The sequence below is a fragment of the Eupeodes corollae genome, chromosome 3 (genome assembly GCF_945859685.1).
Source record: "Eupeodes corollae chromosome 3, idEupCoro1.1, whole genome shotgun sequence".
NCBI classification, from domain to species: domain Eukaryota; kingdom Metazoa; phylum Arthropoda; class Insecta; order Diptera; family Syrphidae; genus Eupeodes; species Eupeodes corollae.
In genome coordinates this window covers 13,569,064-13,837,091 of record NC_079149.1, presented here as the reverse complement: position 1 = coordinate 13,837,091, position 268,028 = coordinate 13,569,064, and the positions used below count along the sequence as shown (strand labels likewise).

The window sequence follows — 268,028 nt, the reverse complement described above, 5'->3', positions numbered from 1 at the left end:
AACGCCACCGCTTTCTTTTTTGCACTCAATCAGACAAAATTGATTTATTTTGAAGATTGATTTATTTTTGCCGAATTTTCATTCGTATTTATGTATCTTTTCTTTCCTTGATGTAACAACTTCATAATATCAAAAATTATTGTTTCCGAAATATTTGTATAGAAATTTTGACAATCGAATAAATTACAAACCGACTCTGTCAAACTGACAGATGAAAATCACTGATGATGATGAAGAAGAGCTCTTGTTTGAAACTGAGAAAACGAAAAATGAGCATACCACAAAGAAACGTAAACGTAGTCCCAAGACTCGTTTAAGAAATCAGAAAAGCTTAAAAAAGATTACAGGAACATAACGGCGATGACGAACCCAATTCCGCTGTAAGGGAGATAGAACCACTTAACCTCGGCGACGCAGATCAACAATTCCGCCTACAAGACCTTGACGAAGTGAAGATAGCTATATTTAAACTTAAGTCAAACAAAGCTGCTAGAGCTGACGGCATCGCTGCCGAACTATTCAAAGCAGCAGGCGATGACTTGGTACGGAGCATGCACCAACTTATCTGCAAAATATGGTCGGAAGAAAGCATGCCCGATGAGTCGAATCTCAGCATAGTGTGCCCGATACTTAAGAAAGGAGACCCTCTAAACTGCGCTAACTACAGAGGCATCAGTCTCCTTAACATTGCGTATAAGATCCTTTCTGCCGTATTATGTGAACGTCTGAAGTCGTTGGTCAACATCCTGATTGGTCCTTATCAGTGTGGCTTCAGACCAGGAAAGTCCACTATCGACCAAATGTTCACACAACGGCAGTTCTTGGAAAACACCCAGGAACTTCAAATCGATACCCACCATCTCCTTATCGATTTTATTGCCGCGTATGACAGCATCTATAGGGAAGAGCTCTACCGAGCAATGTCTAGTTTTGGCATCCCTGTCAAACTTATCCGTTTGTGCAGAATGACGATGACGAATGATGTACGCTGCTCTATAAAGGTCGGAAAAGATCTTACCGATGCATTTGATGTCAAAAAAGGTTTTAGACAAGGCGATGCACTGTCATGCGACTTCTTTAACATCGTTCTGGAAAGAATTGTGCAAAACTCAACCGTCAACACTAGAGGCACAATCTTCCAAAGGTCCATCCAATTATTCGGATACGCAGATGATATTGACAAAATTATAAGATCAAAGCGTGATGACAGTGGAGCGTTTTTGAGCATTGCAACGGAAGCGAAGAAGATGGGTTTAGTGGTCAATGAGGGGAAGACCAAGTATATGCTGTAATCAAAAAAGGACACTGAACAACGACGTCCTGGACAACACGTCACCATGGACAGCTATAACTTTGAGGAAGTTAAGGCAAATCGCTGCTTCTTTGGACTTAGAAGGCAATTGAGAAGAAAAGTCCTCTCTCCAGCATGTAAAATCACCATCTATAAGACACTCATCATCCCGGTTCTCATTTATGGCGCTGAGGCCTGGACCCTGTCAAAGAAAGATGAGAGCGTCTTAGGATGCTTCGAGAGAAAAATTCTTGGGGTCATTTTTGGTCCCGTACGCATAGATGGAGAATGGAGGAGAAGATATAACGACGAAATGTACGGGCTGTACAGCGACACTGACCTAGTTAGCAGAATTAAAGTCCAACGGCTTAGATGGCTAGGTCATGTAGAGCGGATGGACATCAACGCTCCAGCCCGGAAGGTCTTGGAATCCAATCCCGAGGGACGGCGCAGTACAGGAAGACCGCGACTCAGGTGGAGCACCCAGGTGGGAGAGGACCTCAACCAACTTGGTGTGTGAAACTGGAGACAGCTAGGGACCGAGCTGGCTGGAGACGCTTGTTGGTTGAGGCCCAGGTCCACCCCGGACTGTAGCGCCACCTTAAGTAAGTAAGATTACATGAACTGTTGCTAAATCAATATCTCACGCTAAAGGCAGTAAAAAAATTACACCACCACCAATTATGATCTCAGGATTTGCAATTTTTGGAGATCTTAAGAAAATAATAGATAAATGTTCTAAAAGCTTGCAAATACACATCGTACAACAAAGACAACTGGAAAGTCACAGTCGAAGAAGCTGATGAGTATAGGTTTGTCACTGAAGAATTGAGCAAACACCAAATACAATGGCACTCATATGAGAACAAAGCTACAAGGTCAATAAAAGTAGTAGCCAGAGGTCTTCATTCTTCGTAGGAGGAAGTAGTAGAAGATCTTGTACAAAAAGGCTTCCAAGCCCTTGATGCAGTCAATCTATTTAAGAATGAGATAGTTAAAAACTCCTCTGGTGAATCGATGATAAGTTAGAGGTTACTACCTTTATTCATGCTTACTTTTGACAGCAAACAAAATCTCAAGGAGATTTATAAAGTAGGATCAATCTTGGGCATAGCTGTTAAAATTGAACCACTCCGAAAATTTAAAGTTGTTCCGCAGTGCAAAGGTTGCCAAGCTTTTGGTCATACCCAAAAATACTGCAACGGAGAGTTTGCTTGTGTAAAGTGCGAAGGAAAACATGCAACTAAAAACTGTCCTATGAGCAAAGATCAGAAAGCAAAATGTCTGAATTGGCAGGGTAATCACCCAGCAGGCTATAGAGGCTGCCCAGTTGCCAAAAAATTCCAAGAGTTCAGAAGCAAAAATACATACCCAAAACATATCGATATTTGCCTGGCTTCCGAAACTCATTTCTCCAATGGGTCTAGATAATGTAATAGAAAACTATTCATGTTACCACGCTCCACATCCAGCTGACAAGTCAAGAGGTGGACCGGCGATTCTTATAAAAGAAAGCTTAAAACATTATGACGTAGCCAAGTTTACTAGTGAAAATATGCAAGTAGCAACTATTAGTATTGGTATGAAAAAGAAAGAGTTTAAGATAGCAGCTATATACTGCCCACCAAGGCCCTCCCCGACAGAAGATGGTTGGGATTCAAGACTTATATCAACAAAAGGCAAAAGACTTTTCCAAGCAGGCCGTAAATACAATTACAATACGAATTCTATTCCTCCAGGTCGCCAACTTACTGGCTTTTCGATACTAACAAAATACCAGACCTTATTGACTTTTTCGTTGCTAAAGGAATCAAATGAAATCACATTAGTGTCGAAGGTAATTATGACCTGTCATCAGACCATACTCCATTGATACTATCACTAAGTGAATCAGAAGTACTAAAAAAAAGTATTCCAAAGCTTGTAAATAAGAAACAAACTGGAATGTTTTTAGAGAAAGGCTTTTAAGTTTTATAAATTTAAGATCTCCCATGGATACAATCGAGCAAATTGACCATGGAGTGGAACAATTTATTGCTGATGTGCAACAGGCCGCTGAAGAAAGTACTCCAACATTTTCTAATAGAAGACAAAATTAAATAAAATAATATCCTTTAGAGATAAGACAGTTGATAATAGAGAAAAGAAGAGCTCGAAGAAAATGGCAAAATACTAGATTTCCAGATGATCTTAAAAAACAAATTTACAAATTCAAAAATGATTCACTCATTACATTCCTGAGGAATTTAACGACTGATGCTTCAATTGATTTTTTGCTATGGAAAGCAGCCAAGCGCCTGAAATCACCGCAGTTACAAAACTCGCCCTTGAAATCTCAAGGTCGGAAATGGATCGGTAACCCGAAAGAAAAAGCTAACCTTTTCGCTGAACATCTTGCCATTGTTTTTAACCCATACTCATCAAACGAGGCTGAAAATACTTAACAGTTTGTTGATAAGATAGATGAAAGCGACATACCAATTGTAAGACTTAAAGAAATAAAAAGTATGTGTTTACATCAACTGTCAAATAAAAAATCACCAGGTCACGATCGAATTACTGCTCAGGTTATGAAAGAAATGCCATTGAAAGCCTTCATAAGCACCGGTATGTCCCGCACCATTGGAAAATTGCTGAATTAATTGTCATACCAGGGCAAGGTAAACCACCTACAGAAGTGATGGTTTACAGACCAATATCGCTTATACCAATTATGGCAAAAGTTTTTGAAAAACTGCTTCTAAAGAGACTTAGCAAAATCATAGAAGAAAGATGGTTAATCCCAAACCATCGATAGACCAAGTTTATAGAATATCGGATGTAATAGAAAAAGCATTAGAAGAAGATGTTGCTCAAGCTTTTGACAAGGTTTGGCATGAGGGACTTTTAGTACAAACTGCAAAGGGATCTTCCCAGGCAGTACTTTGAAATATTAAAATCGTACATCTCAGACCGATTGTTTAGAGTAAGGTGGGATCAATAATACTCGGAATTGAAGAAAATAGAAGCCGGTGTACCACAAGGAAGTGTCCTAGGTCCTACCCTGTATTTACTATACACAAGGGATATTCCAGTTGGTAATCACACCATAATGGCTACTTTTGCAGATGATACCGCAATTAAGGTACCCGACAAATGTGTCTCTAAGGCAAACAAACAAAATCTTCACATATAAACTTTACAAATAAAAGGATAAAAAAATATTCCAATAATCATTAATAATCAAGCTGTACCTTACGCGATTGAGGACAAATACCTGGGAATGACTTTGGATGCAAAGCAAAAGTGGAATGAAATGGTTACAGAAGTTGTTAAAAAATACGCTGCATCGCACAACCAGAGACTGCAAAGTCATACTAATTCTGAAGTAGAGTCCGTCTTGAATAGAAGAAACCATATTCGGAGATTAAGAAGAACCAAGCCTCATGAGCTTATGGTCTAAAAAAAACATGTTGAAGTATTAAAAGTTTAAACTTCCCCCCAAAGTTATTGTACAAAGTTAAGAAAGAAAAATCTGAAGTCGTTCCTTCAAGATTGGTCCAGATGAAGATGTGGTTTTAGTGGTTAAGAGTCCCACACTACTTGGTGTCGAATACTGCCACGTGTTTTTTGAAGATTTCCTCCTGTCAAAAAAAAAATTAAATTTATATTTCCAAGATCTCAAAGATCTCTGTATTCTCAGAAACATTAACAAAATTTCTCATACAAATTTTAACATTTCAAAAAAGAAGAAAGGAAATGCAAAGCTCATTTCAATCCTACGAAATAATGGCTGCTTTTAATCTCAGACAGATAGGGTATGGTATCCGGATACCTTTTTGTTAGTGTTTGACGTTTAAATAAACAGCTGATCCAAAACAACTGGGATGTCAAAAAAGGAATACAATGGTATCTAAGTACTTCTGGTATATGTTGGTATCAGAACAGCTGATCGAAAATTTGGTTGAATTTGAAAGACCCTGAAATTTATTTGAAATTTTGTATGTACTTTGGCATAAATTCAGTAAATTAATGCAAATATTTAAATTTTTATTTTTCAATAATTTTAAACGTGGAAACTTAAAAGTTTGTCTTTTTTTGTAAACAGCTGAAAACCCCCATCTTCTTCGCTTCCGTCGCAATGCTCAAAAACGCTCCACTGACATCACGCTTTGATCTTCTAATTTTGACAATATCATCTGCGTATCCGAATAATTGGATGAACCTTTGGAAGATTGTGCCTCTATAGTGTTAAATGTTGAGTTTTGCACAATTCTTTCCAGAACGATGTTGAAGAAGTCGCATGACAGTGCATCGCCTTGTCAAAAACCTTTTTTGACATCGAAGGCATCGTTGAGATTTTTCTGACCTTGATAGAGCAGTGTGCCTTCTCCATCGTCATTCTGCACAAACGGATAAGTTTGACAGGGATGCCAAAACCAGACATTGCTCGGTAGAGCTCTTCCCTATAGATGCTGTCATACGCGGCTTTAAAATCGATAAAGAGATCGATTTGTAGTTCCTGGGTTTTTTCTAAGATCTGCCGTAGTGTGAATATTTGGTCGATAGTGGACTTTCCTGGTCTGAAGCCACACTGATAAGGACCAATCAGGTTGTTGACGAATGGCTTCAGACATTCACATAATACGGCAGAGATGATCTTATACGCAATGTTAAGGAGACTGATGCCTCTGTAGTTGACGCAGTTTAGAGGGTCTCCTTTCTTATGTATCGGGCACACTATGCTGAGATTCCACTCATCGGGCATGCTTTCTTCCGACCATATTTTGCAGATGAGTTGGTGTATGCTCCCTACCAAGTCATCGCCTGCTGCTTTGAATAGTTCGGCGGTGATGCCGTCAGCTCCAGCAGCTTTGTTTGACTTAAGTTTAGATATAGCTATCTTCACTTTGTCAAGGTCGGGTAGGCGGAATTATTGATCTGCGTCGCCGAGGTTGAGTGGTTCTATCTCCCTTACAGCGGAATTCGGTTCTTCATCGCCGTTATATAGTTTTGAGAAGTGATCTTTCCATATTCTCAGCATCGACTGTGGTTCTACTACGATGTTCCCTTGATCGTCTTTACAGGTTTCGGTTCGTGGCTGGTACCCTTGGGAGGTTTTTTTTACCTTTTGGTAAAATTTACGAACCTCATTCCTGTTGTGACATCCCTCTATCTCCTCGATCGCGCTCTTCTCATGCTCTCTTTTTTTCCGTCTAAGAAGCCGGTGTTCCTCTCTCCTCTTCTGCTCGTAGAGCTCGCGAGCAGCTCTAGTCCTTTTTTTTCACTGCGTGAGCTTGCCGGCATTCGCCGTCAAACCAGGGGTTTCGCTGTGGTGGCCGTGTGAAACCTAGCACTTCAGAGGAGGCATCTCTGATGGCTGCAAGGCAATGTTGCCACTGGTTTTCAACGCATAATGCATTAAGCATAGGACTCCTTAGGAGGTTATTAGAGACTCGATCGGAAAAGGACATGGCAGTCTCTTGCGATTGTAGCCGTCTAACGTCGACTCTTCTCACAGTACTTCCTTGTTTTGGCTTGGATCGGGATATCCGTAGCCGTACCTTAGCTACAACGAGGTAGTGGTCAGAGTCAATGTTGACCTCTCGGAATGTTCGGATATCCTGGATACTGGAGAAGTGTCGTGCGTCGATCGCAATGTCGTCAATCTGGTTGACGTTTGATTGATCAGGAGATTTCCATGTCCCCTTGTGGATATTGAGATGCGTGAACTGCGTACTAGCTACCAGAACGTCTCGCCCCGCAGAGAAATCGACCAGCCTGAATCCGTTGTCGGAGGTGGTGTCGTGCAGGCTGTATCTCCCGATTATGCCACCAAAGATGTCTTCTCTTCCTAGCTTGGCATTAAAATCTCCTAAGACAATTTTAATGTCATAGCCAGGGCACTGCTCATATGTCTTGTCCAAGAGCTCGAAGAATATGTCTTTGGTGTCTTCATCTTTCTCCTCTGTTGGGGCATGCGCGCATATTAGGTTTATGTTGGTGAATTAAGCCTTGATGCGGATCGTCGTGATGTGCTCGCTTACACTGTTGAAACTCAAGATTTTTTGCCTGAGCCTAGTTTGAACAACAAATCCACACCCAAATAGACGCTGTCTTTGTTCTCGGTAGCAGTCGCCGTAGTATATATCGCAGTCTTCTAGTTTACGTTTGCCCGGTCCATCCCATCGCACTTCTTGGATGGCTGTTATATCTGCCTTGCAGCAGTTTAGGGCTTCCGCTAATTGTTCGGCTGCACATGGTCTGTTAAGGGACCTAACATTCCACGCACATATCCGAAGTTCGTTGTCCTTATTTCGTTTGCGTAGGTTGTCAACAGTGCATCCGTCCGTATCCGAGGCTTGTTGGTGCTTCGAAACTTAAGGTATTTTTACGTGGCCAGGAAGTCACCCCGACGGCACAACCCCCAACCTGGAGGGCCAGATCCTTAGTATAACTCCAAGGAAGGGGAGCCGGATAAACCGCTCCTTACAGGCCTGGGCTCCGAATATGTCGAAGAAGCCCTATAAGGTGTTCACTAAGTAGTTCAACCTTACTGGGACTGTAGACGCCACCGTTGATTCCATCTCGAGAATTCGTCCGCTGCCGCCTGGATAAGGAGAGGTGCCTTAGTGGAAACACATCTCCCCCCTCTCTCGTTTTCACCTACCATTCTTTCCATATTGTTAATATTTATTGTCATATTTGTTAAAGATAGGTATCGATTGCAATCTTCAAATAATGTCAATCTAATATGCAACCCTAATGGCACATTCGCATTAGCTAATTGATGAATGACGGCACACTTATGACACTGCATCTATTTATATTAATTGTTTGCTGTGCCCTCTGTGTGTCATGTATACGTAAGTCTAATTATGAAGGATGGAAATTAATGAATTAAGAGGTGCCATCGTGTTAAAAGAAAAATGAATGAACAAAAAAAAACAAGAGAAAAATAATTGTACTGTTTGTTTTCTCATTTTATTAATTTGCTTTTTATATTTCACAAAGATATAATATCAAATATAATGTCAAATATAATTACATGACAAATCTTTTTCATTTAAAAAGAAATCACACTTTTGCATGATTATTAATCTCTTTCAATTCTCGATGAAGTTCATCATTTGTTAGTTTTAAGTCTTTAAGTTTTGACATTAAAGTATCGATTTCATCTTGATTTTCAATCCTACAATTCTCAATTTCCTATAAGAATAAACACTTTAAAATAAAAATAAACTAAAATTATAAAAAGTAATAGAATACTTAAATTACCTCTAATGTCATAGTTAGCTGTCTTTGAGTATAGGAACTGTCACGATTAGTTAATTTCAATGCATTTATCAAGTCTTCTTTCTCTCTTTCATTATCAGCATTTGCTTTTTGCCAGTCCTCAATTTCATTCAACAATTTATTATTCTTTTCCAAAACATCAATGGATTCTTGTGTTTTATGTTTGTCTCGCAGTTTTTGTCTAGAAGTTTTTATGGAATTCTCCAAGTACGCCCTCTGCCGGACAAACTCAGCCTTGGCATCTGTATCCCATTTGATACGCCATTGCAAATACTCATTGGTTGTATATTTTTCTGCTAACTCACGAATGTCATCTCTAACCTCATCTGGTTCATCAACTTTACCAGCAATATGGTAGAGTTTTGTGCATAAAGTGAAGAACAATTGGCGTGCACTTTTTGCAGCTTGACGTTTCTTTTTCATATTGTCAAGATTTTCTCGATAATTTTCTTCAAGTTTTTTGAGCTGTTCTACTAACTGAACATTGGTGTTGTTCAGGGAGTTCAACTCGAAATCTTTTTCACTTGCTTCCTTTCTTTTCAGATATATTTGACGCTCTCGTGGTTCAATTTGATTATTTAACTCGGTGATCTTGTAAAGTAGCACTTGCATGTGCTTTTCGATTTCTTGGTTCTTGCTAAGTACGACTGAGATTTGTCTTTCTTTAACTTTTATAACGAAATCGCAGTCCGATAAATCTAAGAGCAAGTTTTCAATTTCACGCTGTAATTTATCGATTATTTTCTTAGATTTTGTAAGCTCTTCATCAAGTAATTTAACTTCTCCCATCAGACGTTCAGCTTCTTTACTAACTGTTATTGCCTTTTGCTTTAAGACTCCTGCCTTACCACGCCAGATAATTTCTTCTTCCTGTTCGGTTTTGAGAATTTGTTCATATTTATTGACGTTGTCCGCCTTGTTCCTTTCATTTTCCGAAGCCACCGTTTCGCAGTATCCGTTAAACTGAAAGTTTTTATTCTTTAGTGCTTGCGTTACTTCTCGTGTTACTTTGTCGCACATTGCAAGCTGTCTTTTACAGTCAATTTCCAGAGCATCGATAGTCACTTGTAATTTATCAGCTGACTTCTTCAGTTTATTCTCGTAGTCATCTCGAAGCTGTTCACTATTTGTAGTGAAAGTCTTGTATTTTTCACGATCTATCAACATACGTTCAGTGAACTGATCCGTTAAGGTTTGGACCTGTGTTTGATGATCAGCCTTCATATCGTCAATTAGAAGAACTATTTTATTAATTGTATTAATGTGATTATCTTCCAACATATTGCCGTGATCCTTCAGGATTTCCAAAATATAATTATATTGTTTGTGGACGTCTGCCAGCTGCTGACTGCCACACATTTCATTAAGTCTCTGTTGACGTTTAAATTCTTCAACTTGTTGAATTATACGAAGTTCTAAATGCGCAATTTGTTCGTTCGTTCTCTTAAGCGAAGATATAGGAATAATAACTTCTTGGCCTTTTAAAAGGTCTTGATCAAGCGGGGCGACTTTTCCATCTATATTTTGAAGATACCAGATTACCAAAGTTCCTACCTTAGAAGCTGTTATCAAAAGAGTGCCATCATACGAGAATACAACCTTTGTAACAGGACTGTCGAAAAATCGATAGTTCGTGAATGTACCACCTCCAGCATCTAAAAATGGTAGTTGGACATTATACAAATGACCTGAGTCTGTCGATGCAAACATTATAAGATCCGATCTGGCAAGGGCAAGTGACAGAAATGGTGTCCTTTCAGGTGTACTAAGTTCTCGTGCGATTTCGGAATTAATAAACTCTCTCAGGAAGCCCGAACCAGTCAGGGCAAGTATTGAAAATGGATCCTCAGTGCAACAAAGTGCCCTGTATTCGGTTCCTTTTTGAACGATTTCTTGAATACGTTCTCCAGTTTCGATATCCCATTGATAAATGGCACCTTCATCTCCTCCAGAAATTAAGTATTTGTCATCTCGTGACCAAGCAAGACTTAAGACATTTCCACAATGACCCTTAAAAATTTAAAATTGTTTAAAACACTTCTTTAAAATTTCTTTATCTACGAGTACCTTTAACGTCCTAATTATATCAAGATTATAAACAGACGTAATGGAAATCAAGATACCAAAAGAAGCTGCCATTAAGTGTCCAAAGTGAGAATATTTCACTTGAGAACAGCGTGGAATATCGTATTCCTTCATTATCTAAAACAAAAATGAAGAAACATAAATCTAACAGTCCCTATAATTAGGAAACGTATTCTGTTACATTTAAATCATCCATGAAAATTTGCATGATTTTCAATTGATCTGTAAAACCTATTGCTGCAAATAGTCCAGTTGCATTGAGCTCGGCGACAGAAATGTCAACATAAAACTGTTTAACTAATTCCACTTTTTCTGTTTCATAATTCCATATTCTAATAGTTTGATCTTTTGCTATAGAAAAAAGAAGAAGACAAATGACAATTCTATAGTGTTTGAACTTCAAAAGTAATATCAACTTACAAGCTGTCATTATAATTGTCCTCCATGAACAAATCGAAATGTCAACGATTTCATCAATATGAATAAATTCACCAAGAGGTTTGAATACCTGCAACGATCCAGTTTCACCCGATTTAATATTTTTTAAACTGCATTCATAAATTTGACTATGTCCAGCTGTCACTATGACAGTATCTTGTTGAGCATTCACTGTCATATTTTTGATTCTAAACAAATCCTCAGAATATAATTTTTTGTCGAGTCTTATAATAGCTATCCTTTTGTATTCAACTTTTGACACTTTCTCGAAGAAAAAAACTTTATCTTCAATTACGTATGCTAGACTTTTTGACAGAGCAATCATACACATTACAGCTTCATGAGGTTCTACGTCTATGCTACTTTTGCGACGACGGCGATAAGTTGATGGCCTTTCTAGGTGTACATCTTCGGTTACCAATTCTGGATCGGCTGACAAATCTAATTTTTCTAATTCAGATGCATTCAAATGCAACTTCACTTCAGCGTTTTCGATAAGTATCAATTTGTTTCCATTAAGACCCAATAATAATGATTCAATTGATAACCATGCAAGGGACTTTACAGAAAAATGTGCTTTAACGGTGGAAGTTGTTGTAAAACACGTTTCGGATTTTGACATAAGTTTTACAATTCCATCACCACACACAGCTACCATACCAGTATCTTCAGGATTTCCTGCAATACATGTAGCTGTGGCTCGTTGATTCGGGGGACCTATAACGGATTCCGAAATTTTTCCAGTTTTATCAAAACACATCATGTAAAGCGTTTGATTTGGAAATTTTGTAAGAACAATAATTGATCTCGAATCATAACCGAACACAACTTTTGATATTTTCTTATTTTTGGCATCACCGGGTAGTTGAAAGTTGCGACGTTTTTTGAGTGTTGCTGTGTCATATATTGCTATGTTACTACACCGCATTAATATTAAAGGAATATTTTGAATAAAAATGGTATTAAGCACTGCAAAAATAAGAGTAAATATGTATGTATGTGGGAGCAAAAGTTGTCATCTGACGTTAACACTGTCATCACTAAAAAATCGCTCCTCGAAGAGTAGAGCGATTCAGACGTAGTGTATTTTTTAAGCTTCACAACTGTCAAAGTAGAACTTATTTATATTCCTCTTTCGATAAAAGGTAATATATCTTTCGTTAAGTGACAACTTTTGCGTCACCTTGTACTTACGTTTCGATAGTGACAGATGAGGTGATTTCTACAACAGCCAGCAATCGTCTGCTTAAGTTGATTGATATTATTGATGGTATTGTATTTTCAGGAAATCTATTGATAAAAATAGTAGTTTATTGACGAAACTATACTCGTTATAGGAAAAAAGGAAACTTATATTATACCTTAAAAATCTTTGTTTATTTGTAGAGAAATCATGAAATACCAACACTCTTTCCACTGGATAAATTACTTCATCGTTAAAACTAAAATGTATATTTCCATTAACTTCCTTACGTAGTCCGTATACATTTTTAGGTATAATACTGACAGGAGGAATTGTCGAAACAGTTTCATCCATTTTTTTAACTCACAATCTTAACTTGACAGCAAAATAAAACATTCATGTGACTTAAGAAAAAAACTGAAGTATGTTTCAAAAACTTATCGAAAATTGATCAAACTTAAAAAAGAGGTTTGGAATATTATTGTATTGCCATGAGACCTGGTGATTTCAAAACAACCTCTCGCTCTCATATGAAACTATACAAAGCTTTAAATCAACAAGACGGTTAAAGAGAATTGATATGTTTCTCTTTGAAGAACATTCCTGACTCTCTTTTCAAAGCTCTTTGTATTTATGTACCTTCGTCAAATAGGATTGCCAGATTGAGCTATTTATAGCAAATTGGAGTATTTTTTTTTAAATATTTGTCAAAAAAACAGAATGAAAGCTAAAAAATAATTGGGCTTTAAGAAGCCCAAATCTAATCATAATTGTATGCGTCAACAAAGCTGTAATGAAAATACAGTTTTCAAGAGCTAAAAACGTTGAATGCATTCTTGTCTATTTCTGTATAGCACAAAATGTATATATATTCAATTTTTCATAATGAAAATAAATTCTATTTTAAGCTACCAAATGTTTTTGTATTAGAATTAGGCCAAAATTTGAGCTACTTCTTTGTCTCCGAATTTGGGTTAAAAATATTTTTAAATTGGTCCTTCGAGCTAGCTCAGGATACGGCAACCCTGCTACATACAGAAGCAGGAGCCATGAATAATGAACAAATAACAGAGAGGACTTTTTTAAAAGCTTAGGTTTAGAAAATTAGTATCTATTTAGGACAAAAGGAGTTTAATTGTTTATGCATATGGCCCCTTATCAAATATGTATGTTAAACGAATAAACATGCATAGATAATGTAGTTAGATTAATCTGACACTGACATATAGAACCGAGAGAAACAAAACTTACCTACGAGTATATAATTCATATAGCTAGGGTAAGATAACCCTTGAGTCATCAAGTTGTGTGTACAATTATTCTAGAGAGTGGAAATTATTATGTGCGCGTGTTTTTGAACAACAGACAATATTTAAATGTTTAGTGTCTGTGGCTCTTGACGTTTAAAGCACAAAGCCATCACATTCCCATCGCCAGCCATCATGGAATTGTTTGATGTTTTGGCGGGCTTTTGTCTGCGGTTATCAAATTGCAATTGAGTTTGACTAATTCAATTAGGGAGAAATCGATTGAGGCTATACTAAGTTTATTTACATAGTAGGTTAGATACATATAGGGTATGGAAATAGATAAACTAATATTCATTTTACTTAAACATATGCATAGGATAAATACAAATACATAACATATTCGATAAGTTAAAGAATGTACAGTTGTGGCCATATTATTAAAACACTTACATAAAATAAAGTTATCTTTTTTAGTTGAAGTTTAAGTATGAAGTGTAAAGTTCATATTTTAACTACATTATCGAATATTTTGAGCATAATTTACATATTTACTCATAGTTTAATTTAATTTACATTAAAAGTTTTCTTGGTAAGGAAATTTGTTTAAATCGATAAAAACAAACTCAAGATGACACTTAACTAAAGCATCATTTATAATAAAGAACTATGAGATTTACGACCTTTAAATCACGTCTTCAGTTCTATCTGAATCTTGTTCTATCTGAATCTAGCCCAGTTAAAAAAGGTTTTCACCTAAAAAGAAACAACAGTTTTGAAACTTGGCACACTTAGGTTAGGTTAGGTTAAGGGCTGACAGTTGATGTCTCTACCGTCACACTTAGATCAATAAAGATCCATTGTGATACCCGTGAGTATTGCTATACTCAAGCTAATAAGAAAAACCTATGTGTTCAGTTAGTCAAGCCATTTAGAAGCTTAGACGAAGTTCAGAATGTTAGTACCTGGCGTATTAGAGAGTTCTTCTAAATCCCCGAAGAAATTGTTGCCAAGCAGTTTCTTCCTTTGATGGGAGAGTGCGGGACAGTGACACAGAAAGTGCGGAGTGTCTTCATGCACTTCCTCGTCACCGCATCCTCTGCATAGATCATCTTAACTGATTCTCATCTTTTTCATATGATAACCTAAGAGATTATGTCCGGTGATTATGCTTACAAGCGATCGAAGTGATCCCTTGTGTAGCTGCATAATTCTTTACGTTCTTTGTTTGTTAAAACAGGGCCAGATCTTTCTTGTAGTGCCGCAGGTGTCAAGAAGGTTCTACCTTTCATCGGCCTTAATAGTTATTCTTTTTTAAATTTCCTGTTTTAAATAACAGGTTGGGGAGCTGACTAGCTGAGCTTGGCTTATGTCAAGCATTGACCCTAATCTTGCTAATTCATCGGCTTTCTCGTTGCCTAGTATATTGTTGTGGCCTGGGACCCAGCAGAGTCTAATGTTGGGCTGTGCGCCAAGAACCTTAAGCTCTCCGCGGCAGCATGAAACAAGCTTTGATTTTACCTCAGTTGCAGGAATCGTTTTTATTGCCACTTGGCTATCAATGTAAAAGGTGATATCAGTTCGTGGTATCGCCATCATTGATACCTTTTGAGCAGCTGTTGTCACTGCTAGGACTTCCGCTTGGAAGACGCTACTGTAGTTTGGAAGCCTAAGCGATGCGGTTAACTTGAGATATTCAGAATAGAAGCCTGCCCATACACCAGTGTCCATTTTAGAGCCATCAGTATAGATAGCTATTGACGACTTCATAATTTTATGAAGGATCTGGGCATGTCATATGGAACTGTTTATCCAGACTTTAGTTTGATTAAGTCTTAGGGCACTTTTGGCCGCAGATTCTTGAGAAGTCTAGGGGAGTGGATGGATCTCATTGCTCCCGTAATGCCAGTGCACGCAAGTCTTTGAATTTTTGTCAAAGTTCTAAGATTCGTGCTTTTTCTAAAGCTTTCCACAATACCATATTACCATAGGTTAGTATTGGTCTAATTATTGCCGAATGCATCCACTTGATAATTTAAGGGTTTGGTCCCCAGGTTTCCCCGAAAATTCTATTGCAGGAGTAAAAGAAAATCGATGCCTTTTTGAATCTATCTATCTAGCATGATCAGTGATTGTTAGAGGGCAGCCTTCAATTGAAGGTATTTTAAAATCAGGTATTTTGCGCTTGTTAGGCATAGCACTAGTTCTGTTTTAGCTAGATTGACTGTCAGTCCACAGTTCCTAGTTGATTTGCTTACCAACGAGAGGACGTATTCGGTTTGTTCACTGTTAGTGGTTAGGAACTTGCCAGTCGCTAATAATGCAAGATCATCAGCGTAGGCTATTATCCTTTCTCCACTTGATTTCAATTTAGAAGGTGCCGTTCATGACAAGATCCCAAAGTAGCGGTGAGAGAAATACACCCTGAGGGGTGCCCCTGGATGTGGATACTCTCACCCTTTCTTAAGCTAGCTCAGAGATAATTTTTTCTATTTCTGAGCATACACATTATCCACTGTGTTATTGCCTTTTCGACTTTGTGGTCGTCCAAGGCTTGCTTCACTGTATCATTCTTCAAGTTATTGAAGGCTCCCTCAAAATCCAAGAACGTTGCAAGGGTGTATTTTTTGTCATTCAGGGATTTTTCTATGACGCTGACAACAATGTGCAACGCTTTTTCCTTTAATGTAGGCATGATGAAGTTCCGATATACATACAGTCAAAAGTTTTCAAAACAAACGGTGTTAGACTAATGGGTCTATAGTCTTTGACATCTGTATGGCTAGGTTTACCAGCCTTAGAGATAAAAACTACCTTTACCTCACGCCATGCTAAGGGAACATACCCCCATCTAAGGCTATTATTGAAAATAATAGCTAGGTGTGGGATGATAAGGTTTATGCTCTTCTGAAGCATCCTAGGGAACATTCCGTCTAGACCAGGGGATTTATACTTTATCCTTTCTTCTTTATACTTCATCCTTTCTTCCGATGGTACAAGGGTTTCTGTATGAGACTCTGTTTCTGGACTGCGGATATCAGCTTCGAAGCCAGAAAAATGAGTAATCACAAGGAGCTCAAGCGTTTCGCCACCGGATTCAGTCCAGCTGCCTGTAGGTTTTTTGAGAGATCCAAGAGTGACTGAACCCTTGGTCAGAATTTTTTTGAGTCTTGCTGATACATTTTTACTTTCTATTTCTCCGCAGAAGGCCATCTATGAGCTACGTTTTACTAGCTGTGTTTTAAAAAATACGTTGACTGGTCTTATAGTTCTCCCAATCAGCTTCTTTCTTAGTTCTTTTGGCGACGTTGAAAAGTCTCCCAGTTTCTTTTCTTAAGTTGCCTATGTCAATGGTCCACCAGGGTGTTTTTTTCCTACCTTTTCCCATATGATTGATGGGACAGCTTTTTTCTAAAGCGTGATTCAGAATAACTCTGAGTTTTTCTGACGCAATATCTATGTATGAGGGTTCTTCAATTAGAAGTGTGTCCAGGTTTTGAATCCCCTGTCCTACTTCCCTACAGAATACATTCCAGTTTGTTTTCCTGAAATTCCTAAAGGGTTTTGGAGTTGCAGTTTCATTTTGTATCAGGAAGACTATCAGTTTAAAGTCTGATAATGATTAATCTATAAAAACATTCCATTGAGTTATTGGTTAGGGTATCGTCAAGCACTTCTTTTCTATTTTTAGTTTCAAAAGTGGGTTCGTTATCCCTGTTTGCTACTTAAAGATTATGGTCTAGTATAAATTCAAAAAGAGACTGACTTCTGTTGTTGATTTCGGTACTATTTGAGTTTGTATCACAGCCTAGTACCACGCCCTATCTCTCTCTATTGGTTATAAGCGCATTTTGCACCGGTTTATGTCGCAAAAGGGGTATAGATTTGTGGCTAAGTTGAACCACCACTTCTGTACCTTCCTCCGCTCTTTTTCCCATTTCTATTACTTTCTAGCTTTGACTTAGCTGTTCCGTATTTAGAGATTGAAGATATCTTTCTAGGTGATCTCGGGGTATCGCGGGACCTTTGATCATCATTTTGACCTTAGGTTTGACGAAGTCGTTGATTTCATTCGGACCGATTAAGCGGAGATCAGCGTTCGGCCAGGGAGCACCGTTCTTTTGACGAAGTCCTGCAGGAAAGCGGGAATATTGTCGTCCTCGCACGTCAGAACTTTGAACCCAGGGATGGTTCTGAGGTTCCCAAAGAGTGGTGGTGGCTTGCTATTAACGATAACATCGTTAACCTAATCCAGGATTCTCATTTCCAATAATTGTCATTGGTCTTCTAAGAGTTTTCTTGAGGGATTTCCGAAATCCGCAATGGCGAATTTGCGAGCCTCCAACGTCTCTTCTGTAGCCAAAGTCTTTTTTCTTTTCTGCATCGGTAATATTTTCGTGGCCGAAAGTGTGTCATCCTGCCTTGTTCTCTTGGACGTTTTTGCCACTGAATCAGGGTCCAGGGGAGGCACATAGCCCACCATCTCCTTCTCCTTCATCAGGTTCTTAGTCCCTATATTTTTGTTTTTATTCGTTGCTGTCAGTGTCTTAAGGTTGCGTGTAGCATTTCCGAGCACTATCTTATCCCTTGCCATTAAGGAGCTCGGATCTTTGTTGGGTAGGCGTCAAATTGTGCGTTCAGTGTTTCGTATTCTCCTCTGAAGTATTCTGTCTTCGGTGAGAGTTTTGGTAGTCTTTTCCTCGATCACCGTTTTTGTCGTCCTAGTACTTACTGTAGTAACGTCCATGACACTGCTTCTTGACGAAAGTGAAGGGGATATGCTAGAGCTGCATTCGGGGACATGGCCCCTTGTACTGCATTCACAAGCACCCTCCAGATTCGTCTCCTTCGAGACCGTCTTACCAACCACCAAATCCGTTGTTGCACATGGCCCCGTACTGTATTGGGGGATATAGATGGCATCAAAGTTTGCCGCTGCGGTGCCATCAGCGCACCCACGCCAGTGTTTCCTTTGGAATCCGCCTCCCCGGATTTTTGGGCACATGGCCCCCCATCATAAGAGGCTCGTTCCATGGTTTTTGGTTTTTTGGGTTCCTCTTAGTTTGCCTACAAATCTCAGCTGATCTGAGCTGAGGACTTAAGAAATAAAAATCTAAGGCTGATCTGCTGAAAATTTAAGCGTAAGCCTCCCCACCACTACAAGGTGGAAACCCCAGGGGAGGAACTTGACACACTTACTAACGGATGTTATAAACTATAAGAGATACGAAAAAATTCATTGACGTTTTTTTTTTATAAAATTGATTGAGCTTTAAATATGTGAAACAACATTTTTTGATACGACAAATTGTTTTCGAGATAAACGTGAAAAACTGAAACAAACTCCATGTTTCTCTTAACTGCCGCTAGGGCTCACGTCGGATTCTTGGGGAATTTTGTTTGGGTCATCAGCAGACATCCCTTAGTAAGTGTGCCAAGTTTGAAAACTGTTGAATTTATTTTAAGGTGAAGGGAATTTGTTTCGTTCATTGACTGGACTAGTCTAGTACTTTAATTGAAATAAATATTGTAGTGTCATTTCTGCACTTCCATACCGACCAACGCTGCACCATGAGGACCAGTCATTTTAGTACAAGTATTGCAATTGGATCGTTTTCCAAAATGAAGCATTTTTCATTGGTTTTTGTTTTTTTTTTGGCACAACTCACCTTTTACTTATACCTTACAAGCGCTATTCCAGATCTTTAATGGTATTGTATTCAAGCCAGGATTTGACTATAATATTCAAATGAAGAAATACGAAGTTGAGAATTTTATGTACATAAGTGTACTCCTGTATGTACAAAGCTTTTGTTTAATGCTTGAATTACACAAAACGCCAAAAGTCATCCTATTGACTATTTTAGTAGTAAAATTGACAATTAAATAGTCAATTTTTAGCCAACGACCGCGATAGTTAATAGGACAATTTTCGGCTGTCAATTTTGGGATCCAAAATTTTTTAACAACTTGGTAGTCAATAATACAAATTCGGTAGTCAATATGACAACTGCGGTGCTCAATAGAACAACTTCAATAGTCAATATAAAAAATGTAGGCAATACAGAAAATGTGGTAGTCAATATGACAACTGCCGTATTCAATATGACAGCTGCGGTAGTCAATATGACATTTTTTCTGCAAACCGAATCATGATTTGACTACCGGATATTCAATATAACAATTTTCGATACTACATTTTGTTGCTCAATAGGTTTGTTCGCGTACCCTCCTAAAGAAGCCCAATTTTACAAAAAATATGAAATTTAACCAAATCCTGTTCGCGTACTCAAAAATTTAAGAACACATAGAAAATATATTACGATGACAAATTAACGGTTAATTAATTACAATAATAATTATGAATTACAGTAATAAGAAACAATTCTTGCACATTTTCTGAAAAAAAACATGGAAAACATAGAAAATATCGAATTTCAAATTGAATTCAATATAATTCTTGACACCAGATTATTAAGCAACAAATTACTCAAAATACAATTTTAAACCATTTTTTTGTGACAGGTGCTTCGTTACTACGCTAAAATAGCCAGATAGAAAAAAACATAGAAAACATTGCACGAAAAATTTAAAGTTGTAGGTAACAATTTGGGACTACTTAAATGTAAATTTATTAAATAGCAAGTATGCAAAGTTCTTTAAAGTTTTGATTTTAAAGTGAATGGTAAATTATTCAATAAACCTTTTTCCCGGTCTGTGAATGTTTTTTTTTTTTTTGTTTTGAGGTCAGTAGGTACTTTGCAACTAAATAACGTATCGTGATTCGTGACTCATCGAACAGAAGTGACTACGTCGGCAACAGCTTCAAACTGATATATGGTAGGTCCTAGGTCTTTAAAAAATTAATAGCTGTCTGGATGTCTGCTAGTGTGTGATACCCTGGTTAAATCCTTTTGGAAAATTCTCTCTTTTCATCCTCTTAATTGCTATACCCCATCAATATTCCTAAAGGATTGAAACCCATTTTTCATTTAGGTATATAAGGTACACAACAGTAGATATCCAATGTAGACTGAAGAACGTTTAAACAAAATTGGATGATGGGAACCTCTTGAAGCCACGTGTATACCTTTTAAATATCATACAAATTATAAAATTTAATAAATTGAACAAAAACTTGGTGTGTATGCTCGTGTCTTGTATTTATTTATTTAAGCTTTGAACCCTTTTTTATTTCGTTTTTGTTTTATCAACTTCTAACCCACCTACCATCATCATCATCATCATCAAAAACACTGGTGATGGTGTATAAAATCAACTTCAAAATATTGACTTCAAAATACGAGTATAACCAAATATAAACAACAGGAAATTGCTATCTGCGGAAGATCCTAATTTTAAACTGTCACTTTCATAAGCTGTTATTGGTTGTCTGTTGTCTACTGCCTTGCCATCCTTATCAATTGATTTCCTCATTTATAAATCTTCACTTAAACATGCCTGGTCTTTGAGTGTCTGTCTTTGATGTCGATTATTTATGGTTTTCCCCAAATTTATTGAATTAAATCAATTTTTAATTTTATTGACTTTTATTTTGAGGGGAATTCTTTTTATTTACCGTGGAATATGCTTTAATTTCTCACTCGAAACAATGAATTCAGTTGCGGAATGCAGCCTATGTACATGAATGTAGGTAAGGTAGTATAGTGTGGGGTAGACCTTATGTCAATTTGCATTTTTCTGTTTAATTTGTTTGTTGATGTTTAATGATGTTTGATTTAAAAAAAAAATATTGACAATAAATTTACGCAAATGGAAAAATTAAATAAAGTAAATAAGCCGACTATTATTAATGTGAAAACATGATACGGTGTGGGCGAGATTATTTAAAGTGATAAATTGCCAGATTCAGGTAAATATTGACAAATATACGGATTGATTTGTGTTGTTTTAATTCCAAAGAAAAGAACATTTTCCAAAAGAAAAGATTTCCTCAAGGGTTACGTTTTATTGTCCGGTGGTAAATTTATTTAACTGCTTAGTATAAAGCAGTTGACGATTTTCTCTGTTGTTGTTTGCTTCTGATTTTATTGTTTGCCCCATTTTTATTGTTGTACTTTGACAGCATATGTCACGGTGTCTAATTTTGACATTTATCAGTAACGGAGATAGTTAATCCAACTCTGATCTGAACGCATCAATTTAGGCCTGTTTCGCGATATCTTATGTTATTCTGCAATTCTGTTATGAATTGCTTTACAAAAATAGAAAAGGGGAGAATCTTTGATTAATAATTTTCATAACAGTAAATTCATAGCAGACAAACAGATTTCAGCTTAGTTTACACCTTAGAGCTTGTGGATATTTATATTTCCACGATTCTACAAAGAAAAAAAAACGTCTGTTTGGTTTCTTTAACTTTTCTAGAATGTCCGTTTATTTAAAATTAAAAGCTATTTACAAGGGTTCTTAACATTCAAACATAAAAATACAGAATTATTATATCAGGGATGGACAGATGGTTTGTTAGATTAGATTGTTTTTTTGATTGATAGACTTCCAGACTTCAAGTTGCAAAATGTAAAGGAAGTCGAATTGTGCGGCCTTTGCGATTCGTTCTAAGAATAACTGGAGCTGATGATGATTCTTCACTTGGTTTCCTGTGAGCTTCTATTTGGTAGCGGATCATCTGGTGTATCAATGGTGTCATAATTTACTGTATGTGCTGGTTTAATTCGATCAATGGACACATTTATGGTTTTATTGTTTTTCAAAACCTTGAAAATTGTTAACGATTTTTCTTCAACCTTATGTAACGTCCATCATATGGTGGTGTTAAGGAAGGCCTTAGAGCGTCATTGTGAATGTAAACGTGAGTTGCATTTTCGAGATTTGAGAAAATGAAAGTTTTGTTCCTGTCGTGGTGAGCTGTATCTGTCGATTGAATATTGTGCATATTGTTAATTATTCCTCTTACAAATTTTGTTTGTTGTGAGAACTTCGATGGAGCAAACATATCGCCTGGTAGTTTAAGTGTAGTTCCGTACACGAGTTCTGCTGGTGTTGAATTTATAACAGGTTTAAATGTAGAACAAAGTCTACAAATTTGTTTATGTCATGGTCCATCTTGCTCCAGACGAAACGTTGTTTTATAATGTGTGATGTAGCTTTTTTCCAGGATGTGCAATGTTATGAAACTAAGAGATGACTTCTAGGCGGCAAGCATGTGGGACGAATGGGCATGCTGCTGAGACGGAAACATCGCAGATGACTGTTCAGTGGCTTTGAGGAAGTTGAATTGATTTGAGCTGGAGTGATGTTGTACTTAATCTTGATACTTGATTTTTGTTGATTAGCGATTTCCTCGTAGTCAATTGGTTCATCCGAGCTTATATAAAGAGCCTTGGAGAAAGAGTATCTGCTGTAATATTGTCAGTGCCAGCTGAAATCGAAATGGCGAATCTGTCTGGGCGATGCATTGTTGGCTTTGCTGGTAAATGCGAAGATAAGTGGCTAGTGGTCCGTTGCTACGGTAAAGTCACGTCCTTCGAGTAAATATCTGAAGTGTTTAATGGCTGAGTATACTGCAAACAGTTCACAATCGTATGTACTGTACTTGGTTTGAGCCTTGCTGAACTTTTTTGAAAAAAATGCTAGTGGTTGATGTGAGTTCTCGACAGCTTGATATATCACTGCTCCCATTGCGATGTCACTTGCGTCTGTACATAGAATTATATTTGCTTCGGGAACTGGATGTGCAAGAATCGTAGCATTAATGAGGTCGTTTTTACATTTTTGGAAAAAACCGGTTGTTTCTTCATTCCAGGAGATAGGTGTTCGATCAGTTTTTTTGTTCCATTTAAAAGCGCAATTAACAATAAAAATTTAGCATAGCTAGAAACCGTTTGAGTTCGCAAGCGAACTTGGGGAGCGGAAATGATTTGATGACTTCGATTTTTTCAGGCCTTGACTTAAGACCATCTGAATTGATGAGATGTCCCAAAAACTCTATCACCGACTGATCGAAAACGCATTTTTATGGATTTATTGTTAGCTTAAATTGTCGAAGCCAATCGAATACCAAGCGGATGTGCTGCTCGTGCTGTTGTAGAGTCTTCGAGGCGATGCAAATGTCGTCGATGTAACAAAAGACAAAATCAAGACCACGGAGAGTTTTACGATGTCCATCTCAGGAGATAGGTGCAAATGGCGTGGATCTTCAGTTTGGCGGTGGTGTCGATGATTAAAGAATTTTTAATATCTACCAGAAGATTAAAATGGTGCAAGAAATCTGCGCTCCAATCCAAACGACGTCGAAGTCCGATGTCCAGAGTAAGTCTGACGTGTCCGTATGTATCGATTATAGATATATCATCACCAGTATCGATCAAAAATTGGCGTTTTGAGTTACGGTCTTGGATAAAAAGACGGCTACTCGACCTCAATTTTGTTGATGTGTCGTCAAGTTCTTTTAAAGCTGATGTTGCTGTTGATGTGGATGTGGGCTTGAATGTTGGACGAGGTATAGGTATGTCGACAGCATTTTGTTTCGATGCTGCCGACAAAACTAGTTTTTTTGGTACATCTCGTTGTAACTGCACGGGGTGTCACGTTTCCTCACCTGTGAGCCATATCGTCTGTGAAACCAAAAGATGTTTTTGACATGAGTTTGGTGTAGCTGTGATGTTTTTGGTTGGTTATTTTGACTGTGCGTTTGAGCGTGGGATCGGGAACGATGGTCGTGCATTTCGTCGACTTTTGCTTCGATGCGAACTAGTGTTTTTTATAATTGTTTGACCCGATCTTCTATTGATTTGTTGTTGTTGAAATTCACAGCTTGTACTTGTTGGTTTTCACTTGTTTGTACAGCATCAACTGAGTTAATCCGAACCGCGTCGATAATTTCATCAGCTATGGAGGCGAGTTGTTCCATTGAAGTGTCTGGGTTGCTTTTGGAAACGCCCGCAATCACTGCTCTTGCCGAAATTAGAAGTCGTTGCATCCAGAAATCCTTGATGAGGTGTTGGTCGTATGTGACGTCAGTGCGTTTGAGTTGTGAGAGCATATGGCTTGGTTCGTTGTCACCTAACTGTATTCCAGATGTAAGTTGTTCGAGTCTGACCATTGGAGATGCTGAAAACTTATTAATTATGGAACGTCGTAGTGCTTCATACTTGCCTCCATCAGGAGGATTTTTCACGACTTCGTAAACTTGTTCGTGAAGGCGTTCATCCATGTACATCACGGCAATGTTGAATTTAACCTGGTCACGTTGCTTTTGGTTCATTTTACCGAAGCCATGAATCCTGAAAAATGCTTCCAAACGAGTAAACGATGATTCAATGTTGTGTGTTGAGTATCCTTGCAGCTGTGTAACTTTAACTCGTGGTGCAAATTCGCTGATGCTCATCCTCGTTTTTGGGTAGATCACCGGTTTTCGTATTCGGCATGTTTTTTAGAAGTGTTGATGCTGTTCAATTAAAAATTATTTCAAATCGATTTTGCAAACGATGCAAAAGAATTGAAATATGAAATTTAGCTTGATGCTTGCGTGTTAATTTGATTTCGGGGTCACTAAATGTAGATGTTTATATTTTCACGATTCTACAAAGTAAAAATACGTGTCTGGTTAGTTTCTTTAATTTTTCTAGAATGTTCGTTTATTTAAAATTAAAAGCTATTTACAAGGGTTCTCAACATTCAAACATAAAAATAAAGAATTATTAAATCAGGGATGGTTTGTTAGATTAGATTGTTTTCTTGATTGATAGATGTCGTGGAGTCGCCACAAGCTAAATAAAAATTTAAATGCTACATAAACTGAACGACCCAAAAATTTAAAAAAAAATTAAGTTTGTCATTAATAGAACATGCTGCAGATAAAATTATAAGGATTTATTGTTAAATGAAAGAAATCTCATTATAACCTCAAATTTATAAATTTGACGTTTCCTGGGCGCACTGTAACTAATTTATATTTCAAAAAAATAAATATATACAAAATTATCAAAAAATTATTGCATCCAAGGCAAATAAAAGAAAAACTTTCCTAACTTAATAATCCGATATCAATAAAAGCTGTCAGAATGACATTTTTGGAGCTGTCAAATATAATTACCAAATTTTTATTCAGAGTTAGGGTTTTACACTTTTACCCTTTTGCAACCATAAAAGATCTAAGGCGCAAAGCTAAGGACACCAATGTTGTTGTTTTCTATTCAAAAACGTTTTGTTTATTAATAATTGGATGATGTTGTTTGATAGACCATCATCCAATATTCAAAACGTTGGCAATCGTCTAATTATTTAAAAATATAGAAAATTGGGTGTTTATAGTCGGACAATTTTTTTAATGAAAATTTGCCGACGATTGACTGCTTATACATATATTTTCTGTCACTTTTGACAGATAAAATTGGGTGTTTGCTTCGTTTGTAGGATATTGGAAAATATTGACATATCTTCCAATCGTGTAAACTTATTGTTGAATGTATATCAACATTTGAATTAAGTGGTACCAGTTGCAAATAAAAACATTTATTTGGTTTTAACAAAGGCCCCGGTGTCAGAGGGAATTAGTACCGCAAATTGCAACAAAAATTGAATCATTTTTATCCACACAGATAAACGGTCAATATTAAGTTAGGATTAACGCAATGACAGTTTTATTTTTCTGAAATAAATGTCAAAATAATAGAACTCAACTGTTGAAAGCTCATTTCATTTTGCAATTGGGATGACAAGTCCTAACTTTTAATGAATTATCAGGCTAATACAGCAAAAAACGTTTATTTCAAAATTACAAACTATGCCTCACAAACAATTTTTCCTGAAAATCTTATCCCTTAAATTTTAAAACACGAACAGGTAAGAAAACCGTAGAGTGAGGTTATTTAAAAAAAAAAAGTCTAAAGAGCCCTAACAACTTCAAATAGATTTGATTGATCCCCCGACGACGTGTTTTCGTTTACAATACCACACAATTTGGATCATCTTACTCCTTTTAAAAAAAAAAATCAACATAAACACAGTTAACTTTCAAAAACAATCTTAATCAGAGTAACTGGCCATGTTATCTTCAAAAACGTTTCCGCATTCTTCTTCCATTCTTAAAATCTTAAGTCCCCTTAGTTGAATAAATAATGCTTTTAACAAGCATTCATTTTTTATTAATCAAAAGAACTACAGTTTTGCTGTGTAAATTTTTAAAGTTGTTAAAGATTTGCAATAAACCCTTTTAGTGTAGGATAACACAACAGACGGAAGACCGAAGATGTCTAGAAATTTTCTTAGAATAAAGAAAACAAGGACGACATGAAGAAAGAGAAATGTATTTTTAATGACTCTCTGGATGGACAAAATGACGGAATTTGTTTTTTCCTTTATTTTCAAGTGATTCAATCTCAGTGGTTGTTATTTTGTTTGTTTTTAAAACAACTTTCACTCAACCTTTACCTCAACCTCTCAATCTCAACCCAAAAGTGAAGTGGTTGAAAAGAAGAGATTGTAATTTTTATTGTTTTTGTTTTTGTTTCATGAAGATGTAGAATCTCGGATTTTCAATTAATTTTTCATTTCAATTAGAATGTGAAATTAAGATAAAAGTTTCATTGTTTCTGGGAAATATAGGGTGTTATTTTTGAAAGGATAGACATTTAAGTTGGCAACACTATTTTAACTGGCTGCCATTTTGATAGCTGTCAAGTAATTTATTTTAAGTTTGGTTTCAGGTTTGCCATTTATCATGAATAGACTGACGTCTGAATTATGCTTCCAACTTGTGCAATTATTCTTTTTCATAAGACATTTTTCTTTAATGATGAAGTTTTTGGTTGAATTGATACGTCACTAAATATAGCTTCCGTATTTTGAGGGCTGTTAATCCTAAATTGAGAAAAGTTACATCCACAAAAACTAGCTGCTTAATGTGTTTTATTTGGATGAGGAGGGCAAAATCCCCATTTATTTGACATTGATTTTTTATTTTAGATTTAAAAGCTGTCACTTATTGTTTTTCTTCCATAGTTTACTGCTATTTTAATAAATTGTGCTAGTTGTTGCCAGTTTTTTCCATTTAAAATTGCTAGAAGATCAACTTCTTCTAAAATATTTTGTTGCCATATTTGTTGTCGGATTTCTGCCAGAATTGGACATTTTGCGATGAAATGAACTGTATTGCACATGAAGCAAATCAGAGCTGTCATTGCGGTGCGGTATGAAGTTTAAAGATAACAACTCTCCTCTGGCTCGGAACCGGAAAGACATTTGTTCACAGCTAAAATTGTCATTGAAATAGTTGCCTTGTCCTAAATCATATTGGAGTTTTGAATATATTTCTCAGTGAAGTGAGCTTCTCTCCTTCTCTATGTTGTCTTCCCTTGCTTTGTAATGGAGGTAAGTTACAGAGAAAAGGTTTCCACTCTGTAACATTTTTCAAAGTCGAGCTGAAAGGTATTTCGCACGAGTCTGCTAAATTTGTACATTCTTCAAACCATGAACTTTGGGATCTTATGACTGATACTGCAATCTTCCTAGCAATTTTTTCGGTGGGGCTGTTCATCAGTTTAACAATGTATTTGAAAGGTAATCTAAGTGATTTCAGGTACAGTGGTGATAACCCAGTTTCTATAAGAAGTATATAGTTTGGAGGAGTTTTTCAGTGGTCTCCGAAGGGCGCCAGCCCATGATTCTGAAGCAAACAACATGATGGACTGAGACGTTGTGGTAAACACTTGGTATTCGGTGCTGAATGAGAGATCCGAATTTCCGTAAATATTTTGCCATATTGTACCAACAGCGTTTTTAGAAGCCGATAGCTTTTTCTCATGGTGCTTTTCGGAATTCAGGTTGCTCGTTACAGTTAAACCAAGGTATTGGTATTCTTTTACATTTTCCATTAAATCTTCAACATAGTATCATTTTTCATTTGCAGCTAAAGGTCCAGTTCCTCTCCGAAAGACAGCAAGGTTCCACTTAAAGCAGTAATCCCTTAATTATTGATCATTAGCTGCAGGGACTCCTGTGATTGCGATAGCAGAACTAGGTCGTCTACATGCATAAGTATTTTAATAGGAAACCCATCGATTGTTATGCTACATGGAAATTCATTATTCAAATCTTGAATGTAAAGGCAAAATAGTGAAGGGCTGAGATTACAACCTTGTTTTAATTCAGCGAACGCAAGAAACCACTCTGACAAATTTTGCATCGAAAGCTGCTCGGAAATCGACAAAAAAGGTGTATAATTGTTTGCGTCTACGAAGATATAATTCAGCAATGTTCGTTGAGCTAAAGATGTGGTCCACTGTAGAATATCATTTCCTGAACCCAATTTGTACTGCACTGAAAAGTGCAGTGATTTTTAAGTGCTGATGCAGATAAAAGTGTTTTTGATCCAAACGTTTTTGCTCTCCAAAAATCCGAAGAATTTCTGCAGACAGCTATACTTCCTGCTTTTTTAATTCAAATAGTTTACTTTGTTGGCATTGCAAATAGCTTTGAAGGCTCTATTAGCAGTAATGTAGTCGGCTTTTAAGGAAATGGAATTGAAGTTTTGGTACAAGTTTAAAAACGCAAAGCTTTGCAGGGAACTGGATTAGCTTGATGTGTAATGCCTGTGGATGTTATGATGATCTTTAAAACCTCTATCGTCAAAATGTTATCCTTTATTCCTTGTACTGTCATATTTCGGTTTAAACTCATTTGATACGCTTCAACTCGATTTTTGTAAAATTTCAGTTTTGGAAGAAGGCAATATTGTGTTTCTAGTTCGTTTTCTGATTCTGAAGAGGTCAAAGTGGTGGGGGTAGGAGTATAACGGACTGTCCACCTCGAAATCATAAAGATAAACAGAAATGTCGTTCGGCATGAAAAGATAATTTATAACAGATTGGCCTGGATTGCAGATGATAGTCAGTTTACCTTCCTCATCGCTTTTTACTTGCGACATATAGGAACTATATGGCAAGTTTTGCATTCGTGCAAAATTTCGAACTCGAGATTTTAATCAAACTTGATATTACGATGGTAGAGAAGTCGAAAAAAGTGGGTCCCGCGATTCCGTCCGGTCGGTTTTGTCTGTCTGTCCACGCTCCTACAGCCTAAACCATTGGGTCGATTGAGTTCAAACTTGGAAGTTAAGGTTTTGAGCAGATTCACGTTAGGCGTTTTTTTCATTTTTTTTTTAAGATCAAAACTAACAGTGGCCACCATACAATTTTTTTGGTCAAAAAACGAAAATTCGAATTTTCTCAAAAACAAACCGATAGATTTTCTTTAAATTTTCTCTAAAATTTTATTTTTTAACTTGGCTTCTTTTAATAAGAAAAACAAATTTTTGTATTGCTCAGGAAAGGTACCGCTCATAGAACCGTTATTTTGTTTTTTAATTTTCTCAGCAATGTATAAACCGATTTCAATAATTTTTTTTCTGAATAAGCTCTTATATTGCTTTAACAATATTTTATTATCAAAAGTGCAATTTTTTATTTTTTGGATTTTTAAAAAAATATTGAATTTTATTTTTTCAAAATTCGATATCTCAAAAATGGGTCAAATTTTTTTTACGAAATTCAAACGCATAGCGTATATTAACAATCTCTAAACAATTGCGTACCAAAAATATTTTTAGAACAAAATTGAAAAATTTTATATATAAAAAATTAATTTAAAAAAAAACCGCTCTAACGATTTTCAAAAAAATAATTTAAAAAATCAACGGTTTTTTTATTTATAAAATGGCATTTAAATTTTTGAAGACAAACTTATTTTTCGGTCGAAATTTTGAATCTTAAAATAGTTTTTTTTTTTAATATTTTAACTGTGTATGAGCCCGAAAGAGCGCATTACTTTAACAAAATTGTAATTACATTCCTAGCTTTAATCTAAATTAGTGCATTTGGTACATATTTATGTATTTTTATAACTAAAATTATTGTAAACACCAACGATATGGACGCCCATGTAGCTCAACTCTATCGGATATGATATATTTAATCAACAATCTATTTTAAAGCATCTATCAAGAAGTATTATCTTGGTACCTTTGTACATGTGATTTTAAAATATTATTCTTTACGAATAAGGTTGTTTCACACATGATTTACTTGCCTTCGCCTTATAGTACAAGTTAAAGAAACGGGCCAGAAAGAGTATATGTAATTTCTATTAGAATCACTTTTTCAACGTATACATATTATACCTACTTATAAAGGTATTACGTACAACTTCTACAACTACTGCTTACGTGTCACTTCATAACTAAAATCCAAAGCGCACAAAAGCCTGACTGTAAACGAAACATAAATAGTAATTTCTTGTACCTGTTCGTATGCTTGTTATTTTTTTTAAAGTTTAACAAAATAAATAAACTGAACGTAAAAACTCCATGTTTGCGCTGAAAACTTGTAGTAAAGAAGGAATGTAGTATGTACCTTTAAGCTACCAATAACATTCCTTCATTATCACCATAAACATGTCCTTATCTATCTATCTGCATAAAGCTATGCACACCAATAAACTATTCTTTATTCGCTTTAGACATCTACCTGCTACCTAACTAATCAACCAATAGGCGATCGCTTTACAATTTAAACATTCATGATCTGCCTCTTTTTTATCTTACTTATTTTCCATCCTGGTTCTCCTAATATGAAGTTACAATAAAGCTCTATCTAAAGGAAAAAAGCTTTGAAGGAACGAGTTGAATCGCATCATAGCTTTATACATAATAGACACCATTTTTCATATACAAAGTTCGTACCCAAATAAAAGCAGATTTATGAATGTAAATAAAAACAAATATCGGTAAAAGATCCTAAACAGCTGACGTAAGCATCTATCATCCCCTTATTAGATACAATATTAAGCCATTTTGTTTTACTTGTTTCCCAGAAACAAAAACAAATTTCATCAACTTTCATATAGAAGCTCTTTATGTGAAAACATATGCAATTATAGACTCAAATAGAATGAAGGAAATTGTGTAGACTTTTAGGTCGAAAATTAACTATCTCCCTTATTCTGCTGGCTGCTTAAGGGAATGGAAATAATATTTTTCTCTCGCTTCCGCTGAATTTCTCCACTTTCGATACTACCGCCACACCAACGACTCGGCATCTGGTCGCCCTAAAAGGTTCTGCTCATGAGAGTACTATGGTTTTCATATACAAAGATCGTAAGGTTTATTTTGACAAATCCAATGGCATTTATATCTTTGAAGACAAACTTATTTTACACGTATATTTTTAAATCTTATATAAGTACTTTTTTAAACAGACTCTTAGCATACAGGAGCAAGTTCGTGCGACCCAGTCGTGCATTTTATTTGTGTACCGTTCATAATGGACAGATCGAAAGCATTTCCCATGTCCAAAATCATTTTACCCCAAGCGTTCAAATTTTTATCTCTGGATTTTCTTGCAAACTAAGGTTTTGCAAATGATACACACTGTTCTTGTCCGGTACGCGCATTTTATATAAAACTTAAAACTTAATTAAAAAAACCAAAACGGATTAAAATACTTAAGCTACTTAAAACTAACCGAAACCAATAATACTATTTAAATATACTTAACCTACTTAAAATCTAGAACAGTCACAGTAAGCTTTTTTTTGTGTACCAAAACTGGTTCTCCTGCCTCACCTTATCTCTTCGGTCCTTACCGGAAACAGTTCTACTGAAACGAAGGCACTCTGCTCCATCCAGTGCGAGGACGTCTCGACTGTAAAGGAGTCGCCTATCTTCAGTTTTACGGCTGACGTGGTAGATTAGCGGAACCCCCTCCCTATCCTGTATCAGCCCTCGATTGTCTGAATAGAGAAAAACTTCGTGCGGAATGTTGCCAATTAAACAAGCACTTTCGTAGTACTCATTGTTGGGGTAGTAAGCCCCAAAAATTAAGCTGTTAGTCGACGACATGGCTCTTGCAATGTGACATCTATCAAGCTTCAGCTTGATTCAGTTTATGTTGGCTCTGTTGTATAAAATCTGGTTGGAATATTAATGATTGTACTCCGACTCTGGTGTTCTGTGTAGTCCAAGGCAACGTCGCAGACATTGTCTCTCAAACACCCGAATCTTTTCCATTTGATATGGGGCAACGTTGAACCATACCGGGCACCCTTAGCCAATCATCGGCCGGATAAGGGCCATGTAGCAAATCACCTCTACCCTGCTGTCAAGACGGCTGCTAAAAAACAACCGTTTTGTCATTCACTCATATGTCTGTCGAAGTACAAGTACTGATCCAACCAGATGCCAAGGTACTTTACTAAACTTTTATTCGCCAGTTGCTGTCGATTTGGTCCAACTACCACTAGATTTTTCCAGTCTTTTCTCGTATCTCTTGAGGCTCCATACAGTGCAGTCCTGAACAGAATAGTTGATTTTCAACTTCCAGTCCTCTCAATATTGCTGAGTCTTGTCGAAGTCACCCTGCAAAAGTGTCTTGATATATTCAATTTTTGGGGCCGTTCTGCACGCAATTAGTTCGTTGGTGTACGTTATTTCCTGAGTCAGACTTGCTATCAGATCACTGGTGTAAATGCTGAATAAGCTCGCGAGTTAACCGCTCCCTGTCGAAGACCATTTTTAATATTCAAAGATTTTGGTAGATGTTACATTGCCAATTTTGACAATAAACCGTCTACCTTAAGCATGTCATAAAGCTCATACCACAGTGGTTTACTTATGCCAGTGTTATAATAAAAATGTCATTGAAAATTGGTCTTTCAGATTAGACTACTTCCGAGCCAGGCTTATAGTTCTATACCAGAAGCCACATTTAAATTATAATGCTAGAAGATTATTTTTCGAATAAAACATACATTTAATGCGAATTAAAAAAAAACTTCTTTTTCCAAGTTCAATGTTCTGTTTCTCTTAATAACACCCTTTATTTTCTAATCGGTGGTGTACAGATATTGGTGTTATTTCCCATTCTAAGAAAATCAATAGTTTAATTTTGGTTGCTCTCTGTTTGCTACCGATCTAAATTAATTAATTAAAATAACAAAATAAAATAGAGAACAGGAAAATGAATATTAAAATGCATAGTTAACACATTCATAATCATTTCTTTGTTTGAGGAAACATTATTTCGATCTCTTTGTCTAAAATCATTTTATAAATATTAAGAACAGGTGTTTCGTTTAATTTTTAAAGAATTTCACAAATTTAAACAAAAATAGCAAATATGATAATCCCTCTATTTAAATATTTAGGAATTAATCAAAACAAAATTAAATTAACATAGACATGAAAAACAAACAAAGAAAAAGAAAATAAAAAAGGGTGAATTTTCATATAACACATTAAAATTATGGGCATTAAAGTGAGAGAAAAGTAAACATTTGCGTTATGAAGTAACTTATACTTGACTCGAACTTGAATTTCTATATTCTACAGAATAAGGAACGATTTTAAGAAGCTTTTGAAGTCAAAAACATGGCTGGGGTGTATAACAGTGCAGGTCCTTCTCAACACACTTATTTCGAGGGTGAAAATTATTTTTCCAGCCACACAGACTTCCAAGAGATTAAAACACTTATTTATATTTTCACCGCAAATATTAAAGTCTGCACAATTAGGGTTTTGGTTTTGTTTTTCACTTTGAATCCTAGAGGGAGTTATAAATTATGAATATTTAGGGTCCTTGTTTAAACTACTCGTATAGTTGAGAGTCCAACATATTTTTGAAAACTTTATAGAATTTAATGTACAGATCTGAGTACCGCTATAGACAGACAAACATACCTTACCTACAATGATGTTGTACATCATGCGTTTATTACAACAGACAAAGTTTATATTCGACTCGGTTGGAATTATTATTTACAGGATGGAGTTTTGTATGCTGAGTCCTTTGATTCCGAGGACAAATTTCTGGGAAAGTTTTTTACGTGTTATAAAATTGCAGGGAAAATTCAATTGTTAATTTTTAAACTTTAAGTATATGTTTGCTGGAGTTCCATACTGCATTTTCAAAGTTAGATAAGAACAAATTTTCTACTCCCCCTTGGTTCAAATTAAATACTCATAATTTATTCTAAAAATATAACAATATTTAGTTTTCAATTTCCCTTACTCGTTACCTAGTTTATTTTGGTTAGTTCCCTAATTTTTATTTGCGACAAATAGGAACTATGTACATATGTATGTGTCAAGTTTTACATTACGATGGTTGAGAAAAAGTGGTCTCCCGATTCCATCCGTCTGCCTGTCCTCACTCCTACATCCCTAACCATTGCATTGGGTCGATTGAGTTCAAACTTGGAAATTAAGGTTTTTAAGATCAAAAATAACAGTAGACCCCATACAAAAGTACAAGCTCTCATATTTTCTAATTAATACTTGATGATCAAAAATGTCATCATTTTTGATTTTGATTTTTTAATAAAGAGTAAAATATTTTTTTCAAATTTCGATATAATGAAATCGGGTGAACATTTGTGTATGAAAATCAAATATAAATGTATATTAATATATTCTAAAAAACGCTCCTGTTTTAAATTTTTTAATTCAATAATACTTATTATTTTTTTATATATTAGCTAAGTTTGTCATGCATAATTTTAATTTTAAGATTCATTCGAAAACTAAGAGATAAAAAAAAGGAATAGTTTAGTTTGAAAATCTAGTTTTGTTAAATGTGTTTTTAGTCGAAAACAAATGTTTACTAATTTTAGTAGCATTTCTTAAATTTTCACAAGTTTGATGAATGAAATTAATTTAAGAGATATCAAGAACCGAACATCAATTTTTACCAAATTTGCGTAATATTTATTCAAGATTTCATTTTTTTATGAAAAAACGGACTGCTAGATTTTTATAAAAAAAATACTGCATATCGAAAACAATGTTTTCTGTGAAATAAAAAAGTTTGGAGACAATATTTTTAATTTTTGAAAAGCTATTTGAGTCGAAAATAAATTTTTACCAAGTTTTAGTATTTGTTATTTTAGGTTTTTATTTTTTGTGAAAAAAACTGTTAATAAAATTTTTCTTAAAATTTTACTGAATGCTGACAACAATATTTTTTAAAGGATAAGAGTAGTTTGAAGCCAATATCTCAAAGTTTTGCAACGATATTTGAGTCGAAAATCAATTTTTACCAACTTTTGTACAACTTTTTTTAGATTTTCAATTTTTTCTAATAAAACCGTTAATAAGATTTTTTTCAAAATTTTAGTGAATGTTGAGAACAATATTTTTTCAAAGAGTAAAGTTGTTTGAAGCCAATATCTCAAAGTTTTGCAAAGATATTTGAGTCGAAAATCAATTTTTACCAACTTTTGTACAACTTTTTTTAGATTTTCAATTTTTTCTAATAAAACCGTTAATAAGATTTTTTTCAAAATTTTAGTGAATGTTGAGAACAATATTTTTTCAAAGAGTAAAGTTGTTTGAAGCCAATATCTCAAAGTTTTGCAAAGATATTTGAGTCGAAAATCAATTTTTACCAACTTTTGTACAACTTTTTTTAGATTTTTAATTTTTTCTAATAAAACCGTTAATAAGATTTTTTTCAAAATTTTAGTGAATGTTGAGAACAATATTTTTTCAAAGAGTAAAGTTGTTTGAAGCCAATATCTCAAAGTTTTGCAAAGATATTTGAGTCGAAAATCAATTTTTACCACCATTTATAAACTTTTTTTCGGTTTTTAATTTTTTTGTTATAAAAACTGTCAAAATTTTATCAGATGTAATTTCCAAAAATATATTTGATTTGTATTACGTAACAATAAACTATATACAATTTAATTCAAGTCTCTAGCGTCATTGGTTCATGAGATATTTTGGTTTAACCAAAATTTTCACCTTTTTTTTAAACTGCTATGGTAAGAAAACCACCCACGCAATTTTCTTGAGAGCCCTTTCTGCATCTTTCTGCCTTATTATCTGTATAGTAAAATTTATTTGAAGTCGATATCTCTTCTTTTTTTTATATTATACGCACACTCAAGGGGATATGAATACCCTTATCATGATTAATCACAGTGCGAGCAATTAAGAAGGGAGGATAGGATTAAAAGGAGATGCCGATGCACATTGGTTCTGAATGTCTGCACACTGTAATGAGTGGGAAACATTGAGTCTGGTAAAGCATTCCACATTCGTGTGGTGCAACTGAAGAAAGAATCTCTGTACTTTACAGTACGTCCGAAATTGGGCTCAAGGGTAAACGGATGAGCATTCCTGAGGGGAGAAATGCAACTGACTATTTCATTAAAGCATTGTTTATGAAAGTAGCGATAAAATAATGACAGGCAATGATACAAAAGTTTCAGTTAGACAACGGTCACCTATCATCTTTAGAACTCTCTTTTGAATTCTGTCTAGGAGACTCAAGTAGGTTATAGGAGCACCTGCCCAGATATGTGAATTGTACTCGAGTTTCGGACGAATACAGGCCTTATAGATTATAGCCAGATCAGTAGTAGTAAAAAACATCTTGCACCTTCAAAGAAAACCTAAACACTTAGCAGCATTTCTGGCGATGTCAAATATGTGATCAACCCACAACAAGTGGTTACGCTTTTGTGACAGTAGATAGCATTGAGTTTTCGAAGCATTAAATACTAAACGGTTTTTGATTCCCCTTTGAAAAATGCTGTCAAGATCAGAATTTAATGAGCTCATCATACGCTGCCGTTGGTAGTCCACATCCGAAGAACAAGGATGAGAATCTAGAAACGAATATGAAAAGCTAAGGGTACAGACAAAAGATTATTTATAAAAATAAGGAAAAGTGTCGGAGACAAAATGGAGCCCTGGGGCACACCAGCGTTTATATTGTGTATATCAGATTTGAACCCGACCAAGACTACTTGAATTGAACGGTCCGAAAGGTAATTTCTAACCCAACGAAGAAGGGATTCATCAATCCCAAATGCACACATTTTCGATAAGAGAGCTTGATGCCAAACTCTATCAAATGCCTTTGAAATATCAAGTGCAATAATCTTACTTTCTCCAAAACTATGTAAAGATTTGTTCCACTGTTCGGTAAGATGAACCATTAGATCACCAGTGGATCTATTGCAACGAAATCCATATTGCCGGTAGTTAAGAAGCTTCCGTTCTTCAAGATATTTCTTAAGCTGAAAATGTATCAGCGTTTCCATGACCTTGGAAAGAAGGGACGTAAGTGCAGTTGGACGATAGTTAGATGGTGAGGAGGATTTACCTTTTTTGAGGACAGGCTGGACAAATCCAGTTTTCCATCCACTCGAAAAGAGACCTGTAGCATAGGACAGATGGAAAAGCTTACTCAGTGGTTTTGCCAGCGTTAAAGAACACCTCTTCAGAACAATAGCGGGGATACTATCCGGGCCAGCGGATTTGTGAATGTCAAGATTTTTAAGTAATCTAGTAACTGAACGAGTGCGAAAGAAGATCCGTCCCATAGAATCGTAATCATATCTGCACTGGAGTCCACGTAACTATGGAGGAAGCATAGTGACCAGTTAAAGTTCCTGAATAATTCATTGAGACCGCCTCAATACACCGACAGTATATTTATTAGGATCAGAAGTAAGAAACAAGTCTAAAGTGTTGGCGGATTGACCTGCAACGTCAGGAATCCAAGTTGGTTCGTCAACTAACTAAGTCAGGTGGTTTAACAAAACAAAAATCTTGACATATCTTCCTTCGGATGTTGTCTGACCAGAATAGCGCAGCAACGAAGAATTATGTACATTGAATTCGCCCGTAACAATGATCTCACTGTTCGGAAAATGGGATACAATTCTCTGGGTAGAGTCGGACAGCGTATCGAATTCGTTAGAAGTCGAATTGCTATCCAGACTTGGGCTACGATAAATAAAACACGTGTGAATGATGCGCCTTTGGACGGTGAATTTAAACAACATATAATTAATATTTGTGTTGGCGCACTGCCATTTTGTGGTAGGAGTTGATTAGCAACACCATTCCGTACATATACGGCTAGACCATGGTGAGAAAAGAATAAAGGCACTAAGCTATAACCGAAGAGGTTAAACTCAGAGTGATCGGTGGTTTCACCAACCGGAGTTTCGCTTAGTGCCAAAACAGCTGGCCTGTTCAAAACAATATGAACGTATGCAGCATTGAAATTTTTTCTAAGCCCACGAATGTTGCTATATTCAACACAAAACTTACCAGTCATCACAATACACAAAAACACAAAAAAAAACCAAAACAAGACAGTTATCTATGAAGTAAATTTATTTTGGGCACTAAAACTTCTCAGTTACAATTTACTATTAGTGTTATGCCATATTGGCAAATTAAAACTGATCGGCTCCTGAACCCCAAAAAAAAATTAACCGCAATTTATCAGGTAATTATTTCGCATAATCCACTACTGCACTGAATATTATGTACATATGTATAAGAAGCAGTACTTGCAGCGGCTATGCAAAACAATTGTGAGCGAAGGTCGAACAGAGAGGGAGGGGAGCACAAGGGAGACTCGCTGTGTTTATTTTTTCACACGCTTCAGCTTCGGCTTCACCTGACGTTTATGAGTTCAGCCACAGGAATTCAACGCATGCTATCACAATGGAGCTTCGACCTCACGTTTCGTTTGACAATCGAAAGGAAAAAAACGTAATGTTACGTAATGTGACTCCAAACGGAAGCTCTAGTTCAATTATCTGAACATTTGTTTTGTCTGACAGCTCAACAGATGTCAACAAACAAAATATTTGCTCTTTGAAGGGATGAAATGATAGAAATATGATTCAAAGCAACGTGGAAGCAGGCCCACCATAACGCAGACGAAGTTGGAACTATAGCGTGTTTGTGATTCAGCCATAAAGTTTTTTTCATTTTGAAATTCACAAAGAAAGAACGAAAGAAAAACAAATAAATTGTTTTATCAACATTTAGTACCTCTGAAAGCAACTTAAAGCCCAGTTTCCAAGTATTTTTAAAAGTACACCTTAAGCTACAAAAAAAATCCGAACGTTCTCGGTTTTATGTTAGTAGAGTACTTGGAATTATTTATTCTTCACGTTACAATCAATAGAGATAGATTTTTAATACTTTATTTTCAATATTTTTGTCAATATTCATCATTTCTTCGAGGATATACATTAATTGTTAACTATTCTGATGAAGTGGGTGGCTACCACGCCTACAAATGATAATTGTTTTGTCAGTTTAAAAGAAACATTTATAAAGCTAATAATGGAAAGCGAAATATCAAACTAAAACACCATCTTTCAGAAGGCACATTTCCATAGATACCCAAAAACAATCATTCCCGAATCCTATAAACTTAACCTTAAATTCGGTAGAATTTTCAAAAAAAAAAGTCAATAATATGACCATAAGCAAGTACAAATCCTCATTTACATTCAAATTCACACGATTAATCATAACGTAAACATTTAATTCGTTGTTCTACAAATTCGCTTGGTAAATAAGAAAGTTCTTATTTAAAATTCAAAAATTAAAGCTCAAATAACTCAAATCTCTAGACGGTCACAAAACCATCTGTCTACACTTTTTTCAAATAGTAGTGAAATCCAAAAAAAAGACGTCTGCCAGGTAAAATTGTTAAAAGCCACAAAACACAAAAGTCAAATCGTCATCCAGAGGCTAGATGCGTTGGTCTTAAAGGACTTATAACCCTATTCCCCAATGCAAAAGCAAATACAATTCAAGCTCATAAATCTAGCATTTTATTACAAAATAAACTTTATACCTCAAACCCTCCATAATACCTCACACCTTTACCTAAAATTTTTTCTACAAAACCCCAAGAATTTACCAAAAAACAAAAATATTTCCAAAAAATCCTAAAGAGAAAAAAGAACTAAGCACGTACCTAACCTCTATCTTTCCTAAGGCAAATTCAGTAAGAGAGAATCGTGAGAAATATGAAGAGAAAAAGAGAGAAAGTTTGTTGCACTTCTTCAGAATAATAATGCGTAGAAATATTAACTGAGAGAAAGAGAGAGAGAGTACCTATATATTTTTTTGTTATATTCATTTACATGACAGAAAGAGGGAAGAAGTTAGCTTTGTTTTGTGAGAATGAAATGGAGCTTTTTTTTTTTAAACCGTGAGTTCCCTTATTATAGCTCCTCTCTGGGAGGAACTATAATAATTTTGTGTACTGTTGAAATCCCCTTTACTTAATGTAAGTTAGGTTAGTATATGGTATAGAAATAGTGTATAAGGCAGCCATCAGGACAGGATAATGCACTGAGCGCAAGTAAGTTCCGGAAAGTACACACATTTTCTCCTCAGTCATCTTTGTGGCAGCCATAACGTCGGTAACGTGTGTTTTTCTGTCTTCGTCAATCTGGCACCCAACGCGAGTCCATTTAACGGTATTTTCCATTCAAGTTCTTTTTTTGTTTTGTTGTTTTTTTAATCGAATCGAAGAAGGAAAGATTTGTATCTTTGTTGTTGATTCTTTTTTAAACTGTTTTTGAATGGAAAACTATTATTATCATAGTTTTGTGACTTCAGGAAAATACCTCTTCCCCCTCTCAAATATCAATTGAAACTTACAGAGGGGCGGGCAATGGCATATGTGAAAAGTCGTGGTAGTAATCAAATTTATCTTCGGGTGTTTGTTTATGGTTAAAATATACACAAACCAGGCAATATTCGGTCGCTCCCATTCTCCAAGGTATTTCTTTTTATTTTCTTATCCGTCGTTTTGTTTTTTTTTTGTTTTTTAAGAAACCAGGAAAATATCGGGCATAAAACTCCCTGTGTGTTGAATTATTTTTAGAATTCCGTTTCTTCTATAGATTGCTGCCATCATCGTTTTCTTCAGTCGGTACGGTCGATCCAAAATACCAAAAAACCGTCAGTGTCGTGCCGCTGTCGTTTGGATTCGGCTTCAGCATTCAGAATTCGTATAAACGGTGCGTTTTTAGTTGGATACCTATTTTTGGAAAGTTTTCGAACAAATTTCTCACCTGCAAGACGACGAAAACGACGACGACAACAACAGTAACGTCAACACGATATATTTTTATTCAATCAACCTGCGTCACCCCTATCCCCCTGCCTCCTTCATATTTCTGGGGTGAATGAGTGTAGTTTCTTGATATAAGAAAGTGTAACGTTGGTGTAAATTGTTTTCTTATTGTGTTCTGTGCCTCGCGCGACTCGGCGGCGCTTCCTGTTCCTCATTCAACTGTCGTACCAGGCGTGTTAAAATGTCAAATTGTCGACACAAAACAAAATCAATATAAAAATAAAACGGAAATTCCTTCCTCCCATGAATTATAATCCACTTAACTTTAATTCTCATCCGAAAGAATGAATAAAATTGAATATGAACGATAATAAAAAAGCGTTTTATCCAATCTTCATATTTGTAGAACGTAGTGAATAAGAAAAAATTATAAAAACAAAACAACAAGTCCTTAAAGATACAAAGGATCAGCTGCAGTCCTCGGATCACCACAATTTGAAGATGGTACTGAAACCTGACCTAGACTAAAAACCGCTCCACTTCATGTAAGTGCTGCTCTTCACCATAAATATCTATAGAGTTTATTTTTGTTTTCCTTGTGGATAGATATTTTAATTTTATAGAAGAAACACAAAAATTATATACATTTTTATTTGCATCAAAAGATACAAAGATAGTGTTAATGTTGAAATTGCATTTCTCTTCACATAGAACGAAGGAACGAAAGAGGAGGAATGAGGAAGAGAAGTTGCGTGCTATATTCGTATATTTGCTTTGAAACATTTTTATCTAAGTTGAAAATCTATCTGAATTTTGAAAAAGGCGATGGCGTTGGGAGGAACTTGTGTGCATTAAGCCCTCGGTGTCCCATTTATAGATGCTTCACTTTTTTTTTTTTTATTTGTTTACTTTTTTTTTTTTTTTTTTTGTTTTACGAACACGACCGGCTTATAGCAGCTTTGGGGGTATTTTAGGAATTGGTTGAAACAATGTGAATATATTCGTTTTTGTACTCTAGGTGTACCTATAAAACTTCTGTAGAGTTCTGTACTGTTTAAAGTTGTACTGAAAAAGTTTTGCCTTAACAAAAAAAAAAAAAAAAACGTGGAATTGTGTGGAACCTTTTTGTGAAAAGGTATTCGCAGTTATATTGTTAAGTTGGTTCGTACATTTTAAAATATATTTTGTTTTGTGTTTTCTTTTGTGTTTATTCGACCAACTAAACAAAAGGAAGGTGATTTTTTTTTTTTGTGCATGCCTTTTATTTTGTTCTGTGTTTTTTTTTTTTTTGATAATTAATGAAATTATGGAATTTATGAAATGTTTTTGTTGGTTTTTTAAATTTAGGTCTATGATGATAAATTTATTTAATTTTGGAAGATAGGTAAATTCGTGAAAAAGCTTAGACCAAAGGTATACAATTAATACTTGAAATTGTATCTAGGTACCATAAAGATAAAACAATTGAGAATATAAATGAGGGATTTTCCTTTAAGAATAAGTGCGTTTTTTTGGTATTCCACATATACTACAGTGAGAAATTGCCAACAAGACGATCCACAGTAGCCAGATTTTTGTATTTAAAAATTGGTAAAACTGAAAGAAGATCTGTCACAATAATAATACAAAAAAAAAACACACACAAATAGAAGAAAGTTTTGTGAAAATCAAATGTCAAAAATTAACGTAGCAAAAAAACTAACTAAAACTAATAAAATGGACAATTTTCAAGGAGAAATAGTAAGAAAACATCTGGAAATTGAGATTTTATAAGATAAAATTCATTTCACAATTGCTTTAAGGAGGGGGTTTGTTCGTAGACTACTACATTAACATGTGATGTTGAAGCGAGCTTGAAGATCACCTCAATTCTGTATATACTTGAATCAAGTTGAAATGGGCTTGATTTGAATCGATTCCTGTCGGAAATCGGAGTCGAGTCAAAATTTGAGAAGAAAAATCTGTGGGAGGATTTAGTTTAACAGATAATGCATTATGGTCTGTTTTTTGCATTTCTGTGTACAAAAATATAGTTTTATTTTAATCAAATAAAAAAAAATTCCACATGGAGTTGGTCGTATATTCTTATATGGTGCTGAACTATTTAGTTCTTCATCGTTTAACAAGAAACAAACTATCTCACTTCATAAGAAACATCAAAACACCATTTGCATTTTAGAAAGTGCTGTCAAACTTAATCATTTTTAAATCTTCTTGTAATCTAAATTGAGATAAACCTTTGGTGGAAACAAAGCAAAACTTAATTATCTTTTTTATTGTTTTCTCTTGCAAAATAAGCGCAGTTAGTCCATTTTCATTTACAAAACTAAATAATATCAACAGTAACAGAGTGATATTTTCCCCAATGGAAAACACATAAATAATTCTAAATGCACAACTACTCAACGAACACAGCCGTCGAGATACAAATGCAATATCAATCGTACCAACATTTCAGAACGAAATCACAAAAGGTGCATTCGAGACTCGTATAAATGTCAAAAACCTATTCGTAGTAATATTCTACTTTAACTGTTATTGGTAGTAGACATACTACGGATAATGTTTTTGTTATTCGTGTAAGATTCTACTATACCATGGATAGATTTTCCAACAAAACACGGGTTATTTCACAAACATATAACGCTAGAGACTTGAATTATTTTGTATGTTATAAACTGTAATTGGATACCACAAAAATATATTTTTGGAAAAAATCCCAATAAACGCTTTTTTTATAAATACAAAAAAAAATTATTTGTCATTTCTAAAATTTTACGAGCAAAAAATGATTTTATCTCCAAAACAATTTTGTGCAACGAAGAATAAAGTTTTTTACATTTGGTAAAATTTTGAGAAAAATCCAACTGAGAGTAATTAAAAAAATAACAATACACAAAGTTGGCAAAAATTGGTTTTCGACTGAAATATATTTTCAAAAATTTCAGATATTGGCTTTAAATTAATGTTATTCATTTATTATACATTCAGTAAAATTTTGATAAAAATCCATTTGACAGTTTTCTTACAAAAAACAAAAACCTAAACAAAAAAATTAATAAAAGTTGGAAAAAATTGACTTTCGACTCAACCTTTTTTTTACAAAAACCTGTATTCATACAAATTTTATTTAAAAAAAATAGTGTTTTCAACATTCAGTCAAATTATGAGAACAATAGAATTGACAATTTTTTTTACAAAACAATACTAAAAGTTCATAAAAATTGGTTAATTTTGATAAAATATTGTTTTCAACATTTAGTAACATTTTAAAAAAAATCGAATTGATACTTTTTTTTACAAAAATTAAAAACCTGAGCAAAAATTAACAAAAATTGGTTAATTTTCGAGTTAAATTTCCTTTCAAAACTTTGAGATAGATATTGGCTTTAAGCTTATTTTATTTTTTAAGAAATATTGTTTCAACATTCAGCAAAATTTTGAGAAAAATCGAATTGACAGCTTCTATACAAAAAATAAAAACCTAATAAAAGCATTACTGAAATTCATAAAAATTGATTTTCGAATTAAATATCTTTTCAAAAATTAAAATTATTAGGTTCAAACTTATTTTATCTCACAGGAAATATTGTTTTCGACATTCAGTAATTTTTTCAATAATAATCCAACAGTCGTTTTTTTTCATAAAAAATTATAATCCACAAAAAATAGTAAAAATGTGCTTCTAAAATTAGTAAAAATTTGATAATGACTAAAAAAACGATTTTGAAATCAACCTATTTTATCATATGCAAAATATTGTGTTTTTTTTAACTGATAACTTTTTTAACAAAACACGAAAACCTACAAACCCTTTAAGCAAGACAAATTGACAGACGGGATGCGAAGTTATCAGTGTGGGTCGCATCCCAGGCTCTATTTTTATTTTTAACTCAACTCGCCAAATTTCAAAATGTAATAGCGATTAAAACAACTTTACTGACATTATTTTTGTTATACATTTTTTTACAATATTATCAAACCTTTGGAACTTTATTAAATTAAAAAATCAAATAACGCTAAGATAATAAAAATGTCATATCGCCCAAAAACTTTTTCAAAAGAAAATGCCACCAAGCCCAAGATCAATGTCATATTGCCCAAATCAATTTTAAAATGTTGTAACTCCTAAATTACTAATTGACAGTTGACAAACGCAAACTTTAAACAGAAAAAATGTCAAAAAGTTGGTTTTGGGTGGTGTGACATTTTATTCGGACTTTGTGACATTTTTTTAATAGAATATTTTATGACGTTTCTCTTTTTGGCCTTATTTGATTTATGTGATTTGATTTACATTTCGTTGGGTGATAAGACATAAGAAACGGTAATAATCAAAATCGTAGTAATGCTCAAAATCCAACTTTTGTGTCATAAGACTAAAATTTATAATTCGTTTAGGCAAAATAAGAACTTAAAATTTGGTAGTTCTTTTATTTAAAATTTAAATGGGTGTTACGACATTAGCTTTAGGTTTTGTCAAACTATATTGATTTGACATGTGGACTTCCTCCATTTTACGGTGTTTAGTAATGAAATTGATCTCTTCTTAAAAGGCTTTTTAAGCCATTAACCTCATTATATCCATTCCAATTGTCTGTTCTTTGAAATCTGGCCTCCCGTACCTTTGGAATATCTTTAGAAGAATTTTTATCTTTAACACAAAATACAGATACTGAATTAAGCTTTTTTATCATATGCAAAATATTGGTGTTAACTTAAAGTTAATTTCTTAAACAAATACAATTATCCGGAAAAAAAACAAAACCTAAAAGAACTAATACAAAAATGGTTTTTGGCTTGAGTATAGCTTGAGAACAAAGAAAGACTTTGATTTCAAACTTTTGAAGCTTTATAGAAACATCGATAGACGGGAACTAACAGGAAGTTATCAGTGGTGGTCACATCCTAACATCTTTGTTTAAACTGTACTGTACAGTACTGAAAAACGCCGATATATGGAGTTGTTTTTACATCACGCTCAGCAGTACCTCAATGGAGCCACTTTGGTCCCTTGTTATTTGTCTAAACTGTCAACGACGTTGATAATTTCATTGTAAATTTAACTGTCTTTATTTGTGCTGATGACATGAAAATAGAAAGGGTTAATTCTACTCCATCTGATTCTGATTTACTCCTGAATGATCTTGACTCATTTCAGACTCAATGTAGCTAAATTCCAATCCATAACATTCACCCGTAAGTGATCACATTTTTTCTAAAGATTACAGTTTTCACGATATTCTGTCTGTTCTATTCACAACCTAGAAGTTATTTGGGACACTAAGTTAAATTTTCGAGCCAATTTTAATTATATTATTATATTCTTCGAACGTTGGTCTAAAGAATTCTCGAACCCCTATGTCACTTAATTCCTTTACACTACCTTTGTTAAGGGCCTTGCATGATAAGAGTGAAGAACGAATGGACGAACAAACGTGATTTTAAACATTTCAAAAAGTCAATTTCAAACAAAAACACATTTAAATTATAAGAAACCAATTGACACTCATGTTAGGATAATAAAATTTGAATTTTGTAGGTTTTTTAAACAAGAAAATTTTGTATAAACAATTTGGCAGTAACGAATTGCAGTGTGGTTGCTACGAACTGTCAAACTCTATTCGCGTTCCACATACCATCCACTCTGTAACGAATAAATTGTTCGCGCTCAACTTAACCTCAAAATTATACCACTCTTGTTTTGTTTATTGAAAAGGGTAATTATAAATTGACAATTCGTCGGACCGTTTCGAATAACTTCCAATGGGAAGTTAAACATTAATTGGAATAAAGTAAAACACAGTCAACACATCACCTCATAAAATTAAAAAAAAAATCACCGCTTGAGTTTTTTTAAACTTAAGTTATTTGTTTAATTCATATGACATCTGTCACATAGGCGATGAGAAATAACTTATACTTATCCAACAATAATCGGTCGAGTTCATTTTCTCCGAAATAAAAAATGACACAGATATCAAATACTCTGTCTTGTTGAACATTTTGAGTTACCTTTTCTTGGAATAGAATCAAACTTTTCTAAAACAAGAAAAAAGAGCAATAAAATAAACATGTAAGGAAACAGAATCAAACCATCCACCGACATTAATCTTGTATAATTCTTTTACTTTTTTTTCTCTCTTTTCCAAACAAAAATCTTTTGGTAATTTGTTGAAACAGAAATATTATTTTTTTTTAAAATAAATTGTTTTATTTTTATTATACATAAATAAAATGTGTATACTTTCAACAATACAATAATCAACAATAAACGAACACATATTGTAGAATTTAAAATTGACTTCTAACTTTAATACAAAATGTGAGTTTATACACGTTTCAAGACATATTTCCCCCCAAATTCTTAACAAAACGATAGCAATATAGTTTCTCATTGATTTATGATGCACACTTTTTTTTAATAAATTTAAGAAAACAGATTTTTGCGTCGCGAAAAAAATTGAAGTTGAAACGAACTGTCAAACTTTATTCGCGTTCCACATTATCCACACTCGCATCGAATAAAATAATCGCGCGTACTTAACCTAAAAAAATAATTCTTGCTTTGGTTTCGGTGGTGAATGGTGTTTGGTTTTGGCTCCTTCTCAAACTTCATTCGCGACGAATTAAAAGCTCTCATGTGAAAGAAATGTCAAAATCGACGAATATTCGTTGGTCGTTGGTAGTGCTCATGTGAATAGTGCTTTACTTCCATAAATTCTGAACTTCTCTTACGGCGCACAGTGGTGCAACTTGTATGGGAGAGCGGAAAAAACTCCATTAAAACTAATGGACCGATTTGTTTGAAATACACTAGTAGTCTCCGCCAGATACGCCAGATATCCTGCCTAGTTTTTTTTTGTTTTAATACAAAGCTTTTTTAATTTTTGTTTGAACAGACGTGTTCTTAATTCAATGAAATTTGAACTACTTGAACGATTTTTATGAAATTTTACAGACATGTAGACGTAAAGGATAGTATACAGAACAACCAGTGAAAAAATCAATTCACATGTTTTGTTTTTAGAAAGAAATGGGGGAACAACCGAAAGAATGTTCCATTTTTCTCTACTTCATTTTATTTTCATGTTATTGTATAACATATGATTTTATTCTTTAATAAAATTTGTAACTTAAGTACAGTGTTTAAATAAAAAATAAATAAATTGGGTGGCGCGACAACCCGTTGAGAACCAAGGCCTAGTGCCTTACAACTCTCAACCAATCCTGTGTGCGAGTAATGTTGTCAGGAATGGAAGGGACCTACAGTTTATATGCCGACTCCAAACGGCTAATTTTGAGAAAGCACTTTTTCATGACAATAGTTACTCTTGGAGAATTTGTCAATTCCTCGCAAGAGGCAGTACCCGTGAAAAGACTTTAGATGGCATAGGCAGGGATCGAACCCAAGACCTCTAGCATGACAGTCCAACGCACTTTTTTTTTTTTTTTTTTTTTTTCCAAATTCATTTTTATTTATTCAATCCTTAACCTATCTTAAAGCTAGACAAAAATTCATAAAACTAGCCTAATTATCCATAACTTACAACTAACTTAATGGTCCCATACGGACACTCTAAGCTAAACTATAACACTTAAAACTAATGCCTTTCGGCCTTAAGATCTATTTTACTTCAATTTAAATTTTATTTGTTTTGTTTTTATTAGAAAATTTTGAAAAAACTAATATCAATAACCTTTTTTATTTATTTTCACTTACAAACTACTTAAAATAAGGTCCTTAAATAAAACTTAAAAACTAACTTAAACTACCTATTCTACCTATAAACTACTTAAAACTAGAACAACCACAGCAGCAAATCTAACTATCTAACATTTTTGTTTTTTATATTTCGTTGTCTTTTTTTTTTTTTTTTTTTTATTTTTATTTATTTTTTTTTTTAATGTTTTGTAATGTTTTTTTTTTTTTTTTTTTTTTTTATTTTTATTTTTTGTTTTTTTGTTTTTTTTTTAAATTTTTTTTTTTTTCGTGCCACCATGCCTATTCTACTTAAAACTAAACCCTAAAACTATAAAACAAGTATGTAAGCTGGCCAAGGCTTAAAACCCCATCCCGACTACCCAATATCAAGTGCCGATTGAAGCCACCAAAACTGGTTCTCCTGCTTCACCCTATCAGTTCGGTCCCGTTCGGACACAGCCCTACTGAACCGAAGGAGCTCTGCTCCGCCTTGTGCCATGACGTCCCGATTGTACAGGAGTCGCCTATCCACGGTTCTTCGTCTGACGTGGTAGATTAACGGAACTGCCAATCTATCCTGTATCAGACCGCATCTATCTAAAAAGAGGAATGCCTCTGGGGGAATGAAGCCGCTCAAGCGTGCACTCTCAAAATACTCGTCGTTCGGATAGAACGCCCCGAAAATTAAATTGTTGGTCGAAGACATAGCTCTTGCAATGTGACCTCGAACGAGTTTTATCACGAAATTGTCAATTCTGTTAATTCGAGCCCCGTTGTACAGGACCTCGTTGGAATAATAATGCACATAAGAAGATTCGGCTGTTCGATATAAGCCGGTACAGCGTCGTAAACACTGCCGCTCGAACACCCGAAACTTCTCCATCTGAGAAGGGGCAACGTTGAACCACACAGGACAACCATAAACGATCATTGGCCGTATGAGGGCCATGTAGCAAATTACCTTCACTCTGGGGTCAAGCCGACTGCTAAAAAACAGCCGTTTCGTCAGAGCGAAGGCTCCTCTGGCCCTGGTCAGAGCAGCATTTATATGTCTGTCGAAATATAAATACTGATCTAACCAGATACCGAGGTACTTCACTACACTTTTGCTCGCCAATGGCTGCCCGTGAAGATCAACGATGACCATCTTGCGCCAATTCTTACACGTATCCCTCGTGGCCCTAGCCAACGAAGTCCGGAACAGAATTGTCTCTGACTTCTGGACATTTATTTTCAGTTTCCAGTCGTCGCAATATCGCTGAATCTTGTCGAAATCACGCTGCAAGAGAATTCTAATAACCTCAACCTTTCGGGCCGTTCTGTACGCAATTAGATCGTCGGCGTACGCAATTGCCTTTGTAAGACTACCTATCAGATCGCTGGTGTAAATGTTGAAGAGAATCGGCGAATTCACCGCTCCCTGTTGAAGACCATTTTTAATTGAGAACGTTGTGGTAGAAGTTACATTGCCACTTTTGACAACAAACTTTCTACCGTTAAGCATATCATAAAGTATATACAACAATGGCTTGCTAATGCCAAACCTGCTCAATTTTAGGTAAAGACCCTCTAACCATACGGTGTCAAAGGCCTTTTCCAAATCAACCAGGACAGCACCTGTGCATTGTTGTTTTGATTTATTCCATTGGATATCAGAAACGAGTTTAGACGCAGCATGAATTGTGTCATGACCCGCCTTGAACCCGAACTGTTTATCCGGAATTATTTTGTTGTCCGCAGCCCACTTAGTCAGAGCCCTATTAATGATCTTTTCGAAAACTTTGCTGATGCTCGGAAGAAGACTTATCGACCGAAGATTTGACGGGTTGGAGTTGTCCTTTCCCTTTTTCGGGAGAGGATGAACCACAGCGGTCTTCCAATGCACTGGATAATATGCATTATTCAGTGCATTGTTGAAGAGTGTGGTGTAAATGTCAATTGCTTCCGTCGGTAAATGTCTTAGTACAACGTTGGATATACCATCGACACCTGCTGACTTTTTATTTTTTATTGAGTTGAAGATGAGCTGAAGCTCAACCTTCGTCACTAACAAGGGACTTGGTCCCATTTGGTCGGCGATTATGGCATTTGCCAAGGAATCGTCATTGAACCGCATGAAACCGCGGTTCTCAGATCGCCAATGTGTGATATCATTACGGAGGTAAAAGTGATTAAGTAGGGCTCTGTTTTCCAGGTCGTGGTTGGGGCGAATGCTAACATTCACCTTGTACACTTGCTGAAAAGCAGCTCCCACCGCCTCCACTTTTTCCTTCGGATCTTCAATTATATAAAAGTCATCGTCAAGGATGGCGTCTCTGTTTTCTTCGGTTCTTTGGAGTTTCAGACTCGGAAGGTCATTGTCGTTCTTTTTTCTGAATATCTTGTTGATTTTAGGGAACATACTAGGGTCGCTCGAATTAACTGCCCGGATCTTGCAGTCCCAGTACTTGTTAATTGATAGCCTGTAGTTCTCCTTAATCAACAGATTGACATTTTTTATTGACGACTTCAGTGTCCTAACCTCCAAGTCGTGTGGGTCTGTAAGTCGTCTGTACAAGTTTTTGAGTCTTGTCAGTAAGCCACTCTTGTGCCTACGTAGTGCGTCAATTGTCGCGTTTCTGTAAGCGTCCATTTGGTCCCGTTCTTTGTACTTTGGGATTGTCCGTTCCATCGTTCGTTTTATTGTTTCGTCCATCTGTTGTAAGTGTTGGTCGATTTCTGTATTTGTCAGGTTTCTGTTGTTTGGTGGGGCTATGTCACTCGAACGAAGTTCTCTCGCTAGGGCATTGGTGAAACGAGGCCACCGCATCTTACTGTAATTGTAAGAATGCGTTGGAACGTATTCCTCCAACTCCACGCGTTCGTTCGGAATCTGCATTACAGCAGCCAGTCCGCAGTGATCACTGTCGTACTCGACTGTCTGTAAGCAGTTTCGCGGGTGATTACCCACTTTGTCTGTAACTGTCAGTCTGGTGTCGTACAGTAAAAGGTCCAGAAAGGAGCCGCTTCTTGGATACGATGGCCTTTCAGTAGCCAGCAGGTCGACGCCATATTCAACGCTGTAAAGATTCATCAAATTAAAAAGATGATTACCTCTGGGATTACTATGTTGATTTCCCCAATCTTCATGTTTTGCGTTCAAATCACCGGCCAAGATAAAATAGTTTTCTTCCAAGCTCAGTTTAAGTTCCCTAAAAAGAATCTCGAGTTCTGAAGCAAAGTAAGTAACCTGCGGAGCTCCAGCCGCATAAGCCGCAATCATATACATCCGCTTCCCTTGAGAGAGAGAGATGCATACGACGCAAACTTCTAGCGTCTTGAGCTTTCGCAATTCATTGTTGTATATGACTTTATAATTAATGCCTTTTCGTATAAAGAGAGCGACACCGCCCCCTTGAGTGGAGTCGGGCCGGTCTCTTCTTACGATATTGTAATTTTTATGAGTCAATTTGTGGTTGTGGTTTAGCTTAGTTTCGCTAGCCATAAACACATCGGGACTGTAGTCTTTCAACAATTGGAACATATTGGCTCTTCGTTCAATCCTAATCAGTGAATTTACATTCACAGCTAGGACTTTTAGGCGCGTCTCCGGCAGCGCGCCCATTATGGTCTTAGTTGCGCCAGGCCAGGCAACTAAGAGTAGAGATGATCTACCCTTTTGCCTTGCTCCTTTATCTGACTTTGCAGTCCTGTTAGTTGACCTTGAATGCTCAACAACAAGGCTACAATGTCAGGCTGCACCTCTGGTGCCTTAGGCACAGGGGCCTTTGGGGCAACCGTTGGTGGAGCCTGTCTCGTGTTTCCACTCCCTGACACCATTTGGGCGTAAGAGAATTTGGGATCCACGAATTTTTGTGTTGGAGCCTGTCGAACTGTTCGACTTATTTCGGCTTTTTGACTGTTTCTGTTTCATTTCCTGGACCTTAGGGCAACCCCTATAGCTAGCCGGGTGCCCTTGGTTTCCACAAAGGACACACTTGAGCAGGGTCAAATCCTCAACCCGCTCATTCCCCAGCTTACATTCTCCTACTTTGTGGGTTTCTCCGCACCTGACACAACGCAACTGCATATTGCAGTTGGCATTGGCATGGCCAAACCTCTGGCACTTCGTACATTGTAGAATGTCATCGTGCCTTTTTAATGTCTCCCAGCGTACAGCTTGATTGTCGAGAGATACGATTCTCTCGACACTATTCAAACTGCTTTGGGGCGATAATGTTACGAGGAACATTGGCAGCCTATAACCCCCTCGTCTTGACTTCACCGTAGTGAAAGGCTTGACCCCGATAAAATCGAGATCGTCACTGGCTTTTTGGCGGAGCTCTGCTAAGAGCTCCTCCGGTTCCGTGCAGGAACTTATGCCCTTCAGAAGGACCGTCTTGAATTTTTCGCTCTTAGGCGTATAGCTGAAGAACTCAGCTGTGGCCTCTATTAGTAACTCTTTCACTAGTTTGTATTCGGCCAGTGAGAAGCACTGGACCGAATATCTCTTTTCTTTTTCATTCAAAATTTTTATAAGGAATTTGCCCTTAGTGGCCGACTTACATACCTGTTTTATGTCCTGTAAGTCAACCCGGTAGGTCCTAATAGGTGGCACCTTCTCCTTCTTGGGCTGTGGTTGTTTCTGGTGTTGCTGCTGCTGCTGCTGCTGTTTCTGCTGCTGCTGTTTCTGCTGCTGTTGCTGTTGCTGCTGCTGCAGGATTGGTTGTTGCTGCGGCTGTTTTGGCTCTTCTTGAAGCCGTTGTTTGGCTTTTGTTGAGGTTGTTGGGCCCTCAACACTTGGGCCTGCTGTTGCTGGCGATGTCTTTTTAAACTGCTCCGCTCCTGAGATTTTGGAAGCGGGCTTGTTTTGTGGTTGTTGCTGCTGTGGTTGTTTCTGCTGTTGTTGTTGTTGCTTTTTTTTGTTTTCCTGTTGTTTTTGTTGCTGTTGCCTTTGAGCCGCCTCTTCTTGGCGGCGCGCCTCTTGCTTCAGCTTTAACTGTCTAAGGAGGGGCTCCATTTCCTCCTTAAGCTTTTTGAGGTTTTGCTCAAACTGGCTGATGGCGGCCTGTTTGGCTTGCAGGGCCTCCACCAGTTTTGTTTCTTCTTGGAGGTCCCCCTCTCCCTCCAACACCTTCTTTGTTGACGGCACTGGCTCTGGCTCCGATAGGATTGCATACCTATTATTCGGAGACCTGTAGTGGCCCTCTCCACCTTCGGAAATGTATTCCGTTTTCTCAGACTCAGCATAGTCTGAGAAGTCACTTTCAGTGGTAAAGCCCCCTTTACCACTCCCTTCCATTTTTTTTTATTGGCCTGCCGCTTAGCTGAATTCGTTCTTTTTACCTTGTTTGGGCTCTGTTTTTTTAATTTTCTTTTTTGAATTCTTGACGTTGACTGGTCAGAAGCCTGACCTAATGTTGTTGCGGTTGATTTTAGTACCGCTGCTGGCACCACCGCAACATCGCCTGATATGTTGGCAGAGGTATCTTTCGATACCCCTGCTCTTTTCTCCTTCTCCATCTCCTTTTCTTCCCAACAGATAAAATCAACAATTTCTCTGTTGTGAAAAAAAGCAATTAAATTTTTCGTTGACTCCGGCTGGGAATCGAACCCACGACCCTTGGATCTGCTTCCGGACGCCACTTCCACTGGGCTATCAAATTATTATTTTTGTTGGTGGCAAACTGCCAACTTTACTTAAAACTTTACTTGCACTGTTTAACTTGGAAATAATTATAAATGAAAACACTTCTACACTCGTTGGAGGTCAAATAACGACTGACAGTCCAACGCACTAACCATCATGCCACGGGTACCACAAGTACAGTGTTTAAGTCAATTTAATAAGCGAAATTGTTCAGTAGTTAAAACATATGACTTTTGAGTAAAAAAATATTGTTGAACTTCCTAAGTCTCTCAGAGCCACAGACGAAAATGAAATAAAAAAACGAATAAGAACTGTTTACTCTGATTATTATTGAAAACAATAGCATATCAAATATCGCAATAAATAAATTAAAAAAATGGAATTTTTTCCCTGTCTGCCCCACCGTGCGGCGGCGCGGCGCCGCACATTGTAGTAATTTACTCCGTAGATCAAAAAGGTGGAATCTGAAGGCTTAAATTATTACTTAACTCTCCAAATTTGTTCATCATTGATCTATCATGTGAGCTGTCTGTGTTCACAGTTTTAGCAAATTTCAAATTTTAATTTTTTTATACGCAAAAGGATGTTTTTGAAGTAAGAAAATTAAGAACAAAAATTTTGTAATTTTTAAAAAGGGGGAATATTTGACAAAAAAAAAAACTAATTCTTCTGACCCATTTCTATGAAATACTCATGATTCAAAAAAAAAAAAAAATAAATTCACCTTAAAAGTTTTAATACATATTAGACAAAGAACCTTAAGAACTTGATGTCAATGATTTTTCAAAATTAAAAATTAAAAATATAACATCTTTATTAAAGCTCGTGGGCAGGCAAGCGGAATCTTACAAACTGTTATAAAAAGAAAGAAGATGTTGCTTGTATTGTAAAAATGAGTTTGTTAGAAATTCAACGGGAATGCCCTCAATTTCTGGGGACTTATTGTTTTCCATATTAAAAAAAGCAAGTTGCAGTTCATCAAGGACTATTACAGAATCAAGGAAATAATCGGCTGTGTCTGGGCAAGCGTAATGAAACAAGTGCAAGTGATCTTGACATGTAAACAAGGATTGGAAATGGGATACCAGAACTTCAGCTTGTAATACACTTGAAGACATGCGATTGTTTCCACCTAACTCTCGTACATTATACCAAAAATTCTTTGAATCCTTACACATTTCAAAACTGGTCTCTAAATTAAGTGTGTAATTTCACTTTAGCCTGTTTGTATATTTTGTTAGCTTCCAGATATGCAGACTTAAAGTGGTCTAAATTAAATCTTCTAAATAACTTAAGGGAAGCGCAAGACTTTTTTCTGAACCTCATACATTCAGAATCAAACTACTAATATGTGAAGCAGACGATCTAACAATTACGCTTATTTGTTTTTCTAATTGGTCAATTGCAGAGGACTTGTGGTAGCAGCGACCCAAAATTATTAACATCCTGAAGCCAATCACCATTCACTGCACACAGATCGATAACTGAACTTCCCTGCCAACCCACTTGAGATTTGAAAAAGCCCAATTCCGGCATTGAAATCACCGATCAACATTAAATTTTGGATTTGAAATTATTTATAAAGTCGTACAATTCATCATAATCGTTCAACCAATTATTACAGTTTAAATATAATGGGACAATAAATTGAGTTTTGTGGGTTGTGCTACCATCTATCTGGAAAAATAATTTACTTTCAACTATTCTAAACTATTCAAAATTACTAATTTTATTTATTTTAATACCACACAATATCCCCCCACTTGCTCTACCGTGAATATTATTTCTTACAGTCGGAATATAGCTGGTATTAAAGTCCTTAAAATATTTAAAACGTTTCAATCAATATAATAATATCGTATTTTTGAATTAAATTAAAAAATCAGCTAACATTAGTATGTTTTTAAATAGAGCTATATTGTAGCTTAAAATACTTAAATAAATAAATCTACTACTAGTCATTGTTGTTTGGCAGACGGCACTGTGCTATTATTCCTTATTAATGTACACCGGTGCTGCTGAGGGTAAAGAGCCCTCAGTTTGATGTCCTCCCACGGTACAGTCAAAAAGTTGTAGTGCATTCAAACCAAATTGTTGTTGGATAAATGACAGACAGATAGACGGAATCAGAAAACTTAATTTTTTGACTTCTATACCATTGCAATGTCATATTTGATTAAAACTTCAAGGTTCAAATTTTTTACAAATGTTCTTGAGATATATGCGCCGAATAATGGTATCCTGAAAGTACAAAAGTACGTTCACACACACAGACACCTATCTAAGAATCTTTAATTTTGATTGTAAGAACTTTGACACGTCGAGAAATGTCACAATTTTCAATTTCACAAATCGGACCGATTACAATAAATCGCATAAATTCGAATTTTGTAAAACTTTCAAAACATAACTAAATTAATTCATATGCCACAGTATAAGTATCGACTTGTTTAACTTGGGCATTTTGGCAAATTTCATTTACATAATTAATCATTTATCATTAATCATATCGGAAATTAGAAAACTTGTGACAAAATTAAAATTCGATTGCAATTATACCTAAAAAATCTAACGTAATTGAGTTATTATTATTGTAGGAATTAGGTCAAAACATGTTTTCATTCTAAATTAAAAATGTTTGTATTATTTCAATGAAAATATCAACTATACTATTTTCAAGGGGATTAAGAGTAATTTTTAAATTTAATTATTATTGTTTTCATAATGCAGCCATGATTCCATGAAATAGGTTTTTTTTCGAATAATCGTAATTAATTGTGGTTTACTTAGATTCAACTTTTTTTAAATATTTGAAACCATTACATATAAAAATATTTATTCTGCAATTTGCTAAAATATTGTGCTTCATGTACAAAACAATAGATTTAGTTTTTTTAAAATTCTACCTCATTCTCTTCTTATTTCTGAATGAAAAACAAAGTTACGAACAATTTATGAAACTTCCTATTATTCCCTTTTTCTGGTGAATCTTTCATTATTAAATAGGATTAAAATTATAGAAACCTTTTGCGGTTTTGGTTTAAAGTTAGTTTGAAATTAATTTGCTTAAATCCTTTGTTTAATTGGGAGCTACCCTACCCTATTTAAAATAGTTCTAAGAAAAGTCAATGTGGTATCTTTTGCTTTTGATGGCTAAAATGAAAAAAAGTTGTATTTTTAATTCTACTTGAAGCAATCGAAACAACTTGAGTCATATGTGGTTTTATTGACTAAGGACATAATTATTGATTTATTTATTACGACAAGAACAGTTTTTGGTGCTTACAATAATTTGGTGGTTAGTAGTTCAATATTCTTAATCTTAATTGACGGATTTTGAGCTCCTTAAGAGTTTTCCAATAAGAAGTTTCATTTCGAACACTCCACTATCTGAAAAACTGCCACTTTTGAAGCTGTAATTTTTGACAAGTTAAAACTATATGGCGTTTGATGTGTGGCACGTAGCACCACGCCACCGCCGTCTTGCTGGAACCACTTGTCGTCTAGGTCCATATGGTTCAATTTGGGCCATAAGAAACTAGTTATCATCGTTATGTACCGCTCGCTGTTGACTATGACCATGTCACTAACGTCGTTTTTTAAAAAGTGCGGACCAACGGATGCATTATCACCTGGTGAATCTCGCGGCCAATGTTGCGTTCCTTGAACGTACGAATGTTGGCTTATTGTTTACTGAACCGGTCGTCTCAAATGTAACCACCAAACGTTGAAGAGTTGACTGGTATGGGCCACCACGTCTACCGTAAAATGGGTGCAATTCGCGGAACGTTTGCGTTAACAAACAGTCATTTTGATAATAAAGTTATATCATTTGAACGTGCCGTTCAATCATGTAACTTGCCATGATAATTTGGCATAAACAACATAAACAAAATATTTGACAGATGTCACCTAATCAAAATAACAGCTAAGGGGCACCAAAATCTACCCGTGGCAAAAAAAAAACACTTTAAATGACAGATGAGTTTGAAAGATATTAAATTCCAACTCTAATGGCTGAAACACAAACACGTTTTAGCTTCGTCTGCGTTACGATGGGCCTGCTTCGAGGTTGCTTTGAATGACATTTATTTAATAACCAATGGGAATCCCTCCAAAAGCAAATGTGTTTTGTTTGTTGACTTTTTATTACAGCTGTGGAGCTGTCAGACAAAGCAAATGTTCGGTAAATTTGAACTAGAGCTTCCGTTTGGAGTCACATTACTTAACATAACGTTCTTTTCCTTACGATTGTCAAACGAAACGTGAGATCAAAACTTCATTGTGATAGCATGCATAGCATTCCTATGGCTGCACTCGTAAACGTCAGGTGAAGTCGAACTGAAGCGTGTTTGTGTTTCAGCCATAACCACTCAAATGCAAGAAATGGATGATCCTTTATCAAGAAAACTTATACCTTAGTTGTTTACAAATAATATCGAACGAAATTTCAATTCCCTTAAACTTCTCACCTAGAAACTCTAAATATTTTCACTTGATTACTTTGGTATAATGCTTATGTACAAGTTCAATCTTTCAAATTGTTACAAAACTTCCTCTTCTATTTATTTGCACCATCAAAAACAGATTCGAAAACCTATAAACACTTTAAGGTATATTTCAAAACAATTCATTAAGAAGTGTAGTATATGCTTTACTTTATTTACGAATTGCTCCAAGCGTTACGTTTAAATTTCAAACTCAACAACGCCGAATACCTCTCAAATACACTTTCCCTAAAAGCAAATAAGACCAAAAGTAAAGTGTGTACTTGAAGTAAGTATTGTATATAGATGAAGAACTCTGAGTAACTTGAAAATCTTAATTGAAACAAATTTTCATCAAGCTCCAAAAAAAAAAGAGATTTTAATCTTTTTCTTCCACAAATAAAATTTAAGCACATTTAATTTGCACGACTTGACGAGACTTTAGAAAAGTAAGTACGATTTCTAAGCTCTGTGAAACCTGAAAACACAATATCATAAAGTTCTTATTTCTTTTTAAACTTGTGTCGTTGCTTTCGTGATTAAGTTTGACTCTTTCGCTGTTCAAAAGAGACTTTTCTCAAAGCGGATGTGTATTCTGGGGTCTAAGGAAAAAAAGGATACAATTTAATCCTTATTTATATGGATGACTTAATTATGTTGAATGCAACTTTGTTGTTGGTTAACGAGATGAATGGTTTCATAGTTTCACGAAACTATTTTCAACGTTAAATCATTAAATTATGTGCAAAGAAGAAGACGAAGATCCTGCGTTTTTCAAGTCAAGTGATTGTAGGTATATTGCCATTTAGCCTTTAAAATAATTATACTTTATAATAAACCTAATTGAGCTTGGAAGGATATGAAAATAAGTCAACTAGAAATTATTTTAGTTACATCAGCATAATTTACGTTAAGAGTGATGAAATGTATGTAGATAATAAATCCTCTTAACTATGATATGTCTTTTTTGAAATAGTCACATAGCGTCGCAATTTTCTTTTTGCTTTGTTCTTGTCCTTAAATCAACCCAAGGATATGCCCAAGGAAGTAATTAAGATAGTTAAGGGTTTCAATTTTCAAGTGATTTTACCTTCGCTTTTTTTTGGATTTAAAAAAGGTTTGTTTGTTTAAATGAATAAAAAACTGTTGATTGGTGTTTTTGAAGGATTTAGCCATTAGGAACAGGATAATTAAAATTTGTACATGAAACTGTTAACGAAACGTTTTTTTTTAAAGGATTACAGTGGCAAATCTAGCTCAGGAGAGATTAATAATAAAGGATGTGCAAACCGAAATAAAAATAAATAAAAAAACTTTGACGTTTGTATGACTTTGACAACAGGAAAAAAACAAGTGCAAACGTTTCCTAAGCACAGGGTGAAAAATATTCATCCTTTTTATAAGTAGTCTCTGGATGAGTTCAGTCGGTTTTTAACTAAATGTGAAGTGTCTATTTTTGCTTACAGAGAAATGTATCATCAGGGGCGAACGCAGGGAGGTGTTTTGGGGGTTAAATACACTCTGAAATATTAGAATATGAGCAGTAATCAAATTCCCATTATTGTTAAAAAAAAAAAACAGAAATGGTACAAAATTAATTACAAACTCAAATTTTCAAACTATGTTAAACGAAATTTTTTAATAAAATTGCTACGGTGATAGAAATTGTGCACAAAACACAAAAACGCTAAATCAGAACAATAAATGCCTGTACCTATTTTTTGGTAAAGAATGACAAATATTTGTCTTATTCTTATTCATACTAACAATTAAAATGTTTAGTATTTTTATTTTTCAACATTGGAGTAGAAGACGAAAGGTTTTTAACTTTTTGTATGAAGCTAAGTATTATTATTAACACAGAGTTGCTCTCTATCGCCGTGTTTGTTATGGCTAAAAATGAAAAATTGAAAATAGAAAATGACTTTGTTGTACTCGTTTTTGAAACGATCTCACGGCCACTTACATATGACACATTTAAATATTAAAACACAGACAAATTATTTGGTTCATTTATGTTACCTTTAACTTTTAACTGAGCTTTTTTCAGTTCTTGAATTGTGACACAAGAATATTTTAAAGCAAAAACAGCAACAGCTATTAGTAAAGAATTTCGTAGCTTAATTTACTCAATCAGTTTGTTTGTTTTTAACGTTTAATAGATTTAGAAACAGCTTAAACATTGGTTCCGCCGTGTTTATTTTTAGACTCCAGATTATCGTTTTATAATGTGTTTAATTTGTCTATGAATAACATAAACTGAAGTTTAATTTAGCAAAGACAAAATCAGAACTTGTCAAGGAACTATGAATATGAGCCTATGTTTTCGATCTAAAGGTTTGAAAGGCATTCAAAATTTTATTTCTAGTATTTTAATGGTGAGTTTGAAAAACGTGTTAGACAATTTCAAAATTCAATCTAGCAATCTACAAAAGAGAAATGTGAAAATAGAAAAATCTCACCTCATCTCTTTGTTTCTGTAACTCACATTTATTCATGGGTGAGTTCAGCCTAAGAGTGATGGGATCGACAACTGCAACTAGAAAATAAGGCATACAAACTTATACATGCATAATGCATAGAAAAATTAAGTTTTAGCTTTTGAAGTCAAAGTCAGACTGTTTTGTCAATCGTGAAAGCAAGTCATATATATGTATGTGTATGTAATTTTCATTCGAACACGTTTCTTAGTACCTATGTATATAAAATAGTGCCAAAAAAGAAAAAAAAAAACACTTGACATTTAAAATAAAAAAATAATATAATATATATTTTTAAACACCCCACCCCCCTCCAAAAAAAAATTATTTTCTGCGTTTGCTTCTGTGTGTCATTGAGAAAAAACGGTATAAACAAAATGGCCACCAATGCAATGAGACATTGCAGTGCCAATCGTCTATTTTTTAAAATGGTGTATTCTTTATCTGTCAAATGCTTAAAAGAAGAAATATAAGTAAGTGACATTGGACAGGTTCGGACAACATAAGGGACTTCGTTTAAACTCAACTGCATTCTTTGAAGGCAAAATAACACCAGTTGTACTTGTACATTTTTAAAATGTCATTAATCTTAAGCTCATAACTTTACTTCACTATCTTTTACGTTCAGTTGATCAGAGCAGAAAGTAACAACAACATTGGTATGAATAAAAACAATTCCTTACACATTGTAAAAGTTCATTATAAATTGTGTTTTTTAATGTAACGAAAAAGTGTCTTTTCTTTTTCAGAACACAAACCTATTACACTAAACTTCAAATAATATTGTGGAATACTTCACACAGGTATAAAGTTCAGCTTTCAGTTGAATGAAAAAACATGATGAGCTAACATTTTGACACAAGTAGATTTGACATAGTATAGGTTCAGGCGACACAAAGGACTTGAAAAAAGGCAAGCTTGAAATAAAATATAAATAGTTTTCTAATAAGTGGTTTCATTTTGAGTAACACCGCAATTTAGGCAGCTGTCACTTTTAAATCTATCATGTTGTGACATTTGATACTAGAAGAAGGAATTTAACGAAACACATTTTGTGACATTAACACTGAACGTGAATATGGCCGAAAGTTGAGAGCAATAAATGACAAATCGGTGTTCAGATCGAAAACAAATTAACAAAGGGTGTCACAATTTTAAATTAAGTGCTAATTTAAAAGAAATAATTGATAAGATGTATTTGCAATACATTGGTCAGGTTCAGACGACATAAGTGACTTCAAAACTAAGCAGCAACCACAGAATTTTCCAACTAACTCCACTTTATCGGAAAGTAAGTCAAGGAAAATCTGCCTAACTATCATCTGATACTATTAAAATGACAGTCGTTTCATTCTAAATATTCAATTGTAAATTCGGCAAGCAGCTGCCTTAAACTGTGCGTATAAAATTTCATACAAAAAACCACCTTAGAATTGTAAAAATTAAAAATCTTGACCCGTGTCAACTCTTTCGCCTCATCTCCCTCCTCATACGTAATCGAAATCGTTGGCTTATGAAAAAGAGAGGAGATAATAGAAGGAACCTGAATAAAACAACAACAATTACTTGTGTGTGCTTAGAAAAATGCTAATCGGTTCAGTATAGTTCGATAGAACGAAAAAAACCTGTAATTGGCTTACAACTTTCATGTGGGTGCGGTGGCAGGGCGTAGTGCACTAGCTCCTCACACGCTAGATCGCTTGTTCAAGCCCAGCTCGGGCAAAAAGTTCTTCAAAAATTAAATTGAACATAAAGCGATTAAGCACCACTAAAGGAGTCTGATGATCGGGTTGGTCCCCGTGAAATAGCTATAACTCCAGCCTATGAACTTGGTGGTAGCACACACAAGTTGTTGTTTCATTCTAAATATTCAACAGTCGATCATGTTTTGTCATTCAACATAAAGCTGAACTTTATTACTCTATGGTTTACTTATTTTCTTAATTTGATGCTCTCCGTGAAAGTGTTCCTTGTTAATTTGGAAACAAAATAAGTAATATTTCCTTACAATACAAAATACAAATCGTGATGGACTTGTAGCTTGCCTGAGGAGTAATGTTTTGGTAGTAAAATGTTGGTACAATTGATATTGCATTCGTATCTCGATGGAAGTGTTCGTTGAGTAGTTGTGCATTTGGAATCATGTGTTTTCCATTGGCGAAAAAATCAATCTGTTACTGTTGATATTATTTAGTTTTGTTAATGAAAATGGACTAACTAGGCTTATTTTGCAGAAAACAGTTTTGATACACCAAAGTGTATCTCAGTTTCGATTAAATAAATCTTTTTGGTGTTTCCACCGCACAAGAAGAATTAAAAATGATTGAGTTTGACAGCACTTTCTAAAAAGCAAAGGGTGTTTTGATGTTTCTTATGAAGTGCAAGTGAGATAGTTTGATTTGTGTTAAACAATGAAGAAATGAATAGTTCAACACCATATAAGAAAATGCTACCAACTCCATGTGCAATTTTTTTTTAAATTTGATTAGAATAAAACTATTTTTTTTTACGCAAACATGCAAATAAACAGACCATTATGTTTAAAAACATGATCAGATGTCATTTCGACATAAGTAGAGTTTACTTTATACTTAAGAAGATGTTTTTTTTCTAATTTTCCAGTCAACTTTCCAATAAATGTTGCCTTTGTTGGAAGGCAATTTTTGCGGCTAGCCAATCAGATACTAGAAAATAGTCTAAACTTATAGTCACTTATGTCGTCTGAACTTTCATATTGTGTTGCAAATAAATCTTACCAATTGGTTCTGTTTTCAAATAAATACTATTAATGTAATCACTTAATTTAAAATTGTATAATTCTATGTCAATTTTTTTTGGTCAAATCACCGATTTGACATTTAAAGCTTTCAAATATCTGCGGAATTTGTGTTTAATGTATATGTCAAATGCCAAAAAATCTTAAATATTGACAGTTGCTCAAATAGCGAGGTACTCAAAATTAAAACATCTCATTGAAAAATCCTTTTTTTAGTCATGTAGTATGAAGTCAATTGATGGAAAACAAAAGTGAAACAAATCAAGGAAATTGTAGATATTTTTTAAATTTACATTTTCGTCAATTCACCATTTCAATACTTGATCGATACGCATTTTTGAATTCTCTGTGAAAATTTAATTTTAAAATTCTTATGTTTTAATAATTATGTTGTCAAATCTATCCGAAAAAAATTAGAAACTTCAAATGTCAAAAGATGACAGTTTCAAAAATGACAGCTGCCAATTAAGAAGGCTTTTTTGAAATGAATCCTCTTATGAAAAACCCCTATAGTTACTTTTGTTTATTTCGCAAACTTTTTCCCATCACTTCAAGATAAAATTGTTTTCTTATTTAAAATGCGTTAAGAAGAAGATCGAGATAACTCTTAAGAACGCAATGCATATCATTATTATTATTTCGGTAATACTTTTATTAGTATAAGTATGAAAATATAAAACAGGCAAGGACAACTCAAATTTCACCAAATCAACACCCACATAAATGTCAACACTTTAATTTAATGTTTGCTCTGACTTGGCTAATAAAAAAGAACGCACCCCAGAAATTTCCCAAGCGGGTTCTTAAAAATTTAAAATTTATATTTCCTATGCGAGTTAAAATTTATATACAGAGTTGATATTATAAGAGATATGAAAATATTCTGAGATATTTAATACTTTCTTATGATATTTTAGTCAGTTTGAAGGAAATTATAACTTTTATGTGCGGGATGGTTGAATTTTGAAATTAATTTCCTGGCTTGTGTCCTTGTGTATAAGAGAAACATCATTTTATGGAATGGCAGTGACAGTTCTTCTTTCAGTATAAAATTATTTAATATCTTTTTATTATTATTTTATCATTTTCTTTCATTTTGGAATGTTGAAAATTTGTATTGAAAGAAGACTACATTTTTAAAAGACTATTTATTTATATTGTTGTGTGAATATGTACATCCGTTTAAAAATTACACTTCAGGTAAAATAACAAAAGAAATTAACTAAGTAAACAGAGATAAATACCTGTCAACCATTTAAGAACATAGTTAAAAATAATGAAAGAAGCCAGGAGGAACCAGGTTTGAACCAATAAATTCAATTGATGAAGACAAATCTAATGCCTGGGAATCTTCTTCTCCTAACCTCAAATTTGAAATTGTACACTGTGGCGTATACCTACTATTTTTTTCAACTTCAAGTTATGTACATGTTCCTTTGGAGAGTGGCCTAAAATTTATTCAAAGATGGAATAACTTTTGTAAATGCTGTTATCTTTTACTTCTTTAAAGTTAAAACATGAGCTCTATGAGCAGAAGAGGCGAGAGGAGCACCGACTTCTCAGAAGGAAAAAGAAAAGAGAGAGCATGAGAAGCGTGCGGTCGAAATGTTGAGAGGTTTAAAAGCAGGAATGGAGTTCGAAAGTTTAAGGAACAGGTGAAACGAAATTCACAAGTACATAAACCTAGAACCGAATACTGCAATAGACGAAAGTGGAAACATCATAGTAAAACCGCTATGTCAATGCTATCACTCCCACTATCAGGCAGAATGGTAGATTCAACATAGACAACGAGAGCCAACAATTCTGTCCTCCCGACTTAGACGAAATAAAGATTGCCATATCTAAGCTGAAGTCCTACAAAGCCGCTGGAGCAGACGACTTGAATGCCGAGGTCTTTAAAACAGCTGGAGATAAGTTGGTTAGGAGCATGCACCAACTTATCTGTAAGATATGGTCGAAAGGAAGCATGTCCCTTGAATGGAACGTCAGTATATAGTAATAGGCATACAGCCTGATCCTAAAAAAAGGAGACCTTCTAAGCTGCACCAACTATAGAGGAATCAGTCTACTTAACATCGCCTATAAAATCTTCTCTGCCGTAATATGTGAACGTCTAAAGCTCATCGTCAACAACCTGGTAGGTAATTATCAGTTTGGTTTTAGACCAGGAAAGTCCACAGTTGATCAAATATTCACATTACGGCAGATCCTGGAAAAAAACCAAGAACACCGAATCGACACCCACCATCTTTTCATCGATTTCAAGGCCGCATATGACAGCATATATAGGGAAGAGCTGTGTAAAGCCATGTCTAGTTTTGGCGTACCTGCCAAACTCGTCAGTTTGTGCAGGATTGCTCCATAAATGTTGGAAACAACTTAACAGAACCTTTCGATGTCAAAAAAGGTTTTAGACAAGGTGATGCGCTGTCATGGAATTTTTTTAACATCGCGCTTAAAAGAATAGTGCAGAGGTCACACGTCAACGTTAGAGGCACTATCTTACAAAAGTCTGTCCAATTACTAGCATATGCTGATGTCATTAGCAAAATGGGTCTTGCGGTTAATGAGGGCAAAACAAAGTACATGCTGTCGTCAAGAAAAGACCTACAATATCGACGTCTTGGTCAAAACTTTCAGGTATTGAAGGACTTCGTCTACCTAACCTCCGCTGTAAACGCAGAAAACAACACCAGCGCTGAGATCAAACACAGAATACTTCTTGCTCATCGCTTTTTTCTTGGGCTAAGAAATCAATTTAGTGGTAAAGTCCTCTCTCGAAGGACGGGAATGATAAGGCCCTTAGCCAGGAGGGTAAAAGTCCAACGACTAAGATGGCTGGGTCACGTAGAGCGCATGGAAACCAATGCTCTGGTCCAGAAAGTCTTCGAATCAACACCCACAGGACAGATGGCGCACAAGTGGAAAGTGGCCTCACCCAACTTGGATCAGCGACACTGGAGACATCTAGCTAGGGACCGAGCTAGATGGAGAAGTTTGTTGGGTGAGGCCCCAGTTCACACAGGATTGTTGTGCCACCTTAAGTAAGTTAGTAAGTGGTGGCCCTTCACAGTCAACTTTGTAACGTTTGGTTACCAAATTTAAGAAGACTGGTTCAGTAAACAATCAGCCAACATCCGTATGTTCTAGGAACGCAAGATCGGCCAAGAACAATGCCACGGTCCGACAAAGTGTACAGCAGAACCCGAAGTAGTCTTTTCCTCCCCGTGCATAAGAACTCGGGTTTTTGCAGATTTCAACTTGTCGAATTTTGTGTCGGGACTTGTGCCTACACCCCCACAAGATCCAACTGACCCAGGAGCTCAAAGTTCATGCCCCATAGACAACGCTACCGTTTTTTCACTGACTTGGTTTCGAATCGTTTGGAAGAGGACTCCAATTTTGGCCGAAAAATCATCTTTAGCGACTAGGCACATTTTTGGATGAATGGCTGTGTTACCAAGCAAAATTGCCGTATGTGGGACGACACCAAAACACGCGAGGTTAACCAGGTGATAATGCATCCTCAAAAACCACCGTTTGGTGTAGTTTTTGGGCCGGCGGCGTAATTAATCCGTACTTTTTTGAAAATGACGTTAGTGTGGCGGTCACCGTCAACAGCGAGTGCTATATAACGATTATAACTAATTTCTTATTTCCCAAATTTAACCATATGGACCTAGACGACATGTGGTTCCAGCAGAGCGCTACGTGAAACAAAGCAAACGCCACGACATCTACCCTCACGTATTAAAAAACCCGATATTAGTTGAATCATTGCAATATAGTGGATTGCTTAACATTAAAAAACGCGAATTTTAAATCAATGAATTCAAAAATTAATGAGAGTCAAGTTGTGGAAGAAATACCGGCAAAAAAATGGTTAAAAACCATCCAAAACAATCGCATGCAATTTAAATGATTCTTATTTTCACACATAGGTTCCCATTTAAAGCTGTCATTGAAATCAAAACGTACAAATGTTTAAATGGGTATTTTGTTGTTTCCATTTGATTAAAAATACAACCAATATTCCATCCACAGAAATAAAAGAAATGTTTGAAAATGAAGTCTTCTATTTTCCTGACAGGAATTTATTTTGCTAGACATATGATTTTATTTTGTCAAAATATAAAATGAATTGTTCCACTGATTCTGAATTCAAAAAAATATTTTATTGCTGCCAGAAAAAAAGTTCAATATACGAGTATTTTCGATGATCGCTATTAGAGATCTGTCAAAAAATTTTAATTACTTTTTTTGTGTTCAATTTGACATGTTTTGTATCAAAATAGAGTAGGTACGTTTTTCACCCAACTTTTCTTTTAGTTAATTTTTAATTTATTCAATAACAAAATCGTTTTTAAGGAATAGCCGAATTCTAAATTCATAATTCAAAACATAAACTATTCCTCTGAACGGGTTCAATTTCTTTTGGATTTCCAGCAATCAGTTTTGTTTTCTATGATCAACTCTTAAACTTGATTTCAATCCGGACATTTTGTTTTTCAATGATAGAAATTTCCAATGGTCGTTATAACCTTTCAAAAACTGTCTTCTTAATATAAAAGTCCAAACTATACAATGAATTAAACTTTTCATGCAAAATCAATCGCTTCTAGTCTTTTAACTAACTTCAATTTCAAAACCGAAAACTAGTCACCTGTATAATCGGTGTAAATGTCAAGCAATTCACGCTTATGGTATTGATTTTGTTCTGTTTGACATTAGGTCCGTTCGCGTACTTTCTGCACTAAAGTTCGTAAAAAATATATTTTAAAGAGTGGGGATAAAATTCTCTCACCAAAAAAAAAAAACTACAAAAAAGTAAGCTAACGGAAAACAACAAATTGTTCACACAATGTTACTATCTTTTTATTTTTTTTAATTTTATAGCTGACGGCAAAAGCGAGCAATTTATTTAATTTATTTGAATGTCTATCAAATTTGACACTCTTCACAAATCAGCGCAAAGAAATTTCTTGGCTAAAATTTGTAGGTTAATGAAATATTTTACTTTTTACTACTTTTACGAAAAACATCGAAATTTTTGAGTACGCGAACAGGATTTGGTTAAATTTCGAATTTTTTCGTAAAATTGGACTGTTTTAGGAGGGTAAGCGAACGGACCTATTTTTGTGGATCTTTGTGGTTTTGGACATTGATTTTAATTTAAAAAAAAAATATTTGTTTACATATGTATGCATGTACATATATGTACATATATGTATTCTTATTTTTAAAAGTCAAATAAGCTTTAATTAAATATATTATTTTCTTTCACATGGCTTGTTTTTTTTTGCGCAAACATTTTATTCCTTGAAGAGTGGATTTTGTGTGGAACGTGAATTGAGTTTGACATTTCATTACAATCAAATAGCCATAAAATAAACTAAAGCTATATTTACACCTTTTTGTTTGCAATTTGCACATAATTTAGTATTCAAAATTGTTTAAATCGCGTTTATTGATTTATTTGTCAGTCATTGATCGCTCTCATGTGAATATTCCTTTAAAATGGACTTTATTGTTATCTACTTTATTCTTATAGAATTGAAAGATCTTATGATGTAAAACAAAATATAGTAACTTCACTAGTCTCTTAATTTTTTGACATTTCGTAGTAGAGATTGGGTTTTGTCTGAGTTTTATGACATGACATCAGCTGTCAAATTTCTAATTTCTTAGCAAGTTTGAAAGTTGTGACATTTGTGTAATATTCATGTTTCCGTCATGACATATAATGCACTAAATGTTCAATCCTTGTGGATTCATTGATGCTTAGTCAAAAGCTTGAAAATTATGTTTGCTACAAGGCAATATTTCTTGTTTGAATAGATGAATAGGATTCTTCTGAGGAGATATGTAGTTTTTTTTGGGTAAAGTCCGATTGTTTTTTGCCCAACGACCGACGTCAGAATAATTTAGGTTGAAGCCCTACTCCGTTGTAAAATTGCACATACAAACTCAAAAACAAAGACAAACAATTAAAGAACATTGTTTCGATTTTCCTGGAGAATAGGAGAGGGAAATATCAAACCTATCTACAAATTAGAACTACATTTCGGGTTCTCAAAGCCTAAGCGGATTTGTACGTGTCTTTTAGTGGAAAGTTTCTAGAGCAACATTTGACATAAGCATTTGACATACGCATATTAAATGTCATTCTGCAGCAAGAATTATACTTTTATAGCAAAGTTCAGATCCTTACATTTTATATCTACCATAATAGTCTTTTTCCAGGATGTACATAGATGCAGATGTAAATCACATTCACAAGGACGACAGAACGGTAAGATTGGTACTCGATACCAGGCCATCAGAGGCAACAGATATCTCTATCAAAGGTCAAAAGATGACATTATCTTATACCGTGAGCAGTTGGTTGTTGGTTGCTTTTAGTTGCAATTTGAACTTCATTTTTGTTTTTTCTTGTCAATGACTCGTGTTCCCATTTCCACTAAAATTATATATCTTTTTATCGCTACTGGCGGAAGTTACAATATTTCCAACTAAAGTATAGCATGAGGTCTGCTCTGCATACAGATTCCAAGAAAACATTTTCTACCGGAGGTAAAATCAATAGAGTTGTCGTAAAAAGAAACAAAAAGCATCTCATTTCAATTTCCATGTTCGTTAACCGTGTGACAATGGCAGAGGAAGAAAAATAAAAAAACCAAATCATCGAATTACACAAACGTTTCTCTTTATCTCCATCATAGTCGAAGATAAGATCCTTTTTGGGAATGAGGGTTGAATGGTGCCATTTAACAAGGTTATTTAAGTGGAAGAAATGTCCATAACAGCTTTATCTAGGAACGATAATTGTCTGTAAAAATAGACAAAAAAAAACATTCCATAAAAACCGAAGAAGTCCATCAGCTGTTTTTGTGTAATTTGTAAGCTGGAAGCTTTTCCTACTCGCATAACCAAGATGATTTTGAGATAAAACAATTACTTATTTCAAAAGATACATCATTAACCAGGTGTCAGATATGATTGTAGGAGATTGGGCAAAAGTTTACATCCGGCCTAAACGTCAACAGCCATCATTAGCGATTTGATTTTTGAGCATCTGTCAGATGACACATTTTCAAATGCAAATACAAAATGCACTTTGTTTTTATCCATCAGCTGTCAGCTTTGGTTGGCTGACATTTACACATTTGACAACCAGTGCATTTTGTTTTAGATTGTTGTACGTTGCCATAGAAAGTTGCTATAATATTTACAAATGGCAGCAAATGGCAGCAAATGTCAAATCTGTCTTGACATTTGCGAAGTTAATGCAAAATATAATGTGTCAAGAAGACATAAATTCCTTAAATCCTAAAATATTTCCTTAAGGTGGCGGTGACATCTTTGTTTTTTTTTTTCAAATAAACGTAATGTGAAAATACTGTTACACATAACACATAATTTTTATCACAATTTACGCATAGCTTACTCTCGTTTCACATTCATAAAACGTGTGTGCGAATAAATATCTGTTTATTTTTATTTCATACAGTTGACATGATTCTGTTTCTGTTGTTCTTGAATATGTCTTTTGCTGTACAAACATTCAAAAAGAAATAAGAAAAATAAACGATGATAATTCCATCAACTTTATGGAAAATCCTTTATAAACACTCTATCTTGGGGGCTCATCAAAAATATTTCCTACACAGAAATAAAAAGAATACATTATACTACCAAGAAAAGTTTTCCCGAGTTGAAAAAATAAAGTTTTTCTTTTCTTTTTTTTGTCTGTAAGACGACGATGACGACGCATGGCGGTGGGAGACGACTTTTTCTCAAAAGGATATTAAATGATGTAAAGATTACATTTTGAAGCAATGTGAATACAATTTCAATTATGACGTAACTTTGAAGAAATTATGAGTTTTTATCAATCAATCCAAATTAAACTCACTTTATTATGATGACAAGTTGTTTGTTGTGTATTTTAGGGAAAAAAAGTAAAAGATGTTTATATTTATTTAAAAATGAGCAAAAGAGAGTTGATAAGGGATGTTTTTTGTGTGTGCTTACTGCCTAAGGGAAATAATTTATTGTTTTTTTGTATACCTAATTCAAGAAGCCGTAAGGGAACAAACAAAATGACAGCGTAAATCTTACTTGTTACTTCCTCATTTTGAAGCATTAAAGTATTAAAATCCAACAAAATAAAATTATTAAGTGACAGGATCTTACAAAATGTCTCTTTCTGTTCATTTTTTACGTGTGATTTATTGCAAACAAAAGTTTATGTAATTTAAAAAGTTGTCACACAATAACACTTAAACTTAAGGTTAAAAATATCCCTTTTAAAAAATTGAATTATTTGAACAAAATGGGACTAATATGAAATTGAAACTGTAATTTTACTTGGTCATAATTTAACAACACACAATATTCAATAAAGTAATAGTTTATATGACATTTAGATTCTATTGACATTTTTGACAAGCGGTTCGATTGTCTGTTAAAAGCGATTCATTTTGACGTATCAACATTTTATTTCATTCCAACTGATAACTTAAAATGACAAAGAATTGAGGCAGACGTTATAATTTTTTTAAATCATTGGGATGGGGATAAACTGATCCAACTTTAAATGAATTGCTTCAAAACAATCCAGTGTGAACACCACCTTATAATTAGATGTAGTTTCTTCATATTTTTGTATTATTTTGGATTCCAGTACCTTTTTTAAATTCATTTTCTTAAGTAGGATGACCATCAGATAAAAATGATATTTTCCATAATTTGTATGACATTGACAATGACAGCTGTCAAAAATTACAATAAGTTTACCATTCTCATAGTTCATAGTTTCCGGCTTACAGCTATGCATATGGAAGTTAAATGTTTTAATATCTAGGACATAATGTCATTCAAAACTTGCAGCTAAAGTTAAATATTTGCATCTTAGTTTTATTCTTAGTAAATTTCTGCAAAGGTTCCTCCTGTAAAACTTTTTTAACTATACATATTTGTGTGTCTTATCTACTGTCTTACGTAAGACTTATTTGCATTTAAATAAACACAATGGTCGTGTTGGCGGCACAGTCAGCAGACGCGTCAAGGCATCGCCATCGTGTCGGGAAATAAAAAATGTGGGACACGGCTGCATGTTTTGCAAGTTGATTTAATTTTTCACTACAAAAGAGACGTGTTCCAACTTCATTTAAATAAATCAACAATTTTATATAAAGATGTATATCTAGCAAATAAAAAAAAATAGAAGAAACTTCACAATAGAAGGAAAACAGAGCTATTTGTATTTAAGTGAAGTAAATACTAGGAATGTTTCATTAATTGCATTTGTTTAGACTTTGTGGCATGGAGAATTGAGTTTTTGTTTTGTATAAATACTTTAAATTAAATTTGAAGGATAAAATGTCCTAATTCACAATTCGAATTTTTAAAATATTGACTAATAGACAAATGAATTGTAGTTCATGCATCAAGCTCCTCTTCTCGAATGCATCAACCCAAAACTAATTTGACAGCTACATACAACGCCATCTTTAATCGTGTTCATTCATCATGAAATACATTTCTTTTTGTATTGAACTTCAAAATTATAACAAAAAGAAAAACTAAAGTTAGGATGAATATGATCCCAAGCTTAAACTCACTTTAGGATTTTAAAAACTTTTGACGTTTAGAATGGCAAAGCAATAAGTGTTGGTCTTCTTTTTTTTTGTACCGTTATTATTATTGTCATAGATATAAAAATAAAGTTGAGTCTAATTTGGTTTAACTAATTTGTGTTCGATACTTCAGAAAATTTAAAGTTCCGTGAAGTTATAACTTAATATGACATTTCTATCCAATGTACACACGACCTTAGAAAAAAAACATATTGGTTTAACTTTATTGAAACATCAAACAACATCATAATAATTTAAAATTGAATACAAACAACTAAATTATAACTGTAGTCCCACTCTTGCATATACACAAATACTGTATTCGTCCATATCTATACGTTCAAAACTGTTCAAAGTATATACACAACACTCACACACCCTCTTCAACAACGGAACAAAACGAAAAATCAACCAACAATGTACACATCATTATGACGTTTAGGGAGGTTGGGAGAACTGCTAGTTCATTTGTGCGCCGCCAAATGACGTGACTTGATGCGAGTTACAATAATGTCAGTCATTGTTGACAACGTCAATAGGATAGTAATGATATAACTGTCGGAAGTCGGATATTGTTTGTAACGCAATTTATGACTCAAACTAAAAAAAAAGAAGACATTTTTGTAAAGAACTTGTTTTGATGACGGAGTCAGCCAAGCGAAATCCCTAATGACACATTGACCTAAGGGCCCGTTACATTGCATTGCGTTGTGTTGTCTTTCTACCAACATAAAAAAGAAGCAAAAGGATAACATTTAATAATATGCTGTTGTCGAAATATTTTAAAATACAAACAAATTCAGACATTTTACGAATTTCAACATCAGCATGTAGTCCAACAAAATATGAGTAATATATTATATGGAATAAGGGGTATGTCCTTCGTCCTCGTTAAGAACCAACGTACGAGTACTTCTTTCACGTATCATAAAATTTGTGCAGACAGTACACAAACGAAAGGCTATGACTGAAAACAAACGTCCGTAACATATTAAAAGTTGTGCACGGTTGGTCTTATGTTTAAAATTAAATTGCTGAAAGTTCAACCAGTAAAAATTCAATTTTACACTAATGACATTTTCCTTACAGAACAACGTTAATACAAAATATGCTGTTTTTGTGTCTCTCTGCAATGAAGAGAAAGAAGATTGCATGTTATTGGTAAATGGCAACAATGAAATTGTGAATTTCAAATTCAGGTGGCGTAAGAGTCATTACCCAATTCGGAAGATAATATAATTTTTGCAAATGGCGGCAGATGTCAATTCTACTTTGACATTTATGAAGTTAACAAAATGAACGTCTACAAGACATAAATCACTGTACTCTAATACATTTTGTGACACTTTGTATATAAATGAATTCAATAACCAAATTATTTACAACCCTTTCAAATTGTATACAATTTGTAATAAATCAATATTCAATATTCAGTATTGTATATAAGAACTTGATGATTTTTCATGATGATGGGGCAGTATTCAATTTATCAATTAAAAGTCTGCATTGTTGATAGCAGCATGGTTTTGCACTTTTCCTTAAATGTCACATTAAACAAGACTAGAGGTATAAAGCATGCGAACATGATGGTAAATGAGGCGATGAAGTTGTCCATGGTCTCGGCGGCATCGGCAAAACAGCACAAAGCAAAATACGTATATAATAAATCTCCAATTAAGTTCGTTCAAAAATTAAGTAGGTCAACTTTGCGAGCAATTAATCTTAACGGATGGGCGGAAGAGGGGAGTTCTTTTTTTTTTGTTTTGCGGAAGTCAAGGAAAGTATATGGTGTGGTGTTGAAGCTTTTTATAAGAATTTAATGAGCTTCCATTTATTTTCCAATTATATACTTTACATCAGACTCATGTGAGGTTTCTATGATTGTTTTCTATGGTTTGACAGATGAAAATTTGAAACTGTTTTGACAGAGAACCTCGACCATTTTGCGATCAACTAAACTGTTCGCTGATAAAGTTCATTGGTGATGAAATGTCATATATGTAAATATGAGGAGAAAATGGGCGCGTTCAAAAAACTTGTGACTACGAAGTCAACATTCAACTAGCTTTGTGAATGTAAAATTGCAGTACAAAGCTGATAATCCGGAACTGTCATATTCATGACAAATACAAATATATAAAATAAGAAACATTTGAGTTTTTAATAGTTTTTTTCTTTTTAAATTCAATAAAACTAAATAGAAGATATAATTTGATTGAATGAAATGAACCGAAAGGTTGAATTCTTGTGTCCTTACCGAGCAGCTTATTGTGTCAAAACATGAAGTTTGGGGAAATCAACATAGTAATCCCAGAGGTAACCATCTTTTTAATTTGATGAATCTTTACAGCGTTGAATATGGAGTCAACCTGCTGGCTACTGAAAAGCCATCGTATCCAAGAAGCGGCTCCTTTCTGAATCTTTTGCTGTACGATACCAGACTGCCAGTTACAGACAAAGTGAGTAATTACCCTCGAAACTGCTTACAGACAGTCGAGTACGATAGTGATCATTGCGGACTGGCTGCTGTAATGCACATTCCGAACGAACGCGTGGAATTGGAAGAATACGCTACAACGCACTCTTACAATTACAGTAAGATGCGCTGGTCTCGTTGCACCAAAGCCCTTGCGAGAGAACTTCGTTCGAGTGACATAGCCCCACCAAACAACAGAAACCTGACAAGAAATTGACCAACAATTACAACAGATGGACGAAACAATAGAACGAACGATGGAACGGACAATTCCAAAGTACAAAGAACGGGACCAAATGGACGCTTACAGAAAAGCGACTATTGACGCACTACGTAAGCACAAGAGTGGCTTACTGACAAGACTTAAAAACTTGTACAGACGACTTACAGACCCACATGACTTGAAGGTTAGGACACTGAATAAAAAATGTCAATCTGTTGATTAAGGAGAACTACAGGCTATCAATTAACAAGTAGTAGGACCGTTAGATCCGGTCAGTTAATTCCCGTGACCCTAGTATATTCCCTAAAATCAACGATATTAAGGAAAAAGAACGATAATGACCTTCCATGTCTGAAACTCCAAAGAACCGAAGAGAACAGAGACGTACTCAGGACAGCGCAAATAGATCCAGAAGAAGCCATCTTTGACGATGACTTGTATATAATTAAAGATCCGAAGGAAATAGTGGAGGCGGTGGGAGCTGCTTTCCAGCAAGTGTACAAGGTGAATGTTAGCATTCGCCCCAACCACGACCTGGAGAACAGAGCCCTACTTAATCACTTTTACCTTCGAAATGATATGACACAATAGCAATCTGAGAACCGTGGTTCAATGACAATTCCTTGGCAAATGCCATAATCGCCGAGCAAACGGAACCAAGTCCCTTGTTAGTGACGAAGGTTGAGCTTCAGCTCATCTTCAATTCAATAAAAAATAAAAAGTCAGCAGGTGTCGATGGTATATCCAACGTTGTACTAAGACATTTACCGATGGAAGCAATTGACATTTACACCACGCTCTTCAATTATGCACTGAATAATGCATATTATCCAGTGCATTGGAATACCGCTGTGGTTCATCCTCTCCCGAAAAAGTGGAAGGACAACTCCAACCCGTCAAATCTTCGGTCGATAAGTCTTCTTCCGAGCATCAGCAAAGTTTTCGAAAAGATCATTAATGGGGCTCTAACTAAGTGGGCTGCGGACAACAAAATAATTCCGGATAAACAGTTTGGGTTCAAGGCGGGTCATGACACAATTCATGCTGCGTCTAAACTTGTTTCTGATATCCAATGTAATAAATCAAAACAACAATGCACAGGTGCTGTTCTGGTTGATTTGGAAAGGGCCTTTGACACCGTATGGTTAGAGGGTCTTTACCTAAAACTGAGCAGGCTTGGCATAAGCAAGCCATTGTTGTATATACTTTATGATATGCTTAACGGTAGAAAGTTTTTCAAAAGTGGCAATGTAACTTCTACCACAACATTCTTAATTAAAAATAGTCTTTGACAGGGAGCGGTGAATTCACCGATTCTCTTCAGCATTTACACCAGCGATCAGATAGGTAGTCTTACAAAGGCAATTGCGTACGCCGACGATCTAATTGCGTACAGAACGGCCCGAAAGGTTGAGCTAATTAGAATTCTCTGGAAGCGTGATTTTAAAGAGATTCAGCGATATTGCGACGACTGGAAACTGAAAATAAATATCCAGAAGTCGGAGACAATTCTGTTCCGGACTCCGTTGGCAAGGATTACGAGGGATACGTGCAAAAATTGGAGCACGGGCAGCCTTTAGCTAGCAAAAGTGTAGTGAAGTACCTCGGTATCTGGTTAGATCAGTATTTATATTTCGACAGACATATAAATGCTACTCTGACCAGGGCCAGAGGAGCCTTCGCTCTGAACAAACGGCTGTTTGACAGCAGTCGGCTTGACCCCAGAGTGAAGAAACGATGGAGTTTCGGGTGTTCAAGCGGCAGTGTTTACGGTCGGTGATGTACCGGCTTATACCGAACAGCCAAATCTTCTTACGTGCATTACTATTCCAACGAGGTCCTATACAACGGGGCTTGAATCAACAGAATTGACAATTTCGTGATAAAACTCGTTCGAGGTCACATTGAAAGAGCTATGTCTTCAACAATTTAATTTACGGGGCGTTCTATCCGAACGAAGAGTATTTTGAAATTGCACGCTTGAGTGGCTTCATTCCACCAGAGGCATTCCCCCTTTTAGATAGATGCGGTCTGATACAGGATAGATTAGCAGTTCCGTTAATCTATAACGTCAGACGACGAACCGTTGATAGGCGAATCCTGTACAATCGGGACGTCATGGCACAAGGCGGAGCAGAGCTCCTTCGGTTCAGAAGTGCTGTGTCCGAACGGGACTGAACTGATAGGGTGAAGCAGGAGAACCAGTTTTGGTGGCTTCAATCGGTACTTGATAGTGGGTAGTCGGGACGGTTACATACTTCTTTTATAGTTTTAGGGTTTAGATTTAAGTAGAATAGGCATGTTTTTTTTTAAATTTTAACTTTGTGCTTTTACGTCACTCCAGTGACAGGTTGCATTATTTTTGCTGGATTTAACTTTTTTTGTTTTGTTCCGTCGTTCTTTTGCTTTGCAAAATTTCTCATAAACTGTAAAAAATATTAAGAATAATACATGAAATCCACATCTTCTGCAAGTTAAATCTTTTTTGTATTTCATTCCATTGTAAAAATAATATGGGTTTAGGTCACGCCTCTTACTTGCACAGTCAGTTAGTCAGTCAGTTAGTCAGTCAGTCAGTTAGTCAGTCAGTTAGTCAGTCAGTTAGTCAGTCAGTTAGTCAGTCAGTTAGTCATTCAGTTCGTCATTCAGTTCATCAGTCAGTTAGTCAGTCAGGTCAGTCAGGTCAGTCAGTTATTCAGTCAGTTAGTCAGTCAGTTAGTCAGTCAGTTAGTCAGTCAGTTAGTCAGTCAGTTAGTCAGTCAGTTAGTCAGTTAGTCAGTCAGTTAGTCAGTCAGTTAGTCAGTCAGTTAGTCAGTCAGTTAGTCAGTCAGTTAGTCAGTCAGTTAGTCAGTCAGTTAGTCAGTCAGTTAGTCAGTCAGTTAGTCAGTCAGTTCTTCAATCAGTTAGTCATTCAGTTCGTCAGTCAGTTAGTGAATCAGTTAGTCAGTTAGTTAGTCAGTTAGTCTAATCAGTCAGTTAGTCAGTCAGTTAGTCAGTCAGTTAGTCAGTCAGTTAGTCAGTCAGTTAGTCAGTCAGTTAGTCAGTCAGTTAGTCAGTCAGTTAGTCAGTCAGTTAGTCAGTCAGTTAGTCAGTCAGTTAGTCAGTCAGTTAGTCAGTCAGTAAGTCAGTCAGTTAGTCAGTCAGTTAGTCAGTCAGTTAGTAAGTCAGTTAGTCAGTCAGTTAGTTAGTCAGTTAGTTAGTCAGTTAGTCAGTCAGTTAGTCAGTCAGTTAGTCAGTCAGTTAGTCAGGCAGTTAGTCAGTCAGTTAGTCAGTCAGTTAGTAAGTCAGTTAGTCAGTCAGTTAGTTAGTCAGTTAGTCAGTCAGTTAGTCAGTCAGTTAGTCAGTCAGTTAGTCAGTCAGTTAGTCAGTCAGTCAGTTAGTCAATCAGTTAGTCAGTCAGTTAGTCAGTCAGTTAGTCAGTCAGTTAGTCAGTCAGTTAGTCAGTCAGTTAGTCAGTCAGTTAGTCAGTCAGTTAGTCAGTCAGTTAGTCAGTCAGTTCTTCAATCAGTTCGTCAGTCAGTTAGTGAATCAGTTAGTCAGTTAGTTAGTCAGTTAGTCTAATCAGTCAGTTAGTCAGTCAGTTAGTCAGTCAGTTAGTCAGTCAGTTAGTCAGTCAGTTAGTCAGTCAGTTAGTCAGTCAGTTAGTCAGTCAGTTAGTCAGTCAGTTAGTCAGTCAGTTAGTCAGTCAGTTAGTCAGTCAGTAAGTCAGTCAGTTAGTCAGTCAGTTAGTCAGTCAGTTAGTAAGTCAGTTAGTCAGTCAGTTAGTTAGTCAGTTAGTCAGTCAGTTAGTCAGTCAGTTAGTCAGTCAGTTAGTCAGTCAGTTAGTCAGTCAGTTAGTCAGTCAGTTAGTCAGTCAGTTAGTCAGTCAGTTAGTCAGTCAGTTAGTCAGTCAGTTAGTCAGTCAGTTAGTCAGTCAGTTAGTCAGTCAGTTAGTCAGTCAGTTAGTCAGTCAGTTAGTCAGTCAGTTAGTCAGTCAGTTAGTCAGTCAGTTAGTCAGTCAGTTAGTCAGTCAGTTAGTCAGTCAGTTAGTCAGTCAGTTAGTCAGTCAGTTAGTCAGTCAGTTAGTCAGTCAGTTAGTCAGTCAGTTAGTCAGTCAGTTAGTCAGTCAGTTAGTCAGTCAGTTAGTCAGTCAGTTAGTCAGTCAGTTAGTCAGTCAGTTAGTCAGTCAGTTAGTCAGTCAGTTAGTCAGTCAGTTAGTCAGTCAGTTAGTCAGTCAGTTAGTCAGTCAGTTAGTCAGTCAGTTAGTAAGTCAGTTAGTCAGTCAGTTAGTTAGTCAGTTAGTCAGTCAGTTAGTCAGTCAGTTAGTCAGTCAGTTAGTCAGTCAGTTAGTCAGTCAGTTAGTCAGTCAGTTAGTCAGTCAGTTAGTCAGTCAGTTAGTCAGTCAGTTAGTCAGTCAGTTAGTCAGTCAGTTAGTCAGTCAGTTAGTCAGTCAGTTAGTCAGTCAGTTAGTCAGTCAGTTAGTCAGTCAGTTAGTCAGTCAGTTAGTCAGTCAGTTAGTCAGTCAGTTAGTCAGTCAGTTAGTCAGTCAGTTAGTCAGTCAGTTAGTCAGTCAGTTAGTCAGTCAGTTAGTCAGTCAGTTAGTCAGTCAGTTAGTCAGTCAGTTAGTCAGTCAGTTAGTCAGTCAGTTAGTCAGTCAGTTAGTCAGTCAGTTAGTCAGTCAGTTAGTCAGTCAGTTAGTCAGTCAGTTAGTCAGTCAGTTAGTCAGTCAGTTAGTCAGTCAGTTAGTCAGTCAGTTAGTCAGTCAGTTAGTCAGTCAGTTAGTCAGTCAGTTAGTCAGTCAGTTAGTCAGTCAGTTAGTCAGTCAGTTAGTCAGTCAGTTAGTCAGTCAGTTAGTCAGTTAGTTAGTCAGTCAGTTAGTCAGTCAGTTAGTCAGTCAGTCAGTTAATACTCCAGTTGCTATTTCTGAAACTCATATAAAAATGGTGGACATCTGTTAAGTTTATGTTCTTGAAGATCTTGAAATTTAAGAGATTATAGAACTAGAGGGTCATACAAATATAGTAGTGTAGTGCCAGAGTTTGGGTGAACAGTGCCGTATTCTACTTTACCATACTATAGTATTATTTTTCACATAGATAAACAAATGTTATTTGTATGAATTTAATACGAATTAAACACGCATATGTACTTATAAATATGTAAATTAAAATATTATTCTTTGTTCTTTATTATTTCAGAAAATTCAATTCAACAATTCAATGCTCCATGGATATATGTAACGAAAAACAAACCATAGCTGGACAAAAAAAAATTAAATTGATAAATAAATAAAAGAAAAAAAATTCCAAACAAAAATATATATAATCAAGAACAATGGATTGTCTATAAATAATAATATCATGTCAAATGCAATCAACTATTCCCCCATCACCCTCACCAAAGACTACGACGACGCCGTCACAGTGACAATGATAATAACGATAATGAAACAATTTGAATATTCAAACCAAATTCTACGCAGGCTTCAATTATTAACAAACAAATTCGGTTGAAACTACATAAATGTCATACATACTGTACATATGTACTATATGTATATAACACAAATTATACAGTCCTAAAATTTGACATACATCTACAAAAACACAACCCACAAACATAAATTACAACTCATGTAGCTTCGATGTAGCTTCGTGACACACTTCGAGGACTTCGGGGATCAATTACCAAAAGAATACACCATCAAGACTGATTTTTCTTCTCTTCTCTTCATTTACATAGCGTACATATAGTTCATGTACTCGTACGGTACATTCAATCAACTTCATTTTGTATCCGAAGAAACCATTTCAACAATATACTTATACGTTACTTACTTACATATATTATACCTTTCATTCTCCTGGGATATTTACATATAGTTCCAGAATATAATTTCCCTATATGCAACATATGTATAAAATAGTACACCGACCGAAGAGTACATAATATTTACAGTTCACAGCAGGCTACCACCAACAAAACAAAACTAAACAACAAAAACATACAACAAAACAACATTGGTGAAAATGTTGGTTTTTGTGGCAATTTTCATTATCCATGCTTGTATAGCAGGTAAGTTTTGAATCTACTTTGTATATAATTTACATATTACATACAGCTATGGCTACAATAATAGACACATTTTTATTTTTTAGGTTAACTGTTTTGCTTTTTCACTTACTTTCTATGCTATAACCGATTAATATGTCAAATAATATAATGTCCCATTTTGATTGTCAAAAAAATATGAACACTTGAAGAAAAATCTCATACCACCTTCCTTAAAGTGTGTAATGCATGACTCCCTCAATTGTTGAGTACATTAGGGATTCTATGGGGCCAATATTTTGTTGTATTCTTGTTAGGTGATCCGGTAAAGTAATTAAAGACAGCATTTGTTCAGCCAATCCCAAAAAAGGACTTAACACTAACGCCTCTTCTTTTCAAGGTCATTGGATTAGAAATTTTCTTTCAAACTTCAATGTGATTCAAAAAACAATTGGTGGTGTGCCTCAGGGTTCCGTTTTGTACCCGACACTCTTTCTCATATTTATAATCCTCTTCCGCTTTGGTACTTCAACGGCAGCATATGATAAATTTATTAAATTCTTAGCTCGACAGCATTGCAAAATGGGGAATTAATAACCGTGCACAATTGAATGCTTCAGGAACTCAGTGACGTCTTCTGTAGGTCAAGTGTAATCTATCCCCAATGACACCTTAAATGAATGGCACTTGCATCGAAAAAAACTAATCAACTTTCAATACTCGCTTTGTGTATTACAGATAACCTTTTATGGAATGATCACATAATCAACATAGACAAAAGTGCTGGGGTCTGATTATGAGATTCGCGGCGAATCGTTTTCGTAGCGAGTTTAACATTTTTCAATTATTTCTTTCGCTTTTGCCTTCTTCGTTTGGAATTCGACCAATTAACGAATTCGATGGCGAATTTGAAATGTCATAGCGTACAATTTTTTTTGGTGGATTCACAGGCGAAAGAGTATTTATTATTATTGACTGTTCGATTTCATAGATTCTTTCTTGATTGTATTTAAATACAAATGTGAGCCAGCTTTATTTTAATTTTCTTATAATTTATTCACAATTCACAATTAAATATACAATTTTAAAATTCATTCAAGGAACGATAAAAACAGGCAAATATCTACATCAATTTTTGGCTCACGGCCAAACGAAGAAAAATAAGGGCATTGCAACGGAAGCACTCGCCTTGATCCTGAATATCGGGCTAAAACAAGTTTAATTAATATTAAATATTTAATATTTTGTAATGAATAAATCACCGCAAGTTTCACAAATTCAATCAAAACAAAAACAAATTTGTGGAAAGCAGTCAAACCAAAAGTGTCAAATCACTGGAATTTTGGAAGAAAAAGTCAAACCGAAAATGTCAAATCACTGGAATATAGGAAGAACTATTTTCGCTTCGCCGCGAATTCATTAATATGGAAATACGATGCGAGTCGAATTTAAAAGGTCCAATTGAAAACGATCCACCGCGAACCTCATAATGAGGCCCCTGTTAATTTTTAGGTACTAAGGATTTTTCCGATGACAATCGTACGATTTGGGCAACATCACCAAACCTTTGGGTGTTAACACTTTTTTGGGTTATATAAAATTCAAAATAGAAAAGTATAATGATGCCCAAATTACAAATTGAAATACGGCCCAAAAGATTTCATGTGTTTCAACATCTGGGCATTCTATTAAAATGTTTGTTAATTTTGGGCACAACGACATTAAGTTTATACCCTAAAATGTGCTTTTACTTGAGAAAGCGAAATAAGGCCAGTTTTCAAACGAAAAAAACAAAATGGTTTGCTTGATCACAGCTATAACACTCACTAACTTTACACACATACACCCAACTTCGCAACTTCCCCAAATCCTATGATTTGGGGAAGTTGCATGATACCTCACTTTTGTAAACACGTCTCAAAGCACAACCACCCTAAATGTTCGCTAACTAAAACAATTTTTAACATTTTTTCAATTTGACCGTTACGCCATGGAAAGTTGATTGAACAACATTTCTATTGTACAACATGGGCTTTATGTCATTTTATGATTTGTATTATATGTGGTTAAGATAAGACACGATTAAGAAATGATAGAAACGTTGGAATTCCCAAAATACATGTCACAAAACCCAACTCCTATGTCATAAAACCCAAATTTAAAACTAAGAATTCTTTTATTTTATTAGAAATTTGGGCGTTTTTTTTACTAAAAATGTATTAGGGCGGTTTGTTGTCAATTTTTGTAATCAATGTTGGACTACCAAGCGGTAGGTCGGTCAGGCTTTTGATAATCATCTTAATGAACTTACAATATTTTACAATATCGTTCATTTAAGTTTACTCCGTTTTATTTGATTCATTTATATTTTATATTTTATGAATTATACAACAGTAGGGAAGACTGAAATAAAACAAACAAAATTGCAACGAAAATAGAGTTGACAGCTGTCAAAGAGCGACAAAATAAAAATAAATTAATTCGGGCGTTGAGTTCTTGAAGTTACGATATTTACTATCTAAAGCGAGCACAAATCTTGAGGTAAAATTTCAGATTACTTGTTAAGAGTCCATTGTTTCTATTCAATATATCAAAGTGAAAGACACGACCGAACTCGTGATTGTGGTAAACATATCATGTCTTTCGTTGTTTTACTATTAAACTATTCATCTGATATACTCGTACCTTACGCAATGCTATCAGTTTAATCTTTAGCTCAATTACAGACGTACGTAAACAACATCCATAGTATGAATACTAGCGATAAAAGTTAGAGTAGCATATTACTAGGGACGGGTTTTTGACATTTATACGAGTCCCAAATGGATCTTATGAGAGTTCGTTCTCAAATGTTGGTACGATTGATATTGCATTTCTATCTCGATGGCTCTGTTCGTTACTGTTACTGTTGATATTATTGAGTTTTGTTAATGAAAATGGTCTAACTGGTCTAATTTTGCAAGAATAAAAAAGATAATTAAGTTTTGCTATGTTTCCACCAAAGGTTTATCTCAGTTTAAATGAAATAAATAATTTTGGTGTTTCCACCGCACAAGAAGTTTGATTAAGTTTGACAGCACTTTTTAAAATGGAAATTGTGTTTCGATGTTTCAATGAAGTCAGATAGTTTGATTCAAACTCGCTTGAATACTACATGTTAATGTAGTAGTCTACGAACAAACCCATTTCTTGAAGTTTTTATTTTATGTCAAAGCAGCAATTGTTAAATTAACTATTTTTATAGAATCTCAATTTCTAGATGTTTTCTTACCATTTCTTCTTGAAAATTGGTCATTTTATTAGTTTTAGTTAGTTTTTTTGCTGAAGTTAATTTTAACTTTTGATTTTTACAAAATTTTCCTCTATTTGTGTGTTTTATTTATTACTATTCTGACAGATCTTCTTTCAGTTGTACCAATTTTAAAATACAAAAATCTTCCAACTGCCGATGCGTTTTCTTGGGAATTTTCTACTATACTATTTATAGAATGCCAAAAAACACGGGTATTACTACAATTAAAAGTGTTTGATCAAAAACAAGTGAACAAAACAAGCTCTGATTTGGAAGGAACACAATTTATGTTTTTGAGTGGTATTCTGAAGAACTGGAACTAGCTTTCAAAAAGAACTATTTGAGATTAAAGAGGAAGGACTTAAGTCTTCCACAAAGACTACTTTTTGGGAAATGTCACTGAAATGTGGAACTCAACTTCCAAAGATAGATTTCAGTACCTAGTAGACTGAATGAAAAAAATAAGGATTTTTATACTAATTGTAAACTATAATGGCGTATTTATCATTTGCGAGCCGAAAATTACACTAAATTCGAATGTTTTGGCGAATTATCAGTTTGATGGTATTACCAATGGCAAACTCCGTAGTTCGTGTTTGAAAACAAAACTGCCAACATTAAAAACTGAAAGTGAAATGTCATTCATTGTCATAAATATTTATACAGTCAGATTGAAGAATTTTGTTTTTTTTTGTAAAAAAAAGTAAATAAAAATAAAGATGATTAGCAGCGTTGTGTTGTTTTTCGAGGATGAAAATGAAGAAGTAACAAATAAAGAAGAAAAAATTATGATCTGCAGATTGAGGAGAAGTTTAAGAGATGCTTCCAAAACCCACTGGAATTACCAGATAGTTTGTAATAGAAAAATTTCATAGATTTGTGTTATTTTTTCGGCTTAGCAAACACGCATTTAAATATGTTTTAAGTCAGATAAGTTCAGGATTTCAAACGACTCAAAGTTCTGCAATTCCACCAATTTTAAAACTTGCGTGTGCACTACGAATTCTCGGTTGTGGAAGTTATCAAAACATTGTAGGAAATGACTTTGAGCTAGGTTTCTCCCAACCTACAGATTCAGTAGTTTTAAGCGAAATTGGTTATTTGCTTGAAGCAAGAATCTGCCCAGTTTGGATCAATGCAGATATGTCCACTAATGAAAAGCAAAAAACGAGAAACTATTTTTTTCAAAGATCCACAAAGTTTCCCCTGCTTCTACGGCATACGTTGATTTTTGTTTACTGGGCTGATGTCATTGCCATGAGAGCGTCTTCAACTTCAATGTCTGCATCAATTGAGTCGGGTTGTTACACTGTTGCAGTTGAATTTGTTCCAAACGAATTACAGCCTGCCCAAAAGGTCCTACACCTGTTGCTTCTTCAGTTTTAATTTATACTCCAGTCAAACCTATACAATTTTATTTTCTAAAACCGTTTTGTAATATTCTTTATTACGTACCTTATGCCACTCCTTACCTTCTCGTATAGGAGGTCCTAATGCGTTTAGCTCAAGAGTAAACGAATCCCGATATTGGGCTTGGTTTTTTTTCGGATGATCCAAACGTCCCAACACCCTTGGCAATGTCGGGGTTTGCCTCCATTAGCTCCACCAACTTTGAGAACTAGGCGTTGTTGGTTCTTTTAATGCTATATCAAAAAAAGTTATAATTATAATTTATTTAATAATTATTTAATTTGTTCTTACCTTTGTCGATTTTCACTAATTTATTTAAAATCTATACAACAACTTCGAATTAAAAAAAAACTGTGATATTTTCAAAGTCACTAAGAAATACAGTTCGACCGATTATGACAGATAAAGGCGAGCATTCGCCAATTGTAATAGAACGACATTTTAAAGTTTAAGGCGAACATCAACTTGGCGAATCGCAAACAATAAGCGAAAAAGTCACATTTGCTTATTTGTTAGGCGACTAGCGAGTGAATATACGGACCATAATTTAAAAAAAAATACAAAATGTATAGTTTTTTGAAAGTCAAATAAAGTGTTCCGCTTTCTTTTTTGACTTTGCAGCAAATGGATTTCAAAATTCTTTTTAAAATTCACAATTTTGAGATGTGTTGTCTTACAAGAATAAGATGTTGTCCCTATTATTTTGGCCATGGCAGTGTATAATTTTACTAATTTCAATGATAATTTTATGTTTGGTATAGATGTATGTACCATAGATACCCAACCTACTCTAAAACATACATACATACGTTATGTAGTTCATGAAGCTCCTAAAAGCATAATATTATAATAATATCTGTAGTCATCCAATTGGCTATATTTTCGAAAGAGCGGGAACATTTAATATAATTACTTTCCATTTTTTCTTCCTCTAATTTGATTTCGTGTGCGATAGAATTTAACCCAAAAAATTTCCTTCTTTCGTAATTTTTGACAGGAAAAACTCAGATAGTAAACAACCTTGATTGTAATTCTGAGAATACGGAAATATTTTTGATATCCCTGAATTACCTCTAAACTCAGCCTAAATCCATTGTAGTGTAAATGATAAATCAAGTTATGTATATGATCCTATATCTATATTATGAATTTAAGTGACACTGATGGACGTTTGACTTGAAGGGATTGAAAGGTAAATGGAATTCATTTGTTTGTTGAACTGTCAAATTGAAATAGGGATTGTTTTTTTTGAAAACAGTCATCAAAATTCTTCAAATGTGTATTTTCATTTCTTGGAAATCTAAATCGATAATTAAAAAAGGAATTCAATTGACCCTTTTGAATTCAATTAATTTTATTTTAATTGAAATCACACTTTTATGCTTCCTTAAATTTAATTGTTGGAAAATTTTACATTTATTTGGTCTTTAAGGTAAATAGACAATAATAACAATTACGTTTTATATTAAATACGAAATAGAATTAAAATTAATTAATGAATTATTATCATTAAAATCACTTTTTACCAAATGTATCTATTGTTAAAAAAATCAATGACAATTTAAATAACTTAAGGTTATTTTAAAAAAATTAATAATATAGAGACTTTTTAAAAGCATTCATTTCAATAATTAAGAAATAACCTTATTTTGACATACAAATATGTAGATGTTTCTTTCATTGTATTTTTATACTAAAGCAATGGCGTAGTTTTCGGTTGTCAAATGTCAGAAGATGACTGCTTCAAAAGTGACATCTACCCAAAGAACGGGCTATTCTAAATGAAACACTTTATATTTTATCGGGGCAGTTAGTATTTCTAAGATTTCTGAACTTTTATTCGATCTGATTGACAGATCAGGACATTTATACATATATGTATATATATGTAAACACAATTCACTAATTATTCTCGCCATGCTTTTTATTAATTTTCATCTATTTCAAATTATTGAGAAAACAAATATTAAAAATTTCATACTCAAATTTCTGACAGTGAAAGTGACAAGCTTGCATGTGAAATTTTGATTATATTTCAGTGAATACAGACGTTTTAGGGGTCTTAGAATTATAAATTATCCAATTAGAAACCTTCAAGCAATAATTTTGGAGGAACTTTCATTTAAATGAATAAATTAAGTGGGCAATAGTACGTTTAGAACTAGGGCCTAGTGACTTACAAGTCTCAACCATTCCTGTTTGCGAGTAATGTTATCAGGGAAGTTTGAAGCTGTCAAAAAAAAAACTCACGTGTCAATTTTGTATGGTTGTTTTGTTCTCTCGTTGTATCTTGTAAAAAATGAAAGTGGTGGGTATGTCCTTTATAACAAGAAAGGAAGACAAAAGGTTTCTTTAAAAGAACTTCTAAGCCAATAAAGGGCGGATACACGGACCTATTTTTCCAAACCACCCGTTTAACAACAATTCAATACAACTTTTTACCTGGTTCCCTCAAACAATCAAATGTTAAAAATCTGCACAGCATCACGTCAAAAATTTTCAACTCGATCCCTTGTTGTTTTCATACTTTTCAACTTTGGCAGTACCACAAGCTGTAGCTTTAGCTTTAGCATTGTGTTCAGCCAGTAAGGAAGTGCGTTCATTGTGTACAACAACTGAAATTAACTTTTGATGAAAACGGCTGAATTCAAAAATGCAACTACTACCGACAACTACTGCAAGAATGAGGCAGATATACAATATTAAAAACCAGTTCATAAATGTCATCGAAGTAGGCGTCTATAAAAAGTATGCTTGAAATAATTAAGTTTTTTCATTGATTTACGCGGGTTTTGGTTTTTCAGTGTCTTAACAAAATTCTTTCAAAATGTCCAATAAAAATGTTTTATTAGGACTTATTTAAAATGTTTTGAATGGAACGGATTCATTCATTTCTATGAAGTATAAATATTATATTCCAACTTATTAATAAGAAATAATTTTATTTTTTTGCCAAAAATGTTATAAATACTTAATTATTTTACCTACTCATCTTGTTCTGACATTTTCCTGCAGAGCGGCAACAGAAATAAAATGACTGTAGGTTTGATCGAATTTCAGGTGTCAGACTGTTTTTCTGAACACAGTTACCGACAGTAGTAATGCAGTGTATTTGCATTTATGAACGCATATCTTACTGCTGCATTTTTACATTAATGAACTTAGCCAACACTTCATTCTCTAATTTGACAGTTAATTTAGAGTAAAATTATTCAGAGGTGTGTTTGTTTAAAGCATCCAAAGTAGTGGTTAGCTAAAATCCTTAAATTTAATTTTACATTTGTTTCATATATTGATTTGGTCTTTTCGGATTGACAATCATGACAACTAGTTTCGTATTAAATACGATTATAATCAATTGAACATTTGGCATTAAAATCACTTTCAACCAAATGTAAATATTATTTAAAAAACAATGACACCTCAAATAACATTAACATTTTCATTTAAGAATGAAAAAAATACGAGGATTTCTAATGAAAGCTTTTGATGTTTATTTCATTGTATTTTTGAAGTAAATTGTAAAATGGCGTTGTTTTTAGATGTCAAATGTCGAAAGATGACACCCTCAAAAGTGACAGCAGCTAAAGGGGTGGTCTATATTAAATGAAACATCATATACATATTTGGGCAGTTTATGTTTCTAAAATTTCTGAGAATTTCCTCGATCAGATTGGCAGAGCAGGAGAATGATATACATACATATGCATATGTATGTACCTACATAAGCATAATTCACTAATAATTCTCACAATTTTAATCTGTGCCATAGAGAATTCTTGAGAAATCGAAAAATAAAACGTCTTTTCTCAAATTTCTGACAGGAGTAGTAGAAGTAGTAGTAAAATGTTTTTTATTTTCAACTTAATATTTTTATACATTTTTGTATTTAACTTGAAAGAAATTTATGTTGAAAGATTTAAAAAACTTATGACAATGACATAAAGAGTCGTCTGTCGGGTAAGTGAAAAGATTTAATTAATTTTACATTTAAGTACATTTATAAAAAAGAAACAATTTTTGATTTTAGATAAATTTAAAGAGAAATCCTTAATTTTAAAGTTTTCCGTTAAGGACAGCAATAATTAAGTATCGTTGTAGCTTATCCACTTCATCAAAAGTTCCAAAACCCTAGACTTGTGCACTATAAGTTTCCATTTTGAACTGAGGTTGATATTCTGCTTACTCAAAAAACAATGCCATGTCGCGTTAATACTTTTCTCTTCATGCTTAAAAAAGTTCATCTTTGGAGTGAGCTTTTCCCTATTGTTAGCCTGCCACCATTTTGGAAGACCATAATTTCCGATTTTGAGAGATTCACTTCGAGATTCTAATTGGCGCAGTACACTTCAAAACGTTCTAACATGCGTTGCAAAACCTCCGCATCGTCTGCTAAGATCACCACGTCGTCGTCAGCATACAACAACAACCTTATATTTAAACTGTCAGTATTAAGACCTCCTTCAATATATTTTTATATAAAGCAAAAAGTAAAGGTGATAGAAGGCATCCTTGTTTCAACCAATATAGTGTTTCGAAGTACTCCGATAACTCCCTGTAGTGTGGACAGGCTGATTGAGTATCAGAAAATATGCAATCCAGCAGGTTTACGAATTTAGTTGAGACTCCCATTTCACGTAACTTGAGCATTAATAGTTGTCTGGAGATTTTATCAAAAGCCGCCTTTAAGTCCACGAAAAAAGCATAGACTTTCTTTTTTTCAGCCAATTTAATGACGCCAAGCCTGATATTTTCAAAAGTATTTTCATTAAGAAATTATTTATCTGCCTAGAGATAATTTTGCTAGTTTGCCGTTCTTAGGTACATTGGTAAAAGAGTTAAAACTTTGCCATCAATTTTTAAATTAATTATGTCAACGCTTTCGCCGCTTATAAATTCATGACGTACATATATTACCTTTGATCAGGCTCTTTTTGATTTGAGCGTACTTTTACCTCCGAAAGCGTTTTAATTATTTCTTCACACACTCTCTGATAGGTTCTGAATCTGATATTTCAGCGTCTGATTCTCCTCTGCCAGTTGGTTGGTTTTGGAAGAAAAAATACTTATTTAAATGTTGACCCCTTCCAAATTATCTTTTGTCGGCAAATTTTTGAGTTTTTTATCAAGCATGGACGAAAAAACTGTTTGCATTCTGCTCATTAAATTAAAGGTTCGCAACCATATTTGGTGGAAGTGAATCAGACTACAATTCTATACATTTTCTTTTAAGTATCTGTATATTTTCAGAAGTGTGCTAGTAGTGGCTGCTACTGTTTATGTCAACGTATTAAATTTCTGACAGCAAAAGTGAGAATTTTTGTATGAAGAATTTTGTTGATATTTCAGTGAATACAGACATTTCTGAGGTCTTAGAATTATAAACTAGCCAATTAGAAAACTCCAAGCTATAATTATTATGAAATCACTTTCATTCAATCACAAGAATTTAAAAAAAAAAAAGACAAAAGTTCAAGGTAAAAGTGTACGTTTTCTTATGGAGTAACCGCCTGAACACAACGGATAAAGCTTAAAGCTTACAAAAACGCTTGAAGCAGTAGCTGTCATTAAAAACGCGCATTTTGAAGCAAATGACGTTCATAATAGCGCAACAGCAATTGAATTTTGAAGCTGTCAAAAAAAAAACAATGTGTCAATTTTGTGTGGGAGCTTTGTTGTCGTGCAATATATGTTAAATAAATTCAATATTTTCATTGATTGTTCAAGATGATGATAAAAAAGTAGTTTTTGTTGCACTAGTAATGCACATATGTTATAATTCAATAAAGTTTATGAAACAAAAAAACAGAGGTGGTGGGCAAAAGACCAATGGTTTCTTTGAAAATACTTTGAAGGCAAAAGAGGACGGACTTTTTTTTCTGGTTAAGATTCGGCAAACAAAATTCTCACGGAACCAATTAAATGTCAAAAATCTCCACACCATTAAGTCAAACTTTTTCAACTTGAAATCAAAAGTAAAAGGAAGTGCGTTCATTGTGTACAACAACTGAAACTAACCCCTTACTGCATGATTTTTGTTTCTTCATGAAAAAAATATATGTATGTGATAGTTAAATATAATTTAAAAAAAAAAAAAACTTTTGTTTCAGGAATTTAGATTTTTTTTAAAAAAAAAAGTGCAAAATTTTGCGATTTCCGGTTTGGATCATGTACATTGAGCAGAAAAGTAACAAAAAATTGTTCAATATATTAAATCAACTATTTATTCAGTAAATTATGTAGTATGGAAAATTGTGAAACAGTTTCTTTTCTCATTAAAGCAAATATTTGCTTTGCATTTTCGGCACTCCACATAAGATCTTCCATGGCAGTCTGGAATCTTACACCGCTGTCTTGTGGTTCAAACAGGAAAGTCATCTTATTAATCTAATCGAACGTCTTGCGATGGCATTATGGCAACAGGGCCTTTCAATTTCTTTAGTTGTAGATTATTCTCCATGACATAAGAGCGTCGTCCACCTTTGTAAATTGTACTTTGTTTGCTGGCATGGCATAATTGGTCGTGCTCATGTGAATAGTGCTTAAGAATTTTAAAAGATTAACAAGTGGAATCTATAAGAGCTTCCGGTGGAACTTATTTAAAATACAATCCACGACTGGGTCTTGTATCCAAAGAGTCTGTTTACAAACAGTTGTAAGACTTCAAAAATTTATAGACCTCCAAAATAAGTTTGAATTTTGGTGGAAAGATGTTTGCCTGTTTTTAAGATAACGAATTTTGAAAAAAATACTGTCCAAAAAATGTTTATGTTTCCTAAATATTAAAAAAAAAGATTTAAAAAGTTTTATCCTTATAATAAACTTATTTATTTTTAAAATGAATAATTTTATAATCCTAGGAGACTCATAGTTTATCGAATCTGCGCCAACACTGTTATCGATTTATAAATCTTGTGTAACTAAATTATTATTTCTTAAATATAATAAATCCATACATTTTAAAATACTATTTATTCTATTTTTTATAAAAAGAAAAGTTATCTTAATATTTTCCTTGTTAATTTAATAGTTAAGTTCATAAATTAGTAAACTTAACTTGTTTAACCCTATCACAATGTTCCAAATATTCGTCTTGGTCCTTTAAAATGTATCTTATCCATTCCAAGTACGGAGCAATATTTGTATAAATAGCTGGTGGAAATCCGGAACATGCTTGTCCTTCAGATGTGATGCCAACAGCCAAATTTCGACCATTATGTTTTACAATAAGTGGTCCACCAGAATCACCCTTTTTACAGGAAAGAATAAAATAACATCAAGAATTTCTTACAGATATGTTTATATAAGGCCCAGATTTTCTGTTTTCGAACTTGAAATACGAGTAAAACTCAAGTTCACCACAGAAATAAAAATAGAATATATGTATCTAAAGTGCAGGTACTTACTTGGCACGTGTCCTTTATTTCATCCTTATCGCCAGCACACAAATGAGCATTGGAAATACCTGACTTGAATTTCTTTTGCCTTTTGTAAAAAGATTCACAAAATTCACTTGGAAATACCTTTAAGTCCACCTTTAACAATTGTTTCGAATCCCTTCCAGCTTTAAGAGAGGAAAAAAAAGTAAAGTTATTCTTTTGGTTTGTTGTCTTCTTTTGTTTTTCTTGTCTAAATGTTTTACCAAATTCCGTAAGTCCATATCCAATAGCTATAGTATCATTGGTAGGGAGAACTTCATTGCTCCATAAGCATATTGGGTGAAATCTATATGAATATGTAGAAATAAATAAAATTTTACTTTATTCGAAAGATAAACATTCGTCGTTTTTAAAGAAATACGGACCAAACGTGAGCTGAGACAACGTATTTCAAAAAGAACCGAGCTTTTCAAAATAAATGTGCACAATTTGAAAGTGTTGTTGGGGCTTTAGTTTGTTTATATTGAAATGCCAAAACGAACTTAAAATAAATCACTTAACAGTTGACAAAATGGCCGCCTGTTAAAATAGTGCTGCCAACCCAAAGTTCTATTCCTCTAAAGAATAATGTTTTATAATTTCATAGTAATTACCCTTCATATTTGTTTCTGTGGTTATTTATTCCCAATATTGCAATATCATGATAAGCCTGATTTGAGTCATATTCCGGGTAAGTTATTGCATACTCAATCGAAAAAGTTGAATTTCCATGGGGTCTATATTCAGTAAGGGGGTTTCCTCCCAAAAACACTGCATCTGGTAGTTTGCTATAAGATTTAAAAAAAAGTAAGTGAAACCATGTTTATACTTAAACACTCAAAATACCTTACCCATTTCTATGAACACAATGAGCAGCCGTTAAAACTATTTTCGAACTTATTAGCATTCCCCCACAAAGGAATTCTATGCCTCTGTCCTTATTCATCCATCCCAGAGCAGCCTATTAAATGCAAATTTCGAAGAAAAATTAAGTCTATCAATTTATTTAAGTTATGTAATCGTACCATAAAAGGGAACTCACTAAGGTGTGTTAAATTTCCATTTAATGCTGGTAAGCCTCCTGCTATGTAAGGAACATACCCTTGACTTTTAACCCTGCTCGTTAATAAAAGAACTTTCAGGAAAAATAACACTGGTATTAATGATTTGTAAGTCATGACAAGACCTTTGCAGTTACTCGAACAGTGCTCCAATGACTGAGTTTGCATCAAGTTCGTTACTCACTTTGGAATTATTTTTAAGTTATTCTAAAAATAATAACACAAATTAATTTATTTAACACACAAACTTGTTCACAGATTAAAAGAGCATTGTTACTTACTCATAATTCAAAAAATCAAAAAAGCAAAAAAAACTAATCCGGTGGCTTTTTGAAATCAAATTCGCTGCTTAGTTGCAAGTCAAGTATGTTACATCAGGGTGTCACAAATGAGAATGATTAGAAATAAGAAGGTTTTGAGCTTGAAAGTTGATTGGGAAATTATTTAAATAGTTCTTAATCTGGAATGAAGACATCGGTGTTAAAAATGTAAACAAACGGGTCTGATAATTCTGTCATGACATTAACCATTTCAAACTGTCAACATTGTTGATTGCGTTTGCTATGATAATGTCAGTTTTACTTATTTTACATACTTTATATAGCAAGAGTATATGATGTTTTTGCTTAGGATCCGCATCTCCGGTCAACCTTTTAAGGTCATAACATTTTATTATTATTTTGACGGCTGGATAATATGGTAACTTTGACAGTTTCTAAAATGTAACAATTGGAAAAGTAAAACATTTATATCTCGTCATCCTAAACTTAAGTATCACGAAAAATGCTTATGGTTTTTCCAATTGTCAATGTCATCGATTTCGCCTTCTTCCACAACAACTTACAATTGCAACTGCTAAACATTAAGTGGTTAACAAATTGTTGTTGTGTTCATGGAATATAAAACGAGTTATTTGCCTCAAGTATAATTTATGCACATTGGCGAATGTATCATTTTTATTTAAACAATTAATTAACGCATTTTTTCTTTTTATTTGAATTTCGTTGTGAATATTGTAATCAAATCAAACAAAACTCTGCCATAAGGTTTGTTCATTGAACTTTACTCAAGGTTGACAGCATCAAGAATTTTGAAAAAAAATGGTGTTTTTATTTTATTCGTCGGTTTTTAGTTTTCCAAAAAATGTCAAAGATATTAATCAAAATATAATACATAAGGTTGATACAGAGTTTAATAGGTGGTGTTATTTCACATATATAATAAAGTCAATTGACAGCAGTTGTCAGTTGTGTATTTAAAATTTTAAATTCTCACATTTTGATAATAATTTTTATATTTGAATTTTCGAATTTCTTCTTTATAATTTGTTTTATTCAGGGACAGATTAAGGGAAAAGTAAAGTTTTATACTATTAGTTTTCAAAAGGATTTTTTAAGCATTAGCATGCGTATGATTATTGAGGAGGTGTAAGATTTTATTTAACGTTTAAAAACATGTTGAAATTCGTGCTGCAATTTTGCTTGATAATATCCAATTTCTTGTGGCTCGAATCATGATAGGCGTGTCAATCCACTTGTACTATTCAGTCAGTTAGTATTGTCCGACCAAGGGTTTGTTCGGCAGCTGTCGGAAACACATTCTGATTAAACATTTTAATGGCGCCACCTATGTTACATATGTACAGATTGGAAATATATACAAGCACTCCGTATTGTACATATATATACTTAAAAGTTTAAACTTCAAATTACTAATGTTTTCCATTGTATATAATAAATGTTCCAAACCACTGATAACACGATTTTAAACCTATGCTCTTTGTAAATTATAGTAACTGAAATGAACAACAAAACGAACATACGAATCAAACGGTTCAAGAAACGTAATGTAAACGTATTAGATGTCAACTAATATATCATTTTGATCTGTCATAACGCCATTTTCTTATTTGTTGTCCTATTGGCCATGACATATTGATATATGCTTGGTTTTTATTAAATTTATGTTTAAAATATTTCATATTTTCGGTCTCTAGCCTCCAATTTCGAATACCAAGTTGACGTGCATCGTCCTCCACCGGAGATGACTCCTGCCTCTGCTCCTTCTTGTTCCTTCAGGCTTGGCACGCAGTTTTTTTACCACTTTGCCCGTCGACACAAACCGGACCAAAGATCGTACTCAGAACCTTACTCTCGAAGATACCAAGAGATCCTTCATCCGCCTGGGACAGGGTCCATCCTTCTGCACCATACAGCAAGACTGGGATGATTAAAGTTTTGTACAGTGTCTCTTTGGTACTTCGCGATAGGGCCTTATTCCTCAATTGCATACTTAGGCCAAAGAAAGCGATTCGCAAGGGTATTTCTGCTTTTAATCTCTGAGCAGATGTCATTTGCAGAATTAACAGCAGTGCCACGATAAACAAATTCGTGTACCACCTCGAAGTTGTACCTGTATGTATTTGATGACAGCAGATACTTCGTTTTGTCCTCGTTAATTGGCGTTTTTCTTTTTTAGTTCAGAGCAGAGCTCGAACTGTCAAAAAAATAATTGTGTTTCTTTTTGAGCTCTGATCGTTCAGAGCTTCACCACTCTTTCAAGAACAATATTGAAGCAACTACATGACAGCGCATCGCCTTTTCGAAGTCCTCTGGTGGTTTCGAAGGTTTTGGTCAATTCTCTTCTAATTTTGCCGCAGCAATGAGCATTTTCCAGCGTCATCCTGATAAGTCGTATCAGTTTGGTAGGGATACCAAAACTCAACATAGCACTGTCATAAGCTGCTTTAAAATCGATGAAAAGATGGTGTGTTTCGATGTTATGTTACCTTGGGTCTTTTCCAGGATTTGGCGTAGAGCGAAAATTTGGTCGATGGCAGATTTTCCAGATTTTCTAACTAGTTCGTCAGTGAATGGCTTCAGGCGTTCACATAATACGCTGGAAGGTCTTGTATGTGATGTTTAAAAGGCTAATGCCTCTGTAGTTGGCGCAGTGAAAGCGGTCATATTTTTATGGATCGGACAGATGGTGCTTAAGTTCCACTCGTCGGGGATGCTTTCTTCCGAGCAAATTTTAGTAACTAGCTGGTGCATGCTCCTTACCAGATCTGCTCCAGTGTACTTAAAAAGCTGCGCATGCAGACCATCATCACCGGCCGCTTTATTCGACTTCAGGCTTGTGATGGCTAGTTTGATCTCACTCCAGTCGGGTGGGTGGAGCTCTAGATCGCCAACCAAATGGATTTGACGTGGCTGCTCGCTGGCGGAATCGTTGACTTCATCACTATTAAGCAACTGGTTGAAATGATCTCTCCAAATTTTTAGGATTGGCTGCGTCTCGACTACGGCATTCCCCTCTTTATCTTTGCAGGCTCCAAGGTAGCTAGTGAATCCCGTTGTTTTCTTTTTGACTCTTCTGTTTCCTGTTAAAACATCCCTGGATCTCCTCGACTTCATGCTTTTTTTCTTTCTTCTGAGCAAGCCGTTCTCATAGCTTCTCTTGTCGAAGTAGAGCTGGCGGAAATATCGTGTCCTCATTTGCTGCCACAATCTGTGTTCCGCCGTTTTGGTTTTGTTTGCCTGAGCACATTCAGAGTCAAACCAGGGGTTCCTTGGTGGCGGCTGTGAGAAACCTAGCACCATCGGGGACCGCTAAATACCTTTGTTGATATCTGAGCGAGGGAATCTGGAGCTACTCAACACCAAGTTTTTCTCAGCTAGGAAGCCGATAAGCGTGAGTCCGTTTCCAGATGTGATGTCGTGTAGGCTATGTCTTCCGATTGACTTACCAAAGATGCCTTCTTTAACAATTTTGGCGTTAAAATCTCCCAGGAGAATTTTAAAATCGTTTTTGGCCCATTCCATCGCATCTCCTGGAGGGCTGTCACATCAGCTTTGATTTCGGCGAAGGCATCGGTAAGCTGCTCAGCTTTGCGTGGTCGGTTGAGTGTATACGCACATCCCATGTACATACACATACACGTAAATCGTTTTCCGTTTTTCGTTTGCAGGGAGGGGGGGGGGGGGTTGTCAACATTATCAGTCTGTTCATTCGAGGACATTACTTGTGTTTTCATCACATTTTAAAACTTCCTTTCATGGCCGGCTTTTGAGGCCTGCGCATGACTGAGATCGTTAAAGCTGGTTCTTGAGAGCGATATCGGGTCTTTTCCTCCTACTTACTCAGGTGACACAGCTCTGGATCCAACGTTCGTCGTTAATTCACCTTTCGGCTATCCAGCGGGTGCCACTAGGAGGTGACGATACGATTTTGCACCACCCTGCTTTAAATAAATAAGTGGATATGACAAGTTTCATCAATATGTCATTCTTTTGCATTTGTTTATTTTCCATAAAACGTTATTATTTTCCTAATACTAAATTTAAATATAATTTTATTAAATTTAAATCTATACAAAATGTCCTACTTTCTCCGCATCCTTAACTGTCACATATGAGCTTTTATGTTGAAGTTAAATATATTTTGTTCATTAAAGTGATCTGATTTACAAATAGAACGCCACCACCGCCCGTTCACACGTGTCTATGCCATTATTTTATTTTGTAACGTAGACTTCATAAAATTGCCCCATGCAGATCATATTATTCTATTCAGACATCAAAAACCATGAATTTAGTTCTTCTTTTAATTTGTACCTCTTGTTTTTTTGTTCAAAAAATAATAATTGTATCAATTTATTTTCAATAGAAAGTTTAAAAAATTCTCAACAGCATCCTATTTCAATTTTTTTGACGTTTCAACTTAATTAAAGATGAAAACTTCAAAGAGAAAAATGAAAATACAAATATCAAAAAATCATTTAAAAAAATTAAAATAAATAAAAAATCTTCAAAAGAGTTTTGTTTACCCAAACCAGAGAAACAAAAAATGATACTAAACAGACCAAAAAATAAAATTTGATATTTTTTTAACTTAATTTTGATAAATAACCCACCTTCCGTTTTTCACACATAAAAAACACTGAAAAACAAACCAACAAATCAGTGTCAACGTTATTATGTTCATGTTTTAATATAAAATATCTCGAAACTTTTGTTTATTTACAAATAATTCAAGAATTTACCTATAAGCTTAAACACATCAGGTTGGTTCATATACCTGTGCAACGATTTCAACAAATAGCTGTCATACCATTTGTCATTTTGGAGGTTGTCCAAGAAACTTATATTGGGCGGGTGCGGGACTCTTGTGAGTTGAATACACAAGTCTCATATGATGTATATGTCAAAGTTGTGTAGGTATTCCCATTAAGCAAATGCACTTTTCACAGTTAGAAAACTATTAACCAAATGAAAAAAAGGAACTACTGTCAAAGTAACAATCGATTTGAATCGAATCGACTTGAATCGTTGGAGACTCTGTGTGCTGTCATGTTTTTATTTTCAGAAACTGAAATGGTATGGAAGGTTATGTTCATGAATTATTCATGGAATTTTTGTTTTGTTTCATTTTTGGGGAATATAATATCGAAGGATATGAAAAGTTTGGTGAGTCAAATGATGAAGTTAAAATCGATTTCAATACGTTCTTTAATTTACGCATCCACAAAGTTATGTATGTACATTCAGCAAGAAAAAATTGAAAAAAGAACATAAGCAACATTTCCAAACTTCAATTTTGGTCATCTTTTTAAATCATTAAGATTGAAACGCAAGTAAAAGGTTATCCATCCATTAACCATTGTGAACGCACCCTCAAACTAATAACAAAACAAAAATAGGTACTATATATGGATGTCAATGAACTAAACTGTCAATGTCAAAACACAAACAAACTTCCAAACGTCCAAAAAAAGTTGACGCTCACGAGAGATTAAAAAATGTCACCTAGCTGTGATTGTCAGTCTAATAAATTTCTTTGGAAAGATACACAGACACATGTCAACATGAGAGCAAATGTCTTTCACATCCGATATTTTGGAATATTGTGATTTTGGGTAAAAAAAAACGTTTCTTTATTTTTGTGGTGTTTTAAATTTTTAGGAAATTCAACACTATTCCAATTTTTGGGCAAAAAGGAAAAAATATGACATTTCTTAAATTTTCAGCTATACGAGTACAAACTGAAAAAGTCTCAGATTTTATAGACCTATAAGGTCCATAAAAGGACGAAAAGATAAACAAAATCAAAAGCTATTTTTATGAAAGTCACTTTTGATTAATTCCTCTTCAATTTAAAGCCAAGAATAACACTGTATGGATTATACTCCTTCAGTCCATAAAAAAGGACGACTCAAGGGCTTGCGATTGGGCAAACATAACCTTATATATATGAACCAGATATAATTCTTGATATTCTTGACATATTTAAATGGTTTTGACCGTTGATTGCTTAGAAAGTTATTTCATATTTACAAAAGGGACTTTTTTCTTGCTTATTTAACAAGATGAAAATCTTTTGCAGCCCTAAACAAATCCATCATACATAAACTGATACTCATACATAGATAGATATAAATTCCCTTTAGTTCGAAAGTCCCAACAAGAAAATCAAATTAAAAGGATATTGAATATTTACTCAAGAGGATATAAGTCCATTAACGAAGGTCCAATCCATATTAAGAGGATTCCAATCGAGAGAGATAGAAAAACAGTTTAACTTTATTCAATAAGCTTAAAACGTTTTTCCAACCATTCAATACAAATTTAGCCGCCTGACGGATGAAAGAAGGAAATTTGTGGGCTTAGGAGGAAAATTCAAATACATAACGGCACTAACAAATGAAGGCGCTCTACTACAGCTAACCAATCCATTAGCGTTAAAATGTTTAAAGTCACCTTTTTTCCCTCTCTATGTATGATGTATCTCTGGTATTTAGACGATGCAATTTTTGCAATATGTGAGAAACTTTAAAGTGCAACACACATCATCAGAATACAACCCACACGCTGCTGCGGCACCACATAACCTACAATGAAATCTAATTAAGGTCATGTTCTGACAGTGAAAGATTCGAGAAACAGGTCCTGAAATATTAATTCTGCACTTTATAGGTACACTGTACCTACTCATAGGTGCATCACATCGTGGGAAAGAAATCTATAAGGTCTTCTTTCTTAGTTTCCGACAAAAAATTTATAATGTTAACCATAGTTTCAGTGAGAAGAAAGTGAGAGAGATAGAAAGAATGTGAAATTAACTTTATATGAAAGTATCTGCACTCGATATGGCCTTAAAGACCACATTTTTACTAACGTACTTCGTTCAGTATCTATATAATGTATAACTGAACGAAGTATGATGAAATGCAACAACTTTTTTCCCGAGGGATGAAACAAGGAACGTTTCAAACAGAATGTTCAGTTCATGGTTGCTTTGATATAATGCGAAGAAATGGAAGGAAAATTAAGTTGCAACAAAATCGACGTGACGAGATTAAAATAAAATAAATCCAAGATAATCTAGGATATGGTTGGGTAGGGTATACATAAGCAAGGGTTTTCCTTCAAGCTTTAACCACCATTAAAGAACGATTGGATGCATTTTAAATATGATCATCCGTGAACATTGATTATTTAAGAAATACACTTGCATGTATTTTTTCTATGATACTTATAGGAAGCATAGGGACATTCATTTCGGGGTTTTAAGTTGATAGGACATTTGACACCTGTCAAAATCACTTTTACTTACTTACTTTAGCTCCCTCCAACTTGCTTGGCCTGCAATGCAGTTGTCACCTTTTCGAAGGGTATGTCCAATCCATCGCCACTTACGTCTTCGTATAATAGATTCTATAGGTTCCTGACCTGTCCTTCTATGAAGGACCTCATTTGAAATACAATTTGGCCAGAAAATGCTTAGTATGTAACGAAGACATCTATTTACGAAGGTTTGCAACTTTCTTGTTATCGCTGAAGTAACCTTCCAAGTGATCAGGTTCCGGGGCTGATCATTTTTGTTTTGCTGGAATTAATTTTCAGCCCCACAACTTCTGCTTCTCTCTCCACACTTGTTGTCATTTGATGGAGATCGATGATCCTATGAGAGAGTAAGCAAACATCGTCCGCGTAATCCAAGTGCTTTAAATAGAATGTCAAAGTCCATTGGATCCCTCCGTTACCAGACAGAGATGAGCGCAGTACGTCGCTTATCACCAACAAAAATAATATTGGCGACAGAAAACAACCCTGTCTGACTCCGCTTCGGATTTCCAAATCATCTGACAACCTACCATCGTGCAGAACGTGACACTTGGATTCATCATATGTTGCTTTAATAATGGCATTTAGTTTTTCTGGGATGCCTCTCCTCCGCAAAGCTAACCAGATATACGCCCTGTTAACGCTATCAAAGTCGAGGCCTTCTCGAAGTTGATGAACAGCAGGTGTATTGGTGATCGATATTCAACGCACTGCTCAGTAATGATACCCAGGGTGTTGATATGACCAATACAGGAGGATCCAGGCCGGAATCCTGCTTGTTCGGAATCGAGTGTGGCCTCAAGGTGTTCTCTGATGCGTTCCAGTATAACTTTTGTTACTATTTTGGCAAGGGCATGTAGAACGCAAATTCCTCTATAGTATTCGCATTTTTTAAGAGCTCCTCCACTCACGGCAGAAGCTGTCAATAACCAGGCTTCTTTTATGAGCGAATGAAGCAGTTTGCTTGATGACGGTGGCGCTGCTTGTAAAAGCTCTGAGGAAATTCCATCAAGTCCTACCGCTTTGTTGTTCTTAAGTGATTTAACTGCGGCAATGATCTCATCCTTACTGGAAGGTGCGGTTCGGGCTCGGGAATTAGTTTCTTCAGGCGCTTCAGAAGGTATCGACTGCAAGTTGTTTGCAAACACTCGGTTTAAAACCCAGGAAAAGTGTTCTTTCCACCTTCTGACTTTCTCATCCACCGAACTTATCACAATACCGTCTACTTACTTCACCAGGTGTTGCTTTGAGCTGTGTGTACCGGTAAGCTCTTTGGTTATTCTGTAAACGGTCCTTCTGTCGCACCTGTTTGAAGCATTTTCTGCTTCTTACGTGAATGCGTTGATGTAGTTACGCTTGTCACGGCGCACATTGCGGTGAACCTCTCTCTTTTTCATAGGATTCGAGGATTCCAGCTCGTTTCTTTCTTCCCCTTGTGCAGCAGTTATTCGAGCCCTGATTGTTTGCGTTCGTTGATCGCTGCCCAAGATTCTTCTGAAAGCCAAGTGTTGTTGCTTTCTTTTTTCCGACTGACTATTCCGTCAGGACCTGAAATGAAAACATTTTTCACAGCATTCCAATGGTGTTCGATGTCGTCATGTACTGTGCTACTGATTGTTCTTATTTGTGTGACAGGTGGTTGCTAAATTGTTGACGGGTCGTGGGATTCTTTAGCCTGGCGATGTTGAATTGGGGGCTCGTGTTGTTTCGTTGGATCTTCGAACTGTAGATGTACGTAATCTTAGGGTAGCTATCATTAATGACTGAATCACAAACACGCTTCAGCTTCGGCTTCGTCTGCGTTACGGTAGGCCTGCTTCGAGGTTGCTTTGAATGACATTTCTATTATTTCATCCCTCCAAAGAGCAAATATTTTGTTTGTTGACATTTTTTTTACACCTGTTGAGCTGTCAGACAGGGCAAATGTTCAGATAATTGAACTAGAGCTTCCGTTTTGAGTCACGTTACGTTACATTACATTCTTTTCCTTACGAATGTCAAACAAAACGTGAGGTCGAAGATCCATTGTGATAGCATGCATTGAATTCCTATGGCTGAACTCGTAAACGTCATGTGAAGCCGAAGCTGAAGAGTGTTTGTGATTCAGCCATAAGTAGTGCGTTGCAGAAGTCAATGAACCTCTCATCATTATCATTGCACTTCGTAAGCAACCATCACATGCCTTAGCCGGTTGTTGTTAGTGACAACCTTAGCATTGAGGTCGCTCATAGCCAAAATTATATCTCCGCGGGGATTGTTGTTGTAAGCGGATCCTAGTTGACCATAAAAGCATTCTTTCTCTCCCTCAGATGCAAGCTCCGTCGTTGCGTAACACTGTGTAATGGTGACGGGTCGTACTCTACTAAGAAACCTAGTTTTGATAAGCCTTTCCAAAAGAGGCTCCCACGAAATAAAGCTTCTGGTTGCCGTTTTTGTAAGGAGTAACTCAACTCCAGCTTCTCGAGCGTTTCCTGGGTCATGACCAGAGTAGAGCAGTACAGTGTTACGTGTCGGTGACTTGTATTTGCCCGATCCCAACCATCGCACATCGCTTAACCCTAAGATATCTATCCTGTTCCGCATAAATTCTCTCTCTAATTGGATTAATCTGGCATAGTGCGGATCTTCACTTACTGTGTGCAGAAGCGTCCTCACATTCCAGAAACCAATCTTTGTCCGGGTACAATAGCCAAAAGTCGTCAACGAGTTATCATTAATTATCCAAGGCGTAATTTCGGTTTCTGTATCGAGATGGTGTTTAGTTACGAAGAGTACTAATCTCCGTAACCCATCCTGAAGAGTCAGGAAACTTCGCCCTTGCAATTTTTGCTAACTTATGTACATTGGGATACACAAATCATTGACAGGGTGCCACCACGATGAGGTAAAGCTAGAACTTCGACATTGCAAGAAAGTTGCATTGCTGGCATAAACCAAGTTTTAGGCAATCACACAACTACCCGATCTGCCATGCCGCAGGCACCCAAAATGTCAGCTGTCATTTAAAGTGGCATAATATAAGCCTACGATAATAGATCGCTTAATAATGTAATAATGCGTTAATATTATAAAAAATGTCTATAAGAAATTTGTAATTCAAAAGTAACCACTTTTCGATTTCCCGCTGTGATCAATAATTAAACTTCTTCAAATAGACGTAACAAACTAATTCTACTTCATATTTGCGTAAGGTTCTTAAAGATATAGTTTCCAACTTTCCTTATTGTTTATGTTAGAAATAAGACATCCTCTTAGTTTCAATATAATAAATATTCCTTCTATTATTTTATCCTCCTTGAACTTTTGTAGCGTTACTACAAACTCCAATCTCTAGTTTAATAATTGATGCATGTAGGTAAGGCAGTTTCATAAGAATTAAAAAACAAAACTGTTGAAACAAACAGTACCAATACTTGATTCTGGTAACTGAACCAAATGTCAAACATTAATATAATTGAGATTATTTTCTTATGACTATTGTGAACTATTGCAGATACTTTGAAAAATACTAAAAATCAAATTTATAGTTAAAAGGTTTAAATTAAAAATGAATGCATTTTAGTTTAAAAAAAGACAAAAACCATCTTTGTTGAGTTGAAATGGGTTTTAAATTTGACATTTATCTTGCTCGAACTTTTCTAGCGTTACTAAATATTTTAATCTCTTTCCTCTACCCATTCTTGAATCTTCTCTGGCTTCCAACTAGACAGTGTCTTAGGTCCACCACTTTTTATTTTTGTATAAGTATTGTTGAGGTGGTGACCAAAGATCTTTACTGTATTCAATTTTTACCAAAAATCATTTCCGTATGAACATCTCTGACAGATTTCGGTTCCTTAAAAAACTTAATCAAATAAATCGAGACTTCAAAAAGTTGATGACTTTTGCATATTAAAAGAAAAAAACTTTTTGCGGTTGGCTTTCAAATTACGTTTTTTATCACAGCTTGCTTCTCAAGCGTTGTTTAAATAGATTTACTTTATTGTAATAGAAAAACAGAGACAATAACCGAGATTGTTATTAATTCTACCTTTTTAAATATTTACCATCGTAGCTGAGTTCACCCATCCTTTCCCTTTTCACCCTAGGTAAATCTATCCAACTTTATAAATTTATATTTAATCAAGTAAGTAAAAAAGTAAAAAGCCAGCCACTCTATTTATCCTTTAAACTTTAATTTGTCTCACCCTTAAACGGTGATGATTTGGATACAACAAAACCTTTGTTTTATTTAAAATGGAAACCCTAACCCCGATGTTTTTATCTTGTCATGTCTGCAAAATTTCAAAATGTACTATCTCCATAACTTAAAAGAACCTACCCTTCTTTTGTATATTTAGGTATCCTTTCTCTACCACTTAATGCTTCGATTTATTTTATTAATTAATAAATATTAAGGATTCCTGAATATAGCAAGTTCAACAGAAATATTTCAAACCAAAGCAGAAACTTGATGGAAAACATTTCTTTTCCATTATTTTCGGGAAGTAGAAGATTTTGATAGATTTGTTTTAAGGAAAAATAAAATATTCCAGGGATTTTTTGTAGCAGGAAAAAGGCATTTCATCGAAATTATTTTCCTTTCTCAGATTTTGATTACTATTTTATGTAATTAGTCACGTCCAGAGATTCTTTATTTCATATATATGACGTTGACGTTGATTGAAAGTGAAGTGTTTGTATACGTAATAAAATCCTCTTAAATCCACATAAATGCTTTCTCTTCAAAAAAACACAATTTCAACAGCTTCTTGCACATCATTCAAACACTACATTGCCGACCGACCGCACGAAAGGGTGAGTCACAACCATAACCATCACCACCTTGTCAAATAGCCAAGGAAATGACTTGTACATGATTAATTAAATAAGCCGAAAATTAATCTTTCCGAACCTCCAATAAAAAATAAACAAAGGAATACCACCCAAAACAACGTTATTACACAATTTTATCGAAGACGAACAAAAAAACAAATAAATAATAAGACCTATTAACAACACACTTACTTAGAACTACAAAAACAATTACGTATTATAATATGTTCGCCATCAGAATAAATAACAAACCATTATTGTCCTTCTATGGTAATAATTTAGGTAAAATTATGTACATATGGTAATAATGATTACGGTTGAGGTGAATGCACGCTGAAGTTCAAATCTCCTCCTGTCAAGATTCTATAGGTGCTGTGTTTTTCATTGTGAATTTTATTAATGTCATTTTCCGGTCAGTTCTGATGTTCGAACTCTTCTTTTGCACTCATTCCACTGTAAGCTGATTTTTTTTGTGTAAGTAAGTGAAAGATCCAGAACTGTCAAAATGAAAATTGTATTTCTTTTTCTGCTCTATGGTTTAAAGTTGACTTCTTTTCGGACTTAAAAAGAAAAATATGTTGACAGTTACTCTCTGTCACCTGTTAACCTTTCAAAAATGAATAAGAAACTCGATTAAAAATGGCGGATTTCCCTAGCACCATTCTGTGACAGTTGGGGCAGTGAACAATTTCAAATTGAATTTGGATATCCCAAATAAATATATAATTTATCAATTCTTGTATTGTTTCGTTGTCCAAGTATTATTTCTGTCACGAAAAGTATATTTTGTATGCATACGTCGTTTTTCCCAAATTTCAATCGCTTTTTTTAATGAACTGGAATAACAAAATACCGCTTTAGGTCGCATTACTCACCGCCTAAAATGTTAAGTATATGTACCTATATTGATTTATTAATGATGTGAATTTACAATTGGCCTTAAGCTATCCTCAAAAGCTTTACCTTTTCTATCGTCATCGTCGTCGTCGGTCCTCGGTCGTCGGCAAATAAATCAAAAAGTTACCAGGTAGAGATTTGTATTTCCTGTTTGATTTTCCCTTTTTTATTTTCTATACGATATAAAGACAAAGCATTTTTTTATTGACTTTGGCTTCCTTTCCCTTCATGTTTCATCTTATTCCATGTTTGTCCTTTTTTTCTGTTACTGTACTAAAGCCATTATGTTCTAAAATAACTATAAGCGGTGGAGTCGGCAAGGTAGGCGGCGGCGGCGGTGGTGGCGACAAGGACAACGACACAGGATAGGAGTCATCTATAATGGAAGTTTACAATGTGCCAGGTCACATAACAACAGTCATTCTTCCCCTACCAATTTAGCATTTTTTTTTGTGAACCAAGTGCGTGATAGAACATTAGGTTGTCTTTTCTATGGCCCATAAAATATTTAAAAACAACGAAAAACTAAGACAAAAAAATACCAACATAAATACAATATGCGTGCAGGATGTATGTAGTATCTGTATAGTCGTATGGAGAAGGACGAAGCATTTTATTACTTTTCGTCAATCAATTAAACTTGTTTATGTTTAGAGCTTCTTCGGATACCTCCTGCCTAAAAAGGGCTTAGCAAAAATAAAAAAACAAAATGGAATAACATAAAACTTCTTTACCTCCATATGTATGATCCTTCAATGAAGAGTGTATAGTAATTGTTATCACTGAGTTATGGTAAACAAAAGGTCACTATTAAAACAATAAAAAAGGTCCCAAAGTTAAGCAGATTATCTGAAAAGACACATTATTGAATATTTTAACACTCTAGGCTTTAAATGAATATACTTTTATGTATTTTGGGGTGTTTTAAGAACAATAACAAACAATTTGCGTAAAAACAAACACTACATCTTTGAATTGAGAGTTTAATTATTGATGCATGTAGGTAAGGCAGTTTAATAATAATTAAAAACAAATTGTTAAATCAAACAGTACCAATAATTGGTAACTGAATCAAATGTCAAACATTAAAAATAATCCAGATAATGTTCTTATGACTATTGTGAACTATTCGGGATACTTCGAAAATACAAAACAATAAAATTCAAAATAGAAGTCAGAATTAATTTTAAAAAATACAAGAACTTTAATTTAATTTTATTGAGTTGAAATGGGTTTTAAATTTATTTTTGATATTTACGTGTGATGACAGCAATTTCTGGCTGAATTTTTTGAACTTAACGAAACTTAACGAATTTAGCTTTAGTAAGATAAGGCCGGGCATTCACTACACAATCATGATCCAAAAAAAAATGTTGTGTTGCTTTTGAAGTTAACTGAGTTAAAATAAAAATTGATTTTTACTCAAGTCAATTCGTAAAGTTATTTATGTCATGAATGGCCGTCCTAATTTTTTTTACAAAATTTTAACAACTTTATCTTTATTTAAGGATGGCCGCGATGGGAATTCTTTGGTAAATTTGGATTGAAATAAACAAAACCCGATTAAAAATATTTTTGCTTTTCTTGCCATTTTTGTTTGATAAATTTCACAAGAAGAAAATGAACTCGATAAACTTAATAATTCATTTAACACTGCTTCCATATTACTTATTTACTTTAGATGGCTCTACAGTCCGGGCGGACATGGGCCTCATCCCACATGCGTCTCCAGCCATCTTGGTCCCAAGCTAGCTGTCTACAGTTTTGCACGCAAAGGAGTCGCGGTCTTCCTCTACCACGCGCGCCGTCCCTCGAGATTGGATTCGAAGACCTTTCGGGCTGGAGCGTTGATGGCCATTAGCTCTTCATGACCTAGCCATCTAAGCCGTTGGATTTTAATTCTGCTAACTAGGTCAGTGTCGCTGTACAGCCCTTACAGTTCGTCGCTATATCTTCTCCTCCATTCTCCATCTATGCGTACGGGACCAAAAATCACCCGAAGAATTTTTCTCTCGAAGCATCCTAAGACGCTCTCATCTTTCTTTGACAGGGTCCAGGCCTCAGCGCCATAAATGAGAACCGGGATGATGAGTGTCTTATAGATGGTGATTTTACATGTTCGAGAGAGGACCTTACTTCTCAATTACCTTCTAAATTCAAAGAAGCAGCGATTTGCGCGAGTTATTGTTCGTTTGATTTCAGCGCTGGTATCGTTGTCTGTATTAATAGCGATGCCTCGGTAGACAAAGTCCTTAACTACTTATAGGTTACAGCTGTCCATGGTGACGTTTTGTCCAAGACGTCGTCGTTCAGTGTCCCTTTTTTGATGACAGCATATAGTTGGTCTTGCCCTCATTGACCACTAAACCCATCTTCTTCGCTTCCGTCGCAATGCTCAAAAACGCTCCACTGACATCACGCTTTGATCTTCCAATTTCCAATTATGTCAATATCATCTGCGTATCCGAGTAATTGGATGGACCTTTGGAAGATTGTTCCACTAGTGTTGACGGTTGAGTTTTGTACAATTCTTTCCAGAACGATGTTGAAGAAGTCGCATGACAGTGCATCGACTTGTCTAAATGCTTTTTTGACATCAAATGCATCGGAAAGATCTTTCTTGATAGAGTAGCGTTCATTCTCCATCGTCATTTTGTACAAACGGATAAGTTTGACAGGGATGCCAAAACTAGACATTGCTAGAGCTTTTTCCTATGGATTTAAAATCGATAAAGAGGCGGTGGGTATCGATTCGAAGCTCCTGGGTTTTTCCAAGATCTGCAGTACTGTGAATATTTGGTCGATAGTGAACATTCCTAGTCTGAAGCCACACTGATAGGGACCAATCAGGTTGTTGACGAACGGCTTCAGACGTTCACATAATACGGCAGAGAGGATCTTATATGCAATGTTAAGGAGACTAATGCCTCTGCAGTTGGTGCAACTTAGAAGGTCTACTTTTTATGTATCGGGCAAACTATGCTGAGATTCCACTCATCGGGAATGCTTTCTTCCGACCATATTTTGCATATGAGTTGGTGCATGCTCTCTACCAAGTCATCACCTGCTGCTTTAAATAGTTTTGCAGCGATACCGTCAGCTCCAGCAGCTTCACCTAGGTTGAGTGGATCTATTTCCCTTACAGCGGAATGCGGTTCGTCATCGCCGTTATATAATTGGAGAAGTGGTCTTTCCATATTATCAACATCGACTGCAGTTCTACTACGATGTTCCCCTGATCGTCTTTACAGGCTTCGGTTCGTGGCTGGTACTCTTGGGAGGTTTTTTACCTTTTGTTAAATTTACGAACCTCATTCCTGTTGTGACATCCCTCTATCTCCTCGATCGCGCGCTTCTCATGCTCTCTTTTTTTCCATCTAAGAAGCCGGTGTTCCTTTCTCCTCTTCTGCTCGTAGAGCTCGCGAGCAGCTCTAGTCCTTTTGTGCAGCGGCGTTTTGTATGCCTCTTGTTTCGCTGCGTGCGCTTGCCGGCATTCGTCGTCAAACCAGGGGATTCGCTGTGGTGACCGTGTGAAACCTAGCACTTTAGAGGCGGCATCTCTGATGGCTGCAAGGCAATGTTGCCAATGGTTTTCAATGCTTAATGCAGCCAGCATAGGGCTCCTTAAGAGGTTATTAGAGACTCGATCGGAAAAGGACATGGCAGTCTCTTGCTATTGTAGCCGTCGAAACTTCTCACAGTACTTCCTTGTTTTGGCATGGACGGGGATATCCGTAGCCGTACCTTGGCTACAACGAGGTAGTAGTCCGAGTCAATGTTGACCCCTGAGAAAGTTCGGATATCCTGTATAGTGTCGTGGATTTGTGAACTGCATACTAGCTACCAGAACGTCTTGCCCCGCAGCGAAATCGATCAGCCTGAATCCGTTGTCGGAGGTGGTGTCGTGTAGACTGTATCTCCCCATTATGCCACCAAAGATGTCTTCTCTTCCTATCTTGGCGTTTAAATCTCGTAAGATAGTTTTAATGTCATAGCCAGGGCACTGCTCATAAGTCTTGTCCAAGAGCTCAAAGAATATGTCTTTGGTGTCTTCATCTTTCTCCTCTATTGAAGCATGCGCGCACATTAAGCTTATGTTGGCGACTTTAGCCTTGATGCGGATTGTCGTGATGCGCTCGCTCACACTGTTAAAACTCAAAACTTTTTGCCTGAGTCTAGTTCCATCAACAAATCCACACCCAAATAGACGCTGTCTATTTATATGTTCTCGGTAGCAGTCGCCTTCGCAAACTTGAATACACATTGTCTACCATTTGAACATCAATATTAGGGGAAGAATTAATTCTTAAATATTATGACACAATCCAAACAAATAAAAAAGCTCATCATGTCAATCACTCAAAAATGTTGATCCCCAAATTCAATTTCAAATTCAAAATAAATTAATGGGGTTTTCCATGGGTAAATTCAGATCTCCTTCAAAAACTGATTTTTTTTCATGGCGCATAGATCACGGTAAGAATAGTGCAGTAGAGCTGTCAAACTTCCAGCTTAAAATATTTTAAATATGTGTTAGTAGAAGAAAACTAACACATGTTTAAAATATTCTTAAAAAAAAACCCTGAAATGTGATCTTAAATCAACAATACATTAACTTATTTAACAGAAATAGGGACAATTTTTGTGTTTTGACAGATCTAGATCAAGAATAAATTGATTTATTTTATCTCCATAGAAAACACCCCACATATAAACTCGAAAAAAAATCTGTTTTAGAAACAAAAACTGCCACTAAAACATTCAAGTACTGCATCTAAACAGGACTTAATATTTAAAATTTTAAACAAACACACTTAGAGCGTCAAATCTGTCGAAAATCGGAAATAAATTAATTTGTTTTTCTAATGAAAACCACAGTTAAGTTATTGACATACTTCATCTGATCCTGACTTAATAATTACAGTTCGATTTACTCAATTTATCGAATCCAAGCTTAATCTACATTACCGACATGTTAAAAAAGACCCTTTAGTTGACAGAAAATAGCGCTTTTGAACTATATTAAATTTCCTCTTGTAAGATCTTGATAAATTAATAAATTAACTACGATTGGCAAATGTTCTCTGGGTCTCCAATTTTTGTGCTTTTGAGCAATCAACTGTGGATTTTGAGAATGTTTGCTTGGCGGTGTTTTCAACACTTTTTAACACATTACCCACATTAAACCCTTATTGATATGATTTTTTTTGTTAACTTCCTGGTTTCTACTTCAATAAACTCAACCCTTGAAAGCTTTAACTCAATCATCAGTGTCACTGATGCGTTTCGTAAAGGGAATACATAAAATTTTGTATATGCAAACAAAAATAAAAACACATCAACCGTTATAATGTTCATATCCATACACTCTAGCGGTAAATATTCTGTCTCAGCAAACATTATAGTAAAATGTGCACAAACCCATCACAAAATGTCAATCTTTAGCTTTTTTTATGAATATATTTTTTTTTTGAAAATAAGATAATTGTGTCAATATTCCTTTTATTTTTCTTCTCTCCATCAGGCACGATACCAGCTACCCCAGAGAACATCACAGTGGCATTTCTGACTCCAACCACTGTACGTGTATCCTGGCAAACAAATCTGCATTCAGAATTCGTTGACAAGTATATTGTTACGTATAAACCAACGGATGATAGGTAAGTTAAACGTTCTCCATTTTGGCGTTTATACCATATAGACAATGTATGCGCATAATATAGTAAATGTTTATTGTTTTTTGTTGTTTCAAAATACATTTTATATATTTATGTGTTTTCTTGATACATTAATGTATATGTGTTATTAAAAAAATACAGTTAGACCCGGATAAGTGTCATTGAAAACTTAAGAGGATTTTGTAAGTCTCAAAATTTGGCATTTATCCGGGTTTCACTGTAAATAGAGTAAATACATTGCATACACAACATTGTCCAGATAATATATCAACATTTATAGCTACACATGCGTCTCCTCGAAAAGTTTTACGCAAATGGGACCATTATGGCTGAATCACAAACACGCTTCAGCTTCGGCTTTTTCTGCGTTACGGCGGGCCTGCTTTGAGGTTGCATTGAATGACATTTCTATTATTCTCGAAAGAATAAATATTTTGTTTGTTGACATTTTTTTTAAGCTGTTGAGCTGTCGGACAAAGCAAATGTTCAGCAAATTTTGACTAGAGCTTCCGTTTCGAGTCACATTACGTTACATTACGTTCTTTTCATTCCGATTGTCAAACGAAACTTGAGGTCGAAGCTCCATTGTGATAGCATGCATTGAATTCCTATGGCTGAACTCGTAAACGTCAGGCGTAGCCGAAGCTGAAGAGTGTTTGTGTTTCAGCCATTAGCTTTTGCTTGCAACCTAGAATGGATTTAAAAAATCTTCCCAACACTGAACGGATACAATAAATAAACTTAATACAGGGTGGATCAACAGTGATTTCCTAATTTAAAGTGATAATCACGTATATAGACCAATAATTCAATTAGATTGGTCCTCAATTAAGCGCTGGTAAATCCCTTAGTTTGAAGTTTTATAAGGTTAAATTAGGAATAAACTGTTGCTCCACCCTGTATTTGAATAGTTAGCATGTTTTGTTAAATGTCGCTGCCTTTATTGTTTGTTTTGAGAACCGCCTCACCCTTTTGGAGAACTTTTTGTTTTGTAATTCCTTATCTGTCATCACCACCGCCATAACCACATTCAGCTTCATGGCTATTTTATTGAAAAAATGCGAAAACTTTTTTACTTTCGAAAAAGTTTCTTGGAACTCTCCCATTTTCAATCAACCATTGGCAAAAGTTCTGATATTAAGTACTGCTCCTAAGTGGTTGCTTTATTGAATTAACACTTGAGGTAAAACTAATGCGAAAAGGATGAGCCAGAAGTACTTTTGTGATGGATTGATAGTTTGACAGGCGCGGATCTAAAAGTAAAGTTTCATGCAATTTCAATTGAAAATAATTAATTGTCAATTGAAGTTTTGCACTGAACTCACTCATCAACAAATCACAGGATAAATACAAATCTATTAAACAATACACAATGGAACCTAGTCTGGAGATCCGCTCTTGGATGCTAAACAAAACCTCATCAAAGTTTTGAACTTCTACCATACATAATTAAAACAATGACGTAGGTACAGATAGAATAAACCAAGAATCACTCGTTGAAAGTTCATTAAAAATGTATGCTATCATCGAAGACTTTCTCACAAAATTTAAGTGTTTTCTACTTACAATTCAAACCAAACCACCTTAAGTGCATTTCATTTGATCATAGAATTGAAATGTCCTTGAAGCTTATTTCTCTCTACAAACTACGTAAGACCAATGTCAATTTAATGCATGACTATAATATGTTTTATTTTTGTGCGTCATGCTTGAAGAACTCACCGTGTAAATCATTTAATTTATTGAAGTGAAAAATTTGCATAACTTAAATGTTTGGCGCCTGAAAAGGAACACTTTTACACAAAATAAAATGGAGAATTAATTAAGAAAATGCTTGAAATCTAAAAAAAGGAAGAAAAACTGTCAATTACATCAGCGTTAAGTAATGAATTGGTAAATGATTACATTTTATTACGGTCGTTTGAGACCTGTTTGTAAAGTTGAATATTAATTAGATTTCAAAAATTATGGTTTTTCCACGAATAATTTTAATTTGGCTCCCTTCATTAGTTTGAAAGTGGAGTGAATTGATGGTGGGAAAGCCTTTGATCGAAACCCACAACAATAAAATCTGTAATCATGTGTAAACTCAAAGTAAATAAAAATCAAGCTTAAATTAGCACGAAAATAAAAGGGATCAAGAATCAATTGCTGCTTTTTTGGATATAATTGAGTGAACGCTAATTTTAGCACCTGTCAAAGACCTGTCATATTACCATTTGACATTTCATCACGCATTACGCCACAAATATGTGGAAATAATTAATGTCATCGACATCATACTATCCTCAGTGCGCTGGCAATTCGTGACACTATAGGAAATGGTTTTAAGCAGCATTCACATGAGCGCGACCAACGAACGACCCATGACTTACAAAATGTAAGTTTATATACGTTTGAATACTATTTCCACACGAATTCTTAACAAAACGATAGCAATATAGCTAATATTTGATTTATGATGCATATTTTTACTTGTCAATATCATATAATAATAAATTTAAGAAAACAAATATATTCGTAGCGAAAAAAATTGAAGTTGATACTAACTGTCAAACTTTTTTCGCGTTCCACATTATACACACTCCCAATGAATAAAATAATCGTGCGTTCTTAACCTTAAAAAATCATTCTTGTTCAGTCAAACTTTATTCGCGACGAATTAAAAACTCTTATGTGAAAGAAATGTCAAAATCGACGAATATTCGTTGGTCGTTATCATGTGAATAGTGCTTTAGCGTGCTTATTTGTCAGTTACATTTGGAACGATGACTCACGTCGTTGTAATGATGCAAGGATTTAAGTGGGACCTCCGAGATCTTAGAAATACAAAAACCGGTCAATCTTCTTTGACGCAGTCAAAATGAAGCTAATAAATTAGGTCAACAAACAAAATTGCCGTTATAGAAGCGAATGCAACGCGAAAACATTAAAACATTAGCTGCGTTTTGTTATCTTAAATAATCCAAATGCTTTATCTTTGAATACGTAATACAACATGTGAACCTAAAATATAGTGTTCGTAATGACAGGTAGATGGCTATTTTATGTTTCAAATGGTAAGGCAGTGTGAACTGTAGTTGAAATAAAAGAGGCAGAAAACGTTTGAAAAGAAAACAAGCATAAGGAAAAAAAGAGATAGCTGACAGCTGTACAAAATGTGTATGACTTAGCGCAGCTACTAGTTAATCTACTGGCAGATGCACCCATAGAATTGCACAATAATTGAAACAAAATTTAAGTCAAAATAAAACAAGGATACTATGCTTCCTTTAATAATCTTCGTTTATCCTTAAGTTATGTTCATATTTAAAAAAAAATATATTTATTTATTTATTGAATTCATTAAAACTAACTAACGTTACAACTTAAGACTAATATTACGTTTATTCTTTATAGATTATAGATTTACAATGCTTTAAGCAATTTGCAAAAAAAAGCTTAACTGAAGTGTTGAAAAAAATTACTTATTACTTTAAATGTTTTACTTTTAAAATCATCGCTTACGGAATATACCAAAAAGTAATACTTGTTGTTAACTGAAATCAATTGGTCCAGGGGACTGTTTTTACAATAGTTTGATCTGCTTGAACTAAGGACGTAAAGGAACTTGTCTTCCAATACTAGAACGGCTATAACTAAATTTTAATTGTTCCAAAATTGATGGTGATATGACTGACCCATTGACTAATTTTTTAATAAAGCACAGCTAAATGTACTCTCTGTGTTTAGAAAGCGATGGAAGATTTATAAGCGTGAGCCTATGATTATACTTTGGAAGTTCGAGCCTATTGGACCATGGGAAGAAATGGAGGCAGAAGCGCATAAATCTTCTTTGTACTCCTTTCATTCTGTTTATATGGACTGAATAAAAGGAAGCCCATATTACGCAGCCATATTTCAATATTGGTCTTACAAATTTTATATAAAGAAGTTTAAGAATATAAGGGCCGCGAAAATCATGTGAAAACCATTTTATAAATCCGAGTGTCTTATTTGCTTTTTCAATAATATAGTGATATATAATGATTTGTAAAAGTCAGAGAAAATAGTCAAATAAGAAGAGCCTAATGTTTGCGTGTAAAACACATTGATTTACATTTGTCTCTGTTTAGTAAAAGCTTATTTATAAAACACCATTCGCGAAAACTACTTAGATCATCTTGTAGGAGTAAACAGTCGTCAAGTTAGTCGAAACGTTTGAAACTTTTAATGTCATCAGCGTAAATTAAAACAGATGAGTGTTTTATAATAGTAGGTAAGTCTGTTACGTACAAAATAAACAGCAAAGGACCTAAGTGGCTACCTTGTGGTACGCCAGAGTTGGTATAAAAATATTATGACTGCTCATTCCCAAAAACTGCGCTGTATGATCTATTATATGAGTACGACGAAACCCAACTAACAAATGTATCGTTAAAGCCTTGGGTTTTAAGTTTGGAAGTTAATGTCTTATGGCACAATTTATCAAAGGCCTTACTGAAGTCTGTGAAGACACAGTCAACTTGTTTCCGTTTTTCAAACGAATCTAATCAAAATGAACTGAAACGAAAGAGGTTAGTAATTGTTGACTTATTTTGAACAAAACCTTGTAGACTGTCAAAAATTATAGACTTACAATTAAACGATATGACTTTACAAATAATGGACTCAAATAACTTAGGGATGACGGACAGTTTTGAAATGGGACGATCATTTTTTATTTCATTTTACTACCCTTTTTATGTATCGGTGTTATATACGGACTCTTCCAAATTTCAGGAAAGATTTGAGCGATTCATTTAAACGAATATGAAGAGGATAGGATAAATAGGATGCGCATTTTTTAAAAATATAAGAAGGTACACCATCTGGACTCAACACAAATGTTAAGTTCTGAAGCCTTACGAACGATTTCATCTTCAGAGATCCAAAGACTAATTGAATTCAAATGAGGGAAATTTTGTGAGAGGGCCAATGCCTCAGGCGTTTGACAGGAGTTCGCTACTTAGAAAGCATCTTTGAAAAAATTTGCAAACATATTTGAAATTTTGTCAGAGTCATGGCTAAGTTCGCTGTTGAAAATATGCAGTTTGGATACCCGTCATTATTTCTCTTACTATTAACATAGCACCAACAGTTTTTTGGGTTGATTTTTTATGTCGGTTTCAGTATTTAAAATAAAGTCATTATAAAGAATATCTGAATAGTCAATAAACACATTTCTTAGCTCATTGTATATTACCAAGTCTTTATCAGCTTTTGTTTTATTATATTTAATCCAGATCAAGTTTGGAAGATTGAAGTCTCCTAAGACTAGTAGCTCATCTTGTGGCTCAATTTGGTCGTTCCTTTTTGTCTATGCAGTCAATTTAGTTTTCATAAACGTTGTTAGGAGAGTTTTGAGGTACGTGTAGCAGTCCAGTCACAGTCTTAACTTGTATGCAAATCATTTCTACATCAGATTGATGAAAGTCGTCAACCAAATTTCTTATCAAGCAATTTTAACGGCAAGCAAAAGTCCACCTCCTATAGTGCTGATGTCATTTTAGCAGTGTCTATCACGTCTGTACTCTTGATAATTCGAATCGAAGAGTTCCGTATCCAAGAATTTTAATAGATTAGAATTTTTTGAAGCTGCTTCTTTGATGATGTGGCATTGTCTGGATATTGTGAAAATGGTTAGAAGATGATATTGTTGTGCTGATTTGCTTATTTTCAAATTCGTTGACTATTAAACCACTAGGCCACATAGAAACGGAGTTAAGAAGTTCAAAGGTAGAGTCGGGAATTCTTAGTTTGATGCATATTTCGAATAGTTGCGGTGGATCAATTTCTCTACTTTCATAGTTGTCGAGAAACCAAACTTTTTTTTCGACTACGACTTACAATACCAGAGGTCCCATAGATGGCGTAGTGAAAGGAAGAGGAGGGCATGATGATCGCAATGATGTAAGAGCGTCTGATAAAGAAGCTTCAGTCGGTGTTGCCATAAGTTGTTGAAAGGTTGGTGAAGGGTGTATCAACACTGTTTTTTTCGGATGTTGGCTGCTGTACGGATTCAGTTCGCTTCGATAAAGATGAGGATTCTGGTTGAGTAGAGTTTGTAGCAAGTTTCCTAGTCAAAGGATTATCTTCGGAATCGATGTCGTCAATCTTACGTTTCAAACAAGAAGAATCATTTGGAATATTCGATATTTCTACTTCTTTATTAACAGCGTCATTAGTACGAATGGAAATCAAAATGTCCAACTTTTCTGATAGTCTAAGTACCAGCGAATGTAATTTGTCAACATTCAATTTATTCTGCAGTACATTACGAATAATGTTTGTGTATGCGAACGGATCACAATCGTCGCAGAAAAGTAGAACGATTTTCTCTCTTTGAAGAGTTTAATTGTAATGTCACCTACGGTTGCCACTTGAAAAACATATACATGACCAAAGTTGAAAATAAAAATGACCAATCGTACCAAAAAAGGACCAAAATAATTTTCATCCGCAGCGTTTTTTAACATCCCATGGGAAGTTATTGTAATCAGCCCGATTTGTCTTTCCAAAAATTAAAAAAATATTGGCTTCAAACTAATTTTTCTTAAAAATATTGTTTCCGACATTCCGTAATTTTTTTTATAAAAATCCAACAGTCAGTTCTTTAATAAAAAAATTAAATCTACAAGAAATAGTACTTAAATGCTACTAAAATTCGACTGAACAAATTTCGGTAACAACAATAGATTTTAAAATCAAACTATTTCATCATATTCAAAATATTGTTGGTAATTTTTAAATTTGTTAGAATAATTGTTGGAATAATTTTAATAAAACACGAAAGCCTGCAAACCATTTAAGCAAGACAAATCCTCAGGCGGAAACTCCTCCTTTTTAAGATCACAATATGTTAACATTATGTCAGGAGATCGAATATTATCGCTTAATACAAATATATAAAATTGATTTAAAAAAATGTTTTTGCAGACCAAACGCTTTGTTATTTTTCTCATCTTGAAATTCTTAATTATTAATAAAGGTATCAAAATTAAGTCTATCTTTCGTTTTAATTTAATTAATTAAAAGAGACATCCACTTAGAAGCAACTGAGCTGTGAGGAAGTAACATCAAGTTATAAACGAACTTACCTAAATTTCGAAAACAATATTCATTTAAACCGTTTTTATGATAACCGACCTTTTCTCAAAATTCTGAAATATCCCTTTTATCCGTAAGATTATAATCTTGAGATGTGATGATTTTGAGGTGCTGGGCCATCTGTCAATAAATTGTGAAATGAATGCATTCAGCGTGTGCATTCATTGATCGAGCATTTGTTATGGGGTGCATTCAATTAAATACATTTATGTACTGTTACAAATGGAAATTACTTTAGGTTTGCATTTTATTTTTGAGAATAGAGTCGAGCTTTTTCAATTTCTTAAAAAAGGGACCAAATGGAATAAGAAATGACCATGCGACCAAGTAAGAAAATTATGACCAAATTTGGTCGTAAATGACCAAACTGGCAACCGTGACTACAGGCCCTATGAAATAATTTTCTACAATTTTCATGGAAAATTACGGAGTCAATCAAATAATCCCAAATCCAAATATTCCCTCTGAAAATCATGTATGGATTGTCATAAATTGTTGAGACAAACGCCTGGAGCTTTTATAAACAAGAATAGCTCAAAAGTATTTAAACATTTTGTAAAGTGAGCAATTCGTTCTACAACTAACCAATGATTTTTCTGAGTAACCTCATTATTTTCAGGAGTCTAAGCAGTATTTCTAAAAAATGTACAAGATTTCTGATCCAATTTAGAAATTGTGACGCATTTATGAAAAAAATCTACTACTTTCTTGAAACTGTCAGTATTTAAATGATTAATTTTACAATTCCCTACAGTACACATTTGTAAATCGGGCAAGCTAAAAAAGGCTCATTAAAAAATATCGAATTAATGATAAAATTGTTAAATAATTACCCTCCTTAACTCTACCTGTGTACATTCATCAGTAATACATATTTTATATATCTCCTTAAAACATTCTTATCCTTTTGTAAACACATAAGTATCTACTGAATTCGATTTGTGAAATAAAACAAAAATGTAATGTGACATCATGCAGCATTTAAAGGTATTTCCCAAAAGTTTTCGGTCGGAACTTTGGAAAATTAGTTACAGGCGGTACATAAATGTCTTTGTCTTGCACGCCATCATTCTTATAGTTTATAGTAGGTATATGTACATAAATTAATTATCTTACTGTCTCTATAGGAAGGTATATAAACTAAAATCCTTGAACTTCTTCTAGAGTCATTTGACATCACTTTTTTGTCTTTTTCTTCATCACATACCTCTGGGAATATTTTTAAATAATAAAATTGTGTTGTTAAATTTTAATAACACTTTGTTCATTTTTATTTTTGAACATCGAAGTTTTATTTTGAATTTGACAGCACACCACATGAACCAAAAAATGTTGAAACTTAACACCCAATTGACACTTTTTATGAAACACTACTATCTTACCTACTCCATAACAAATAGAAAGAATTCTGACGTTTAAACATTAGGAGAAAGATAATCAACAAATATCTTACAAGCACATGAGACTTTTTTCCGTTTTCAAGGAATTAGGTAAGAATCTAAAATTTGTTTAAGGATATTGCTTATTTTCCTGCAAGGATAATTGCATTTGCCTAATATATCTTCCAAAAACTCCTCATTTTTCACGATTTATGTGTGTAGAAGTATACAAAGGCACCATTAGCCAATTTTCCATTTAACTCGAATAAAGCAAAGCAACTATGCCTTTTTTCACTCGGAAGCTTACCAACCAAAATTATATGTAAAGCCTCTTTGTGTAAATGAAAATCTAACCAAAGGATACTTTTCCTTTGTTCTTGGGGCTTAAATTGGGATTTTTGGTTTTCCTGTTCATCATCGAGCTTGATTTTGCCGTTTCTTATACCCATAAGGTATAAGGTTGTTCGTGACAAAACAAAATCAGACTTAGGAAGAAAAATTACTTCCTGTTATTTAACTTCTCAAAACATCGATTTCAAGCTCTTTCTCTAACAATACAATGTATGTTAGGAACACATTTTTGTAATCTTAATTAAACTCACTTTTGCCACATGTACACACCTGAGCTCACCTTGACTTTTAATCAATTTTTTTCGTTGAAGTCTTTTCCTTTTTTTGGTTTAAACCGATTACCTACACTTAAATCACATTTTGCAGTCCTTTTAAGGCAGCAACATCAAGCAGAAGCTCAGTTAATGGCTGCAGGCAGCCAGAAATATCACATTTTACCTGCATGAAATACCAATTATCCCTCTACGTATAAACTGAGTCCTTTTGGCGATACACATGCGGCTACCGCCACATGATGGTATCCTATAGTAGCAACAGCAGCGCACCACCAGCAATATCGCTTAAAGTTTAAACCTTCAAGAATTCTATATTTGCATATTATTGTCCTCCAGACTACGTATGTTATGACATAAAATGCGAATTTCTTCACAATGGCTTTTAGATGGCATTGGATTGGAATGGCTATGAATATGGCGGTCGGTGCGGTAGTGCCATATCGATGTGACAGTGAGGTCGTTTCTCTCTCATATAATATCTGACATTTCACAGGTATTTGACCGACTGCGACTGGAAGGTGGTGGGTACATAGCTTCATTTGCATATTGACAGAATATTGTCTAATTGTCCTGCCAGTATATGTATACACACAATACGTAACGTGTGTATACTATAAACTTATAATGGCATTGTTTGGTATGATATGGAATTCCATATGCCTTGAATTTCGTAGAAACTTAATTTACTGTGCATACAGTTGGCTGGATACCACCACCCTCGTGGCAAAGTGACATACAGCACGAGTCATTTGCTTGAGGCTACCATTTCCAAATCCTCTTATAATCATGCATAATGTATCAACTTGTTGTTAATCTCATTGCATGAGCTCCCTGTAACCAAATACTCGAACATGCGTTGACTAATTTCCACTCTTCCCTTTTGGCTTATTTAGCAATTAGCGCCCACATTATGAGAGGATAAGGAATTACAACATAGATGATCTCCATACAAATGATTCTGTTAATATTTCACTTAGACTTAACATTTTTTGCATTAATGTTTACTGAATGCAGCCATCAAGAAACTTAATCTGAACGCATACTTTTCTTAATCCGATGTTTACACGGGTGCCAATTTTACTTTTATGATTTTAGTGGTTCATATTTTCAAACCCAGATGTCGACTGTCAAGATGTGGATAAAGAATGTTTCCATGTTTAATTTTGTGGATGGGTTCACGATTCATGTTCATTTTTATTCAGATGTACACAGGCACACTGCACATCCATCAAAACTGAAGAAAAAACTGACAGATTCAGTGCCATACTTTATTATTTACTAAGATGGCTGACTTGCAAATATTAATGGAGTTTTTCAATACAAAATTACATCAGTTTTTTTTTAACTTAAAGTTGAGGAGTAATAAATTGATTTATTTATTGATATATACAATCAAAAATTCTGACGCAAATTCAATTCTTCTTGTGCTACTACTGTCACTTTGAATGATGCGATTCGTTGAATAATGTGATTTGTCTGAATGTATTAAAATATGGAAGCAGTTTGACATGAATTTGTTCATAAACCAAACTTATAAAAGAAAAAAAAATCGGTTTTCATGAGTGTTCCATTTGTAAAAAAGAAATCAATATTTTTTCTTTGAAAACTCAGTTTTAATTTCTGACACTTTCAAAAAGGTTCCTTCAAACTAAAGCTTTAAACTCGTGTAAAAAATAATGGTCTTTAAAGATTGACAGCTTCTATTATGTGATTTGCAGTGTTAACATCGACGTAAGCATGGACAGTAGACAGAGGGGTTTGATATAACACAAAACATTCATAAATTCAGTTTCAATTCTACAATAGACTACTTAACGCAATTAGTATCTACATTTCCTTCGGACACATAGTATTTTTTTAAGGAATTCCAAGGATGGGCGTGATAGGAAAAAAGGTCACAGAATAAATCGATGATGTTTATATTCAAATAAAAAGAAAAGAAAAATGTAACGTTCCTTTTTATGCGTTTTTTTAATTCTTTTCAAATAGAACCTTTTTCAAGTCTGAATATCTTTGCATTTACAAATTTGAACAAAAGCTACATAATTATAAGTTCAGTTTTAATAGCTTTAAAATTCATTAGCTACCTTCAAAACTTAGGCCCCCTTTACATTCACACACATTCATACAATGATAAATAACCTAAATGAACAAAGTTCCATGATGTTTGTCACTTCTTGACAAGTAAAATAAAAAAGAATAGAATAGGCGTGTTTACCAGACTTTATTGACTGGTTGTGTGTTCTTTTATCGCGTCCTTGTTATTTTTGGTTTGCCTTATTTTTTGTTTTCAGGTAATGGTTGCCTCCAAAAGTTTTAACATTTTTCGGTTTTATTTTGTTTGTAGAATGTTTTGTGTAAATATAAACAGATGGTTGCTAAATATTCGTCGTCGTCGCACCATTTTAACTCATTCCAAAATATTTTTGAATCCTTAACAAGGTCGACATTGCGGCACCACGCGGAGGAACTAATTTAGAGTGATTCAACAATGGTCGGTGATTCCCATCGTATAAATACGTATATTACAAATAATGCTTATGTTCATGAAAATTTAATGCAAACTTGTTTTTTAGCATTTTTTAAATTATTCCATAAAAATTATGGCAACCGAATGAAAATTTCGCCAGCATGTTACGTAAAGAGATTCTTTAAGATACCTAATCATTTTAATTAGCTTCCAGTTAAGAGTCAAAAGGAGATATGAAAGTGACATTTAAAAAAATGTTTACGACAAAACGTTCAAATGAGTCGTCCGCCTACTGTCAAACGTAACAAACTTCATGCGATACGTTACGTGATGACTCTTTGTGATGTCTCATTATCCTATCTGCCTTCCACTCAAAAGTTCAAAGAAGATATGAAAGTGACATTTATAAAAAATATCTTTGACAAGACGTCAAAATGAGTAGCCTCAATACAGTCAAACGTAAGAAACTTCATGGGATATGAATAGTAAGGTATTCTATTTTTCTCACTCCACGGGACAGATGACATAAGAAATCAAAAATGCCCTGATAAAGTGTACAACCCTAATATGTCAAAATAAACAAGCTGGCGCAACAGTCTGTCAGTTTTAAGCTGAATCTGAACGGCTAATTTAAGAAAGCACTTTTCATGACAAGAATTACTCTGGGAGGATTTATCAATTCCTCGCAAGAGGAAATACTCGTGGAAAAAAAAATAGATGGCACTAGCAGGGTTTGAACCTGAGACCTCTGGCATGACATCAGGAACAACGCAATAACAATCACATACGAGTAGTACATTTTATGATTTAATATTAAGAAACTAACAAATTATTTCTCTACATTTTTCGAATTAATTGTGGTTACATGTCAAAAGTCCCGTTTAAAGCCTAGTACGCAGCTAAAGTGAAACAAATTTTCGGCGGTCTCCAAGTGCAGAGCAAAATGAAAACGAAAACCACAGTGGAAAAATATTTGTGTGGAGTTCTGTCAGCTGTCAAAAACAATTGAATTCCCAGCCTATCTCCTGGGATTCTTCCTGTAATGTCTTGCCTTGATCTGAAACACCAAGATTGGCCTCAATACCCGACTTCTTCTTGTTCCTTATGTGAATACTGGATACGTTATACTGGAAAAAAAAATCTTATATATGGAATTCTATTTATTAACATTTTATTGAGCAGTTAGTACCTGATTTTTTCATTTCTGCAGCTATATTACTCCAGAGGCTTGCAACGGCTGAATTATTTTTGTGAAGCCTATGTTCCAATTTCCAAATAGCTTCACTGACTTCAAACAACGAGGCCAATTTTTTTTCATTCGAATAGAAATACATTTTTTTTCTTCTGCTTATTTTTTGGAAGTTGAAGTTCACTGCTTGTCTTTATCACTTCTTCCAAATCAAAACATCGAAAGTCACGAGTAAACAAAAAAGTTCTTCAATTTCATTTTGTAAAAAATGTTCAATAAATAAATTAAACGTCAAAATTTCACAAGCAATTACTATGCCGGGCAATTAAATTGAGAACGAAAAGAGTGGAGAATTGTTCTAAGAATTCTAGTACTACTATCCACTTAATTGACACATTTCGTAGTTCAGTACTTCAGTAGCGTACTGAAAAACGAAAAGCACAGCGAAATTTCTCGTTTATGATTTCGTCATGTCATTTTTGTATGAGAAATTTCGTTACGCATCAGTAGCGTACTACACTTAAAGCCTAGTACGCTGCTGATGCGAAACGAAATTTCCCATACAAAAATGACATGACGAAATCATAAACGAAAAATTTCGCTGTGCTTTTCGTTTTTCAGTACGCTGCTGAATAACGAAATATGTCATTTTAGTGGATAGCTGTACTAGATTTTTTAGTACAATTCTCCACTCTTTTCGTTCTCAATTTAATTGCCCGGTATATTAATAGCTTGCGAAATTTCGACGTTTAATTTATTTATTGGAAAAAATTGTTTACAAATCAAAATTGAAAATTGTTTACTCGTGACTTTCGGTGTTTTTGTTTTTTGTTTTCCACAGCTGACAGAACTCTACACAAATATTTTTCCGTTGTGGTTTTCGTTTTAATTTCGCTCTACACTTGGAGACCACCGAAAAATTTCGTTTCGCATCAGCAGCGTACTAGGCTTAAACATGGAACTTCATCTGATAGAAACTCAGTTTAAAGAAACAGACCTAATCAATCATTTCATTCTTCAAGTGAGGTTTGTTTGATTAACCTTTTTAAGGAGATTCTTAGTGTTATATCTGAATACAGTACATTTCAAAACTCACCAAAACTATTCAAAATTTATTCAACAGTCTTGTCAAAATTCCCTTTGTGGTTACAAGTTAAAAGTCCCGTTTAAACTTGGAACTTCAATTGACAGAAATTCAGTTTAATGTAACATACCTAATAATTTGCAATTTTATTTATTAATTATTTGATAGATGTCAGTTTGCAAAAACCATTTCCTTCTTAAAGTGAGGTTTGTTTGATTGACCTTTTTAAGGAGATACTTAGGATTCGATCTCAATGCAGTAAATTTTCAAAACGCACTAAAACTCTTAAAACTTTTTTCAACAGTCTTGTCAAAATTCTCTTTGTGGTTACAAAAGTCCCGTTAAAAATTAGGACTTCAATACGATCTCATTGGGGTAAATTTTCAAAACTCACCAAAACTCTTACAACTTTATTCAAAATTCTTGGCAAAATTCCCTTTGTGGTTACAAGTTAAAAGTCCCGTTTAAACTTGGGACTTCAATTGATAGAAATTCAATTTAACAGACCTAATAATTTGCAATTTTATTTATTTATAAGTTGATAGATGTCAGTTTCCAAAAACCATTGCCTTCTTCAAGTGAGGTTTGTTTGATTCACTTTTTTGAAGGAGATTCTTAGGATTAGATCTCAATACAGTACATTTTCAAAACTCTTAAAACTTTATTCAAAAGTCTTGTCAAAATTCCCTTTGTGGTTAAAAGTTAAAAGTCCCGTTTAAACTTGGGACTTCAATTGATAGAAATTCAATTTAACAGACCTAAAAATTTGCAATTTTATTTATTTATTATTTGATAGATGTCAGATTGCAAAAACCATTTCCTTCTTCAAGTGAGGTTTGTTTGATTCACCTTTTTAAGGAGACTTTTAGGGTTGGATTTCAATGCAGTAAATTTTCAAAACTCACCAAAACTTTAACAACTTTATTCAGCAGTCTTGGCAAAATTCCCTTTGTAGTTACAAGTCGAAAGTCCCGTTTACACTTGGGACTTCATCTGATAGAAACTCAGTATATAGAAACGGACCTAATAATTTGCAATTTTATTTATTTATTGGTTGATAGATGTCAGTTTGCAAAAACCATTTCCTCCTTCAAGTGAGGTTTGTTTGATTCACCTTTTTAAGGATATTGTTAGGATAAGATCTCAATGCATTAAATTTTCAAAACTCACCAAAACTCTTACAACTTTATTCAAGTCTTGGCAAAATTCCCTTTGCGGTTAGAAATCAAAAGTCCTGTTTAAACTTGGGACTTCAATTGACAGAAATTCAGTTGAGAGTTACAGGCCTAATAATTTGCAATTTTCTTTATTTATTAGATGAAAGATGTCAGTTTTCAAAAACCATTTCCTTCTTCAAGTGAGGTTTGTTTGATTCACCTTTTTAAGGTAAGATCTTAATACAGTACATTTTCAAAACTCACCAAAACTCTACCAACTTTATTCAACAGTCTTGGCTAAATTCCTTTCAACTTAAAGTATTTATCTCGCATGAATGGCACAAATCAGTTATAAATTTTTAAAAAGTCATTTATCAAAACAAAAATAAAAACCTTTATACCTTTCTGCATGTTCAAGTACACATTGTCTCGATTGTCTCAAAGGGGACCTTAAATCTAGCGCACTGGGAGGTTTATACAAATTGCAAATTAATTTGATGGAAATGATTGAATTAGAACAAAAATAAAAAGAAAACGCAAACCAAAATAATAAATAAAAGAAAATTAATAAAATGAAAGTCTACCTTTTTCTTAAATATAAAGGAGAAAATACTTTATACCATTAACTAGGAGGAATTAATTTTGTCTTTTTTTTTTGGATTTTCTGCCTGGTCTCTAAATGAGAAAAACAAAATGTAAGAAAAGAAAAGTCCCTTAAGAATAATAATAATGGCGGTGCGGAGCTGTTCAAGTTGTGGGGGATAATAAATTGGGTTAAAGTGTACCCACTCATATAAAATAATGAAATGAAATGAATGTTTTCTGCTTGGTGAACCGCAGTGTAAATTATGTTTTCTTTTTGGGGAGTTGTTGTATAGGAGATAATAACAGATTATTATATGAAAATTAACTTGTTCGAGTTGTGTTTTTTGTAGTTCGGCCTTAATAGAGGAGTTCGTTCCTTGCCATTATATTGATAAAATCGATATGACATAGGAGCAGAACAAATATTAATCTTTTTAATGAAATTGACATTAGAAAGAGGCGTTTCGACATCAAATATACAATTTGGTACTGTCATAAAATAAAAGAAAACTGTTCAGAAAAGTGACACATTTCATATTTGTTCTTATTTTATTAGTTATGTAGATAAAAACACACCCAGACGTGATAAATTTTATATCTTATATCTTAAAGATTAAGGTTACAAATATGTTTAATTTAGGATATATAAGACATTTCTTTATTTATTTTCTTCATTGTCTAAAAATTTCTATCACGTTTTTCAATATGTACTTATTTTTAATGAAACGCGACCATATAATTATGATATAGTAAAAATTATGTTTAGTAAAATTTAGCCTTCGTGCACACTTGCGTCATTTAACGCGCGATTAAGCACCAGAACCAGACTTGCAGCATCGCAAGTTTTGTTTTTCTTTTGTATAGCCAACAAAGTCGATCCTATTTAAGAAGATATCACACATTACGCGTTTCCTGCATGTGTGCAAGTGTGTACCAGGCCTTACAAATAGAATAGAGTACTCGTTCATTGGCTGCGTTCAATCCTGTATTGGATAAGCTATACTGTATGGGTGTATTTTTAGATAATATATTAAACTAGTTGAATATCTGCCAAAAAATGGGCAACTTTCAGCTGTCAAACATTTCGAATTGTTAAATACAATTCACAAAAGATAATTGTTATTTTAAACGAAATATACAAATTTGAAATCAATTTAAAGGTTTCTTTCAATTTCAACCATTTGTTGAATCAGCCATTGTGTCAGATAGCAACATATATCAGAAATTCTTGGATTTAGATTTTCTTTTTCACAGTGTCATATGATATTGAACACAGCCAATGGGTTAATGGTGCGTTCACGGTTAATATTCACATATAACAACCATATTCCTGAACTTAATGAACCGATATCCTTGATTGAATTAGAAATGTTTTGAAAACAATGAAGAACAACAAAGCACCGGGCGCGGATGGAATTCCAAAAGAATTTCACAAATATTCTACTGCTTACTTCAAAAACTGATTAGTGGTCTGGTTCAACCAAATTTATAATGTTGCTTGAATACCCATTTGCTTGAACACAGCCATTATTTACGCTATTTTCAAGGGAGGTGAAAGGAGTCTTGCAGAAAACTATAGAGGTATATCTATTCTCAACTCTTTAAGGAAAATCTTAAACTCTATTCTTTGCGAGAGGCTTATGAGATGGATAGACGCAAAGAACCGCTGAACTATCTTCCAAGCTGGGTTTCGATCCGGTTTCTCAACGGTAGACCAAATTTTTGCACTAACAAGCATAGCAAGACAACATTTGGAGAAAAAGAAAAAGGCTTTAAAGCAGTTTCATTGACTTCAAACGGTCAAACGGGACTTGATACGGTCAATCAACAAGCATTGATTTACAAACTATCTTCTCTTGGAATTTCGAAAAAATATTTACTTTTTTATTCTAACTTTCTAAGTTCAACGAAAGCCTCAGTATGGGATGGCAACAACTTATCTGTAAGTTTTGAGACATTGGCGGGAGCTCCCCAAGGATGTATTGTAAGTCCCATTATGTTTGTACTTTAAAATTCTACCGGGAGGTGTAATATTTGGTCAATCTTTTATTAAAGTTTTATTGTATGCAGACGATCTGGTACTTTTGGCGGATAACCCATTTTCTGTACAACAACTGCAAATCAACGGACTTAAAGAATATTGTGAAACTTGGGGCTTACGGATCAATACTAGAAAAACCAAGGTGATGATATTTGAATCGAGGCGGCATGCACGAACGTGCTGAAGAATCATGGAACATCAACAACGAGCGTATTTAAATTATGAGTGAGTTTAAATATCTAGGTGTATTGCTGACCTATAACCTAAACTGGATCAATCATGCGATAGAGAAAACCATGGAGGCCAAACTGGCCCTAAACCTGATGTGGTCCAATTTTTTTAGCAATCAACTTATCGACCTCTCATCAAAGTACAGAGTCTTCAATGCAACAATAAATACTTGCTTATGATACGATGTCCAAGCCTATGGATACGCTCAAATAGAAGAATTTGAGACTTTACAAAGATACTTTTTAAAAACACTTTTTAAACTGCCTAACGCTACACCTACGTACTCCATACATGTCGAATCGGAAATAGCACCGATATAAATTCAGAATCTGAATCATCTATTCACAGCTGTCAAACGTCAAATTGATATCCATTACATTTAAATGGCTTTTGTTTTAATAATTTTACATATTAAAGATTAAAGTTTTTGCTAAAGAAAAAAGTTTAAACACTACTAGATGTGGAAAGCTAGTAGCCAACTTTGCGTTAATGTCATCTATTCCTTAACGCTACTAGGCCTTCTGTATATTCAGCGGGTATATGAAGGAACTTTTGAACTTGATTTTTGTATTTTGCAAATTTTGTCATACTTTATAATAAAAGATGTCCTTAGTTTTTTTGACAACAAAAAATTATTGGGGCAAAGGGCGATTTTTCCACCCAAAACCATATTGTCCAAATTACAAATGTCATTGCACCCAAAACAATTGTATTAATATTTTTGTTGAAACTTGTCTGGGTTTAATGACCTTCCAAATAAAAAGAAGCGTTCGGCCTTTTTGCCCAATAATTTTCCAAAATATTAGAAATGTCATATCATACTTGATTCTATTTCATATAGCCCAAAAACTTTTTTCTGTAGAAAATGCCTTAAGAGCAAAAAATCAATGCCATATTACCCAAATCAATTAAAAACTATCATAAGACCCAAATTACCGATTGAAATATTACCCAAAAGATATCATCTGTTTCGAAATTTAGGCATTCGGAAAATGCTATTGTTAATGTTGGGCGCTACGATATTTTGAGCTTTAAATTTTATGGCCCAAAAGCAAACACTAAATACAAAAAAATCAGATCGCTCAAAAACTGCAACATCAAGAAAGCGTAACAAATATGTTGGGCCTTATTTCACTTCCAGAAACCGAAATAAGGCCAATTTTAGAAACTAAATGGTTTTTTTGTTCGAAGTGTGAGCATCCAGTATTATGTCGTTTAAACAGTGAAATATGTATGGGGCATGATACCCCCTTCAACCCCCCTGATTGGGCTCAATTCAGGATTTGATGCTTGGTTGTGTTTTGGCAAAGTTTCTTAAAATCCAAACTCTTTAGATGCAAATAATTGTATCGGGACAGCATGTCGCTGCAGACATACCACACGTCTCTAAGCCCAACGCCCCAAAATTTTTGCTAAATAAAACGTTCTGGGCGTTATGACATTTTTAAATATAAACGTTACGACATTGAAAGTTGGTTTGGGTATGACATTCGATATGACATTTAATTAGGGCTTTGTGACTTTTCTCTTTTTGGACCTTATGTCACTTTATGATTTGGGTTATGTGTCATTGGGGGAAACGACAGAAATCATAATCGTCGTATTGCCTAAAATAAATGTTACAAGAGAGTGAGAGTCAGTGAATAAAGTCGTGTTTCATATTGTCTCCAGGAAATTTACTTTTTGAGCCCCAAATTTTGAAGTAAAAACAGAAAAATCTTTACGAACTCTAGCGGTTTTGTTTTTGTGGGTGAGTTTTTTCTAATTTGAAAGTGGAAGATAGGCTTATTTATTATAAATTGGCCAAGAAAATATTCTTCAATTTCGACTGACGGCAACTGTAGTTTGAAATGACTCTTGATCGCACACCACCAAAAGGAGCCGACAAAAACACAACAACACCAAACCGTTCCGCTAAGAGAGTCCTAGCCAAAACATCACCGGAACACTTTCCACCTCAAAAACAATCCGCTGAAAGAATTAATATGTCTGTCGGAAATATGTTGATTCCCGATCTTTTAAACCTGGTAAAAGGCACAATGTCCTCACTTCTGGATGAAAAATTGAAAGATCTCCCAACCAAAGCAGATATGGATAAAATTGGGTCAGAAATCAGTTCTCTAAAAAATGACAATGTCGCTCTTAAGGCTCAGTTATCGGAGATGGAGTCCCGGTGTTCTTCTCTTGAACATCAAGTTGAGCTCATGTCAAAGAAGGCAAATGAGAAAAACATTATTCTACACTTTCCAACTGAAGCGGGGGTCCAAGGAGTAGCAAAAGCAAGAGAGCTTTGCATGGATTTGCTCCAAACGCAGGACAGGGCAGTAATTGCTGATACACGCACGATTCGTTCTAGAAATGTAAACACCGAAAACGTGATTGTCGAGTTGCAAAACAGAGAGGATGTCGGACGTATTCTAAAATCGGCAACACGATTAAAAGGCACAGGTATTTCACTTCACAAAGATTACCCAGCAGCAGCAAGGGAAAGGAGACGAAAACTTTTCCAAATTAAGGCACAAATATCGTCGAAAAATCGAAATATTAAACCATTTGTCCGCGGAGAGACCATCATAATCGAGGGAAAAACATTTTATTTCAACCGAAATAATGTGTTGACATGTGATGATGATAGAGGAATGTCATTACTGGAGCAGCTGTCAAACGATGTGTCAACAAATAAAAACTCTACCACAGCTCACCAAACTGTAGATAGTCAAGTGCTGCCAAATTATTTTTAACGAAAATGCCGTCAGTCATGTTTACACTAGTAATTTAAGTAATGTAATAGTAAATAATGTTTCATGTAAAATTTGTTCGTATAATGTAGCAGGTTTAGGAAACAAATTAATTTATAAAGAATTTTTTGATAAAATTAGACTAAATGATATTTTTCTACTGTTTGAGACTTTTATATACAAGGACACAGACAAATATGAGAATTGTTTTCCGGAATTTTTATTAAATTGGATTCCAGCTGCGAGGCCTCAGGTATACGGAAGAGCGAGCGAAGGATGTCTGTTCGGAATAAAAAAATCGTTTCAAAAAAGCACAAGTTGCCGATTTGTTAGCGAGATAAATAGAACGGTTGTTGAAATAACCGCGATTAATGAAAAATTTTATATCGTACCTGTTTATATAAATTGTAACAAGTGGATGGATGATTTTGCTGAGTTGTATAACTTCCTGTTGGAGCTGGGTAGAGAAAATATTATGTTAATAGGTGACTGTAACGCAAGGGTGGGCTCTTCGCAGCTGCTTCAGGTGGAACCAGAATTTATGCCAGCATCAATATGTGATGAGAGATCAGCGTGTGACACAACGGTAGACAGCAAAGGGAGAAAGTTTATAGAAATGTGTGAAACAATCGGACTAACACTACTGAACGGGAGAATGCCGAGCGACAAAAATGGTAACTTCACCTTTACAAGAGGAACTTCCTGTTCCACAATAGATTACTGCCTCATTCGTGGAAGGTGGCTTGATTGTGTAGATGATCTAAGCGTTGAGGAACTAGTATATTCTGATCACCTTCCATTAAATGTTAAGTGTAAATTCAGTGAATTACAAGGAGAAAGAAATGAAGGTCTGAAATTACTACCTAAACTTAAGTGGAAAGGAACTCTGTTGGCGTCATATCAAATGAACCTTGACTTGTGTATAAATACTCTTAGCGATGATCAAATTAAGTCCACTCGAGGTATTGATCTGCTAGTTTCAAGCATATCTCAAACAGCACAAACTTTTCAATCACGCCGCATGCAAAACTGGAAGGATCCATGGTTTGATGCAGAATGCGAGGCAGCAAGGAAAAAGTCTTTCGGCTTTCTGAAACTTCTCAGAGCAACAAATTCAATGTCAGCTAAATCAAGGTATCAAGAGGCAAATAAGGCGTTCAAAACAATTTGTAAAGAAAAGAAAAACCAATACTCTCGCTCTCTCATGCAAAGATTATCGGAAGTAAGAGACAGCCGAGCTTTTTGGAAGCTTGTTCGGGAATTAAATGGCATACCATTTGCGAGGAAAACTGAAATAAGCATAACTACATTAGCGGAACATTTCGAACGGTTACTTTCTGTCTCAGGAAGCCCAAATCAAATGCAGTTTGCCTACCCATGGGTGGGAAACGATTATCTCGACCGTGCTTTCACAACACAAGAGATAACAGATGTCCTTAACAGATGCAGTATAAATAAGGCTCCAGGGGAGGATCGTGTCCCGTACGAATTCTACAAGTACGCATCGGAAAATTTCATAACAAAGCTTACGGATGCCTTCAACTACATCTTTGATAGCTGTGAAATTCCACAAAACTTTCGAAAGAATATCATCTTTCCCCTATTTAAAAAAGGTGATGTAAACGACCCTAACAACTATCGAGGTATATCTTTCTTGAACGCAGTTATGAAAATTTTTACCGGAGTCATTTTAGACAGGCTGACACTCTGGACACAAGAACACAACCTCCTAAGTAAGTTTCAAGCTGGGTTCATGAAGGAATATTCAACAGTAGACAATATTTTTTCCTTAACAAGTATCGCTAATTCTTACATTAGCAAAGGAAAGAAATTATATGCTTTCTTCATTGATTTTAAGGCAGCCTTCGACTCAATCAACCGGATCGCTCTCTTCTACAAACTCAGTTGTCTCGGTTTGTCATCAAAAATGCTAACGATAATACGCCGGCTGTATGAAGATAATTTATCAGCAGTATGGGACGGAGCTGAAAGATCAGACTGGTTTCAAACGACATCAGGAGTCAAACAAGGTTGCCTTTTGAGTCCACTTCTCACTCTTCTTAGATGACCTGACATCGTTTCTTCCAGGAGGTATTTCTTTTGCGGGTACCGACATAAAAGCATTGCTTTATGCAGACGATATTGTCATTTTTGCAGAGACTCCAAATATGTTGCAAATCATGATAAACAAATTGCAATTGTACTGCCAGCTGTGGAGTCTCACAGTTAATACCAGAAAGTCTAAAGTGATGATATTTCGAAATGGAACAGGACGTTATGCAAGGGATGAGAAATGGAAATGGGAATGTGAGGAACTCGATGTGGTAAGGGAGTATAAATACCTCGGAATTATCATAACCCCGCAGCTCTCTTTTAAAAAGCATCTTCAGGAAAAGTTGAAGGAAGCAAAAAAAGCAATCAACTGCAATTGGAACGGAGTACTTGGGAAAAAACACATTGCTCCGAGTGCTAAGTACAAGCTTTTTGAAGCGGTCATGCGATCAGTTATGTGTTATGCGGGGCAAGTATGGGGAATAAATCAGCATGAGGAAGTTGAAAAACTTTTGAGGTATTTTATAAAAAAGATATTCTGGCTCCCGGAAAATACCCCGACATATATGCTGCACTTAGAGACCGGTGTCGCGCCGCTCTACGTCTTCACCCTCAAGATGAAGAGCGCTCCCAAATCATCGACTGCCAAACAAGATAGTAAGACATCTTCTATCCCAAAAGTCTCAATTCTTTGAAGAATGGACAAGACTCGGCACCCAGCATGAGGTCCAGTTATTAGAAAACAACCTAGAATCTTGGAAAGACAGCTTCCCTACACTGTTGGAAAAAATTGAAGTTTCAATGTTTGCTGAATTTGAAGAATTGGCCCATAGGAGTGAATCCCGAAATATGTATAAGCTGCTGCAGTACAACCTTGGCGAAAACAACTATTTCAATGACCGCTTTTCAATTAGTTTAATATCATCGATTTTCAAAACCAGGGGGGAATTGCTTCGCCTAAACTATCAGCCTTATGGACCTGAAGGGAGCATAGAGTGCAGTCTTTGCAACCTGCGAGCGACCGAAAATGTCCTTCACTTCTTGGGAACATGCCCAATATTGAAAACGATTCGACGTGCACACTGGGGAAAATGGTTACTGACTTTAGAAGAAACCAAGGACATACTCAACGGCCAAAATTGGACGAACTTATACTCATTCGTCAAGGCAGCATATAATTATAGAATGCAAATTATAAATGAAGCTTTTTAAAAATACAGGCGTGAATCCATATTAATTATGTAACTCTAATTTGGTACTTCAAAAATTTGTCTTGTAAACAAAAAACAAACATAAAGAAAGATAAGATTATAATTATTCAATTTATGTAATGTTAACTAAATAATACTCTTTTTTTCTGGCTGACGGCAAAAGCCAATGCTATATTTTGTGTTTAAGTATGCATAATGTATTTCAATATTTTGTTTTAAATAAAATCACACTACTACTAAATGTTACAAGGCCAAACCATATGTCATAATACCCAAATTTGAAATTTAAAATACTTTTAGGCAAAATGACAACAAATAATTTTTACCAAAAACACTCTGGTAAAGATATAAACCATCGGTAGCCATATTGGTTTGCCGACAAGCTAAACCGAAAATCGAACTCATAATCTCATCTAAGTATGCGTGTGTGTTTTCTTTTAATTTTATTAAATTTCCCCTAAAAACTTAGTAGTTGATTCTATGTATGCGTGAAAACACTTTAATTTTTCTCGTTAAATTCGTCCACATTACAAATACAACACTGTAAACAAATGGGTCACGTACTTTGGCTATTTTTGTATTAAATTGTTGGGCTTTGTGACCAGTTTTTGGACATTATGACATTTTAAGATTTGGGTGTTATCATTTTGGGCAAAAAAACCAAATGACGAGGCAAATAAACTAGAAATGGCGTTTGAAATGTTACTATAATTTTTTTCACCAACCCCAAAAAATGGCAATCATGGCCCGGAGCAAAAATACTACATTTAACAAGAAAGGAATCTCAGACTGACATTCGGTTCGCCTACAAGCTACTGAGGACTAAATGTGAGAAGGTGCGCTTGAAAAACCAAACACATTTTCACATTTAGTCCTCAGGCCCATCGAAATGCTTCATTTTAGTCCTCAGGCCCATCTAAATGCTTCATATTTTTTCAGCTGTAGTTTGCTTTTTTGTTGGCGACGTTAAAAGTTCAGGTGGAAACAATAGGCGGGTGTCTCCGTATTTTTTTTGTACAGACAATGCTACGAGAAGCATACTTGTAAATATTCATTGCCAACTTAAGCTACTTAAGCTATGTAGTTCAGATTCCTCAACTAGATTAGTATTTCCATCATTTAAACAGTTCGATAATTGCACGACCAAATTTAGAATTTGGTTTGTAGTTAGATTTTGGAATACCAATTTGAGGGGACCATGTCTTAAAAATAAGTTGATTTGTGTAAAACTCATTAATTTTGTTCATTATTAGCAGCACTTTAACTAAACATACCCTTTAAACAGTAATAATCAACTTGAACTTTGGTAACTTAGAATTTTGAAGGAATGAATAAAAATTATATTTGGCGTTAAATTGTGGGATTTCAAAAAAAAGAAACTTGTGTACGTCAACAATAAACATACATATCGATTACATGATCTATTGAATGAGTTGTGCATGAATTCTGAATGATTTTAAGACGTTTTCATTTTGTGACATATGTCAAGATTTGCATTTTATTTGCTCTGCAGTTATTAAACAACTTCGCTATAATCGTTCTGATTATGCATAGTTTTTTTTATAGCAAATACATGTAGGTATGCTTTCATCAATCAAGAATGTTATGGATAAGGTATTTTTATTTAATTTAATATTAATTAATCAATATGGAATTAAAAAATAGTTGCAAGCTTAAATCATTAAAAACAAACAAACAAATATATTTAGATTAAATAAATAGATATAGACTTAATTACTTGCAAAAAAATATTTGGGCTGTTCATTTACGAAAATTTATTAGGATTCAATAAATTGTGCTCGCACCCTTAACTTGATGGTTCTTCGAACGCACCTTTGATACAATAATCCAAAGATAATTATGAAATTTAGAGAATTAGTGATTACTGCAAATTAGTGAATTAATTATAATAAACTGATGTTGAACATGCATTTTTCAAGACAAAAATGTACATTGGTTCGCTATCAACAAAATTACTGCAAAATTAAAGCTTAAAACTGACTTTTCATCGAAAAAGTAAAAAGAAAAATCTGCTTTGCAAAGTGCCGCTAGCCCAACAAATCGTTTTTTGTGTGTTGGTTTTCACATCTATTCATGGACTAACTGTCAAAATTACAAATACAACAATGTAAACAAACGGGTTTTGGAGAGAGGAACGCACGAAAGATTCCCATCTTGGTAAATGGAGTATTTTTGGCCCTGAGTGAAGATTTTGTATACATAATAGAAATTGACCAAAAGTCAATGCTCTTCATATGTACTACTTGTCAAATTATTGGCTGTTGAACTGTTTCCAAAAAGTCAAAAGAATGCATCAGTGAATAAATGACGTTTCGAAATGTCAATCTCTCACTACTGTCATTTACTCTTAGATGTTGGTTAGATGATAAGATTTGGAATTAACTCGATTGGAATTAAATTAACATAACATATTAAATAAAATTTTCTGACATATACCGAAAATGTTTTGTATTTCCTGATTATTTATTATAAAACTATGTGACAACTTCAAGACACCACGGCACCTTGGCTATAATATTATTATCTTGAATACAAAAAATATTCTCTCTTTATTTTTGCCAATCCTCTTTTTTTTGTAATCTGACACGAAATATTAAATGTTCAAGGATGTGTAAACGCCCTGGTCGTTAATTCAATATATCCAGAAATGAAATGACGAGCTTTAAAATAAATTATTTACATTTTCATAGTTCTATTTTAAGAATACTTCAGTCGATAAAATCCTCTTTTTTTTGATATGAGAAGAATGATGAATTAAAAGCCAACAATTATGATTATTATTATTGTTCTAATATGTGATCAGTCATTTATTAGAGAATGAAAGTATGACGTCATATAAAATAGTCATAACAACTATCAAAACCAATTAATTTAAAGGTCACAGTAAGAAAAAAACACACACAAATAAAACAGTCAGTACCATGCTCTAGAAGTGCAAACACGAAGCCTTATATTTATTAGCATTTTCGAAGCTACATATATGCAGTCTTTTAGATAAACTTTCCCAATTTGACGGGTCATAAAAAATTCATGTCCTGGAATAACATTTCGCAAATAAAAGAATTCTAGTGACCTTATAAATTACGCACACGATTTCCATACTATCCTCTTTTTGATCCTTTTACATTGCAACTCGATACTCCTATTGCTGTGGTATAGGTACAGGATGCTGCCTCGGGTAAAATAACCAATTATTGACTTTAGTATCGAGATTTTTCATTTGATTTGTCTCCCTAAACAAAAATCCACCAGAAAACAGGAAAGAGTCATAGGCCATACAACAAACAGATTATAACAACAGCCATAGGGCTTATTTTTCCTATAATTTTATATTTTGCGATATAAAAACTTTATACGTCATAAAATATTCACATGGCTAATGCTAAACCGGGACTGGGACCAAAACCCACAAACCACAAAGGATGTATAAAAATATAAAAGGATTTCAATTCCCAGCGCTCGCTATCGCCATCTTGGCCCCTTAAAAATTGTCGGGAATAACCATTTTCGAAAATACAATAGAATGATTTAGGCTATCAGAATTTCAGCATGACTTATATTCCCCCTCATAAAACGTTATCCCATATCACATCAAATCATTTATATCTTCTCTTTTTTTGGGGAGGGATGGGTTCTTCGTATTCGTTTCGCACTGTGAAGCCTGAAAGGAGTCCTTTTCGTGTTTCTTCACATGAAGGACTTTACTATGTGTAGTCATAGGACCAAAAAAAGGTCGATTGCAAAAAACATATTATTTTTATTTGTTTTGGATGATTGCACCAAAAAAGAAACAGAAACATAAAAACTTATTTGTAATTTGAAATTTAAGCACACAATTTTATCCTTCACAAGAGATTGGGTCTGGACACTTCATGGGACGTTGCGAATTTCGAGGTGTATCTTCGGTTGTTGTACATTTTACAGACATAACAATTTCTACAAATCAACCCAAGGATGGGTAAATGTTGGGTAGTTTTTTGGTCGATTCATCACTCGTCCTTAATCAAGTGAAAATTGATAAATAAGAAACATCACGACTGGCTTCACATATTCTATCGTTATGAGTTTAGTTATTACTTTACTTTGTGAGAGCTTTATGAAATTTTGAAATATGACATTTTTAAAAATGTGTATACCAGTGAGTGTCATTAATTTTCGGTTTTTATTCTTAAACATACTTTTGTTGTTTTTTTCGTAGTAAAAGTTCATTATTTGGTTATTTTACAAATAAGTATATTGTTCCCTAAATATTTCATTGAACAATTTCCTGCAATCACTTAACTGCATTAAGATATACGATAAACAACTCAAAAAGGACACATGTAAGCGCTTCATTAATATTCGTTTTTTGTTTTCTTTGCTGAGTTTGACATTTGCCCCGATCTATTCAAGAGTACTGTTCAAATAAAGTGTTCACTAAAGGTTTGCATACATTTTTAAAACAATTTACTGTGAGATCATTCGGTTTTATTTAAAAAGTTAATCATGGGGCGCAAAGGAAAAAATGCAAGGCTTGAAAAAAGAAACCTTGTTATTTTTTACCATAAAAAAAGGTGAAATATAGATACAATAAAATTGCTGATATTTAAGACATGAAGCCAAACACTTCTTGTGATATTGTGCGGAGGTATAAAAGAGAAGGAAGGATCGAACCAAAGACGCAGATGGGTCAACCAAAAAAGTAAAAAAGTTAACAATGTAAGAAGAACGGCTTATATTAAGAAAAATTAAAGCAAATCCTTGTTTAAGTGCACCAAAAATTGTTCAAGAAGTGTCAATGGAATGCAAAAGGAAAATATCTGCATCAACGGTACGCCGAACTATAAAGACAATAGTCTTGTTGCCCAAAAAAAGGAATTAATCAATATGCGCAACAGGCACAAAAATAAGGGTGCAACTTGGTGTTATGATGTAATATTTGCTGCCGAGAGTAAGTACAACCTCTTTGGATCGGATGGAAGAGTTATGGTGTGGCACAAGCCAAATGAAGAGCTTAAAACACAAAGCAAATAGTGAAGCATGGAGGCGGGCACATCATGGTTTGGGGATGCATTTCGGCTAGAGGCATGGGAAATTTAGTATTCATCGACGGTATATTGCAAAAGGAATACTATTTGAGGATCCTAAAAGAAAATCTAAGGCAAAGTGCTGAGAAAATGGGCATTTTAAGGAATTTCAAATTTTACCAGGACAACGACCCAAAGGACAAGGCGTATGTTGTAAGTGAATGGATCTGTATAACTCTCCAAAAGTTATCCAAACCTTTCCACAATTTTCAGACCTTGATAAGTATGTAAAAACACCGAATGTTAATGAAGTGTTATTTTTTGAGTTATCGTATTCTTTATTTATTTTGTTAGTTTGCTATTTTAATTAAAAAATTACATATACTGAAATTATTAAATACAACATATTTTAAAGAAAAGCTGTTTTTTAATTTTTTTTTTAAAGTTAAAGGAAAAATTAAAGTGTTTTTATATAAAGAAAAAAAAACCCGAATATTAATGGCACTCACTGTACGTGATAAGTGATTTACACATTTTTCCATGTTGATATTTTTAAGTATTTGCAATTCTAGAGACGTTTTTTGGCAAGTGAACATAAATAAGTCAGTAGTCACTAAAAAATGATTTAGCGGAGATAGAGTTTCAGAATTTGACAAGTAGGTGGCAATACTTCTTAAGGGTGTGTTTGTTCATACTTACTATAATTTGTGCTTCGCCTGCACTAGACTCAATATATGACAGTTTCTTACTTACTTACTCAAGGTGGCGCTACAGTCCTGTGTGAACTGGAGCCTCACCCAACAAACTTCTCCATCTAGGTCGGTCCCTAGCTAGATGTCTCCAGTTTTGCGCTCCAAGTTGGGTGAGGTCACTTTCCACTTGTGCGCGCTACCTGATTCGCGGTCTTCCTCTACTGCGCTGTCCTGTGGGTGTGGATTCGAAGACTTTCCGGGCCGGAACATTGGTTTCCATGCGCTCTACGTGACCCAGCCATCTTAGTCGTTCGACTTTTACCCTTCTGGCTAAGTCTACGTCGCTGTACATCCCGTACATCTCGTCGTTCCATCTTTTCCTCCACTCCCCTTCGATGCATACGGGACCGTAGATCACACGAAGAACTTTTCTCTCGATGCGACCCAAGGTGCTTTCATCCGCTTTTGTCATAGTCCATGCTTCTTCACCGTATAGCAGGACGGGGATGATAAGGGTCTTATATAGCAACACTTTGGTCCCTCGAGAGAGGACTTTACCACTCAATTGCTTTCTTAGTCCAAAGAAACAGCGGTTATTCTGCGTTTGATCTCAGCGCTGGTGTTGTTTTCTGCGTTTACAGCGGAGCCTAGAAAGACGAAGTCCTTGACTACCTCAAAGTTACGTCTGTCGATGGTGAAGTTTTGGCCAAGATGTGGGTGTTGTAGGTCCTTTCTTGACGACAGCATTTACTTTTTTTTGCCTTCATTAACCGTTAAACCCATTTTTGCCACCTCTGCCCTCAATACTCACAAAAGCCCCATTGACATCACGCTGAGTTCTTCCGATTATGTCAGTGTCATCAGCATATGCTAGTAATGGGAAAAACTTTTGAAACTTTTGTCTTAAACCTTTTTTGACATCGAAAGGTTCTTTATGGAACAGCGTGAATTGTCCATAGTCATCCTGCACAAACGGACGAGTTTGATATGGATGCCAAAATTAGACATGGCTGTATACAGCTCATCTCCGTGGACTTAGGCTTAGATGTGGCAATCTTTACTTCGTCTAAGTCGGGAAGACGGGATTGTTGGCTTTCGCTGTCTATGTTGAATAGATCATTCTGCCTGGCAGCGGAATACGGTTCGTCGTCGATGTTATACAGAATGTAGAAGTGGTGGTTCCATATCCTCAGCATTGACTGCGGTTCCACTATGATGTTTCCACTTTCGTCTTTACAGCCTTTGGTTCTAGGTTTATGTACCTGTGAATTTCGTTTCACCTGTTCATAAAACTTTCGAACTTCATTCTTGCTTTTAAACCTCTCAACATCTTTGAACGCACGCTCCTCATGCCCTCTCTTTTACCTTCTGAAGTCGGTGTTCCTCTCGCCTCTTTTGCTCATAGAGTTTTTGAGCAGCTCTCGTTCTTCCTTATCAAACTAGGGGTTCCTTGTTGGTGGTTGCTTGAATAGCAGCACATCAGAGGCGGCTTCTCTGATTGCATCTTGGCAATGTTGCCACTTGTTTTCGATACTTTGTGTTGGCGGCAGAGAACTTCGAGAGAGGTTACTTGTCGGTCGGAAAAGGACTTGGCGGTCTATTGCGATTGTAGCCGTTCGACATTGTACCTTCTGACAGCACCTTTCTGTTCTGCCTTGGGTATCTAAACCCGAACTGCTACTTTGGCTACAACGAGTTAGTGGTCCGAGTCGATGTTAGCTCCTTGGAAAGTTCGGACATCCATGATAGATTGATCTGGAGAATTAATATCGGAGCTAGGACACTGCTCATATATTTTATCTAAGAGCTCGAAGAACATATCTATGGTGTTGTCATCTTTCTTTTCTGTGGGGGCGTGCGCACATATTAGGCTAATGTTGCTGAATTAAGCCTTTATGAGTATGGTCATGAGGCGATCATTGATGCACCTATAGCTCAAGACTTCTTGTCTAAGTCTGGTTCCAATGACAAAGCTGCATTCAAATAAGTGCTGTTCATTTTCGTGGTAGCAGTCACCATATTAAATATCGCAGTTTTTCATCCTCTTTCTGTCCGGCCCATCCCATCGTATTTCTTGGATGGCGGTGATGTCTGATTTATAGCAGTCTAGGGTCTCGGCTAATTCTTCGGCGGCACGTGCTCTGTTAAGGACCTTACAATTCACGTGCATATCCGAAGTTCGTTGTCCTTAATTCGTTTGCGTAGGTTGTCAATAGTAAATCCAGCCGTATCCGAGGCTTGTTGGTGCTTCGCAACTATGACAGTTTCCCAAAAGCTGTTTTTGTTATTTGTATTAACTTATTATCACATGCATTAACTTATAACAAATAATTTCATTCTTAAAAATAATTAGAGAACAAACTTTTACCATCGGTTTTTCCCATTGACGTTTACTTTTTATTCTTAGGACAATGCCGAAATTGAACTTTAACGTTTACACATTATCTTATCAAATTAATTTTCAAGAACGTATTTTTAACATTTTCCTTTCACGTTCAATTATTAAGACTTTTGGTAAGAGTTTCTTTATTTAAAATAAAACATTTCCAAACCTTTAGAATGCATAAAAATAATTTCAAAAACCAAGCTAAATCATTTCGATTTTTTCAATTAAAATTTTCAAGTGACACATAAATAATATTTTTAAATACACACATTTCTGATTAAACAACATTTTGATCGTGGAAGGGGGCTGCTTACTTACAAACTCCAGGGAATATTTCATTTCAAAAGAAATCCGAAACTTTTGAACACACCCTTGCAAAAATTAATTCGAAGATTGACATTTGAGGTAGCTTTAAGATTTGTTGACAAAGTGATACCAAATATGCTATATAAATTAAAAGTAGTTATATTAATAAGAGTTTTATTGGTTCCTGTATTTATAAACTAACTCACATATTACCTAAAAAAGCATGAAGCTGTCATTTTTAGTATTTCTTGTTTTTTTTTTTGATTAACCGAGAAAATGTTGCAGTCTATTTTATTAGCGTCTGTTAGCTTTATTCGTATTGAGACACAAACGTCATATGTCTTGAAACATGACTATCACATTTTTGATGTGATAGTTATTTATCTGTCACCTTAAAGTGATAAAATTGGTTGATTTTAACTGTCATTTATCAACAATCACTCTGCGCAATTCCAACCCAGATCGCGACTGAAAAATGTTTTGACATTTTGCTAAAGTAAAAATCATATTTTCAACTTTTTATTTCGAATCAAATTTATATTACTTGAAAAGTATGTTCAATTTATTTCCATTTCCATCGAATTCTAACTTCAAGAGGAAAAAACGAGGACAATATTGAACGAAAAATATTGTTACACTGTTTAATAAAATTATGCAAATCAACTAATAAACAGTCGTGATGACATAATGTTTCGTTCTTTTTTTTTGGGGTAAGAAGCGAGTGTGATAAATGATAGCGATTTGAATCTAAATGGATGAAGATTATGACATTTTTCAGCCTTCATGAATAAAACATAAGGAAAAAATGATGGTGATTTGAATGGATAAAGCAAATAACAAACAAGTGTGTAAAGGTTTTTTTTTTCAATATTTTTATTCCATTGAATTTGGGGAAAAAGGATATAAGAATTTGTATAACATTTTATGATGAGTATTTCATTTAGTGGGGACACCATAGATTTTGTTTTAAATCTCATATTTAGATAAATTTGTCCTAATATTAACTATTTTAAAAATTAAATATTTTTTTTAAATAATGGCCGAAAATCTTTATTTAAAAAATTTACTTTAATTTTGTTTAGAAGATAATTTAAAATTTATATTTATTTAATTATGTTATTTCATTACACTTTGATTAATTTTATTCATTTCTAAACCATTATGGATTTCCAATCGTTCTATAGAATTTGCCCTTTATTAAAGCAGCTGCAACTTTTAGAGCTGTCATCTTCTGACATTTGACAAATGAAATCTATGCCATTACGCCTACGTCAACAATATGTTGAAATTTTTAAAATTTGCAACAAAAATGGCCGCAAAATCTTTACTTAAGAAATTTACTTTAAATTTGCTTAAAAGATTATTTAAAATTTGTATTTATTTGTAATTTATTTAATTATTTACACTTTGATTTATTTTACTCTTTTCCTAACCAAGCTATTTTACCCTATTGGAACGAAATAAATAAACCATCATAGCTTTCCAGTCTTTCTATAGAATTTGCCAATGACTCGATGTTAAGGCAACTGTCACTTTTGAAGCTGTCATCTTCTGATATCTTGCAAATGAAATCTATGCCATTACTAAATCTACGTCAACAATGTGTTGGAATTGTTAAAATTTACAACAAAAAATGGTGAAGATTTAACAGTCATACTTTTGAATTAACATTTTCTGAAAATGACGGATATCTTTGTAATTTATCACCTTTAATTTTTGTTATAGATGATGGAATGGGTGATAAAGTTATAAAGGTCATAGTTTATTTTTTACCTAAAGCTACCAATTCCAGCTTATTTTGCTGTTTTCAGGTAAAATATTTTGACACAATGTCACACTAAAGTCGACCATGTAAGTCCAATCATAGCTAAGTTATAAAATTAAAGCTTATCATATTTTCGGACGAGATCCATGTTTGGCTTAGCTTTTAATAAGGTAAAGCTGTCACTGTCAGTCAAGGAGACTTTGCAGGAGCGCCACCTAGTGGCTACGATGATATTAGCTCGTGCAGACTTTTGACTCAACCTTTGTTTATAAAATATCCAAAAATTCCACATTTCTTTTACGGGAAAATTAACAATTCATAGTACTAAAGTTTGTATTATCAGAGCTGTCAGGCAGTTTTTATGAACACAGTTATCGACTGCTGTAATGCAAAGATAATGTAGTGCATAAACATTTATGAAAGTAAATCTTACTTGTCAAATTGCATAATCTTGGGTTACAACAGATAAATTACAAGAATAGCAAACTTCTTGCTCAAATACATATCATCCAAGTAATAATCTACAAACTTCAGCCAAAAAGCAGGTGTTCCCAAAGTTCAAATTCAGAATTTTCAATTTTCAATATACAGGTCCTACGAACAACATAAACGCTACGACTCTCTTCAAAATTCGTTCAACTTTGCCAACTACTTCAGTAGTCAGTCAATTATGAAAATCAAGTTTGACAGATGTCAACTGCCAGTGCTACCAACTTCAAAGCACACAACGAATGGCCGTATACTTATTACACCAATGTTTTCAATTTAAGTAGTTATAGGAAATGAGTTCATAAAAACAAATGGGTTTGAACACACCCACTAAAGAATTTTTTTTAAAAAATTCCACTATTAGCCATTTACTTTCTCTACAAAAAGAATAACAATACGTTTGAACTAATGTCCATACATCCGAGCACTTTTCATTGTCATGTTATATGTAACCCTCGATATCTAATTGGTGAAAGCAATTAAGCCCCAAAGTACATTACTGTGTACTATTTTTTTTAATTGAATGCAGTTTAAAGTCTTCTATATAAATTTAAATTAAAAATAGAATTCTTAACTTCAAGAGCAAAAACGAAAATAAAAAAGGTAAAACAAAATCAAACAAATAAAACATTTCCATTTGACCACACTGGTGTAAATCAACAGACAAAACTGCATGAGCATTTGGTATTACGTTTTCCATTGGTATCGATTGAATTGCTTAACTGATGAATGAATTATTCACACTGCTCTCTTTCCTGCTCCTTCATATAACCATATTTTTGTGGGAAAAGTTGTAATGCCTACAGTCAAGCTCAGTAGGTCTACCTAAAACCTAAAGGTTTACATATTTACAAAGTAAAACAAAACTAACTAAAAACAAAGAACGAAGAACATAAAACAATGTTGCCACCAGGGATTTGACATTATACGAGTATTCATAAGTTCCATTGGTACACTCACAGGGAGTATAGAAACTAACAGCAATGTCATTCCGTGACCAGAATATTTTGAAATTAACCGTGTCGAGTCTCAGTCTATTGGACAACTAACAATACCTTTGCTCCCTGATGACGGACGACCAATAATACCAATTGTGGTGGACAAAATGATATTGTGTGCGCGATACAATATGGAAGTTATGTATCTAGAGTATCCTCAAACCCTTCAAACAATCAATCAATCAATAATAATAAAGAACAAAAAAAGAAAAAAAAAAAACAGAATAAACACAGAAGACAGAACTTCCCCTAATCGGTTCACCACATACGAGTTAAGCCTCTCAAGTCTTATGGTAGTGGCAGTCGAGGTGCACTTGCAGTAATTCAGTCACTAGTCCGGTAGTCCCATTGATGTCCTTTAAGGCTCTGCAACGTTTTGTATCCATCGTCAATTGTCACTTTTAGATATCAAATTTCTTGTGCTCTGCAATTTTAATTGTTTCAACTCGTATACATATTGTGTGACCCACTTAATTGTGTTTACACTTTGACATAAGACATAATAACCACAACGCAATAGACACAACTTTTTGTTCTGTTTGTTTTTCGAAAATTCGAAAAGAACTAAATTACATTCGAAATAAAGTGCTTTGACGTTTCTATTGTTGTTATTTTATTTTTTGCATGCGGTGTAACATTACCCTTAATCTAGTGCCCTGAATCAGTACTGGATATCGATGAAAAAGTAAATTAAAGTTAATTGTTTTTAGCCCTTTCACTGTTTCAATGTAATATTGAGTTGTTTTAGATGAAGGAAATGCTTTTAAATAATTTATAATTGATTTTAGTGTTTTATAAAAAATAAAATCCATGATGTTTTGTTTTGTTGTTTTTAAATATAAATATATATATAAATGTCACGATGTCTGTAGATATGTAGCAATGAATGGTAATTGAACGAATTCAAGTTACAGGGTTGTCCAGGATGTCGCAGGTAATAGTGAGGCTATAATTTTAGATCGTTTATCGCCTAGCACGCAGTATTCCATAGCAGTAACGGCTATAAGGCTTGGAAAAAAATATCGCAGTAGACAAATTATATTTAGAACTCTAGGTAAATTTAATTTTTACTTTATTTTGATGTTTACCTAGACGCTAATAGTTTGTTGTTTTTTTTTTGCATTTGTTAAAAAACAGATTCGCCTAAGACTTCCCATCAACAGGACTTTAACGGAGCTATGCCACCTAACAAAGCCCTCAATCCGGCCATTTACATGGATGACATTATTTCAACTTCGGCGAGCAATTTCTCGAACTCCACACAACAGCGAGAGCTTCCACCAGTAAAATACAAAATTTTAATATAAAATTAAAAAATAAATTACAACAAATTTTAAATTAATTTTTTAATATTCATTTTTATTTTTGATATTTTTGTTGTGCAGATTCGCGGCGTAGAAATCGGCATCGTTCTTATCGTCCTGATGGTTTGGGCGGGAGCTATAGCACTGTTCTTTAATCGTTGGGGTAAAATCAGGATGTTGCTTCCCTATCAGCCAGACTACAAGCACGAACAGCTGAAAGTACCCGGCACAGGAGTGTGTACAGGAGGCGTGTGCACAGGACAGCATTCGCATCAGGTAAATTTATTCCAGTCCAAGATTTTGACATTACTTCGGAAAAAATACATATAAATATTTTCATTTTCATACCGCGAGAAATGTAACGTTTTTGTATGTGGTAATCTTCTTGATTAAGCTTCATACATCAGGTCATTTTGTTGGCAATAAAAGCAAAGTAACTTTTTCATTTATGATAAGTTCCACATTTTGGTCCTTCAAAGTGAGGTTGGATAAATTTTTAGCATTTCAATTTTGGTTTGTTTTATTACTTGAGATTGTCTGTGCTAAAAAATATTTAACGAACACAAAACTTGATGTATGGAGAAGAAGAAGGAAATTAAAATCTGATTTGTTTTTCGTTTTAAATTTAAAAATTCATTTCATACAATTTTATTTATCATTAAATAAAAAAAAAAGTAATGTCATGAGAGAGCGGAAAGAAAATGATTTAAATTACCCCTGAAGTCACTACAGGGTGAGTCATAAGCGATTTCCTTATAATTTTTTAGATTTTTGACACACACATATTATGATTTGTTAAGATTATTAACTTCCCATAGGAAGTTATTGTAAGGGGTCCGAATTGTCAAATTGTAAATTTTGACATTTCTCGAAGTTTCAAAATCCCTAGAGTCGAAATAAAATATTTTTAGAGAGATATCTGTGCGTGAGTGACGTTTTTTTCGTCGTCCATAGCTCAAGAACCAGAAAAGATATCGACTTCAAATAAATTAATATATATAGATAATGAGGCAGAAAGGGCCCTCAAGTAAATTGCTTGGGTAGTTTTTTTTTTACCATAGCAGTTTAAAAAAAGGTGAACATTTATTGTTAACCCTAAAAATCTTACGAACCAAAAACGATAGAGACTTGAATTAAATTTTATAAAATAAATTGTAACGTGATACCAAACAAGTATATTTTTTGCAAAAAATCAATATAACTGTTTTTTTTATAAAAACTGAAAGAAAAAAAATTTGTCACCTCCAAAATTTTAAGACTAAAATATGATTTCATCTCCAAAACAATTTTGTGCAACGAAGAAGAATGTTTTTGACATCTGATAAAATTTTGAGAAAAATCGAATTGACAGTTTTTTTTACAAAAAATAAAAACCTAACAACAAAACAATACTAAAACTTGGTAAAACTTTTCTTTCGACTCAAATAGCTTTTCAAAAATTAAAAATATTATCTTCCAACTTTTTTTCATTTCAAGGAAAATATTGTTTTCGATATTTAGAAGTTTTTATATAAAAATCCAACAGTCCGTTTATTCATAGAAAATAAAGTCTACAAGAAATAGTACGCAAATTTGTTAAAAATTAATGTTCAGTTCTCAAATTAATTTCGTTCAGACGGGTTCGTTCCAGAAAGTTCAAAAAGAACTTCGTAGGACCTTAGAGCTCAGTGCTTGTGTTTCAGCACGAATATTTTCTTAAAACTACTGGGATAGTAGTGGGTTTATTTATGGTACGGGTTGTACACTTTAGCCTTTTAACTAATTAAACAAAAATTCTAGTGGAATATACTCCGAAGCATAAGGAGGCCAATTAAATCAAAAAATGTCCCTAATGTATTTTGTCCTAATGCATCTTGCACATGAGCTACGAACTACGCAATTTTGACTTTTCGCAGACAGCGACGAATTGTCAATTTATAGTTACCCTTTTCAACAAACAAAACCAGAGTGGTATAATTTTGAAGTTAAGTTGAGCGCGAACAATTTATTCGTTGCCGTGTCGATGGTATGTGAACTGCGAATAGAATTTGACAGTTCGTAGCAAACACACTGCAATTCGCTATATACTACCAAATTGTTTTTACAAAATTGTCTTGTTTAAGAGAACAAAATGCAAATTTTATTATCCTAACATAAGTGTCAATTGGTTTCTTATAATTGAAATGTGTCTTTCTTTGAAATTGACTTTTTGAAATGTGTAAAATCACGTTTGTTCGTCCATTGGTTGTTTGCTCTCATGTGCAAGGCCCTTAAATTGGATTTTGTGTGGAAACATCAGAAAACGGTTCTCGATCAACTGCGGTATACACCGAGTTTACAAGAGCACCTTTGTGTATATGCTTCTGGGATATCTACAACATGCGTTCTACATTCACTTCAGAAAGTGTTATGTCTTAAGCAGTATTTACATGAGCGCAACCAACGGAAGACAAATGAATTTCAAAATGTGAGTTTATATACATACGTTTGAAGACATATTTCTACACGAATTCCTAACAAAACGATAGCAATATAGTTTCTATTTGATTTATGATGCATACTTTTACTTTTCAATATCATATTTTAATAAATTTAAGAAAACAAATTTATTCGCCGCGAACAAAATTGTAATTGATAGGAACTGTCAAACTTTATTCGCGTTCCACATTATCCACACTCGCAACGTATAAAATAATCGCGCGTAATTAACCTAAAAAAATCATTCTTATTTTGGTTTCGGTGGTGAATGGTCGAAACCAAAACAAGAATGAAAAAATATGGATAAAAAGGTAAAGAAAATTTGATTGATAATAAAATTATTTGCATTAAATGGATGCTCATGAAATCTTTTTCTTGTTTTGTTTATTAAAAGCATTTTTTCCATCGTTTGTTTTCAAAACAAAACACAATAATGATAAACACAAAGAAAAACCATTTGTCAAGGTCAAACTTCATTCACGACGAAGTAAAAACTCTCATGTAAAAAAAATTTCAAAATCTGCGAATATTCGTTCACTTGTTGGTCGTTGGTCGTGCTCATGTGAATAGTGCTTTTTACTACGAGGAAGATCAACTGCAGCACCGTGTTGATGTAAATCGTTGTTGAGTGAAGTTACTTGATTCGAAGACTTCCTGGGCCGAAGCACTGGTTCCATCTTCTCCTCCTTTTACCTTTTAAGCACACCGGACGGTGGATAACGTGAAGAACTTTTCCCTCCAAACAACCCAAGGTGCTTTCATCCATTTTTTCATGGTGCATGCTTCTGCACCGTTTAGAAGGAAGGATTTGATGATGGCCTTAAAAGTGACACTTTAGTCACTCAAGAGAGGGCTTTGCTACTCAATTGCTCAAAGAAAGAGCGGCTAGCAAGAGTTATTAACCGTTTGATCTCAGCGCTGGTGTTGGTTTCTGCGTTCTTCATCCGGTAAATCCATTTTTGCCGCCTCTGCTTTAATACTCACAAAAGCCCCCATTGACATCACACTGAGTTCTTCTGATTGAGGCAATGTTATCAGCATATTCGGCCTTGAAATTTATGAAGAGATCGTGGGTGTTGATTTGATGTTCTTTGATCTTTTCCAAGATCTGCTGTAATGTAAATATTTGCTCGACCGCAGATTTTCTTCTCCTAAAACCTCACTGATAAGAACCATCCAGGTTTTTGAAAATTTTGTATGCGATGTTAAGTAGACTGATTTCAATATCACAAGCAATCTCTACTTGGTCTAAGTCGAAAAAAGGGGATTGTTGGCTATCGTCGTCTATTTGGTTGTCGTCACCAATATAAGTACAGGGTCCGGCAAAAAGATGGGTCCTATAAAAAGATCTTCCATATTTTAAAAGGCAATGACAAATAAATAAACAATTTAATAGAAACATTTTAAACATTACCATTTAATCTAAATAGCTTTAAATATAAACGCCTTAAAATACGGGAGGTGTTTTTGCCGGACCCTGTACCTTATCAAATGAAATTAAAACCAAATTAAAAAAACTTAAAGAAAATTTATTCAATTCGATGCCAAAAAATTAATATACATATTGACATTTCGTTAAGTTGTTCACTATAAACGAAATAAGTAAATTGAAGCTAATTTGTGGATATCTGACTTTTCTGCTGTCGGTAAGGAAGTCTGTGTATCACAAGTAAAATATTAACGTAGTGAAATGTCACAATATAAACATTGACTCGTTCAATGAAAGAATCTCCGGATGACATTCATGCATAATAGATTATGTCAAATTTCTTCCAGAAATATACTTGGAGAATGTTAACAAATCCAGCTTTAAATCACAGGGCACAGGTAAAATTACCACACAAATTTTATATTTTCAAAGTTATATTCCCTTAAGAAATCTATTGTGACAAGGCCTACAAACATTGCCTCCGTCTGAAGGTAAAAAAGTGGGGGAAAAAGCAAAGTCAAGGAAGACGAGGCATGAATAAATGCTTATTCCCCTCTTTATTTAATACCTAAGTTACTTTTTTGAAATAATATACATATGAACATATGACAGAAAACATAAATCAATGATAAATATTTTAAGTACTTACTCGTATGTATGTACCTGCGAGAATAGAACTTTTTTAAATGATATGAACTGAACAGAAAATTTTTCTTTGAAGATGTAAATGATGGTAAATCATGTTAAATTATGAATTTTATCATTTTTATGATCTTAGGACGAGATTTACCCAACCTGTTTCGAGCAAAATGTCATTTTTTAAATTTTAAGGATGTAAAATGTCAAATCTTATCGATGTTTGAAAGTTCTTTTTTTCTAAATTAATTTATAAAGTTAACAGATTCAGGAGGGGTTTAAAGTGTTAGCTCTTCTTAGGAGCATTAAGGGTATGTGCTCATCTAGTTATATCGGTGAGCTAGAACATTTTTATATGAATAAAACTAAAAAGTATTACATTGAATTAAATTAGGAGTGTCCTTGGAATATAGAGTTTTCCAATCCATATGCCACTTTTTGGGAAGTTGTCATTTTTAAAGCTATCATCTTTTGTAACTTGACAATGACAAGTAAAAACTACGCCATTACTAAATATAGTGCAGCAAAGTGTTCAATGATTAAAGCACGCGTTCTTAATCGAATCAAAAAACTGGACAACCAATTATTTTGCATATAAAAAGATAAAGCATTAGTAAGGAACAGATATGGGAATTAACGAACTAACACGTGTTCACTTACATTACCCGTATCGCAAATAAATAAAATAATAAAACTGCACTAAAACAAAAATATTACAGCCATAAAAGTTTCTTTAAAGAAGTATAACATGCATATCATGATTACTTTCCTAACACACAAAAAAAAACTAAATTTATAATGCAATATTTCTATATATTATGCACAGACTAATAAAACAAAGCGTGGAAAAATTGACATGCGTTTTATAGTAGCATTAATAAAAGAAAAACTGGTGTGAACAAAACTACCTTACCTACCTATACACATTTTACTTACAGTGGTAAGGGGAGTGTTTAAATTGAAAGTTTTTATCAAAAAAATATAATCAAACAATGTACTTAGTTTATGTTCATGTATGTGAAATGATTCCCACGTGTATTTAAATAAAAACATATGTTAACATACGTAGCACACGATTTCAAAAACACCACATATGAGAAAATATAATTTAATAATTACAAGAAAAATATGAACATGAATATTTACATTACAAATTACGAAATAGTAAAGTAAATAGATTTTCAAAACATTTGACAAAATGATTCATTCAAATGCAAGCACAAAAAAATAAAATATACATCCTTGCGTCACCAGAATATATTAGGATAAACGAATTTTGTATGATCAAAACTAAATCATAAAACAAATAGAATAGGACCAAGATGGCTACCCTACGGGACACCAGAATTGACAGCGAATGAACTTGAACACGCATTACGAAATTTAACACTAGAACCTATCTTTCAAATATTTGGAGATATAGTTTATGAAATAGTCATTAAAACCTTGCTGTACTAGTTTTAAAAGTAATGTTTTATGACACAATTTGTCATTGTCAAAGGCCTTGCTGAAATCAGTAAAGGTAGGGTAAGTTCATTAACGTAAAAATGCAGCAGTAATGCAATATTTGCGTTCACAAATCTAAAAAGGCATTTGATAGAGTTTGGCATCAAGCTCTCTTATCGAAAATGAGTGCTTTTGGTATTAAAGAATCTCTTCTTTTTTGGCTTAGAAATTACCTTTCGGACCGTTCAATTCAAGTAGTATTAGACGGGTTCAAATCTGATATCCACAAAATAAACGTTGGTGTGCCACAGGGCTCTTCCTTACCACTACATTGTTTCGCTGATGACAGTACCCTCTGCTTTTCATATTCGTTTTTAGATTCTCATCCTTGTTTTTCGGATGTGGACTACCAACAGCAGCTTATGATAAGCTCATTAAATTTTGATCTTGATCTTGTTCAATGGGGAATCGAAAACCGTGTAGAATTTGACATGTTCAAAAATGCTGCTAAGTGTTTAGGTTTTCTTCAAGAATGCAAGAAGTTTTTTACTCCTTCTGATCTGGCTATAATTTACAAAGCTTTTATTCGTCCTAAGCTCGAGTATAACTTTCATATTTGGGCTGGAGCCCCAATAACGTACTTGAGTCTTCTCTAGAATTGAAAAAAGAGCTCTAAAAATGATAGGAGATCGTTCTCTCACCGAGATGCCTGTCATTGTTTTATCGTTATTTTTATAAAAAATGCTTTAGCGATATTTCCCACTCATTTCAATGTGCAGACATTCAAAACCAAAGTGCATCGGTTTCTCCTTTCGAATCCTATCCTCCTTTCCTAATTGCTCGCACTGTCATCATTATAAGGGTTTTCATAACCTCTTAAGTGCGCGCACAACATACAAAAAAAATACACTGCATTACTGCAGTCGGTAACTCTGTTCAAAAAAACAGTCTGACAGCTGAAATGCCAACAAACCTGCAGTCATTTTATTTTTGATGCCGCTCTGCAGAAAAATGTCAGAACAAGATGAGTAGGTAAAATAATTAAAAATTTCTTAAATTTTTGTCAAAAAATAAAATGATTGGTTAAAAATAAGTTGAAAAATAATATTTATACTTCATAGAAATGAATTTGTTCAAAACATTTAAAATAAGTTCTAATAAAACATTTTTATTGGAATTTTTGAAAGAATTTCGTTAAGACACTAAAAAACCAAAACCCGGGTAACTCAAAGAAAAAACTTAATTATTTTTGTCATACTTTCATTCCTAATTTGATGACATTTATGAACTGGTTTTCTGTTCATAAATGCATTCCATGAATTTTGTCGGCATGGCTTGTACAACTAGTCGCATTTTTGAACTCACCCGTACAATCTACTTGTTCACATTTTCAAGACGTAAAGTAAAACAGATTAGTAACAGTAGAACGCTTTTTAACAAACCCATGCTGGTTATCACAGATAATTGAACTACAATAAAAAGAAATTACGCTACAGACGATGGACTCCAACAGTTTAAGTATGACAGATAGCTTAGCAATAAGCCTGTAGTTCATTATTTCGTTTTTAGGACCTTTTTTGTGTACTGGTATTATCTTCCAGATAAAATTTAACAGCGAGTTGTTTAAATACGTGTTAAAAAGAACACATAACATGTGCTAGGTACGCAGCATATTTCTTTAAAATGAATGATTGTACACCGTCTACACCAGGACTAAAACATACGTCAAGTTGTATAGTATTGTATTCAGGACAGTTTCTTCACTTATCACGAAATTGATAGTATTTAAGTGCGGAAAATTAAGAACAGTTGTAGATGTGTCAGGAAAACTAATAGTATTTTAATCTAGAAAAGCATCTTTGAAGTCGTTTCGAACATGATTGCAATTATCCTCGGCTCGTTACTATATGATTTCGAATCAATCATAAAGTTAAGGTACCCACATGTTTTCTTATTACAATTGAGAAAATTTCAAAAACCTTTAGGATTAATTCAATTTTCGACCATAGAAAATTCGTCTGTCCTAAAAGGATGTTAGAGTATCCAGTGAAAAGTTGTTTTATTATAATGGACGTCCTATAATCATCATCAGTTCTGTTTGATTATACTTAAGCTTTGTTATTCAAGCATTGTTCCCTTTGTTTTTTAAGAAAGAATCAAAAGATGGTGAAACATTTAAGTTATATCGAGTCATTTTAAATGGAATCGTTTTGTAGAAACAGTCACAAAGAGTTAAATAAAAAATGTATGAACAGAGATTCTTTCTTTAACCGCACTACGCGATTGTAGAATGCTAGTTGTGATGTGTAAAAATTCAAAACTAATATGTGGCAGTACACGTTTCCTATCTTTTTCTATTTTCTAAAGCACTATTCCCATGAGCACGAACAACAAATGAACGAATATTCGTCGATTTTGACATTTCTTTCACATGAGAGTTTTGAATTCGTCGCGATTTACTGCTTGAACAGAATGGTGTAGCTGTAGCTGTTGCCTGTAGCACTGTCAAAGTTTAAAGATACGAAAATAGTATACATCGACGCAATGAGAAGCTGTAGCTGTAGCAGTAGCTGCAGCGCGAGTTGACTCAACTTTAACTTTTGGCGACGCTACAAGCTACATTTGAGATGACAGATGGGGGAAACCCATTTCATTCTTTGACTTTTCACTTTTTTTTTGGGCATTGCATTGCACGCATTTGAGAATTTTTTCTGGTTTTGTAACTTTTTTATAGTATGCTACCATACAAATTCAGTTCAAATATAAATTTCATATGCGTTGAACATGCCCGAATAAATTTCCTGCGCTACACCATTGTGGGCGACCTTTGCTACATTAGTGAGCGTTTTTATTGACAGCTTATACTACAGCGATTTTCTTAGCTACAGCTGCATCTCATTCTGTTCAAGCAGTTAAGTTTAACTTTGACAATTAACAAAAACAAGAATGATTGTTTTAGGTTAAGTACGTGCGATTGCGAGTGTGGATAATGTGGAGTGAGAATAAAGTTTGACAAGTCGTATCAACTGCAATTTTTTCGCGACGTATAAATTTGTTATCTTAAATTTAATAATAATATTGAAAAGTAAAAGTTTGGATCATAAATCAAATAGAAACTATATTGTTATCGTTTTTTTAAGAATTTGTGTGGAAATATGTCTTCAAACGAATATGAACTCACATTTTGTCATTCATTCGTCGTTCGTTGGTCGCGCTCATGTGAATACTGCTTAATTGTTCGCTGTTCCTTACACAGATATTCATAGCAGCTTATGGCTGAAACATAAACACGCTTCAGCTTCGGCCGGCTTCGTCTGCGTTACGATAGGCCTACTTCGAGGTTGCTTTGAATGACATTTTTATAATAACCAAAGGGAATCCTTGTTAACTTCCCATAGGGAGTTATTGTAATGGTTCTGATTTGTCGAATTGAAAAGATTTTTCCTAGAGTCGAAATAAAAGATTTTTAGAAAGATGTCTGTGCGTGCGTGTGAACGCACGTTCGGACGTCCGCCGTACGTTCACACGTTCGTGACGTCGTCCATAGCTCAAGAACCAGAAGAGATATGGACTTCAAATAAATTTTGTTATACAAATAAAAGGGCAAAAAGATGCAGAAAGGGCTCTCAAGAAAATTGGGTGAGCGGTTTTTTTACCAAAGCAGTTTTGGTTAACTCGTAATACCTTACGAACTAAAAACGCTTGAGGCTTGAATTAAATTTTATAAAATTTAATATTGTAACATGATACCAAAAAATATACTTTTTGAAAAAAAACCTATTAACGGTTTTTTTATATATCAAAAAAACTGAAAAAAAAATGTGTTACCTAGAAAATTTTACGAATACAAAGTAATTTTATCTCCAAAACAGTTTTGTGCAACAAAAATAAAGTTTTTATCATCTGGTAAAACTTTGAGAGAAATCGAATTGACATTTTTTTTTTATAAAAAAATAAAAGCCTAAAAAAACATTACTTAAAGTTGGTAAAAACAGATTTTCGACACAAATATCTTTTCAAAAAATTGAGATTATGGCATCAAACTAATTTTATCTTATAAGAAATATTGTTTTCAACATTCGCAAAAATTTTAAGAAAAATCGAATTGACAGTTTTTTGACAAAAACCTAAATTCTAAAAAAAAAACAATGCTAAAACTTGGTAAAAGTTGATTTTCGGCTCAAACATCTTTTCAAAAATTGGAGACATTGGCTTCAAACTAATTTTATTTCACAGAAAATATTGCTTTTGATATTCAGTAATTTTTTTATAAAAATCCAACAGTCCGTATTTCATAAAAAAATAAAATAAAGTACACAAATTTGGTAAAAATTGATACATATAGACAAACTTTAAAGCAAGACAAATCGGCAGACGAGATGGAAAGCTATCAGAGTTAGTCGCATCCCAGCCTCTTTTATTTTGTAAATCAAATGTATTTTGTTTGTTGACTTTTTTACAGCTGTAGAGCTGTCAGACAAAGCAAATGTTTAACAAATTTGAACTAGAGCTTCCGTTTGGAGTCACATTACGTAGCATTGCGTTCTATTCCTTACGATTGTCAAACGAAACGTGAGGTTAAACCTTCATTTTGATAGCATGCATTGAATTCATGTGGGTGATTTCGTAAACGTCAGGCGAAGCCGAAGCTGAAGCGTGTTTGTGTTTCAGCCATTAAGCGCACGCACAAAAATAAAAAAAGAAAGCAAGTTCGTGTGAATCAGTCTTGGATTTTATTAAGGGATGAAAGTCTGCCTGCCAAAGATATTTATAGAAAAATATTCAACAATATTCAAACTTAATGAAACCAACCCAAAGTGTAATACATTTCAAAACAACCTTTTTAAATATTTAAAAAAGTCTCTTTTCCGGTTCCTGTTTTTAGGGTTTAATTTCTCCTTTTTAGGGTAAAGTTTCCTTAGCAAAATGAAGTAAATCATATTTCTGACCGCTCTCTCTCCTCATTATTTTCCAAAGTGCTGGTTTTAAGTAAAAATAAGTTAAACAAAATGTAACGAAGATAAATCACTCACATAATCATCAAATTTATCATATCATATTATATTCAAAATATATAATTCCCACCGAGTGTTTAAATGTTGATTCTGACATAGGCAAAATTTATATCTATAAATCTTTACATTTGTTTTTCCTTTTTTTGATTTTGTAGAATATACACTCTGACATGCTCATACAGGTACATAAACTATTTTCAGTACGATTCACGTAGTTTTGTATAATTTTTCTTTTTTACAAATCTCTTTATTAAAATAGATTTAATTTTTTTAATTAAAACAATCCAAAATAATAATAATTTCACTTGAGATAAGAGTAGATTATTCCACGTGCTTTATTCCAAAAAAATATTATAAATTATAAATATACCTAACCTCAAAAAAAAATATATTTTTTGTTTTGCAAATTTTATGGAATTAAATGTTCCTTGTTAGAAATTTATATTGTTACACCCCTATCCTATGCTCGATCCAAGGCCGAGTTGACATTGGCCACGATTGACAAATTGGGAATGTTATAGTTGTCACCATAAATTGATGAAATGTGTCAATTATATACCTAGATGATTTGGTTCTGCTTGCTTCCGCTTAGTTAAATTTGTTAAAATAAAATAAAACCCATGTTTATACTTGTCATGTCCTTCAATTTATTATTACATATATATGATTCTTTCCTTCATAAATTAGATTGTTTTTAGTTTAGAAAATAAAAAACGTAAAAAGTACAAACCTTTAGAATTAAATTGAAAAAAAAAAGAAAAAAGAAAATTGATCTCCATCACTCATTAATCTATATAGTGCTTGCCGCGTTGTGAGGGCTGTGGTATATTCGATCGATGCTTTCAATATCCACGCCGAGAATTGGAACGTGACTGTGGCTGTCAGTTTGCGCTGTTGCACAAAGCTGATGTAGAGAGCTAGCAACCAGCACATGGTGATGGTGCCGTTACACACGCTGCAGCACATAGCACCAAAAGTGGCGGCACTGTTGCTAATGTTGTTGGAAGTAGTGGCGGTGTTGTTGAGGATTCACCCGATCACCATTCTCAAATCCAATTGCAGCCGGATAGTTCTCAACATAGTTTAAAGACAACACAATCAATGCCAATTAGTCTTGGCCAGAAATATAAACAATCATCAACAATGCAGCAGAGGTCTTCAGATGAGCAATTTGACGATTTCGATCAGCTCGATCAGGAGGCAAAACGTCAAATTATATTAAAACGAAGACGACTTTTCAGCCAATACAGGCAGTATGAGCAGTGGCGTAAGAAACAATTCAGCTATGATAGTTATCACTACCGTCCGCTGGTAAACGCTGCCGCCACTAAGAGGCGACGCTTGTATCGCCGTCAATATTCATGTGTTGAAAATAGTGAGGGCAGTCGCGATAGTCACGATTCGAAATATTATATTCCGAATGAGGGATGTGTAGGGGTGGCGGCGGCGTCGGCGGCAGAGTCATCAAAGGAAAACAACGCTAGCGAATCGAATAGTGTAAGTGTAAACCTGTGCCATCTATTCTCCGCACCATTCACGAGCATTGTTTATATCCAAATCCACACAAGCACATGCACCTAAAATATGAATCACATTCACCTGTCACCTGTTCAAGTGTCCTTCATTTTTGTCAGATGTGTCCTGTCATTTTCATTTATTCAAATATGCAATTTAATTGTAGGCGATCACAGCTCAAGAAGTCGAATAGAAAATTTTACCCACAAAATTTGTTTCAAATCACCCACAATTTTAAAGAAGCACTTACAAATAACGATGACGTTTTAAACTTAATAAACATTTAAGACTGCACATCTTTTGTTGCTGTAAATACACAAAAGACGGTTTCAAAATGGACGATTCTAGTAATTTATTAACATTGATCATTCTTATACCAACCGCACATAAGTTCAGTGTGGTCACGACCTTAAAAAAAACGCTTTTAAATTTACACGAGTTATTAAACTATATAAAACATGGCTGACGTTTTTATTCTGATGCTTATTTTTGTACAATTAGTTTTACAGTATTTTGGAAACATGTTTTTGTTAAATTTAATTTAAATTTGTTGCAAATTTTAAAGCTGCTGTGATAAGAACTTCAATAAAATGCTGTTTTGAGGATAGAATTAATTTTGACTTCTCAGAAAAGATGCAAGGGAATGGGCACAAATGAGTGTAAGCAGGATTAAATGATAGAGTTTCAAAAGAATGCAATGTGAATACTCTTTTAGGCACGTTTAACAAAATATAGGCCTGGTCCAACAGAACGTGCCCAATTGGGTCAGGAAACAAAGTCTCCCGTCGCTTTTCCTGTTATATATAAAATTAAACGTTGTTTAATAAATGCCAGTGGTTAAAACTTTAAGGCAACAACCAAATTAAAGCTGTAGAATTTTGCAAAAGTGCAAAATGTCAAAACAGTTGATGCCAAATTTTGCTGTTGAAATTGAATATTTTTGGGCTCGCTTGCTAATTAATTTTTGTAGCAGAATATTACAAAAGCAAGCAAAAGCAGACCTGCAATGAATTTAAGAACTGGGTCAATAGAACGCCGAAAGCTGACCGCGTTCTGCTTGACGTATAGAAATGTGTAAGGCAAAAGCACATTCTGACAATTCCACCGGACCGCGTTCTGTTTAATATCTCGGAAGTTTATTTCCATCAAAAAGAACATTATTCGAAATCTACTATAAATGTCTGTTTCATTTCTAAGAATTCTATACTATTACAAATAAACGAACCTTTTTAGTCGGTCGCAATTATGGTTAAATATAAGTATTCCGTTTTGTATTTTGACAGAGAAAAATTTAATTCAATTTTCCAAAAAAAAATTGATTTCTTCTTGAATTATTTATGGTTTTTTGAATAGCGTACATATTTATGTATGAACATGTGTCTGAAAATGTTTTTATAGGATGTGAATAATTAGAAAAATATTGATTGCTTTTCTCCCCAACCACTTTTTCGATCCTTACTCAATGAAAACAAATTCAAGGAATCGATGCGTCTAGGAGGTACCTGCATTCTTGCAAACACATATGACACAAGAACGATTCTCGTTTTGTATACTTTTCCAAACTTTGACTAAAGTATTTAAAATTCACAACTGACTAACCAAAAGCTGGTGTCTTTGTTGATTCAAAGTAAAATTGATTGAATTTTCTGTGACTGGAAGTAAATTAATGAATTTTTGTTTGAATGAACGAAACCTCACCCTTTAAATGATACAATTTACTTTCATTTTATAAAAAAGCAATTAAATGCGTATTTGGGAATGGATGAATTATTTAATTCAAACAAAATATCTAGAATAAAAGTTTTAATCATTTTGCATTTCGAATTCACATTGAACAGACCTAAAAGTCCACTCAACTGACAGATTCCATGTATGTCATCTTTACGCTTACCGTAGCAGCAATGTGACAATAACGGTTTTATATCAAAAATATCTGCTCGAGCTAATATCACCAGAGCCACTAGGTGGCACCATCGAAGAGCCTCCTCGCAGATATTAAGCAGTATTCACATGAGCGCGACCAACGAACGACGAATAAATTACAAAATGTGAGTTTATATACGTTTGAAGACATATTTCCACACAAATTTTTAACAAAACGATGGCAATATAGTTTCTGTTTGATTTATGATGCATACATTTACTTTTCTATATCATATATTAATAAATTTAAGAAAACAAATTTATTCGTCGCGAAAAAAATTATAGTTGATACGAACTGTCAAACTTTATTCGCGTTCCACATTATACACATTCGCAACTAATAAAATAATTGCGCGTACTTAACCTTTTGTTTAAGTTTCGGTGGTGAATGGTGTTCGGCTGTGGCTCCTTGAAAAAATATGTAAAATGTAGTCAAATGTTTCTTTTGACATCCTAAAATATGTAAAGAACTTTTCTGAATATTTTTCCAGCAGTCTTATAAATTAAACATATTCTCCTTCAATTTTCAGATTCGCATTAAATGGATGCACATAAAATCAATATTTTTTTTAACAAATACAACGATGAACACAAAAAAAACAATTGTCAAAGTCAAACTTCAATCGGGACGAATTAAAAACTCTCATGTGAAAGACATGTCAAAATCGACGAATATTGGTTCATTCGTTGGTCGTGCTCATGTGAATAGTGCCTTACTCCAGCTTCTGTATACAAAGATGTCATCCAATAATTGAGACATTTTTGACATTTGTTGGAACGTGTCAATAAATAGGGATGTGTTCACGTAGTCTTCTTTGAGGACCCAATAAATACGACGTTAAGTGTCTGTTAAAGGTATTTTGATGTCTAGTCAGCCGCAAAGAAGAAAGAAGAAAAGCTTCTCCTTGTGATAGAATTCTTTTACTTTATTTTTCACATAAAACCATTATTTACCTTAAAAACAAACAACAACAAACTTTGATATGAATAACGACGAAGACGTCAAGCATCATCAATGTTCGTTCGCTGGATATAGTAACTCTTATAAACGTGATTTATCCTCGTTATGGTTGTTTCCAAAAGGTCACTGATGATATTTATTGCGCACTTGGTAGATATAACATAGCTTACATATTAAGTTTACTGTCAATATACATACATCAGTATTTTTGTGTACACTATAGAACTTCTGTTTCTATGTACAAAAGTTTTAAAGTTCAATGTTGTTGGAGTGAATTTATGTTCGGAAAATTGTTGAGATTTACTTTGGTCTCTTGCTCCCTCTGTTGTCGCATGGACCAACAAAGTTATTAAGTCATCTATTAGATTTTTTAGATGAAGTGTTATAGAGATTAGATTCGCCCATTGTTGTAATTTATAATGCAATTACTTGGTTTTTGTTTCAATTTTCTTCGGGCGTTTGTTTAGTTTTGGTTCTCGTTTATGTGACACAACCACTATATACGGATATTATGTGGACATTACAGACTTGAGAGGAAAAAGGATTTTTGTTTATTGAATTCTTTCATCCCCAATTCAACTATACCACCACCAACTGTGAAACTGTGAAAGGACGAATATAAAATCCCTTGGAGTAGCAAATTTGTGGGGGTTTAATGAGGGTTGAGACACTGATAAGAGTATCTGACAGGAGGCTGTCAAGAAAGACGTCGTCGTCGCTCGGTCGGTCGTCGATAATTTTTTCTGCACCAAAACACAAAAAATGGAAGTATTTGTTTTGTAAACATTGTCAACAAGATTTTATCCAGAGAAATTTTATTTTAAGGCTTTAAGACAATTGATGAAAATCTTTTAAATGTAGCTCAAGGCGAGGCGGTGAAAACAATACATTTAGTAGATTTTTTGTTTATATTTAACCAGATATCAAAACGATTTAAGGATGTAACACTACCCTAGCTTATTTCTGTTGTTCTCACTTTGATAGGGGGTCGTTTCGAAGGACCAACAATTTATTCTCTTGAAATAGCGTCAGGATGTTTCGAACTTTATGTGTCTTGATACCATGTATTGAAATGGAATAACGTTTATCCCCCACTCTTGTTGCCAAAATTGAAACGAACTCGAAACCACATATAAAATTAAATAACACGCTATGTTCGACTTTCTACATTTTGGCAAACCATTGCGTGTCACTTGTCAGTCATCAACCAATTGGCTTTTCCGACTGCGGTTTCATGAAATTCTGAAATATTTAATTTTTGTTGAAGTTCTTAACATTAGTATTTACTATATATACTTTAGTTTTATAACAATCAAATTTCAATTTCCATCATTTTATAAATATGGTGGTAAGCTAAAACAGGAACTGTCAAAGTGTATTCAAATTCAATAAATCAAAAGTTAATTATGGGAGTTTTGTGGAGGGTTTGATGAGGGTTTTTTTTGGGGTTCTTCTTTGGAATATTTTAAAAGTTTATGTAAGTTGAAGCATTGACTTTTAATTTGCAATAAAAAGGAGTTTTTAAGTCATGAAAAAGGATAATTAGGAACTATTTTTGAACCTTTTAATTATAAGTTGTAGTACCCGTGGCATGATGCTTAGTGCGAAGGGATGTCATGCGAGAAGTCTTGTGTTCAATCCCTGTGGGTACCACCTAAACGCTTTTTTTCACGGGTACTGCCTCATGCGAGGAATAGACAAACGCTCCATAAGAAATTGCTTTTGTGAAAAATACTTTCTCAAGTTAGCCGTTTGGATTCGGCATTAAAAGTGACGGTCCCCTACATCCCTGATATGACGCGCACACAGGAATGGTTAGAGATTTTTAAGTCACTAGGTTCTGGTTCTCTAAGGACTGTTGCGCCACCACAACACCACAAAAAAAAGTATGGTTAGGCCAGATTCGAGCTTGAATGACAATTAAATCCGTGATTTTGAACTTCCCATAGGAAGTTATTGTAATGGGTCCGATTTTTCGAAGTGAAAATGTTGACATTTCTCGACGTTTCAAGGTCCCTATAGTGGAAATAAAAAATTTTTAGGAAGATGTCTGTGCGTGCGTGTGTACGTACGTTGGTACGTTCGTACGTCCATGCGTTCGCGACGTTTTTTCGTCGTCCATAGCTCAAGAACCAGAAGAGATATCGACTTCAGATAAATTTGTTTATACAGATAATAAGGCAGAAAGATTCAGAAGTTTTTCAAGAAAATAGCAGTTTAAAAAAAAGGTGAACATTTTAGTTAATCCTAAATATCTCACGAACCAATGACGCTAGAGACTTGAATTAAAATTTATATTATATATTGTAACGTGATACCAAACCAGTATATTTTTAGAAAAAAATTCAATTAATGGTTTTTTTTATAACTCAAAAAAAACTAAATTGTCACCTCGAAAATTTTACGAATAGAAAATGATTTCATCTCCAAAACTATTTTTTGCAACGAAAAATATCATTTTTAACATCTGGTAAAATTTTGATAAAAATCGAATTGACAGTTTTCTTTATAAAAAAAATAACTCAAAGTTGGTAAAAATTGAATTTCGACTCAAATATTTTTTCAAAATCTTAAGATTATGCCATCAAACTTATTTTTTCTTATAAAAAGTATTGTTTTCAACATTTTGTACAATTTGGAAAAAAAATCGAATTGACAGTTTTTTTTACAAAAAATAAAAACTTGATAGAAAATTTAACAAAAATTGGTAAAAATTGATTTTGGACACAAATAACTTTTCAGAACTTAAAAACATTGGTTTCCAACTAATTTATACTTATATTAAATTGTGTTGTCAACTTTCGGAAAAATTTTGAGAAAAATCTAATGGACAGTTGGTAAAAATTTATTATCGACTCAAATAGCTTTTCAAAAATTGAAAATGTTGTCTTCAAACTTTTTTTATTTGATATTCAGTAGTTTTTTTTTACGAAAATCCAATATTCCATTTTTTCATAAACAATTAAAAGCTACATAAAATAGTAGGGACATTTTTTAAAAATTGATGTTCGGTTCTTGATATCTCTCAAATTAATTTCATTCATCTAAATTGTAAAAATTTAAGAAATGCTACTAAAATTGATAAAAACTTGTTCTCTATTAAAAATCTATTTAAAAAAAAATAGATTTTCAAACTAATCTATTTCTTTATATGAAAAACATTGTTGGTAGTTTTAAAATTTAAAAAAAAAATCAACTGACAGATTTTTTAACCTAACACAAAAACCTTCAAACTTTTAAGTAAGACAAATTGACAGATGGGATGGGAAGTTATCAGTGTGGATCGCATCCCAGCCTCTTTTTTAAATTATTCGTCGGCTAAAATGTCCATTAGTACCACATTCTTGGCATGAATTCTTGCAATTTGGATCTTAGAACTCTTGACACTTAACTGCGTGACACACCGAGTTGACTAGAGTGCAAACATTTGCAAGAATGCTTTCTACATTCCCTTCATGATTATTTTTCAAAATAAAAGTCAATTAGTTTGGTCTCCGCTTGGTCTCCCAACTTAGTTCTATAAGAAGCTGTACAAATGTAGTGATTTTTACCCTTCCCGTCAAGCCAATTCAAAATTACAAAAGAGTTCTCTAGAAACCAACTTTAAATACAAAAAATGCTTTCCAATTGGATACTTAAAATTCAATCAAAATAAAGCAGTATTCACATCAGCGCGGCCAACGAATAAATTACAAATTGTGAGTTTATATACGTTTGAAGACATATTTCCACACAAATTCTTTACAAAACGATAGCAATATAGTTCGTTCGTATTTTAAGAAAACAAATTTATTCGTCGCGAAAAAAAATTTAGTTGATACGAACTGTCAAACTTTAATCCCACTCCACATTATCCACACTCGCAACCAATAAAACAATCACGCGTACTTTACCTAAAAAAAACATTCTTGTTTTGGTTTCGGTGGTGAATGGTGTTCGGCTGTGGCACAATTGTCAAAGTCAAACTTCATTAGCAATGAATTAAAAACTCTCATGTGAAAGAAATGTCAAAATCGACGAATATTCGTTCATTCGTTGGTCGTTGGCCGTGCTCATGTGAATAGTGCTTAATATTACATCTAAATATTCACTACTAAATAGCGAATGATTGAAGTCCGTTTACACGTCACACTTTGTATTCACAGCTTAGCCCCGGTGCACACCTCTGTCATTTTAACTCTTGCTGACACTTTGGTGTCGCAATAGTGCAATGTACACATGTGAATTTTTCACTCAGCAAACAATCTTCACTGCAGTCGCTGCAATGATGCTGCAGCGTCAAAACAGGTGTGAATGCACCAGTCAAGTAGATTTTGAGTACTGTAAAGCTTAAATGCAGTATCGCTGCATCACTGCACCAGGGCTTACAAATTGGTACCTTGTCTTCTACAGCTCATAATTTATGACCTTGATTTAGAAACGTAATTGAAAGAGAAAGATTCATATTTTTGTTTAATAAATGTTCTGATTAAAATAACTTTCTTAATGTAAAGTAAAAATAAATTCGTTTGATTTAGAAACCTAAATCAATCGGAAAAATTCCTTAAAATCTTCTTGCATTTTTAATATTATCCAAAAAGTTGTTATTTGTATTGTTTGCTAAAGTTGCACGCAATTCAAAAGGTAAAAACTTTGGAGAAAGGTATATCGTGTGTTTAATCAATTTCATGAAACCAACGGTGTATGAATCATACAATAAGATATTGTTGCAATATATTAAATATTTAAGTATCAAAAACTTTTTCGTGACAACAAATTTCAAAACAAAAATTAACGACACCCCAAGCAGACTTTTATAAATCCTTCATTTACAAAATTGAAGAAAAAGAAATTTAAAGACACGTTATAATAAAAAAAAAAAAAAATTATCTTTAAAATTCAGACATGTTGAATTAAATCTACAATCAGTATTTTATTATTTTTGCCTCTCTCTCTCTTTCAATTGTTTAACGATAAGTTTATTTTTATGGTCAACTTGACTTCTTCCCTACTTAGGCATTGAGGGCTGTAAAACAACCCAAGTATCTTCATCTTCATAAATTACAATAACAAATAATTTTAACTTTCAACAAGCTGTAGACATTTGCAGTAACAAAACAAAAAAAAAACAAAAGAAATCAAAAAGAAAAAGAAACAATGGCATTTAAGTATCTCGTATAAAATATGGGAGGACTTAACCTTAAAACAACACAAGTACCTCTCTTCCATTCAACATAAAATCACTTTCTCTTTTGTGTTTTTTTTTTTGAAGGATAAATATTACTTTGCATTTATGTTCCTGTCGTTCTATAGACTTAATTTGTTAAGGGTTTATTTTATTCTGTAGGGTTTTCTACCCTTCAGAAATTACTACACAATATACAATAATTATTTAACATTATTGCTAGACAGTCTGAAAAGTTTTGAAAACTTCTTAGTTTTAATTTTGATGATGACAAACATTCCACAATGTATATTTGCTAGCTTTTAAGTATCAGTCCTATTCTGCTATCCTTCGGAGGGAATTTTTCTTGAATTTTCACTGATCACTATTCTGCTATTCATTCGAAGTTAATCTGTGTATGTCGGTAACGTCGGTAATACTGTCGGTATTCTTCTATTCACGTGAACGCGTTCATTCTATACAATTCAGTCAGAGTTACCACTTTACTTCAATTGAAGTAGATATGCATATTTCTTTTTTCAAATAAATTTAAAATCTACTTCCTACTTGGCATCATCATCAAAATATTAAAATCTGCTTCAATTTTAAGGTCTATGTTTCTGCCTACTTCAATTTTAATAAAAATACACTGAATCTAGTCCTTTTTTACTTGCGACACATAGGAACTATGTATATGGCAAGTTTTGTATTCGTGCAAAATTTCGAACTTGAGATTGTAATCAAACGTGATATTACGATGGTAGAGAAGTCGAAAAAAAGTGGGTCCCGCGATTACGTCCGGTCGGTTTTGTCTGTCTGTTCACGCTCCTACAGCCTAAACCATTGGGTCGATTGAGTTCAAACTTGGAAGTTAAGGTTTTGAACAGATTCGCGTTAGGCGTTTTTTTTATATTTTTGTTTAAGATTAAAACTAACAGTGGCCCCCATACTTTTTTTTGATCAAAAAACGAAAATTCAAATTTACTCATAAACAAATCGATAGATTTTTTTTAATTTTCTGTAAAATTTTATTTTTTAACTTTGCTTATTTGAATAAGAAAAACGTGTTTTTGTATTGCTCAGGAATGGTACCGCTCATAGAACCGTTATTTTGTTTTTTAATTTTCTCAGCAACTTATGAACTGATTTCAATAATTTTTTTTCTGAATAAGCTCTTATATCAAAAATGTTATTTTTTAATGTTTGGATTTAAAAAAAAATATTAAATTTTTATTTTTCAAAATTCTATATATCAAAAACCGTTCAACATTTGTTTACGAAATTCAAACAAAATTGAAAAATTTTATATATTATAAAAAATTAATTTAAAAAAAACGCTTTAACGATTTTCAAAAAAAAAAAATTGAAATATCAGGGATTTTTTGGTTTATAAAATGGGATTTAAATTTTTGAAAACAATCTTATTTTTCGAATAAAATTTTGAATCTTAATATAGTATAAAATGTATTTTATATTAGAATAACTTTTTCAAAGTATAAATACACATTATACCAGTAAAGGTGTTACGTACAGCCTCTACAACTACTGCTTACGTGTCACTTCATAACCAGAATCCAAAACGTACAAGAGCCTGACTGTAAGCAACACATGAATAGCAATTTCTTGTACTTTAACGAAAAAAAAATAAACTGAACGTGATAACTCCATGTTTGCGCTAAAAACTTGTATTAAAGAAGGAATGTGATTGGATTGTACTAAGTACCTTCTACCTACTAATAACATTCGCTCATTATTTTCATAAACATGGCAGATCACACCAATGAACTATTCTTTATTCGTTTTAGACACCTGCCTAACTACACAACCAATAGGCGATCGATTTACAATTTAAACACACATGTTCTTTCTCTTTCTTATCTTCAGATAATTTACTTTACATCCTGGTCCTTCTAATATGAAATTAAAAAAGCTTTGAACGAACTAGTTGAATACACAAACAATTGTTTTCGTTAAGTATGCTTTCAAGTATTTTTTATTTTTTTCGGGATGAAATGAGTTTTTTGACAAATCAAATGACATTTATATATTTGTAGAGAAACTTATTTTACAGGTATATTTTTAAATCTTATATAGGTACTTCTTAAAACAGATTCTTTTTATACAGGAGCAAGTTCGTGCGACCCAGTCGTGGATTTTATTTCCTTATCACTCTTGTGTCTAGTCTCAAAATTTTGTTGAGAATTTAAAATCGCTTGAGTCTTTGCATTTGCGGTTAGGTTCCGGTTTATCTAAGTACTCTAGTTTAACCTTCGAAAAAATCATGTCACCCGATTTCGTCGGTTTGTCTGTATGTATTTCCTATTTTTTTTTTTTAACTAAAAAGATCAGTAGTCCCAATACAAATTCGTACGGTCAAAAACCGATAATTCAAATTTTATCAAAAATAAACTGATAGATTTTTTTTTACTTTTTGCTAAAATGTTTGTTCTTAGTTTGGCTCCTTTCAATATAAAAAAATATTGAACTGTTATTTTGTTTTTAAGTTTTCTCAAGAACTTAACTATTTTTTTCTGAAAAGCTCGTATACTGTCTCAATAACATTTGATGACCAAAAATGCCATTGTTTTTGTTTTTATTTTAAAAAGAAAAGATTATTTTTTTTTAGAAATTTGATATCTTGAAAATGGGTCATAATTTTTTACTAAAGTGAAATGCAGGATGTCTAATAATAAGTTCAAAACTTCATACCAAAAGTATTTTTAAACTAAAATTTAAAAACGATTTTCACTCGTACTTTGCAATCAAAACATCCTTAAGTCATTTCATTTGACCAAAACAGACCCAAACAACCAAAAATTAATTTAAGAAATGTTACATTAACATATTTAATTACATGATATGAAAGCTTAAATAATTCTAGCTTTTTGTTATTATTTGTTTTCATTGAAATAATTTAATCTAAAAGTATTTAGAATAATTTGAAAAAGTTCACTTTTGAAATCTACTACAATTTTTCTCAATCTACTTCACTTTTTCGTAAAATCTACTTCCACTTTTTCTGAGAAGCGGTAACGCTGATTCAGATCCGCAAATGAAATGTAGCAGATTTTTCATTTGATGTCTGGTTTGTTTAACAAAAATCAGCAAAATTTAAGTAAAAACGATTTTATTTCTTAATTTAGAATATTTGTTTTAAAAATAAAAGATCAATATCATTTTTTGGGGAAGAACGACACACAAGGAACAATTTGAACAATTTCTTGAAATTGAATCGTTTCGCTGTGACGATGAGTTCGATTCAAAAAAACCCAATACATATCATAAAGTTTTTTTATTTATCCAAATGTTTTTGGTATTCCTAAAATTGTGAAATAATTAAGTTTTTTTTTACTTTCTAACATTTCTCCGAAGGTCTCTGTTTGAGAACTCTCTTATTTCTCTACTTACAATTGAAATAAAAAGTCCAATACTGTCCATTTCCGATAATTACACAAATGAAACAATTTATTCAGCTTGGGTGGATTGATTAAACTTAATTTTTTTCATGAATCAAAACACTTTTTCCAACATTTTCTTACGTAAATTTCAAACTGGTTTGGGATAATGTAGTTCACCCATGGATGGCAGAATGCAAAATTAAGGTGAAAGGTAATCGAATATACGATCCATTTGAATAGGGCTGTATGATTCTTGTTTATGTAGTGTCGGCAATGTAGTTCACAATGGCGATTTATGTCTAAGCTCATAAATGTCAAAGTAAGTAGCTGACATTTACCGCCATTTTTAAAAATTATGTTATTATCTTGGGATGAATGTTGACTTTTTCGCTCTGTAACAACTTTTGCGCCACCTGGTAGGTACTTTTAAAGCTAAAGGATATACATGAAGACCAAATTTATGGCCGCTTCACGCTTTTTTTTGCATTCACCCTCACTTTTTCTTAAGTAATAAATAAAGCAACATGACGATGTTTTAAAAATGACCCATGACATAGCTAAGAACCTTCCTTTTTGTAATAAAATCGCTTTGATTATAGCAGTAAGCTTTGAAGTACCTGTACTGATGCACAAAACCACGCATTTTATTTCTGTCTACTCTACATCCATAACTTCTACTCGTTAACTTTTCACAAGACTGACAATTTCTCACAATTTCATTTCTGTTTAAAAGTGCACATTAAAAATAAAAATACATAAAAAAGAAATTAGAACTGGGAGTTTTGGCAGATAAAAAAAAGGCAAAACATTCCTCCTTATTTTATATGTACCTCAAATAAAAGACTTTTGCTTGTCGAAAACGTAGAAGGTAATATCCAGTTCCACAGTGTCCGTGTCGTTAACTTTTATGTATGAAAATTTGGACAGCAATTGCAGCAATCAAAAAATTTAAAACCTTACAAACAAAATTACAAAGACCAACATTTTTATATATGTATATGTTTCTATCTACACTGTAAATACAAAATTTTATTAAAATTTCATACGGACCAAATTGGTTTTTAATTTTCATTTCAGTTTGATGGCGCCGATTGTGGAGCTTTAACATATCAACCACTTCATTTGAACAGCCGTGTAAGTTCCCAATCTCTGATATTTCCGTACCTACAGTCGTCTTTAAATACATATGCCTGCTCGTAGATATGTTAGAGTTCCAACAATATACATTTTTGTCCTTCAACATTATTTTATCTGTCTTAAATAAACAGCTTTTCTTTTAGTATATCTATCTACCTGCCTTAATTTCAAACTTAAAATGAAAAAAAGAAATCCTCAAAAACACTATCAAGCTGCATCAATAATGATTTTAATATTTAATTTTGAAAAACCTTTACAGCACTTCCATCTGCTTCAAGAGGAACCATCTACAAGCATTGCGGAAAGATGCACTCGGAGTAGAATTAATTCAGCAATATTTGTCTCATCCGAGGGCCGTGGATTCGATTCAATCGAATTCCTTCGAAGACACGGTTCCCAGAGTGTACTTTGCAGGAAGGCACGTAGTGCCGAGAACATTACCGACAACGAACGAAAGGTAAAATCTGATTCAAGTTTTGTAACATGGCCATAAAAAAAACACTGTTTTCTATTCACTTCCGGTAGAAGAGTTTCTCTGAGAATAGACACTGGCGTACCGACGATGGAGAAATACAATCATCTGCAGGAGGAGGAGCAGACGGAAAAAAGGAAGGCGAATCAATAGAACTTAACGATGTTGGACCTGCTATCGTCGTCGCTGCTGCTAGAAATAACTGCAGTACTGAGGGAAATCATCAGGAAATCACCAATCAGTGTACTGCTGCTGTGACGTGCCATTCGGCGACAGCAGTTACCACAGCTAACGTCATTGTGGGTAGTATTTCCATCGAAACACCACCATCTCATCTCAAAGATGACATTACCGTCATGAAGCAACAATCGCAGGACGACACACCCATCACAATCACCAACAGCGCTGAATGCGGAGAAGATTACAAACAATCGGTTACAACAACGTCAACGGTGACAGCAACGACACCACGTCCACGGAAACTCGTCCATCAACGTTCTTCGAACGCGTCCGCCGGAAATTATAGCCAATCATCGCCGGGTGGTTCACCACATCAAAGTACCAAAAATTTAAGTTTAAAAAATGTCAAACAGCGAATTATAGCTTTGCCAATGGTTTCGGTTTCGGGACCATCGCCACCGCATGACAAGGACTATTTGTAACATTTACCATCAGAGACGTTCATCTAAAATACAATGCTTTAAAAATATCATCTCGTATATCTTCATACAAACCTACATATAATTATAAATATCATCATTTAAAAAACATAATAATCAATGTCTAAGGGTTGCGTATTTTTGTATGTGGGGAAAATTGTTTGAATTTTGTTTTTTGAGAGTTTTTCTTTCAATAATATGAATGTCTCTGAGCTACATAATAATAATTATACAAGGTGAAGTCGTAGATTTTGTAAATGCAGCCCGTACATGAGCAACCCAAGCTAATGGTTTAAGGTTGCCAAAGAGTTTTAAGTAAGCAGCAATACATAATTAGATTTTTTTATTTTTGAGCACGAAAAAGCATTAGAAATATCTCGAAAATGACTTTGACAGGCTTATGACCATTTCTGGGTTGACATGTTGATTGACGTATAGAAATTAGAAAAGCGATTTATATTATAAGGACAAACAACTTATTATAAGTCAATTATTTTGTATAACTTGTATAAAAATATAAGAAAGTAAAAATATATAAAATTTAGAAGAAATTATGAGTTTAGAAAATATAAGCAACTGAGTTCAAGAACAATTTTGAAAAAGGATACATTTTTGTATTTAAGCATAGTTAAGCGATTTTTAATATGTTTTCTTTATCACTCGTTGAGTTTTCCTTTGATAATGCAAATCAATTTATTTTTGATTTAGTTCTATTAAAACGTCGTTTTTCCATTTTTTTGTTTTCCATTGGGCATTATAAATTGATCAGATAGATTATATCGTCATCGGAATTTCTTATATATAAGAATGTCGGCTGTACCACAGAATCTGAAACTACTTAAGCTGCGATGTGGCATTGGCATTAAAAAAATTAGAAAAAAGATCAATTTTTGAAAAAATAGAAATGTCATACTTATTTCTAGCAACTTAGTTTAGCTTTTTTTTTTTTGGGTTTTAACTGAAATTTATTTTTGGAGTAGATGTGGATAGCAAAAACAGGGTTAAAGACTTTTATAACACTACATTACCTACACGGAGACAAATCGGGTATTTTGAGCCTGGCCTGTTATTAATGTCAGCTATCATTAGTGTTCATCATTTAACATTTTGTTTTTTGATTAAAAAGCTATTGCCAAAAAATCAATATTTATTTTGTTTGATATAAAAATCAAGTTATTTAAATAGTAAACTACTTAATTTTACCCAGAACTTTTATTTATGTCCAATTTAATTGTTTTCAATGATCATGGTATTTTCAATAAATAGCTAAATATAACCGTTCCAATTCAGTCATTTCATATTCCTTTTATACCCACCTGTCACTTTAACCTTAATTGATATATTTCAATCGGGAAATTTGTTTCAATGGTCGCATTCACAAAGCTAGTGGCTATGTAGTCAAGGGATTCTGATTGGCTAAATCTAACTATAAAAGTAGTTGCAATTTCCCCTCCGACGTAGTGTACAAAATTCGGCTACAAAGTTAGTGGAGAATGATTTTGACGTTTCACAATCAACTGCTCGGTAAAAACACACCAATTCAAAATATAATAAATCGTTCAGTATTTAAATACAAATCATTCCAATTGTGTCTTAAATTTGATTTTATTGAATTTAAAAACACAAAAGATAAGTTAAAGTTATCAAATCAAACATGTTTCTTATTTTATATATTTGCATTTGTCAATAATATGACAGATCCAGATTGACTAGCTTCGTAGTGTAGTTTTGCATTCACAAAGCTAGTTGAATTTTGACTACGTAGCCACTGGCTTTGTGAATGCGCCCAATGACAGATATTTTCAATAACCGCTATAACCGACCTGTCAAAAAAATTCCTATTATTGGTTCAATAATGAAGAAAAATGAAAGTTATAACTGGCCCTTAAATAAATCAAATTGAAATTGGCTTCAAACAAATTTTAATAAACAATAGATTTATGAATTTCAAACAAGTGTCAGGTTAATATTGTAAGTTTTTATTATGGAAACACATCATTAAATTTTATTTTACAGATCGGTCTCAGAGATCATTGAAAATGTCTACCATTGAAAAAGTTTTTCTGCTTGAAATCTATCTACTTATTTCTTCTGACAGAAGTCTTACATTAAAGTTGTATGTAATTGAAACACAAATTAGTTTTCTAGGAAGACAAGAAAGCTAGATTTATACCTCTACTTTGCCGACACTTTATTTTATTCAACAGGGAAAGTAGTTAATTTTTTTTCAAATCCATTCTTTTCCTTCAAATGTTTCTACTTTTGTTTTAAAAAAGGAGGCGTTCTTTTCTAAAAATTGGTTTCAAAATCCTTTTGCAAAAAATAGATTTATGAATTTCAAACACGTGTCAGGTTAATATTGTAAGTTTTTATTATTGAAACACATCATTAAATTTTATTTCACAGATCGATCTCAGAGATTATTGAAAATGTCTAACTGATTGAAATCTATCGGACTTATTTCTTCTGACAGAAGTCTTTCATTAAAGTTGTATAAAATTTAAACACAAATCAGTTTGCTAGGAAGACAAGAAAGCTAGACTTATGACACTACTTTGCCGACACGTCAACTGAAACTGATTGAAATCTATCGGACGTATTTCTTCTGACAGAAATCTTTCATTAACGTTGATTGAAATTGATACACAAATCAGTTTACTAGGAAGACAAGAAAGCTAGACCTATGGCACTACTTTGCCGACACTTCAGCTGAAACTGGAATTGATTGAAATCTATCGGACGTATTTCTTCTGACAGAAGTCTTTCATTAAAGTTGTATGAAATTGATACACAAATCAGTTTTCTACTAAGACAAGAAAGTTAGAGTAAGAACACGTCTTTACCGACACATTATTTTATTGAAAAGGAAATTAGTTGAATTCTTTTATATCCATTCTTTTCCTACAATTTCATCTACTTTTCTTTTAAAAAATGAGACATTCTTCTCTAAAAATTGGTTTCAAGATCCTTTTGCAAAATTGTTCCTTTCTCAGATCAACACAATTTTTCCTGGAATGCATTTTTTTTTTCAAAAACTAAAGCAACATGTAAATATTAACACAGTTTAAGCTCAATGTAAATGTACCAATCTTTTTTTTAAATTTTCGATACATATTATTTGAAAGTTTTGTAAAACAAAAGAAAAATCACTTAAAAATAATTTCTAAAACAAAATATCTAAATTTAAAAAAAAAATCTCTTAATTTTTTAATTTAAGTGTATAACTATAATTATTGATATGCGACTGAAAATAAGTTAATTCATATTAAAACAAATTATGTAAGTCTATTATACTAATATAATTAATAATTATGAATAAAAACAGCTTTAAGAAAATATCATATATTATTTCGATTTCTATCTATTATAAGAAAACTTGCCAATATTTTACAACATCAACAACAAAAACGTCTATGTAAAGCACTTAAAATATATTAATTTTTTTAATTTGTTTTTAAATATTTGCTGTATAAAATTATATATCAATGATAGAATTATGTATATCTTTAATTACAAAAAATGGAATATGTATGTATAAATAAAATCAAATGCAATGGAATATAAAACTTTAATCCAACATCAGTTTAGCAATTAAAAAATATTCCTCTTTCTTAAAACTTATAACGTACCTTAAACCTACTAAACTTCTAAAATCTTCTTCTCTTTTCCAATTCTATAGTCTATAAATTATACTCGATCCTAAACGACATAACTTTCGTATAAGAATATATTGTAATAAATAAGAATATCTTAATATCTCCTTATCGTATATAAACCTTCACAAATAACTCGCAGCTTATTTCTTAATGTTTAAGTTCACAAGCCAGCCAAAGCATAAGAATAATGGTTAATTGCTAATGTTAATAAAACTGAGTACATTACTTTAGTTTTTTTTTGTTTACATCTTGTTAACAAAGTAATTATTCTACTTAACCTCAATTAGATTGGTATTCCTCGTTTATTCTTATTCCAAAAATACAATGAAGTCCATTTCCTCGATGGGTTATTCTGATTTCAAATAAATACAAAAAGAAAACAAAAAATATGCTATACTGATGTGCCTTACCTTTGTAACATTATTGTTTTAATTATTTAAACTATTTCTTTTGTTAATTTTTCTTAATTTTTGTTTAAAAAAAAGAACCATAAATTATTCAGAATACAAACGAAAAAACAATGGAAAAGAAAAATTTCTAAATGGGAACCAACATATTGTTCATAAGACTAAATTGTATAAACTTAAGAAGGAAAAACAAACAAAAAATTTAAAAAATATATACATATTTATGTACCTACTAGGTATCTATACATTTAAACAAAATAAAAAAATTAAATAATTATAAATGTTGTCAGAAATATTGTTTATTTGCTCCTACACGGGACCATTCAGTGTCTTGTTCACACGAAAGAAAATTGTTATGTTTAAGTAAACTCAAAATAGTCTATCAACTTTTAAATTTAGATTAATATTATTATAAATAACAGCAATGTATAAAAACAAACAAAAAAGAAGAAAAAAAAACAAATATTTAAATTTAAGATGATTTGTTTATAAACAATTAGATTAATTGCTATTTTATTAATTTCTTTTATTATTCTTGTCAATTTTAAATTATAAACAAAAAATAAAATTTAGAATTAAGAACATGTTTTTTTTATTTATCATATTTGAAGTCATCAACCTTCGTGGAACGTAAATTAATTCTACCTACGCCCTAACGTAAAATAGGGGGCGTGGTCGTTCTTATTAACAATTGTATTTAATAAAATTTAGTAAACAGGTGACTAGTTATGAAGTGCGAATTTATGTAGACACTAATTTGTATTTATAAAATATTTTCCTATAAATTATAGGAAAACGTCAAAAAAAAACGTGCCACAATATCTGAGTTCAATCACGTCCTGGCTAGGCTATCCTGGATATGTGATTTTTAGATACTTTATTCAACGAGTTGGATACCTAAATTAAGATACAAACAACTTTCAGCTGTTCACAAAAAAGGAGACATTTCACAACCCAAATTATTGTAAAATAATGCACTGGATTTTTAACAAAATATATGAAATCAATTTTATGGTTTCTTTAAATATAACCATGTGTTGAATCAGCTTTTGTGTCAGATACCCACATAAACTCCTCCACTTTTGACTATTTTTTTGAAATCCTAACGGTTTTGGATTAGTCATTCTTTTACACGTACAAAACTAACAAAAATATACCCGGATATTAGATTATCCGGGATTATCTGTCTGAAATTGAACGCAGCCAATGTGTAAATATGTGACATTTAGCTCTAATTGTCAAATCTTCTGTTTTTTTTTTAAATGCCACGAAAATATAAATTCGGCTTGTTATTGATAAATTGAATAAGGGATACACAGTTATCATTTTGCAGTTTCAAAAGTAAACATAAATAAAACACGTCATACAAATTATTTTTTTCATGATAATTCAATTTATTATAAATTTTGAACGTTGATATTAATTAATTGTTGCAAGTGTTGATTCTTTTGAGATAATTTTTAACCATTTTTTGACACTTATTGGGCGGTTTCAGCCATAACTTGATAATTGTTGGTTTTTAAGTGCTAAAGTGTTTAAGGTTTATCTGTGTTTCACTTAGGCCCCATTATAAATAGCGAATAGAACGTTCGACTAAAAGCGAATGTTTTAGCGAACTTCGGTAATATCGGTATTATCGTTGGCTAGCTTCCGCATTCGCTTCAAAATCAGTGCTGCCAAAAATAATTGCATTGAAATAACATATGTTAAATGTCAAATAATGTCAATGCTTTAATTATTGTAAAATTTGTTTTCTCATATTGTGATTTGCGTTCTTCAATAAATTGTTATTTGTTTACTAAAAATTAATTATAATGTTAAGCAACGTGGATTTGTTTTTTGAAGAAACTGATTCTGAAAGTACGAGGAAGAAAATATTACGATGGGTAGAATTAGGAGAAATATTTGACAATTTGAGCGGTTAAATTAGCGAACTCTCGCTATTTGTAATTCGTCGATAACTTAATTCGCTAAAGTTTTGACATTTAAAGCCAACTTAATTTGAGTGAATCGCTATTTCTAATACGAAATTAGCGAATTCGCAAAGTTTTAAGTTCGATTCGCTATTCAAAATGGGGGCCTTAGACCCACAAAAAAAAAGTCCAGCGATTTCAAATCGCGTGACCAGTTGTGGCCAGTTGATATCTGTTGCAAATGAAAAATACTTTATATAAAATCTACTGTTCTAATTATATATGATCACTTATGTTTTGTAAAATATGTTTTGACTTTGAAATAAAATTTGTATTATTCTGTTTTTGTTCAACGTACGAAGAAGTTGTTTAATTTAAAAAAGGAAAACTCTAGAAACATTCTTCAAGGAGACGAATATTTCATCAATATCATCACGACGAAAATTACGCAGCCAGGAAATGTCTCTTACAATAAAACAATATTCGCTCAAATTGAGTGGCATTTGGCACCGTCTTGTTGAAATCAAATATTTTCCAAGTCATATTCTTCAAAAGCAGGCAAAAAAAGTTAGTTATCATATCACCATAACGCTCCGAATTGAGGGTGGCAGTCGTTCCTTTGTCATTTGCGAAGAAGTAAGGTCCAATCGCACCTTCGGACCCAAGAGCATACCAAACATTGGCTTTTGTGGAAGTAATTCCCTCTCTCAGAACCTCAAATACACAATTTTGTTTATAACATACTGACCGAATAAAAAATATGCTTCGTGGCTGAAGCAAATTGTGTTCGAAAAATCGGGCGCCTTCCACCGCCTGTTGTTCAAGCAACCATTCGACGTATCTACGACTTTGTGAATGGTCAGCTGGCTTCAGTTGTAGTGTGAAATGGACTTTATGTGGATGTAGTTGTAGATGCAAATGCGAAATACGCCATAATGCGCCGTAAGACAGTCCTGATTCCTGACAACGACGAGGAATCGTCGCATTCAGTTCTTCCGCAACACTTTCACTTACAGCTTACAGCAGTGATATTTTCAGTGTAACGACCAAACGATGATGAACAGGGCTTACAATATCTGTAACTAATCTAATCTCTTCTTTCTTTACAATTTTGACAATTGTTTGTGTAGTTGGACGATTATGTAAACCATAATCTCCTGTTAGAGCGCGAAATGTTTCTGTGGTGGAATCACCATGTGTGAATCAATTTTTGCGATATTTAATCAATATATTTTCGTAAATGACAGAATTCCAGTTAGACTTTGACAAATGTCAATTTGCAGCCCTATACTTTTGAAAACGGCAAAATGGATAACCCGTTACATTATGATACCATTCTGTCTCATTTTCAAATTTGCTGTTTTTGTATATGTCAAGAAAAACAAGAAATTCCGGTTATGATTGATAAATGGAATCAGCAATACAAAAAAGGGATCGATATAAATTACAATTACGACTCGGTAGGCAAAATGAAATGTAGGATTTAAACTTTTCTAAAGAATTCGGTCAATCACAATTTGATTTTAAATAAGCCTCTAAAAATTTCAAAAACAACTAGAAACCCGTATTTGTTTTTACACTAAAGTAAAGCAAAACATTTCATTTGACTATATGTATGTATATACATTTTTCATAAACCTCGAATTTCATGGTTTTGGAGTTGATTTTTAGTGCTGATTTCGAATCACAACTTCGATTTTAACTATTAGCTCTAAAAATACTCATTTTCAACAACATTTCCCTATTTTTATCAGATTCTTTAAAAAACAAAAGACAAAAATAAGTTGCAAATCGTTTTGCCTTTTTCTGTTAAACATTTTAGCCAACAAATAGTTCAGTGTTCCTTTATGATTTATGGATGACAGTTGACATCTAATAACTTATAAAGATTTTTCCAAAATTTTAAGGTATACTATAAATAATTTAATTGAATATTGAAGACGATTATATTGGAAAATAACTACTTTGTTAAAATATAGCCTCAAAAAGCATGAAATTGTATTTTTTCGAACTTTAAAACGTAAGATCTCAGAAACTTGACGTTATACAGTCCAAAAACTGCATCGGAAAAGTGCAATTTATTTGACAGGAACATAATCTTAGTGACCAGTGTAATTTGTGTAATATCAGAAATATCTAAATCAAATTCATTCAAATTCTTACTAGTTCAGTTAAAAATTGTATATTTATTTGTAAATCCTCAATTTTATAGGTTTTTTGGATTTAATCTGCATTTTCCATGAGTACCGTCATTATTTTGAATTCGGATAATTATCCGGATAAAACAATGAGACATCAAACTGTCCCGCCTAGTGAGCACCGTCCATATTGATTTAAAAATTGTTTCAACAAACAGTTCTTAGTTTGTTTTGACATTTACAAACCCTAAATGTCAGCTGTCAATCCTCTGCTTCTGCACCTGCTTCCATCATCAAAAACAAAAATGTTTTGCGTCTGAAAAAATAACTTGAGTGGAAAAAATAAACAATATCGAATTGGGGGTATGTTGATTTCATTTCTTCAATTATTTCTATTAATTGTGTATCCCGGATTCAAAGGTTTTCAACATAACTGTGATAACAACCCAACATGCTGCCCGGAATTGGCGTATTTGGAACTGGAGCTGTGGCAAAAGTCCTTGTGCCCCTGCTGCGAGAAAAAGGCTTCCAAATCAATGCAATCTGGGGTCGAACGTTAAAAGATGCCGAAGAAACAGCCCGCGAACAAAAAATACCCTTTTTCACAAACAAAATCGACGATGTGCTCCTCAAGAAAGAAGTTGACTTGGTTTTCATCATATGCCAACCTTATCTCCACTCGGAAATATCTGTCAAGGCTCTGGGCATAGGGAAACATGTTGTTTGTGACAAACCAATGGGTCTGAGCCAAGCGGACGCAATCAAAATGGTTCGAGCCTCCCAATACTACCCAACGCTCATCACTCTGGTCAACCATTCCCTGAGGTTTCTGCCAGCAGTGACTCATTTGAAACGTGCTCTCCATGAGGAAGTGATTGGACCAATTCAAAACATCACATTGATTGACGTTCGAGTGCAGATGGGATCGCTGTTTCCCGACAAATTCGATTGGATGTGCGACGCAGCCATGGGCGGCGGGGCTTTAAATCTTGTCGGAAGCCATGTCGTCGATTTGGTGAGTTTTTTACTTAATCAAAGAGCAATAAGAGTGCATGGCCTGGTCAAGGCCTACACAAAAACTACTGCGGCGGTGAATGGCATTCGCCAGATATCTGCTCCAGATTTCTGCAACTTCCAAATGGAACTCGAAGGAGGGACTCTGGTGACGGCGACTCTGCACAGTCATATGATGGCTGCGAATTCATTCGTCCAAGAGATCATGGTTTGCGGGAAGAATGGGCACTTAGTGGTGCGAGGCGGAGACCTATTTGCCCTCAGAGCGAAGGAGGACAAACAGGTCAAAGAGGAAGCTATCTATGTTGACGTTCAGGATCTGCATTTCTCGACTTCAGACACCCACCTACCCAAGCCCTACATCAAGGGACTTTGTAAGATGGTGGGAGCTTTGAAGGAGGCTTTCGCCCAAAAAGACTCTTCGTGGGTCAAGGAGCCCGTCCAAGTTGCTGCAACCTTCGAGGATGGCCTCTATGTTCAAGCAGTATTGGAGGCCATACGCAAGTCGAGCGACAGTCGTACCTGGCAACGGGTAGTCATAAGCTCAGACTCGCCCACAAACCATGACAAAATCATGCGATTCGCACGGATGGCTGCAATGTAGAAAAACAACCGAGAAGAAGACACATCAAAGCACGAAAGACTGCTCAAGGTGAAGGCGTTTTCTAAAAACTAATTTATTTTCATTGCAAATACACACACCCTAGACTTAGACGTATATAAAAATAAAAAATAAATAGTTTTAAGCTTCAACAAGAACTCGCTTTTGTTTCTCTTTCTCCTTGACTCTCTTTGGTTCTTCGCTCGCATCGTCAGCAACAGGTTCATCCGCAGGTACCTCAGGCAACTGAATGACGGCGTCGTCATCGATTTTGTTTGCTGCATTCTTTTCCGCCTCATCGGCATTTACCAGATCATCTAATTCAGCTAGGACATCTTCTTCATCTTGGTCTGTCAGAGCTCCCGATAGTATTGAATCGATTTCCTTCTGTTTCTCGGCTCCTTCTCTCGTTTCGTCCATAATATTCTCAATTTCTTCGATGTTCATTAGGTCATTGGCTGCTTTAAGGGCTTCGTTGCCCATTCGCAGTTTGTTCACAATATCAGCCTCGATTTGTGCGAATTCTATGTCTGAAGCGAGTTTTTCGATGTTCTCCAACTGGACGTCTGTATTTTCGAGGAGTTTCTCTTGGTACTTCTTTTTTCGCAGAAGTAATTTTGCTCGTCTGAAATAGGGAAATGTTGTTTAGGATATTCTCAGTTCAAAACTAGAAGTTTTATTACTCTTTTCGTCCCATTTGTAGACATTTTTTAGCTTGCTCACGATCCTTTTCGAGGTTCAATTCGACTCTCTTCTGATACTGCTTGAGACGATCTCTTTGTTGTTTCAATTGCTGTGTGGAAGGAAATTTATGAATAGTTGGAATAAAAGTTCATTTGAGCTCACTTGCCAGCACAGCACGGTCTTGGTCCGTTATTCTACTTTGTGGCTTTTTACTTTTCCCAAACAGAGCACCCATTTTTAATAATTTCGATTTAATTTTGAGTTTATTATTTGTTTTTCTTTTTTTCAGGTTCAAGTAGAAGATAAGAAATTGCTCATCATATTTAATCTCTGTATTTTCTTGTTCTTTATTTAACTGACAGTTCAGTGACGTATGACAGCTGGAGCAGAAAAACAAAAGTAATAAAGTTCTGTTCACTTCGAAAGAGAGCTTAAAATGTGTACCCTGTTCTTAGACTCTGTTTGTTGTTTAAAAGAACGACAAAAGTGATTTTTTTTTCATTTAAATTTGTTAAAACGCAGACTTTTTCATTTTCCACGGAAAAATTAATTGATTTGTTTTTGAAGATTAATACAATATTTCGAGAAATTTAACCCTCAATGCCTGATATAAGTGGTTTTTGATTTGGCAGATTGTGAAAATTGTGTTTAAAATATTTCACGAATGTTTTTATTTAAGCACAATATTTAAAGATTTTTGTGAGGAATAAGAGTGTGATTGTTTATTTTTTGCTTAAAGTGATTGTTTTATGTTCCTGACGGATATCAATTCTTCTAAACAGTTGGGGCCTGATTATGGGATTCGCGGCGAATCATTTTGCTAGCGAGTTTACCGCTTTTCAATTATTGCTTTCCCTTTCGCCTTCTTCGTTTGAAATTCTACCGATTAACGAATTCGAAGGCGAATTTGAAATGTCATAATGTTTGTTGGCGAGTTGAAATCCGTCAGCTTTTTTCTGGCGAATTTACAGGCGAAAGTTATTTATTATTACTTACTGTTCGATTTCGTGGATTCTTTTTTGATTGTAATTATATAAAAATGTTAACTAGCTTTATTTTAATTTTCTTATAATTTATCCACAATTCACAATAAAATATAACATTTTAAAATTCATTCAAGGAACGATAAAAACAAGCAAACATCTACATACATCAATTTTTGGCTCTCGTGGAGTTTGGGAAGAAAAATAAGGGCATTGTAACGGGAGCACTCGTCGGTCCTGAATATGGGCTAAAATAAGTTTAATTAATATTAAATATTTAATATTGTTTATTGAATAAATTGCCACAAATTTCACAAATTCAATCAAAACAAAACAAAATTTGTGGAAAGCTGCCAAACCAACAGTGTCAAGTCACTGGAATATTGGAAGAAAAAGTCAAAACGAAAGTGTTAAATCACTGGAATATAGGAAAAACTATTTTCGTTTAGATTCGTCAATAAGGAAGACGCTAGTTGAATTTGAAAGGTCGAATTGAAAACGATCCGCCACGAACCTCATAATAAGGCCCCTGATTCCATTCTTTCAACAAATTAAACGATCTGATCGACTGAATTGTGTTTCAATTTAATGCGATTCCAATCCATGGCAAATTTCTTTCAAAAATAAACGTCCGGTGGATTTCAATCATGATATTTTTTAAAGTTACATAATTTGTTAATGATCCTATATAACCTGTCAAAAAATGTCCAAAGATAAATTTCAATAGTGACAACCAATGATATCTAAAACTGAACGCCGATTGCAGGAATGGAATGCCAAATTCGAAGGAATAGGTATTTGAGAATTACTTTTTCATTTAAGGAATTATTCTTATTCTTAGAAGTTCTGTCATTTTCAAAGGGCATTACCCGTAAAAAAGAGCAAATATTTTGTTTAATGACATTTTTTTAAAGCTGTTGAGCTGTCAGACAACGCAAATGTTCAGATAATTGAACTAGAGCTTCCGTTTGGAGTCACATTACGTTACATTACGTTCTTTTCCTTACGATTGTCAAACGAAACGTCGAAGCTCCATTGTGATAGCATGCATTGAATTCATATGGCTGAACTCGGAAACGTCAGGCGAAGCTGAAGCGTGTTGGTGATTCAGCCATTTATTTCTATTGTTCGCACAGAACACATCAGAATATTATTATCTACAATAAATTTGCACACAATAAAGGGGTTATTACTATCCTTAACGAGTTTAAATTTAAAACACAGAGGAGAGGTGAGAGTAAAGTGACGGAAATTACTCAATGTGCGAGGGAGGAGGGTTCTAAAGTATAAATTGACAAAAAATTATTGTGAAAACATCGGAAAAGCAACGAAAGATATGAGACATTACGGCTATTTTTGAGCGATGTTTATGTTTTTGGTAGTTTATCACCTAGCATTGTTATTGGACAACCTCTGTCCAAATATACGCTCTTTTTTTTGGATTCTGTCCAATATACAGACAAATAAATAAATTAAAGAGTAATAAAGTTAAGAAATTCTTGAATACCTTTGAATTCCTTTTTTGACATCTCAGCTGTTTTTGAGCAGCTGTTATTTTACACGTAAAACAATAACAAAAAGGTATCGGGGTATCCTACCTGTCTAAGATTAAACGCAGCTAATATGGACGTCATTTGCATTGAACGTAGCTCCTCAAGCAAGCTACAAGTCCATAACGAATTGTATTTTGTATTTTATAGAATTATTACGCAAAACATAAAATGGAATCGTGCACAAAATGAATAAATTAAAGAGTTATAAAGTTCAGCTTTCAGTAGAATAAAAAAACATGAAAAATTGTCATTTTGACATAAAAATAATTGACTTGACAGTTGGAAAGATTTTTCTTGACTAACTTTGCAATAAAATTTTCTTAATTGGAGGCAATTTTTTGGCAGCTGGCCAATCAGATACTAGAAACTTGCCTTACTTTCAAGTTTTTTGTGTCATCTGAACCTACCCTATCTTTACCCTATGTCATCTGAGTTTGACGTTTTAGTATAGTAGAGTATTTCAAATTTCGATTAAAAATCTAAATCAATTGTTTTTTCTATTCAGAATCCGGGTTGCATTTTTTTCCAAGTGAACGCTTTCTGAAGGCTTCTGGATAAATTAATGAAAACGATGTCAAGGCGATTCGGTTCGCGCATGACAAGCAAGCTTCTATAAAATCACAACAAATTCAACAGTTCCAGGAATTCAGGTAAATATATTAACATGTAATTTCCACTTTGTTGATGCAACAAAAGTTTTCCCCTCTTAGAGTGACTTTTCTTGATGTCTTTTTAAATAATCTTATCGCTATTTCTGTTAATCAATGTTCTAGGAAATATCTAATCTCAAGCAAATTAACAACACATTTTAGTATGTATGTACGTCTATGTTATTTATAACACACAATTAGAAATAAAATAATTTAACTTCTCATTTAAAAAAAAATCAAATAAATAAATAAGCAAACCCACAGAAACGCTTAAAATACTTTCAAGATATGTTAAGTAGGTCATTCACTGTCTCCTTCAACTTCATCCAGAAATCCAACCTTTCCTTATAGGGATTTTCAACCATTCTCTCAGTTCCATCAATTATATAAGCGTCCAGTGAAAAATCTTCCTTATTGTCTATTTTTTTCACCGGCATCCATTCACAACCCAATGTTGGGTCATTGAACTTAGCAAAATTTGTCCACATTTTGCAAATAGTTTGAACCATTTGCAGTTCCTTCTTGTTCCAAGGTTCTGGAGCACTTTTCGGTTGAAAGAGATAACAAAGCTCATCAGAATGTCCAGCACCTTTGACGACATTCTCCAATTTGTATCTTTTCTTATGTAAATTCAAATCACCATCAAAGTCAAATATATAGAAGTACAGTGGTGATTTGTGTTGCATTCTTGAACATAACTCTACAACTTCAACAGTTGGCACTATGAAAAGGACATCACTGAAAAACTCACACAACTCATTGAGAGTCGAATGGTCTATGTTCATATCTTTAAAATACAACTCTTTTATGGGAAGTTCGAGGTGGTTGCAAATTTCCAATTTTCCTTTCCCACCAGGAAGAAGATAGCGTAAATTATTTCTTAGATCCTCCAACTTTCCAATAAATGCGGGCAGAACTGCAGTTCCGTCTGCCGAATTGCAACCAATTATGAGGGGCATATCAATAGAATTTTTCTCATTAAATGCGTCCAGAGATTTTTTTGTAAAAACAGCTTCAGGAGAATCTTCTTCAATTGTAGGCTTTCCTGGCACTGTACGACCAGCAAATAAATCATTTAGTGTTGGTGGGACATACAAAGGTCCAGAGATTTCTTTCAGATCTTGGTATTCTTGTAGAAACTCTACTATATCGCTGGGATCATTGGAACTGCAACCAAGTGTTTTAGCGAGTTCCATTGTTTTGAAAGCAGCTCTGTCTTCAATTAAGAATGACATATTTTTAACACCACTTTGCATGATCGCTTTGTGGAATAATTTTCTAGATCTTTCCGATAAGACATGCAGATGTACACTCAGGCTCCCGGCACTTTGGCCAAATAATGTTACATTGTTGGGATCTCCACCAAATTGCGAAATATTTTCTTGTACCCATTCTAGCACAAGTCTCTAAGATTAAAAATTATATAGATGTCGTAAGTATGGTTAATGTAAACTCACTAACCTGGTCTTTAAGACCCGCATTACCAGGAATGTTTCCTTCGGGAAGCGAGAGAAATCCCAGTAGTCCAAGGCGATAGTTCATAGTGACAACAATTACATTTTCTTGCACCAAATACAGAGGGTTATATCTGAAATATGAGTTGATAAGATAAGAACGCATGACTGTCTTGAAAGGTTTTACTTTTCACTGTTTCCACTCCCAGTCACAAATGCTCCACCAGGTATAAAGACCATGACGGGTAATCCTATTTGGGAATCAATTTTTGGAGTGTAAACATTGAGGAATAAGCAATCCTCTGAACCAATAAACTGCCCAGTCTTATCTCGTTGAAAGCAGACATTTCCTTCTATGATGCATTCTATCTCAGGCGCAACGAAGCGCTCCAATGGAACAGGAGCCTATTCAAAAATAGATACAGAAGTATTAATGTGTTCCTTAGAGGAGTGGCATAGTTACTTACTTTGAATCTTAATTTTCCCAACGGTGGTTCGGCATAAGGTATTCCTTTGAAAAAGTGATATGGATTTCCATTTGGAAGCGAATCAACTCCACCAACAATTCTACCTTGTTTTACGGTGACTTTTGCTATCGATGTCATTTTTACGAATGATTCTAATGAATCAACAAAAATTCTATTCAAGCTGTTGGCTTTATCTTGAAAAGTGAAAATACACTCCAGATCATTCGAACACGTTCAGATATGATAAATTTATTTTTTTTTTTAATTATTTACTTCCGATAACAAAAACAAAGGGTAGATTTTTATTAGGTAGAAAATATTTTAATTATATTTAAATGATTAATAAGAAGTATTTGTTTAAATTTATTTGAAACAATGTCACAGTAGACTTCTTATTATTTTGGTATATTGTGCTAAGTAATAGTGGAAGCGATCAAGTGTTAAGTATTTGATAGCAATCTTGATGCTCAAGATTCGTTAAATTGGTTTGGAGGATGAACATTTGGACTGTTGGTGTCGTTATCTTTTTTTTATTAAGTAGGTTATAAATTATAAATATTTGGGTATACTTAATAGCTCGTGCACAATCCTAATAAATTGCCGATTATGGCATAGATAATACTAAAGTGTTTTATGAAGTTGTAAAACCCTTCAAGAGCTTTATATACCTTTAATATGCCAGAAACAAAGTGTGATCATTTGGAAAATAATGTGGGGTTGGACAGGTGGTGTCGGTGTACATGGCTTTTGATTTATTAGACATTGCATGGAAAGCGAAAGACAACATTCGCGTAGTACGGCTAAAGAATAAATCTCTGTACTTGACAGTACGGCCGAACTTGGACTCGAGGGTATAAGGGTTGGCATTCCTAGCAATGACAATTAAGGTTGAACTGTTTACGGAAAAAATGCAACTGGTTATTTCACTAGAGCACAGTTCTTAAATATAACGGTAAAATTGGGTGAGGCAAGAAACTTTACGACCATATTCGAGTAATGGAAATTAAGTACTTTTTTTTAATCATCGACTAAAAGTAGCACTGAATGATACTAAATTTTAGTTTTTTTTTTAAACAATGCGTTGTTTATTTTTGACATTATTTTGTATTCATCCTATTTTAAAAGCGAAATCCAAGAAATACATATAAAACGCGTTCTGGATTATACATTTACTTTCCATAAATTTGTTGAACCTTTCGTTTTCAAATTTTTGTCAAAGTTTTGTAAGAAAAAAAAAATCTAGCTTTATTAATGGTGCTTTTTCCTTAGGTGCAAGAGTAGTTTCTAAGATTGCTTTGTATATGATTTGGTAGTTAGAAATATCAAATTGTGTCAAAAGTGAAATGGCAGTTCCTAGCCAGGCCGACTTTTGTCGGAAGTCATATCAAAAAGATAGTTGAAATGATTTAAAGATGATTTAAATAATTCTCTCGCAATTCTATCTGTATGAGAAAGTGAATCATATACAAATTGTTTTACAAAATGGCCTGGGTACAATCCCTAGCTGTTTGCAAAACTACTGCTTCTTGCTAGGGATCGGGCAGGTTCAGGCAACATAAGGGACTTCATTTGCAGTCAACTTCATTTTTTGACCGTAAATTTTGACCAAGTGCCATGAATTTCAAATTCAGAACTTTACTTTACCAACATCTACATTAAGTTCATAGTACAAGAACTACCAAACATATTATGGTCTACAAAACACTCCCCAGACAAGCTACAAGTACATTACGATTTGTCTTTTGTATTGTAGAGAAACATTACTTATTTCTTTTTTAAATTGAGAAGGAACCCTTTTACAGAAAACATTAAATAGAATTGTGCAGAAAATAAATAAATTGTAGAGTAGTAAAGCTCAGCTTTCACTTCAATGAAAAAACATGATCAGTTGTCATTTTGACATAAGTTGACATGACTTGATAGTTAGGGAGATTTTTCTTGACTAACTTTCCAGATAACTTTCCAATTTACGCTATTTAATAAAATAGCCACAGAGCTAAACGTAGCTCATGTGGAGCAAGTCAATTCCGTTATAACCAGAGAAAATATTTTGTGGACCATCAATACTTTTTCTCTATATAAATCCCAAGGCATGGATGGCATACTGCCAGTTATGATTCAAAAGTTGCATGATGTGGCAGCTCCATGGCTGGAACAAATTTTCAAAGGATGTCTCCTTCTCAAACATGTCAAAGTACTTTTTATCCCGAAAGTGGGTAGGCGAGGTCACGAATCCGCGAAGGATTTCAGACCAATAAGCTTAACATCTTTTGTGCTTAAAACCTTGGAGCGCATTCTTGATTACCATATTAGAGAAATCCTAGTTGGACGACCTCTCAAAAGCTCTCAGCATGATTATCTTAAGGGCAAATCTACGGAGACTGCCCTCCATGAGTAGTGCGTACTGTAGAACAAACAGTCCATTATAAAGAATTTACTCTTGCCACCTTCCTAGACATAGAAGGTGCTTTTAACAACGTCCTTACAGAATCCATAAAAGAATCGCTCGTTAAGTTCGGTATAGAAGACTTCATTCGAGAATGGATTATTTCCATGCTCTGTGGTAGGAAGATTCGAGCCACTCTAGGCAATACAATCGCAATAAAACACGTGAGTAGGGGAACACCCCAGGGTGGTGTTCTTTCGCATCTTCTACCAATCGACCTTTTTATTAAATACATAGTTTCCTGCAGCGCTATTAGGCTGAAGGAATCAAACAGCTGGTTGTCAAAACCTTATTGCCACAGCAACACAACGAAATTGATTCCCTCAGTTATTATCTCGGTAGACACTGACTGCTGCACTCCTACTTTAAGCCTTAGTAAGGGTTTTAAGGTTATTTTCCCATCCAGAGAAGATTGGGAGGATGAAATCTTGTCGATAAGTTTCGACACAACCATCTTTACTGACGGCTCAAAGATGGAGTGCAGAGTTGGATCTGGGATCTTTTCTTAGTCCCTAAATGTAGCTAAATTCTTTAGGCTTCCTGACTTTGCTAGCGTTTTTCAGGCTGAACTGCTGGCAATAAGGAAGGCATGTAAGATACTTAAACAAAACCCAAACTAAAACCGAAATGCGGCTATCTTTACAGACAGTCAGGCAGCTGCCAACACAGTGAATTGTGCTTCATTCTGTCAAAGGTTTTTGTTTTGTACTGTATGTTATATATGCCTCCTACTAACTGAAATTGTTTAGGTGCTTCATACCCAATCACTGAACCTTCCAGCGCTGCGTGTTTGGATTGCAGTGGACAAAGATGGCTTCATCAAAACTGCACATTGCACTTGTGTTGCCGGGCTTGGTGAGTGCTGTACTCACATTGGCGGAACTTTGTTTGCTCTGGAGTCCATAGCAAGAAAATTCGAAGAGGATAATCTAGTAATTAAATTTAAAATTTGTATTTAAAGAAAATTAAATATTGAACAACACAACACTACACAATCTCATAACAAGCATATGAACACAAACATATTGAAAAACAAATAAACTTTTCTAGCAAATGTAAATTGTTTTGTTATTATTAAATTGATTCCAGATATCGGTCACTGATATGAAAGCTTATTGGAAAGTTCCTTCATGTAAGCTCAAACTCCAGGTGCCATGTGAAAAGATTAAATGGAACAAAAGTAGTCAGTCTGCACAGAAGGGCAAAAGACAAGTTCAACCTGCTTCATGTGCCCAAGTGGTAGAGTTTTTGAAATCTTTGAGGGACAAGGGATGTGAGGTTTCAGCAATGAGCAGTTTTGAAGCGCTAGTTCCGGAGCAAGACTTGTGTCTGAGTATAGAAGAACGAGAATTGATTCCAATGTACATGGCCAACGTCTTCAAAATTGAATATGAGGGGTTAGACAAAAGGGAAATTGAAAAAATTTCAGGGATGCTTGTTTTCAGACTAACAACGGAACAAGTCAACTTCGCTGCTTCCATTACCAAACAGCGGTCCAAATGTCACTATTGGCACAAACTGCGAATTGGACGAATAACTGCATCCATATTTAAGCAGGCTGCTAGAACAAATTTAAAAAATGTGTCGATGAGTCTTTTGAAGAGGATCTGCTATTTTCAAGACGAGATTCATTCAGCAGCCGTTAAATATGGTTGTCGCCACGAATCTGAAGCTGTGAACTTCATTTTGTTGGAGGAAAAAGAACAGCATACTCAACTGACGATTGAAACATCTGGGATCATAATTGACAAGGAAAAATCCTACTATGCTTGTTCCCCCGATGGTATTTGGAGATGCGACTGCTGTGGAGAAATGCCTGTTGAAGTCAAGTGTCCCTTCTGCCTCAAAGATGGTGATGTAGCAACTTTTTTATCCTCATCTAGCTGCCCCATCATTAAAGAGAACGGTGAATGGAGGATTTCAAAACAGCACCAATATTACTGGCAAATACAAATGCAATGTGCAATTTTGAAATCTGATTACTGCATTTTTTGTATATATTCCCCTTTTTTTAAGGTGATAGTTAAAGTTCCTTTTGATAAATTGTTTTTTAATAGTGAAGTCTTAAAAACAGACTTATATTTTAAAAATATTGTACTGCGTGAACTTTTAGCACGCTATTATTCCAACAGGACAAATTTCCTAAAAATGTGATAAATATGCCTACCTCTAGTTTTATACATATATACATACGTACCTATATTTATGTGATAAAAAAGCTGTGAATTTTTAGTTGATAAGTTTATGTTTATTTCATATGAAGTTTTTTTTTTCTATCTTATTTTGTTTTGTTGCCTTCTTAATTAATAACATTATTATTTATTTAAATGAATATGAATTTGTTTTTGTTTTTTAATACTTTTTTGTGTTCAAGTTTTTGAATATATATTTAATAAAAAAAAATTACTTATGAAATCATTTGTTTATGTTAAATTAATTATGGATGGACTTAAATTAGTCAAAGCACAGCATATTTTGACAATGTAGTCAAAGTACATTTCATCGCCGTTTATTTTTGATGTCGCTGTTATTGGCTGACGATTTGTTAAAATCAGGTACTTTTGTCGGAGAAGACCAATCACTCTTTCAACATGAACCCTTATCTTGGCAAGGTTTCTTGTCCTTTCAAGGTCATCAGCATCCATTTGGTCTCTGCCGTTTCGGAATGCAGGCATTAAAAGTTTTGCTCCTTTTTCCACAATTACACGATTTACCAGCATTCCTCGATCAGAGAGTATTATATCACCTTCTTCAATGTTGCTGGTGAAACCACAACTCTCAACTACGGTTTTATCGCTGCATCTACCACGATATCCTTTGGACACAAAAATTATTGCACCAGCTGGGGATATAGCAATTAAGTACTTCAGAGTACTATGATGCTTGTAAGATGAAAAAACTTCTGATTTAGCAAGTGAATCGCCTAAATTCATTAAAAAAAGAAAATAAAATTATGTTATAATAATGAAAATGAAGAAATTTAAATATTAAAATTACTTTGGTTTTAAGTGAATTATATTATGTTAGTTTAAAAGTTTGCTTAAATTTACCTGGGGTTTCAGTAAAAACCTCGAAACAGTCAATGATTGCGGTAAAATTATTTCCAAGGGCTTTTTTGAAATACGGAGGTGTATTACGTTTCAAAGCATTTTTTTCAGGCCAATGAACAAATGCAGATAGTTTCGCTTGGAACACAATTACATTTTCATGGAAAATTCTTGACAACGTCTTGATTGTAACCCCGTACTTAAAAGACAGATAAGTAAATGGTAGGTCTAGTCGCAACTTCATCAAGGTTATCATAAAGGCATCAAAAACATTAATTTGTTTCATTGGACTCGATGATATATAGTCCTTTAAAAAGTCAAATAGATGACTTAATGTTGTGAAGTTTGGGATACCGGTAAAGTATAGAACCTTAGAATCATTGTTTTCGAAATCAGTGATACTCATGTTCCTAACTTTTAGCTGTCCAGCCATTGCTTTCATTCCCTTTTCGTTTTGTTGCAACTTCTGCTCATACATTTCAGTACTCTGAAAATTATATTTAATGTTGCAAGATTATGCACTTAAGTGATATAAATAACCTTACTTCTTTTAGTTGATCTGCTAATTTTTTCGCTTTATCCTCACATGCCTTGATTGTTTCATCTTTAGCTTTTAATTCTAGTTTCAGTTGTTCCAGCTCACTAAGCTCCACTTCTACTTCCACAGCAACTGTTGGTGTAACTACTGGATCTACCTCAGGGATAACATCATCTTTCAATTTGGTTCGATTTTTTAACCTTTGGTATCGTCCCACTCCGGGTTTCGAGAATTGCGGATATCCCATGTTTAAAGAAGGTATCCAATCTGGATGTAGCTTGTCTTTAAGCTTAGCTGGACGACCTTCAAAAAATTTGTTTTATTTTTATTATACATATTAACATCACTGAAAGTTAAATACGATCTTACTTGTAATAAAATGTTGAGAACATATTCTTGTGTACTTTAGTGAGCTCTCTTTTAAATCCTTTCTTTTAATGGCATTTAGCCATGCTGTTCTCCTTGCTTTAGAGATTTAAATCTCGGTTGGTTTTTTGTGGACGGCCGGGAAGCGAAAAAAACTGAAAGTGTGATCCCGTTCTGCTCTTTTGGAACAACCAATAACGCAGCACGTTGAAGGCATTTTTTACCTAACACAAACAACAAACAGAGAAGATTAAAGAAATCCACAGAACAACACACTGAAGGTATTTACTTTAATAAATGATAACTTTTGATTATTATTACACAGTACGTTTTATATTTGTCACTTCTTTAAAGAAATAAATGCAAAGTTTTTCTTGTTTGCCCTCCACGCATAAATGACAGACAAGACGTCATTTCGTTTGACGTTTCTCTCCGGTTCTCTATTGGATGCAATTTTTGGCAGCTGGCCAATCAGATACTAGAAACTTGCCTTACTTTCAAGTTTTTTGTGTCATCTGAACCTACCCTATGTCATCTGAGTTTGACGTTTTAGTATATTTTCGAGTACTTCAAATTTCGATTTAAAATCTAAATCAATAGTTTCTCCTATTCAGAATCCGGGTTGCATTTTTTCCAAGTGAACGCTTTCTGAAGGCTTCTGGATAAATTAATGAAAACGATGTCAAGGCGATTCGGTTCGCGCATGACAAGCAAGCTTCTATAAAATCACAACAAATTCAACAGTTCCAGGAATTCAGGTAAATATATTAACATGTAATTTCCACTTTGTTGATGCAACAAAAGTTTTCCCCTCTTAGAGTGACTTTTCTTGATGTCTTTTTAAATAATCTAATCGCTATTTCTGTTAATCAATGTTCTAGGAAATATCTAATCTCAAGCAAATTAACAACACATTTTAGTATGTATGTACGTCTATGTTATTTATAACACACAATTAGAAATAAAATAATTTAACTTCTCATTTAAAAAAAAATCGAATAAATAAATAAGCAATCCCACAGAAACGTTTAAAATACTTTCAAGATATGTTAAGTAGATCATTTACTGTCTCCCTCAAATTCATCCAGAAATCTATCCTTTCCTTATAAGGATTTTCAACCATTCTCTCAGTTCCATCAATTATATAAGCGTCCAGTGAAAAATCTTCCTTATTGTCTATTTTTTTCACCGGCATCCATTCACAACCCAATGTTGGGTCATTGAACTTAGCAAAATTTGTCCACATTTTGCAAATAGTTTGAACCATTTGCAGTTCCTTCTTGTTCCAAGGTTCTGGAGCACTTTTCGGTTGAAAGAGATAACAAAGCTCATCAGAATGTCCAGCACCTTTGACGACATTCTCCAATTTATATCTTTTCTTATGTAAATTCAAATCACCATCAAAGTCAAATATATAGAAGTACAGTGGTGATTTGTGTTGCATTCTTGAACATAACTCTACAACTTCAACAGTTGGCACTATGAAAAGGACATCACTGAAAAACTCACACAACTCATTGAGAGTCGAATGGTCTATGTTCATATCTTTAAAATAAAACTCTTTTATGGGAAGTTCGAGGTGGTTGAAAATTTCCAATTTTCCTTTCCCACCAGGAAGAAGATAGCGTAAGTTATTTCTTAGATCCTCCAACTTTCCAATAAATTCGGGCAGAACTGCAGTTCCGTCTGCCGAATTGCAACCAATTATGAGGGGCATATCAATAGAATTTTTCTCATTAAATGCGTCCAGAGATTTTTTTGTAAAAACAGCTTCAGGAGAATCTTCTTCAATTGTAGGCTTTCCTGGCACTGTACGACCACCAAATAAATCATTTAGTGTTGGTGGGACATACAAAGGTCCAGAGATTTCTTTCAGATCTTGGTATTCTTGTAGAAACTCTACTATATCGCTGGGATCATTGGAACTGCAACCAAGTGTTTTAGCGAGTTCCATTGTTTTGAAAGCAGCTCTGTCTTCAATTAAGAATGACATATTTTTAACACAACTTTGCATGATCGCTTTGTGGAATAATTTTCTAGATCTTTCCGATAAGACATGCAGATGTACACTCAGGCTCCCAGCACTTTGGCCGAATAATGTTACATTGTTGGGATCTCCACCAAATTGGGAAATATTTTCTTGTACCCATTCCAGCACAAGTCTCTAAGATCAAAAATTATATAGATGTCGTAAGTATGGTTAATGTAAACTCACTAACCTGGTCCTTAAGACCCGCATTGCCAGGAATGTTTCCTTCGGGAAGCGAGAAAAATCCCAGTAGTCCAAGGCGATAGTTCATAGTGACAACAATTACATTTTCTTGCACCAAATACAGAGGGTTATATCTGAAATATGAGTTGATAAGATAAGAACGCATGACTGTCTTGAAAGGTTTTACTTTTCACTGTTTCCACTCCCAGTCACAAATGCTCCACCAGGTATAAAGACCATGACGGGTAATCCTATTTGGGAATCAATTTTTGGAGTGTAAACATTGAGGAATAAGCAATCCTCTGAACCAATAAACTGCCCAGTCTCATCACGTTGAAAGCAGACATTTCCTTCTATGATGCATTCTATCTCAGGCGCAACGAAGCGCTCCAATGGAACAGGAGCCTATTAAAAAATATAAACAAAATTATTTTCTTGTTCCTCCTAGCAGCGCAGATACTTACTTTGAATCTTAATTTTCCCAACGGTGGTTCGGCATAAGGTATTCCTTTGAAAAAGTGATATGGATTTCCATTTGGAAGCGAATCAACTCCACCAACAATTCTACCTTGTTTTACGGTGACTTTTGCTATCGATGTCATTTTGATTTTTACGAATGATTCTAATGAATCAACAAAAATTCTAGTCAAGCTGTTGGCTTTATCTTGAAAAGTGAAAATACACTCCAGATCATTCGAACACGTTCAGATATGATTAATTTATTTTTTTAATTATTTACTTCCGATAACAAAAACAAAGGGTAGATTTTTATTAGGTAGAAAATATTTTAATTATATTTAAATGATTAATAAGAAGTATTTGTTTAAATTTATTTGAAACAAAGTCACAGTAGACTTCTTATTATTTTGTTATATTGTGCTAAGTAATAATGGAAGTGCTAAGTATTTGATAGCAATCTTGATGCTCAAGATTCGTTAAATAGGTTTGGTGGATGAACATTTGGACTGTTGGTGTCGTTATCTTTTTTTTATTAAGTAGGTTATAAATTATAAATATTTGGGTATACTTAATAGCTCGTGCACAATCTTGATAAATTGCCGACTATGGCATAGATAATACTAAAAAGTGTTTTATGAAGTTGTAAAACCCTTCAAGAGCTTTATATACCTTTAATATGCCAGAAACAAAGTGTGATCATTAGGAAACAAAATGTGTGGTTAGACAGATGGTGTCATGTGTACATTGCTTTTAATTTCTTAAAAATTGCAAGGAAAGAGAAAGACAACGTGGTAAGGAATTCCACATTCGCGTAGTACGGCTAAAGAACAAATCTATGTACTTGACAACGGTAAAAAAGGGTGAGGCAAGAAACTTAACGACCATATTCGAGTAATGGAAATTAAGTACTTTTTTTTAATCATCGACTAAAAGCAGCACTGAATGATACTAAATTTTAGTTTTTTTTTTTAAACAATGCGTTTTTTATTTTTGACATTATTTTGTATTCATCCTATTTTAAAAGCGAAATCCAAGAAATACATATAAAACGCGTTCTGGATTATACATTTACTTTCCATAAATTTGTTGAACCTTTCGTTTTCAAATTTTTGTCAAAGTTTTGTAAGAAAAAAAAAATCTAGCTTTATTAATGGTGCTTTTTCCTTAGGTGCAAGAGTAGTTTCTAAGATTGCTTTGTATATGATTTGGTAGTTAGAAATATCAAATTGTGTCAAAAGTGAAATGGCAGTTCCTAGCCAGGCCGACTTTTGTCGGAAGTCATATCAAAAAGATAGTTGAAATGATTTAAAGATGATTTAAATAATTCTCTCGCAATTCTATCTGTATGAGAAAGTGAATCATATACAAATTGTTTTACAAAATGGCCTGGGTACAATCCCTAGCTGTTTGCAAAACTACTGCTTCTTGCTAGGGATCGGGCAGGTTCAGGCAACATAAGGGACTTCATTTGCAGTCAACTTCATTTTTTGACCGTAAATTTTGACCAAGTGCCATGAATTTCAAATTCAGAACTTTACTTTACCAACATCTACATTAAGTTCATAGTACAAGAACTACCAAACATATTATGGTCTACAAAACACTCCCCAGACAAGCTACAAGTACATTACGATTTGTCTTTTGTATTGTAGAGAAACATTACTTATTTCTTTTTTAAATTGAGAAGGAACCCTTTTACAGAAAACATTAAATAGAATTGTGCAGAAAATAAATAAATTGTAGAGTAGTAAAGCTCAGCTTTCACTTCAATGAAAAAACATGATCAGTTGTCATTTTGACATAAGTTGACATGACTTGATAGTTAGGGAGATTTTTCTTGACTAACTTTCCAGATAACTTTCCAATTTACGCTATTTAATAAAATAGCCACAGAGCTAAACGTAGCTCATGTGGAGCAAGTCAATTCCGTTATAACCAGAGAAAATATTTTGTGGACCATCAATACTTTTTCTCTATATAAATCCCAAGGCATGGATGGCATACTGCCAGTTATGATTCAAAAGTTGCATGATGTGGCAGCTCCATGGCTGGAACAAATTTTCAAAGGATGTCTCCTTCTCAAACATGTCAAAGTACTTTTTATCCCGAAAGTGGGAAGGCGAGGTCACGAATCCGCGAAGGATTTCAGACCAATAAGCTTAACATCTTTTGTGCTTAAAACCTTGGAGCGCATTCTTGATTACCATATTAGAGAAATCCTAGTTGGACGACCTCTCGAAAGCTGTCAGCATGCTTATCTTAAGGTCAAATCTACTTAGACTGCCCTCCATGAGTAATGCGTACTGTAGAACAAACAGTCCATTATAAAGAATTTACTCTTGCCACCTTCCTAGACATAGAAGGTGCTTTTAACAACGTCCTTACAGAATCCATAAAAGAATCGCTCGTTAAGTTCGGTATAGAAGACTTCATTCGAGAATGGATTATTTCCATGCTCTGTGGTAGGAAGATTCGAGCCACTCTAGGCAATACAATCGCAACAAAACACGTGAGTAGGGGAACACCCCAGGGTGGTGTTCTTTCGCCTCTTCTATGGCTTCTGGTCATGGATACAATTCTCAATTCAATTAGAGAGATGTGGAGTGAAGGCGGTAGCCTACGCGGATGATTTGGTGCTATTGGTGTCAGGAAAGTACACCTCTGTGATTAGTGAAATCACGGAGTCAGCTTTGAAGAAAGTTAGCAACTTGGCTACGAGTTGTGGACTAGGAGTTAACCAAAGTAAAACTGAACTGTTGCTCTCAACGGTCAAATCCTATCAGTTATACTCAACCCTAAACTAAACTGGAAACTAAATATTGAAGTACGGGTTAAGAAGGCCTGTGTTGCCTTCTACGCCTGCAGCAAAACTTTCGGCAAAAAGTAGGGACTTCAGTCCCAATCTTAATATATGGTTCGATTGTGTGGTGGCCTGCTCTTAGCAAAGCCTATAATATTAATAAGCTAAAGAGATTCAGAGAACAGCTTGCGTGGGCACCACAGGGGCCATGCGTACTTGCTGAACGGACGCCTTAAACGTTATTTTGGATCTTCTACCAATCGACCTTTTTATTAAATACATAGTTTCCTGCAGCGCTATTAGGCTGAAGGAATCAAACAGCTGGTTGTCAAAACCTTATTGCCACAGCAACACAACGAAATTGATTCCCTCAGTTATTATCTCGGTAGACACTGACTGCTGCACTCCTACTTTAAGCCTTAGTAAGGGTTTTAAGGTTATTTTCCCATCCAGAGAAGATTGGGAGGATGAAATCTTGTCGATAAGTTTCGACACAACCATCTTTACTGACGGCTCAAAGATGGAGTGCAGAGTTGGATCTGGGATCTTTTCTGAGTCCCTAAATGTAGCTAAATTCTTTAGGCTTCCTGACTTTGCTTACTTAAACAAAACCCTAAATAAAACCGAAATGCGGCTATCTTTACAGACAGTCAGGCAGCTGTCAAAGTCATTACCTCGGCCATATCCTCATCTAAATTGGTCCAGCAATGTCGCGATGAGCTTGCGAGCCTGAATATTTACCTCGGTTTCACCCTGATCTGTTTTCCGGGCCATAGTGGTATCGTGGGAAATGAACGGGCTGACGAGCTAGCCAGACAAGGATCGGCCCTTCATAGCTCACTTGCGGAAATGGTTAACATTCCTCTTGGTGCTATGAAGGGTAAAATCTTTTCTATCTACCAAACTGAATCAAACCGAAGGTGGAGCAATTTACCCAACTGCATTATATCTAGGAAGATATGGCCCACCTATAACAAAACCCGTACAAACGATCTTCTATGCAGGCCAAGGCAAGACATAGCCAGGATTGTTGCGGTTTGTACCGGACATTGGCCTATAGGAGTTCATGCAGAGAAATTGGATATCTCTTACAACACCTTTTGCCGTAGCTGTAGTGACCAAAGAGAAAGTGAAACGATAATCCATTTCCTCTGCAAATGTCCTGCTTTGGCAAACGCTAGAATGAAATACTTTGGAAAAGCATTCTTTCAAGAACTTGAAATGCGACAAAATGACTCTAACATAATCGCTATGAAGCTTCTCTATCATACTATCCCTTTCAATCAAAGGTCAAACGAGTTTTTGTATCAAAACGGCGCACTACAGCGCTAATTGGATCTCATGCTAGGTTGCCTTGAGATCGCCATTTCTGCCTACCTACGCTATTTAATAATTCTATTGTTTTCTGCATTGTAAAACTGTTTTCCTGGAAAAATCTTAGTCTTTGGTGTCTTAACACTGGGCAAATGCTTATAAAGTGGAAGCAGTCTTTTTTTGCTTTCATGTTGCATAGGGTACAGAATTGCTGGAAATTTCCGTTGTATGGACTGCCATTTAAGGTTAGGAGCTCACGTCTGGATTTGAACGAGCATCTGAATGTGAAGCAACTTTATATATGTATGTATTCGACCTGCATCTAAAGGGTGTTGGTAAACAGCTAGCAACCCCCATTTCTAAATAAATTGCGTAGTTAGGTGTTCCATTTGGCAGAAAGTTTTTTTATGAAATATCTTTGGAGCTTTTCTACTGCTTCAAATTCACCCGTTCCCCAAACTTGTGCTGCGTAACAAAGAGATGATTTATCTGACAGCAATATATTTTGGTTTGAGAAAATATTCCTCCATGCCATATTCAGCAAGCTTTGCGAAGACTTCGCCTTTTCAATTAGATGAGTTTTGAAATCCATCGTCTTGGTTAACTTAGTGATTTCAAGACAATGGCCATTGAAGAACCAACCTTCTCTAACCAAACTGTGAGCTTAAATTTATTCACGAACGGGAATGGTTCATCGAAAATTGGGATTTTAAATTGATATCGGGTGTCTAAGATTTTTAAAGACTTTAGCTCTCAATACATTAAAATTTCGCTGTAAGAAAAAATTCCGTGAGAAATTCCATTCAGGTAATAAATTATAATTTTATAGTTCATTATTGTTACAATGTTTCTGGAAAATAAATCGTACTACTTTTATACAATGTTTTGTTTGTGGTTGGTTTGTTACTTTTTTTACTCGTTAGTAGCATGATATTTCGTGTTTTAAAGTTATAAAGCTTTTGAGTCTTCCAAGTACTATAATCAAAATCAAATCAAGTGAATAATTATTGAAATTAAATTAGTTTATTAAAATTCCATAGAATTTTTCACAATTTAGCAACAGGTGGTGATTTGATGGTTAATTTAATCGGACAATGAAACAAGTCATTACATCTTTTTGGAAGAAGTAAAAGTTTTACATTGGATATTTCAAAAACAGTTAATAGAGTTTTTCACTGAATATTAATGAATCTCTTCTTCGTTTGATCAGGAACTAACTTTCTAATCTATCAATTAAAGTTTAATTAGATGGTTTCAAGTTTGAAATTTACAAAATAAATTCTAGTGTTCCCCAGGGCTCCGTTTTGTATCCAACTTTTTCTACTTGAAGCATATACAGCTGTGTTCAAAATAATAGGAGTGCTTTTACAAAATTTGATCTAGTGTTTTTTTTACCATGTGTATACTGGTAATCAGCTCATTTCTCTACCGGTAAGTATAACGGGACATTAAAGATGATAAAACAATGAACTGGTTTGGAATTCATAACCGTTTACATTGGTAAATCTTTACTCTCAATCAGGCTATTCAAAATAATAGGAGTATGAGTTATATTGTACGTAAAAAAAAAAATTAAAAACTTAAAAAAAATAAACAGTGAGTAACTAAATTAAAATAGGAATATTAAATAGTTGGAATATCGAATAACTAAACATGTTTGGTAATTTAGTGGGCCGAGGAAACCACTGCACCGACGAAAAACGGGAAATCATAAAAAAGTTGCGAAATGAAGGAAAAACGTATAAGGATATAAAGTTGATGTTGAGGTGCTCTGACCAAATGATCGCCAATGCTGTAAAATATAAAAAAAGGTCGAAATCCAGGGAAGGAAACGAGAAACGAGTGAAAATGACGATCGTCGTATTGTTCGCTACAGCCGAAAGGATCCTTGTGCGTCCTCTAAGATGATCCAGGAAGATCTAGGACTGTCAGTAAGTAGCGTAACACTAAGAAGGCGATTGTTGGAACACAATCTTTTCGCTCGCAGTCCACGAAAAGTTGCCGATGCTTACAAAAAAACATGTAGCCGCTCGTTTGAAATTTGCAAGAAGCCATGCTAATTGGCCTGCAGAGAAATAGCGAAACATTTTGTGGCCTGACGAGACCAAAATTGTTTTATTCGGTGGAACTAGCTATACTAGGCAATACGTCCGACGTCCAGAAAATTCCGAGTTTAAGCCTCGGTACACCATTAAAACGGTAAAGCATGGAGGTGCTAAAGTGATGGCATGGGGCAGTTTCTCATATGCTGCTGTTGGCCCCATACATCAAATCATTGGCACGATGGACCAGCGCGGTTATGAGGATATAATGTCCAGTGTGATGCTGCCTTATGCGTGTTGGAATATGCCGGTTAAATGGGTATTTCAACAAGACAACGGCCCGAAACACACCAGTAAGTCTGCCATGGAATGGTTTCGGTACAATGGGGTTGAGGTCATGGACTGGCCAGCTCAGTCGCCTCACCTCAATCCAATAGAAAATGTATGGGCAGATGTGAAAAAGGGTGTTTCTCGACGAAGACCCTTGAATTCGAGGCAGTTTTGGGACGCAGTCGAGGAAACATGGAACCAAATTCCAGTTGAGCGTTGTCAGGCCCTTGTGAACTCTATGCCACGCAGATGTGCAGCAATTATAAAAAAACAAAGGATTTTCCACAAAATACTGACAAAAAAATCTTAATATTGAATATTTTTTTTAGTTTTTTATACTTTATTTTGTTTACTCCTATTATTTTGAACAATTCGTTTTGGCTTTATTTTGATAAAATGCATGTTTTTAAAACCTTATTTGTTTTAAACAAAGCAGTCTTTAAGACTACTAAAAGACTGGATTACCTATTTTGTACAAAAGAAAAAATAAATTTAAACAAAATTTACAACTTTTGAGTCACGATTTAATCTAAAAAAAACAGGCACTTCTACATAGCAACTATACGGCAAGTATTTTAACAGAAGTTGAACAACTTAAACTCGACGATTCCGTCCGTCTGTCTAAACCATTAGGTCGATTGAGTTCAAACTTTTAAATTTAGATTAAAAGTAGAATGGTATGCATATTTTTATTCAAGACTTTTTTGGTCAAGACTAACTAAAACTGAGCGATAGATTTTTTTTAATATTCTCAAATAATTTTATTTTATTTCTTAAATTGACTTCTTTTAATATATTTTTGTATTGACCCAGAAGTGAAACCCCCTTTAAATTTTCTCATTAAGGAATAAACAGTTTTTTTTCTGAACTAAGTTTTTATATTGTTTCAATATCACTTGATGATCAAGAAATCTTTTTTTTGCATTAAATTTTTTTCAAAACTCGAAATGTCAAAAACTGAAAAACTAACAATTTTCGAAAAAAATTAATAATTTAACCTTTTTTTGAAAAGTTAGATTTTATTTATGTAAATTTTGGAAGATAAACTCATTTTTGTTTAAGTCTTGAAATGTAGGTAATTTTTTAAACAGACTCTTTGGATACAGGAGCCAGTCCAAGCCTTTTTGTTAAATTCATTAACGACCTATCGTCTGCAACTTTGAATCTATAGAATTGTTTCGCTAATGCCAGTTCCGTCAGCTTATCATATTCGTTTCAAACTCCTCCTATATTTCGTTAGCTTGGGTAATTTTTAAACGAGGAGAATTGAATGCTTTAAAAACTCAATGGTGTTTCATGTCGTCAAAACGTAACTTCATCTTTACTTCCGCTATTCATGAGAAGCATTTGCATCGAGAAAACTAATCAATTTTGAGTGCTGGGTATGAAATGAACACATATGTACATATATTGAACGATATTGCCCAAAATGCTTCTAGGTGCTATGGATTTCTCCAACGTCATACGGTGCTAGATATTTTTCGAAAAGACTTCATTAGTCTAAAACTTAAATATATCTCACATATTTGATGCTTAGGAAGTTATCTTAAATTGTCATAGATCAATGACAGAATCCCAAAAATAGCTTTGAAAATGATGATAGTGATAAAATTATAACAGAAACTTTTACATCACTCGAAAATCGTGGCAATGTTTCATTTCTTTCGTTGCTTTACCGATATTTTAGATTTTATTATATAGAGCTCATTTAAAAAGATTGTTTTATGGAGCATTAGTAAAAAAAATGTAATCAATTGAAGATACTTCAGAAGGAGCCCAAGTATTCTTTTCCTCCTTCCTTGAAAAAAAAGATGCAATGCGACCCACGCTGATAACTTTTTATCTGTGCCCGTCTGTCGATTTTTCTAAAAATTTAACAAAATATCGATAACAACATTTAGTGTGAGATAACAAAATTGGAAGTCATTATCTTTCTTTGTTTTCATAATGCTTCATAGACTTTGGCACCAAGCTCCCTTATTGAAAATGCGTGCTTTTGATATTGATGAATCTTTACTTCAATGAATTAGAAATTAGAAATCTAACCGTTCAATACAAGTTGTATTAGATGGTTTCAAGCCTGATATTCATAAAATAAATTCTGGTGTCCCCCAGGGCTCCGTTTTTTCTCCGACTCTGTTTCTTATATTCATAAACGATCTTTTGTCTGTCACTTCTAATCCATTTAACTGTTTCGCCGACGACAGTACCCTCAGCTTTTCATATTCGTTTCTAGATTCACATCCTTGTCCTTCGGATGTGGAATTTCAACGGCAGCGTATGATAAGCTCATTAAATTCTGATATTGACAGCATAGTCCAATGGGAAATCAAAAACCGTGTAGAATTTAATGCTTTGAAAACTCAATGCTGTCTCCTGTCGTTAAAGCGTAACGCACACCCGATGCCACTATCTATGAGTGGCACTTGCATCCAGGAAACCAATCGGTATGTGTATTACAGATCACCTCTAATGGAATGATCACATATTCGATATCGCCAAAATGGAAGAATTTGTTCACCCCTTCTGATCTGGCTATAATCTACAAAGCTTTCATCCGTCCAAAGCTTGAATATGATTCGCATATCTGGGCAGATGTCCCCAAAACAAATTTAAATATCTTGGATAGAATTAAAAAAAGTGCTTTAAAATGATAGGGAACAGAACTATAATCGAAACATTTACATCGCTAGAACACCGCCGCACAGTGGAACGAAAACATGAAAAAGTGGTCATCGGGCTGTAACTTTTGAAATAATTGATGGATTTTGAAACGGTTTTCACTATTTTGTTCTTGACAAATTATAGTTTCATAATTTACTAGGTGGTTTACCCGACTTCACCCGGGAGGTATTCAACTATTTTATATAAAAAAATTAGGATTAATAATTTTTATAAAGTATCTCTATACATATTTCTATTATGGTTAAAATACTTTTTTGTAAGCATACAGATTTTTTGCCGAGCTGACACGGGAGCAAGCAACATAAAATTGTCCGTGGGTAAAACAGGGATTTGTGATATAAATGCCTGCAACCCTCAGTGTCCGTGCCTTATTGCTAGACATAGCAAAACAAAGCTTTATAGGGCATACGTTAGTAATCATCAGTATCCTGGGAATGAAAACGCTTTGGCCTTGGGCTGAACCGGAAAGAATTTTAGCTTCAATCGCTTTCCCCTGCATAGTTACTATCCGTAATCTAGTACCATTGCACAATTTCGGTGCATTTAATTCCTCATAAGTATTATTGGAGCCGCAATTTTCAAGTCTAGTTTATGGGAAGGAAGTTCTAATGTATTCAAAGAATTCAAAATTTCGATTGGAATATCAGTCAGATTATCAATGGAAAGATAAGTTTGTTGATGGGCTTCAAACATTGAGACAATTTTATAATTTATGCTTGGAACAGAATCGTTTTTAGGTTCTAAAATCACTCGTTCGCCTTACCAGTCATCCGTTTTTTCTGAAATTTGGGCGACGGGTAAACATTAGCTTTTAATGCATCTTGTCTAGTTACGCTAGTAGCAAATGTTGGTTCTATTAGTACTTCACCATCATTATTCAAAATATTTCCATTTCCTATGTCCAAAAGAGTTCTTGAAAATTGTGCTGCATTACTATCACCACCCAAATGTACGCGCATATTTGTGGTCAATCTTAAAAGTTTGACAGAAGTCCACAGAAACGACGATTTTATACCTCTTGGCACACCTGCAAACAGTATCACAACACCTCTCATCGGACGTTACTCAGTTCTAAAATTCCTAAGTGTACGATCCAGAGCTTCAGGCTGGTCGCGGCATTATTAATTAAACTTCACTTCACTTTTAATTAAACTTCACTTCACTTCAATCCACTTCTTAATTATTTATTTAATAGAAATAGTTTTAATATTGATTTCTTACAAATATCAAATTGTCATCCATACGTCATTACATAGCTGTCATTTTACGTCAATTACATAGCTGTCATTTGCGTTTTGTTATTCCAAGTCTGATTCTTTTTTGTTATACCACGTTTTATAGTGACTGACGTTTCATGTCAAGTCACACGGGAACGCTGTCGAACGGGATAAAAAGTATCCTATGTCCGTCTCCTGGCTCTAAGCTACCTCCCTACCAATTTTCAGCCAAATCTGTTCTGCCGTTCTTGAGTTATAAGTGGTGTAACTAACACAACTTTCTTTTATATATATAGATTTCAAAAAATCTCAATAGATAAGCAATTTCCAAAAAAATAAAATGAGGGACATATCCAAGAGTTTTCAAATTCTTTTTAAGTAAATAAATATAATAGAAAATTAATAAATATTTATTGTTTTTAATATATTACAATTTGTTAAGTATACAAACAAAAATTTAAAGTAAAAAAAATTCATTTCAGAAATTTTGCAAAAAAAAATGTATTTTTCAACAATAAAAAAATCATGTATGTGTATTCAACAATACAAAAAAATAAAAATATGATGTATTTGTTAAAAAAAATAAATGTATTTTATATTTCAACTGTAAAAAATCATATATATTAAATAGTTTAAAAAAAATAAAAGTATAATGTATTTGTAAACAAAAATAAAATGTATCAATAAATCTGTTCTTTAGTTTCACACAAAACTTTCGAAAAAATTCAAACAAGTCCAATTTTTTTCCCTTGAATTTATTGTCGTTGTTTGGCTAACAATATTTAACTAAGTACTTATAGTCACTTAAATCACGCCCGTTAGCCTTTAAAACGTTGAAAAAATCTTCGTAAGTAAACACACCCATTTTAACTTAGAAGAAGGCTTCAAAATTATCTGTCCACTAAACCGACCGCTTAGTTGAAGTAACTAAACAAAAATGGCATCCATAAATATAACATCACATGATTATTTTTTGTTAAATAAAGAGAGACAATATAACCGTTAGCATGAAAGCCATACTTTTTTTTGCATTTCATTTACTGTTGTGACTTGTTCTGTTTTCGCCTAACGTTCTGTTTTCGCCTAAACTGAGCCATCTTTCGTGTACAAGTACGACTGCAAGTCTGGGGTCGGGTTGACTTGCGAGTAGACGAATATTTACTTGCTACAGAAGTATTTACTTGCGTTTATTCACACCAAAATTGGCATTTTTCCGGGTTTTACTAGCCTCTCAAGTATTTACTCGCGAGTAAGAGTAAATACTTGTTTTATTCACTTCAATTTTGGCGTTTACTTGTAATTTTGATATGTTCAAGTATTTACTTGTCCTACTCGTTTTTATTCACACCGCCCAATACCTTAATTTATTCTCAAGATATAGAACGTCTTATTTTTTATAAATAAAACTGACAGTTGGATTTGTCTAAAATGTTTACTAAATGGACAGGTTCAGACGACATGGGGGCTTGACAGTAAGGCAAGTTTCTAGCATCTGATTGGCCAGCTGCCAAAAAATTGCCTTCCAATTGAGGCAACTTTGTTGGAAAATTAGCGAAGAAAAATCTCCCTTACTTTCAAGTCAATTCCACTTATGTCAAGATGAAGGCTGATCATACTTTTTCATTTAACTGAAAGCTGAACCTTGGTCAAAATGTACGTTTAAAGCATGCAGTTGACTGCAAATGAAGTCCCTTACATTGTCTGAACCTGCCCAATGTTAAAACGACATTGAAACTTTTGAGAAATTTAATAATATTCAAATCGACAAACCGGGCTGATTACAATAACTACCTAAAGGGGAGTTTGGCAGAGTTTGGATCGCATAACTTTAGAAATAATGAACGTATACACGTCATTGTTTAGTTGTTTTCAGAACATTTTGTGAATAATAAACTTTTTGGAATTAATTAAACAAAATGCAATCAAAATTCCTCATCCAAAAACATGATTTTGTCAATTTTGTGAAGAATGCACTAAACTCCAATATTTTGCAATCGTTTTTCTCCAAATCTTTCAACTTGAGGAAAAAAGTGGCATAATCTTTTTTATTTACAATTATATGATCTACAAAGTGTATGTACAACTTTTCGAAACAAAAACCTTGCTTTTTGCAAAAAGTCCATTTTTCCCTAAATTTGTTGCTCCGGTCCAAAATGAGACCACTTTTTAGGTAGCATTATAGACGTATAAACAAATCCCTCCAAAAAAATTCAGCTTTATCGGATTTTTTACAAATTGAATGTCTAATTTTTGTGGACATTAAACCATTAAGATCTCCTCTCCCCCTTAAAACCTAATTGATTAGATTTTCTGAATTTAAACTAGTTTACAGATTCAGTAGATAAGGAATATACATAATTGCTTTCGACAGGCAGAAGCAACCTGTTGTGTAAAGTAAACATTATCTTAATCTGAACGACTTATTTTCAAAAGATTAGGATTGATATGACTGAAAAGACGAACTAGTCGATTGATGAGTGAAACGTTAAAGTCTAAATTCTAATTTAATAAATATATTTACTTAAAGCCCTATCTTCAAGAGGTAAATCTAGTCTATCTTCCGGTGCTATAATCTACCCATTTGCGTACCTATACTTATTCCCTCCGAGTACATTCAAGATAATTATGTACACAACATTGAGTAGCTTTGATTTATTAAATTGATTTCCAAGATTTGTAAAGTCTTGGGAGGGTCTGTTCGATTCGAGCAACTTCTCGTATGTACCTTTTTTGTGATGTCTTATGCACTTCGTCATAATGTGAATGAATGGATGAATAAGAAACAAAATAAAGGTCAGTCTTCCTTCTTAATTTCATTCAAGTACTTGTTTTGGTTTGTTTTTATTATCAGATTTATATTAAAAAAGTTAAGTAAAATTTAAGTGGGTATAAATAGAAGTATATTGACTTATTAAATATTATAACTTTCTGATCCTTTGTCGATTAAAGTCTTAATTCTATTCAAATGTTATTTTATTACGTTTGAGAATAAATTAAAATCGTAAAATAATTGATAAACAAATAAAATGATTTTATCTCGTCAATTTAATTATTATATTCTACAAGAAACTAAACGATTACTTTATAATAAGGTTATTCTTTTGCTAATAATAATTTATAAAAAGAAGTTTACTCTCTTAATATTCGATTCAGGCTTCTGCAAAAATGGTTACCCACAACAAAGTCAAGATCAAGCAGGGGACGGTCGTGGGTGGTGAGGCTTTGCTTACCAATGGCGCGAAATATTACTACTTCAAGGGAATACCATATGCAGTTCCTCCATTGGGAAAGTTAAGGTTTCAAGCACCAGTTGCATTGGAAAGCTTCGCCCAGCCCGAAATCGACTGCACTAAGGAGGGTGACGTTTGTTCTCAGAAGGATCCACTCTCTGGAGAACAATGTGGATCAGAGAACTGCCTTTTCCTCAATGTCTACACACCAAGGAGAAAAGAAGATGACACAAGTGAGAAGCTTCCAGTGATGGTGTTCATTCATGGCGGAGGCTACATGTTCGGATATGGAGATAGCAATTTGTGAGTATAAAAGTTGAAGATGATGGTCAATACATTTTTGTATAGATATAAACCACTTTATTTAATGCAGGAAGGTGTGGTTGTTGTCACCCTGAACTACCGTCTTGGAGCGTTTGGTTTTCTATCTCTTCCAGAAGCTAATATTCATGGAAATGCCGGTTTGAAAGACCAGCATCTGGCTTTGCAGTGGGTTAGTGACAACATAAGCCACTTCGGTGGAGATCCTAATAATGTGACGTTGTTTGGTGAGAGTGCGGGTGCTTCGAGTGTACATTTTCACTTTCTCTCAGAAAAATCAAGGAAACTCTTCCACAAAGCCATTCTACAAAGCGGAACAGCCAATATGCCATGGGCCATGAAGAAGTATTTAACTAACAAATCTATGCTTTTGTCTAAGGCAATGGGTTTTCATTCGAATGACCAGATAGAAAATGCAAAGTTTTTGAGGAATTATCAAAATTTGGGTGACTTCTGGAAGCATATGTTTTCAGTTATGTCACCGGAGGATCGTCGTCGAGAACTTCCCATACCATTTGGACCAATTGTCGAAAAGGATAGTCCTGAGGCATTGGTGACTAAAGAACCTCTGGAGTCAATAAGTGAAGAGAATTCAATTGACATCCCTCTGATGATGGGTTACAATTCGGGTGAAGGATTACTCATGCTTTCAAATTGTGTAAAGAAGTTGGAGAACTTCGAACGGGATTTGTCTCGCTTAATACCGAGAAATATAAATCTCCAACCGAATGACCCCCAAAACGAGGAGTTAGCAAAGAAGATGCGTGATTTTTATATGGATGGAGCAAAAATAGAAGAAGGAACCTTGGATACATTTCAAAATCTACTAAGCGATTTTAATTTTGTCATTGATGCATATGTTGCAGCAGAGATGCATTCCAGACATCAGCACAAGTCACCGTTGTATTTTTATCGATTCGACTACACTGGTGACCTGGGATTCTATAAGAGACTTTTTCAGTTTGATCATCTAAAGGGTGCGTGTCATGGTGATGAATTGTTTTATATTTTTCAATCGGCAATGGCCGATGAGCCTTGGGCAGACAGAGATAAGAAAATGGTTAAAACCATGTGTAAATTGTGGGCTAACTTTGCGAAATATGGAAACCCAACACCGGATGGGAAGACAGATCTAATCGATTGTACTTGGGAGCCAGTGAAGAAGATAAAGAATAATGAGAGTTTTGTTTTGAATGCATTTGTTATAGACGAGAAGCAACAGATGGCGCAGAACCCTGATGAGGAGCGAATTGAGTTTTGGAGAAGTGTATATAGAAAATATAACAGTCCGTCAACGTTGGGACTATCAAAATTATGACTTAATATTTAGTTTATAAGTTAGCTTAGTAGTTTTAAGATTTTATTTAGTTTATAATAAATAAAAGTTGGGAAGCTTATCTTTATATTAAAAATATTTATTAAACAGTTTGACTAATTTTAAATTTAGGAATGGATGAGTTGAAACACATAAACTATCAACTTCTTTGTTTTTTAAGGTTTGAATTGCTTTTTTGACGTTTGACAATCGGCGGTCCTGATCGATTTCTGTTTGAAGACACAGGCCTGCCAGGCCGTTTTCTGTTTGACCAGGTCTTAAATTAAATCATGATAGAAATGGACACAAAGGGCAGGTTCAGACAACATACGTGACTTGAAAGTTAAGCAAGTTTCCAGTATCTGATTGGCCAACTGCCAAAAAATTACCTTCCAATTAGGGCAACTTTAATGGAAAGTTGACTGGAAAGTTAATTAAGAAAATTCTCCCTTACGATTAAGTCAAGTTTATTTCTATCAAAATGACAGTTGGTCATGTTTTTTCATTCACCCGAAAGCTAAACATTATTAATCCATATTTTATTTTTTTTTTCTACACAACTTCATTTAATGCTTTCTGTTCCTTGTCAATTTGGAAAAGAAATTAGAAATATTTCTTTACAGTACAAAATACAAATCGTGATGGACTTGTAGCTTGCCTCAGGATAGTTTTGTAGACAATTATTTGTTTGGTACTTTTTGTACTATGAATTTAAAGTAAAGGTTTGCGAAGTTAAGTTCGGAGTTTGAAGTTCATGACACTTGAAAACCAACTTGTTGCTTTGGTCAAAATGTACGTTCAAAGAATGAAGTTGATTGCAAATGAAGCCCCTTATGTTGACTGAACCTGCCCAATTGCTTTTTTGACGTTTGCAAGTCACATTCTTTTTGAAAATCTTCAACTTTAGTTTGAACGTCACGTTTTATTTGTGATCGCTGGCCTCAATCGCGCTCTGTTTTAACAACAACGTATAATTTTATGAAAGACAGGAAAGGCGACAGTCAAAATTATTTCCCGTCCAGCCAGACCTGACTCTTCTCACCTTCTGTTTGATCAGGTCATGAAATCACGATATAAAGGGACACAAAGTCAGAATAATAGTCAATTTATTCACTCTTTATCTCTCTTCCTCTTTTTTATGGGGCTTCACATTTTACAACATGAGGTCAGTTTCCAGCACTAACCAAAACTGCCAGTTGTCAAATGTCAACAATTGTTGCCAAAATATTGTTCCACACTACAAAAATGTGGCAGCTTTTGGCAGAAGAGACCGCTCGGAAGACAAATTTTGCCTAAGAAATTCTTCGGGCAGAAATTGAAGAGCCCTGACAAGCTTGCGCGTTCATATTCTCAAACATGTTGCCAAATCAGCAAAATATTAAAATCTTTTGTCTCTACGTCATAAATATTTAAAAATTTTAAATTACAGTCTAATGAAACCGCATTTGTCAAATATATTTGAAAAGCCATATTCCATGGCTACTTCAGTTTGTATGTTGAGGAACAAAAGAGCATTCGCAAATAATTCCAGATATTCTATAGAGTTGGAGACAATAAACGATAATATGATACCTCATGCTGACTGTAAAAATTAAAACAATGGTGGATTCAGTTGTAACTTAAATAGTATATTTTGAAATATCTTTTCGTCGTCAGCTGTTACCTCGATGTCACACGGGCAACCATTTTTAAGTTCTGACACTTTCAATTTTGGCAAGGTATAAGTATGTAACATTTTGCCGCAGTTAATCATTCTTATTGAAACCAAATCAATCCAAAAACATGTTTAAATTGGTATTTCACTGTGTTTCCTTTTGATTAAAGTATCATGCGCCGCTCGAGCTAAAATTAAGTTCACATATTTTGTCTAAACTTCAGCTAAGACCTTAGCTATGTTTTGACAAAAGTACTTTGTGTAAAAAATATAACTGATCTTGCAGGAACTGTCGTCCAAGTGCTCTCAAGAGCATAGCCATCTTTTTCTAGTTAGAATCAAATTTGTTTTTTTCGTAATTCGTATTCTTTATTTGTTTCCTCCGAAAAACATTCTTGCAGAAATAAATCCTCATCTATTTTATTTAAGAACGGCTTACGACTTATTTCATGACAGAAACCTTTTAGAAATGAAAATACAGTAGTTATCTAACTCAATTGAACGTTGCTATAGAAAATTCAAAAAGGCCGATCTTAGACAATTTTTGTAAAAAAAAAATACTATCTAAAATATATCTAGATATAAAATTTTGTTTAAGTTTTTTTTAGCAGACATTTTTATATGTTATAATCCCATCGATTACATAAAAAGGTAAGTAGGTTGTGGAGGGAGTCCAATGTCAATTTTGACATTTCCATCACATCTCATTCGCCGGATTCTGTAATCGACGCTTTTATTTATATTCGAAATATCATAACAAACAAATTTCTGAGGAGATTTCACCGGGAATATTCCTCCTTTTAGTTACGACCTTAAATAGTCACAAACGACAAAAATTGAAATTGAAATATCATAACCATCGCAATGTTGTAAGTTTTATCTTTCTTCAAATATTAATTCATTACAATAAAGCCCTCTCTTTTTTCATACAGCAGATAAAGTTAAAGTGGAAATATACATAAATAAGAAAAATAATATATATATCTATGAAATTTTTAACTTTACTTATTTAAATTCTTGTTTTGAAAAATTTGCTAACGTGGTTATTCCCTTACTTTGAGGCCGTTTGGTATGCAATCATGGCCTTAAGATAATTCCCTTGCAATTTGTTGCCAATTCCTACTGAATTCACTCATTCCGCTCATTTGCCGCCATTTTCTATAAAGCATTGAACGCTTTTATTCAGCACAAAAGTATGCCTTCACAACCCCTTCGTTGAGTTTTCTTTCAGTTTGTGATTGGCTTTTGTGGATATCGGTTCGTGCTCCTATAATCGACTGCGTGTGTTTGCAAATAAAATAAAAATATCAACCTAAATAAACCTTTTCATCAAATAAATAAACAAAACTATTCATCAAAATGGTCGACAAAATCGAAATGAGCTTAGATGACATCATCAAATCAACAAAAGGCCTCAAAGTCCGTCGAGGAGCTGGTCAAGCCCGTCGTGGTGCTGGTGGCGGCGGTGGTGCTGGCGGAGGCAGACCAATTCGCAAGGGAGGTCGTCCCATGCAAGGCGCACAACGCTCATCCGGAGGTGGAAGTGGAGGCGGTTCCGTCCTCAAGGGCCGTAATCGTGGCGGCATCCAAAAATCTAATTTTCCCAGGGTAATACACTAAAAAATTCGTTGGACTTTAAAAAAAAATAAAAATAGAATGTTGAAAAAGTTTCACATTAAAGTGAAAGAAAATAAAATTCAAAATGGCGGTGATGCCCCGTTTGGGCAAAATGAAAGAAAAGAAAAATATGATTTCTCCACAACAACAGCTTGTGCGTCAAGCTGCTGAATAAATGACTCAATTTAATAGTTGCCTATTTTGTTGTTACACAAAAAAGCGAAATAATGTTTTGTTTGTTTGTTTGAATACCTTGCTTAAATGGTTAAAAATGTTTGAAGTTATAATTTTGTGTGATTTTCAATTTTAATTTGGTTGTAAATCGCAAATTCGCAATCGACAAGAAAAATACCTAGAAATAGAAATTCCAATTTTCTTACCAAATCCATCAATTATCAATTCGCCGCAGTGTCGTGGTGTAGCTGTAGAGTTCAGTATCAGTTCAGTTCAGTAAAGCGATGAAGCGAATACAAAAAAGTAAAAAGGCGCATTCAGCGCTCAAATAATGTGAAAAATAAACGTAAATGTAAATGCGTGCTTTATTTTTGTCCGGACAAAAATGCAGATAAATGTATTTTATATATTTTCTTGGCTGCAAATTCATAAAAATATATAAAAAAAAAATAAAAATGTAGATATATTGAAAGTCTATAGAAGATTTCCCCATTAAATAATGATAAATATTTTGCGTCACAAAATGCAAGAAAAGAGTGAATATAATCTCCTTCCCCTCTTCCCACATTTATTATATGATATAAAATAAAAAGTAAAATCGCTCGTAGCTCGTATATAATATGATGCATCCAAGTATCTTGTTCTCAAATCAATCTTCAACACACAAAACCTAAAAAAGAAACACACATTTCCTGCTCTGCTCTGCGCTAAAAAAGTATAGAACCAAAACAAATACAAAATTAATCATTCAAGCGACGGTGTGATGACAGTCTGTTGTTGGCAGGGAATGAAAAATGGAAAGAAAAATGCATCAACAAAATCCAACCTCTCAAATTCTAGGGTGATGTGAACAGCGCTTGGAAACACGATATGTACGATGGACCTAAACGCGGACTTGGCGGCGGCGGTGGCGGTTTGAAAACCTCCAATGGTGGAGTTAGTAGCGGACCATCGAAGTTGCTCGTCTCGAATTTGGATTATGGAGTATCGGAGTCAGATATCCACGAGCTGTTTGCTGATTTTGGACCATTGAAGAGTGCTTCGATGCATTATGACAGATCTGGACGTTCTTTGGGTACATACAAAAATTGGTTTAACACAATTTGGAACGATGTTTTTTTTTGAATCCCTATTAATGTTGAATCTGTACTAATTTTTGAATTTTTGTTTTCTTTCTCTCGAATTAATCACAGGAACGGCTGATGTGGTCTTTGAACGAAGGGCTGATGCTGTGAAGGCAATGAAACAATACAATGGGGTTCCATTAGATGGTAGGCCCATGAATATTCAACTTGCCACATCCGAGGTGCCATCGCCTGTGAGCAAATCCCGGCTGGCCAGCGGCCCAAGCAGCAGACCACGACCACAAGTTGGAGGTGGTAATCTTCGCAGAGGCCCAGGTAAAAATACAGGTTATATTTAACATTGTTTTCTTTTCTATTTAAAACAAAAAGAAAGGCAATTAGGGTCTAAGAAGTTCTCTTTAAATGTGAACAAAGCTTCTAACTTATTTTCCTTGAATGGACTAACTTGAAATGTTTCCACCTTTTTTATGCTGTTGAACGAACTCTTGTACCCATTGTCGATAACCCTTGGCTTCTTCTAATTAAATTTCTAGCTGAGTCGATCTAACATTCAATTATACAGATGGTTTCTTTTGTTTTCTAAATTTCCTGCGAATTTCCCTCAATTAATGAAAATTTGGAGTCTTTTTCAAACGTTTCTTTCTTTTTCTGATAACATCTATGGTTCTCTATTCCTTAGAACTAAGACCCTAAGCTATCGATTAATGTTCCAAAAACAGTTTCGAAATAGATAATTTTTGAATAAATGTCAACTAAGGCCTAGTCTTTCTTATCATATCCTTTTAAGTTAAACATTTAAACATTTTTTTAACCTTTTTTTCATGTTTTTAGGAGGACCTAGACGAGGAGGTGGTGGTGGAGGTGCTCCACGCTCAGCTGGAGGTGCAGGAGGACGACGCAATGGAACACCCAAGGCCCCAGCGCCGACAGCCGAAGAACTAGATGCGGAACTAGACGCCTATGTTAATGACATGAAATAAATTTTATCTTAGAAAGTACAAAAACCTCAATCATCCTATAAATTAAAACAAACAAAACAAAAAAAGCAAACCCTAGACTTAAACTGAAATATTCTTTTTTTAGTTATATTTTTTTCCCCGTTTTCTCTTATTATTTTTTTAAACAAATCAAAAAAAAACAACAAAATATTAATAATTTTTGACGTGCAAAGTCAAATTAGTTTTTTCTGTTTGATTTTATTTGAAAAACAATAAATAAAAAAACAAAAAATAATTATGACTATTTTAAGAGTATGCAAGTTAATTTAAATAATGAAATTAATTAAATAAATATTAAAAAAAATTGCTAATAACATTATTAAATGAAATATTATAATAACGTGATAATTAATAAGAGTAAATAAGAAATATTTATAAGATCTAAAAAGAATGGTGTTTTTATTTCAATTGGAACTTAGTAAGGTTGTTACTTGTGAACTGTAACATTTAATGGTTGCTTATATTGAAACTGTTTTCAAAAGTTATGAATAGCTAGTTGATATTCTATTTACTTTTTCAATCACTTCGTGAACCCACACTTTTTTTAATTTATGATTCAAACATTTGGTAGAAGGGGTGTTGCTCTGTTTGAACACTGAAATTCAATTTTCGAAATAGAACATACTCTTCAAATATCCAAATTTGCGCTTCAGTTAAATTCTTTAATCGAATACTGTATTATCGAGGACATTGAGAAAAGCTGTTTGTTAAACCAAGTACCTAATTTTTGAGTCGAAATTCTGGAAAATGGATTAAGCAAACGCTAATCGGAGAATTTTTCGATCGGAAAAATGTTCCGATAATCAGTAGAATTGACTTTCGAAATGAAATACAGGGGCCTTACTATGTAACTGGATTCTACTATTGATTCTATTCGAAAGTTATTTGCAATTCAACTTCAAATGGTATCCCGGTAATGCCAAACTATTTCCTAAACAATTTCTTTTTTTGAACGAATCTCGCGTGATGAAAATAGAATTGGCCTGTGTTGCAATTTGTTGGAGTCCGAAGAAAGTCGAGAAAAAAAAATCAAATTGAAGCAAGGTAGATTAGAGATAAATCCATTACAAAAGACTTACAGCTTTGGCCAAATTAATAGCAACCCTCTCTAACAATGTCTTTGCTATTATTGTGTGTAATTTACAGTAGGAAATTATTAAAAAATGTTAGTGGTAAGTATAGGTACAATTTTTTTTAAAAATGAAAGAGGTGTGCAAAATTTCGTAGTCCGCCTTCCAAAAAGTTTGTCATAATAATAGCAACACTTGATTAATTGAACAAAAAACAACACACTTTGTTTACCAAAGTATTTTTTTGTATTTAATAGAAATAAATAGTTAATATTTCGTTGAAAACACTATTTTTCATCACTGCATCCATACGATTTGGCATAGATTCTACTAACTTCTTGCACTTTTCTTGTGGAATCGAATACTATACTTCTTGGACAATTCTCCATAGATCCCCTTTTTTGGTATGGTTATGGTTACTAACCTCAATCTTCAGTTTCATTGCAGAGGTTCTCAATATGATTAAGATCCGGTGATTGAGAAGGCCACTTTAATACGTCCAATTTGTTTCGCTGACAACAAAGCTTTGTTGATTTTGCGAATATTGGACCAACGTCCAACCAAGAAAAACGTACCCCATCACGTTATGCTGCCACCTCAATGCTTCACGGTTGGTTTTGTGTACCCGGGATTGCAGGCCTCGCAGTTTTGGCGACGAACAAACTGTTTTCCATCCATTTCTAACAAATTTATTTTCGTTTAGTCGTTTCAAAGCACATTTCTCCACTTCTTGGCCTGAAGTGGGTCGTCTTTCATTTGATACCTTTTTGCAAAACACATCCGCTTCTGGGTGTGTATTTTTCTTAGTAAGGGCACCTTCCTTAGAGATCGTGCATGAAGGCCAGCATCTTGCAAGATACGACGAACAGTTCTAGAACTAACTGACGTTCGTATTTCTCGCTGCAGATCTTTAGAAGACATAAACGGTTTCATTTTAGCTTTTCTCGCCAACGTAGCTTTGTCTCTTGCAGTCATTTTAGACGGACGCCCTCTGGTTTCTTTAACATTTTTGGATTTTATAGCTTTCCACACCGTTCTGGCAGAGCGCCCAATGACTTTTGCTATCTCTCTTATGGATCCACCGCTGTTATGCTGAGCCAAAATGGCTTCTCGGTGGTCTTCAGTGCAATGCTTCGTTCTTCCCATTTCTATGTGCCACATTTAATAAAAATGAGTCTAATATTTCAAAATTATTCTCAGATTAACAAATCTCACCAAAATTTTGACTTTTTCAAGCTAGTAACAATTTTTGTTTGGCTGTTATTCAAATGTTGCTATTTTTTTGGCCAGCAAATTTTGTAGTTGGTATCTAATGAGTGCATAACATTACAAATAACTTTTGTTTACTTACAAGATCAAACGTTGAATAGATTTGCAAATAACCGTTACAATAACAGCTATTTATACACAAATTCGCCTAACTATAGTGCAAGAAACAGTATCAACTAAAACTAAGGAGCGTTGCTGTTATTTTGACCATGTAAGTGTTCCCAGAAGGCAAACTTTTGTTCCCAATCGGTGGCAACATGCATGCAGGGCTGGCTTAAAAAACGTTGTCTAAAATTATAAAAGAGGTTTAAACATTAGTAAAAAAAAAGAAATTTGTCCTCATTATCAAGAAAACAACATTAAAGCTCCATTTTTAGGAAAAATCTGGAATTCCTGGTGCGATTGGTGTTGTTAATGGAACGCACATTCAACTGATTCCGGCAGCTAACAGTGAGCAAATTTAAATAAATACATTTTTTGGATTTTTGTCTAATTTAAGTTGTTTCCCGATAAGTCTGGATTTGTTATTTTTACTATTAGTTAATTGCCTCTACAAGAAACATACAAACTTTAAATTAAATTATTAAAATGTTCAAAATATTATTTGTTTATAATTTTCTTTGCTTAAATTGTAAAAACAAAACTTCGCTCGCAAATACATATGTACATTTTATGTAGAATGATTTTTTCTGAATATTCAGGAAGTTTAAATTGGGCAGGTTCAGCCAACTTAAGGAACTTCATTTGCAGTCAAACTTATTTTTTTAATGTAAGTTTTTCAAACGTCATGAATTTCAAATTTAGAACTTTACTTCGCAAATCTCTGCTTTAAGTTCGTAGTACAAAAAGTACCAACAAAATTTCAGTCTTCAAAACACTCCTCAGGCAAGCTACAAGTGTACCACGATTTGTATTTTGCATTGTAAACAAATACTAGTTATTTCTTTTCCAAATTGACAAGGAAGCCTTTTACAGAAAGCATTAAATAAAGTTGTGCAGAAAATAAATAAATCATAGAGTAATAAAGTTCAGCTTTCAGTTGAATGAAAAAACTGTATCATTTTGATAAAAGTAGACTTGACTTGATAGTTGGAAAGATTTTTCTTGACTTATTTCCAGTCAATTTTCCATTAAAGTTGCCTTAATTGGAAGGTAATTTTTTGGGAGCTGGTCAATCAGAAACTTGCCTAACTTTTAAGTCTCTTATGTCGTCTGAACCTGCCCATTTACTTTCGCATAAGATAGTGCCAATTTGCCAATAAAAATAGTTGGCAGTGCTAAATCTGTTTTGCTTTTGTTTTCAGTATTTGCTTATTGAGTAACGATTTTGCGAATTCAAAGAAATTACTTGTAGAATCGAGTTCCATAGTAGAGTCCCAGGCCTATCACGAATTGCATCTTAATTGGAACCTATTCCTTAATCAGTTCCATTTGCAAAATTGTATTTAGGTTTTCCACTACGAACTTATTCAACAATAGTTTTTTAGGGTTCGTACAAATTTTCGATTATGCTGAAATTCGTGATAATCTTTAAATTTGCATTCGGAATAAATTGCCGAAGTAGTTTGCTGTCGGATCGGACTGTCAAATTAAAACTGTGTATACCGTTACGAAGCATGAAATTATACGCGTTATTTCACCTAGTTACTTTTTAAGGCATGCATTTCAGGAGTTTGACATTTTCAATGTACATCGAAATTTGTTTTGTTTTTGCATCGCTTACGATGATACAAAATTCGGAAAAATAGGAAAAATTTTCTCTTCGGTCGGTTATCTCGATAGGGGTGATTAACTTTTTACTGAAAGTCTTAAGTCCCCATTATTCCGCTCTGACAACGTTGCCTAATGGCGTTTAGATTTTAATGCTTCAAAAACACCCTAACGAGTGGACCTTGCATAGCGGAAACTAATCATTTTCAATACTCGTTCAAACCTTGAATATTACAGAGACGCATATTTGAGCAGGTACCATGTTACAAGTTAAGTCTTTTTAACAGAATCCAATAAAAAACTATAATCGAATATTTTAACCGCCGCGCCGTGTGGAAATATTCCATGCCCTTCCTTGTTTTAAACATTAACTTTGCATTAAACCCCCCAACACCAACAATTTAACGGTGATACTTGCACTTTCATGAAAGATCATCAGTTTACTATCGAGTTCAACTTTCGATTTACTGTTTAGTACAGATAATCTTTTTTTAGCTGCACATCAAGAATGTGAAATGAATTACCCAACTATATTTTTCTCTTTCATTTTAAAAGTCAAAATTGTCATGAGAGATTTAATCCTTAAATGATAATGGTAGACCCTTTTTGTGGGTTAGAGTTAGATACACTAGAATATCAAAATTCCATAACAGAGTCTTACCCTGGCTATTATTTTTATTTTTGAACATTTTAAAATAATGTGTATGGTTTGTAAAACCTTCAATATTTTGTTTGAATTGAACCATGTAGTTGATTTATTTATATTTACCTTATAATGAATGTTTTGTTGTTCATAACGAAATATATATATATATCCATCTTAATTAGGTTTTCTAGGTACTCGTATATGAAGGTTATTTTTAAATTTGTATTTATTTACTCAGTTTCTTGCAAGTGTGCAGGGGTGGAATCATTTAAGTTGATTTGTGACAATCAAATGTGATCAAAAGAATTGATTCGTCTGTGTAATGTGATCACCAAAATATTTCTTAAATTTGGTATCATTTTAGAAGAAGAACTTTGACATTTGATTTTCTGAATCTGCCGACAAATTGGTTTGTGTTTTCTGTTTTGTTCGTCTAGACGTTGTGTGTTCCTAAAGTCGAATTAATTTCAACAAAAATGTAAGTAAACATGTACAATGTATATTGTATTATTGTTTACTAAACTGTAATTGTTAAAAATTTTATCAAAAGGTTTCCCAACAAAGCTCAAATTCAATTCCTGAGTAACTATATGGAACAATATCCCGATTTGGCCAAATCCTTTTCGGGAAACAATATAAATTCAATAGATTCATAGAGAATCCAGTGGCAGAAGCTCAATCGAATGTTGAACGAGAATGGTCCTCCTACAAAATCAACAGCAGAGTGGAAAAGGTTAGGTATTTATATTTAATTAGTGTCCTCTCATTGTTTATATTGCACAGATTTGAACCATTCGAAAATACAACGCAAAAAAAAAATGAATTGCATATAAAAAATCAATTGCACAAACGGGAGGAGAGTGTCGACGAGTTAATAATCCAAGCATGTGGCATCGAAGCAGCAGTGAAGGGAACATGTGGAGTATCCAGTTTCGGATGCAATGAAGATGGTGAGTTTTCAGAAATTTTATTTTCAGTGTTAATTTACGATTTTCTTTATTTTCAGAGTTAGATAATGTTTTAACAGAGCTCCTTTCCGAGCCAGTGGATGTGGCATTGGAACCAACGCCGATCCCAACGTCTACTTCCCATCGCAACAAGCCACCAAAAAAAGTCGAGGAGAATACGCTTCTAGCCGAAAAAAAGCTGGAGATCTAGCAAAAATGTATAGATTTGCATTTGATAAAACTTTGCACACAGTCAACACTTCAATAATTGAATTGAAAGATTGTGTAAAGTTGTTATGCCAGGAAAAGCAAAAGGAAAGAGAGTGTCCAAATGCACTGAAAAAAGAAGAACTTCAACTTAAAAAAAATGGAGTTGGAGCTGGCCAAAGTAGTCAATGAGATCTGAGTCCAAATTTATTTTAATAATTACTTACCTACATATGTGTTCAAAATAGGTAAATATTAACATACATAAACATATGTATATGTATTTATTGTAAGATACAGATGACTATCACTTTACATAAACCCAATTTTTTGATTGTAACTGTCAACTGTCACAAATCACCTCACATAATTCCACCCCAGGTACCTAAGTTAGATATTAATTTTTTAAAGTCAACTTTTCATTTTTGAACGCTTATTTAACAGTTTTGTCAGTACAACAAAAATTACAGGACATACTCTCAGTTCAGAGGATTTTTTGAAAAGAAAACTTAGATTAAAATGGAATTAAAGGAATTCAAAATATATTTAAAACAAATGCCTTCTCTTAGTTTTAAAACTTCAATGATTATTTTTCTATATATTTTTTAACGAATATTCAAAGACAAACGGACGAATTTTGTTTAGAGAGATGAACCTGTATGAAAAATTATAAAAATATGTTTATAACAATATTTTGTTTATAATAAGTAATGATAATCTTACGTGAAGGTACTATCTTTTAATAAGTTATTCATTGTCGTAAGCTCAGCAGAGATTTTCAATGTTGTGATAAGGTTAAATAGTGTTTCTATAGCTGCTCTTATTTGAACAGTTTATCAAAAATAAGTAAACTGAAGTATATAGCCCCCTCATAACAAACAAACAAAAATAATACCTTAAAATACACTTTAACTTAAATAGCTGATTGTGTATTACCCTATTTTAATAACCTTGAATATTTTAAGCTAGAAACAGTTGTTACAAAATTCATGGTATAAATTATATTGTTGCTGTTTTTATGAATTATTTTAACAGATGAAGTTACCAAATAAACAACAAAGTTTAAAATTTGTCACTTCAAAATTAGGGAAGGTGAATAAGGTCGAGACTTTCCCTTGGAATTTGTTTATATCGGGAATGAATTTTAGAGGACTTTTTTGTGTGTAAAACTTAAGCTTACAAGGAAAAGTGAAAAATTATTGGAATTTTTTTTTTACATTTTAATTTATTGAACCATACAAATTTATATACATTTGGCTTAATTCTAACATGAATAATATTTAACAATAACTTTAACTAAAACATTTGTTGGCACAAAGGGGGTAGGCCCCCTTTATACATTGATGAAATTCAAAATTTAACATGTGTTTAACATGAAGTCGATGGCTAAAAAAAAAGTGTCGTTGGCGAGGTTCATCTCGAGTTGTTCAGTCCCGGTGGTCCTGATGGAGGTTGGTTGGTTTTGGCTGTGTTAAGCCGCGGTAGTATGCTGACTCTAGGCCAGCATAGAAGGATACGTCGTCGTCAGTTTGGAGTTTGTCCAAGATATCCATACCACAAAGGTACATATCTCGGGTCCGGGTGTCGTTCCTGATTTGCCATCCTTCTCATTAATTGGTTAGGGTGGCTGGCGACTTTGGTGATTATCTTCCTTGCTGCCTGTGCAAGGAATTGGTCAAGTGGCTTGATTTCAGCTTCTTCGTAGACTCTACGATTACTATAGTGCTTCTGCCGTTGACGGTCGAATTGCATCCTCGATGGAGTGCGATGTTGGCTTTTGTTATCACAGCCTTAGAGTGAGGGTTGAAGCGCAGCAGCTCATTGAAGTGTATTCGTAGGTATTTGGCGTTCTTCTTGGCTTTAATCCTTGATCCATCCGGGTACGTACGAACAAGGTTTCGAGCCACTGCCGCCGATCTACAGCGGCTGTTGTTGGTGACAGGTCTCCGGAAGCATACCAGTTCCGATTTGGAGGAATTTATCCTTATTCCCCACTTCTGGTAGTACTCGTAAAGTCTGCTTATGTGTGCTTCTACTCTTCGCTGCGATCGTAGGAAACATGGAGGACGAATAGGTGAGTGAGTCATCCGCAAACAGCAGGTTCTCACAATCCGTTGGCACTGGCTGGTCAGATGTCATCAGGCTGTAGAGGAACGGTCCAAGTTTCGATCCTTGGGCGATTCCAGCCTTACCGTCTCTAATCGTTGACTTGCAACTATCTATTTCTACGAAGAAGTTTCTGAAAGAAAGAAAAGAAAACAAAATTTTAATTATTGGCTGTGGGATATTAAAAATTCGGAGCTTATGGATGAAGGCCTCAATCCATACGCTGTCGAAAGCTTTCTCGACATCTAGAAAGCATCCAACTGTGGCTCGGTGGCTATTGAGAGTAGCGGTGACGTCAGACTGAAACTTTAGAAGTGGATGGATCGTTGAGTGAGCCTGTCGGAATCCAAACTGCATGTCGGGGATGATGCTATGCTCGTTGCAGAATTTCTTCAGTCTCCTTAAAATGACTTCTTCCAGAATTTGATGATGTTGTTGAGGAGTGAGACAGGCCTGTAGTTGGAGATCATATTGGTACTGCCTTTCTTCGGAATTGCCACTACTTTGGCTGTCTTCCACTTTTTTGGAAAGTAGCCGTTGTTGATGCAGTTATTTATGGTAATAGTCAAGATAATCAAAAAAACTTGAGGAAGTCTTTTCAGGATATAGTTGGAAATCCCATCCATTCCAGTTAACTTCTTCGGCTTCAAGTTGTTAATGATCTCAGCTATCTCCTCAGGATTGCAGAATGTATGAGTATTAGCTGGTTCATCGGCTTTGCAGTTGTCGTCAAATTGAACTTGGCTGTTGAATCAACTGGATAGAGGTTTCTACTTAGTTGAGGAAGGGTTGGTCCGTTGATGGTTTTGGAGTGAAACTCTGTTCAAAGTGTTTGGCAAAAGCTTCCACTTTGTCATTCGTTGAAGTTAGCTCGATGTTGTTGCTCATAATGACTTCCGGCAGTGGTTTTCTTCTACCGATGAGGCACTTTATTTCCTTGAAGGCGTTTGGTCCCGGTTTTATCTCCCTCAATCTCTTTTTGAAGGAGATGTCGTTGTATTGGAATTTTTAAAAATATTATTCCCAATATTACGCAATGTCGTGAGAAATTCCAATGCAGCGATTTTTTAAAATCATCTTCGTTAAAAATTTGGTTTTAAATAATTCTAAATTGCAGACGAATACATTTTTTTTGGTCTATATTTCAATGTTTATTTTCATCTAAAAAAAAAACTTTTTGGTATTTATAAATACTTTCATGCCAATGTTGGATCCAGGGGAGGGGTATTTGGGGTGATTACTCTCCCAGAGCCTTAAACGTTCATGATTAGATACTTGGTGCCCTTCGAACACATTTCTCATCATAGGAAAAGACAACAATGCTAGGCGGAAACTGAGGTCCATGCAAACATTCGGGTCGGAGCTGTAGGTTCATGAAAGGTTGGATCATTACATCCCCCAGAATGACAATGACACATATTTTAAAATTCAATATATACTGTATCGGTAAGTTTAAAGAGTAAAGTTGTGGCAAAAAATTACTCTGCATATACCTATTTGTAAATTATTTTACAATAATTTGTTTTCTAATGGCAAACAATGAAAATTAATTCACTTCGGGTTCATTTGAGTTTTTTAGGCTCGTTTTACACTGCACTGTTTTGACCGTACGATAAAAAACCGGACGGCATACGTAAGGTAAAACACGATATATTCAGGATTCCTGTGCCTAGTATACTTTTTCACAGGTTTAGTTTTATAAGAACACTCTGGCTGATCGAACTCTGCCGCACGAATAAAAACGTATGATGTGAAAACATGCATTTCGTCACGTACGCCACTAATCTTATCACGCTGTCCAGCTGCCGTATACTGTAGTGGCAGTAGATGGTTACTTCAAGGCGCGGTGCCGACATTTTGCCATGACCGTATAATAGGAAAGCGTATATGCTCTTCTTCGCGCCTCTAACAAAATGTCGCCGTCCGGTTTTTTGCCGTACGGTGAAAACCGTGTAGTGTGAAACGAGCCTTAGTGAGCATTAAAAGTGAAGGGCGTTTTGAAAATGGGTAAATATCAAAATTGATCAAATTTAAGGGGCCATACTATTGTAAAATTTTCAAAAAAATAGCTTCTTCGTTTTTAGACAGCGTATGAGATTTTAAAATGTTGTTAGATAGTCATAATGATAATTTTTCGTTTTAGGTTGATAAAATGTATTTCAAAATATTAGGAAAATTTTCATTTATCAATGGGCGTACACAAGTTGAATGTGACCTTACCCAATTAAGAGTGCGCTAAGGAAAGAGAAGTTTGTTCGGTGAGACCCAAGGGCGGATCCAGACTTTTGATCAGGGGGGGGGGGCACGCACTTAACATATAGATGAGTTTTTACTCACCACTTAACAGTGTTCTTTAATGTAATGTAAAGGAGGCTGACAAAATTGAAATAACATAATTTGCATCTTAACCTTACATTTACACATTTCAAGGGCTGAAGTGACAACTTTAGTTATAAAATTATGTAAAGGTATGGTAAAATTTTTTAATTTGGTCGACTCACTACATGTGTATGAAAACATTTGAAGATTCCAACAGTTTTCTAAATATGCCATATTGAAGAGCTAGAAGACAATAGTTTAGAGGGTTTTTGGTGCATTTCACGCAGAAATGTAAGAAATGGTTTTGAAACGTAGCTTTTTCAAAAAATAATATAAACTTTTCTTGTTTCTATTTCTAATATTGTGAAGAACGCTACAAAAATTTAAACCATAGAAAATGAGCGAGAATCTAACATGAAGAATTGCCTTGATTTTTTGACGTAGTTTTTTCGAATTCAATTTTAGGAACTCTATTATTACTATCGCTATCAGTCTGCTAACTTGTAGATGATAGAAAATATTTGTATCTTAAAGGAGTCAACAAAACTTACAAATTGAGAAAAATATTTGGTTCTTGAATTTAAGGCTATAGGTGCCTTTAAGTACATAATTTTTCTAAAAATTACATAAAAACAATTTGAGGCAAACAAACAAGATGGGAAATAACTTTTTTTCACTCGCAAATTACACGTTTCAGAATCTTTTTCCACTTCAAATTGTAAGAGATTCGAAGCCTTTATATCAATAGATATGAAACGTTCATTTTTTTTTAATTAGCCATCAGTTTAACAAAAATGTCCTTAAGCTGTTTTTGGGACATTTACATTATTGAAATTCGGGTTTAAATCTGAGTTCTAGAGGATTCACAACAACTTCACTTCAAAAAGTAGATATATTTAATTTTTTAAGAGCTTAAAAGTTTTTGTATTCAATAAGAAAACAATTTTGAAAGAAATAAAATGCACGCTAGAACATGCTAATGTCTTCCAAAAAGTCTGTTTAAAAATGTATCTGCAAATTAAGTTTTTTCTCAAAAATTTAAATGCAATTTATTTATCAAAAAAAAATAAGTAGATTAACTTATTTTCTTTTGAAAAATCAACAGAGCGTTTTTTTAAAGTGATATTTACATATAAAGGGTGATTTTTTTGAGGTTAGGATTTTCATGATGTCAAAGAGAAAGATGCTCAGTATGCTTTGACATTTCATCATGAATAGACTTACTAACGAGCAACGCTTGCAAATCATTGAATTTTATTACCAAAATCAGTGTTCGGTTCGAAATGTGTTTCGCGCTTTACGTCCGATTTATGGTCTACATAGTCGACCAAGTGAGCAAACAATTAATGCGATTGTGACCAAGTTTCGCACTCAGTTTACTTTATTGGACATTAAACCAACCACACGAATGCGTACAGTGCGTACAGAAGAGAATATTGCGTCTGTTTCTGAGAGTGTTGCTGAAGACCGTGAAATGTCGATTCGTCGCCGTTCGCAGCAATTGGGTTTGTGTTTGTGTGATCACATGGAAGATTTTACGCAAAGATCTTGGTGTAAAACCGTATAAAATACAGCTCGTGCAAGAACTGAAACCGAACGATCTGCCACAACGTCGAATTTTCAGTGAATGGGCCCTAGAAAAGTTGGCAGAAAATCCGCTTTTTTATCGACAAAATTTGTTCAGCGATGAGGCTCATTTCTGGTTGAATGGCTACGTAAATAAGCAAAATTGCCGCATTTGGAGTGAAGAGCAACAGATTTGATTTGACGCCTTTAGACTATTTTTTGTGGGGCTAAGTCAGCAACTATTCCAGCTTTGGAAGACAACATTTCCGAAGAAATTCGGGCTATTCCGGCCGAAATGCTCGAAAAAGTTACCCAAAATTGGACTTTCCGAATGGACCACCTAAGACGCAGCCGCGGTCAATATTTAAATGAAATTATCTTCAAAAAGTAAATGTCATGGACCAATCTAACGGTTCAAATAAAGAATCGATGAGATTTTGCAAATTTTATGCGTTTTTTTTTTAAAGTTCTCAAGCTCTTAAAAAATCACCGTTTACAATTTTTAAATTTTGTGTGCAGTTGTTAATTGCTTATAAATTTACATTTTACATGGTGACCATTTCTGAGATATCGAGTTTTTTTTTAACAAAAATAAATATTTTTTTAAAATAAAAAAAATATAATGACATTCTTAAAAAAAAATTAAAGAAATCACGGTTTTATGAAGGGTACTCTTGTGGATCAATACCGAAATATTATAAATTAAGGAAAATTTAGAAAGTTTCGAGTTTTCATATTAAAAAAATGCAAAAAAGACTTTTTTCGACTTTTCTACCATCGTAATGTCATGTTTGATTAAAAGCTCGAGTTCGAAATTTTGTACGAATTACGAATTTTTGAGACGTAATTTAAGGCGAGGTTCAGGATATAAAGGATACTTATTATCAATTTGACGAGGTTTCCTTTTAAAAACCTAAATATTTTCTCTATTTCTTAGAAACAAATTTTATGAAAATAATTTAAAGCATTACTAAAGTTTTTCCAAATTCTTAATTGAGTGAAACAAAAATGTTAGTTGTTTTTGACAGCAAGCCACTTTTTGGAAAATGTTATTAAATTACTAGCAAATACTTAGATGAAATCTTTATTTATACCACTTAACCGCATAATCTTTTTGGCTCTAATGTCCCCTCCCCCTGGATCGTCTATTTGTCAAAAGTTGATGAATTTAAGCTGCGTTATTGAAAAAGGGCTAAAATTCCGATTCATATTACGGTCTTGGTCCAGTCCTCTGTTAAAAGTAGTACTTTTGGCAAACAAAGTTCAAGGAAGTAAAGTATATCTAAATTATGTTTTCATATAAAAAAATAAATAATTAAAAATATAATGGGAGTCATATCCATTAACGCAATACGATAGTTTTGAATTCAAGTGAGTTCCTAGGAAAATCAAAAAAAATTATCTCCCAAGGGGAATCATGGCCCCAACGACCCCCCTCTGGATCCGCAATTGATGAGACCTAGTTCATACATGACTGTAGTGTCACCTTCAAGTAGTAAGCAGAAACAATTCCATATTAAAGAAGTTTTCGAAATATTTAGACCATGTTTTGCTGTAAAAAGAAACTGTCCCTGTTTAGCATATAAAATTAGTAATATGTATAGGTAAGGCTAAAATTCATCCTCATTATTTTTTTAAAAGAGGCTGAGATGCGACCCACACTGATAACTTACCATCCCAACTGTCAACTTACCTTAAATTAAAGTTCGTAAGTTTTCGTGTTGGGTTAAAAAAAAATTTCTTTTCAAAAAAAAAAAAAAAAAATTCCCAACAATATTTTTCATATAAGGAAATAGTTTAGTTTGAAAATCTAGTTTTGTTCAATAGATTTTTAGTCAAAAACAAATTTTTTACAATTTTAGTAGCATATCTTAAATTTTTACAAATTGGATGAATGCCATTAATTTGAGACATATCAATAACTGAACATCAATTTTTAGCAAATTTGTGTACTATTTTTTGTAGATTTTATTTATTTATGAAAAAACGGACTGTTGAATATTGAAAACAATATTTTCTGTGGAATAAAAAAAGTTTGAAGACAATATTTTTAATTTTTGAAAAACTATTTGAATTGAAAGTAAATTTGTACCAAGTTTTAGTACTGTTTTTTTGTTAGATTTAAAAAAAACTGTCAATTCGATTTTTCATCTTTCTAAAAATCTTTTATTTCGACTCTAGGGACCTTGAAACGTCAAGAAATGTCAAAATTTTCAATTTGACAAATCGGACCCATTACAATAACTTCCTATGGGAAGTTGATAAAAATCCAACTATCTTCAGCTATCAAAGATTTTAGACACTTATATACAAAAATGCGATTTTATTGGAATTGTGTTACATCCTTCAGAATACAATTCTAGATCCGCCCTTGCTTTTATCATTAAGTATTTTTAGACATTCTTTAAAAAACAACGATTATTTTTTAATAGAAGTATGAATATAAACAATTAGGGCATCAAAAATAGTCTGTCCATTAGACCTTATGCTTGTCACCTTGTGGGAATAAGTGGATATATTTAATCTTAATCCCGATTCAATTTTGAGGGTAAAACTAATTGTATTTGTTAATTTAATTAATTAATGCCTGTAGGTATAATGTTAATTATTGGGTGACGCTTATAAATGGTTAATTTACCCTATACCTAAGGAGGTAGGTTATCGATTAGAATCTGTCATTGTACTATTTCTAACTTTCTAGTTACATGCATTTTCATTTACATAGTACAAAATATATATTCAAGTATATTTTTTGATAGGTTTGTATTAAGGTATCATTTATAAATTTTAATTAACAACAAAATAAATAACTATTATTAAGTATCCCAATTCCTAGCTACTCGTACGTACATATCACCCTGTCAAGCGCACTTAGGTAAGTAAGATATTCAAAACATTCAACTTTTAATACCTATAACAGCAGTTGACTAAATAATAATCAAGTTGAAAATATGCTTGCAAAAGTTAATTTCTATTTAGTTGCAAAGTACTTCTTCTGGACAAAAGACCCAGATTTTTGTATTATAGCTTAGAATCTATAATCGGTAGGATCGTATCGAATTAGTCTCGGCGCGAAGCGTGACGTATTTCATACCTATTTTTGATAAAGTGAACTTTCTGTGTAAATAATTAACCAACAACAAAATACTTAACTTAAAATCATGTCGGCTTTAAATGTGAACGATATTTCTTATGAAGAAAAACAATTGTTTGTTCCAAGTTTAAATGAGGTTAAAACAGGTTCGTATGGTTGTTTTTTTGAGGTCGTTGGTTTATTTGATTTTAGTAACTTTTTTGGAATGCAAATTCTGAGTACTACTTATCTCCTAAATTATTATTTACATTATGCATACCTATCACACATTTGTTTTTTTCTTTTCGTAATCAAGAACTTGTTTTTTTTTAAGTTATTGTAAAAGCTTTTTGATGGTTTCTGTCAGATTTAAGCTTTCAAATAAAAGAACTTAAAAAATACAGTAGTGTGCACAATAAAATCAATTTTTAAGACCTAGTAAAACAAAACGCGGCCCGGCGAGACGGTAAAACCTGCCGCTGGCCTCCGCATTCTGATACGTAAAACAGAACGCGGTCAGTATCTTAGATAGGTGGATTTGTAGATAACTTGTTGAACGAGTTGGATAGTTGTATTGAGATAGCTGTTAAAAACTAAAAACAGCTTTCAGCTGTTCACAAAATGCAGAGAAACATTTAAGCTTCTAAGTCATAATTGTTGTAAGATAAAGGGTGTCCCAAAATTAACGCAAGATTTGAATTTGCCGCCATTTGTGCAGTGCAGCTAACAGTATAGGGTTATTAAAAATGGAGCGTTACACGATAGAACAACGTGTCTTCATTATTAAAGAATATTTCAAAAATAGTGAAAGCTTGGCGGCTGCAGTTCGAAAATTTCATACAAAACATGGTCGGAATAGTGTTTTAAGTTTTAACTCCGTCAACTGTGAAGAGATTAATTGAAAAATTCATGGAGACTGGATCCGTTGGAGACGCCAAACACACTGGTCGTCCAAAAACAAGCCGTTCAAATGTGAATGTCGAAGCAGTGCGTGAGAGTGTTGCTGACAATCCAGGAACCTGACAATTCGACGTCGTGGATAAGAATTGCAAATTCAAGAACCTCTCTACAGCGTATACTCACCAAAGATGTGTGTCTTCATGCTTACAAAATTCAATTAACACAACAATTGAAGCCTAATGACCATGGACAGAGAAGAGAGTTCGTTGAATGGATTATTGAACATCAACAAATGTACCCTGATTTTTCGAGCAAAATCATCCTAAGCGATGAGGCACATTTTCATCTTGATGGCTTTGTCAATCGCCAAAATTGCCGCATTTGGGGTTCGGAGAACCCACATGTGATTGTCGAAAAACAAATGCATCCACAACGCATGACTGTATGGTGTGGATTTTGGGCTGGAGGCATAATTGGGCCATATTTTTTTGAAAATGATGCTGGTCAAGCAGTGACTGTTACTGGTGCTCGATATCGCGACATGATTACACAGTTCTTTCTGCCAAAATTAGATGATATTGATGTGTCCAATATTTGGTTTCAACAAGACGGTGCCACATGTCATACAGCCCGTGAAACAATTCAATTACTGCATGAGACATTTCCAGGTCGTGTACTCTCTCGTTTCGGTGATCAAAATTGGCCTCCTAGATCGTGTGATTTAACACCATTAGACTTCTTTTTATGGGGTTATTTGAAATCACAAGTCTATGTCAACAAGCCAACAACCAACCGTGCATTAAAGGAGGAGATTCAACGCTGCATCAACGAAATTCAGCCACATTTATGCAGAATGGTTATGGAAAATTTTAACAAAAGAGTGAGCATGTGCATGCAAAGCCGTGGAGGCCATTTGTCCGATGTGTTATTCCATACATAACCCTATCCTATGTACTTTACGAGTCAATAAAAATATAACTATCAAAAGACTAAAATCGGCGTTTTCTATTTAATTCAAATCTTGCGTTAATTTTGGGACACCCTTTAAAACATTTAATGGATAATTTAAATCATTCGTCGGACGATGATGAATTGGTGCGTAACATTTTAATGAATAAAAGATAAACGTCAATCTGTTCTTCATCGTCTATTATGTACAGAACATCCTCAAATACAACTTCAACTAACATTTTGTATCTTTTTTGTTTACTAACAAATAAAAAAGCTGAAATCAGCTGTTCAGTCAGATAAATACGTACACCCGAAATTCTTGGATACCTTTGGAATCCTTTTTTGACATCTCAGCTGTTTTTGATCAGCTGTTATCTTACACGTAAAGCACTTACAAAAAGGTATCCGGATACCCTATCGATCTGAGATTGAACGCTGCCGAAGTCAAGGCACTATTGCGTTCTTTATAAAAATCTACAACTTTATTTTGACCGTCGCGTTTCATTTGTGACCGCTAGCCTTGATAGTGTTCTGTTTGACCAGACCTTAATTTATTTGTTTATGCTCTTTTTAACTTACTTTTCTTTGACTTTCCTTTATTATGTCAAATAACAAACTATTCTTATTTTTTTTTTAATAAAATAAAAGGAGCTGAATCCCATTAGGACTTAACATGGAATTTTCAATACATCGCATAAATCAATTTATGTTTTAATTCAGATCTGTCATTTGAACAGCAATTCTCCTCATTTCACGTTTTGGTAGTAAATAAATTGATTTTAAGATTCCGATCAAAATTGGTTTGACAGATATAACGCATCATAAAATTGGTTCCTGCGAGTTCAACAGAAAGATTGGCAAATTGGGATAAAGATATTTTAGAAACAAATCTTTGTCAAAATTATAAACATTGTTTTAAATTAACTAATAGGGTTTGCTACAAACGGTTTTATTTGCAGCTGTCACCTTTTGACACAAAAAATTAATGTCAAAATTGACTACACAAATGGTAAAACATTTTGACGTCGCAGTTTTTGTACGTACAAAATTCGTGACCGTTGGAGTTAGAATGAAATTTGAGAAAATTCAACGTCAAAATAAATCGAAATCAATTTCTTGGTTTAAAGTTCAATGAAGCAGAAACCGATTTCAATGAAAACTTTACAAAAAACCACTATCACTTTCTCTGACGACAGGAGTGTAGTATCTGGCGTACTGTTTAAATGCCAGAAATGTATTACCTGGCAGAACTTGTGAAATGTCAGAAACGAATGAAACAAATAAAGATGACTTTACTTTGTACGCTACCACGGTGATAAGCAGGTGCATTTTTATTTAAACCAATCAAGGATTCTAAATTAATAGCAAAATGACAAACAAAATAATTTCCAATTTATTTAGCAAACAAATCTATTTTTTAGTTGACCAATGGAAAGCCACATGCGTCATAAGTGACAAATGAAAACCAAATCATTTTAACAATGAAATAAAATATGTTAACAAATGACAGCTCCATATTGATTTCGAATCAAAGAATCCATTTATTTTGCCACACGGCACGCTAATAGGAGTTTTGACATAATAATAATAGACTGATTATTTAACCAATGGAAACCCCGATGTTGATTAGTGTAAAAACAGGGGAGGTTCAGACAGCATATAGGACTTCATTTGCAGCCAACTGCATTCTTTGAACTTAAATTTTGACCAAGGTAACTAGTTAGGTTTTCAAGTGTCATACATTTTAAACTCGGAACTTTACGTCACTTACGTCTACCTTCAGTTGATCGTTGCAAAAACTATAGTTGTCTACAAATACTTCTTATGCAAGCTACAAGGCCATCGCGACTTGTGTTTTTTATTTGTTGATATGACAATTCTTTTGCACAAATCATTAAATGAAATTGTGCATAAAATAAATAAATTATAGGGTGATAAAGTTCACCTCTAGGTTGAAAGGACAAAATTATCAACTGTCATTTTGACATAAGTGGACTTGACATGATAGAAAAACGATTTTTTTTGACAAACTTTCCAGTGAACTTGCCAATGAAGTTGCCTTAATTGGAAGGCAATTTGCCATTCCCATAGTAGAAACTTGTCGTCTGAATCTGCCCCATATCATAGTTTAAGGCCGAAAAATCAAATATCTTACAACTTCTTAAAATATTGCTTTTTTCAGTCCTCGAGAGTGCCCTTTTAAACAACTTTGAAGATGTCACCGTTGAGGTTGTGGAGTGCCCAAATTTATCAAAATCACCCTATGATTTGGTAGATTGTGGTGAGTCTACATTTAACCATTTAATTTAAAATATCTTCATTGAAAAAATATATTTCTTTAGGACTTGGTGGCTCTCCCTTATTGCTTGAAGTTGGTGGCCCACCATTTCTGCTGCCGCTTGTTCAAAGAAGTAAGGTGTACGATCTTAAAAGTCTCATTAGAAAATGCTATCCTGCTGCAAACTCTAGCATTTTGGCTATCGGTGCTGGAGCCGGACCATTCCCGATTCGTGGAACTAACTGTGAAGGAATTTACAATATGAAAGTTGCTGCAAATGGAGATGTCACCAATAGCAGTTATACAGCCAAGGTGCATGGTCCAAATGAAGAATGCGTTTTGGAGAAAGTCCCTCCAACAGAGACAAGGAGTGCTCTATTGTTGAATTTGTTCCTCAGCCAAGGATTACCTGGAAAAGTTCTCAAAGTTGTTTGTCGTAAGCGTAAGGGAAATGAAAATTTTGTAGAATGCATGCGTCTTGGATTGGCGAAAAATTATGGTGAAAAATGTGTAGGTAAGCTCAAATACAATCTAGAGCATCGAATAATCAAGCCTCCGTGGCGCAATTGGCTAGCGCGTTCGGCTGTTAACCGAAAGGTTGGTGGTTCGAGCCCACCCGGGGGCGGTTATCTTTTTTAATTTTCTTCTACTAATATTCATGCTCTATAGGAATGGGAGGAATCTTTTTGATAAAGAAGGGTCATGTTCATCAGCACGTAATGCGCGACTTTTCAAAGACACCAATCCACACAGATGAGGATGTGAATAATTGGCTCAAATTTTACAATATGCCAGCTCAACTTAATGCAGTCGGAACCTTAGTTACTCATGAAAATGTAAGTTTAACTTTTAAATTCCGAAACATTTTTATAAATTTTTGTTTGATTTTGTGTGTTAAAGGATTTGGATCTACGTCTTCAACATTTCCATAGTTTTTCTTCAAGCAATTGGGGTGGACATTATCATTATGATACAACACCGGATGTTGTAGAATATGAAGGCTACTTCAACATTGCAGAAAAAATCGTGCGAATGGATAAACCCACTGTTACACACAAAGTTGGCAGGGATTAAGTGGCAAAGCTATTTTTATATAAACAAAAAAACAAATTTGAATATGTATACTAAAATTATATTTTTATACTGGCAAATAAAATTGGTTCAACAAAAATTATAACACATCCCACTAAAAATAGGATTTACATGAATAAAAAACAAATTTCATTTATAGAATTGTGACGTTTTTATTATTAAATTCAAAGCACAGATCTGATCTGTCAAAAAAAAAAAGATCTGGTATTTCGTTCTTACGCCTTGCGTACACCTAATCCGTCATCGGCCGAATTTTGCTCGGCCGTTGTCGGCCGATCGAACCAAACAAATAGAAAGGAAAGAGAGAGAGAGAGCGCGTACACCACTGAAAGCGGCATCGTCCGATGACGCCCGATGACGGCCGATAGTAACCGATCAACCGACATAATCCAAACATGTTTGGATTTTTCGTCAGTTGTCGGGTCAATTCTTGCAATAAAGTTCACGGAAAAAAAAATAAAATATGGATACCGACAAATTAATTAGCTGTATTCACAGCAGGCCACCTCTCTGGGATAAATTTTCCTTTTAACAATGCTTCTACTGAGTTTAAAATATATTGAAATGTACTAAAAGACATTCTAAAATACTCGAAACATTTTATGAGTTGTAATTTCAAATCTTCAAAAAGGTGGTGATATTCACCCAGTTGTGTTCTTTGCATACATATTTCATTAATCCATACACAGCGACGACGTGTTCTACGTTGACGCATTAAATGACGGTATGAATTTTCTAAAATATACATTTCTTGGAAATCTTCCATTGAAAAAAAAAAACAAATTCCGACTCCAAACCGGTATCGTCCGCGGTCGGAAGCAGTGTATGCAGTAGAACGCCCGATATGCTCGTCCGAATTGTTCAGATTCGATATCGGCCGATAAATCGGTTTTAGTGTAGGCGAGCCCTTAGCGTAGACATATCAGAACTAGCAAGGAGTGCGCGCTGAATAAAATGACCGAGCTATAATGGAGTAAGAATCTGAGTGTGACTGATTTCACTTTTGTTTCCTGTGATATGAAAGAGACAGATGCCAATTTCAAAAATGTTTGACAGTTTAGTCCTTCAGTGGCTGTGTTCAATCTCAGATAGATAGGAAATCCGGACACATTTTTGTTAGGGTTTTTCTTGTAGAAGAACGGCTGATGCAAAACAGCTGGGATGTCAAAAAACGTATCCAAGAAAATCTGGTATATGTTATCTGACAGAATAGGTGATTAACAAAGAAAGCAGAAATTCAAATTTCTATTTTTTTGAGTAAAAAGCCGGTAAATTTTTAAAACTATGCTATGAAAATTTTATTTTATGGACAAGGTGATGGTTTAGAAAAAAAACCCTACAATGGATTTGCAAGAAAAATGTTTTGCTTTCAATTACCAAGTGTAACCTAAAATGCTTGATTTCAGGCAGAAATATTCAATGATCTGCTTAACTTGTCAATAGATTTTCAATGACTGGTTTCATGGATGAAAACCAAGAAAACTGAATCCTATTGTAGAAAATGTTGTTGAATTACTTGGTAGAAATCCGAGTCCACACAGTAGAACACAAAAGGTTATACAATTAAGTTACGTTACGTTTTGACAGCATCTTCTATGTTTATAGGGAAACATAGAAAATGCAATATCTAAAACGAGTTTCAAGTATCTACAAATTGACAACCAAATGTCGTTTTGGCGGACATTTTTATGACATCATGCTCTCTTCGAATAAAATATTGGTCAGTGTTCATCGTCCCGTACGTACACACCATTAGCGGAAGATTTTACAAATTTCAACCACCCGAAATACACAAGTAGTTAGGTATACCTGCAGTCTACCTGCGACCTAAGGATTTGTATACCCTACTTTCCACGGAACAGAGATTTTTCTTTTAAATAAAAGTTTCAGTGTAATAAAAATATGCAATTGTTAAGTCGGATATGGACGAACCCTTTAATCCGGAGGCAGCACTTGCTACGTTGGAAGCATTGCTAGCCAGAATGGCCATGCACTTTAGCCCTGAGTATGGTCAGAGGATAAGCCAAGCGATCAGCAAATTTATTGTACCATCAAATGCAAAAGAAGAGAAACTAGAAGAAGAAGAATTCCAAGAAGAAGAAGAAAACAGCATGGAGACGGAAGACACCTACAGCGATGAAGATTCTTTCCCGCTAACAGTGTCGAATCCTCAAAGTGATGATGAAGAGCACTCTGAAGTCAGCACTGAAGATTCTACCATTTCTCCCTTGCCTGGTCAGCAGAGACCACGCAAAAGAGATGAGAAACCAGCACCAATAAAGGCACAACAAGTCACAGGAACTTCAGCCAAGATGACTGCTCCAAGGATACCAACAAAAACCGGACCAACCAAAACCACAGCACCAGTAAACCTCAACACTAAAGTCCAGAGAATCTTTAGTTCCGATCTGCTCACAGTCAGCGATGGAGATAAGTCCTTAGCACTGGCCACCTTCTTATTCCAAATATGCAACTAAAGAAGCTCCCCATCCTGACGTATAATGTAAACTCATTATACAGCCTTATATTTATATCAGCATTTAATATCTTCATAAAGAACAACGCCCCAATATTGCCCTCATTAGCGAGACGAACGTCACTAAACGAAACAGCATCAACATCAAAGGATTCTAAACCGCCCGGAAAGACAAAAATGAAGACCGCGTTGGAACAGCAGTCTTCATAAAAGACAAATTCTCCCCCAATGTAGCCACTGCCATCACGATGACTCTGGCAAAGGCGAGTCATCAGCACATACTTCAAGTGCTCATCCACAGCTAGACACATACAAAGTGACCTTCCCAAGAATACCATCGATGCTTGACTTCTTTCTAGCTTCCTCCAACCTAGTACATATTCTTCCGGAAATCCGGAATTATATCTGTACAAGAGTACACAGCGATTCGGACTATGAAGCTGTTCAACTGTCCATCAACCTCAACTTTCACATACTCCTTACGACAGAAGTCCCCAAAACTTCATCAACTTCAGACGGCTGGATATTGCAAAACTCCACAGGGACATCGAAGACAGCATTACTCTTCCACCTTTAAACAGGAATCTGCTGAATACGGAAATCGATGCAGTCATTGATACATTGATAACCTTCAACATGCTATATCAGAAACTCTTGAGTGGCAAAAGAGGCCTAAGACGTCAAAGGACAGGTACCAATATCTTCCTGAGTACGTTCAGTATTTGTATGCTCACAGACAGCGGCTAAGAAAACGACTTCAACGGATTCATCAAAGCGAGCTAAATACAACAAACATCAACTACCAGACAGTTTGGAAGGAGCTACAGCATGTTCCAAAACTCCAATCAACACCAAAACAACATCCAGTTTGGCAGAAGATTGCAAGCAATTAAGATAGGACCTGATGCCTTCAAACACATAAATAGAATTTTTGAGAAACAGCCACAAATACCTGTTTCCATTATCAGGAACCTTAACCCAAGACAAAGTGGAAGCGTTCGCCAACTACTTCAACTTCAGTCTCAATCGACCTGCTGAACCAACACTCCAACAAGGAGTAAAAGCATCAATTCAGCATACCCTACAGCAAAACCCGGATAAAATCAGTTTCGTTGACACTAATCCAGCAAGTAATCCTACCGATAGTCCACATCTATGCAATCTAGAGGAGGTAGCAGAGATCATCGGCAATTCTTAGCCAAATAAATCAGCTGGACCAGCTGTTTTCCATGGACGTGGAAAACAGAAAGATTGTGGCAATCCCGAAAAAAGGTGCCTCCAACCTAGTATATCTAACTACAGGCCAATATCACTCCTCAATAATATTAGCAAATTACTGGAAGAAATAAATGGAAAGAAAGAAATTCTGCAGTGAAAACTCCATCATCCCTGACGTGCAGTTCGACTTTCAAGAAAAGCACTCAACGTTGCATTCGCTGATGAAGTTCCAATATGACATCACTAGTCACTACTTCCCTCAACAGTCATCGTGTCACCTTCGGATCCTTTCTGGATAGAAGGCCTAATACATAAACTTCATCTACTACAGGTTCCTCCGCCACTAATAAAAATTCTGTTTTCTTTTCTTTCTTTCATGAAATTTTTCACAACTGGACAACTGCAAATCAAACATGAAAAACAAAGCTGGAGTTGCCCAAGGCTCAAAACGACCAACCCGTACCGATCGGATGCTAGAACCTGTTATATGCTGATGACTTGCTCACCTATGCGTCATCATTATCACCACTTATCGCTCTCCGAAAAGTAGAGGCCCACATCAGCAGACTCTTTAATTTCTACAAGAAATGGGGCATCCGGATCAACACTTCCAAATCGGAACTTGTCTGCTTCAGGAGGCCCTCATCTGGTAGAGGAAGCCGCACCGCTGCCAATTGCAAGAACCTGGTCTTGAGACTCCCTGACGAATCCACCATAGCTGCCAAACAGAAAGTGAAGTACCTTGGAGTTTATTTCAATGAGTTGCTGAGTTTCAACCAACACTCAAAAAATGTTTTACACCCTTTGATAAAAAAAAGAACAGACTAAGTCAACCAATGAAGATACTCATCTACAAGCAGCTCTAAAGACCAGTCATGAGCTACTCCTTTCCAGTCTGGTTTTCAATCTCGAAGACAGCCATGAAAAAACTTTTAGTATACGAAAGGAAAATTCTCAAAATTTAGAATTTGCACCGGCCTGTACTTCGACCCGCAGCGACGGAAACACTACAGGAACAACTATTTATACTCTGTAGCCAAAATAATCCCGCTTGACAAATACCTAGTCCTGCCAACGAAGAGACTTGTACGGAACATCATCGACCACCCCAATCAACTAATGAGAAGTATGACCACTGAACAACGACATCCAGAGCCAAGATACCTCAGTTTAAGTGAAATTCTTCATGACAGCTTAATCATGGACAACGAGGAAGCAGTCTCGCTTTACACTGCCATTGGGTCAGCCTTCTACCGAGGCTAAACACCACTTCCCCAAAACCAACACCAAAAGGAACATTGTCAACCAGGAATGAACACCCTGAGAATGATGAATCAGCTGACTTTTAAAACTTTTTTTGACATATAATTTTTTTTAAACTTAAGCCACTGTATAACGTTGGGCCCCTTATGTGCCAACAAATGTAAATTAATCATAAGTATCATATTATTTAAGATCCAAATTGTATATATTATGTTCAATAAAACTAAATTCGAAACAAAATATTAAAAAATCTTTAAGTTAAATCATGCTTTAGGACGCAATTTTTCATGGCCTCTTTAGCTCAGTGGCAGAGCACTGGTCTTGTAAACCAGGGGTCGTGAGTTCAATCCTCACAGGAGGCAAATCTACTTTTTTCTCTTTTATGAGTTAATCAAGAACCACATAGAGGTTTTATGACGTACGATAAAAAATAAAACTAAACGTTCATAAAGTAGTTAAAAACCCATAAAATCTTTAGAAATTTAGGCTGTAAGTGTAGAAGTGCCCTTACATTTTTGGACTTTTGTCGTAGTTACCGGTTATTTGTATAAAACTAAGGCTAACCGCACATTTCATTTTATGGATTCCTTAACTTATGTAGTTAAATTGATAATCTGATAGGCCACTATTTCACTAACGTCATCATAATTCATCCATTAATTTATTCGTTTTTCTAAAAATATTTAAAAATAAAATACGTATATCAACAACAATCATATATTTTTGCCTCTTTTCATGAACTGTCGAAATTGATAAGATAAAATAATTTCGTAAGCTAATATTTAACTACATATACGATTATGATCTTATATTGGTAAATATTTATGTTTTTATAAGCATGAAAATAATAATAATCAGTCTCTGAACCAAAAAATAGGTTGAGAGGCGCATTTATTTTAATTGTTCTTCTTGAGTTTGTTTTATAACCGAATTTTTTTAACTTAATACAAATGTTTAAATTATTAAATGGATTTATTAATAAAGGATTTATGCATAATAATGTAGTTATATGTACAAAATTGAACTTAAGGCTTTTTATTTAGTGTACCGGTCATCTTTTTTTGTCTCTTTCCTATAATATTTCAGCCTGTGTGTTTCCGACTTAATTCCTTCTTTCCTAACGTCAAAGAAGTAAGTACACTTTGACACATGCTAAAATTTGAGTTCATGAACATCTTTTACTGTTTTAATTTTCTGTCTCTTTCTAATAAATGTTATTTCCGTAATTTACATCCCTTTTGTCCACCAGAAATATAATGCAGATGTGAAATGTCAAAAGTGGAAAATAATCTTGAACTTGAAAAAGTGTTGTTCATATAAAATGCGTAAATGTGTAGTGTATAAAGCTTTAGTGGCGGAGTAACCTCTTTGGAGGCCTACTATTGGCTTATTTAAATAATGTTTGAATACATTATGCTTTGGCTGTGTCATTGAAAGACAACTATTAAAGCAATTTAAGAAGGCGGGATGACAAGAATCAACAGTACCCACGTGTCATATCTTAACTACGACATTAAATTACATTGAAATTGTAATTTATTTTTAATATCGTACATTCTTCTTAAGGGTATATTATAGTGAAAGTGTTTTCACACCATAAAACTCCAATTCAAAATAAACTCAGCATTCATTCATTATAGGTTTGTTTGATGTGATCAGGAGTTGTCTTAAAAACAATAGATAATAGCTGTGTTCACTGACGCTGTGCTGGACTGTTCTAGACAGAAAAGTACAGCATGTTGCTGTTCATTGAGGTTTTTTCTGTGCTGAACTGTTCTACTTTCCTGTTCATTGACAAACCTAGAACAGTTTAAAACAGGATTTTCTGTTCTTGCTTTTGAGTCAGATCAGGTTAGAACAAACTCGTGAGAAATGTCAAAACCGAAGTTTACATTTTCCTTGTTTACGTTTTGATTTGCCTGTGCTTTGTGTTTTTTTCTCGTGATTTAAAAAAATTAAAATAAAGTTATTTTGCCAATTTTATTAATTTGTTTAATTAAATAATTATAAAATAAATTGAAAAAAAAAAATGCATCAAATTGAATTGACATCCGAGGAAGGAAGACTGTGGTTGTGCAGTGTTCACCAAATACGCGGTTGAATATCGAAAGAGGTTAAAATGAAACAAAATATTTCTATTGTATTAAACACAGTAAAAACACAAAAAATAAAAAAATAGAGAAACGAAAAATTCACATCATTTGCAATTTGTTTTATTTTTTTGACAACTGACGTTTAACTGAATGTTTTAACTTGATCTGACGTTTCTCATGAAACTGTGCTGTTCTGATCTAGACAAAACCTCGGTGAACAAAACTAATCAATGAAACACCGTTACATGAGTATCACATTCCCAAACATGTTTGACATATAGATGATGATAAATATTTGACGGATTTAAGTTATTAGATTTCTCATTTCTCAAATATGTCTAAATGGGCCCCTTCTGTTTGTAGCCCAGGTGGGCAACACTCTTCAATTACCCTTAACACGGCACTTTTATTTATACGAAAGAGAGTTCAGTAAACTTCTATTGAGGCTCATGCTCAAACGTACACTTTATTGTTTGCAGCTTTCGTTGAGATAAGAGTTCATTACGTTTTGAATATCGATATTCCAGAGGTATATTGCCGAAATTTTGTTCAGATAAATTTAATACAATATTTGACTTCGAGTATTTTGGTTCGGTGGTCAATTACAAAGGAATTATAATTGGTGGTTTATAATCTTCTCCCTATCAATCACACGACTTTTTAAGATACTTGATCTAAATTATTGAGGAATAACAGTATAGTAAAGTTATTACAGATAATATTTCAGGTAATGTTAGAATGTTGCTAAATCATTGTTTTCCTTAAATATGTTTTATATATTTTGAATTATTAAATTGGTGCGCCTAAACAACAATAAACCAAAGCATTATTATTATAGTCTTTCCAGCGGATACACAAATCTTATTGATAACAATCTGATTGTTGAAGTTAAAATGGGATTTTCCACAAATAAAGTTAAAGTCAAACAAGGAACTGTGATTGGTGGTGAAGATGTTCTTCCGAATGGCAATCGATATTATTACTTTAGAGGAGTTCCCTATGCCGTTCCACCACTAGGAACTCTGAGATTTAAGGTAATCAAGTATAAAATTACATTATTAATAAAATGTCTACGAATTTCAGCCCAAAGTTCTGTCAATCTTGACAGGACTTGGTTTAGAAAAAGCAGAAAATTACATAAATTTAATTTCGTTTTTAACAACCTCAATATTTAAATACTCGATTTTTAAATGTAACCGAACGTTGAACACAAATCAAATCTGAGTGTTGAATATGTACAGTTACTCAGTTGAAACGTAGTTAATTGTCACTTCAAGCCATTTGTCTTTTATGACAGCTGGCCAATCAGAGCTCTTAAAATTTCTAAATGTTTATTCAGGTCCAACCTCTCTTTTTACAAAAAATAAATACAAATTACCATGGTGAATGTTGAAGTTAAAATATTTTCTTTCTTCAAAAATATAGGCTCCAGTGCCACTTGAAAAGTTTTCTACCCCAGAGCTGAATTGCATTAGCGAAGGTCCAATGTCAATACAACAGGATAGAGTAACAGGCAAATTATATGCAGGATCAGAAGATTGTCTTTATCTTAACGTATACACGCCCAAAACTGATTCCAAAGCACCATTGCCAGTGATGGTTTATTTACATGGAGGTGGTTTTATAACAGGAAATGGAAACAGTGACAAGTAACTGTTTTAAATATTGAAATTAGAATTATTAAATGTCAAATATTATTGTCTCTATATTAGGCACAATCCTCTTTACTTGTTACAAGAAGGAACGATTGTAGTCACATCCAACTACCGTCTTGGAGTTCTTGGATTTCTTTCCCTCCCTGAGGCTGGAATTCCTGGAAATGCTGGACTTAAGGATCAGGTAAACATTATTGTTTACAAAATAATCGTATAAAGCTTGTTTCAAATTAACCTTTTTGCCAAAAGGTACTTGTCATGAAATGGGTTAAGGAAAATATATCCCAGTTCAATGGAGATCCAGATAATATTACTATTTGTGGTCACAGCACTGGAAGTTCATGTGTACATATTCATCTGTTCTCAGACATTTCAAAAGGTCTATACCACAAAGGTATTATGCAAAGTGGAGTTTTTAATATGGATGGGATGCTGTATAGTGATGAACCCTCAAAGAATGGTTGGCGAACGAAGTATTTAGCTCATTTGGTTGGTTGCAATTCAAATGATCCACATGAAATTTTAAAGTTTCTACAGAATTTTAACAATTTAGAAGAGTTTGTCAATCCCATGGTGAAATCAGGTTCTCCCCACATGAACGAATTGATGCCAATAAGACCCGTTATTGAAGAACAAAGTCCAGAGGCGGTTATTACAAGAAAACTGTTTCAGGCAATGAGCGAGCTCAATTATGTTCAAGTTCCTCTTTTAATGGGCTACACGAATGCAGAAGGCCTTGGTTATATTTCGAGATATGGAGAAAACTTAAAAGATTTTCATAACGACTTTTCTCAGTTCATTCCTGAAAGCGTTAAACTTATCCTTGATAATTCAGAAAGAATCGAGCTAGCAAACTCAATTAGGAAGTTTTATTTTCAAGAAAGCAAAGTTGACGATAAAACTATATATCCTTTAGTTGATCTTATAAGTGATTATATGTTCATTTCAAATATTCGAGAAGCTGCCGAACTTCATACCAAATTTCAACATAAATCGCCATTATATTTTTATCGGTTTGATTTTGATGGCCAATTGAATTTGTATAAGAGAAAATTCAAAGTTGACCATTTAAAAGGTGCTAGTCATGTTGATGAGCTTAGTTATGTCTTTCAAATGGAATTCGGACCACCAGAGCCATGGGAAGAGGACGCACACAAAATGGTTCGGACAATGTGTAAAATGTGGGGGAATTTCTGTAAATATAGTAATCCCACACCGATAGTCGATGACGAATTTAATGGTTGTGTTTGGGAGCCTGTGGAGAAAGTTAACGATTGGGAACATTTAAAAATCAAGGTCCTGATATTTGATAAGGAACTGAAAATGCTGGAGAATCCTGATGAAGAACGTATGACATTTTGGAAAAACCTAAAAAATAATCATAAATAAATACAAACCTTTTTTTTAAAAAAAAACAATAATTTTTTTCTTATATATTTCTTAAGAAACGACATTTGCTTGGATAACAGAATGAAATATTTTTTTGATTAACACCCTTGTATATTAAACCTACAATTTTCATCGGTTAGATTCTAGAAGGGAGTTCTTAAATTTCAAAGTAGGTCTTGAAATATCAAGGAAAATGATGAAATATCAAGGAAAGCTTGAAAACATTGACATACAAGATATGGAATGGTCGCATTAACAAAGCTAGTGACTACGTAGTCAAAATTCAACTAGCTTTGTGAATGTAAAACTACACTACAAAGCTAGTCAATCCGGAACTGTCATTTTATTGACAAATGCAAATATATGTATAAATTAAGAAACATTTTTGATTTGATAACTTTAACTTATCTTTTGTGTTTTTAAATACAATAAAATCAAATTTAAGACACAATTTGAATGATTTATATTTGTATTTAAATACTGAACGATTTATTTTATTATGAATTCGTGTGTTGTTACCGAGCAGCTGATTGTGAAACGTCAAAATCATTCTCCACTAACTTTGTAGCCGAATTTTGTACACTACGTCGGAGGGGAAATTTCAACTATTTTTGTAGTTAGTTTTGGCAATCAGAAACCCTTGACTACCTAGCCACTAGCTTTATGAATGCTACCAATGCTAGTTAATATTTATTCTCTTACAGAGCACCCCTTTAAAGTGCAGTCCTCCTTGTAGGTTTTGTGAAAAAAGTATAATTAACCATTGTTTCAAAAGCTTTTTTGTCAAAGAAACTAAACAAAATTTAACAAAATAAACAAAATACAAAAAATCAAACTTCAAAGTTTCTTTATATTTCCGATGATCCTACAGAAGCACTATTGGCGTTAAGTAATAGATGACAATAACGTGAAGTTGGCAACAAGCAGTCTATAAAAACTCAAATATCAAGGGAGGTCTTAAAATTTCAGTGGATGTCTAAAGATCCCAGGGAAAGTGATAAAATATCAAGACAGTTTGGAGACGTGTAGCAAACTTTTTTCGAAGTTTTTCTTTTTGACAACTTTCACTTGATTTATGCTCAATTTGGTTTGCCATTTCATAATGAGTAGGCTAAGTTCTCAACAACGTTTACAAATCGTGCAAAATTCTTTCAAAAATGATGGTTCGATTAACGCGACACATAAAAAAATCAAATATTATCTCACATCGTGGGCTTGGAACACCGTTAGGATTTTTTGTGTCTATGCGGATAAGCCCGAAACAATGGATGCCTTGGATGAGAATATCCTTTATTGCTGAAATACGGCCATAATTTTTGCGAAAACGGTCAAAAATTGGGCACCTACCTCGCCAGGAACTTATTTGCGACAGCCGCCGTCGTCGTTATTTAAAACATAATGATACCAGATTCTAGGACATAAGATTAAATTATATGATTTTATTTCTTCTTGAAAACCACTTGCTTAAAAGAAGTCCCTTCGCAGCTTTTATATAAAAAGATGAAAACTCGGTGCAACAAAACAAAATGATAATACAGTTCGTTTCTGAATCGATAAAAACAAAATTATAAATCAAACACACCTATCCTCGAATTTTGATGTATCTGTCATCTTAAACAGAACTATCGAAAAACAAACAAACCTTTTTCTTATTTTCAATCAATCAAAGAACAAGAAGAAAAGTCGTCTACCAAAATTTCAAGAAGTGAAAAAAAATTATTTCGTTTCATCAAAACTCTCAAAGAAAACACCAAACAAATCCAATGTATGCAATGTGATTTTAAGTCTAATAAGTTGTACAAATTAAACGTTGTTCGATAAGCCAAAATAACATAATGCACCGGGTTGAGCTTCAGTGCAAAACATTCCAAATTCTTCGTCACAAATCAATTGCCGTCGTCGTCGGTCGTGGTACTAGCTAGTATTGTTTTTTTATTTTTATTATTTTGTTCACTTGTTTTTGCTACAAAATTACTCATAAATTGCAAATAATAGAGAGTACGCTTACGCTTTAACCTTCTGGGGGTTTTGTAATCTTTATGATAAAACTAATTGATATAAATTCTTATTCCGATTACAATTATTGAAACCTTGCAAAACCAGGAGCATTCCTTTTTTTCTGTTTTGTTCGGGGATTATTTAAAAGAGATGCCCTGTGAAGGCTGTAATGTGCAATTCACGGTCTTCCGACGGAAACGTATTTGTAAGGATTGCAGGTGAGTGCACGCAAAAGCTTTATCCCATACTACACTTTATAGGTATAGATTTAGTTATATGCCGTACACAACAATCATGGCATTGAAAAAATTGAGAGCTTGTTTGTGCTTAGAAAACAGAAGTGCATGCTCTACAAAATATGTTTCTTTTGTTGGTTGTCGTTATAATAATAAAAATAATAAATGAAAAGTCGCCTGCCCATTTAGCTAAGCCTCATTCAACCCACATTGATTTGTACGAAATAAAAGAAGGAAAAATAAAGCCAAAAAAATACATCCCCAAACAAATCGATTTAAAGTGTTATATAGTAGGCACTTCAATTCCAATCCAAAAGTATATTCGGACTTTGGTGTGCTGATGATTAATTATTATATTTGCTTGCTCGCTAAAGTACACATCGATATCCTTTGTTGTGGGCAGTTAAGTTGTCTATTTTTTTGAAAAATTAAATACCCAATCAAGAAAAGGAAGAAATTTGCCTTGAGCATTACTGACGATACTCATTGCAGGTAAAAAAATATCTTACTTTGTATTTATGCCTGGGTAATGTCTTAATCTAATTGGTGCAGTCAAATGTCAATTGTTTCGATACATGGAAATGATCTCAGATTGACAAATAACACAATTGGGAAAAATATGACCTTGTGAGAGAGCAGACGAAAAAAGTAACATAATTTAATTTAATATCGTCCGAGAGAGAGGCAAGTGCAAAAGTCTTGAAAAAAATTCACTCGAACAGCAAAGCAATGTTTTACAGTTCTCTTGAGAGTACAAATGGATAATACTTCAAAGAAGTTGACATGTATACGAGCTATAAGCCGGCTGGATTTTTGCCCAGATAAATCGACATCTGTAATATACTTGGACAAGGTAAGGTCAGGGTCCGTATTACGAAACTCGAGGAATAAAATCCATACCCAAAAATTGAGAAAGTAGATCCATGCATTTTAAGTGTTTTTTTTCAATAGTAGACGCAGAAGCTAAAAAGGAATTGACAATCGCATTAACCTTGAACCCAATGCTGGAAAGACAAAAATGGAAAAACGCAGTCATTTCTGATGATACGGAAGGGACACTTTTGCAGACTGTATAAAGACAACGAAAAACTAAATTCAGTGCCAATAATTCCGCCTTTTTCACTGAGACGAAGTAAATATTGAAGTCTAACTATTTCGCTGACATTGGACATTGGCCGTGTGCTGATTTTTTCAAATTGGTTGGAAATAGTTTGGTTAGGAGTATGTACCAACTTATCTGTAAAATATGATCGAAAAAAAGCAAACCCGATGTTTGGAACCTTCGTATTTTTTGTCCGATACTAAAAAAGAAGAATGCAGCAACAGTAGAGGAATCAGTCTCTTTTGCATCGCATACAAAATATTCTCTACCGAAATATGTGAACGTAATCTGATAGATCCTCATCCGTGTGGTTATAGAGCAAGAAAGTGCACAGTCGATCAAATATTAACATTACCACAGATCCTTGGAAAAGTTCCAAGAACATTAATTCGACACCCATCATCTCATCGATTTCAAGGCAGCATAGCAGCAGCTTGTAGCTTTGGCATCCCTGCCCCACTCGTCCGTTTGTGCAGGATTTGAAAATATCTTAACCAAACCTTTTGACGTCAAAAATTGCTTTAGTCAAGGTAAACTCTGTCATGTGATTATTTAAACACTGTTTTTGAAAGAACCTCAGAACGTTATGCACCATCTTTGAAAAAGCAGTCCAAACGTTCATCGTCTGGTATGAAAAATTCATGTACAGCATGTAAACCAACCAGGAAACACTCGAGAAGCTGGAGTTGGGTTACTCCTTACAAAAACGGCAACCAGAAGCCTTATTTCGTGGGAGCCCCTTGGGGAAAGGCTTATCAAAGCTAGGTTTCAGAGTAGAGTACGACCCGTCACCATTACACAGTGTTACGCAACGACGGAGCTTGCATCTGAAGAAGAAAAAGAATGCTTTCATTGTCAACTAGGATCCGCTTACAACAACACCGTGGAGATATAATTTTGGTTATGGGAGACCTCAATGCTAAGGTTGGCAGTAACAATAGCGGGCTAAGACATGTGATTCGTGCTCACAGAGTCGGCAATTGCAATGATAATGCTGAGAGAAATTTTGTCATAAAATTCGCTGGGTGTCGACGGACAGACAAGCGTCTGCCAACCAAATTGACCACTTCGTGATTAGTCGACGCTTTATAAGAAGTCTCTTGGATGTACGAAACAGAAGAGATCCCACGACCCGTCAACAATTTAGGGACCACCTGTCACACGAAATGAGAACAATCAGCAGCACATTACGACATCGAAAACAATTAAATGCTGTGAAAATGTTTTCTTTTCAGGTGCTGATAGAATAGTCAGTCGGAAAAAAGGAAGCAACAACACTTGGCTTTCAGAAGAATCAACGAACGGAAACAGTTAAGGGCTCGAATAACTCCTGCACAATACGAAGAAAGAAACGAGCTGGAGTCCTCGTATCGTATGAAAAAGAGAGAGGTTCTCTGCGACAAACATAACTACATCAACGCATTGGCGTAAGAAGCAGAAGATGCTGCAAACAGGTGCAACAGCAGGTCCGTTTATAGAATAACCAAAGAACTGTGTGTACGGGACACTGCTAAAATCAACACCTGGTGAAAGAAGTAGACGGTACTATGAGAAGTTCGGTGGATGAGCAAGTCAGAAGGTGAAAAGAACACTTTTCCTCAACAACAACGTGCAGCCGATAACTTCTGAAGCGCCTGAAGAAACTAACCCCCGAATCCGCACAGCACCTCCCAGAAAAGATGAGATTGTTGCCACAATTAAAGCACTTAAAAACAACAAAGCGGTAGGACTTGATAGAATTCCCGCAGAGCTTTTATAAGCAGCGCCAACAAGCGAACTGATTCATCGAAAGCTTCCCCCATGAGTGGATGAAGGGAATTATCGTCAAGCTCCCAAAAAAAGGAGATCTTACAAAGTTCGAAAACTGGAGAAGAATATGCGTTTTACCAGCCGTTGCCAAAATAGTACACCTTGAGGCCACACTTGATGCCGAACAAGCAGGATTCCGCACTGGATCTTCCTGTATTGATCATATTAACACCTTGCGGATCATTATTGAACAGTGCGTTGAATATCGAACACCACTACAGGGATGAGAGGTATCCCAGAAAAACTGATTGCTAATATTAAAGCAGCATATGATGGATCCAAGTGTCACGTTCTGCACGATGGTAGGTTGTCAGATTATTTTGAAATCCGAAGCGGAGTCAGACAGGGCTGTATTCTGTCCCCAATATTGTTTTTGTTGGTGATAAGCGATGTACTAAGCTCAGCTCAGTCAGGTAGCGGAAGGATCCAAAGGACTTTGACATCCTATTTAAAGCATTTTGATTACGCGGACGATGTTTGCTTACTCTCTCATAGTATCATGGATCTCCATCAAATGACAACAAGTGTGGAGAGAGAAGCAGAAATTGTGGGACTGAAAATTAATTCCGGCAAAACAAAAATGATCAGCCTCGGAACCCGACCATCCTCTCAAATAAATATTTTTTCGCAACCGGTGGAAAAAGTGAAAAGGTTTGAATACCTTGAAAGCATCGTTTCCATCGAAAGCGGAACCGAACAAGACGTCATCTTCCGCATCGGCAAAGCAAAAGCGGCTTTCGTTATGCTGTCAAAAATTTGGAGGAATAACTCTATCAGCTTAAAAACAAAGCTACGACTGTTTTCAACAAATGTCTGATCTGTGCTTCTTTTTGGGGGCAGCACTTGACAGGTTACTTCAGCCATAACAAGAAAGCTGCAAACCTCCGTAAATAGATGTCTTCGTAACATCCTAAGGATTTTCTGGCCAAACCGTATTTCAGGTCCTTGAAAGAAGTAAAGGTCAGGAACCTATAAAATCTATAGTACGAAGACGTAAGTGGCAATGGATTGGACATACACTTCGAAAAGGTAACGACTGCATTGCAGGCCAAGCAATGCAGTGGAATCCGCTCACACAAGAAGGTAGAAGAGCTGAACGACCGAGAAGCACATGGCGCAGGATAGGCGAGGCGCCATCAGCGTCACTAGGCAAGAGTTAGAGGGACTAAAACACATCTCCGGAAACCGTACACGATGGCGCGTAGGCGTAGTAGAGGCCCTATGCCACTTAAGGGGTCCCCAACTGACTAAACAGTTCTTAGTCTTCAATCTTCTAAAATAGCACAGCGAAGTAGAGGAAGGCCGAGAATTATAGGTGGCGCACAAAAGCCTAAAAGTGACCTCCCTCAACTTGGTATTCGTTCCTGGAGACATCTAACTAGATAGAGAAACAGGAGAAATAGAGATGGAGATCTTTTGCTCAATCCGATAGGAACAGCTTAGCAATACTTTAATTTCTCTGAAGAGTTTCAAGTGGATTCAAGGGCTATAAGTCTATTAAATTGCTGTTCAGACAAATTTACATCTACTATAGCTTTGATAAAAAGAAACTCCGATCTTTCAGCAGCTGGGGTAATCTATGTGAGGAAAGATACAGGAATGAACTGTACCAAATTTATCTATAAGCGGATATTGCGACAAAAATTAAGCTCACCTAGGTCGAAATGTCTACATTCTATGATGAGACATATGAGCGTTGAACTATGTACACCTTACGGAGATACCTAGGACGAGGACACTAAACTCATAAGGTTATGAGTTCAACTCGAAAATGGGATGTGTGAAAAGACTTGTTGCTGATCTCATGTTGGTGATTTATCAGACTTGTACAATAAATATATAAATATCATATCTTAAAAATCCCGGTGGCGGTGCATAGGGTGTCAAGAAATTATAACTCACGATCTGCAGCAAGATATTTTAACTGCGGGCACGCCTGTTTCTGTTGTTCTTGGTCTTCCAACTCGATAAACATCCTGAGTATTCCATCCATAGGCCTGTTTCGCAATGTCATTGTTCGGTTTCCTCAATGTGTGATTAATCCATTGCCATTAATGTTTTATAATCTCGACGTCAAACAGCTCTTGATTTGTCCTGCGCCATAATTGCCATTGTGATAAAGGATTCACTCGACTCTCCATTTACTTGCAATGCTTGGAACATCCCATTCAGACTAATTTTTTTATTTGCCAGGAGACATATGGTCCAAACAAAATCAATGAATTCGAAAACCAGATTCGTGCACCTAAACTCGATTCAACCTTTGGTCTGCCCAAGAGTGATGTTTGATGGAACCGTCAGATTATTTTCCAACAACACAAAAAAGGTTATGTGAGTTCTGCGACGTAGTCTCCGTAGGTAGTGCAACGGAAAGTGTGTAAAAGACGGACAACAAAGAAGTTGTTTTAAAACTACTTAAAGTTTACCCAAAGGTCTGCAAACCATAAATTCTATGCTGGTGTCCCCCAGGGCTCAGTCCTGTCTCGGACACTCTTTATATTTTTTGTTTATTATCTTCTTGCCGAACATTTTAATTCATTTACCCCTTGAGCGTTTGCTGATTATATTTATAAAAACTAGTCAAGCCTTATATCTTTTATCTAACAAAATTTAGGTTCTAAAACTAATTTAAAAAATAACAATTTTTATTTTTTACAGACGATACTACTGCAGTCATTGTATGATAACACAAAATTCAGTAGTTTTATGTGAACGCTGTGCAATATTTGCCAAACGACCTCTTCTCAAAATCGATTTACTTAAACTTAAGCCAAAAGATTTAATATTTTACTTGCAATCAAAACATATTTCCACAACTGGTTGTGTTGGTAAGGACATCAAAAACTCAAAAACAAATTATCTCAGTTTTAGTAAATGGTTGTTTTTCTATCATTTTAGAAAAAGAAGAACTTGTTGGATTAGTTTTGACGCATGTAAATCAAAATGATACCCCAAACATCGGCAGCCCGAATGGCAATAAGTTCCCGGATTTCGGTGGAGATACGGACAAACCTTTCGAGAATATCAAACAAACTTGTCAGAATTTCTTTAATAACATAACCGATAAAATCGCATCTGATTTTAGCTTCGACACAAAGACAACACAAGCTGCAAGCAATTCTGGTGGTGGAATGGCAGGAGCTGGGGGATCATCGCCACATATATCAGAGCAACCGAGAATATCGACGCGAGAGATACCCAGCTATTCCAGTTTTCAAAATCAACCAACGGACCAATCTTCTCCGCCGCCACCGTCAACACAACAACAACAACCAGCCAATTCAACTAGGAGCACACCAACTAGTCCGATCTCGAGTCCTGGCGTAAGTATAAGCTCGATATCGTCACATAGTACAGTTTCGCGTTCTCCACAACCCGCGAGTGCCAGTTGTGGTGCTCCCACAGATGGCCAAAGTAGCTCCGAACCAATTCGAGGCAAACCGGCTCCAGCCTCTTCCTCGGCCGGTGCCAGAAATAGACTGCTTGATAATGTCCTTCAAGACGAAGGAGTTATCTCTGAATGTGATTGTTCCGATGACGAATTAATAAACACTTTCAAGGATCGAAGTAACCGAGAAGTCGGTGGTGCCAACTCGACATCGCCCCCAACAATTTCGCCAGTGGATAATCTGGCAGCAGGGCCATCGGGAAGTGGCAGCAGCAATGGATTGGCCCAAAAGACTTCACCTAGTTTGCAAGTTGGAACCTATGAGGATTCATCGGAGTCGTCTTTCGAGGAGTTGGGGGCCATCGGAGGCATCTCCGACGACAATAAAACTGAGTCAGTCGCTCAAAATGAACCTTGGCAATTCGTGAACAAATTAGAGAACGATGCGATTACCATTGAGGACAAAAAGACACTCCCTGCGACAACTCACAGAGAGGAGGAGCCATCGGCAGGAACTTCGACTGATGTGGCTTTGGTTTCATCTGAATCGTCATCGGCTCCAAGTAGAGCGGCTAGAATTTTCGCTTCACGGCCAAAGAGAGTAGTTCGACGACGATCGGATGGTTATTTGAGTCGCAGACGACATGGAGATGAACATTCCTATAATTGGAACAGCAAAGAGCTAAGTGTCGAAGAGGAGGAGGGAGATAATGATGATGATGATGAGGAAGATGAAGACGAAGAAGCTGCTGCTGTGAGTATGCGACGTAGGCGAAGTAAATGTTGTGGCAAATGTGGCAAAAACAAAACCAACATCAAACACCATGTCATGAAACTACGCCAACATCTCGAGAGTGCAAATATGTCCGAGGCTGAGATAAAACAGGAACTCGAAGAGTTTCTGGTTTACCTGGAAAATCGAACCCGCGCCGAGCTGGTTGATGTTGGCAGTGCCACATCGCCATTCTTCGATGGAAACGATGGCATCCACGTCTATGGGCATGTAGGAGCCGATGGAGGCTATGATCCTGGGATAGCAGCAAGTCGTTTTCCAAATTTAAATAATTTCGATTCATTGTAAGGAAATTTGTTTTTTTTTTTTATTGTTAAATAATTTATTTATGTTTCTTTTTTTTAATTTGAAGGGAGGAACTCGAAAATCTAACTGTAAAGCAATTGAAACAAATTCTCACTCTTAATCGTGTCGATTATAAAGGATGTTGTGAAAAGCAGGAACTTTTTGAAAGAGTTTCTAGGCTTTGGAAGAACCTCAAATCATGTCCAGGTATAAATTTAAAAAAAAAATCTTAAAAATGTTCTTTTTCTAAATAATTTGAATTTTTCTTAGCAATTGAAAAACTACCAACTGATGAATTATGTAAAATTTGTATGGATGCTCCAATTGAATGTGTGATTTTAGAATGTGGACATATGGCAACATGCACAAACTGTGGAAAAGTCTTAAGCGAATGCCCAATTTGTCGACAATATATTGTGAGGGTTGTACGATTTTTTAGAGCGTAAATTTGATTTAAATTTTACACAAAATAATTTCTTTTTTGTTTTATTTGTTTTAAATATCGTAAACATACATTTTGAGAACTGTTTTAGGCAAGAAGTCAATGACTGTTGGAAATAGAACTTCATACATCTTTCATTAACTTGAACTCATTTCAATTCTTAAATGAAATCCAAGTTCGATCTGTAATGTTAGAAACTTAAAACTTTCAAAAATTCTCTTTAAAATTGTGCTGTGAAATATCGGAAACCAAATATTTTGGCCTCGTATAACTCAGAAAAATGGGTCAGCTCTCGCTGAGAAAAAAGGAAAAAAAGACTTCTGAGAAATTATAGAACAAAAGTGGAGAGTTTTTCTTTCTCTTCTAAATTTCGATTGCCTCTTAAAACAATTTGTTTTTCTTGTGACTGAGTTGCATAAAACAGTTCTATTGAAAAATTGAGATATCACTAACATTTCTCTCATCCAAATATTAAATATACTTTTTGTGTATAAAATACCTTAAAGTATTTAACAAAGAAAACAAAAATATAACTGCAAATGTTAAAATTTTACCTTTTTCTCGTTTTGAAAAATAATAAAACAAAATTTCTGTGTGCTTTCAAAGTGTAATTTTAACTACAAGTCGTTACATTCTATGTGAATTAATTATTTTTTCTTTTTAATTTGAAACGTGATACATTATGATATAAATAAATAAGTTTTGAAAAATTCTCTGGGATAAAAACAAAGCAGGTTTTATTTTTTTTTTTTAGTTTGAATAAAGTTTCTTGTGTTTGTTTTTATTTTAGGTTGTATTATTTTCGTATAAACCGGAAGCTAGCCAAAGAACTTTAGACTCTGCAAAACTATTGCATTTTTGAATAAATTCTAAACTTACTATTAAAGGTTTATTGAAAGTTATTAACCTCTACTAGCTCCCGGATTATATTTACTTGATAAAAAAAAGAGTAGTGTTAGATTTTTGTTTTATTTTGTTCGTAATTCCTATTTATGTTCTTTTTTTGTGGACTAAAATATACATAATGTATGTAGAGTAATAATTATATAATGTATGATAAATAATATAATATGTCTCTAAATAAAGCATATAGCCAACAACTAATTAAGTTATTTAAGATAACAATTTAAAATTTTTGTCCGCTCGTTTCCTAATTACATAATTATAATGGTTAATAAAAAAAAACATATATATATATAAATAACGGTATATAAACTGACAACTATCTTTGGATTTTTTTTTGTCGACTAAAACCCAAGCTGATGGAAAGAAAACCGAAGTTCGATCATACTTTTCATAGTTATCTTTGTTAAAAACATTTTCAATGGTGCATTCATTTTAAAAAATAATTATTTCAATCTCATTTCTCGCGTTCCACACTAAAAGCGTGCTATACGAGTAGGTATTCCACTTTTGAGACTCAAGATGTTAACAAAATGTTCTATAGAAAGTCGTTCGAAAGTCCTTGTATGTGTAGATGATCATTGGTCAACATTAATGGACATTAACTTTCTCTTCCGAAGTGGTTCAAGTTGCATTCCTTGCTGCAGCGCTCTTATAAGCGAGCAAATAACGACAACGCTCGGACGACTACTTTTCGGGCTGTCATCTGCTCTTGAAGATATAGCGAACCAAACGAGAATAGGATTCATGAAAATTTCTATTTTCTTAGCGCCTCAATCGATGTTAACAGGAGCGAAACTGAAACCATATTATTTATTGAAAACTCAATTATTGCGATTGTATGTTCTTAAAGCCGCAATCGATGTTAATAGGAGCGAAACTGAAACCATATTATTAATTGCTACTATATTAAAGTTGTATAAAAATAAGATAACAGTGGTCAGGTTCAGACGCCATAAGAGACTTGAAAGTAAGGTAAGTTCCTAATATCTGATTGGCCAGCTGCCAAAAAATTACCTTCCAATTAAGGCAACTTTAAAGGAAAGTTTACTGGAAAGTAAGTCAAGAAAAATCTACCTAACTTTTAAGTCAAGTCTACTTCTATCTAAATGACAGTTGATCATGCTTTTTCGTTCAACTGAAAGCTGAACTTTATTCCTCTACGATTTATTTATTTTTCGCACAATTTCATTTAATATGTCTTTACAATACAAAATACAAATTGTAATGGACTTGTAGCTTGCCTGAGGAGTGTTTTTTAGACAATAATGTTTTCGGTAGTTTTTGTACCATGAACATAAAGTAGTGGTATGTGAAGTAAAGTTCTGAATTTGAAATTCATGACAGTTGAAAAACTTACTAGTTGCCTTGGTCAAAATTTACGTTCAAAGAATAAACCGATTGACGGTTGTGAATGCCTTCAAAATTAATTTATTATTCTTGCAACTGACAGAAGTTTTGAAAGCAAATAAAAAAATTAAAAACAAAATAAAATATGACTTCGACATCGACTGAATTAATTTTTGATGATGACGAGGATTCAAATGATTCTAAACTCATTGAAATGGCGAGAATGCGAAGGAGTTTTAGAGATGCATCAAATGTGTGTATAAAGGTTTTGATTTTCAGACACAAATAACTTAATCTGTACCTGCTCTCCTCCGTTTTCAGTTTTTTAAAAAAACTTTCGGCTATCCAAGGATTCATTTCATGATCTTTTCCAAGAATTAGAGGACAAGTTAAAGCAGTGCAAAAGTATTCGAGCCGTGACGAATTTTTAAAAATAGCAACAATGCTAAGATTTTGTGCACATGGGAACTACCAGTTGAGTTTGGGAAACGAATTTAATCTTGGTATTGCCCAATCAACTACATCGCTTGTCCTAAAGGAAGTCCTTGCTGTTCCATTACACTGAGGAGGAAAAAAGGAGGGCAAAAGTTTATTATTTTGTGAAAAGTGGCATTCCTAACGTGGTAGGATGCTTGGATGGTACACACATTAAGATCATAGGCCCAGACAGAAATATTCGACACTTGTATTACAACCGAAAAGGATTCCACAGCCTTAATGCTTTGATCGTAAGCATTTTGAAATAGATACATTTTTAAATTAAAGAAAAACTTAAATTGCATTTTAAAGGTGTGTGATCATTTAATGTGTATTAAATGTGTTGATGCTACACATCCAGGAGCATCCCACCACTCGAACATATGGAATATATCCGCACTGAAAATCGCAACAGATTACCTAAAAAGACGCAACGACTTTCGGCTTCTTGGTATGTACTCAGTTTATATTGTCATCTGAGAATTACAAAGTCGAATGTGAAAAAAAAAATTTTGAATCTGATGCACGGAAAAAAAACAAAAAATCATGCATTCGACCATGTAATTATCTGCTGACGGTAAATTAACTAGGTAACATAAATGAAGGTGTGCATTTACATTCGACATTTATGTAGGTGTATTTACCTAAGTGCATTTGTTGATTGACTTTTTATGATTTGAAATTTTTAAGGAGATGGTCGATATCCCTAAGCACCGTATCTTCTGACTCTATATAGAAATACTGAGGAAAGTTCAGTGCAAGCAAGATTCAATAAAAAACATGCTCAGGGAAGAAATATAATTGAAAGAACTATCGGGGTCTTGAAAGGAAGATTCAGATGCCAGCTTCGGGCAAGGGAGCTTCATTACAAACCGAAAAAAGCAACACAAATCACAAATGTTTGTGCAGCACTGCATACCATACACATGTATTAAATATCGTATTCAAGTTCCGCAAGAGGTAAACATTGAATATGTACCGGATTATATTATTCCCAACAGTGATCAAGATGAATCATTCGAAGACAATTTCAACGAAGGCAACCGAATAAGAGACAACATTTTAAATTTCATGTTTGTAATTTGTATCAAACAAAAAGTAACATATGTACATATGTGACTAACCTAAAATAACAACTAAACAAAAAATAAGGCAATAAATTCATTTCATATAAGATAACAATTTTAAAAAAAAAAATTAAATCTATTCATTTGAAGCTTTTGTTTTTCCAGCTCCAGCATTCCTATTTTCAACTTTAGTTTGGATTTTCTATCCCTCTCTTTGTTTTCTTTATTTTCCTTGTAGAGTTTCAATTTTTCTTTTTTGATTTTCAAAATGTCTTTTTTCATTGGCGATTTGAAGTTTCTTTTTTGAATAATATTCAATATTCTTGATACTTTTTTAATATCATCCAAAATATTCAGCTTACTTTCGTGATAGTTCATTTGGTATGCAGTCTGGGTTTTAATAAGAATATTCTATCGTTTCATTTTTTTGTCTTTAAAGAGATTTTTTTCTGCTGTTGGTCAACAACTTCAACTGG

General features: G+C 34.3%; 13 protein-coding genes and 2 non-coding genes across 30 annotated transcripts; 10 read left to right on the top strand and 5 right to left on the bottom strand.

Annotated features, from left to right (window-relative positions):
• Positions 1-8,245: 8,245 nt before the first annotated feature.
• On the bottom strand, positions 8,246-12,662 carry LOC129952724 (cilia- and flagella-associated protein 57). Of its 2 annotated transcripts, XM_056065524.1 has the most exons (7): positions 12,451-12,662; positions 12,284-12,379; positions 11,072-12,006; positions 10,833-11,002; positions 10,634-10,768; positions 8,549-10,576; positions 8,246-8,479 (listed from the first exon to the last, which is right to left on the bottom strand). In XM_056065524.1, exons 1-7 carry the CDS (start codon positions 12,624-12,626, stop codon positions 8,348-8,350), a joined length of 3,672 nt encoding a protein of 1,223 aa, XP_055921499.1. In that variant the 5' UTR covers positions 12,627-12,662; the 3' UTR covers positions 8,246-8,347. The 2 variants fall into 2 exon arrangements, with proteins under 2 accessions (XP_055921499.1, XP_055921500.1); XM_056065525.1 differs by lacking the exon at positions 12,451-12,662 and having other exon boundaries at positions 11,072-12,058; positions 12,284-12,381.
• A 28,045-nt stretch (positions 12,663-40,707) lies between these two features.
• Positions 40,708-182,227, top strand: LOC129952972 (uncharacterized). Of its 10 annotated transcripts, none has more exons than XM_056065963.1 (11): positions 40,708-41,112; positions 41,237-41,954; positions 82,007-82,883; positions 114,902-115,037; positions 151,518-151,663; positions 151,747-151,892; positions 151,995-152,189; positions 163,052-163,078; positions 176,914-176,970; positions 177,233-177,430; positions 177,499-182,227. In XM_056065963.1, exons 3-11 carry the CDS (start codon positions 82,838-82,840, stop codon positions 178,105-178,107), a joined length of 1,560 nt encoding a protein of 519 aa, XP_055921938.1. In that variant the 5' UTR covers positions 40,708-41,112; positions 41,237-41,954; positions 82,007-82,837; the 3' UTR covers positions 178,108-182,227. The 10 variants fall into 10 exon arrangements, with proteins under 10 accessions (XP_055921938.1, XP_055921937.1, XP_055921947.1 ...); XM_056065962.1 differs by having other exon boundaries at positions 41,218-41,954; XM_056065964.1 differs by having other exon boundaries at positions 40,710-40,807; positions 40,936-41,954.
• LOC129952973 (serine protease snake-like) lies at positions 94,423-96,280 on the bottom strand. The gene is made up of 6 exons (XM_056065973.1): positions 96,005-96,280; positions 95,831-95,940; positions 95,594-95,767; positions 95,204-95,286; positions 94,968-95,125; positions 94,423-94,810 (listed from the first exon to the last, which is right to left on the bottom strand). The coding sequence occupies exons 1-6, from the start codon at positions 96,206-96,208 to the stop codon at positions 94,598-94,600; spliced, it is 942 nt and encodes a 313-aa protein (XP_055921948.1). The 5' UTR covers positions 96,209-96,280; the 3' UTR covers positions 94,423-94,597.
• A 4,222-nt stretch (positions 182,228-186,449) lies between the features above and the next one.
• On the top strand, positions 186,450-187,991 carry LOC129951279 (glucose-fructose oxidoreductase domain-containing protein 1). The gene is made up of 2 exons (XM_056063361.1): positions 186,450-186,581; positions 186,639-187,991. Exon 2 carries the CDS (start codon positions 186,670-186,672, stop codon positions 187,834-187,836), a length of 1,167 nt encoding a protein of 388 aa, XP_055919336.1. The 5' UTR covers positions 186,450-186,581; positions 186,639-186,669; the 3' UTR covers positions 187,837-187,991.
• Positions 187,880-188,878, bottom strand: LOC129951280 (charged multivesicular body protein 6-A). Its single transcript, XM_056063362.1, has 3 exons — positions 188,684-188,878; positions 188,517-188,626; positions 187,880-188,458 (listed from the first exon to the last, which is right to left on the bottom strand). Exons 1-3 carry the CDS (start codon positions 188,750-188,752, stop codon positions 187,975-187,977), a joined length of 663 nt encoding a protein of 220 aa, XP_055919337.1. The 5' UTR covers positions 188,753-188,878; the 3' UTR covers positions 187,880-187,974.
• A 2,624-nt stretch (positions 188,879-191,502) lies between these two features.
• Positions 191,503-198,224, top strand: LOC129952737 (uncharacterized). 2 transcript variants are annotated; one of them, XM_056065540.1, is made up of 4 exons: positions 191,505-191,703; positions 196,716-196,764; positions 196,820-197,002; positions 197,160-198,224. In XM_056065540.1, the coding sequence occupies exon 4, from the start codon at positions 197,175-197,177 to the stop codon at positions 198,222-198,224; it is 1,050 nt and encodes a 349-aa protein (XP_055921515.1). In that variant the 5' UTR covers positions 191,505-191,703; positions 196,716-196,764; positions 196,820-197,002; positions 197,160-197,174. The 2 variants fall into 2 exon arrangements, with proteins under 2 accessions (XP_055921516.1, XP_055921515.1); XM_056065541.1 differs by lacking the exons at positions 196,716-196,764; positions 196,820-197,002 and having other exon boundaries at positions 191,503-191,703.
• LOC129949145 (uncharacterized) lies at positions 191,864-203,034 on the bottom strand. The gene is made up of 11 exons (XM_056060416.1): positions 202,698-203,034; positions 202,421-202,638; positions 202,241-202,367; positions 201,063-202,185; positions 199,663-199,958; positions 199,121-199,604; positions 198,567-198,993; positions 193,625-193,856; positions 193,345-193,562; positions 193,165-193,291; positions 191,864-193,109 (listed from the first exon to the last, which is right to left on the bottom strand). The coding sequence occupies exons 1-11, from the start codon at positions 202,833-202,835 to the stop codon at positions 191,985-191,987; spliced, it is 4,515 nt and encodes a 1,504-aa protein (XP_055916391.1). The 5' UTR covers positions 202,836-203,034; the 3' UTR covers positions 191,864-191,984.
• Positions 198,273-200,457, bottom strand: LOC129952736 (uncharacterized). Its single transcript, XM_056065539.1, has 5 exons — positions 200,311-200,457; positions 200,025-200,245; positions 199,663-199,958; positions 199,121-199,604; positions 198,273-198,993 (listed from the first exon to the last, which is right to left on the bottom strand). The coding sequence occupies exons 3-5, from the start codon at positions 199,900-199,902 to the stop codon at positions 198,494-198,496; spliced, it is 1,224 nt and encodes a 407-aa protein (XP_055921514.1). The 5' UTR covers positions 199,903-199,958; positions 200,025-200,245; positions 200,311-200,457; the 3' UTR covers positions 198,273-198,493.
• LOC129952735 (juvenile hormone esterase) lies at positions 200,528-218,045 on the top strand. 3 transcript variants are annotated; one of them, XM_056065537.1, is made up of 3 exons: positions 200,528-200,779; positions 216,234-216,613; positions 216,659-218,045. In XM_056065537.1, exons 2-3 carry the CDS (start codon positions 216,246-216,248, stop codon positions 217,947-217,949), a joined length of 1,659 nt encoding a protein of 552 aa, XP_055921512.1. In that variant the 5' UTR covers positions 200,528-200,779; positions 216,234-216,245; the 3' UTR covers positions 217,950-218,045. The 3 variants fall into 3 exon arrangements, with proteins under 3 accessions (XP_055921512.1, XP_055921513.1, XP_055921511.1); XM_056065538.1 differs by lacking the exon at positions 200,528-200,779 and adding an exon at positions 208,122-208,237; XM_056065536.1 differs by lacking the exon at positions 200,528-200,779 and adding an exon at positions 215,970-216,172.
• Positions 218,046-220,823: 2,778 nt separating this feature from the next.
• On the top strand, positions 220,824-223,540 carry LOC129951311 (THO complex subunit 4). The gene is made up of 4 exons (XM_056063404.1): positions 220,824-221,208; positions 222,232-222,466; positions 222,585-222,791; positions 223,308-223,540. The coding sequence occupies exons 1-4, from the start codon at positions 220,960-220,962 to the stop codon at positions 223,454-223,456; spliced, it is 840 nt and encodes a 279-aa protein (XP_055919379.1). The 5' UTR covers positions 220,824-220,959; the 3' UTR covers positions 223,457-223,540.
• Positions 223,541-238,232: 14,692 nt separating this feature from the next.
• Positions 238,233-243,749, top strand: LOC129951830 (ester hydrolase C11orf54 homolog). The gene is made up of 5 exons (XM_056064179.1): positions 238,233-238,554; positions 242,421-242,519; positions 242,581-243,030; positions 243,186-243,352; positions 243,417-243,749. Exons 1-5 carry the CDS (start codon positions 238,476-238,478, stop codon positions 243,588-243,590), a joined length of 969 nt encoding a protein of 322 aa, XP_055920154.1. The 5' UTR covers positions 238,233-238,475; the 3' UTR covers positions 243,591-243,749.
• Positions 243,068-243,141, top strand: Trnan-guu (transfer RNA asparagine (anticodon GUU)). Its single transcript has one exon. It is a non-coding gene; the product is annotated as a tRNA-Asn (tRNA).
• Positions 243,750-248,855: 5,106 nt separating the features above from the next.
• Trnat-ugu (transfer RNA threonine (anticodon UGU)) lies at positions 248,856-248,927 on the top strand. Its single transcript has one exon. It is a non-coding gene; the product is annotated as a tRNA-Thr (tRNA).
• A 2,318-nt stretch (positions 248,928-251,245) lies between these two features.
• Positions 251,246-253,727, top strand: LOC129951184 (esterase FE4-like). Its single transcript, XM_056063216.1, has 5 exons — positions 251,246-251,385; positions 251,497-251,692; positions 252,084-252,307; positions 252,371-252,497; positions 252,563-253,727. The coding sequence occupies exons 2-5, from the start codon at positions 251,552-251,554 to the stop codon at positions 253,700-253,702; spliced, it is 1,632 nt and encodes a 543-aa protein (XP_055919191.1). The 5' UTR covers positions 251,246-251,385; positions 251,497-251,551; the 3' UTR covers positions 253,703-253,727.
• A 1,630-nt stretch (positions 253,728-255,357) lies between these two features.
• Positions 255,358-264,536, top strand: LOC129949991 (probable serine/threonine-protein kinase dyrk2). 3 transcript variants are annotated; one of them, XM_056061750.1, is made up of 6 exons: positions 255,358-255,613; positions 255,806-255,918; positions 261,506-261,675; positions 261,746-263,312; positions 263,381-263,520; positions 263,584-264,536. In XM_056061750.1, exons 2-6 carry the CDS (start codon positions 255,851-255,853, stop codon positions 263,757-263,759), a joined length of 2,121 nt encoding a protein of 706 aa, XP_055917725.1. In that variant the 5' UTR covers positions 255,358-255,613; positions 255,806-255,850; the 3' UTR covers positions 263,760-264,536. The 3 variants fall into 3 exon arrangements, with proteins under 3 accessions (XP_055917725.1, XP_055917726.1, XP_055917724.1); XM_056061751.1 differs by lacking the exon at positions 255,806-255,918; XM_056061749.1 differs by having other exon boundaries at positions 255,358-255,918.
• The last annotated feature ends 3,492 nt before the right edge of the window (positions 264,537-268,028 follow it).

What these genes read in the sequence shown, in the direction of transcription:
- LOC129952737 (XM_056065541.1), top strand. Translation starts at nt 197,175, where the DNA reads ATGAAAGCTTATTGGAAAGTTCCTTCATGTAAGCTCAAACTCCAGGTG.
- LOC129951184 (XM_056063216.1), top strand. Translation starts at nt 251,552, where the DNA reads ATGGGATTTTCCACAAATAAAGTTAAAGTCAAACAAGGAACTGTGATT. An exon ending in TAGGAACTCTGAGATTTAAG is followed by an intron (nt 251,693 to 252,083) that starts GTAATCAAGTAT and finishes TCAAAAATATAG; the next exon opens with GCTCCAGTGCCACTTGAAAA. An exon ending in ATGCTGGACTTAAGGATCAG is followed by an intron (nt 252,498 to 252,562) that starts GTAAACATTATT and finishes TTTTGCCAAAAG; the next exon opens with GTACTTGTCATGAAATGGGT.
- LOC129952735 (XM_056065536.1), top strand. Translation starts at nt 216,107, where the DNA reads ATGATTTTATCTCGTCAATTTAATTATTATATTCTACAAGAAACTAAA. An exon ending in AACGATTACTTTATAATAAG is followed by an intron (nt 216,173 to 216,233) that starts GTTATTCTTTTG and finishes TATTCGATTCAG; the next exon opens with GCTTCTGCAAAAATGGTTAC. An exon ending in GGATATGGAGATAGCAATTT is followed by an intron (nt 216,614 to 216,658) that starts GTGAGTATAAAA and finishes ATTTTTGTATAG; the next exon opens with ATATAAACCACTTTATTTAA.
- LOC129949991 (XM_056061750.1), top strand. Translation starts at nt 255,851, where the DNA reads ATGCCCTGTGAAGGCTGTAATGTGCAATTCACGGTCTTCCGACGGAAA. An exon ending in TTCCACAACTGGTTGTGTTG is followed by an intron (nt 261,676 to 261,745) that starts GTAAGGACATCA and finishes CTATCATTTTAG; the next exon opens with AAAAAGAAGAACTTGTTGGA. An exon ending in TTAAATAATTTCGATTCATT is followed by an intron (nt 263,313 to 263,380) that starts GTAAGGAAATTT and finishes TTTAATTTGAAG; the next exon opens with GGAGGAACTCGAAAATCTAA.
- LOC129949145 (XM_056060416.1), bottom strand. Translation starts at nt 202,835, where the DNA reads ATGACATCGATAGCAAAAGTCACCGTAAAACAAGGTAGAATTGTTGGT. An exon ending in TGGGAAAATTAAGATTCAAA is followed by an intron (nt 202,639 to 202,697) that starts GTAAGTATCTGC and finishes ATTTTTTAATAG; the next exon opens with GCTCCTGTTCCATTGGAGCG. An exon ending in TGGGAAAATTAAGATTCAAA is followed by an intron (nt 193,563 to 193,624) that starts GTAAGTAACTAT and finishes ATTTTTGAATAG; the next exon opens with GCTCCTGTTCCATTGGAGCG.
- LOC129952973 (XM_056065973.1), bottom strand. Translation starts at nt 96,208, where the DNA reads ATGCAAACTCAGTCATTGGAGCACTGTTCGAGTAACTGCAAAGGTCTT. An exon ending in CATTGTGTTCATAGAAATGG is followed by an intron (nt 95,768 to 95,830) that starts GTAAGGTATTTT and finishes TAAATCTTATAG; the next exon opens with CAAACTACCAGATGCAGTGT. An exon ending in AAATAAAGGACACGTGCCAA is followed by an intron (nt 94,811 to 94,967) that starts GTAAGTACCTGC and finishes TCCTGTAAAAAG; the next exon opens with GGTGATTCTGGTGGACCACT.
- LOC129952724 (XM_056065524.1), bottom strand. Translation starts at nt 12,626, where the DNA reads ATGGATGAAACTGTTTCGACAATTCCTCCTGTCAGTATTATACCTAAA. An exon ending in GACAATTATAATGACAGCTT is followed by an intron (nt 11,003 to 11,071) that starts GTAAGTTGATAT and finishes TTTTTTCTATAG; the next exon opens with CAAAAGATCAAACTATTAGA. An exon ending in TTTTCATGGATGATTTAAAT is followed by an intron (nt 10,769 to 10,832) that starts GTAACAGAATAC and finishes TTTTTGTTTTAG; the next exon opens with ATAATGAAGGAATACGATAT.
- LOC129951830 (XM_056064179.1), top strand. Translation starts at nt 238,476, where the DNA reads ATGTCGGCTTTAAATGTGAACGATATTTCTTATGAAGAAAAACAATTG. An exon ending in TTATGGTGAAAAATGTGTAG is followed by an intron (nt 243,031 to 243,185) that starts GTAAGCTCAAAT and finishes CATGCTCTATAG; the next exon opens with GAATGGGAGGAATCTTTTTG. An exon ending in CCTTAGTTACTCATGAAAAT is followed by an intron (nt 243,353 to 243,416) that starts GTAAGTTTAACT and finishes TGTGTGTTAAAG; the next exon opens with GATTTGGATCTACGTCTTCA.
- LOC129951311 (XM_056063404.1), top strand. Translation starts at nt 220,960, where the DNA reads ATGGTCGACAAAATCGAAATGAGCTTAGATGACATCATCAAATCAACA. An exon ending in CAGATCTGGACGTTCTTTGG is followed by an intron (nt 222,467 to 222,584) that starts GTACATACAAAA and finishes AATTAATCACAG; the next exon opens with GAACGGCTGATGTGGTCTTT. An exon ending in TAATCTTCGCAGAGGCCCAG is followed by an intron (nt 222,792 to 223,307) that starts GTAAAAATACAG and finishes TCATGTTTTTAG; the next exon opens with GAGGACCTAGACGAGGAGGT.
- LOC129951280 (XM_056063362.1), bottom strand. Translation starts at nt 188,752, where the DNA reads ATGGGTGCTCTGTTTGGGAAAAGTAAAAAGCCACAAAGTAGAATAACG. An exon ending in ACCAAGACCGTGCTGTGCTG is followed by an intron (nt 188,627 to 188,683) that starts GCAAGTGAGCTC and finishes CCTTCCACACAG; the next exon opens with CAATTGAAACAACAAAGAGA. An exon ending in CTACAAATGGGACGAAAAGA is followed by an intron (nt 188,459 to 188,516) that starts GTAATAAAACTT and finishes TCCCTATTTCAG; the next exon opens with ACGAGCAAAATTACTTCTGC.
- LOC129952736 (XM_056065539.1), bottom strand. Translation starts at nt 199,902, where the DNA reads ATGGGATATCCGCAATTCTCGAAACCCGGAGTGGGACGATACCAAAGG. An exon ending in TAGCAGATCAACTAAAAGAA is followed by an intron (nt 199,605 to 199,662) that starts GTAAGGTTATTT and finishes TATAATTTTCAG; the next exon opens with AGTACTGAAATGTATGAGCA. An exon ending in GGTTTTTACTGAAACCCCAG is followed by an intron (nt 198,994 to 199,120) that starts GTAAATTTAAGC and finishes TAATGAATTTAG; the next exon opens with GCGATTCACTTGCTAAATCA.
- LOC129952972 (XM_056065963.1), top strand. Translation starts at nt 82,838, where the DNA reads ATGTTGGTTTTTGTGGCAATTTTCATTATCCATGCTTGTATAGCAG. An exon ending in TATCCATGCTTGTATAGCAG is followed by an intron (nt 82,884 to 114,901) that starts GTAAGTTTTGAA and finishes TCTCTCCATCAG; the next exon opens with GCACGATACCAGCTACCCCA. An exon ending in CAGGACAGCATTCGCATCAG is followed by an intron (nt 152,190 to 163,051) that starts GTAAATTTATTC and finishes TTGATTTTGTAG; the next exon opens with AATATACACTCTGACATGCT.
- LOC129951279 (XM_056063361.1), top strand. Translation starts at nt 186,670, where the DNA reads ATGCTGCCCGGAATTGGCGTATTTGGAACTGGAGCTGTGGCAAAAGTC.